The following is a 288358-nucleotide window of genomic DNA, read 5'->3' as shown; positions in this document are numbered from 1 at the left end:
TGGCAGAGAGCCTCCCCACCTCCCTCACTGGGCTTTCTTGGCCATTCCTAAGTAGCTTCACAAATCAAATGAACAGCCTCCTCCCATCCAAGGGCCCCTTCTTCACCAGCCGGTCATGGCATCTGCTGGAGCTTATCCACAAAAGCTCACGGCAGAAATGTATACAGCTGTTCCTTCCTGGGCAGGGGGGACCCTTCTTCCCTCTGGTCCAGGGAAGGAGGGAATGAATGAAGCACCCCGCTTACTACCATGAGCTTCTCCTTGCCACAATCAAGTCAATGACTTCGAGGGTCCCAAGGGGCACAGAAATCTGAAGAGACAGCAGTCCCTTGGGCCCCCATCACCTCCTCACAGTCTGTGACCAAACACAACTATCACTCAAATGGCAGTTGGTACGATCAGACTCAGCTGCTGTCCCAGGTAACTCCGCATTACCGCCCTCCTGAGATGTGGCAAGAGCTCTGGGGGCTCCTGATCCTGACCTTTCATCTGGGCCCCAGGCTGGGAACGTCCCTCCCCAGACCTTAGTTTCTTCATTTGTAAAATAAACTCTAGAATCCCTTCCAGTTCCCAGAGTCTATAATCCTGTTCTCTTATGGTTGAACATATGTAATGTTTATTTTGGGAGAAAGGGACTCTTTTTTTTTTTTTTTTTTTTGGCTTTGAAAGTGTAACTTCAGACTAATAGTCATTTTGGATGACATCACACTAATTCAGGGCTAAGCAAAAAGCTAGAATATTGCTGTAGCACGCTTTCTATGGGGAAAACAGAATGATTTGGGAAATTTCCTATCCCCCAAAACATACGTTTTGAGCACAGACTTTCTTTTTCAGCTTTACTTCTGAAATGGAATTCTGCCACTTTCTTCCAGACTAGAGGGACAGGTCAGGATGCAGGATGCAGGGAGGGGAGGGCAAGCAGGTGGTAAAACTGGAAGTGAGCGAGTCTGTCGACAGAGACAGGTCTTCCAACCAGAGCCTGGTGCTCTGCCTCTAACACGGCGCTTCTCCAGAGCTGAGGCGCCTGGTGCTCTGGGCGAGCTTCGGGCAAGCTTCACATAGCCCCTGGGGCCACTTGGGGTCAGATGGTCACTAAACTCTCTGGGCATCAGCCACACTCCCTTTCAGCTTTAAGACCTTTCAGATGCCGGTGGGGGGTGGGGGGCTGGGGGTGCTGAGCCAAGAGGGCCAGCAGCATCCAGTGGTACCAGCAAATGTGAGCTAGGAACACAGTTCATACGAAACAGTCTTGTATTAATGTGGTTCATGAGTGTAAGGAGTTGCTCCTGAGGATCTCACTATCTCCCCAGATATTTTAGGGCTGAATGCCAAGAGAATGTTCTGGGAGACATGGAAGGCAACAAGCACTTGACTGGCCTTCAAGGTACCGAGCAGGGTGGGCGGTTTTGCCCCAGACCTTAGGGGTTCCGCATGAAGCCCTAATCCCAGGCCATGCAATAATGTTGGCCGGGACCCATCAGAGTAGGAAGCACCAGGTACTTCAGAACTTCTATGTAGGGCAGGCTTTGCTGGTCAATGGAGACTGTTGACTTGGGGAGGCTAAGGAGCTATTCTCAGGGCCTTTCTGATGTGAGGCCAGGAAATCATGCAGTGCCCCCTTGCTTCTCTCTGCAACTGGCCAACACAGCCCAGGAACAGACTCAGACTCAAATGGTGAATTGCTAGGTCACAAGAGGACACAAATTAATCAGACTATTTACAGAATCCTGTCAACACACGCCAGAGGGAGCAGGCCAGCCCATGCCAGTGACATTTTGTGGATTTCTTGCAGCATGTTTTGCCCATCCTTTTCTTATTAAACATTCAAATCCTCTTCACGTCCTCTAAAACAGGATTCTGTTGTCTGCTCACCCGCTGAGTACCAGTAATCAAAGACACATGCCTGGAGCCACACTGGACTGGAAGTCCCCACGGACCAGGTCTACCACACATTCACAACACACAGAGACACACACACCAGGCACGCGTCACGCAGATGCTGCAAGGCCAGGGCCTCCCCTGAGACTCGATCTCTCAGCCTCAGCCCTAGCAGTCGTAAGCAGTCCCTGTGGAGCTGACCCACCAAGGCCTTAGCACAAAATGCCTGGCTCCTACAGGTGTTAGCAGGGCAAGTGCCACCCCCTTTTTTGTATGAAGAAACTGAGGTTCAGGTGGAAGAAGCAGCTAGCCCAAAGTCAGAGAATTCTCCTTAGCAGTCAAGGTTTAGGGTAAAACAGAGATGGGTTTCTATCCCTCCTCAGTGAGGAAAGACGCTCTTCCTGGCCTGAGGGAGCACCAGCCACCTGGGCATTGCTTCAGTTCTCTACCCCAGTTTGGGGGACTGACCACTGATCACCACTGCCCTCCTGACACTCCACCAAGTCAGCATCTCACTAACCCTGAACCTTAGCTATAAAAGCCACATTCTGGGGGCACCTGGGTGGTTCAGTGGTTGAGCATCTGCCTTGGGCTCGGATCGTGATCCCAGGGTCCTGAGACCGAGTCCTGCATCAGGCTCCATGTGAGGAGCCTGCTTCTCCCTTTCCTATGTCTCTGCCTCTCTCTGTGTCTCTCATGAATAAATAAACAAAATAAAATCTCTTAATTTTTTTAAATAAATAAATAAATCCACACTCTGACAGGGTCCCTCATGCTCAGAGGCTCAGAGCCTGGTTCTAAGTCTTAATAGTGCTGTGCAGAAGTTGGCTTGTCCTGGCTCCTGACCGCCAGTTGTTAAATGTTCAGGGCTCTTGCTAGACAGACATTTAAAGGTTGGTATTTTGAAATTGACCATGTTGGAAATGGTGATCAGCAAATGCCCAAAGCCACAAATAAGGGATTTTTCTTTTCTTTTCTTTTTTTCTTTTCTCTATTCTAGAGAATGGGGAGAATCCCTGGGTGGCTCAGTGGTTTAGTGCCTGCCTTCGGCCCAGGGCATGATCCTAGGGTCCTGGGATCAAGTCCCACATCGGGCTCCTTGCATGGAGTCTGCTTCTCCCTCTGCCTGTGTCTCTGTAGCCCCCCTCTTCTGTGTCTTTCATGAATAAATAAATAAAATCTTTTAAAAAAAATAGAGAATGGTTTATCAGCACATCACTACTTGCCAGACAGGATCACTTTGACTTCAACAAGACCTCAGGCCTTTGTGAGCAGAAGGGATCTATCTAAGGGTTCATGGTTATACAAACAGAAGCGAACTCTGGTAAGCATGAATATGATTTTTAGGAAAGATATCAGGCAGCTTACAGAAACCTACAGGAGACACAGAGAATCAAGATCAGGAAACAGGCTGGAACCCAGGGTGGCAAGGCGGAGAGTGCCAGTCCAGGCCATGGGAGGCTCCCCTCCCTCCATGCTGCTGGGTACTTGTCAGTCTCTGCAGCCGTGGGCATTGGACCTGGACGTTTGCTGTTTCTGACCTTCCATCAGAAAGAAGTCTAAATAGCTCCTGCTTCTTGGCATCCCTTGCTCCAGTTCTGGATGGATACATTTGATTAGCTGGCCATAAGTTGTATATCTGCAGCTAGGGTCTTGAACAGTTCTCAAACTATTTCTGCTTCTGTAGCAGGAGGTGGGAGGTTCGTGCTTAGTGGATTTCCCAAATGGACAAAACACTGAAGATGCCTCCTACAGAAACACTCTCCTCAGACCTATAGGCTGATGAGTTGATTGGTCCTAGGAGCCTCCCCTCAAATCTGTTCCTACCCTGACAAAAATGTTTCCCCTCCTCTTCCCATTTAGTCAGGATTTTACAACTTAAATCTTCCTTTTAGCCAATAGGATCCTTCTCTGAAATGGAATAACCTTCCCCATTCTTCCAGAGCTCCAGTGGCATATTTCTCACCTCAATGTGCATCAATGTAATCTGACATTTTCCTTGTATCTCTTGATTCAGCTCAACTAAAAGAGTGGGAGCCACTCTTAATTGCATACATTAGTAGAAGAGTTAAGCATGAATAATCCAGAATAGCAGGTAACCCAAGAAATATTTCCATATGGCATATAAATTTTTAATTATGAGACGAATTAGAATGGCCTATGTAAATTGTGATTGCACAATCAATGAAGAGAGTGTTGCTTTAGTCCATAAGTGCAAGAGTGCCTTTCAGTGCCTTTATTTCACTATAAAATACCACTTGTATAGTACACAGCTTGTGCAACTGTATATGGTAGCTCTGGAGGAAGCTGTTCAGGGCTTTCTGGGCAGGAAGGGAAAATAGCTAGAAAGAGACAGCAACCAAAGATCACATCAAATTGATCACATTGTTGGGAGAGGAGAATAGGATTTAATAGATAAAATTTAAATGTACACACAGCCCATAAACACCTATAGTAAGGGATCTTCACATTCATTCAGACTCCCCTCCCCCCCCCCGCCCATTTTGTATAAAAAGCATAGGACAAGGACCAAAGAATTTCTCAGTGTTAATTAGGCTTATGGAAAGCAAAGGGTTAGGGACTGTTTTATTATTTGAGGATAGGCTGGTGGGAAAGAGGCAGGACTGCTGGTAGGCAGGTGGGAGGACACCAAGCTGCTCATCAACCAGTCCTTCAGGCTGTGAGAGTCACAAGGGGCTGCAAGGAGATAAGCACACGGCTTGCCCTGCTTCCCCAAAGGCATATTCCTTTATAACATGTGAAAGGAACTTTGAGAGTAACAAGTACCCGATGCAGGAAGACTTTGGTCTCTAAGTGATCCCATGTTTGCAGCCTGTTGTTGATTTTACTCAGAACTGAGGTTGCAACTCATCACTTTTCTCTTGGAGGCCACAGTCACAGGCCTGCCTCAATTTTCTAGCCATCCCAGCAGCCCACACATCCCCAGCAGGAGTCTGAGCTCAGCCAGGCCTAGGTTGTGCAGCAGATCTCTGGGGCATGCAGCGGGGCTTCACAGTGACAAGGCATGGGGGGCCATCAGCTTCAGAGCTGAGCTCCCTAGTTCAAGCTGCTCTTGGGCCCCTGACTCCAGAAAACAAGCCCTCGGCTTGTGGTTACTGGATCCAGGCTCCAATCTTTCCAGCACCTTCTCACAGAGTGGCTGAGAGAGCCCCTTCCCTTTCTAGGCTCCAGAGGCAGGCTGCATGAGCTCTTCCTCCACCCTGGTATGGCCACTAACGTTCTCAAGTTCTCAGGCAGCTCTAGAGACCGACATCTGACCCGTAACTGCACATACTCATCAGCACCAACCCAAACACAAAGGTACATGGCCCTGTGTTCCCTTGTCTCTCCTTTTGCCACCTCCCAAAACCCATCCCCGTAGAGTCAATCTAGGCTCCTGCTAATATGCCATAACAGGTAGGACCTCTCAAGGATTAAACATGAAACATGAAGGTAGGTATGAACCTGAAGAAAACCCCCCAAAAAACATGCTTAATAGTCCAGGAAGGGGAAGGGTCTTTTTCAACAGGACACAAAACCTCAATATCCACAAAATATGAGATTGATAAATTTGATTATATTTCCATATAAAGAAGAAAAATAGCAAACAACAAATGAAAAGATAAATGGAACCCTAGAAAAAGTATTTGGAACTCCTACCATACAGGTCCCTCAAAGACTAATTTACTTAATACTTTTCAAAGCTGATGTGGTGTTTAAGGGAGTCTAATAAATAGCATTTTTCTATTAAAATTCCAAACCAACTTGTAATAGGAAAAATAATAGACAAATGAGGATGCAAATATCAGCTTTGTTACTGACAGAGCTGTTGGCGAAGGTGACTTAGGTGGGCAGACCAGGTGTCTCCTCGTTCTGGGCCCCAGGATGAAGCAGATCTGCCCACCACATCACAGGTAGCTCTGCAATGCCTTCATCACCAAGTCTGGGGCATAGCCAAGGGCCACCAGGAGCACCTGTACTCAAGGCTTGAGCAGGGGGCAGAAAGAGGACAAGAGATGCACTTACTGATGTCCTCTTACTTGGAAATAAAAAGCGATGAAGAAGGAAAATTCTTCCCTCTCTTCCAACAAATCAGTAGAAAAACCATAACACAACAGAAATATGGGACGATCATGAGGGCAAGTCCCCAAGCCTCGAGAGTCTTCCCCCGCAAATAGATCAGGCTGGAGGAGATGCTCTCTTAGATCCTTCTGGGCACACAAGATGAGTTAAAAATAGATCTCAGGGCTTGTCTCAGTCAGCTCAGGCTGCTATACCAAAATACCATAGCCCAGGTTGCTTAAACAACAAACACTGACTTCTCACAGTTCTGGAGGCAGGAAAATTCAAGGTCAAGGTGCTGGCAGATTCATTGCCTGGGAAGGGCCCTCATTCTGGTTTGTAGACAGCCGCCTTCTTGCTGTGTCCTCACATGGCCAAGAGAGGGCTCTGGTCTCTCTTCCTTTATGTAGGGGCACTAATCCATCATGGACATTCCAACCACAGGACCTCATCTAAACTCATTTCTCTACGACAGACCCCCCCACCTACAAATACTATCACACTAGAGATTAGGGCTTCAACATATGAAGGGGGGGGATGCAGATATTCAGTCTAACAGGGCCAATAGACAAGTAGAGCTGCTGAAAACCATCTTGAAAGAGTATATTGAGCTTATCACACCCCCTCATTACAGCCCTCCCCTCCCTTCCCTTCTGTCTGACCACCTGCTTGCTAGCTAAAGGCGTGGATTGCAATTCTGGGGAACCTCAGTCTCTCTTCCAAGTCTTCATTCCCAGACCATTGCGTAGCCTGAGCCTTCACACCCATTCTTCAGGGAGAGTGAGGACTTTGAGCACAAGCCAGAGGGTAACTGAAAACCCCTTTGCTCTTGTGGTTCCCAGATCCACCCCCCCTGAGGACCTGCATATTCAAGATTGTTATTGTACTCATTTGCTAAAGCCAAACAAAGAGCTTGCACCTGAAAAACACTGAAACTTGTATGGTACTTGGAGTTCCAGGGTATAAAACTGGAGGTTAATCTTATATTCCTGCACAGGGGAGAGAGCCGAGGAACCAGAGAAGTGGCTTTCCAAAGCACACAGCTGGCCCTGGATACCTTCCCAGCTCGGCTGGAGGAGGAAGGGTGGGTTGCTCCCCAAGGGCCAGTCAGCCAACGCCTCCCCCAGGCAAGGGGTCCAGCCAGAGGAATCCCATAACCCAAGGTCCCTGGCAATCCTGAAGCCTGGCATGCAGGTATGGTGGGAAGTGACAACAGTCTGGAGCCACCTTCTGCAACCAGCTCTCTTAAGTAGCATGGCTTACGGCTCTCGTGACCATACAAATAGCCAAAAGGTATTTAAACAATCAGTGATCCAAGCATCTATTACTGCTCAACAAGCCACTCCAACCTGATAATTATTATTATTATTTAATACTATTTATTATTATTATTATTATTATTATTATTATTATTATTATTTTCATGGCTCTAGAGGCTGACTGGGCTCAGCTAGATGGCACTCTTCAGGTCCCTCATCTGGTTGTGGCCAGCAGTGGCTAGGGGAGGAGAAACTCTTGAGGTTTCCACATATCTAACTGACAAAGAGACCCAACACCTCTAGCACAGCCTCTCCATGAGGCCTGGCCCCCCTTACTTTAGTCTCTTCTGTGACGTGAGATAAGGGGGAACAAGGAGCTGTGGGCCATGGTACCCACCCTCCCTGAATTCAATCTCATTTGAAAGATGGAAGGGGAAAAAATCAAGAAGAACTAAAGAGACACAGGAGGTAGCATGAGGCGGGCAGTATGGGCAGAGGAGATGAGTTTATTTCAACCCAGAGGAGGGGTGATCCACCATGACGACAGAGGGTATGCTGGGCGTATGGCATAAACTTGACACCATTGGTGCTGCCTCTGCTCTGCTATTGTCCCCATTGCTGGTAGTGAGTGTGTTAGCTTTGTGTTTAGTTCTGTGTTCCTGTCAAACTGGAGTCAATACAGCAAGCAAAGGTGTGTTTGGCCCCTAAATAGGAATGGATGGAAAATATCCAGTGTGACCTAATTCCCCCCTCACCTTTAATAATTTATTGCTCTCTTAGGGGGTTCAATTTGACCCTCCTGAAGGTGGTGAGCAGCCCGGAGCTGGTATTTGGTACATAAGGATCAGAGCTAGCATAGGAGGCCCTGTCTAAGGTATCCGGGAGCCGAAACAGCTCAAGAGGGATCCAAGCCAGATCTCAGACAATACTGAGCATCCCCGAGCTTGGCAAACCATGTTCAGGTGATGAGCCCAAAGAGAATGGGCCAGCCTGAGAGCAAGAGAAGCCAAGGGCCAGAGATAGGCTGGAACAGGAATGAAACAAGGGCCCCATGGCAAGCAAGGAGTAGTGTATGGAGTGTCTGGTTTTGACTTCAATGAACTTTCACCACATGGTGTTTGGGTGAGTCAGACCCTCTGCTGAACAGCCTGATTTCTGCTTACATAATAGCAGTGACAGTTCAGATTCAGGGAGGGCTACGGTGTGCCAGGCACTCCGCTAAGTGAGTGCTGCGAGGCGTTCATATCCCCATTTCATAGAGGAGGAAGCTGAGGCTCAGAGGGGAAGGTATCTCTACACCATCAACAGTTAACTGTGCACCTGGGCAGTCTGCCCCTGCCCAAGCAGGTGCTTTCCCCAGGGCCACCTCCGAACCCACAATGAGCCCGGGATGCTGGAGCCTATTTCCTTCTTCGTCCAGTGAGAAAACAAGTGACTTTGCTTGAGGTCCAGCAAAGCTCGTGAGTGAAGGAGTGAGAATTTGAACCCATTCTGACTCCCTAGTCTAAGCTCTCTGCACTGCTCTAAAGGCTCTTACTTGGGGGGAGTGAGGGGAGGAGAGTATCCTCCCATGCAGCCCAGAATGGTCTGGAACAAAGTTAAGGAGGAGAGGAAGGCAAAACAGAGCTCCTCGTAGCCCCAGCAGGGGGAAGAAAGCAGATCGTTAACAGAGGTGAAGGGCAGGGCAGGGAGCAATGCTAACCATATGCCATCTCCCGTTTTTCACTTATAAAAAGAAAATCACCTTGTCATTTTTTTTTTAAATTACCTGTCCTGAAGAGGGAAAGGACCAGGTACTCCAAAGAGCTAGACACCTGCTTTCCTCACCGTCTGCTTCCAATCTGTTATCTGGCCTGGCACATGTCTCCTGTTCCTGGGATGTTTTAAGGGGCCTTCCTAGCTGGATCCAAAGAAAACATTCATTTTGATTACAGAAAAGAGGCGCATCTGCTAGCCTGGATTTGTGGGAGAGCCCATAATCCCTGCATTTTACCTCCTATTAGCCCTCTTCTCCAGGAAAGAAATGTCCTGCTCTTTAAAGTCAAGGCCATAAAATTGTGACAGCTCGCTTGCAAACAGAGCTGATTCTGGAACATGAAACAACCCTTCAGATAAAATATACAGCTCAGGTGTGGGAGTGAGAGGGCCGAGGTCTTAAAACTGAATCAGTCGTTCGTTACATTTTGTTTTATGGATCTATCTGGGCCGTTCCCTACTGTAGAACATCACCAGTTCCAACATTTTGGACATATTTCCCATTAGCCCTTTATTTGAAATTTTATGTTTCCCCTCATAAAAACCTTCAGCAGATTAATGTGCTCGGGATGTTTATTTATAAGTACAGCTGGTCTGCCTGCGAGTTGCTTTTATTATTGGGTTGCCTAAGTGCGCCTTTTGTGCAGCAGCAACATGGTGGGACTGCAACCCAGCAACCAGCATTATCTCAGAGATGAGGAGACACATGGCGGGGGTGGAGCTGGGGGCGATGGAGGACATCACACAGGCCTTTGAGGTTTGCCATGCATCAAGGCACTTGGGAGCCTTCTCTGCTGGCCTGCTCTTGTAGGCACTGGGTATGGGCTGCATGGGACTGGTAGATAGAAAGGGAACCTGAAGTGGCTGTCCTCATCTCCCAGGGATTCCTGGCCTGAAGACCCTTCCCTTCAATGCCTGGGGACTAGCTGACGTTATCCAAGCAGGAGCCATTCTCTGAGCTGAAGAAGAGGATCAATTACTGCCCAAGATTTCCAGTATTGCTCTAACCTTAGATGAACATCCATCCCTTCCTTTTCAAGATATGTGATAAATCAGATGTCTTGAAAGTTTCTGCATTTGTACTGTTCTTTCCTTTCTCCTCCTGCTTCATTTTTTTTAAAGATTTTATTTATTTATTCACAAGAGACACAGAGAGAGAGAGAGAGAGGAAGAGACACAGGCAGAGGGAGAAGAAGGCTCCATGCAGGGAACCTGACGTGGGACTCAATCCCAGGTCTCCAGGATCACGCCCTGGGCTGAAGGCAGCACTAAATCGCTGAGCTACCTGGGCTGCCCTGCTTCATTACTTTTGCACCAAAGATGAGCAATATCATTATTTTTAAACCAGGCCTTTATGGGGTTGCGTGTGTGGTGCCATTTTATTATTAAAGACCATCAGGTTGTATGTTCTTACACATTTGGCTTCATAGGCATCCTATGTTATAGAAACACTGTTTAGCAATATCACTAGTGACCATCCCCCTAGCTTCTGCTATCTCTCTGTAGGCCTGATGGCAACAGTGCTCTTTGATTGGTAGGAAGCTCTATTCTCTCTTGGCCTATATATGCCATGCTTTGGACCCCTCTGAGGCCATACAATCTATTTCTTCTCCTTGCTTTTGACTAGTCTCCCCCCCAAACCATCCTTTCCCTGGACAACGTGTCCTGGTGCCCTCCCATGGTCTGACTCAGAATCCAAATGAGTGTTGGCACGTTAAGTCTGTTCCATCTTCCTTGGCTGGTGGGTTCTGTTGGCAAGATCACTAAGCTCCTCTCACACATAACAACCATTATGCACTTATGTACTCTTGGCAAAGACCATCACTCAACTCATGCTTCAGGGCTCCAGGGAGAGATATGTTTTATCACTCAGATATCTTTTGATTACCCAGATATTACCAGAGGCAGCAGACATTGAGACCAAAGAAAGAAATGGCAAGAGACTGAGATTTGTCTTGCCCTTGCTCTCAGAAATGTTTGGCAGTGTCCAAAGCATGAGAAGACACAGTCCAAGTATCAAATATTAAAAACCATTCATGTGGTGCTTGCTCTGTAATTGGTGCTCAAAGGCCCTCGGAGTGTCAAGAAACTCATGCTATCTCCCCTAATTCCAGAAACCAAAGGGGAAAGAAGAGATAAAAGTGACTGTGGTCGTGGGCTCAGGTCATTTAAAGGAAAAGATGAACAGTTGCTGGCATAAATAACCTCTTTAAAATACTAATGATTGTAACAAAGATGTTCCCCTAAAACTTAAAACTTTTCATTAACCCACAACAGGACAAAGGCCATGGGAAGTTGGGAAGAGCAGAGACCCATCCCTTAGGCATGTGGGGCCTGGACCACACCACCCTTAGGCACTCAGTGGGTAAAGTCAGTGTTGTACTCCTGTTAAGGTGTTCTGATTTATACATGGCCCTACCTACTCAGTTAAACTCTTGGGTCCAAGTCCAGACTGGCCAAGCTTACAGATTACAGTTCCTTAGGAGAGAGGAGACTTTCTGTAGGCCAAGTCCGGAAGCAAGGCTAGGGTATTTCCCATGCTGGCAATCACCCTGTCAGACACTCTAGGCAAAGGCCCAGGATGCTCCAGGCTCTCAGAGGGCAAGAGCCATGACTTGGGATAGACGAGGAAGACTTTCTAGAGAAGAAGAGAGCTGACAGGAGAGGGTTAAAGAGGCAGAAATGCTTGAAAAATGGGAGCATGGGTAGCTGTGCTTGTCAGTCAGGCAGCATATTTTCAAAGAGAGAAATGGACAAGTTCATTGTATTAAACTAATTCAGAAAAAGACTTGGGTACATATGAACATCTACGCTTTCCAAAGCTAAGCTAATCTCCATGGTGCAGAACTTGGGTGCCTGAGAAACATGTCTGTGCCCTCGGAAGGGTTGTGGTCTGTTTTATTCTCTCCCACAATGTACCGGTGCTCACACCTGGTGCTCTCAGCATGGGGCACCCCCTCAGAATTCTTGATTCTGACCTCAGAGGAAATGAATCCTGAGAAGCTCCTTGTTCCAGTAAATACAACCCAAGAACTGAGATTTTTCCTTATAATAAGCAACAAAACTACAATCCTGTCTCCTGGATTCCAGAAACTATAGCTCTGGTGCTCTAGGGCCCTGACTAAAGTGGCTTCCATCAAAGTCAGGTGGTTCACACAACTCCCAGGGAGAGAGAGGGGCATACAGGGAAGGATTGCTCAGGGCACTGGCAAAGACAAAGTTTCCTTCCAGAATTGCTTCTAATTGGAGTATAGACCAGAGCTGATTGGGACAGGGTTTGCTGCCCTGATGGATTTTATCAGTAACCTGAGTGTAAGGGACTCCGGTTGTCCTCTTCTACCTGGCCCTGAATCATAGACCGCTGAGCAAGGATAGCCCTAAACAGAGCATCAAATTCTTCCCCTGTCACTGGACAGAGCAGAAGCCTAATGAAACCTCCTAAACAAATGAGAGCCTTTCTTAAAGCTGGGATGCAAATAACTAGTTTTCCCATAACTAGATGGTTTTGGGAAAAGGTCCCAAGGCTCCCACACTCTTCCAGGCCTAAAGCCTGCTTCATTTCAGCCTAAAAATGTCTCTTGCTGCCTGCTGCATGCAAGTGCCCTCCATGAAGCAGAGAGGGCTAACAAAACTCTTATAGGGAGGTCTCCCACATGCATGCACGTTCACACACACACACACACACCCCACAGTGGGTCTTAAGAACATCATTACTCCCCCAACTTGCTTTGAGGAGTTAATTCACTTGCTGAGTAAGCCTACTTACTTGATGAGTCTTACTTAGGAGGAAACAAAGCCCACCACCCTCCCACAAAAGATTCTATAGCCAATAGAGAGTGTCTGTGAGAAATACCACACAGGTGTGTATGAGGATGTGCGCACCTGTACAGGGGGCTGAGGGGCAACACGGCAGGAAATCCTGAAAGAAACAGGCTCCAAATAGAAATTGGGATTGCAGATGTTGTGGATATTCTAAGACCCCCATAGTCTCCAGGAGGGTGTGGGCAACAGACATCAGGCCAAGAGGAAGGGAAGTGAGGAACATGTCTACTTCGGGTCTGGCAGGAGTGCTTGTAGCCCTAAGAAGTGGCCCAGGAATGCACTGAAGGTCAGAACACTACCCATTTGTTGTCTTCTCCTCAAGGCAGGGGCAATGGCTCCCTCTGGACCCTGTGTCCCACAGCATCATCTTCTACAGGCAGCCTCTTTATCCCTGATTCAAGCTCCATCTGCCTCAGACCTCCAGGTCTATCCTCATGACCTTTGCTATAGCCAGTCCCCTCCTGTTCTGATTTTGTATGGTGAGCTTTTAAAAACTAGGTTGTTAACAAGGCTGTTAACAAGGCCAGAGGTGTTTGGTTTCTTTGCTTTAAATCAATCAATCAATCAATCAATCAATCCCATTATATGATTTCTTTAATATGTGTAGGCCATTAGATTTATTATTCCATCCTATCCAGCCAGATTTTTTTTGAGATTATCTTTAAACAATATATAATAACTAATGGGATGTTGGGCAAAGCATCAAACTCAGGGTATATTAGGGAGAAGTAATATCACAGGTGAGAAGAGCTTTGTAAATGACCATGCCTTGGGTATGCTGAAATTTTTATAGGATTATTCCTACCATGCCCTGCTTCCTGCAGTCTGGATCTCCACAGGCCCTCTCTCCTGCCACGGGGGTGTCCTGCCTGGACTCCAGGTCCTAACTACTGGAGGTTGATCAGAGAAGGTACCACCAGGTTTTGTGAGCCTTTGGGAAGATCATTGCATCTACCTGGGGCTGATTCTCAGTGAAGGGGCTCTAGAACTGTCAAAAGACCAGACAGCTCTGAGTTCCTTTCCAGTCTCATGCTCTACCAGTCCCTGGTCGTGCGTTGTCCATCGATCCCCTGGGGAGGACAGGTGATCCTGCAGGTTTTCAAGCATACCTGACCCAACCTTTCACGTGGGTGCAGCCAGACCAATACAGGGCATATAATAGTCACACCAGTGAAAACAGTCACCTCCCTTGCAGGTTCTGGGCTGCAAAAGGTGAAAGGAACTCCATGAATCCTCTAGTTCATATTTCACTTTGGATTAGAAGAAAAACCGCAGAAAAATAAACCGTGTCAATCAGCCCTGCTGTGTAAACAAGTGGTTGATGATAACCCATGAGACAGTTTGCATTTCTTTATGGAGTAGCCAGCGACAAAGATCCAAAAACAAACCTTCTCTTTTACGGTTATTTGGAAAAGGAACAAGGAAAGCATTTGTTTTACCCCTGGGAGCTGCTACAAAGAGCCCCTCACTCCCCAAATAGTCTCTTTGCACAGCAAGCCTGTGGTTCTTCTACTGCCTGGCCCCAGCTCTGGAGATGACCAAAACCCAGAGGGTTCCTGAGCACTGGCTCCCACAGGCTCCCACCCTCAGAGGCATGGCAGGGGTCTCCTCCTGAGGCCCTTGCTAGCAGACCAGGCATCTTTGTGCTAATTAGGAAAAGACAGCCCCTACTTTTCAGATGCAACTCTGGCTCAGCAGGCAGACAGAACCCTTGCAGATTAGAAAAAGGTACCTCTAGCTCCACATCAGCGGTCTCTCAAGGGCCAGATAAATATTTTAGGCTCTACAGGCCAGAAGGTCTCTATTTAACTACATAACTTTGCCATTTGTCACATGAAAGCAACCATAGACAATTCATAAACAAATGGATATGGCTATGTCCCAAAATATTTTTATTTATAAAAATGGGCAGTGGACCTGATTTGAATCTTGACTAGTGTTAGCCAACCCTGCTCCAGATGGTTGTAGCCCATCACCAGAGCTTGAAAAAAGGACACTGGCTAAAACTCATCCACTTCTTATACTTTTGATTGGGTACCCTTGGGCAAAACCTACACAATCCTACATGGTGGCCCTTCCTCTGATTCCCCAAGATGCTGGGGATTTAAGAGGACAAACTTCTTGGATTTGGGATAGACCACCCCAGTGGTTCTAGTGTCCCTGAAACTCCACCAACTGTCCCCTGCTCCAAAAGCCTACAGATCTTGGGGTCACACCAATCAGAATAACAGTGGTACAGAACCAAAGCCTCTTTCTCATTCCACTGAGTAGCCCCAAGCTACAAAACATGTCTTTTAAAATCAGACTTCTAAAATAAAATAAAATAAAACCAAACTTCTTCTATTACTTGAAGATATATATATATATATATAAAAAAAACAAGGTCTCAAAAGACAGGAAGTCCAGCAGAGCCAAATCAAAGTGATTCTCAGATAAGCAAAGTAGCCTTTCTCTGGAGACCTCTTCTTTGGCAAAGTACCAACTAACCAGTGAATAATTGGTTAAAGTGGAAGATTAAGAGAGTTGGCAGAAACAAGTTATTTCTGGACATTTTCCATCTTTTTTCCCAACCAGTCTTCCAATTATAATTAAAATATGATGGTGCCATATGCAAACCATGGACAGTCCACAACCTTACAATGCAAGTGAAATCTACAGAAAACCCATTTCTTACAGCACCAAAGAACAGCCACAGGAAAAGTTTGCAGGAACTGGTCTGACTTTAAGTGGAATACACTGTTGTATTACTCACCCTTCATTTGACCTTCATAAATATCAAGACCTTACTATCTTGTATCCTGACATTTAATTCTTTCCTGCCGTCTAATGAGGCCACATTTGGTTAGAAGGTCACTTGTCATTTACAATGCTGAGAGAGACATATTTCAGGGAAGCTCCTAATTCACAGCAAGTCATGAAGTTGTGGACAAGATTACAACATGTGCTGGCCTAGAAACAATGGAGGCCCTCTGACTTAGCCAGATCTTTGTGGGATCACACTAAAAGAATGAAAAACAACTGAGGGAGGCTGGCATTCCTGCATGAGCTGCAGAGTCTGGCCGATGTCACTCTAAATTTAATTATATAGAAGAAAGTGTGGATTCATGTTAATATATTTTATAAGGTCCTATAATTTATCATCTTTTGTTTTTCCTTATGAATAACAGATTTTCCCTCAGTTAAAAAGCACATTGGGGGTTGGTCGGATGAAAGAAAGCCCAAGAGTCACTTGATTTTTCCTTGGTGGACAGGAAGGCCATACATATTCATCTCCCTAAGATAGCTTGGCAAAGATTTGACAGAGAAGTGTGAGGACATACATGGTAAAGAAAAAGATTGCAGATGCACCTACACTTCACACTGGTGGGAGGGAAACCAGGTGAATGGAACATTCTAGGTAGGAATGACGGTTGATGATTACTCCAACCCTTCCCTGGCCCCAGAAGGTGAGGGTACAGATTTTATAAACAGCAAGAGGAACTGTCCAAACACCACCCAGAATTCAACCCAGGTAGACACAAACCTACATGCCAGAGGTGAGGATTTGATGTCAAGAATATGGAGCTGACTTAGTTGGAAAAGGCAAAAAAGCCTTTTAAGATAGCTCACTCATGATACTGCTGTATTCTAACACCATCTCAGAACTCATGTCTCCAGCAGGGGCCAAAGTTTACCCAAAGACCTCTGGTATCAATGCATCCTGTCATGCCATGCTTCCTCCTTGCCAACACATACATAAGGGATAAGACCTCATACTGGCCTCTTTCATGCTCCTGAGGCTGCACCTTGTTGTTGTTGATGCAAATCTGGTCAAAAGTAGCTGCGGAAGCCTATGGTGTAAGAGTGTGGAGAAGCACTGTCAGTTGTCTTCCCTGATGGAGATGTGAAAACAGAAGAGAGGGAGCTCTGGAAAGGAAAAGGAATTCTCGCATTTGGCCCATGCAAGTCCACCTGGGAAGGAGAAAAGGCTGTAGTAGAACCTCAAGGGGACATCAGACAGACCGAGGGCCAGTCTGGTGAGCTTTTCCCACAGTGATAGGGACAGATTATATTTTCCAAGGATTAATTTAATAGGATCTCCCACTCACATGCTTTTCTACAATGTGATCTTGGCACTCTCCCACCTCCTTGAATCTGAAAGGGCCCTTGGTGGCTTTGACAAGTAGAATTTGGTGAAGATAGCACCAGGCCAATTCAGCTTCCCACTCTGGGCACACTTGCTCTTAAGATGCTACCTCTGGAAAATCAGCCACCTTGATATGAGAAGCCTAAGCCACTTGGAGAAGCCAACTCTAAGTGCTTTGTTCGGGTGGACACCACCACTGAGCTCCCAGGTGATGACCACATCAACTGCTAGACCACAGAATAAAGCATGTTAGATTCTAGCCCAGCTGAGCCTTCATATAATGTCAGACCCAACCACCTACTAACTGCAATCACAGGAGACATCCCAATGGGGAACCATCCAGCTGAGCCTGGTAAACCCACAGAAGTTTGAGAGATAATAATAAACAGTTGTTTTAAGTCACTAAGTTTCAAGGTATTTTTTGTGCATATCAATAGATAACCAAAGTATATGGTATGGCGTGAATATTGACCAATTGGAATTGATGCTGACTGGCAGTAGGGCTGGAGCAGAGTCCTTAGAGATCTCCTGCTGTGTCAAAAGTTTATCCTTTAATTTCTGGGGCAAGGTCCAGGGTTACAGAAGGGCACTCGGGGAGATTGGGGCACAAAGCATTTCAGTATTTTAATACCAGTTATGGACAAACACATTAGCACCAGCTGGGCATCATCCCCAGTATCCATCATCCTAGAATTCATACCTACATCCTTGCTGGGCTGTGTCAGATGTGAGAAAGCAACCTATACTCAGATCAGGACATGTAAGTAGGTGTCACTCCTAGTATCCAACATGTTCACCATTTTAGTAGCTTTTTCTATCCATGATTGCACTTGGTCTTTACAATAGTCTTTAGAGGCAGATGCCACTGACCTTCATCTGACAGATGAGATCTGAGGTCCAGAGAAATTAAGTAGGGACAGAGGCAATAATGGAAAGTATATTAGTTGGTATATTTTATTTCTAATTCTGGTTCTGACACCTTAGTCTGGGAAATTAAGCCAGTGCTGTGACCCCTTAGAGTCTCCCCATCTCTCAAGTGAGAAGATGATCCATAAGAACTCATCTGTCATCACCATTCTCTGACTTTGTGACTTGCCTGAGGTCACCAGGAGGGGACAGTAGAATCAAGATATGGTCTCAAGGCTCTTGACTTTGTCCAGTGCTCATGTGACTGGTCCCACAGCTGCCTTCCTAAGACATCTCAGCATCAATAAACAGTAGGGAATCCAAACCCTATCCCTAACTCCTAGACAGGAGAATATATTTGGGTCGCATCCAGATCTACTTGTGCCTCTGGCCCTGGGCCTCCTGCCCTGATATGCAAGGACTAAATCCCCACCTTCATGCTTTGTAGGGAAGTACGTACAGGGATAAGGAGTTAGGAGGATTGGGAGAAAGATGAAGTGGGGGGTTGATTCTGAATCTCAGCCAGATCTGCCCAGGCTAGGTCTGAGTAAATCCTGCAGCCACCACACAGGAAGCTGCTAATCAGGGCAGACACTGTCTCATTCAGGGGTCCAGGGCCCCTGTCCTGACCTAGTCCTAAGGCAGTATCGGGAGGTGATGAATCTCTCCTGAGATTGTGTGGTTTCCAGGAAAGCATTCCAGAATCTGAAACCGGCTTCAAAGGAATGCATATCTGCTCACTCCCTCCCTGGCTGGGAACCAGCCCAGGGCACCTTATTCTTATTAAGCTGGAGATGTCTTGGACACTAAGCTTGAAAAATGCACCAAGGATTTTGACACAGATGGGGAATGGTGTAGCTATGCAGAAAACCCCACTGTTGGCAGCACTAGACTTTCTCTGAAAGATTGTTGGGGCAGTAATTTAATTCCTATTCATTTCACTTTTTCTAGTTTTGAAATAAAAATGAAAAAATTTTTTTCATCTTATAACCTTCTTATATTTGTGAGGATGAGACAGAGCAGAAGCTGAAACATCCACTACCTGCTCAAAGGTGCAGTATGACAAATACTAGAATCAGAAGTAAAGGAGAATCTCTATGTAGAGAACACAGAAGAGTGTCCAAAATAGTCTATCAGAGGAAAGGAGGCCTGAAGTGAAAATTAGGTTGGAGAATTGAGCAAGATCAGATTGGAATGAGCAAATATGATTGAATTGGTATGTGGCCCAACATCCCCTGTTCCTCCCTCCCTGGAGTTCATATGTGTGATGAGCATGGTGAGAAAAAGTGGGCATGTGGGTCATTATAGCAACTGTGAAGGGGCAGGTTATTCTTTATGTATTATTTTTTTTTACCCCCATCTGAACCTGAGTGTAAGGCTTCCAGTGGATGTCCCACCTTGTGATGGTCAATTTTAGGTATCAACTTGACTAGATCACAGTACCCAGATATGTAGTAAAACACTAAAGTAGGTATACATATCTGTGACAGTAAATCTTAAATTACATTAACATTTAAATAAGTGGACTTTGAGTAATGCAAATAACTCTCCAGAATGTGGGTGGTCCTCGTTCAATCAATGGAAGGCCTTAAAAAAGTTTGATGTCCTCCAAGAAAGAAAGAACCGTTTTCTTTTTTCTTTTATTTTTATTCAAATTGAATTAGCCAACATACAGTATATCATTCGTTTCAGATGTAGTTTTCGGTAATTCATCAGTTGCATATCATACCCAGTGTTCATTACATCATGTGCCCTCTTTAATGCCCATCTGCTTTCAGTCTGCCCTTGGACTCAAGACTGAAACATCAGCTCTTCTCTGTGTTTCCAGGCTGTTGGCTGGATTTTGGACTTGCCAACCTGAATAATCACATGAGCTAATTCCTTAAAATAAATCTATCTCTGTATACCTAAACCTAAATCTGTATCTATACAATATATGAATATATATGTCAGAAGAGAATAAAAAAGAAGTGGTTGGAATGACATCAGGTTGGGTGATGAAGTGGTCTGTGAGAAGATGATGAGAGCCCCATGACAGACTCATTTATCAGCACCTATGCTTCAGCATTACCCAGAAAATGTACACATTTCACCAAGACCTGTTCTCTGCTCCCTTCTCCTCTCACTTGACACATTTTGCCTGATTGATCTAATTTTGTTTCATCTCTTCAGTCACATCCCCATTGTGGACAATTCTGAAACTTCTATCATCAGCCCTGACATCTCTGTTGAGCTCCAGAACCATGTATCCAAAAGCTCCTGGACAACCCTTCTGAAAGTACCACTGGAACCTCCCACCCAACATATACATCATCCTTCCTGCCCAAAAACTCAGCTACCCCTCCTGGGTAGCATTATCACTGGGATACTCTGGAAACTCAGTTTCCCAGATTGTCTTGAGAATCAAGGATGACCTCTAACCACCCCAGCTTTAACATCCTATACTCACTATATCCTGCTGGAGTTACCACTTAAGATTCTTCCAGTGATAAAGTCACTGCCCTAATTCAGTATTCATCTCTGGCTTGAACTATCAAATAGCCTCCAGTTGGTTTCACTGGTCCCACCTATAGTCAATCAACAGGATGCCCTAAGTTGCTCCCCTTGTGTTTAGACTCTTTCTAAAAGGAGCATTCTCCTACTTCTCAAAGGTGATGAGTATATACTGGGGTGAACATATCTGACTCAAGGGTGGCTACTTCCAAGTAGTAAGGCATTTTGAGTCACGCTTCTCCAGGCATCTCAGGAATGCATCATTTTTACGTTCTCAGGTTTGCTCAGATCCTTTGGTCAATCTTCCCACACTGGTCTGGAGAGCCAAGGAAGTATCTTCTTTCCCTCAAACCTACCAGGATTCCACCTCAGCAACAAGAATAGAGGCAAAGAAAGATATTCCAGATGACCTGCTTCAAGGCACGTTTGCAGTATAATGTGTCCTCTGGGGGAGTTGGCCTGAGCTATCAGCACCTTGGAGAGCTCCAGCTCTGACCTCTGTTGGGGAGCTAACTGGACCAGAGTCCTGGATTTTTCTGAGGGAGGTGGCAGGAAGAGGAAAGTGCTGATGCTGAGCACCTCCATTAGCCAGATGCCCATCTTGTGCAACTTCAAGGACCCAAAAATGCAACTGGCCCGGAAGTAAGCCGAGTTGGGTTTCATGGGTTCTACAGCTGCTGCTCAGGTGGTCCACAAGAGGATGGTGGGTATGATCCTGAATCACAGAGGAGCTAGTTTTACCCTGAAGACTAGTGCTCCACAAGATTCTGTGCCCAGACTGCACAGGATTCAGCAGCTGTCATGATTTCATTTCAGGTTAATTACCAATGAAGAGACAAGCCACTTTCGAGTCACCCCTCTTTCTGGACTATTCCCATTTATGCTTCATGGAGCCTACCCCTGCCATTTCCACCATGGACATTCCAGCATCTCAGTTGCAGCACCCTAGGATGAACAGGGCAGCAAGGAAATCAGGGATATGGAGGCTTCACCTGATCTCTGGCTCAGTGTCCACGTGGGAGAGGAAGTGTTGCCCCTGATCACACGCTCAGGGAAGTCTGAGGAGATTCATACACTGGGCCAGTCCCTGCTCTGCTCTTTGTCCCTACTGGACCAGAAGCCTCTAAACCTGGAATAGAAAGAAGTGGATCTCTAAGTAAAGACAGCACATGTCTGTAGGGTGACAGAAAATGTCTTTGCTCCCTGGAGATAACACAATTGCTCCTCCACTCACCTTTGCTCCCTCAAATGCAGCCCTGCTCTGCTACTGCCCTCTCCAACCTGTGCTTCTATGTAATAGCCCAGCTGAGCTCCTGTCACTGAGCTATTACAGCCTCCAATCTGCTCACAGAGTGTTTGACATCTCCAGGGCCCCATGCAATTTTCACAACAGCTCGGACATGTAGATAGGGCTTTTTTGTTATCTCCCCTTACAAATGAGAAACTCTTGGACTAAAGGTTAGGTGATTTGTCTAGGCATGCAGAGTTCCTGACACTAGGCAGGTGCTCTTTACAATTTCTTAAAAACTGCCATTAGGCCAGTACCCCACTGTGGTGCCCAGAAATACTGCAGTGTGAACTTGTAATGCTGCCCGTGGGGGAAAAAAAAAACAAAACTAAAAGTAAGAAACCGACCTTTTGAAGATTATACTTATCTGTCCGAGTTTGTCAAAGTCCATCTGTTACTCTCTGCCCTCTGAGCACAAGCAAAAACCCAGTTCACTGGAAGCCTGTAAGCAGCTTCCTCTGAGGTTTTGGAGATGTCCTGGGGACATTTCCACCCCCTCACACATATAGGTCAACCAAGGTTCCAAAAGAAAGAGCAATTCTTTTTTTTTTTTTTTTAAGACTCCCTGGCAAACATTTGACCCTGTTTATTTTGTCAGATTTGCCTTTAACTCTTCAGGTACAATCTCCTCAGAAAGAAGATGTGAATCCAACAAAGGGAGATACGTTCAGCTTTGCCCATGATTTCAAGTGCCTGAGAGATGTGGCCATACAGAAAAGATGTTCCTGATTAGTCACAAGAAATCGGTGTGGTGGACGGGGCCTCACCATCCATAGCTGTGATCTGCAGCAGCCATAATAATGGTGCACACTTTTATCAATGGTGCCACCCTTGTCACATTCCAGCTCTCAGTTTACTCATCTGTTATCTCAAAGGATAACATTCTTGGATGAGCAGGAGGAGGAAAAATGCCTGAGGACAGAGGAAACGAAAGGAGACCATTAGCCTGTTCTCCCTATAGTAAGAACAACCCCAGAAAGGATCAATCTTAAAATGCTGCCTCGAATTAGGTGCTCAGCACCTGCCAGACAGAACCAGATAAGGATAATGGGATCCTTATCCAGTCTTTTCTGGCCTTTTCTGGGTGAAGAGGGGGGAAATTCTGGGTCCCTCTGTGATATTTATACCTTTGTCATGGCCCATTGTGAGCTGGGAATTCACAAGAGGTCACTACTGCCCCATGCGAGAGGCACAACGTGAGATGGGCCCAGCCAGGAAAAGCAGAAAGCAGAGGTTGGGAAGGAAGCTGCACTAGCTCTTGATATTCAACCCAAACACTTGGAAAATGACCCATCATCTTTTCCTTAAACTTTTCCATACGCTTAACATTATTAGAATTTCTCCTTAACTACACAAATCATCCTCGGGATCCGGGACACCTGGACGAAAAAATGTTTCGCTCCCCACCCTTTCCCTTGAGTTCTTATAATGAAGGTGCTTAGTTAACAGAAATTACCAGCTTGCTTTTTACTCTTCTGACAGATGAACAAACATAAAACCATCATCAGTATAGAGCCCTGGCTGACCAGATCCATTTCAATTATCCATCACCAGGCAAAAATTCTCTTGCTGAGATGAGAAGACGCGGATGGAGATTTCTGGGTTGTACTGTTCACTCCGGCAAGCAGCCTGTTTCATGCTCATTGCAGGTTATACGAAAGCCTTAAATATAAGTCAAAACTATGGAATTGGGGGATCTGACTTACTAAAAAACAAGTAATAATGATAATACTTTTTTGCTCTCAGACAAATTAGGAGAGAGAGAATACATTTGAAAGAGCCCTGGGGTGGGGTACAGAGGACCCAAGTTCTCACCCCAGCCTACCACTTCATCTCTGTGTAACCTTGGCATGTCTTTGTCACATTCCAGCTCTCAGTTTACTCATCTGTGACATAAAGGGGTAGGCTCAATCAGCAAATCCTATCAACACACTCTGGGCTTGACTCTAGAGAGCCAAATTACTTTACGGATTTTAGAAATGCTTTTTTCAATATTTTACATCTTAAAGATATCATAGAAGTTTGGGATTATAAAATAAATACATTTGTCAAGCTGATTTATTATGCATTCACTTATTTGCTATTTATTCACTTATTTGCTATAATTGAACAATAAATATATTTGTCAATATGATTTAATTAATTTTCACTATTCATTAATAAATAGAAATGTATTCCTAAAATCATGCTTTGTCTGCTTGTGTAGTTTAAGGTTCTATATAAAATTTCTTTTGAAAAAATGGTTCTAGTCCTCTACAAATTTTGAAAACCGCTGGACTAATTATCTCTAATTTTCCTTCCAGCAGGAGGATACTTTATTCAAATCCTTCTCTAGGGATAGGAGAATTGTGTGACTTCAGAAAGTTTCTGACTTAATCAGATCATTCATTAAAAAAAATAAAAATGAACACACTTGATTCCCACATCTATAAATTTTCCTGAATAGCTATGCCCCTTCTCCATAGTAGAGGAGTCTTGATGAAGCAGTTTCAAAGCATTCCTAGTGGTGTGAGCCCATACCCCACTTCAGTTACTGTGCAAGACACTGAGGGTACCAGAAACATGGATTCCACCTCATGGGTCTCACAGCCTATTTGCAGAGACTTAACCTCTAAATGGCGGACAGTGGTATGGACAGAATGCCGTCAAGGAATGGGAAGAAGCCTAACCTTGTCTGAGTGTCCACTCTGTGCCAGACTCTGAAGCAGGCACTACTCACATTACTTTATTATTCCATTTACTGCTATGCAAAACATTTTGCAATGTTTCTTCTCTCTTATAGATGACGGAATCAACATGGTTGATTACCCAGGCAGTGAGTAGCAAGGGCTGGTCTCAGACTGTCACCATCCCTCACCCCCAACCAGCTCCCAGGAGGTGGTGAGCAGCATCTTAAGCCCCCAGTGTAGGGTTCCAGTGGGAGGGTAATCCACACGTACCACCACGGCAGTCATGGAAGGCTGCAAGGAAGAGCTGCATTTGAGCTGCATTTTACAAGATGAAGAGAAATTCTCCAAGAGGCAAAAAGAGGAAAATTTTCCCAAGTAGAGAAGAAAGTTTGAGAAAATTACAGAGAGAACAAGAGTATGGTTGTTCAGGTGACAGAGAGTATCTTGTGCACCAGGAATGAGAGATATGGGTGAGGACACAGAGCTGAAGCAGTTTGGGTGGTGATCTAGGAGCAGAGCTTCCCAGGACTAGAGTCTGAGACTCAGCCTGGAATGCTGAGCTTCATGCCACCCTGCACCACCAACCTCATCTCCCTCCACCCTGGCACAAGGATGCTGGCTGCCAGCAAGTCAGACTATCCTCTGTGTCTGTGTCCCTTGCCCCATCTACTTGGCAAGCTCTCTCTAGCCCACTTGTGACCAGGAAAGTCAGACCTCACCAGAGCCCATCTGCTAGATGCAGCCATTCCTGATCCCCCTTAACCAGATGCAATGTCTTTTCCTTCTGAATACCCAGAGTTCTTTTACTGGTTCAAAGCTGTACCTCAGTGGATGAGCACATAGTGAATGTTTCTGGGCAAGAAATATTCTCTGGCAAAGAAGCTGAAATGGAGGCTGGGGTATCAGCCTCAGTAATATCTCTGTGTTAACTTCACATTTCAATAACCAACAACTCCCAGCCCCCAGCTCGTGTTCCTTTAGCTCTGAACCCTGGAGTCCTGAGCCCTGAAACTGTGGAATCAGGCATGGCCCTGGGTGTAGTGCGCTCCACAATTCTTCTGTCTGCATTTTCAGGACATTTCCTGGCCCCATGGCAGAGGTCCAGGCACCTCCTAGTGTTTGCTGAACCCAGCTGAACTCTAGTCCCAGCTTTTCCCAGGAAATCCCACTCCTGTGCATTATGTATCTTTTCAAGTAACTCAGGAACCTCTGACTATGACCATATTAGTAATATGCAGGAAATACTTCATTTTAAGATTTAATGTAAAGTTAATTTTTCTCAAATTAAACTTTACGTTTCTCCCAGCAAACAGAGTTTTCACTGCAACCCCTGTTTCCAGGCCATTACCAATGGTTTCAGTCTGCCATTCAGAGGGAAGGCCCAGCTCAGACCGCACAGCAGGCCCCCCACAGCTGCACGCACACACTGTCCCCCCCACACACACAGCCTCTGCTCCTGTATTCATTCCCTCAATTCTCCCCCTCCACCCCAGACTCCAGGCATCTACCCTATTGAGAAACCTGTGGACCAAGGGCTGTTTGAGTCCTCTGCATCCAAATAAATTCCATCTTGCTGGTCAACTGTTTTGCATGAGCTCCGTCCCTAAATGGAGGTCTGAGGGCAGAGTGAGTACCTTCTCCTTCTCTCAGATCCCCACGGCCTGGCAGCGAACCGGGCTCTCGGAAGTATTCAACATAGACCCATCCTACGAGCTCTACTTCCTGTGCAGACGTGGAGCTGGAGACCAGAATTCTCTTGGACTGGCCCTCAGGGAAGCATTCAGAACAACCCTCCAAAACAAAGCCTGGCCTTGGAGGCCAGCTCGGCATGCACAGAACATCAAATGGCTGGACATGAAAGGGCTGGGAAGGATGCATGCTGGAGAGGCACTTAGCCCGGAAAACCTGAAACCATCTACTTGACTGAGGGCCGCTAACCACAGCTTCAATGAATGATTAATGATTATGGCCAGAGCTTATTGCAAACAGGCATGTGACAGCAGAGCCACTACCCACCCGCAGGACCTGCCCGTGTGATTGATGAGCCACTGAGGGGTGCAGAGGGGCTACAGAGGGAACAGGCCAGCTCAGGCTGCAGCTGCCAGGGAGCACCCATTCTTGGGGGGAACTGGAGGGACACCGGTGTTTATGCTCAGGTGGTGTGCTTATCTCACGCACACTATACAAATCAACCTGAATTAACTAACCATTTACCTGGGGGGTGAGGGGAGGTGCAAGAGGCCTGGGCTAAATGCTCATGAAGAGAGAGGTGCCACAAATTGGTGAGAAGCGACCCCTGGCCTTGCAGCATCTCCACCTAGTGTTATGCACCAAGAAATATAACTATAGTTCTAGAACTACTGAGAGAGTGCAAGGTGCTTTGAGAGAAAACTGAGTGCTCTTTGTGGGCAGAACAGACTGCCTGGCCCAAGACACCTCCTCTGGCCTTCCCACCACCCCTGCCGGGGACAACTTCCCTGGAGCCCTAGGTCATTCTTCAACAGGATTTTCACATGAGAGAAGAGGGTAACTGAAGCTCCTACTCTCACTTTCTCTGTCCTTCACCAAAGAGAGAAGGTAGCACGTGTCCCCGCCCGGCTTTCCCCTCCCAACCTGCACCTTCTAGAATGGCTGAACCAGGGTTTCTATGTCCCCTTCCAAAGCCTCCTCAGTTGGAGGTAGGTCCTGCTCTGACAATGGATTTGGTCCAGACCAGCCAGATTCATGGAGCACAGACTGTAGAAGCTGGCAAAGACATCACTCCCGCCTTCAGGAGTTTGTAGTCTCGTCTTGTTAGCAAGGCAAACTTCCCTCATGGGAACCACAGATAGAACAAAGCACAGTCCCATAATGTGCTTCCAAGAGACAGTGAGGAAAGGGAGAGTGATGTAGAGTGGAGAAGACATTGAGGGTGGCCAAGGAACCTGAGACGGGCCCAAGAGGCCCCATGGGCTGCAGGCCTCTTCCCCAGCAGAGCCACTGTCCACTCCTGGCCACCTAAGGGCCCAAGCCCACCAAGCTCCAGAGGCACCTCTGAGTAGGCAGGACACAGTGGCAGCAGCAGGTAAGCCCACAGCTGGCACAGACCCGGCTCTGGGATGACCCAGAGAGCTGGTCGGGAGCCGAGGACGACCCTTGTGGGGGCCTGGCCGCTCTGCAGACTCTGGCTCCGTTTCATCTTAATACACTCCTGCATGTACCTGACATTGGATACTCGTCCTAGAGCATGCAAATCTAATAAATTCTTGGCTCCTGCAAGTTTCTTTAAAAAATATAAAAGAGGATCATATATAAAGAAGTTGATTAATATACACCCTGGTAAAACAGCCTGGAACATCTGTGTATTAAGTTCATTTATTAAATTACACCAATCTGTATTTTAATGAGTGAAAGATACAGTACTTATTCTGTCATCCATCAAAATAAACTCAGGAAATACTTAACATTATAATCATTTTTCTTGTTTGAACACGAGTTATGAAATATGAATCCCGCACTAAGAATGCTGGACTTGCCATCATGATCAAATATGTTTTCACAGGTGCAGCAAATATTCCGTTTTCATTTCTTTCTCCAACTGTTGAAAATATAAACCATGCTTTCTAGTTCGTAGCTGGGTAACATTGCCTTCCCTCCACATGGCAGCCATTATTACAGTCTTATTACCCCACCGTCTTTCTTTCCCCAAACACACTTCTCCTAAAGTTGCTTAGTAATGAAAACACAGGCTTCTGTGGGGCCCCCTCAACACAGGCTCTTTGGGTCCAGGCTGGGCACTGTCCCCTTCTCTTCCATCCTGGTGACACCTAGATCCTCTGGGTTAGGCCTGAGTTTCAAAAGTCATTGGAGGCAAACAGTACACTTGGTTGAAACACAAGATACAGTTGGGCTCCAGTTCTACTGTTGAGCTATACTCCTGGCCATAGGGTACCCATTACCACTTTTTCCCACCCAGAGACCCTTCTCTTCAGATGAGCAACAACTTTCACATGGACTAGAGCCTGAGGACCTGTGTTCAGCTGTCCCAGAATCACAAATCCAAGGACCCACGAAGGAATACCATTAACAAAGCAGCCAGAGTCCATGAGCCTCAGAAGGCTCCATTCAGTGGCCAGTGGGAGCTCATGGAGACATAGGAGCCTGGAGAAAGACCCCCACTGGGTAAGCTGCTGGGCAGAACCATAAGGGGAAGCTGGGAAAGCCCAACTACAAGCTGGCCAGGCTCCTCTCTGCTTAACTCACCCCGTGGATCCCCATTGCCAAAAGGTAAGTCGTACTTGGACCACAAGGTCCTTGCTGGTCTCTTTGATCTCATTCCTGGCCACCCTCACCCCAGCTCCCCAACAAATACACAACACGTGTTCTTCTCTCCAGCCCTCCCGAACTATCCACTACTGGAGTTTGGATCCTTTGAGCCCCCTGTCACCCCAGTCTTCTGCCCATGCTATTCCCTCTGCCTGCAAATCCCTTCTGCTCCCCCTCTTCTTCTCCTGGTTCATTTAGTTAGCTGTGATATCAGGCCCCACCTGTTGGGAAAGCCAGGGAGGGAAGCCACCCATTTTTGGCCACTAGGAGTCAGGGAAACTTCACCAAGGGAAGGCATTTAAGGCAGAAGGAACCCAGTGAGAAAAGGCCTGAGGGCATGGAGATTCCAGAGCTATTATGGGGATGGAGGAGAGATGTGGGTAAATAGGCAGAGGTGGGGAGGAGGGATGTGGGACTGGGGACAGGTTGAGAGCTGGGACCACTGAGGGAAGATCTTGCGTGCTGGACTAAGGGATTTTATGCTATAGACAATGAGGAGCTTTTCTTTCTTTTTCTTTTCAAACTCTCACTTTTATTCTTGGCAGATTTAAAAAAAAAATCCAAGAACTAGCTGTGGACATTAAAAATATAGAACAATGAATGCAACCGTTTCAGAGTAGTATAATCCCAAAACAATCTCTGTAATCTAATCTAAACATCCTCATGTTTTTCAAATGTTTACACCTACACATTTCACTTTGGGTGAAGAACATTTAGATTTTTATCCATCACCTAAAGCCAAAAGGGGCCCAACCAATTAACGCTCCCTGGATCACACAATGCTAATAAACAATAACAAGCTTTTGAAGGGTTTTTGAAAATTCAAGAGATACGTCCAGATTTGGATTTTAGAAATAAAGTTTACTTGGGATTTAGTGTAAAGAATAGGTGTTTGGGAGAGATCCCGGGGCAGGCAGAGATGAGTAGGACACAGAGTAATAGAGACAGGTATGTGGAGCTGATGCGAAGACAGTGGCAGGCCACCCTCTCCCCACTCGTCCCAGGGACAGCCATCATAGGTGTCTGGTAGGACTTCCTCAGGAATGTCACTGATTACCTGGGTTCCCAGGAGGCACAGCTGCAGGCCCCTGCTCTTCTATGCCCAAGGAATTCGCACTATCCTCAGCCTGACCTTGCAGGCCCTGAATCTGTTTGGCCCCTGACCTGCTGATTCTCGCAGGTGCTGAGAGAGGCAACAGCCTGGACCCTTCTTCCCCCTTACCTACCCCACACTCCCCACCATAAAAGCCCTGAAGCCTGAAATAGCATCCTCTGGATAAGGTTTAGAAACTTCATAGAAACATTGCAGAAGGTTGTACACAGGCAGTTCATGGAAAGGAAAACACAACAGCTCCTTCTCAGGGTGATTCTCAAAGCAGATATGGCATAGGCACCGACAAACAGAAGAGACTTACTAAATCCCTGGGGCAGGGTCAGAGGTCCCCTGGTGCAGGACACCTCTACCAATACTGGATAATGGAGAGGTCTAGGGGGTCCCAGTGGAGGGGCTGAGTTGTTTGAGCCAGGTTAGGGGGGTGCATTTGGGGGTTCGAGCAGTGGCTATTTTAACATCTGGTTCCAACTGGCTGAATCAGCTTTACTAATGAGCACATAAAGACATTTTTGAGCTCACCAGTAATCGAGGAAATGCAAATCAAAACAGCATTGAGATACCACTTTCTCAAACCACATTGCAGGAAGATGTAGGCCTGTAACACAGGGATAGAATAAATAGGCAGAGCCACTTTAGAAGGAAATCTGCCAACACTTAGTGTGCATACTCCACCAACCTCAGCACTCCCATGTCTGGGTGTCTACCCCAGAGAAGCTCATGCACCCATCTCACCCATCCACCTGGAGAAGGGGCCAAGGATGGCCAGCCCAGGGCAGGTTATGGGCAATGAAGCTGCCACCAGGAAAATGGATGTGTGACATGTAGTGAACACCCATGTTGGGATTCCACGCAACTGAAATGTATTTATAGACAGCAACTTGCAGAGTTTTCAAACACAACCGTTGAGTGAAAAACAGAAGCAGAATCTAAGACAAGGATCTGAGGGTAACTAGTTTGCTTGAGTAGTGATCACAGGAAGAACTGGCAGGTGGATAAGTAAGGCACCTCTATGGGCAGCTGGGAGGATCTCAGAAAAACCACCTAGAGCATGCCCCAGGGGTTGTAAGAAAGCTGGGTTTTATCACTTTCATTGATTGAGGACTGCTCCCAGGGATGATGCCCATCTTGCATTTCCAACTAGCCCCATCATTAGAACTGAGAAAGTTCCCCAAAAGTCCCAGGAGCGCTCAATAAACTGTGAGTGATGAAAGGATATGGGGGGGATGGGGCACCAGAAGCCGATGCTCCAGAAAGAAACTGGGATTTTAGCATAGCACCTACTGCAGCGTAAAAGCACACCCTGCATTTTAAATGGCTATATCTAAATGAAATGCCTAATGTCTAAATTAACGTCTAAATGAAATGATGGAAGACAGTTTGGAAGTACACGCATGAAATGCACTGAGCACTGTTCTCACTACCTACCGTTCAGCCCGTCGCCCAAAACCGTATGAGTCCTGCAACCATGACACCCAACACAGGACACATGAGGCCGACAGCAGGTTATTAGTCACTTGTACTCACTGCTTTGGTGAGGAGGCTGCCACACACCACACAGGGCCATACGGGGCTGCACCTGGGAGCAGAGAGAGCCTGTGGGGCCTGCAAGTAGCAGGCATTTTAGTAACTGGAGGGTGGATGGAGTGCCCCTGACTCCCACAGGAGAATGTGATTGACATTTGAATCATTCCACAGGCTGGCAGGGAGGTGAAATCATTAGATCAAGGACCGAATGGGGTTCAGGTGGTCCAGCTGGTAAGAGGCCTAGCCAGCAGGGGAAACTTTCCCACTATGTGGGAACGTGTCTGGCGAAAGCAGGGAACCCACAGCTGGGCCTGTGAGGTTCTGTGAGGCTCAGAGAAGTCCAGACAGTGCACAGCATTTCAGGCCTTGCAATATAAGTGGGTTCCTGCAGAGGGAGAGAATGGGACAGAGACGGAGATAAAAATAAAACCAAAGGCCTTGATGCTAGTGTGACACGAACTGGGGCATATATACTTCACTGCTGTACACTTGAGGTCCTCAGAAATAAATAATATTAGTAAAAACAACAACAGCAAGGAGCAGGAAGGAATGAGGTTCAGCTGGGGGAAGGGATGGGCTAGGCTCTCAAATACAACCAGGCTATAGGCCAGAGGCCCACGTTCTCAGCAGAACAGAAAATACAAAATGTCCTGAGAGTGATTGCCCGTTGAGATAACAAGAATAGAAGGAAATAAAACTTCAAACAGAATTTAATGGCTAAGCTACGCCAGTTGGCTGGTAAGGCAGGCTGCTCTGTGTGTGAGCAGAGGAGCGTGAGCAGCCAGGACGGCTGAGGGGCAGCAACAGGGCTCAAACCTGTTTTCCCTGTCACTTTCCCCAGGAAAAATGTTAGTGTTACCGTCTGGAGTCCACAAGGAGCAATGCAGTGCCTTGGACACCTAATAAAATATAATGAGGCAGGTTATAATCACGAAGCTTCTAGACATCAGAGCTTTTTAGAAACACACACACACACACACACACACACATACACACACACATACACATAAAGTTGTCACCAAGCCCAAAATCAGCAGAGAAAGTTGATTCCGTGGGAGTCCAAAGGTGAGCCTCAGAGTTACAGGCTCAGGAAGGTAGAAGGAGAAGGGATACGTTAAGCACAATCTCTGGGGAACGTTCTAGAATATGTGGCATCCCATAAAAGAGCTGTTCTGGATCGAGAGACACTCTCACATTCATTCAGCCAATAAGCACTCATTTAACACTGGCTCTGGATTGAGTCCATACATTTAATGGTGACTATGCCTCTGTGAGCACACCAATCTTTCAGAGCATGCACACACAGTCCTAGCTGATGATCTGACATGAAGTTCAAACTTACCTGGCAATGGTACCCTTAGCCCTACTCAGGGATTCAAACATGCCCCAAAGACCCAAGACATTCCTAACAGGCACAGCCTCAAAGAGACACTAAACCTTGGGAAGTTCTCAAGGGTAGAAAAAAGCCAGGTCTCACCCATTCCCTGTGCTCCGCATCTTGTAGCAGCTGTAGGCCTGGCTTGCAGCCTCAGGGATAAACTGCTAGCCAACTGCTCTTGGGCCACAGGCTCTGAGAGTCGGGGCACATGTGTGACAAGTCCTATCTCTACCATTGATGTGACTTTGCCAAGCCACTGCCACTTGCACTTCACTCTGCTCAGCCCACCTTGTGCGGGGGCTTGCCGGCCCCACCCCGATGGCCGCCAGCTGGGTCCCTCACCTCAGCCGACACAACAGCTGGGGGTGGGGGGGCACGGCTTAGGGCCCCATGCATGAGCCCCCGCACATACACCCCCACAGCCACGTGGGCAGGGCTATTCCTGCCCTCCCCATGGGCCACCAGGAATGAGGAAATAGGAAAACAAATGCTTTGTGAAATGCAAAGTTCACACAATCCTCAATAGTCAGGAGCAGCCACCCAAAGCCAGAAACCCTAAGGACATGGTAGATGGGAAAATGACTAAGGAGCCATAGGCATTCTCTTCTACCTAATGCCGCTCCCACTCTGTCCCTGTCCCTGTCCCTGTCCCAACACTGGGCAGATAACCACTTCTGGCCAAGAGACAAGTCCCACTCAATGTAATATGAAGTACAGCCTCGCCTCCTCTGACCTGGGGCACAGGAGAAATGGAGAGGCAGAGATCGAGGAATAGGCTGCTATGTGAGCCAAAGACTCATCTTAGTGGAGATTTCTATATTTAATCTATGACAGAAGGAAATGGTCAGGACCAGATGTGCACCTTGTTTGCCCTGACTTGTTCTGCATCTTAATGGGGCACAGAAGAGAAGCTTCAAGCACTGAAAATAGAGGAAGAAAGGGGAGAGAAAGTTAAAATCCTAAAAAGCAGTGCAAATAGGTGAATCTCCTGCTAGTTTGTCTCCTTTTCCTTATTATTGAACAAGGTCTATCTCCTGTCCAGCCTTGAGTTATGCTGTCAAAAAGTAAAAATATTTTTAACCTCTCAACCTTAGGTGGCATCAAGCTTAAAGAAGAGGAGGTGATGGGGTACACAGTACATTTTTGGGGAGAAAGCCTGGTGGCAGAGTGTATGGGAAACCCTAACAGTGCTCCTTTCAGGGAGATAGGCTTTTACCTGACTGTATGAAGCTTTCTAAAACACCTAAATTTTGCATAACTCTATGTGACACTTCTGTCAGAAGAACAGTAGATTCTTCACATGAATGGAAGCATTTTTTTAAATACTCAAAGTGTTTAAAGAGTGGTCAAAGTGGAAAGAAACTGACAACACAAATAAATGGAAAGATATTCCATGCTCATGGATTGGGAGAACAAATATAGTTAAAATATCCATACAACCCAAAGTAATCTATAAATTTAATACAATCCCTATCAAAAAACAAAAGCATTTTTCACAGAACTAGAACAAATAATCCAAAAAATTGTGTGGAACCACAAAAGATCCCGAATAGCCAATGCAATCTTGGGGGGGGGAAAGAACAGAATTATAAGTATCACAACCTTGGATTTCAATTTATACTACAAAGCTATAGTAATCAAAATAATATGGTACCGGCACAAAATAGACACATAGATCAGTGAAATAGAATAGAGAACCCAGAAATAAACCTACAGTTATATGGCCAATTAACCTTTGACAAAGGAGGCATGAATATTCAATGGGAAAAGAATCTCTTTAACAAATGGTGTTGGGAAAACTGGACAACTACATGCAAAAGAATGAAACTGGACCACTTTCTTATACTACACACAAAAATAAACTCAAAATGGATTGAAGACCTAAATGTGAGGCCAGAAGCCATAAAATCATGGATGAGAAAATAGGCAGTTATTTCTCTGATATTGGCCATACTAACATCTTTCTAGATATGTTTCCTGAGGCAAGGGACACAAAAGCAAAAATAAACTATATCAAGATAAAAAGCTCTACACAGCAAAGGAAACAATGAACAAAACTGAAAGGCAATCTACTGAATGGGAAAAGATATTTACAAATGACATATCCCATAAAGGGTTAGTATCCAAAATACCTTTAAAAACTTACACAACTCAACACCCAAAAAACAAATAATTCAATTAAAAATGGGCAGTAGACACGAACAAGTCATTTCTTCAAAGAAGACATCCAGATGGCCAACAGACATATGTAAAGATGCTCAACATCACTAATCAGGGAAATGCAAATCAAAACCACAATAAGATATTACCTCACATCTTTCAGAATGGCTAAAACCAAAAACACAAGAAATAACAAGTGTTGGTGAGGATGTGGAGAAGGAACTCCCATGCACTACTGTTAGGAATGCAAAATGGTGCAGCCACTATGGAAAACGGTGTAGAAGTTCCTCAAAAACTTAAAAGTAGAACTACCATGTGATCCAATATTTCCACTACTAGGTATTTACCCAAAGAATATGGGAACACAAATTCAAAAAGATATACAAGCCCCCATGTTTATAGCAGCATTATCTACAATAGCCAAATTATGGAAGCAGCCCAAATGTCTATTGATAGATGAATGGATAAAAAAGATGTGGTATATTTATACAATGGAATATTATTCAGCCATAAAAAATAATAAAATCGGGATCCCTGGGTGGCGCAGCGGTTTGGCGCCTGCCTTTGGCCCAGGACACGATCCTGGAGACCCGGGATCGAATCCCACGTCGGGCTCCCAGTGCATGGAGCCTGCTTCTCCCTCTGCCTATGTCTCTGCCTCTCTCTCTTTCTCTCTCTGTGACTATCATAAATAAATAAAAAAATTAAAAAATAATAATAATAATAAAATCTTGCCATTTGCAACAACATGGCTGGAGCTAGAGAGTATAATGTTAAGTGAAATAAGTCAGTCAGAGAAAGACAAATACCATACAATTTCACTCATAAGTGGAACTTAAAACAAATGAGCAGAGCAAAAATAGACAAATCAAAAAACAGACTCTTAACTATAGAAAACAGATGGTGACCAGAGGGGAGGTTGGGGGTGGGGAATGGGCAAACTAGGTGATTGGGGATTAAGGAGTGCATTTGTTGTGATGAGTGCAGAGTCATGTATAGAAGTGTTGAGTCACTATATTGTACACCTGAAACTAATAAAACACTGTATGTTGGGATCCCTGGGTGGCTCAGTGGTCTGGTGCCTGTCTTCAGCCCAGAGCGTGATCCTGGAGTCCTGGGATCGAGTCCCACATCGGGCTCCCTGCATGGAGCCCGATCCTCCTCTGCCTATGTCTCTGCCTCTCTCTCCCTCTCTCTCTCTCTCTCTCTCTCTCTCTCTCTCTCTCATAAATAAATAAAATCTTAAAAAAAAACACTGTATGTTGACTACACTGGAATTAAAATTAAAAAAATAAAGTGTGGTCAAAGTCATTTGCTCTGGTCACTACAAACGGGCATGAAGGTGTGCACAAGGAAGTTCTGAGGGGACTGTAGCCAGGAGCTACAGGAATTGCCCCCAGGCACAGTCAAGAGCCTTCTAGGCAGCAGAAAGAAAGAGAAAAGCAATCACCAAAGAGGCAGATGACAGGAGGGAAAGGGGCAAAAGGGACTCCTAATGGCAGGTCCTGAATAGTGAACAGCATTCATTAATGTGACACTGTTTTAAACTATAAAGCCCTGTTCATATGGGAAATGTTGCTGTTATCATTACTATAGGGGATGAGAAAGGGACCCTCTAAAGTGCCAAGCATATAAATGGGACAGGATCTCCATCAGGTTTGGTTTGGTTTGATTTGGTTTTGAGAGAGAGAGAGAGAATAGAGGAGACAGGGGAGGGGCAAAGGGAGAGAGAGAATCTTAAGTAGACTCGGTGCAGAACACAGAGCCCAACCCCGAGCTCCATCTCTGGACTCTGAGATCATGACCTAAGCTGAAATCAAGTGTCGATGCTTAACCAACTGCATCAGCCTAGGTTTTTGAAAGAACTAAACTGCTGCCTCAAATCAGGGAAAGGAAATGTCAGAGACTGTCAAACAAATATTGAAGAGCTAGAAGAACCATACAGATCATTCTAGTCCAGTCTCCTCATTTCCCAGGGAGGAACTGGGAACTTGGAGAAGTTGGACAAGGGCTATGGTCCCACTTCATGTCCTGCCAGAGCCAGGACCAGGATGTTCATGGCCTGCCTCCAGCCCAGAATACACCTGCTTCTTTCAGAAGTCAGAGGGGTGGAGCTGGAACCCAGGTAGCAAAACACCTTCTCCCTCAGACTCTGAAGAGAGGACTGGACTCTCAGGGGACTCTAACAGAGCAGGAGTGGGAGAACTCCTGGCTCAATGTTAAAACCTGAGCTGGCACCTTGCTCTGGCCACAGGGTGAGGGAGCATGAGAGGACAAGTGAGCAGACACTCTCAGAAGCTTTCCTCACACTAGCATTACACCCACTAGCACCTGGGCCCAGCCTCTCACCCCAGCCCCCATCCCAGCAGCCCCACAGCCCTAGCTGGTTTCCTCCCCAGAACGTGGGTGCTGGACAGAATGAGTAGACGTGTGGGTAGAGTGAGGCAGAAAGGGAAAGTGGGGAAAGGTCTGATTTCTGCAGATCCTACAGCAGGTTTGGATCCCTGGTCACCATTCAGGTGTGCGTTTCACCTGTTTTTCTATAACTTCATGTTATATCGTAAGCCCCAGTGCACTGGGGTGGCAGGAGCTTAATCTCAAGCATGTCTGTTTTCCCTGGGACTGTCTATGTTCTGGAAGCTCACATGGTGCTAAGGGACTGGGTGGGAGGTCTCATGGAGTCTCTCAAGACATCTTTCCTCCTGCTCATCATTTCCAATCCACACTTTTCAGTTCTCAGCAGGACATCCCTCATTCCAGGCAGAAATCCCTTTAGATCTGACGATTCCTTTCGCTTTCCTGTGCTGCCCATGAAAGCACAGGACTCACTTTATGCCATCTCAGGGCCATAAAATCTCCCCAGATGGCCTTGCCAACAGGTAGACCACAGAGCTCTCTACCAACCCTCCTTCTGCCAGGACGGCCCTTCCTAAAGACAGCAAGAGTGGGCATCTTTGCTCTTATTCACGATGTCTATCCCATCTTGTCTTAACACAGAATCTTCACTTCTCCCTTAAGAGTATCAGCTTCTGGAAACATATTTCAAGACAACCCTTCGTTGTCTCTGATCCTACTTTTCCCTTCCCTTTCCCAGGGACTGAGCACAAAACAGATTAGTTGTTTAACTGGCTGAGTGGAGAGGGAAGGCCAAAGTAATTAACTACAGGGAGAAAAGAACAGCACAGAAGTTAATGTCACAAAATGTTGCCATGCTATGCATCCCAATCCTATAGGATGTGGATATGGAAGAAAATCCTTGGTGTGCGCTGATACTCAGGAGTATCACTGAAGAAGCTGGAAATAAATAGGGGAGATCAAGCTCTCATGGGAAATGGCATGAAAGAAGAAGTTCCTCCACCCCTGGTCTTTCCTTGGCAGTAGAGAAGCCTGAGAGTCACCCAAGGCAGAGGTCAAGGAAACACCAGGATGGTACTGAGCTTGGCAGCTTTTCTGGGCAAAAGGGTGTCCCTCTGAGATGGCGAGTTACGAAAAGGTGCCCCATCCTCTGGGCTGACAGCCCAAGACCAGAGAACAGGGCCTGAGAAGCAGAGGAGGGCTGCATTCCAGCCCCACAAACCCCTCCTTCCCATACCCTCCTCCCACCCACCGGCCAGGTATTTTTATGCCTTGCACCAACTGCATGACTCTGAGTGGGAACTGGCTACTTTTCATTACAAAACCATGTTGTATTTTAGATAAGATTTCAAGGGAACCTGTAGGAGGGCATGGCTCCATACCCAATAATCATGGGTAGTTAAGAAACTCAAAACACCAAACGCCAAGGTCATCAGACATTAGCCGTCTGAGTACTGGGTTCACTTTGGTCTGTTGTTTTTGTGAAAGAGGTCTCCACCTCTCAGGTAATGAGCCAAAGCTTGGGACTGGAACATTCAAAACGTTCTACCCTCAAAAGCTTCCTTGCTACTATAAATGGTTTTCATGTGTTATATATCTGTGCTCCTCAATGTCAACGCCACAGGACACTCTGTAGGGAACACAGAACTTAAGAAATCACCTCCCAAGGTTACAAAACGATAAACAAGAGCAGAGCAAAGACTAAAGTCATTAAGCCACCCCTCACCCCGCACAAGCCCGATTTTCTGGTATCCCCGATCATATCTGATGCAAAAGCTGCTTCTAATCAAAGGTGGTTGCATAGCTGTTATAATACTTTCCACATTGGACATTTTCACTAGTGCATGGTGTATCAGGGGGCCTGTGCATAAACAGACTGTCAGGTTGAGGAGATATGCTCTCTCGAAGTAAAGCCTGCATAAACACATATGGAACGATAAACCTCCAAGGAACCTCCTGCCCTCACTCACAATGACCCAGTGGAAAATTGCTGAGCAAGTTGCCAAGTTCACCTGATTCTAGGCTGCTGTCTGCACCATGGATGTGAATTGTTCCACTAAAGAACTTTCCAGTATCATTGGGACCACAGGATGTGAAAAATTACTGTGACTATTTACCCACTTTCCTAAGGATGGTAGTAACTGGTACCATTCTAAATCCACACAAGAAAAATTAGTTCGTTCTATACTATTGGGGCTGCTATTTGTCAATTAATGAATGAAAAGCCAACAGAGTGTTAGGGAGGGTGGGATACACGGAATTCCAGAGTGTTTATGATCTGACTGAGATCACACATAAGCAAGAAGGAAGAACTTACTCTGGCTCTGCAGAAAGGTCCCGGATGGTGGGGTTACTCATGGGCCACCACAGAGTGTGCAGCATCTAGCATAAGGATGATGATGTGAGGGGAGGGGGGGGTCAGCTCAGCTGTCATCCGGCCTCAAGTTACTCCAGGACAGAAGAGAAGAGAGAGGCAACACCGTGTGCAAAATCATGTACAAAGGGACAGCAATCAAACCCTTTGAAAAGCATGACTAAGAAATTTTGGAAAATGTGAGGGTGGGTTCGATGTCAATGGGGGATTAAGATAATTTTTCACAGAAGACACATGGCTCTGAAGGAAAATGTAATCAGTGCCCAGCGATGGATTGTTTCCATGTGCTTATTTGTCAACAGCCTAATGAAATAATGCAAAAGTGGTGAGGATGTCTCAGCCCCAGATCTTCCAACTTGGGGTGCTAAGCAGCCCACCAGGCTTGAGAGAGCCAGGCCCTATTTCCTTTGCCTACTCCAGAAAAATCTTCAGCTCTCAGAGCCAGGTTGATAGGGTTTCACATCAGTAGATTGATCCTTTAACATCCCCATTGATCCTTTCCTCATTCTGCCTTGGCACTCACAGAACTTGAATGCCTTCTTCCCTTTGCTGGGGCCTCCTTCTTTTATGTAGAAATGGTCCAACTTCTGGGCACCTGAGTGGCTCAGTGGGTGAGTGTCTCTCTTTGGCTCAGGTCATGATTCCCAGGTTCTAGGATCGAGTCCCACATCGGGCTTCCCATGGGGAATCTGCTTCTCCCTCTGCCTGGGTCTCTGCCTCTCTCTGTGTCTCTCATGAATAAATAAACAAAATCTTGAAGAAGAAGAAGAAGAAGAAGAAGAAGAAGAAGAAGAAGAAGAAGAAGAAGAAGAAGAAGAAGGAGGAGGAGGAGGAGGAGGAGGGAGAAGAAGGAGGAGGAGGAGAAATAATAATAATGGTCCAATTTGCCTGTTGTCACAGAGTTGGGGAAAGGTTTGTTTTTTTTTTTTAAACAACTGGTGTAAAAAAAATAAAAATAAATAACAAATAAAACAACTGGTGTGATAATAATTGATAGATCTAATGTTTGCTCCATCCCTGAGCCAACACCTTCACCCTTTGGTATGATGGAGAGGATGTTACATTGAAGTGACTTCATTAGGTTATAAGGATGCTTTTATCAAAGACATTCTCCTAAGTCAATCTCATGAGGAGGTGGTAGGGGGAGTAGTAAACGTGTTCAGAATAACAGAAAAAAAAAAAAAAGCACAAGTTTGCCTCTCCAGCTCAATGCTTAGGTGTGTTGAGGCCATACACTGGAAAGAGTTTCACACCCAGGGAGAGCCCAGTATTTTATGTCATCCTGATATTTCATATGGAACATTTAATGAACAAACTAACATGTGCTCCTTCTCCAAGGCCCTTGGTTACATAATTCCCATACCTCTCTTGGTTGACATGCTCCTGATGCTTCATTATTAACCATCTAAGGCTTCACACACACCCAAAAATATGTGTTCATTGTTAGGGAGTGATTTCCCAGTGTGGCCCTGAAAACTAGTCACTTCAAATCTGCACTCATTCATTTGTTTATCCAAAATTACCTGAGGGCTTTCTGTATGCCATGAATAATGGTAAGCATCAGAAATAGATATACTACCCTCTGGGAGCATACAGTCCAATGGCTGAGACAGAGATGAACACATGATTATGGCACATGCAAAGAAATTATATGGCAGAAGGGCATACAAGAGGGCACGGAAGAGGCATTGTGAAATTCACTCTGTCAGGGACAGGAAGGCCTCATAGAGAAGGGACATGTATGCTGAGTCTTAGAAGACGAGCAGGAGCTATCCAGAGCATCATCATTCCCAGGAGTTTTGATTTTCCTATTCTGCATAGGACCTGGTCATGTAACAGTTTATAATGATAAGGATACTAAAACCCCCCAAATCCTTCCCTAAGATGCTGACAGTTATCACCAGGCTGGCTGATTACAGCCACAGTGCTCTGGTGTTAGCAAGTTGATGCTGGCCCTGCAATCAGCAGGCCCTGAGCCAGCCAATCCCAAGGGAGGACTCTTTTAGGCCTATCTCATTGTACAAAGATCCCCAAGCACACACCCTGTGACAGGGCCTGTGTATTCTCAGCCGCTGATGACTGGGTTAATATCAGGTATTCCTCAATTTAGAAAAGAAGCAAGAGGGTCCCTGACGTCTTTCCTCAGCTCCTATTCCTGCCCATGCTTGTCCTTAGGCCTCTTTCCCCTCTGCTGGGGTGCTGAAAGCCTTCACTTTCACACTACACTTCCCTGAACACAGTGATTCTATCCTCCTGATTTCTAAAATAGCGGGTTACAAAGTAGCTGGAGAACTAAGGCTCTCCATACAGGAATCAGGGAGATGGTTCAAAGATAGAAGGACAATATTATTTTCCTACATATGTAGGCCATATGTTTTACCTATAGTTGATTGGGGATTTCTTCTTTGCTCTTAAGAACTACAAAATTAACTTATCTGTAGTCTATGCCATCCGTCACCAAAACTCCCAACATGTCCTGTTCCTCTACCAACCAGACACACTTCAGTCACCTGCAACTATCGGGATACTGGAGAAGATCCTTTGGGGTGGAATTAATTGCATAATACTCTCTGGAGCCTCTCTCAGCTGTAATATGCCCATTATGCCCTTCATTTGGAGGGACCTGGCCAAAGCACCAAGAGATAATTCACACATGGTGGAAAAAACAGAGAGCTGCAGATGGGTTCCCAAGGAGCTGCAGGATCCAAGGCAGGGCAAAAGGATCCTACCGTGGACAGTGGTACAGCCAGCAAGTTGGAGGGAATGAGAGGGGTGCAAGCCAGCAGTCATTCTGAAACAATGCACTGATGCCAGATGTGTGGCATGTGACCCCAAGGAGGCCAGTGAGACAAGACCTGAATGAGTATCCACTGGAGTCAGTAATCAGGAGGCTGTTCATGAGCTCAGTAAGAGCAGTTTCAGTGCAATGATGTAGACAGCAACAGAGTGGACAATGACAGGGTACTTAATGCCCTTGCATTATAGACTTACAAAACTTAAGGGGTCAAAATGGTGCCTCGTATGTCATATATATTTTACCACACACACAAAGAATTAAACACCAAAGGTGGGCAGGGTTGGGCTGTGTGTGCAGACGAAACAAGGAAAGAAGGAAAAATGGAGGTGGAAGAGGCATGAATTTCTGCTTTGTTTTAAGATAGGAGTGACTTGAGTGTGTTCACAGGCCAAGCAGAATGAGCTGCTAATAATACATGACAGAAGACTCGATGGTCCAAAAGAAGGACAGAGGAGGGAAATGAAGTCAAAGGCAAAGGAGAGTGACTGGTCTTGGAAAGGAAGAGGACTGGCTCCTCCTACAGAGCCAGAGTGGAAGGAGTTCAGAGTAAAGTCAAGCCCCCCAGAGGGCCACAGTGAGGCAGCCCATGTGTGCTATGGTGGAAAGCAAGAGACCAGTGTGGTAGAGCTGGAGAAGGTGCTCACCTGGAGACATGCAAAAGGTTCCCTAGTTTTCATACCAAGTTAATCAAGTAACAAAAGGTGATGAGTCTTCTATCTACTCTTGGTCACTTGCTCTTGTCTTGATTCCAGCTGCTCAGGTATCTTCAGGAGGACATCTCGACAAGTGTTCCTGGGCCCAGAGGTCATGGTGTCAGGCCACCACAGCTGAGGAGAAGCCAACAGAATTCTGACTGGACCCCCCAGTCAGCTTTGGGAAACCAGACACAGGCCTGAGGATGACCCCAGGTTGGCAACACCTCCAACAGAGCTCCTGGGACCAGGAGGACCTGCGGTTACTGGGCTCTATCAGTTGGGCTTCCTGTTTAATCAGCCAGGACAACACACACCAGGCAGTGCCAGACCAGTGTCAGGATCCCCCCCTTTGGTTCCTGCTTTTCTCTTTTATCATCACATGGTTTCTGTGATTGCTTAACAGTACTGTTACCATCATCGTCATTATTATAGTTGAATTCGACCCAATGGGATTTGAAGGCCAATGTGGAACACCGATGCGGCACAAAAGCATTTTTTTTTTTATCTTGCCTGCCTCATATATTAAGTTTCAGTTTTATGGAATTAAAAACAGCTGAGGTCTGAGGGCCTCCTCAGGCCCACTTGACTACCTTCAGGCGTCCTGCTGTGGTTTGCCACCCACAGCGGCGAGGACCCTTCTGGGATGCAGACGGCAGGGCCTTAGAGAGGCCGGCAGGTGGGTGGTCTGGAGAAGCCTCTAATTAAAGCTCCTCAGACCTGCAGCTATGGGATCCTAACTTCTGCTTCTCAGTGTCTGGACATCTCAAATCCCAGACCTTTTGCAGGACTCTGAGGGGCAGAAAACCCAAAAAATAAGGGGTGTGCACTGACGGAGGGCACAGTGGGCTAGTGTTGGGCTGAAGTCTGTGTCTGGCTCACAGTCACCTCAGTTCTTCAGATGGCAGACATCTGTGCCATCCCAAGAGAGGAGCAAAGGGGTAAGAAAGCCAAGTGAGAAAGAGCCACCATCATGGTCTGGGTTCAACTGAAGGAGTAAGCCCCTGGGAAAAGGAGTATAAACACCCCATTCCAGAGCTTCTTTTCAGGGAATCATGGCATCATCCCTGAGGCTCACTGGCAGATCCCATGCGCCTTGTGGCTGAAGCTCTGGCACTGAGTAAGTATGGACACTTCTGCTCCCTCTTCTTAGCCACTTGCTCTCAGAGGCCCAGTCAAGTTTTCCTACACTGAAAGTCCTTCTTTGCAAAACAATTCCTTGTGAGAAATGTTCACTGGTTCAATAAAATACATTTATTGGATTTCTCACATGCACCTGCTTAAAACACAAGACCTCAAAAGAGATTTGACTCTGAGTGCCCTTTAGAGATGGTTCTTACACTGGGAATGAGTTTCAGATCTCTGTCTGATAGGCAGAGAGCCAAGGGTGTGTGGTGGTAGAGTGGCGGACAGGTAGCTCAGGACAGGATGGAGCCCTGACTACCACATCCAAAGACTTCCCAAACTTCTTATGCACAAAAATCCTTCGATGTCATAGCAAGATGCCAAAGAACACTTTGAGACTGCTTTCAGCTTGGGCTTTCTAGAGGCTGTGATAAGTGTCCCTGGAGCAAGGATCCCAGAACATGTCAAAAATCAGTCCCCATTGGGCTATAGACAGATCTTTGCCCACTGCAGTCAATTTTTGTTCTTCTTTCCTAGAAGGAAAATCCAGGCAGAATCCAGAGGCCGGAGGACACTGTTTTCAGAGAAGTCATGGGCCTCCTGGGTGCTCCAGCTGATATAGTGGGAAGGGGAATGGACAAAGCTGGGGGAGCTGGAGAAAAGTCTAGCCCCGTGCTGGGAGTAGCTGCACGTCATTGCAACATATCCAAAAGGACTAGAAATTGGTCTCTTACAGGAAAAGCAGGTTTAGGAATCAGAGGAACAGCTCATTTACGGAAGGCATGAAGTGTAAGACCAGAAGGAAGGAGTGGCAAACAGAAGCAAAAAATACCAGCAAGATATTAAAACTGCAGAGAAGTTACGTGAAGATGCCAAGAATGAAGAAGTGACTAATGCACAAGAGATATGCTGTCAGAGAATAGCTAGTCTCCAACCTGGGTTTTCTCTGGCTTCTCTGAGAACTAAGCCTATTTTCATAGGCTGTGACCGAGGAGGGTTGTCCAGGCTTCCTTGAGCGTGTGCACTTGTAGAAGATGAGTGACCCTGAGAAGGGGTGAGGATGGCTTCAGGTCTAATCAGACCCCAGCATATCAGACCAGACACCCCTCATCCAGTCAGCTCACAAATGTGTGTGGATTCATGTCATATTTCTGTAATTTACAGCCTTATGACTTCAGGCAAGTTTATTTCATTGTCTGGATCTTCATCTCTTCATCAGTAAAATGGATTTATTATCTACCTCAAATAGTCATTGTGTGATCTACATTAACTAAGATAATGTTATAAACACCTAGTAATATACCTGGCATAGAGTAAGCCCTTCCTAAATGTGGTCATTCTACTTATCCATCTGGGTTTCTTCCATTTCATTACATTTCCTGGAGCAAAATATCCAAGACACCTCAAAAATTAGAGTGAACTTAACAACCAGGCAGTCCAGTTAACACGTAGAGATGTTAAGCCATGCTCCCTTACAGTGGTTTAACCAACCTTCAAATGGCCAGAAAATAGATCCTGCTATTCCCAGCCCCCACCACCATTAAATAATGTTTAGGTTATTGTTTTAGCCCACTATCCCTTTGATATGGGATTCTGAGCTTGCAAATGGCATGCCGCAGCCGGAATATTAACAAATCCTGGCTTATCTCTCAACTGGATGTGGTGAATGGTTAGGACACACCACATTATCCTTTGTGCTCTAGCATCGCTGTCACTTAAACTCCATAGTCAAAACTATTTCAGTGGTGTAGTATGCTATGTGGGTTTTGGTTGAATATATAAAGAACTTACAGGAGAAGCTCTTCATTCAATAGGCTTACAATGTTGAATGTTTCACAACACAGACATTAGAATCAGTTCTTTACTGTTCTTTGTATTTTCTACTGGGACAAATGGTTTTCTAATAGAATTGCTCTTCCAAAATGGAATAGAAATTAGAAGGGAAGTACACATTTTTACTTGTCATTCAATTTTTCATAGCAAATAGAAGTAAAATAAGATGAATATACATGTAATGTATACTATGTATATATAAAATACTCTAATATACAGAATGTTTATGTACATGAATTCTGATGTATATACATATCCATATAAAATATTATATATGCATACGGTATTGTAGAGATCACATAGTAACTGTAGCAGAGGCAATAATGCTCACCATGAGGTTCATTTGCTCTCCTTCTAGCCTATCTGGTCAATGGAATCTGGTCAGAAATGAGACTTGTCACTTTCAGATTCATTCATTGAAGAGCAAATGTGAATTCTCTGTGCTTCTTTCTTCTTCTGCTTTGGCAAATGAGGTGTGTTCCACATTGGTGTAGCAACAAGACGGTGGAACATCCATTAGCTGGATCCCAGAGCAAAGCCTCTTCTCCTACCCAATCCTTTGGCTGACTCACAATAAATAGATAGTATGAGGGGTAAACCCTTGTTAAGCCACTAGGATGCTGCAATTAATTTGTTATCCCAATATAACTTATCCTATCCTGACTGATACAGTAACTATTCCTTGGAATTTTATAAATCAAACCTCAAGTAGAGATTTAAACTCAGATTGAAGAGTAGCAGGTTTTAGAAGCAATGATTGCATTCTATAATTGTTTTTCAAATTGATGTTAAAAATCAAGTAATCACTCAATTTTATTAAAAATATTTAAGTGTTCCCCTCTTAAATCTGGATAATTTTGTTTCAAATTCCAAACTCTTTTTATCTGGATAAGGTTTAAATGCTTTTAAGTCTTCCAAGTTCCTCTTATTTCTAGACTATCTTTCAAGCAAAGTGACTTTCTCTAATAGCTAGTAAGAACATTTCCAAATCTAGTAAGACAGAGGGCTTGGAGTTGTGTCTCACCTGTACCACAGAAGGTATTCACCAGTTACTTTTGTGACATTAAGATAATTGAGCTAATGCTTATGAGCAAGAACTGCAGCCTTTTGCCAGCTTTTTGTCTTATGGGAAACAAAATGAAATGGTGAAGGCAAAGTTTTTTCACAATTCATCTACCCCAGCTGGATCAAAGTGATACAAAAGGAGGCAAACACGCTTCAGTGGTTTGAGTTCGAGACTATGAAGTGAGAATAATGTACTACTGGATGACTTCCTCACTTTACAGGGGTTTTCTGAGGATTAAATAGTTAAAACACTTTGAAGATGACAAATGCTTAAGGGCTAAGCATTATTATTATTATCTGAAACTATTATTACATCAGTTTCTTGTGTAATCAAGTATTATTATTGGAAGCACTGCAAGAAAGTCTAATCTTTGGAGATTTTAGGCTCTATTTGCAGAACAAAGGGGCATGGGTATCATTCATCCTAAGCACTTTAGACATGTGAATCAAGAGTATCTGGACAGTGAGTGAGTATTTCTTGTTTGCCTATATTTCAACTAATAAGAACTTTGTATTTATTGGCATGACCCAAAAAGCAATATGGTACTTTGGGGAGGAAAAAAAACCACAAGATCTAGATTCTAGAATAAGGTAAAACTAAAATGGAACCTACCCAAACATTTTCAGCTGAGATTAAAACCCCTCCTGGCTATTTGAATAAATTGCTCTTTAAGTAATTAAAACTGTAACCTATGGTCTTTAGTAAATTCTAGCAATTTCTCTGTAGTCAATTTCAAGTATTTTCTAACTGGCTTCTTTCCAAAGAGTACACCTGTGTGTTAGTTGAACAATGTCTTACTGAAAGATGAAATTAACTAATTTTGTTTGATTTGGATCTTGGTTAAAACTCTGAAGTTAGATATTTATATGCAGAGCCACATAAAGAATACTAGCTTAAATTATTCCACCAGGGACTATAATAAGATTTCCATTTAGCTAACAGAACATTAGAATATGCTTAGCTAATGAAAACAATTTATCTCTGTTTTTCTATCAAACACAAGAATTGGAGGAGGGGCAAGGAACACTTATTTTAAATATAGAACTTCTAGTAGTTTAGCTTTCTTCCCTTCCATGCTACATCCTTTTCCTAACCTTATTCACTTTTGTTTCTGAACTTTAAAAAGACCTTGGTCTATTTTAATTCATGAAAACCCAATAAAACATTGTTTTTACTTTAAATAATGGGTCTTTCATGTCTTTGATCCCCCTTTCCCATGTAAAATAAAAGCCTAATGATTCCTATTAAATGGGAGGGAGAAAGTTTATTTCCATAACTATTTTCATTTTATGAGAGTAATTTAAGTTTTCACTTTTGTCCATTAATTATATGGGATGTCACAAATGTTGGAAGATGGGATTTATTTATGTTTTCAGTTTGGATCTCAACTTTTGCTTTGCATGGAATTAACCCATAAGAGCACAGGTGCCACCATTCACCCCTGTACCACCTCAAGAGTGCAGGTATATGCAGTAAGAATCCGGTGCCATTCACAAATATACTACAAATCCTGAACACTCACACTTTCCGTGGCCCTGCAATGGCCTCCAAGAAGCCCCATCTTGCTGTCAGAACATGCAAGCTCTCCTTACACTTGGACATGTGGACTTCACGCAGCCTTGATGGGAAGGAATGTGACTGGTTTCCCATGCCATGCTCTCTGGGACCCAAACCTAGTGAAGATTGGGAGGGATACTTCAGCTTGTGAGGGGAGACAATTGTGCCTTGTATGCTTCTTTCATCATCTCTCCAGTTTTTGCAAACTGCACTGGGGAAACAGATGTTTGTGATTTTTTTTAAAAGAATATTCAATTCTACAATCAAAAAATTAGAGAAACAAATAAATGAGTATAAATGAAGCCAAGTATAGAGATAGATATCATGTGAGAAACATTTTGCAAAAAAAAAGAAGAAGAAGAAGAAGTAGAACATACACGTGCTAAAAACAGATTGGAATGGATGGAAGGCCCAAGTCGGCACTAAATATTCATGAGGCATATGAGCCATCAAGTTTTCATGAGGCATAAGTAAATATTCATGAGACCTTTAATTAGCCACTTGGTGGTGGTCCCCATTTAACCTCCATTTGTTCTCAACCCACTGCTCAGTTTGCATGCTTGTTCTGCAGTAATAGTATTCATGGGACACTAGTGACCCCCAGGACTGATGCCCAAAGAGTAGTATTTGCATCTTTGAAGGGCATATGTTCTAAAACTTTAAACACGCACATACAAGAAAGTCCTAATTATATTAATATATATTATTAATTACTCTCATAAACCAATAAGAAAACATAAACAATAAAATTGGCAAGAAATATAAACATGCAGGTTCACAGTAAAAGAAATATATGTTAAAGTGTGTTTTAGAAGTATTTAAGATCAAAGAAAGAGTCTTTCAGATATTCTCATTGCCACCTTCCTCTAGCTCCTCCAATGTTGGGATGGGACCAGGGAAAGGGGGGGGAAGGCAAATAGATGCTACACCCTCTTCTCTGTGGGCTGTTGGGACAGACAACCCAATGGTGGCTCTCCTGTCAGCACACATTGGTTCCTTGGAAGCCCACATACTTCTCAACTTTTATCAGGTCCACCAAAACAATATTGTTCTAGACATTCCCAAAGATGTCTCATGCATGCTGCCTTATACACTTAGATTGCATGTGGCTGCTTCTGTTCCAGTCCTTTCCTTAGAAAACTGATGTCTCTGCCTCAAGAGTTTTACTACCCTGAAGTCATGGTGTCTCCCTAGACAAAATGAGGAGACAGGACCACTCCACACTCTGCATCATTCTTTGTCACACAGATCCAAGAGAAGCAAACAGCTACAATTCTTACAAGAAAGAATTCTGGCAGGGACCCTACGAAGGAGATTCAGTTGCAGCAGAATCTAAAAGTCCTCCGGGGAAGTAGTCCCAGGGTGTGATCCACAGAATAACTTTTAGGGTTTCTATCCCTCCATCCTTCCTTCATTTCCTTCATTCTTTTTCTACCTTATCTTCAATTTGGAGCCTTGCTACTTAAAGTGGGATCCAGCAACATTGCATTACCTGGCAGTTGTTAGAATGTAGAATCTCAGTCCTACCCCAGACCAACTTCATCAAAATTTTAACAAGATTCTCCCATTATTTGAAGGTACATTTTAGTTGTGGAAGTACTAGTTTCTAGAACAGAATTTCTGCATTCTCTTGCTCCAGTCTTTCACATCCACATGCATTCTTAGCTGGGGTGGCTCCTTTCTCCATCAGACTCCACCTTGTACAAAGCTGTCCTTGGCAACACTTTAGTCCCGTACCCCTTCTTTTCCATTTTCTGTTACCCTTTCTTGCGGCCTTTGGCCTTCCCTTCCTGTTGATAAATATCCACTCAGGTTCCTTGGCTCCATTTACCTTTCTCCCAGAGAGGCTAGAAACACACTCCAAGGATCAGCTGTGGCTGGCTTGCAGGACCCCGCCCTGCCTCTTCTAGTGCCAGATGTAATTTAATCGTTCCCAGAGTTCAGAGGTTTATGACTTGTTTCTTGTAGTTCCAAATGTGCGGTCAAGATGCCCTGGTGTTGAGTTGGCAGGACTAATGGCTTATTTAAATATTTTCCAATTCTGCTCTTTCAGACCACTGCTTCCACATTGCTATCACTTGGAAATATGAATGTAGTGAAATCATGAAGCTTATGTCAAGTTTGTCTTTAAACTTTTATACTGATTAAGTCACTATACCAGTAGTTTCTATGAACTAAATCTATTCTGAAAGGAGTATCTGGAATTGGGACTCAAAATCTTTCCATATATTCCATAGGTTCTTGGATGTACTTTGTGTGTTTTGTTTCCTATACATGGCAAAACAACAACAAAAACAACAAAAAAAAAAAAAAACACCTGTATTTGATACCCAAAAAGGTCACAAATGACTTTCTGTATTTCTAGGGTACTTGGAGAATCCACCTGCATCCACAGAGTGAAGTGCTTTTATCTGAATGCACATGCAACACACACACACACACACACACACACACACCTGCTATACCTTATTGTCCAAACTTCTTTCCCCCATCATAGATGGGGGAAAAAAGGTTATCTCTAGGAGAAAAAAAATCAACTCTAAAACTGGTGATATTATATATTTTATAGGCATTGGAATATTGAGGACAATACAGCTAAAAGACATCACTAGTTACACAAATTAGATGGCTGGTGCTGTAATTCACATAGGCCACAAAAGAAAAATATAGGTAAACTGGACTCCATTAAGATTAAAAACTTTAAAAAAAAGATTAAAAACTTTTGTGAGCATCTGGGTAGTTCAGTCAGTTAAGCACCTGACTCTTGGTTTTGGCTCAGGTCATGATCTCAGGGTCCTGAGTTTAAGCCCTGCCCTGGGCTCTGTGCTCAGCATAGAGTCAGCTCCTCCCTCTCCCTGTGCTCCTTCCCCAACTCACACTCTCTCTCTCTCCTCCTCTCTCTCTCTCTCTCTCAGTAAATGAACAAATAAAATCTTTTTAAAAAACTTAAAAACTTTGGTGCATTAAGGACACTATCACAGAGTAAAAGGGCAATTACAGAAAGAGAAAAAAGTCTGCAAATCATACATCTGATAAGAGGTTAATATTCAGAATATATAAGGAATAACTTAACAACAGAAAAGCAACTTAACAACAGAAAAGCAAAAAGCTCAATTAGAAAATATATTTGAAATAGTGAAAGGGAATAGAAGGGAAGGGAGAAGAAATGGGTAGGAAATATCAGAAATGGAGACAGAACATAAAGACTTCTAACTCTGGGAAATGAAGTAGGGGTGGTGGAAGGGGAGGAGGGCGGGGGGTGGGGGTGAATGGGTGACGGGCACTGAGGGGGGCACTTGATGGGATGAACACTGGGTGTTATTCTGTATGTCGGGAAATTGAACACCAATAAAAAATAAATTTATTATTAAAAAAAAGAAAAAAAATAAAAAGAAAAAAAAGAAAATAGATTTGATAGACATGTCTCCAAAGAAGATCTATAATGGCCAATAAGCCCATAAAAAGATTCTCCACATCACTAATCATTAGGGAAATACAAATCAAAATCACAATGAGATGCCACCTCACAACTACCAGAATGGTTGGAATTGAAATGTTTAAAATAGCAGGTATTGATGAAGATGTGGAGAAATTAGAACACTTGTGCATTGCCACTCTGGAAAAGAGTTTATTGGTTCCCCAAAAAATACTAAACAAAGAATTACCATATTAAACCAGCAATTCCACTCATAAGTATATACCTGAAAACAGGGACTCAGATATCCATATGCCAATGTTCATAATAGTGTTATTCATAATAGACAAAATGTGGAGATGACCTAAGTGTCCATCAAGAGATGAACAAATAAACAAAATGTGGCATATACATACAATGGAATATTATACATTAATAAAAAGGAATGAAGTTCTATGCAGATAACAGTATGGATGAACCTTGAACCTTTATGTCAGGTGAAATTAGCCAGAACATCTACAATAGGCCAATTCATAGAAATGGAAAGTGGACAGATTTACCAGGGGCTGGGAAGAGGGAGGAATGAGCAATTATGGGTAGGTCACTAGATTCATACAGAAAAGCCATAGACCACTTCAATGGGTAGGTCATTAGATTCATACAGGGAAGCCATACACTGCTTCAATGGGTAGGTCACTGGATTCATACAGAGAAGCCATAGACCACTCGCCCTTAATGGAAGGAATCTCAAATAATTTGGGGCCATGTGTTAAAGCCACCGCACTGCATTCTCTGTTGTGGGTTGAATTGTGTCCTCCAAAAAGACATGCCCAAGTCCTAAACCCTGGTACTATAAATGTGACCTTTTTTTGGAAATAAGAGTCTTTGTAGGTCTATTAAGTTAAGCATCTTAGTATGAGATCATCCTGATTTTGGAGTGGGCCCTAAATCCAATAACTGGTGTCCTAATTAGAGAAAGGAAAGGGAAATTTGAGATGCACAAACATAGAGACAGGAAAGAAAGCCATGTGAAGACAGAGGCAGAGACTGGAGTTATGACAAGCCAAGGTATGGCAGGACCACCAGAGGCTGGGAGACGCAAGGAATGTTTCTTCCCTAGAGACTTCAGATTGAAAATGACCCTGACAACACCTTGATTTCAAATTTCTGGGCTCCATAACCCTGATACAATACATTTCTGCCATTTTAGGCTGCCAATTTTATGGAAATTTCTTATGGCAGCTCTAGGAAATTAATACACTATGCTGTGAAAGAATGAAAAATTGTGTACATTTTTAGCTTTTACCTCTTCCAATAAATTTGGGGAATTGGGAGCTGATGCTGTTTGTCTAGAATCTCTCTCCTCTTCTCACAATATGGCAGGTTCTCCGATACAGTGCTGCCATCTGACTATCCTTGGTGGCAAATCAACTTCAAGAGCGCTCCTGCTATCACTCTGCTCATGATATTCCCATTGTTCCAAATAAGAAATTATTGTTTTGCCCCTCAGAATGGGCCATCCACTTGAGAGAACTCTGCTCTGCCAGCTTTCTCTGAGACATCCAAGACACACACATCATCTCATTTCTCCTGTTTGATCTCCATTGCATGTCCTCATAGGTGTGGTTCAAGGTGATAGATGTTTCCTTTTTTGTTGAAGATGGAAATACGTCTGATTTTTTTTTCTTTGTTGCCTTGATTTAATTTCCAAGATGAGAAGGTAGCATAATCTTAACTTGATCCTGCCATTTAAAACCTGAGAGTCCAATAATGCCATCCCAAATTTTGATTTTCTACAGCAAAGGTTAGCAAACTTTTCCTGTCAAGGGCCAGATAGCAAATATTTTAGGTCTTGAATTGCAACCACACAACTCTGCCTCAACACAGCTAATATAAAATTGTAGTACAAAAGCAGCCATAGGCAATATGTAAACAAATGAGCATGGCCATTTTACAATCAAACTTTTTTTATGAGCAATAATGGAATATAGCAGATGCAACACAATGTGTTTTTGAGACTAGCCCATGAAAGGCATGCAGCTTCTGCACTATTTTCTGGGACACTGAGCAGTCTGACCACCCTGAACTATTATGCTGGAGAGCCTGTAAAATCCTTGATGAGATACTACACACAGACGCTTGAGGGAGCTCCTCCTAACTGCCACCAGCACGAAATGTTTGTAGGCCTATGCTGTTCATTACCACCATCTCCAGCCATATGTGACTAAGAAGCACTTGAAATGTAGCTGGAGTAACTGAGGAACTGAATTTTAAATTTTAGTTTACTTTAACATTAGGGTTAATGTAAAATATATCATTACTAATTTTTATACTAATGGCATGTTGAAATGATAACATTTTGGATATATTGGGTTAAATAAAATATATTATTAAAAATTAATTTTACCTGTTTCTTTTTCCTTTTAACGTGGAAATTTTTTAGAAAATTTTAACAAATTATGGCCCACATTATATATTTTTTGAAATTTTTATTTCAAAAGCAGTTTATTTTAAAAGCAGTATAATTAACATACAGTGTTACATTATTTTCAGGTGTACAAATATAGTGACTCAACAATTCAATACATTACTCAGTGCTCATCAAGACAAGTGTACTTTTAATCCCCTTCATCTATTTCATCCATCCCTCCCCCCACTTCCCCTATGGCAACCACCAGTTTGTTCTGAGTCTATTTTTTGCTTTGTCTTTTTAGTTTGGTCGTTTGTTTTGTTTCTTAAATTCCACATATGAATGAAATCATACGGTACTTTGTCTTTTTCTGACTATTTCACTTAGCATTATACCCTCTAGACCCAGTTATGTTGCTACAAATGGCAAGATTTATGGCTGAATAATATTCCAGTGTATATATACACCACATCTTCTTTATCTATTCATCTATCAATGGACACTTGGGCTGCTTCCATCATTTGGCTATTGTACATAATGCTGCAATAAGCATAGGGGCACAGATAGCTTTTCGTATTAGTGTTGTCATTTTCTTTGGGTAAATATTCAGTAATGGAATTACCTTACATTTGTATTGGAAGGAATTTCTCAAGCATCATCTCCAGGTTCAGGGACCCAGAGTTGGGGACACTGGGCAGTGGTATCCCACCTTGCCAGGTGACACACTTGAATCAGGTAACTTTCCACAGGTCTTTCTTGCCTTTGTGCCATCCCCAAGCATGGAACAAACCTGAAGTTCACAGTGGGTCCTGGTGGAACTTTCCAACAGACCAAAAGGTCTTTCTTTGCCTGATGCTTTTTGCTCCTTTAGAGCACTAAGGCATTTGGGAACAACTTTAATTGCTTGCTTTAAATACAAGCTAGTCTCATTATTAGCTGTGTGACTGTAGGTGTGTTCCTATACCTCTCTAAACATCTTATTCTTCCTGCTTAAAAAAAAAAAAAAAAAGAGAGAGAGAGATTTATTGTGAATCTATTTGACCTGCCCTACTCCGTGAGTTTCCTGAAGATGTAATGCGATCCCTGCCTGGCAGAGATGTTGTGAGGATCAGGCATCAGGGTATAAGTGGCCCAACATCTAATGCTAAATAAACAAACAATACTCAGTGCCTAAGAGTTCTGAAGAACCAGGAAGGAAAAGTCCTGAATAGCAATGGTACTGACTGAAGAGTTTACATTCACGTGTAAGTGTGTGCATGTGTATGTGTGCACATGTATGTGTACATGTACATGTATGTTGCTTGAGGGGAAGGGGGTGCAGGAGACAAACAATAAGCAAATAAACAAACAAACCCACTGAGGGTCTGTGTTGTCCATTTTATGAAGCACCAGATCTGTAGAGATATGGTCTTTGGGCAGACACCTGTCCTTTAACACTGCCTCATTTGGCTTTCCTGTATCCACCTACACTGTTTTTTTTACTCCCCAAACTCCCAGTATAACCCCAGAATAACCAGAGCAGTGCAATTTTCTAAGAAAACAGTTTAACTAAACTAAGAAAACAGTTTAACTAAACAGTTGGCCTAAAATCAATTTCTCTAAAGTGAATTTACATATAGGTAACTTGCTCAAGAATGCTACTTCCACCTACCTTTTTCTTTTTTTAATATTAGAGCTTTTTCTGTGAAGTCAGTTTTAGCCTCTTGTGAAATTTTTTATTTTTCTGATTCAGTCACTTGCTAAAGGCATCTCTTATTTTCATGTTTCTAATAAGCATGTATGTGGTTATTGCCATATGATTCACCAAGTTGATCACTTTTGCAATTTCTTCCTGCTTGGTTCTTTGTTTCCTTATACTTACATGTCTCACTGGAGTTACTGACACAAACCACCCCTCCTGTGGTTGATGCATTTAATACTGCATTATTGTTCAGACGGAGCCAAGCCGTTCTGCAGAAAACTTCCTAGTGGAAGGTTTCTCCTATGTGCGTCTAGCTTCATAAAATGGAAAAATAAAATGACAATTTTTGTGTGGGTGTGCTATCTCTGTCCACTTTAAACTGGTTTGGCAAGGGTGAGCTGCTATCACCTCCATGTGTAGAAAGAGACTGGGTGACAGGTTTTCTGACTCCAAATTCAGTGCGTCAATTAAGCATTCCACATTGCTTCCATTAATAATTTTGTAAATGCACTAATTATGCTGCTAATGAGTTAAATAAGCACAGTTGATCTACCATTTGCTCAAACATCTCATTTGAACTACATTTTGTCATTTCTTGTTACCACTACCTAATGAGGAGGAAACTTGATTGAATGGATGAACAAATTAATTATGTAAAGCGGGGTTTATCAACTTAGTCCAGTGATGAAAAAAAAAAAAAAGGAAAAACTGAGACCAGGAATTAGTTGAACAAAGTAACAAAGAAACATCCTCCTTTAGAATATCTAAGCCAATCATTCTCAGATGGGGGAGATTTTGTATGCCCATGGCACATCTAGAAATGTCTGGAAACATTTTTTATTGTCACATTGGAGAGAGGGTGCCACCGGCATCTAATAGGTGGAGGTCATGGATGCTGCTAAAACATCCTACGACACATAGGACAGCCCGTCCCCAGAAAGGACTCTGACTCACAATGTCAATAGTTGCTGAGGCTGAAAAACCCAGATTTAAGGGCTGCTTATTTAAGCAAGTAAAAATGGGATGTACTCTGAGGACAACAGATCTCGAAAGGAATAGTCCTCTCTGTGTAATGTTTCCCCAATAAAGCCTTTGCGTGTTTTGCCATTTACAGCCAAGCCCCTATGTCAGAAAGAAATCCATGTTCCTATGTTCGTTTTCTCAGCCTGCAGTCTTGGGTGAGGTTCTGTTTTGCTTGTCTGTTTTCTCTGGCACAGCCACCTCTCCACCAACTCTCTTCAAATGAGCTTAACTCTTGCTCTTAGTGGAGAGAAAGGCCATTATGGCCTCAGGTTCTGTCCCTGCTCCCAGATGCGTTGCCTGGGTGAGGCTCCCTGGTCGGGCAGAATGGGTGGGATCTCTAGCTTGATCTACTCCCTTTCAGGCCAAGGCCAGTCCAGGAACCAATGGAGGCAGGAGAGGGTTTTCTGTTTTTTTCCATCTGTCCTTCCAGCACCATGCTCCCCCTGTGTCTCTGCTCTTCCTCCTCTGTCTTCTCTCATTCCTCTTTCAGACAACCTGTGGAATCCTTACCCCTGGCCTTCAGACCAGCTCACCCCATGGGTGTCTAGACCTCAGGACTCCTTTCTTCCAATCTTCCTTTTAAACTCCAATCTCAGATAGGGCCACGCAGGAAAGAGTAAAGAAGTTGATGACTGATAATTAATGTCTGACCCCTTCTAGGTGGAGCTGCCTTTGAGCAAAGGACTTTGCCTTAGCTCAAGGGCTAATGGTGGGGTATCAGACCTGTAACCCAAAGAGCTCTCCCATCCTTCACCCTATTGGCATCCAGATCTCTTTTATTCCACTAGGAGAGCAAAGGATTTTTTTTACATTTTTTATTGGAGTTCGATTTGCAACATATAGTATAACACCAGTGCTCATCCCGTCAACTGCCCCACTCAGTGCCTGTCACCCAGTCACCCCATCCCCCCACCCACCTCCCCTTCCACCACCCCTTGTTCATTTCCCAGAGTTAGGAGTCTCTCATGTTCTGTCGCCCTCTCTGATATTTCCCACTCATTTTCTCTCCTTTCCCCTCTAATCCCTTTCACTATTTTTTATATTCCCTGAATGAATGAAACCATATAATGTTTGTTCTTCTCCGATTGACTTACTTCACTGAGCATAATACCCTCCAGGTCCATCCACGTTGAAGCAAATGGTGGGTATTCGTCATTTCTAACAGCTAAGTAATATTCCACTGTATACATAGATCACATCTTCTTTATCCATTCATCTGTCAATGGACACCGAGGCTTCTTCCACAGTTTAGTTATTGTGGACATTGCTGCTATAAACACTGGGGTGCAGGTGTCTCAGTCTTTCACTGCATCTGTATCTTTGGGGTAAATCCCCAGCAGTGCAACTGCTGGGTTGTAGTGTAGCTCTATTTTAACTCTTTGAGGAACCTCCACATAGTTTTCCAGAGTGGCTGCACCAGTTCACATTCCCACCAACAGTGCAAGAAGGTTCCCTTTTCTCCACGTCCTCTCCAACATTTGTTGTCTCCTGTTTTGTTAGTTTTCACCATTCTCACTGGTGTGAGGTGGTATCTCATTGTGGTTTTGATTTGTATTTCCCTGATGGCCAGTGATGTGGAGCATTTTATCATGTGTTTGTTGGCCATGTGTATGTCTTCTTTGGTGAAATGTCTTTGTATATGGTGTAAGAGAATGGTCTAGTTTCATTCTTCTGCACATGGCTGTCCAATTTTCCCAGCACCATTTACTGAAGAGACTGTCCTTTCTCCAGTGGATAGTCTTTCCTGCTTTGTCAAATATTAGTTGACCATAGAGTTGAGGGCCCATTTCTGGGTTCTCTATTCTGTTCCATTGACCTATGTGTCTGTTTTTGTGCCCATACCACAGTCTTGATGATCACGGCTTGTAGTACAACTTGAAATCCGGCATTGTGATGCCCCTGGCTCTGGTTTTCTTTTTCAGTATTCCCCTGGCTATTTGGGGTCTTTTCTGATTCCACACAAATCTTAAGATTATTTGTTCCAATTCTCTGAAGAAAGTCCATGGTATTTTGATAGGGATTGCACTGAACATGTAGATTGCCCTGGGTAGCATAGGCATTTTCACAATATTAATTCTTCCAATCCATGAGCATGGAATATTTTTCCATCTCTCTGTTTTCCTCAATTTCTTTCAGAAGTGTTCTATAGTTTTTAGGGTATATTTTTCTCTCTTTGGTTAGGTTTATTCCTAGGTATCTTATGCTTTTGGGTGCAATTATAAATGGGATTGATTCCTTAATTTCTCTTTCTTCAGTCTTATTGTTAGTGTATAGAAATGCCACTGATTTTGGGGCATTGATTTTATATCCTGCCACATTGCTGAATTGCTGTTTGAGCTCTAGCAATCTTGGGGTGGAGTCTTTTGGGTTTTCTATGTACAGTATCATGTCATCTGTGAAGAGAGAGAGTTTGACTTCTTTGCCAATTTGAATGCCTTTTATTTCTTTTTGTTGTCTGATGAGCAAGGGAATTTTAATGCTCAGTGGAAGACATGCTCAGAAAAAAAAAAAAAAAAAAAGGAAGACATGCTCAGAGCTCCAGGTGACCCAGCTGGCTGCTAATTATGCCTGCATGAAACACAGGGCTGCAGACCTAAGCCTGGTCTCCTCAAGGAAGAGACACTTGCACCTGCTTGGCAGGGTAGAACCCTTGCAGTATATTCCAGGCTCTTAAGCCAGCATTTCTCTGATGAGAAAGTGTATCAGCAGCCCCTCTTCTGTTACACCAAAAGGCAGCCAGCCCAGCGACCCAGAAGGGGACCCCCGTATTCCACTCGGGAGAAGGCATTCCTCTTTCCCCCCTTCCGTCTCTGGCATGTGGAGCTGCATGGTTTGACTCAAGTTGGAGTCCTGAACAGCTCTCCTTTGTTAAAACCTGACTTGAAATCATGCAGTCAACATCCTCCTCTGCAGGAACACTCCTCAGCAGATACCTGCCCCTCCATGAAGGGCCACCAAGCTCCCATTCTTTTCATGTCTGTATGTTCTCTCATTCCTGGAGGCCTGGGAGGACTCCAGTTGAAACGGCTCACATTCTTCCTTCAAGTTCTCACTTGGGCCTCTGGCCTCATTCAGGAAAGGTAATTATAAAAAGGCAACACAATACTCTGAATTTAATTTCAGGCAAAATGCAAAAGTCTATGAAATGGCCTGAAGAGATCCCTAAGGAGCTCCCAATCTGGAGAGGAAACAAAAGACCCAATTCAATACAGTCTGAGAAATGCTGTAATGATCATGTGCTTGTTCTTGGGGTAGGGAGGGGGAGACTACCGGGATGGGGTGGCAGGGAGAGGTAAGAACACTCTTCTAGGATGGATACCATCTGCCCTCATAGCTAAATGACCACATTCTCAGGTGAGAAGCAGTGCCCTTTGTCAATGACACCACTAGTTTGCTGGATCGCTTTATTTCCTTGTATAAATGACTGCAAATACCAGTATTCTTGGTGTGTAGCACTGATTTACTAGAATATTAAAGTTTGGAAGTGATTGTCCATACAATTCAAAAGGTAAAATACAATTTAGAAAATGTTAAAATTTTTGTTGTTGTTTGGTCCAAATTATGCTCTACTTTCTATGTACTTCTTCAGCCTGTTGAATTTTATTCTGAATTAATCATATAATTCCAGATAAAGTTTTAACACTACCTATAGTCACTGCTGCATACATCCCACCATGTTTTCACATGGTAGTCATGGCCAAGTTACTTTACTCCACTCCAGTAGTGGCAAAGTAGGACAACTACCTAATGTACCCCAACAAATGATGCAACACTTATTTTGAGGCCTACCTTCTGGTTAGCACTGCCATGGTCATCCAAGTTTATTACTGTCTCTGCTATGCCTCCTTAACACAGCTGACCTCTCCCTGCCCTTTCCCTTGAAACTCCCAAAGCGATCTTACCACACTCAGTCCAAAGTTTTGTAATCAATGATATATTGTCCAATTTTAAATTAGAAGTGGAAACAGACAGACTGACTTGAGATAGAGATTGTCCCCTCTAGCACCTCATGCTAAGGTCTCCTGGGATAGCTGTGACCCTCATAATGTAAAGCAAGCACTCTGGAAGTGTCTGGGAGGGGCAGTGATCACTAAAATCTAAGGAGATAAAGTTGGGAAGATAAGCTGGACCTTTAAGGTTGGTAGAACAGGAGAAAGGCCCTCTAAAGCGGTGGAATACTTCCAGCATGCCACCATGGTAGAGAAGGGCCTGCAAAAAAAAAAAAAAAAAAAAAAGTCCATTAGTGTTGGAGGTGGAAGCTCTGGGGTGTGGAAGAGAAGGTGGAGAGGCCAGGGAGTTGGGTCAAAGAAGATCACATAGAGCTCGAGATGGCAAGCTGGATGTGAACTTTATTCCAGATGAATTCCAATGATAACTGGCAGGTTTAGGAACTTTTAATAGGACACTTGCTGCCAAGAGGCAGGCAGTGAGGAACTGTGTAGGAATCAAAGTGAGCAGACTAAAATCAGGTTGGGCATGGTGGAGTAAGGCCAAAAGGCTGGTATGAAGACAAAGAAAAAGCCAAATATTACACAATTTGTATCAAAATATTTTCCCAATGCCAGGTCCAAGGTAGGCACTCAAAAAATATTTGGTGAAGTTAATGGTTCCAAGATTTGGAGTGTAAATGACTGGTGATGACATTCACTGGGATCAGGAAAAGAAAACTGGGCGTTTGAAGGAGATAATGGGGTGAGCCATGGGCCATGTTGTGTTTGAGGTGGTTAAGAAACATCCGGTGGAGATGACTACTTGGCATTGGAGATACAAACCTGGAGCTCAGGAGAGAGGTGTAGGACAGAGAGGAAATTATCAGCGTTTAGAGCATAGGTGAAACCACAAAAATAAGTGATATCTCCTGGTAACCAGATAATTTTTGGTTCTTCAGGGATTCTTGTGTTTTCTCCTTTAATTGATTAATTCCTCATTTTGTAACTGCCCCCATTGTACAGCATGTGGGAAAGAGATGTGGCTCAGTCCTCAACAAGCTTGACATACAGTTGAAATGTATGTGTGCTCACTTATGTGCACGCACGTGTGTAACTATCCAACTGTACTACAATCTGTAAATAAGCACTGTATTCTGTGGGCACATAAAGAACAGCGAGCCTAGTTCTGTCCTAGTAAAGATAAAAGGTAGAAGAAATAATAGAAGAGATAAAGGTAGAAGTAGAGATAAAAGGTAGAAGATGATGGAATTGCTCACAAAGGATACAAAAACAGAGCCTTGAAAGTTAAATGGGTTTGGGGTTTGTTGTTGTTGCTTTCTTTTCCAGGCAGAAGGGGTCACATAAGCCACGATAATGAACAGAGGATAGCCTGCGTGTGAACTGTTTGAAAACCTGCAGTAGTGTTTCAGAAGGATTTTAGATGAGTGTGACATGACTGGATTAGTGTTTTGAGACATTTTTGGAGGTAAGTGTGGATTTGGATTAGAGCCTGGAAGGATGCCTGAACAAAGAGCTCTATGCCAAGGTGTCTGCCTTCTTTCCCATCCAGTGGTCTGCCCCTCAGGAGGGCTGGGCTTTGAAGATCTACACTGGGAAAGGGTTGAACCATTAGAATAGAGCTGGAGACATGAATACCTACAGAAGAATGTGGCAAGAATGCGGGGAAGGTATAGACTCAGGGTTGTGGGGAATAAGAATAAGGCTACTCAAGAAAGTAGCTCAATGATTTGGTCCAATTTGTACTTACAAGTCTTGATATATCACAAATAAGATTTCTTCCAGCCCTTCGTAGGTTTTCACTCAACTTCCTAAATCCCCTTCTGTGTTCTAAAGAGTTGTTTCATGTGTCAACACTGGCCCTGGCTCCATCCCCAGCCCCAGCCTCAGCTATAGGGAAAATATAAAGCTCTTAACCTTGAGGGACCTAAAGAAAAAGTGTCTGAACTCAGCAGAGATACTTTCACCAGGGTTTATGCTTAGTAATTTGCATTTTAACAACTGTAAACACAGACCATCATGCTATGAAATTCAAGTGGGATTTGCAAAGAACTTTTATGGCCTAACACAGTCCTTAAATTGAATGTCAGAATATGGTTTAACCACCTCATCAAGATTCAAGAGTTTTAATTATCCAAGACCATTTTTTAAAGTGCTGATTTAATTGCTGTCATGTTTAACCATGTTTTCACACATGTGCTTTAAGCATTTTGCACATATGTGAACCAAATGAACTGGAGATGGAATTTCTAATTTCGTAAGAGCCAAAAAATGAAAATGGGGGATTTTGTTCCACAGTTCAAGATGCACAAGTCCTAGCATGTCTGGCAGCAGAGAGAAGCACAACCACAAAAAGGACTATCCTTTGCACACCAAGATAATTCTACCTTCTCATTTTCTCTCAAAGAATAAAATGCATTGTTCCATCTGGGCCTTGAAAGGTGACCTCTGCCGCACAGTGGATGATGGTATTAGGCCAGGTTCTGCATCAGGAAATTTTCAGTGATGATCACCTAGCATGGGCCTTCTGAGTCCCATCTCTGGCTGCCTTTGTTCTCAGCATCTCCTCTCCCCTGGCCTATGACTAATGGCCCAGAGGAAGGTTTCTGAAATTTCCTGCTAAGTAGAAAACCACACTAGCTCTCCAGAGCACTGCCAGTCATTCATTCAGTGCTGAGTGCAGTAGAGAGGTATTTCCTCTGAGTTTTGTTTTCAGCTATAATCATCTTGCAAATAAATAGAAACTCTATTATGTGACATTCTGGCACTCTTTTGGCTACAAAAGCCATGTGTACAATTACTATGATCTGTTATACCTTATCAATTCTAGATCACAGAGAAATAAGTACAGGTGCCTCAAAATGCTTAATGATCTCCTGATGAAGTACATTTCTGCATTGATAGGAACAATTTAAATATTTGTGGCTGATTATTTAAATTTCATTTCTCTGTTAAACAAGTATCTGTTTGGGTTTATCTTGAGGAAATTTGAATTTTCTTAATATTTGCTAATCGTGTAGATTTCAAGCACATTTTCACATTAAGCAGATTTTGTTTTTGTTTTGTTTTTGTTTTTTTGTTAAGCTGCTTTTGTTTGAGATCTTGCCCTTAAAAATAAAGACTTAGCTAAATAATCTATATGTTATCGTATTTTAAGCAAAGACAGAAGGGAGCTTTATTTAAGGAGAAAGTTAGCATGCACTGTTTTCTTTTCTCAATAGCTGTAAAGGAGAATAGTGTGACCAGCCAAAAGCAAATGACCAAAAGGATGGACAGGTTATAAGACAATATAGATTTAAGAACTGAGGTACCAAAACACACTGTCTTCTTCAACAGCTGCAGAGAAGAGATTAGCTCACTTGTATTTCCAACAGCATGGTAGATTGAATCTGAATGACCCTCCTGATAATCACCACTGAAATCTCTAAATAAAATATATTTAAGCACTTTCTTGACTTGACAAAAAGGTCAGGAGAAGATTCAAGAATTTTAATTATCCAATTATCATTTGGTTCACATATGTGCAAAACACTTAAAGCACATGGAAAACACGGTTAAACATACAGCAATTAAATCAGCACTTTAAAAAATGGTCTTGGATAGTTAAAACTCTTGAATCTTGATTCTTCTTTCAGAAGAAGGAAAAAATGGGAAACTAAACAAATACCAAAGTCAGCTAAATGAAAGAAAGCATGTAAGCACCAGAAGAAAACATGCATGAGCACCACTTTAACCTCACTGTAGAAAGAGACTTTCTTGCTGTAACTCAAAATCCAGAGGCAATAAAACTGGAAGATACTTGTGATGGGCATCATGATAAAGGACTCACAGCTCTAGTTTTAAAATTTGGAAGGAAAGGGATGCCTGGGTGGCTCAGTGGTTGAGCATCTACCTTTGCCTCAGAGCGTGATCCCGGAGTTCCAGGATCGAGTCCCACATTGGGCTTCCTCCGTGGAGCCTGCTTCTCCTTCTGCCTATGTCTCTGCCTCTGTGTGTGTGTTTCTCATGAATAAACAAATTAAATATTTTAAATAAATAAATAAAATAAAATTTGGGAGGAAAAAGGGGCAAAAAACAGACAATTCACAATGACTCTAAAACACGAAAAGGTGTTGTCCTTATTTATGACAGGAAGAAGTAAAACCACACTGAAATACCATTTCTTACCCAATAGGTTAACACAATTCAAAAATGTGGCAATGCACTCTGCTGGCAAGGCTGTGGGAGACTGACAGTTTTGCACATTGCTGGTGGAGCAGCTATATAGAGAGCAGTTTGGCAATGTCTAACAGAACCATGTATGCTTCTTCAACCCACAAATCCCTCTGCTAGAAATTTACCTAGAGGATACCCCCCCCCCAACCATACGAACATTCATTTGCACAAAGCTATTCATGGTAGCTACAAAATGTTGGAAATTACCTGAATATCCAACCACAGGAGATCAGTTCAATCAACTCTGGTGTATGCACTCAATGGAATACTATGTGGCTGTTAAAAATGAGGGCAATCACTATGAACTGCTGTGGAGTTATTTCTAGGAGATACTATTCAGTGAAAAAAAAATCAAAATGCTGAAGAGTAGGCTACCTTTTGTGAAAGGCTGAAAAAAATTAAACATATATGCCTCTATTTGTCATTACAAAACAGAAATACAGGATGCATCCACTAGAAAACAAGAAAGTTATCAGCATAGAGAACGGAGAATGGAGAGTACAAGAGAGAATGAAATATCTTTGACTTCTGAAAGCATTTCATTATCCTCCATGCTCAATAAAAGAGATTAAGTCAATCAGGACAGGAACAGGATGGTGGAAGCAGGGAGGGACCTAAAACTGAAACAGAGCTGGGGAGAGGAAAAAAGTGCAAATGAGAAACCCAGTGGGGTAAAACTGTGCCAACAGGTGTATTGGGTTGGGGTAAAACTGTACCAACAGGTGTACTGGGTTGAAGGGTGTCCCCCTAAGAATTCATGTCCTTCTAGAACCTCAGAATGTGACCCCATTTGGAAATAGGGTTGTTGTAGGTATAATTAAGGTGAGCTGAGGTCCTATTGGAATAGGATGGGCTCCTAATCCAGTGGGACTGGTGTTCTTATAAGAGAAGGGACACACAGACATACATCAGAGAAAAGATGATGTGAAGATACACCAGGGAGAAGGGCATGTGATGAAGGAGGTGGAGATTGGAGTGGTCTGTCCACAGCCGAGGAATGCCAGGGATTACTGGCAGCAGCCCCAAGAGGGCATGTAGGAGATTCCCCCGCTAGAGCCTTCAGAAAGAGTAGGGCCCTGTCTACACCTTGATTTTGAACATCCAACCTCCAGAATTGTGAGAGAATACATTTCTGCTGTTCTAAGCTACCCAGTTTGTGGTAAAGTGTTACGCAGCCCCGGGAACCTCATACGATAAGCAGATCTGGAGAAAGGAAATAGATGGTATGGCTTCTATAAAACTTTTGTTTCACCTTTTGCAACTTTTTCTAAATTTGAAAGTATTTCTAAATAAAGGCAAACAACAAAAACAAAACAAGAGGGCTTCTAAGAATTTTTCTTAAGATTTTATTTATTCATGAGAAACACACAGAGAGAGGCAGAGACATAGGCAAAGGGAGAAGCAGACTCCCTGCGGGGAGCCCGATGCAGCACTCAATCCCAGGACCCCAGGCCCTGTCCCATTGATTGCAGTCCCTCAGGGAGTCTAGGTAGAGGAAGATGTATCTAGATATTTGTGAGTGTGACTTTGGTCTAATGGAGAGTCTTATAAATTGATACACGAAAAGCTGGCAACATTTTTAAAGGAATTCTATCAACTTAGGCTGAAAGCAACAAAGATAACACAAAGTGAAAAAGGACTTTGTATTCCCAGATTGCTATGGGCAGGAAAAAGACTTAAAAAAAAAAAAAAACTGCCCAGCTTCAAACACAGGAAGCTTATGGAAAAACTCATGGAAAAGCTTTTCCTTATGGAAAAGGAAAGAGGGGACCCACAGGGCAGGACCAAGAGCCCAGAGAGCGAGCAGTCCTGGAGAACAACTGCCAGGCACTCCAACTGAGCCCAAAGCAAGAAAGATGTGACATATACCTGGCTAAATTTCAGAATTACTCTGAACAAGTAACTGCTGTGTACTCTCTCGTTTCCTTTTTTGGGGATGGGAGTGTCTATAGCAGCTGACCTACCTGTATCTCACTCTTTCAGGTTGTATGCATGAAAACTTGTCTTCTCTCCACAGGTCTTCAGGTTAAACAGAATGATATGCAAGGAATTGTACCTGATGGACAGTACCCCACAGAGGAGTTTCATTTGCACCTGGACCAGGTCTAGATGGTGAGATCCTGACTTCAAGCTGATTGTTAAAGGGATGAGGACAAGTGGTCTAGGAGATGAGGGATGGCTACTGTTGTGGCCAGAGGGCAGACTGGGACAGGCAGAGGGTCATTTCCAAATATAGGTAGGACAATACTGTCATTCCACTTGCTCTCCTTACTATGTGACTTTGACTCTTCTCCCATCAATATAGGGGGTCTGTAAGAGGGTTGCCAGATGTAACGAATGAAAATACAAGAAACCCAACTAATTTTTTAGCATATGACCCCAAAATTGCATGTGACACACTTAATACTAAAAAATATTATTATCTGAAATTCAAATATAACTAAGTATCCTGTATTTTATCTGGCAACCCTAGAATTTCCCCCCCTTAAGTCTGAGTGGGCTTGTGATTATGGCAGAGATGATGCTATGTGAGTTCCTGGGCAAGGTCATGAAGGATGGTACAGCTGCCTTGTCCTCTCTCTTAGGTTGTTTGCTGTTAGAATATAGTCACCATGCTGTGAGCAAGCCCATGTAGCCTGTGGCACACACAGAGAGCAACAGGACTACTAGCGAATAGCTCTGGCTAAGCCCCAGACAGACCCCAGCAGCAAACTGCTAACCATGTGTGAGAGTGATCTTCAAAGTAGATCTTGGGGTACCTGGCCAGCTCAGTCAGTGGAGCATGTGACTCTCGATCTCTGGGTTCTAAGTGCGAGTCTCACATTGAGTGTAGAGATTGCTTTTAAAAAAATAAAACCTAAAAAAAAAAAAAAAAAAAAAGCAGATCTTTACTCCAGCACATCACTGCCACTCCACAGCCCAGCTCTGCCCCTAGGCTTTAGGGTTGTTTGTTAAGTAACAATAAGATAACTAGAAACACAAGTCACATGTCATATTAATCAAGGTTCTCCAGAAAGATGAAACTAACAGTATAAAAATATACACACAGTATGTATATATAGAGAGAGGGCAGCCCCGGTGGCGCAGCGGTTTAGTGCCGCCTGCAGCATGGGGTGCAATCCTGGAGACGCGGGATCGAGTCCCACGTCAGGCTTCCTGTATGGAGCCTGCTTCTCTCTCTGCCTGTGTCTCTGCCTGTGTTTCTGCCTCTCTGTGTGTGTGTGTGTCTCTATGAATAAACAAAATCTTAAAAAAAAAAAAAAAGAGAGAGAGAGACAAAGAGGGAGACCAAGAGAGATTGAGAATTCAAGGAATTGGCTTAAATAATTGTGGAGGTTTGGCAAATCCAAAATCTGCTGGGTGGGCCAGAGGCTGGAGACCCAAAGAAGAGTTGCAGCTGCAGTCCAAAGGCAATCTTGTTGCAGAATTTTGTTTGGGGGTAGGGGATAGTCAATCTTTGTTCTATTAGGTCCTTCATCTGATTAGATGAGGCCCACCTGCATTATGGAGAGTAACCACTCCACCAATTTAAATGTTAATCTCATCCAAAAAACATCTTCACAGAAATATCCAGAATAATGTTTGACCAAATATCTTGGCAGCATGGAGCAGTCAAGTTGACACATAAAATTAACCATCACACACATCAAAGGCTTGTAGCTCATGATTTGTCTAAAATACCACTTTTTTTCTGGGCCCTAGAGAGCACTTGACACTTTTGTATATATGACTTCATAGGAAATGACAGAAGTACATGCTCTTTGCTGCCAAAATTTACCATGATTGGCATTGAAATTACAACTCTGGGGTGTAACATTCATTAGATGACAGAACAGTTTTGAAAAATCCCTTTAACACCATATAGGAAATGACCCAAGTGGCAGGTATCTCTCTCAGAGCCCCATAAACAATGAGAGAAGTGCAAGTTATAGCCTTGGTAAAAAGCATACATGTTTCAAGGCTTTGACACTAACGACTAGCGTCCAGAGATGAAAATGGATAGGAGTATTACTTAATACTTCCACTTCCCTCAGTACTTCCACTAACCCCTGTGGAAGCTGTGGAAATGGGAGGTGAGAACATGCAGTGCTGCTTCAGCAGTATTTCTGGAACATACCCAACAAGGGATGGACATGACAGGAGCATCTCTCCCCATCTTGCAAGAATCACATGGTGGTGTGTATTGCTTCAAGGTTTTTCTATCATTCTCTTACCTCTCCACTTTTGTGCCTTATTTTGGCCCCATCCCTCATCTTGCCTAGCCAAAACAATTTTTCTTCTTTGAAAGAAAAAAAAAGGGAGAACTTTTATGTTATATGCCAGAAAATATTTAAAAACCTAAACCCCAGGGTCACAAGACTATTGCTTTCTCCACAAGGCTTACTGACCAAGACACTGCCTTCCTTCAGAGGGATTGTGGATGCCCTAGCACATCAAAAAAGTAATTCCCCACAGCGTGATCCAGTAGAGCTCAATCAAAAGCTCTGGGGAAAAAAGTCATAACTACTTCTGGAGCCATTGGCAGCATCTTAACTGTTGCAAAGGAGTTTCTCCTTAAGAAGCTAGCACCAGGCAGCCCGGGTGGTAGCGCCACCTTCGGCCTGGGGTGTGATCCTGGGGACAGGGGACCCCCATGTCAGGCTCCCTGAGTGGAGCCTGCTTCTCCCTCTGCCTGTGTCTCTGCCTCTCTTTCTGTGTCTGTCATGAATAAATAGATTAAAAAAAAAAAAAAAAGCTAGCACCAAGAGCAAGTGGCATAGCTCCTCAACCCAGAGGATACTCCATGGGAAACCAGACATCCTGTGAGCACTGGCTTAACTCCTTTATGGCACGTAGGTAGTGAATACTTTGGCTGCTTGCTCAAGTGAATGTTGAACAGTCTCCAGTTGCCATCCCTCTCTCTTCCTCTCCCATGATCCATCCAACTTCCCTCATGCTCTTCCCTAATTAATTACATCTTCTCCCTTTCTCTCTCAGCCTAAAGAATGTCTCCAAGCTTTCTCTTACCATACAGTCTCCCAATCTACAGTTCAGGTACTGTAGGGAAATTCCTCCCCTTTCACTGAGATGTAGAATTTTGAAACACAAAAGCAAGGTTTGCCTTCTTTCTGTTTTCTGTTGTGTCTTTCCCAACCTGCTACAGGAAATGTGGAATGCCCATTCAACCAGGTGGGAGAAGGACCGGTAGGACATACCAGGGAAAAAAATGGATTATTATTTCAGCAGCATCTATCAGAAGCATGCTCATTTTGAAAAAATAGAATAGGTATGAGACACCAATGACCCAGTCAAGGTGAGTGGCAACTTAGCAGACTCCATTCTCAGCTATACCTAGACCCAGTGTTTCCCCTTCAGTGTTTTTTATTCATTCACTCACTTACTCAGTGACGTTAATATTTTTAAATTTTATTTTGTTAACTCCTTTGTCTGATTAAAGGAAGTGTGAAGCATAAAAATATCTAATAAAATGAGTAAAGAAAACATCACTTTGGAAATAAACATAACTGTCAAAGTCAACAGAGGTCATAAACAATATTGAATGAGTGTGCATTCAAGTTCCAATTATCACAATGAACTGAGCAAACACTTATGAAGAATAAAGAAAAATATCTGACTGTAGAGCACCAGGCCTTTTGGTGTTATCAACACTGATAGAAACAATTGTTCATCTGTCCGCCGGGGTGTTCAAATATTGAAACTCCGCATGCCCCAGAATGGAGCACCTACTGTAGTAAAGATGTTTTCCCATCAAAATCTTAGTAACAGTTATAGGCAAACACCAAAGGAAGAAGTTTACAGTGAAAATACAAGCCAAGAGAAACTGCTTGGTAGATGGAGTTAGAGAGGGGGAGAGACTTACCTGTTTGAGGGACTTACCTATTGGAATCTTATTCATAGGAACTTGGCAAAACAGATGAAGTTATTAAAGTTGCCATTGCCCTAACATTGACTATACTATGGCTCATGGATACCCTTGCAAATTTTATTTTTAAAAACTTTTGGATTTCTTCTCCCTAAAAATATGTAAACCTGCAATTTTTATAAGGGAAAGGAGGGGAACTGAGTGGGAAAAACTAGAGAGGGAGACAAACCATGAGAGATTCCTAACTCTGGGAAACAAACAAAGGATTGGCTATTGGATTGACAGTACATTAGCCATCTCTGGTTCAGTAAGTGTGTATAAAGTACAGCAGGAATTCTGGAAGATGCCTGAGGCAGGTAGGAAAGGCTTTCCTAAAAAGGTCTAGTATTTGAACTAAAGAGAATTAGCCTCCCCCGTTGGTGAAAGCCACCCAAGATCACACAAATAGATGTGTAAAGACAAAGGGATCAAATTTAACTTGTAGGAAAACTATAGATTGTTCAAACTCCTACAGAAGGGGAGACGAGAACCAGAATGGAAGATTAAGACCAGATCATAAAGACCTTGTTTTATAGATAGGGGAGTATGGGTTTCATCCTGCAGGTAAGAGGGAGCCAATGGGCAATTTTAAGCATGGAAGTGACAAGGTCTGATTTGCATAACTGTAAGATTATTCACACTTACACTAAGATATATCCATTGGTGAGTGGGTCAAGGGGAAATCTCTCTTATCCCAAATAGTTCACCTCAACAGAGAGTCATCAACAGATGCTATAAGGACATCTTTGGTGATGGGAGGGGGAAAAAAAAGAGGAGCGAGGCAAATAACCGGGCTAAATAAAACACTTTCCAAAATTTCCTTGCAACGACAACACACATGCACATACACGCATACATGCACATGTGCACACACACACAAACACTACAGATTACTACAGACAAACCCACTACAAAATTATACAGTATAAATACATTCCAAATCTGTGGAAGTTTATAGGGAGATCTTGGATTCAGATAAACATAAAGGAGGGAAAAAATTAAGAGATGGATAAAGTCACAGATTTAATTCCGATCTATTCTTTTGTTCTTTTACAGATCAGTCTCCCCCACCACTACTTAAATTCTATCTCACTCTTAACATAATGGAGAGCCAATTTTTTAATCAAAAGCCATTTTTAGGATCAAAGAGAAACATATTTCTAGGCGGATAGTATGTTAGTTATATCTTGTAATATCATATGGTAAGGGGTATTCAACTAAAATTAGAGATGATATTTACTGAAATTCTCAAAAAATCAAATGCCTCCAAATCCAGGGGAGGCAAATTGAATCTTTTTTCTTCCAGGATATTTTTCTCAAGTACTAGCGGAAGTGCTAATGAGAGACAGGCCTCCATGCCATCCAGTGACAAATGTAATAGGTTACATGAAACCACAGAAAATGAGTCTATTTAAAAATGTCAGATACAACACTAAAGGAAAACTCAGTCTTGTATTTTTTCCTCTTGATCATGGCCTAATAGAGACAATTCAGAAATGATTTCTTCTGAACTTGGTGATATTCATGATTGAAATAGTGTTGCTAATGATAACAATGTGTAGAATTATTACATGGAAAATACTAATAATGCAAATCATATGGTCTGTAGATGCAGTTCCCTGAGGATTATTTTTTCCTAGGCATATTTGATTACTCAGAGATTAGCATGCTAGAACTCAGATTTGTACTAACATATTGAAAATTGGGATTTTTAAGGCAAAAATTAGACATTTAATTAAATTTTCACATACCAGCTTTGCCGTTGTACAATAATGACACTACAGAGAAGGAGGTATTAAACCAAAATTAATACTTTCAAAATTTTTTGGCATTTTGTTTTTGTTTAGATCTATAACAAAGAGTGTTCGATAAGACATAATATTAAGATAATTATAAAATTATATAAGTACTCGCTAAATAAAAGTACAACTCTTAATCTGTGGTTTCAAAATGAGATGCATATTTTGGAATCTTTAAACATTACCTGACTTCTTGATGATGGTTTCAAGAAAAAAATTAAAATATTTTCTTTTTCCCATTTAGAGGAATTTTTTTTTTAAGATTTTATTTATTTATTCATGAGAGACACAGACAGGGAGAGAGGCAGAGACACAGGCAGAGGGAGAAGCAGGCTCCATGCAGGGAGCCCAATATGGGATTCGATCCTGGGTCTCCACGATCATCCCCTGGGCTGAAGGCGATGCTAAACCGCTGAGCCACCCAGGCTGCCCAAGAGGAATTTTTTTAAAAGGTTTTATTTACTTGAAAGAGAGAGAGAGAGAGTATGAGTGGGGGTAAGGTGGGGAGGGGGACAAAGGAAGAGGGAGAAGCCGATTCCCCACTGAGCAGGGAGCCCAATGCAGGCTCAATCCCAGGACCCTGGGATCATGACCTGAGCAGAAGGCAGATGCTTAACTGACTGAGCCACCCAGGTGCCCCTATTTAGAAGAATTTTTTAAAAACTGTCTTCATACATCATGCTGATAGTCACAGAAGACATTTTTCTTCTATGAGAGATAACATTTATAAAAATATGTTACTATGATTATGGGTCATTTCCACTGGTTTTAAGGAGTAATGAAATCAGAATTTAAAAATTGCAAGTAAGTAGACGCAGTGTCTTTTTTTTTCATAGTAGTAGTTTTCTAGAATCATGTCTTAAAGCTGATGGGTATAGAGCAAAGGATTTTTCTGAAAGAAAAAGTTGTAACAGAGGAACTTTTCTGACAAAAGACTTGTCATCAAACAAATCATAGCTCTGACCACAAATGTGTCATAAAAGTAAAGACACAACTATAAATCTTTACAGTAATTTAATTAGCAAAAATTGTATCCTAAGTTCCATAAATTTTACTTATGCCAATTTTTGAAAAGATGTTTCTATATCATATCTAGGTGTACATGAAATATAGTATAGACTATATAAAGGTACATATGAAGGAGTATAGATTATATACCTACATGTGTATGTATATATATCCAATACATGCCACAGCAGATCGTTGTGCTAGCTTATGCTGCAATAACAACTAAAAAATCTTAGCAGTTCACAACAACAAAGATTTATCTCTTGCTCCCAATATATGTCCTTCACTGGTCGGCTGCACCTCTGTTCTACATCTTCATTCTGGGACCCTACACAAATGAACAACCCCAATCAAGGACATACTGATTCTGGGCAGAGAGGAAAGAAGAACGTCAGAATCCTTCAATGAACCATCTGTTAATATGTCATTGTCTGAAACAAACCACCTAGCCAAGCTTGATACCGATGCAGCACCAAATACAACCTCTTAGTGGAAGGTCAGGAAATTATTGGCAATAACTTTATGGCTTAAAAGACTTCCTGAAAACGTATTTACCCAAACAATAGATCATTCAACTATCTCCTAACAGGACTATAGATCTCTCAAATGAGCAAATCTGCTTGTTTATCAAAGGACTTTACTCATCAGGACATCAGAAGGATGGGATACAAGCAAAGCTCAAGGGAAAATTCATAGATAGAAAATGTATATTTACCAAAGAGACTAAAGTTAGGAAAAAAGAATGCCAAGGAAAGCAGAAGGGAAGAATCATAAATAAAATGTATTCAATAATGAATTTAAAAGGAGAAACATGCAAAACTATCATGTAAATCCAACAAATGTTTTCTCCAAAAATCTTAAAAATAGATTAACATAAACCATTAGGTCAGCTAATCAAGTGGGGGAAATGAGAGATACCACAAAGCACAATAATTGGAAATGATAATGGAATAACCACAAATACAGAGGAAACTGCAAGATTCATAGGCAACTATTTGGCTCAACTCTGAGTCAATAAATTTGAGAACCTGGATTAAAAGGATGATTTTAGGAAAATATAAATTATTGATAGTTCCAACACTACTTAAATTATTCAAGAGCATAGAAAATAGGGGATCCCTGGGTGGCTCAGTGGTTTAGCCCCTACCTTTGGCCCAGGGCGTGCTCCTGGAGTCCCGGGATCAAGTCCCACATTGGTCACCCTGCGTGGAACCTGCTTCTCCCTCTGCCTGTGTCTCTCATGAATAAATAAATAAAATCTTAAAAAAAAAAAAAAAAGAAAAAGAAAAAAGAATGGGCAGGTAAGTGAATAAGCATAAGCATTACCAATAACATGTAGGGAGGTCGATCAGTAGATCACACCACAGTCAAGCACTGGATGCTACTGAAGAGGGGACGTGTGATCCACTCTATGTGGATCAGTTTGGATTAAGAAACAATTTGCTATCAGGATTCTAAAAGCACTGAGAAGACTAGGAATAGATCATATGGAAACCAAAACATCATGTGGATTTCCAATAAAGGCTATATTAGGGTCCATAGCCAGCATGCAAGTCCAAACGGACAGCACGATGAATGCCAAAGGCAGATTTACCCAAACAGCATTCTATCAGGGTGGAGACTTGCCCAGGTTATATCATAGAGAACAAAGACTTCCTACACCCTATGGAAAGGTAGTTCCAAGAAGAATACAGAGATGAGTTAAACATGCACAGTTTATTCTTCCAAAACTTACAGATCAGGCAAGTCATTTCACTTTCCTGGGGCAAATTGAGGAAGGGATTGAGAGAGGCCAGGAATGTTACACTTATTTAGATACTCCACCTTGGAAAGAAATATTGGGAGTGGAAAATATATTCTAGCTTTATTATTATTCATTTGGTTGACCATGAGTCTATGGTCTTAAGACCCATAAGGAAAGTCCTGTTCTTACCCTCAGGAGGTTATTGCATCTCCAACTGTTCGTTAGCTGTCCTGGGACTACTGCTGGACAAGATGGATTTCTCCCCCAGAAAGCTAGGAACTGGCTCAGAAAAGTACATTATGTAATAAATCCAAAACCATGCTGTCTTCAAGGCTGAAATTTTATTCTCCATTCTATTTTCTATCTTAATTTTTGTCTCAGTTGTGCTGCCTAAAACAGAAGTTCTGCAATCAGTTTAAATGACAATATTAAGGTACTCCAATGGTAAAACACAAATCTTTATGGTTGTTCTAGAAGCTCCAAATTGGAACCTTGAGGATGTAGTCAGCTAAATCCATTTTAGAGAAATTGAAAAATTGAATAAAGACTGGGTAGTAAAAAGATATTGCAGAGTTATTGTTAATTTATGAGGTGTGATAATGGCGGTGATGCTCTGTTCTTAAAATTCCTTATCTCAACTGATGAATTATTGAAAACTACATCTGAAACTAATGATTTAGTATATGTTGGGCTAATTGAATTTAAATAATTTAAAAAGGTACTTATCTCAAAAAATGTCTTATCTGTTAGAGACTCATACTAAAATATTCAAGGTTAATATAATATGATTTCAGGAACACACTTTTAAATGTTTCAGCAAAATAAAAGCAAACAAAGCTACAGTAATGAGAGCATACTATAGACGAAGTAAGTGCTAAACTCTAAATATGTTCAACATATTTCAAAAGTCCAGGAGCCTGATTCTGCCTGGGAAAATGAGGGCAGTGCTATTTGAGTGTTGAAAGATGTGTAGGACTTTTCTGGTCTATCTGGGGTAGAGTTACCAGGAAAAGCAAAAGCATTCTAAACAAAGGGTAGGTGATATGTAAGGGCATACAGGTTTGCAAGAGGATGTTGAAATAAACATGGAGGAACTCAGAGCAATTCTTCAGCAGAAAATGTGTACAACCCTAGTGAAAACATTTAAGGGAAAGAGCCTTATTTGTTTTGATTCTACAGAATTGAGACTTAGCCAGCTTTTCTCCACTGGATCTTGCCATTTTAGACCAGTTAATTTTGTTAAATTATCTCCTCAGCTAGAATACAATTTTCTTTTTTCCGTTATGAAAATACCAGCTAGGGATCCCTGGGTGGCGCAGCGGTTTGGCGCCTGCCTTTGGCCCAGGGCACGATCCTGGAGACCCGGGATCGAATCCCACGTCGGGCTCCCGGTGCATAGAGCCTGCTTCTCCCTCTGCCTGTGTCTCTGCCCCTCTCTCTCTCTCTCTCTCTCTCTCTGTGACTATCATAAATAAATAAAAGTTAAAAAAAATTAAAAGAAAATACCAGCTATCTTTCAAGATAGGACTCAAGAACTTCCTTCAGTTAAAAGCTCTCCTTACCCAACTTATAGTTCACTGAATTCCCCCTCTTCTGACTTGAAAGCAGGCTATTCAATGTGACACTGGATGGTGAGCTCATCTATGATACCAGGACAGTTTTATATGGGATAATCTCATCTTCTTGGCTATAAGAAGTTGTCTCTAGCCAAGCCTAGAACAATGCTTAAGATCTTATAGGACTCATCTGTGGGGCATTTCTCCAAACACAAAGAAAAGGCCAGATATGAGCAGTCAAAAGTTTATGCATCCACTCAATACCCACAGATGTTCTTTGGGGCTGATATCTCAGCTTTACCATCTAGGGGAAAAATCCTCCAGAAAGGGAAAGTGAATGTGATTCTCTAACCTTTCTGAAATGTTACAAAAATCTATACTATGATAACTAAAAGTCAAGATGCCCTAATAACATTGGAATTTCAATATTTCTTTTAAATTCTTGTTTAACTTTGTCAATTTCAGTTAAGAATTCTAAAGAAAATCATGAATTAAAATGGAATTTAAGAATGGAATTGAACTCTGTTAACAATGTGACTACATTTAGTTTTCTAGGAACTAGACTATGAAAAGTAAGGCCAAAGTAAGACTCTCTTAAAGGTTTCTAAATCCTAGATGCAATAGTTTAACAAAGGGCAAGAGAATAATAGATATTTTAGTTCCTCTGTTGTGTGGTATTCAGGATCAGAGGGCAGTATCTCTGACGGATAATTCAGAGAGCTGAATTGTAGACCTGGGCCTCATTAAATATTAAAGTTTGGTTGGTTTAGGCTGAGTATAAAATGGCTTTGTCATTTTTTTAAGGCAACAACATACTGCATTTTTAAGCTATAAACTTTAAAACACCAATGTACATGGCTAAGCCCAAAGAAAGCTAAACAAAAAAACATATACTAGCTGAGTTAACTGGCTTTCTCTCTGTCAAGACTGAATACATGTCAAAAGTCATATCAAACAAGAATGTTCGGCCAACAGCAGGATAAAGGTGCAATGAAGGGGAAATGTTTGGTGGAAGTAAGAGATGGCATAATATTTTGGCAACAGCTAACACTCTGAAGTTTGAAATCTACCTGGCTAATATTATTCATTTACACAACAGAAATGATCTAAGCCTTTATTTAGTTGGTACATTCCTATTGCTGCCACAAATTATCACAAATCTTTTTTTTTAATTTTTATTTATTTATGATAGTCAGAGAGAGAGAGAGAGAGAGAGAGAGAGAGGCAGAGACATAGGCAGAGGGAGAAGCAGGCTCCATGCACCGGGAGCCCAACGTGGGATTCGATCCCAGGTCTCCAGGATCACGCCCTGGGCCAAAGGCAGGCGCTAAACCACTGCGCCACCCAGGGATCCCAATTATCACAAATCTATGTCTTAAAACAAGACAAATTTACCATCTTATAGTTCTGGAAATCAGAACTTCCAAGTCAACTACATTGGGCTAAAACCAGATGGTGGTAGGATTGTGTCTCTTCTGGAAGATGCAGGAGAGACCCTATTTCTTTGGTTTGTCCAGCACTTGGATACCTGCATTCCTTGGGTTTTAGCTCCTTCCTGCATCTTTAAGCTAGCACCCTAGCACCTTCTGACCTGTCTCTCTGACTAGGAGTGTTGCTTCCACCTTTACATTATCCCTTCTGATTCTACCCACCTCCCATCCCGTCCCCTATGGCCCTTTGGATTACATTAGGTTTACCTGGATAATCCAGGATAATCTCCCCATCTGGAGATCCATACCACTTTTTAATCTCATCTGCAAAGTCCCATTTGTATGAAAGGTAGAATATTCACAGGCTCCAGAGATTAGGACATGGACATCTTTGGAGTGCCATTTTTTAGTCCACAACAGTTCAATAAATGGATGATATGGGAAGACATTTTGATTTATGAAAAATTCCATTCTTATTTTACTGGGAAATTTCCATTAAAAAATAAGGAATAATTTATAAGAATAGCAATATGATTATCCCACAGAGACCCTGTTGAACAGAGCAATTAGTTTCTGAGGAATCCAATAAGGTGGAAATATACAGTACTCTAAAGGAACATTCATGTGTAGCTAGTTCCAAGCTCTACTTTGGCTTTAATTTATATAGATAGTTGAACTACATCTCCCATATTTTCTTATCCTCACTATTCCCTGCCCTGACATTAAAAACTTCTTTATGATGTGGTTTCATTGAGGGGAATTAAGGGATCATATCAATGGATTAAACAAAATATTTGAGTTGCAGTTACATTATATATGGTGAATTACCTTGAAAGTCTTAAAAATATTATTTTAGTCTCTTTCTAACATATATGTATGTGTATGGTGTGTGTGTGTGTACATACACAAACATACACCTTGGTGGCCCAAACATCTAAATGTTGATGTTTGCCAGAGATTTTTAAAAATTCATTCTTTTATAAGGCCAGTGCCTCTGTAACGGCAATGCTATCAGTGAATAGTCCTTTGGCAAGAATTTCCAAATCTCACAGATCAAGTGTACTGGTCTTTAGAGCTATCTATCTCTTTGGGTCTCTGAATAATTAAATGCCAACTGAAATAGGATAGCTATAATATAGGAGTTAAAAATATGGCTTTGTCAGTGGTTTAGCTATTGATTTTTAACTTATGCTTAAGATAAATCATTATGTGGATCATTTTTCTTGATCTAAGGTGTTTGAAAAAGATATTAATGTGGATCCCAGGGTGCACCAGAGCCATCTTACAGAAGCTGCATGAAGCAATTTTATGTTTACAAGCTTTTAGAACTACCTACAGTAAAAAATTTACAAAGGAGAAAACTCATTATTAGAGCCAGTGGAAAACCACAATTCAAAAGTTACTGATATTTATGACTAGTGGTTCTATCTCTAGAACATATATTGAGAATATCAAAATACCACTGACATTTTTCACAAAGCTGGAATAAATAATCCTAAAATTTGTATGGAACCAGAGAAGACCCCAAATAGCCAAAGGAATGCTGAAAAAGAAAACCAAACCTGGTGACATCACAATCCCAGACTTCAAGCTCTATTGCAACTCTGTGATCATCAAGACAGTATGGTACTAACACAAAAAGAGTCACACAGATGAATGGAACAAAATAGAGAACCCAGAAACGGACATTCAACTCTATGGTCAACTAATCTTTGACAAAGCAGGAAAGAATATCCAGTGGAAAAAAGACGGTCTCTTCAATAAATGGTGTTGCAAAAATTGGACAACCACATGTAGAAGAATAAAACTAGATCATTTTCCTACACCATAACAAAGTTAAACTCAAAATGGATGAAAGACCTGAATGTGAGATACGATCCATCAAAATCCTAGAGAACACAGGCAGCAAATTCTATGACCTCACCTGCAGCAATTTCTTGCTAGACATGGCTCCAAAGGCAAGGGAAACAAAAGTAAAAATGAACAATTTTAGGACTTCATTAAGATTATAAAAGCTTCTGCACAAAAAAGGAAACAGTCAACAAACTAAAAGGCAACTACAGAATAGGAGAAGATATTTGCAAATGACATATCAGATAAAGGGCTAGCATCCAAGATCTATAACTAACGTATCAAACTCAACACCCCAAAAACAAATAATCCAGTCAAGCAATGGGCAGAAGATATGGACAGACATTTCTCCAAAGAAGACATATACGGCTAACAGACACCTGAAAAAATGCCTCATATCACTCAGCATCAGAGAAACACAAATCAAAACCACAATGAGATACCGCCTCACACCAGTCAGAATGGCTAAAATGAACAAGACAGGAAAAGAAGATGTTGGTGAGGATGCAGAGAAAGGGGAACCATCTTACACTGCTGTTGGGAATACAAGCTGGTGCAGCCACTTTGGAAAACAGTAGGTAGGTTCCTCAAGAAGTTAAAAACAGAGCTACCCTATAATCCAGCAATTGCACTACTAGATATTTACCCAAAAGATACAAATGTAATAATCCAAAGGGACGCCTGCACCCCAGTATTCATAGCAGCAATGTCCACAATGGCCAAACTGGAAAGAGTGCAAATGTCCAACGACAGATGAATGGATAAAGAAGATATGGTATGTATATACACAATGGAATATTAGATAAAGAATATATGGTACAATGGATAAAGAAGATATGGTACATATATATATATCTTCTTATAGAATATAGAATATATATATTCTGCTGGTATATATACAATGGATATGGTGTGTGTGTGTATATAAATATATATATGTGTATATATATATACCACATACACACACACACACACACACACACACACACACACGCAAAATGGAATTATTGCCAGCCTTCAGAAAGGATGAAATCTTACCATTTACATCGACATGAATAAAACTAGAGGGTATTCTGCTGAGTGAAGTAAGTCAATCAGAGAAAGAATTATAATATGGTTTCACTCATATATGGAATGTAAGAAACAGTGCAAAGGATCATAGGGAAAGGGAGGGAAACTGAATGGGAAGTCATCAGAAAGGGAGAAAAACCATGAGCAACTCTTAACTATAGGAAACAAACTGAGTATTGATGGAGGGGAGGTGGGCGATGGGATAGGGTAATTTGGTGATGGGCATTAAGGAGAGTCCATGATGTGATGAGCTTTTGGTTATTAAACACAACTGATAAAACTGATAAATGATAAAATCATTGCCCGCTACATCTGAAACTAAGTATGTACTTTATGTTGGCTAATGAATTTATATTTTTAAAAAAGAACATATATTCAGAATAAATTTTAGTTGTCTCCTATATTTAGAAAAAAAATTCTTCTATTTCTTTGCTCTTTTTCTTCCTCACATTTCTTTTTACATAATCTTCAATCTCCATTTCCTATTTCAAAAGGGGTCTAACCAAGAGTTTCAACGTTCTGAGCAATGGAATAATGAGGAAGAAGAGAATATACTTTACTAGTAAGTACAGGACCTTCTAACATCTTTATAACATCCATCAGAAGTATTCTTTCTAGGACACCTGGGTGGCTAAGTGGTTGAGTGTCTGCCTTTGGTTCAGGGCATGATCCCAGGATCGAGTCCTGCACCGAGTCTCACTTTGGGCTCTGCGCAAGGAGCCTGCTTCTCCCTCTGCCTATGTCTTTGCCTCCCTCTGTGTGTCTCTCATGAATAAATAAATAAAATCTTGAGGGAAAAATGAAGTATTCTTTCCTATCATAAATATCTAAGTGTCACACCTTTCTCTGTTTCATCCTCATTGCTATTGTGGGCTCCCATCCCTTCTGCAAAGTGTCCCCAGCTACTCTCTTACCTTCACTAAAGGGTCCTCAACATGTGTGGCAGTTTCCAGGAGTTGTTTTCATGGGTCCCTCCATAGCTTATCTGGGCCACATCAGAAATACAACTATTTTTCTTCTCTTTCTCTTCATTGACATTGCCTATGAGATGCCAAGAGGCTCTGACACAACCTCCACAGCAAGTTCCTCCTTGTAAGGGCTAAATGTGATTAACAGTCCCCTGAAATCACTTCATGGCCATGGGACACTGTACAGAGGCTTCTCTGAGTTCAACAAGAGACATATTTCCTATATGTACTATAATCTGTCTCAGTAGGTCCTGAGGAGTACTGCCTTGGGATCCCAAAATCTCTCACAGATTATGTGGGAATATCACTTCTTTCTGCTTCCTGTTATAATCTTTCTCTAAGACTCAAAAAACATGAATCCAAATGGATAGGGAAAAAAGGAGACCATTTATCTGAGGTCATCATCTGAACTGTCTTGAAATTTCTCTTCTCCTTCTAGAACTACATAAAGCATTTGGCACAAAACTTGGCATATAGTAAATGTCCAATAAATATTAATTGACACAAGTCTCTCTCTCATTTTGGCCATTATATTCCTTAGAGTTCTATAATTAGCCTATTCTACATAAGCCTCAATTTATGACTTGAAGCTTTCTTTCCATAAATTATTCCTTGCCACTCAGTCATGAAGTTAAATAATCAGAAAACTTTGCATTGCATCTTTTTGCGGACATTGCTTCATCTATGAAATATGGAGTCAGCTCCTGAATGATTTTATAATGAGCCCCCGGTGCCCCTGGAGTAGGTCAGCCACTGGCCAACAGCCAATGAGGTACAGTGACCAATAAACACATGATTGAGTTCAGCCATGGGTTCTCCAGCCCCAGTGGAGCTTTGAGATATCTGCAGCTCTGCTCAGCCAGCTTGGCTGAGACCTCATGAAAGACTTAGAGCTAGATCCCCCATTTAATCTGCCTCTAGAGTCTTGACCCTCAAAAGGCTCTGTGGGATAATAAATATCTAGTTTTAAGTTGCTATGTTTGAGGGTAATTTGTTAAGCAACAATAGGTAATGAATGCACTCCTCACCCTTGACTCATATCCTTTTAGTTCTGCCATCATTGTATATTAATGCATTTCATTTATTTGTGTTTCTGTGAGAGCAAGGGTTTTTCTCTCTGGATTGCCTTTGTGTCCTCGGTGCCTAAAAGAGTTTGGAATGTAATAGGTGGTCAATAAATATTGAATGAATAATGACAGTCTAAAATTTTTATGTAAAAGGTCAAAGTGCTTCAATTTCATATACTGTTTTATTTTACTTTTTTTTTCATATACTGTTTTAAAATCAGTATACAATGGTCGAATTTTTATAGCCATGTGTTTACAGGAGACACCCTTGTGGAATGTTTGCCTACTCACTATGACCCCCTTTACTGTAGTAGAGAGCCCCTCTGTATAAGATACAATATGACCCCTAGCCCTTGTCATTCATCATTGGACAACTGCTAGAAGCCAGACCCAAACTGAGCCAATCAGAAATTATCCCCCAAGTATTTGGAATTAAAATCAAGAGAGGAGAAGAAAGAGCCCAGGCAGCCTATATAGGCTACATTTTACTGCCATAACAACACCAAAAATAACAACAAAGTGCATTTCTTCCTCCCATTTGTTCATCACAGGATGATCAGTAGGCTTTATACAACAACAGCTACTCAAGGATACCGGCTGTTGGGACAGACACCATCTTGAATGTTGTCATCACACTGTCAAAGAAAACGGTGACGGAGGATCTCACATAAGGAATCAACTGCTCAACCTGGCAGTGACATAACATTTTTCTTCATAACTCATTGGACAGAACTATTCACATCTTCTGGTCACTCCCCTCCTCCCACCCTCCCTTGAACTATAAGGGAAGTACCTTCCTAGCAAGTGCCTAGAAGGTGGAAAGCAGAAACTATCTGAACAGCACTCACAACTCCTCAACCTACAACATAGATTGCATGAGCTGTAAACAGCCATATTCTGTCATGGAGCCTGAGGACCAAAGAACGATAACAAAACAGATGCCCAGAGAGAAGTGAAGTCTAGAGAGAGAATCCTGCCTCGCTTCTCAGCTGTTTTTTTCTAGATCCTGTTTCAAATTTGTACTCAGATCTGGATGCATTCCTGTCCTTGGGGTAGGAAATCAATAGTTCTGTGTGGGATATGTTAACTTTGAGATGTCTATTTAGCTTTCAAGTGGAAATGTTAGGAAGGTTGTCTGGTCTATAAGCCTGGAACCCACGGGAACAGTTTAGGCTGGAAATGTGACTTCAAGAGTAACCTATAAATGGTATTTAAAGCTGTGGGTAAGGAGAGGAGTGTTTAGATAGAGAAGTGCTCTAGGATACGAGTCAGCTAATATTAAAGGACAATATGGAGGTTCCTCAAAAAATTAAAAATAGAACTACTATACGATCCAGGACTCAAACTACTGGGTATTTACCCAAAGAATATAAAAACCCTAATTCAAAGGGATGCATGCACCCTTTCGTTTATAGCATTATCTACAATAGCCACATTATGGAAGCAGCCCATGCGTCTATCAATAGCAGAACAGATAAAGAAGAAATAGTATTATATACAATGGAATATTACTCAGCCATAAAAAAGAATGAAATCTTGCCATTTACAACAACATAGATGGAGCTAATGAGTATAGTATTAAGTGAAATAAGCCAGTCGGAGAAATACCGTATGATTTCACTCACATGTGGAATTTAAGAAACAAATGAGTAAAAACAAATTTTTTCAATAAAAGGGACAAACCAAGAAACAGAATCTTAACTATAGAGAACAAACAGATGGTTACCAGATGGGAGGTGGGTAGGTGAGGATGGGTGAAATAGATGATGGGGATTAAGAAGACAGGTGTCATGATGAGCGCTGAGTAATATGTGGAATTGTTGAATTGCTATATTGTACACCTGAAACTAACAAAACACTGCATGTTAACTACACTTGTATTAAAAATGTTTTAAATAAAATAAAGAGGTCGCACCTGAGGTGGCTCTGCTGGTTAATCACGTGCCTTCGGCTAGGTCATGATTCCAGGGTCCTGGGATCAAGCCCCTGGATTGGGAATCCCTGCTCAGTGGGGAGTCTGCTACTCTCCCTCCCACCTCCAGGGGAGGTGCATACCTCTCCCTCTGCTGCTTGTGCTTTCTCTCTCTCTCTCATAAATAAACAAACAAAAAAAATCTAAAAGAAAGAAGGGAAGACTGAACGAACACAGGGGATGAGATAATGCAGGAGTTACCTTCGACTACATTATCTGGCTGATTTCTTGCCATTTAGGACAGCTCAGATGCTTCCTTGACTGTCCAACCTAATTGACCCACTCTCCTTCACATTGTAATTTACTTTTCTTTTTTATTTTTAAAGACTTATTTTAGAAAGTGAGTGTGTGTGTGTGCATGAGTGGAGAGTAGGGGGAATGACAGGGGGAGAGGGAGAAAGAAAATCTCAAGCAGACTCCCCATGGAGTACAGAGCCCAATGCAGGGCTTGAACTCATGACCCCAAGATCATGACCTGAGCCAAAATCAAGAGTTATAAGCTTAATTGACTAACCCATCCAGGCACCCCCCACCATTTAATTTTCTTTTATTACTTTCTTATTTCCTACTTTCTCATTCATTGTCTATGTATTGTGGAGTTTTTATGTATCTTTTTTTCTGCATTGGTTTTCAGGTGTGACAATACAAGTTCACCTAGAACACATGCCAAATGGATCCTATAGGCCTCACAGGGCGCTATTTGAGTGGAATCATTTAAACACAGATTTACAGAATGCTCACCATGTCTCAGACCCTCTTCTAGACCCAGGGAATACAAAGATATAAGAAGGAAGGAGTACTTGTTCTCTGGGATCTCACAGTCTGATGCTGGAGACAAATAAGCACCCTAACAGAAGAACTTAAGTATCATTGATATAGGCCTCCACCTGGGGGCACCAGCAAATGCCATGCCGAAGTGAATCTTGCATGATGTGTCAGTGTTAGAGACGATGGAAGGATTAGGAAAGGGAGAGAGAAGAACAACCCTGCCAGAGAGAACAGTGTGCACAAAAATATGAAAGCTTTGCTGAAGAGAGTATGGGCGTTCCAGAAACAGCAGAGAGAATGCATGGAAAAGAATGAGCCTGGGGCACCTGGGTGGCTCAGTTGGTTAAGCTTCTGCCTTCGGCTCAGGTCATGATCTCAGGGTCCTGGGATCGAGTCCCGCATCCCGCTCCCTGCTCAGCAAGAAGTCTGCTTCTCTCTTTCCCTCCTCTATCTTGTTACACACTACTCTCTCCCTCAAATAAATAAAAAATATATATATTTTAAAGAAAAAACAATGAGGCTGCTGCAAGTAACCCAGGTGTAGAAGAATAAGTGCTTCACCACAAGCAGAGGCGGTGGGAACTCATCCAAGCATTATGCCCTGTACAGAGTTGTAGAACCCAGCTCTGCCAAGCAACCTTGGGCTAGTTAATTTCTCTGTGCCTTATTTTATCCTGCAGGTAAAAATGGGGATAATAATAGAGTAGCCATCAGCCTAGAAAGATTTTTTTTTAAATGATTGAACTCCCTCAGTTAAGTTTTCCGGCATAGGCTTATTTAATGAAATGCACCGCAAAAGCATTCACAAGCCCTGAAAGAAAGCCTGCATTAGTGAATCCTGTTCATTGAGATGCATACATTGAGTTGTGCATTAGTAATGCAGACCTTGAACATATGCAATGCCATGCAAAAGAGTCACTCATTTATTTATTTTGTGGATTTGTGTTTCCAGACTCTACGGTCACCGGTTAATAGTGACCTCACTGGGTTGCTGTGAGGATTTAAAAATGAGTTAATTCATTAGAAAAAAAAAAAAAAAAGTCTTGGGCCTTAAGAGGCTTTTTCTAAACCCATCGTGTTAACTGTTGTATTAAGGAAGTAACACTGAAAAGTTGAGAGGAAATGAACGAGCGGTACCAGTCTATGCCGGACAAGCGGTTGGAGGGTGGGGTCTATCCCGGAGAAGCCGAATACCAAAGGATGAAGGCGCTTAGCCGTGGCTGATTCGCTGCCTTGCCGGTCCACTCCTCTGCTTTCCTCCTGGCCCACGTCGCATTCGCTACCGCACTGCTGCACAGATGAACGCCGCTCCCCTCCTCCTACGTGCCAGGTACTCAGGATGCAGCAGTTCACAAGGCCACTGTCACCTTTGTCTTCATGCAGGTTGGGTGCCCTAAGCTCGACATACCTCTGGAACCGACATTTCCCCACATTTTGCTAAAAGTGCGGAGTGGCCCAGGCGGGCCGTCTAAACGCTAACGGACAAGGTCACCTGAGAATCAACTCTCCTGGGTGTGTGGCAGAGGAAGAGACGGAACCATTAACGGAGGAAGGGAAACACGAGCATGGAGAACGGGGCACGGCGGAACAACCGGAATAAGAGGAGGGTGACGTTCACATGGGAGGGGGGACAGGGCTCCGGCGCAGCTACACCCTCCCGACCGCCTCGCCGCCCCGGGAACACGTACCCCACACGTACCCCACACGTACCCCACACGCCCGGCTCCAGGAGCTCCCAGCCCCGAGCACGCCGCGCGTCGAAAGGGACCGCCTCCCCTCGGCGCGGCGCGGCGCGGCGCGGCGCTCTGACGTCAGGGCAGGCGGGACTTCCGCTCCCGGTGACGTCTAAGCAGGAGCGTTGCGGCAGAGCCCGCTGCTTTCTAGGCGGACAGGTGAGGTCCTGTCCACAGGTGGCGGGGACGGCGTTGCGCGAGGCCTGGCGGGCAGGCCGGCCCGTGGGAGCCTCGGTGGGGCTGCCCGCACTGGCGGCGCTGCGCGGCCCGCGGGGGCGTGAATGACCGTGCTGCGACCGCTCGGGATTCAGAACCACCTTGGCGCTGCCCCAGCGCTCGCCGTCGTGCGCCCAGTAGCGAGCCGTTTGTACGACGTGCAGCCTGCAGCTCGTCGGGCGGCCTGTGGCGGCCCTTTCGGGGGATGGGGCCAGGATCTTGGGCAACTGACCGCCAGCAGGAGGGGCCAGGAGGGGCCAAAATCTGGGTCGGGGGACTGCAGAGATCAGAGTTTTTCTGGCTGGCCCGCCCTTGGCTCCGTGCATCGCTGTTCCCCGCTTGTCCCATCGGCGGGGTCACCAGAGGCTCTTTGGGTTGGATCTCGGGTTTTCCCGTAGGATCAGCCTCCTCCCCCCACGCCTCTCCCAAATTTGTTAACAGCAGGAACCCTTTGAATTGACGCCCTCCCCCCACCCCCCTCCCTCCCCGACCACATGCTTGACGTTCAGCCTTAGTCGCTCAAGTATTTTTATTTTTCTGCGGCGGCCCCCTGGGGACCTCAGCTCGAGGTCATGAGCTCCGGGCTCCCGGGCTCGGCGTGGAATCCGCTTGAGATTCTCTCTCTCTCTCTCCCCCCCTCTGACCCACCCCCCGCCCCCCAAGTCATTCTCTCTCTAAAATAAATAAAACCTTAAAAAAAAAAAAAAAGTATCTCTCGGTGGCACCAAGGTCAGAACGGAGCTTGTTCCCTTGGATTCACAGTACGGCATGTTGTGGGGGGACCTTTGAGCCTTTCAGTTGCCTCTAACCACTTGCCCTGCGTTGTGGTATTTTTTTGGAAGGCGTCTGTGCCTCGGGTTTTCTCATCTGTAAAACGGGATACATTAGTGTATCTGTTAAGATTGCTTTGTTAATCGAGGTAGTTCATGGAGCACTTAGAAGAGTGTTCAAAGCACTCGTCGAACACGAGCTGTTTCAGAATAACACACCCCTGCCCACAGCTCTCCAGGTGATCTTCCCAGCTTGCATCCGGTGCTCACACCGCTTTACAATCACCCTTCGCCCTGAGGCCTAAACTCTCACCCTTGGGTTTCCTGGTTTTCCACACCAGGCAGGATGAGACAGGTATTCGTTGGATTCATAAGTTCATTTCTTCTTCAGGAGTAGTAACCTGACACCTGCTTTATGTCTGGTATGCCAGACACTGGAAGAGTTCATAGTCTAAGGTCCGTGACCCATAGTTCTCAACCCACTTTCGTTCTAAGAGCAAAGTTCTATAGTGAAAGAGATAAACCCAGAAAAGTTAGGACAATCTCTGGAATCTTTACTCTTAAAGGCTTGTGTGGGTTTTTTTTAAGAACTTCTTTCTTTTTTTTTAATCTTTATTTATTTATGATAGAGAGAGGCAGAGACACAGGGAGAGGGAGAAGCAGGCTCCATGCACCGGGAGCCCGACGTGGGTGGGATTCGATCCCGGGTCTCCAGGATCACGCCCTGGGCCAAAGGCAGGCGCCAAACCGCTGCGCCACCCAGGGATCCCAAGAACTTCTTTCTTAAACCATAAATGGAAATGCCTCTTTTGGATTTTTTTTTTTTCCATTTTTTCACCTAAAGGTGAAGAAGGCCTACAGACCTAAAGCCCCACTTTCCAGCATAGGTATATAGGGGGCAATCAAAGCAACACAGTAGGTGCTCCTCTGAAACTGGTGTTTATTTTGATAACTTCGACCTTTGTAATAGGTGATTTTCTTTTTCTTTCCTGAAAAGCCCATCCTCTTCTCATTTTCTCATTTCTGTTATTACTGTACTTAGAACTAAGTGCTAATTCTGAAATCTACTTTAAGTATACTTCAAAGGAAAATTGGTATATTACTTTCAATGAGTGTATTTAATATATAAATAGAGAAGTTCATACAAATTTGTAAAATTCTTGGTTTTTGCTGATGTTCAGAAGCTGAAAACTGCTTTCTGGGACAATAAAAAAAATATTTTGTGTGTGATTACAATTTGTAATTGCTTTCTGGGACAATAAAAAAAATTATTTTGTGTGTGATTACAATAATAGTTGGTGGCTTAAAACCCGCAAAGGAGTTATGAAAAAATTTTTTTTTTTACTTTTTCAAGAAAAGATAATTCTGCAAGTTCATCATGAATATAGCATGTGCTTCATGAAGTTTTCGTACTTCTGCAGTGGGGATGATAGACTTTGTATTCATCATATAAGCTTCTTCTGACCCAGTTAAACAGGTTGAGAAGAATCTCACTGGAGGTTAGTATGCGGTCATTAAAATATCAAAATTAGTTGAAATATAAAAGTTGTAAAAAAATTGTAAAATTGCTGGTTTCATGACCACTTATCAAGGAAGAGCAAGAGACTGTTGCACAGAATTTTGGTATAATGTGCATCATGCCCATTCCTTCTTTGACTTTATGCTATCTTTTTGGATTCTGTAGTACTGCATAAAATTTCAGAGTGATATGTGACTGGGAAGTATTGGAGTAGGAGTCAGAAGACTATCGAATTGATTTTACTATTTTAAAGCCCTATAACTTTGAACAAATAATACTACATCAGTTGTACTGCCTATTTTGCAGCCATTGTTAAGGTCAGAAGAGAAGGATGACAATGTACTTCACAAAGGAAAGGAACTACAAAAAAAGAACGTGGTTTTGTTGCAGTTGGTAAGATGATCATCACGTCAACATAGAAAATGATTCTTGCTCCAACAGCTATTTGGAGAAAGATGGAATGTATATAAATTTAATGGTTATAGCAGACTGTAAAAAAATTTCTGTTTACGCATCTGTATTATGTGGTGACTTTCAGCTGTATGTCTTGAAGCTTTGGGCTGTGATAAGATTCTCAGTTTTTCTCTTGAATTCCACTTGTACCAATTGCAATTAAATAAATATGCGTGGTTTTAATTTTTATTTTGAAATAATTATAGGTTAACAGGAAGTTGCAAAAAAAATATACAAAGAGGTCCCCATGTGCCATTCCACTAACCTTCCCCAATGGTAGTATCTTGTATAACTGTAGTACAATTTTTAAAGCAGAAAATTGGCATTAATATATCCACAGAATTTACTGAGATTTCCTCTATTTCACAAGCACTCATTTGAGTGTGTATACATATATATAGCTTCATATAATCAGCCATCTCATCACACCCCAGTCCCTAACCGCTGGTAACCACTATTCTCCAACTTGATAATTTTGCCTATTTCAAAAATGTAGTATAAACACAATCATATAGTATATGAATTTTTGAGATTTCTTTATTTTGCATACTTCCTTTGAGATCCATTCAAGTTGTTGAGTATGTCAATAGTTTGTTTCTTTTTATTGCTGAGTAGTATTCTATGGTATGACTGTATCACTGTTTAACCATTAATTTGTCGAAGGACATTTGGGTTGTGTCCAGTTATAGGCTATTACAATTACAAATGCTATAAACCTTTGAAATTTTGTGTGAACATATTTTTATTTCTCTGGGATAAATACCCAAGAATGCAATTGCTGGATCATATAGTGTGTATTTAGTTAATTTATGTGATCATATATTTTTTCTTCTTTAGCACCTTGTTATGGTGGATTACATTGTTTAATTTTTGAATGTTAAACATGTGTGGAATAGGTCCCACTTGATCATGATATATAATATTTTTATATATTGCTGGATTCTTTTTGCTAATATTCTGTTAAGATGTAGATATGAGATGTATTGGTACATAGTTTTCTTTTTATGTGCTGTCTTTGGTTTTGTCTTTATCAGAACACTAGTATTCTGTAGAGTCTTTAGTGATAAACCTATATTTCATTCTTGGTATTAGTAATTTGTGCCTTCTATCTTTCTCAGTGGAGTTTTATTGATTTTATTGGTCTTTTTCAAAGAACTAGTTCTTTATTTAATTCATTTTTCTCTACTTCCAATTTTATTGATTTTTTGATCTGATATTTATTTTCTTCCTCTGCCTGTTTTCTTCCTCTGCCTGCCTTACCTTTATTCTACTCTCTTTTATTTCTAGTTTCTTCGTTATTGACTTAAGACCTTTTCTCATTTCTGATGTTAGCATATAGTGCTATAGATTTCCCTCTCAACATTGCTTTCATTGTATCTCACAAATTTTTATATATTGTATTTCCGTTTTCACTGAGTTTTGTGTATTCCTAAAAATTCCTTTGAAACTTCTGCTTTGACCTGTGGATTAGGTAGATGTGTGTTCTCTCGTTTCTGGGTATTTGGAGATTTACTTGTTGTCTTTCTATTATTGATGTCTAGCCTTATTCCATAATGAAGACATAAGCTAAATGATTTTAATTCCTTTACATATGTTGTATGACCCAGAATATGGTGTATCTTGGTGAGTGTTCCACTGACCCTTGAAAGGAATACCTAGTCTGCTGGTATTGGATGTCAGTTACATGTCAATTGCATCCTGTTGGTTGATGGGATGTTCCATTCTTCCCCACTTTGTTGATTGTCTATCTAGTAGTTCTTTGATTACTGAGATTGCCAACTATAATTGTGCCTTTTTCTTTCTCTTTTTCAGCTCTATTAGTCTTTGCTTAATGTATTTTGAATGTCAGTTGTTCATTGAATATACATTTTTTAAAAGATTTTATCCATTTATTTGAAAGAGAGAGAGAGCATGTGCACAGAGGGAGAGGTGGAAGCCGACTCCCCACTGAGCACTCCCCAATGTGGGGCTTGATCCCAGAACCTTGAGATCATGACCTGAGCTGAAGGCAGATGCTTAACTGACTAAGCCACTCAGGTGCCCCACACATACATTTAAGATCTTTTGGGTGGATTAATCCTTTTATCATTATGACGTGTCCCTCTTTATCCAGTTATTTTCTTTGCTATGAAGTCTACTTTTTCTGACAGTAATATAGCCAAATTTGCTTTTAAGAAATGATATTAGTAAAAAAAGAAAGAAAGAAATGATATTAGCACAATGTATCTTTTTTCATTCTTTTATCTTCAGCCTATGCATGTCATTATGTTTGAAATGAGTTTCCTGTAGACAACATATAGTTTGGTCATGTTTCTTTTTAAATCCTTACTACCTTTCTTTGCCATTCAACTGGTATAATTAGACCATTCATATTTGAAGTAATTATAGATATTTTAGGGCTTAATTCAGCCATTTTATTATTATTTCTTTTCTGTCTGTTTCCTCTTATTTCTGTTTCTCTTTTCTTGCTTCTTGTAGGCTACTTGAATATTTCTTAGAATTCCATTTGGGAGCACCTGGGTGGCTCATTCAGTTAAGCATCTGACTCTTGATTTCGGCTTAGGTCATAATTCCTGGGTGGTAAGATTCAGTACCCCCCCCCCAGCTCCATTAGCTCCATGCTGATCATGGAGTCTGGTTGGGATCCTCTCTTTCCTTCTGCCCCTGCCCGTCCCACTTGCCCGCTCTCTCTCTTTAAAAAAAAAAAAAAAAATTCCGTTTGACATTTTTTTTTTTAGTTTATTGCTTAGCATACTGGTTGTTTTTAGTGATTGCCCTAGATATAACAGTTATATATGTGTTACATCACACAGCCTGCTAGTATTGACATTTTACTACCTCAAGTGAAATGTAGAAACCTTACTTATATTTAGGTCCTTTTACCCTCTCCACTTCTTACATATATCATATTTGCTCTATATACACTGAGCAGCACATCAAACAATGCTCTAACTTTTGGTTCAATCATCAAATATGATTTAAAAGATTTATAAGGAGAGGATAGTCCATTATATTAACCACTGCTTTTAACCATTCCATTGTTCTTCCCTTCTGAAGTTAAACCTTATTTACTTATTTTTTTCTGTTTGGAGAACTTCCTAAGGATAGATCTATTAGTCACAAATTCCTTTTGTTCTTTTTCACTTAAGAATATCTTTATTGGGATCCCTGGGTGGCGCAGCGGTTTGGCGCCTGTCTTTGGCCCAGGGCGCGATCCTGGGGACCCAGGATCGAATCCCATGTCGGGCTCCCGGTGCATGGAGCCTGCTTCTCCCTCTGCCTATGTCTCTGTCTCTCTCTCTCTCTCTGTCTGTGTGACTATCATAAATAAATAAAAAATTTAAAAAAAAAATTAAAAAAAAAAAAAAAGAATATCTTTATTGGGGCAGCCCCAGTGGCGCAGCGGCTTAGCGCCGCCTGCAGCCGAGGGCGTGATCCTGGAGTCCCAGGATCGAGTCCCACATCGGGCTCCCTGCATGGAGCCTGCTTCTCCCTCTGCTCGTGTCTCTGCCTCTCTCTGCATCTCTATGAATAAATAAATAAAATCTTAAAATTAAAAAAAAAATTAAAAAAAAAGAATATCTTTATTTACCCTTCACTTTTGAGGGGTAATTTATCCTGATAGGAATTTGGGGTTGACAGTTATTTTCCTTCAGCACTTGAAAAATGTGCCACATTTTTCTGGCCTCCCTGATTTCTGATGAGAAATCTGACATTCAAATTCTTGTTCCCCTGTAGATACTATGTCTTCTCTGTCCGCTTTTAAGATTTTTTTCCTTGTTTTGGTTTTCTGAAGTTTGAGTATAAGGTGCTTTTGTATTTCTATAGTTAAGAAGCTCCCAGTAAGGGGATGCCTGGGTGACTCAGTGGCTGAGCATCTTTGTCATGTGGGATCCTGGGATTGAGTCCCGCATCAGGCTTCCCACAGGGAGCCTGCTTTCCCAACTCTGCGTATGTCTCTGCCTCTCTCTTTGTCACTCTTATGAATAAATAAATATTTAAAAAAAAAGAAGCTCCCAGTAAGTATGAAAATTTATTATATGAAAAATAATTGTATTTTAATTCACTGGAGAAAAGATGGTTTCTTTATTAAATGGTATTAGCACATGTAGCTTTCTATCTGAAAGAAAACAAGGTAGATAGTTATATAGGTAGATCAAAAGTTAAAATGTGAACACTAGAATGACAAAAATGAAAATAAACATCTAGGAAGTTGTATGTAAAATATAGGATCCCAGAAAAGGGTTGAGGGTCAGCAATATACAAAATTCTTTTACAAACCAATAAAAAAAAAGATAAATAACCCATTTAAAACATGGGCATATAAATAGACAATTCATAGAAGAAAAAGTTCAAAAGCAAGCAAACATTAAAAGATGTTCAAATGCACTAAGCAGCAGAGAAATGCAAACTAGAGTGAGGTATAAAATATCTGAAGACTTAAAAATAATGGTACTACTTATTGATGATAGGATTATAAAGGGAAGGATACCTTCCTAGATTGCTAGAGGAAATGTGATTCTTACAGTCTTTTTGGAAAGCAGTCTGGCAACACCTGTTAAAATTCAAGGCGGTAACTCCATACTTGGGAATCTGGCCATTAGAAACAAGAGAACTGGTATGTATGGATATATGTAAGAACATGGAGATTTAAGAGTACTTATTGCAACATTGTCCCAAAACACTGGGAACTAATTGAGTGCCTGTTAACAGGGAAATGGTCACATGAATTATGGTGTATCCATATTATAGAAACATTAAAAATAATGAATTAGAGTTATTCTATTAGACTTGGCATTATTTTCGTGTGTTATTAAGTATGAAAGCAAAATGCATTGAACTGTGAATATGTGAATATGCTCCTATTTATCAAACACTGACAACTCATATTTATCAAATTGTGTATAAGTACTTATGAATATTTGTATGTGACTACAGAAAAACATGGAAGACTTTATAACTAAGTTAGTAAGATGTGTTTCCAAGTGATACACATGGAAGTGAAAAGGAGAAGTAGAGATGAGGCATGTAAAAGATTAAAAAATATTGACTATTAAAAAAATCTCAGAATATTTCTCATTTATCCATTCCAATGAAATTATTCATAAGATATATATACATAAGTAAAATTTCTCAAAGAATGTGACCTCTGGAGTCATTCAGAGATCTGGGTTTAAATTTCAGCCCTACCACAATCCAGCTTACTAGTTGTGTGACCTTAACATAAATTCCTTAGTATCTTTCAATCCATTATCTCCTCACATGTTTTGTTGGGGTAGAGGGAGGAAACAGTAATGCATATCACCATAAGATTGCTGTTGGAGTAAGTGATACTATATTTATAACGTGTTTAGCACAGCACCTGGTTTATAGAAAGTACTCTTAAAATGTGAATTCTTAATATTGCCTCATTTCTCTAGCTCTTTGATATTTATATATTTTCAGAAATTCATTACCAGCCCCTAACTTTCTTGAAACATTCCCTGTGGCTCACATGTCTTTACATATCTTCTTAGTTCACGCCTATTCCTAATTGTTTCTTTTCATTCTTTTGCTGTCTTCTTTTTTTCTTGCCCAGGGATATCCCTCCCCGCGGTATCCCCACCTCCAAATTCCAGCAGGGCCTTCAAAGAATCTTTTGAGTTAGGTGACTGGGTGAATAATGGTACTCTGTATGGCAACAGAGAAGTCAGGGTATAGGGTCTGTAGAGTTGATTTTTGAAATAAAGTGATTTGTATTTTTGGCACTTATGAAAGGTTGATATATCAGGGAGGCACCCAGATAAAAGCACTCAGTAGTTAGCACTTAAAGGGAGAAGGTTCTACCCTGGCAGAACCTTTGGATATAGGGAATGGGGGAGGAAAATGTCTCTATATAAGGATGGGGAGGTATCAGTGAAGCCAAGGTAAGGGAGCTCTTTAAGAAGGAGCTGGGCAAATCATATCTCTACTGAGACCTTCTGGAGCTTTGGTTCTGTAGCTCCTACTGTCTTCTGCTCTTGTCCCTTATTTTCTTGAAACTTAGAATATTTGTAACTCAATCAACTTCCTTTCCTTCAACTAACTTCCCTTTCCTGGTAGTTCCTCTTTATGTGAGTAGTACTTCCATTCTCCTCATGTTAGCATAGAATTTAAGTCATCTTTGTGATTTGCCCTTCCCTAGCTTGTCTTAGAGAATCATTACTAAGACTTGAGTCTCACATTCACTCCTTTATTCCCACCCTTCTTGCTTAGGTTATTTTGATAGTTTCCAAACTCTAGTGTAGTCTTCTTTTTTTTTTTTTTTTTTTTGTCTTTCACAATCTTTTTAAAAGAACTGTATTAAAAATGTAAAAAAAACCTACATTAATCAAATCCTTCCCCATTTTTTAATCTAAACTCAATTAACCCACATACACTACATCATTAGTTTCAGATGTACAGTTCAGTAATACATCAATCACATGTAACTCCCAATGCTTATCAGATCATGTGCCCTCCTTAGTGCCCATCACCCAGTTACCCCATCCCCCTACCTTCCCTCCAGCAACCGTTGCTTTGTTTCCTATAGTTAAGGTTTGCTCATGGTTTGTCTCCCTTTCGGATTTTTTCCATTGCGTTTTCACTTGCTTCCCTTATGATCCTTCTGTGCTGTTTTGTTTCTTCTACATATGAGTGAAACCATATGATAATTCTTTTCTCTGACTTATTTCACTCAGCATAATACCCTCCAGTTCTATCCATGTCAGTGTAAATGGTAAAATTTCATTTTTTCTAATGGCTGAGTAATATTCCATTATATATAATTCATATATATAATTCCATATATTCCATTATATATAATGGAATATTATATATATAATATATGTATAATATATGTATCTCACATCTTCTTTATCCATTCCTCTGTTGATGGGCATCTGGGCTCTTTCCATAGTTTAGCTATTGTGGACATTGCTGCTATAAACATTGGGGTGCAGGTACCCCTTCAGATCACTACGTTTGTATCTTTGGGGTAAATACCTAGTACTGTAATTGTTGGGTCATAGGGTAGCTCTATTTTTAACTTCTTGAGGAACCTCCATACCATTTTCCAGAGTGGCTACACCAGCTTGCATTCTCAACAGCAGTGTAAAAGCGTTGACAGTATATTTTCTTCCAATCCATGAGCATGAAGTGTTTTTCCATTCTTTTGTGTCTTCCTCAGTTTCTTTCATGAACGTTCTATAGTTTTCTGAATACATATCCTTTGCCTCTTTGACTAGGTTTATTCCTAGGTATGGTATAGCTTTTGATGCAATTGTAAATAGGATAGATTCCTTAATTTCTCTTTCTTTTTCATTGTTAGTGTATAGAAATGAAACTGATATCTGTGCATTAATTTTTATATATTGCCACTTTGCTGAATTCCTGTATGAGTTTGAGCAATCTTGGGGAGGCGTCTTTCAGGTTTTTCTTTTTTTTTTTTTAATTTTTATTTATTTATGATAGTCACACAGAATGAGAGAGGCAGAGACACAGGCAGAGGGAGAAGCAAGCTCCATGCACCGAGAACCTGACATGGGATTCGATCCTGGGTCTCCAGAATCGCACCCTGGGCCAAAGGCAGGCGCCAAACCGCTGCGCCACCCAGGGATCCCCGCTTTCAGGTTTTTCATATAGAGTATCATTTCATCTGCAAAGAGTAAGTGTTTGACTTCTTTGCCAATTTGGATGACTTTTATTTCTTTTTGTTGTCTGATTACTGAGGCTAGAACTTCTAGTACTGTGTTGAACAGGAGTGGTGAGTAGACATCCCTTTTTCTGAACTTAGGAGAAAAGCTGTCAGTTTTTTCCCCATTGAGAAATATTTACTGTGGGCATTTCATATATGGCTTTTATGGTATTGAGGTATGTTCTTTCCATCCCTACACTGTGAAGAGTTTAATCAAGAAAGGGTGCTATACTTTGTCAAATGCTTTTTCTGCATCTATCAAGAGGATCTTGTCCTTTCTTTTATTAATGTAGTGTATCACGTTGATTTGCAGATGTTGAACCACACTTGCAGCCCTGTTATAAATCCCACTTGGTCGTGGTGAATAATCTTTTTAATGGACTGTTGGATCCTATTGGCTAGTGTTTTGGTGAGAATTTTGGCATCCATGTTCATCAGGGAAATCGGTCTGTAATTCTCCTTGTAGGTGGGGTCTTTGTCTAGTTTTGGGATCAAGGTAATGCTGGCCTCATAGAAAGAGTTTGGAAGTTTTCCTTCCATTTCTATTTTTTGAAACAGCTTCAAAAGAATGGGTATTAGTTCTTCTTTAAATGTTTGGTAGAATTCCCCTAGGAAGCCATCTGGCCCTGGACTCTTGTTTGTTGGGAGATTTTTGATTACTGCTTCAATTTCCTTCCTGGTTATGGGTCTCTTCAGGCTTTCTGTTTCTTCCTGTTTCAGTTTTGGTAGTTTATACTTCTCTAGGAATACATCCATTTCTTCTATATTGCTTAATCTGTTGGCATAGTTGCTCATAATATTTTTTTTAAGATTTTATTTATTCATGAGAGACACACAGAGAGAGGCAGAGACAGATGGAGAAGCAGGCTCCCTGTTGGGAGCCTGATGCAGGACTTGATCCCAGGACCCCAGGATCACAACCTGAGACAAAGGCAGACACTCAACCACTGAGCCATCCAGGCACCCCTCATAATATGTTCTTATAATTGATTATATTTCTTCAGTGTTAGTTATGAGCTCTTCTCTTTCATTTATGATTTTATATGAGTCTTTGCTCTTTTCTTTTTGGTAAGTCTGGCCAGCAGTTTATCAACTTATTAATTCTTTCAGAGAACCAGCTCCTAGTTTAGTTGATCTGTTCTACTGTTCTTTTGGTTTCTATTTCATTGATTTCTGCTCTAATCTTTATTAATTCTCTTCTCCTGCTGGGTTTAGGCTTTATTTGCTGTTCTTCCTCCAGCTCCTTTATGTGTAAAGATAGGATGTGTATTTGAGACCTTTAAGTTTCTTCAGAAAAGCTTGTATTGCTATGCACTTCCCTCTTAGGACCTCCTTTGCTGCATCCCAAAGGTTTTGAACACTTGTGTTTTCATTTTCATTTGTTTCCATGGATTTTTAAAATTCTTTAATTTTCTGGTTGACCCATTCATTCTTTAGTAGGATGCTCTTTAGCCTCCTTGTATTTGAGTTATTTCCAAATTCCCTCTTGTGATTGAGTTCCAATTTCAAAGCATTGTGGTCTGAAAATATGCAGGGAATGATCCCAGTCTTTTGGTACTGTTTGAGACTTGATTTGTGACCCAGTATGTGATCTATTCTGGAATGTTCCATGTGTACTCGAGAAGAATGTTCTGTTGATTTAGGATGCAACGCTCTGAATATATCTGTGAAGTCCCTCTGGTACAGTGTGTCGTTCAAAACCCTTATTTCCTTACTGATCTTCTGCTTAGATTATCTGTCCATTGCAATGAGTGGGGTGTTAAAGTCCTCTACTATTATGATGATGATGATGTGTTTCTTTAATTTTGTTATTAACTGGCATGTATAAATGGCTGTTCCCATGTTAGGGGCATAAATATTTACAATTGTTAGATCTTGTTGGGTGGACCCTTTAATTCCAACATAATGTCCTTTCTTATCTTTTCTTACAGTCTTTGGTTTAAAATCTAATTTGTCTGATATAAGGATTGCCACCTCAACTTTCTTTTGATATCTGTTAGCATGATGAGGGCATCTGGATGGCTCAGGGGTTGAGCATTTGCCTTTGTCTCAGGTTATGATACCAGGGTCCTAGGATCAAGTTAGACCTCAGGCTACCCACAGCAAACTTGCTTCTCCCTCTGCCTATGTCTCTGCCTCTCTGTATCTCCCAGGAATAAGTAAATAAAATCTTCAAAAAAAATTCTTAAAGCATAACTATTTTTCCACCCCCTCACTTTCAACCTGGTGTCTTTGGGTCTAAAATGAGTCTCTTGCAGACAGCATATCAATGGATCTTTTTTATCCAATCCGGTACCCTGTGTAAGTTTTGATTGGGGCATTTAGCCCATTTATATTCAGAGTAATTATTGAAAGATATGAATTTAGTACCATTGTATGACCTGTAAAGTCACTGTTTCTGTATATTGTCTCTGTTCCTTTCCGGTCTCTGTTATTTTTGGGCCACAAATTCTTTTAGTTTCTGTTTGTCCTGGAAACTTTTTATCTCTCCTATTGTGAATGACAACCTAGCTGGATAAAGTATTCATGGCTGCATATTTTTCTCATTTAGCACACTGAATATACCAGTCCTTTCTGGCCTGCCAGGTGTCTGTGGATAGGTCTACTGCCAGTCTACTGTTTCTACCCATGTAGTTTACAGACCTCTTGTCCCAAACTGCCTTTAGAATTTTCTCTTTGTTTCTGAGATTTGCAACTTTCACTATTATATGTTGGGGTGTGAAACTATTTTTATTGATTTCTCTGTGCCTCCTGGACTTGAATGCCTGTTTCCTTCCTTAGACTAGGTATGTTCTCCACTATAATTTGCTCCAGCATACCTTCTGCCTCCCCCTTCCTCTTCCAGAATACCAATTATTTTAATATTGTTTCACTTTATGGTATCACTTATCTTTGAATTCTCCCCTCATGATCCAATAGTTGTTTATCTCTCTTTTTTTTTCAACTTCTTTATTCCCCATCATTTTGTCTTCTATATCACTAATTCTGTGTCCTGCCTTATTATATCCTAGCAGTTAGAGCCTCCATTATGTATTCCATCTCATTAATAGCCTTTTTGATTTCAACTGGATTAAGGTTCTTTTCAGAAAAGGATTCTCTAGTGTCTTCTCTGCTTTTTTGAAGCCCAGCTAGTATTTTTTAACTGTTATTTTGAACTCTAGTTCCAACATTTATTTATGTCCATACTGACTAGATCCCTGGCAGTCAGTACTGCTGTTATTCTCTTTTCAGGTGAGTTTTTCTATCTTGTCATTCTGTCCATAGAAGAATAGATGAATGAGACAACAAAATACCAAAATGGCAACAACAATCCCAGAGAAATATATACTTAACAAGTCAGAAGAGCCCCAAAACCAAAAGAAAAAGAGAGAGAAAAAGAGAATATAATCAGACGGATGGACAGAACAGAGCAATGTGCTGGATCCTGTGTGTATTTTGGTCCATTTGTTAGAAGACTAGATTGTAAAGAAATAAAAACTTATATATGTACAGAAATAAAATTAAATATAATGGAAGAATAGAATGTCACTGTAAAAATAAAAATTAAAAAAGATTTTTAAAAAAGAATTGATAAAATAAATTTGTTGAAAAAGGAAAGAGAAAAAAAAATAAGATTGAAAGACTAGAGAATCACGGGGGAAAAAAACCATGAATTCTATATGCTGTTCTGCCCTAGTGCTGGTGTTTTGCAGTTCTCTGTATCAGTAGATTTGGTCTTGACTGGATGTTCCTGTTGATCTTCTGGGGGAAGGACCTGTTCCACTGATTCTCAGGTGGCTTTGTCCCAGGCACAATTGCACCGCCCTTCCCAGTAATCTGTTCCAGATTGCTCTATGGATTACAATACATGGCTTTGGTTCCCTGAATGCTTTCTCTGCCACCTTAGAGGATGAGAGTGAAAATAGTAGCCTCCCATTCTCCAACACGATCTGAAAGCCTGGGGCCCCACTCCTCAGTACACCCTCGAGGAAAAGCAGTTCATCATGCCTGTCTCCCTGGTCTCTGTCCGCACTCCGTGCTGACCTAGCCTGTAACTGAGCATTTCTGTCTCAGGCATATGAGCCTATTTTGAGTCACCAAACCCTGCAGACTCCTGTGGCTCACACCTGTGCCACTCCTATTGGGCAAGGAAGGGCCTCATGATGGTTCTGCCACTTGCCGGGCCCCTGCTTGGGAGCAGGCACCCATTCTGGGGTTCATGGTCCATGGTAACCTCAAGCTGAGAGCCCACTCCTGGGCTCGCTGATTGCAGCCTGTTTCCCCACTCTCATGCCTGGGAACTCTGCCACAGTCAGGCACCTCTGGTCTTCCTGTGATCCTGAGACCACACTGTCCCATCTAAGATTCCACCCCACCCACCTGAGCACCTTTCTGGCCAGGTCTTTCCTCACTGGAGCAGACCCCTAAATGTTCTGATTTTGCACTCCACTGCTATATCACTTTCTGGTGCTGACTACTGAAGAAGTCTCCCTCTCCCTGTGATCTCTCTTCCTATATACCACCTGGGATTCACTTCTTTGCACCGCCTACCTTGCAGAAAGTGGTTGCTTTTCTATTTGTAGAGTTGCAGCTATTCTTTTCTTAGATCTCTGGTTGAGTTTACAGATGTCCAGAATGATTTGATAGTTATCTAGATGAATTCCTGGGACTAGACAAAACTAAGGTCTTCTACTCTTCTGCCATCTTGGACTCTTCTTTTCTAAAGGGATTTTTCATGATTCTTTATTGGATATAATCAGATGTTTTTCATTTCATTCATTAGTTGAGACAATTATATGGTTTTCTCCTTTATTAATGTGATAAATTGACCAAATTTTGAATGTTTAAACAGTCGTACATTTCTGATATAGACACAATTTGGTCATATGTATCACTGGATTTCGCCTGCAGTATTTTCAGTGGACTTTTTGCATCTCTGTTCATGGAGAGATTGGCCTGTAATTTTCCTTTGATATGATGTCTTTGTCAGGTATTAATATCAAGGTTCACAAGACTCATAAAATGAATTGGGAAGAGGTCCATCTTTTTCTATTTTCTGGACAACTTTGTAAGATTGGTGTTATTTCTTCCTTAAGTGTTGACTCTCATCTGTACCTGAAATTATTCAATATTTTTAGTAGCCATTGGACTGTTAAAAGTCTTCTAGCCTTTTTGCATTTGTCTTGGAATTTGCACATATCAAATTTATTGGCATAAAGTTCTTCTATGATACTTTTATTATCTTTTTAATATCCATAGAATCTAGAGTGATATCCTCTTCACATCTGACTGGATATTTGTGCCCTTTTTCTTGATGAGTCTTTTCAGGAAGTTGTTTATAGGTCTTTTCAAAACCTAGATTTCAGGCATTGTTAATCCTCTCAAATGTAAACTTTTTTCCACTAATTTTTATTCTTTATTACTTACTTTTCTCTATTTTTCTTTATTTGGATGCATTTAGTTTTTCTGACTAATTAAGATAGATGTTTAGATCTTTGATTTCCAGCCCTTTTTTTTCTGATATTTTAGAAAGCATTTTAAGACTTTAAATTTTCTGCAGTCATACCTTTTTCTGCATCCTATTCATTTTGATATATCTTTTTCATTATTTCATTATTATTTGGTTGTCAATTATGTTGTGAATTCTTCTCTTACTCGTGAGTTATTTGGTGGTTTATTGCTTAATTTCCAAAATTTGGGGGATTTTCTTATTATTTTTGTTATTTTATAGCTTAGTTCTACTGTGGTTAAAAAATATACTCTATTATATTATTTCACTTTTTGGAAATTTGTTGAGACTTGATGTATAGCTCAGTATATGGTCAGTTTATGTTCTATGAACACTTGAAAAGGATGTGCATTTTACCATTATATGGTTTAGAATTCTACACATGTAAATAATGTTCATTGTGTTCATATAAACAATTGCATTATTCAAATTTTCTTTATTTTCATTGACTTTTCTTGGTTTTGTATATCAGATATTGAAGTATGTCAGAATCTTCCACTTCCAAGACCACTTCCATGATTGTGATCTTTATTTCTCCTTTTACACTTGTCAATTTTTAATTTATCTCTGGGGGCTAAAATTTCAAGTCCATGTTTATTTAAAATTGTTATGGTCTCCTCGTGGATTGACTTTTTGAAATGCTCCTGTTTATCTCTCATATACCTTTTACTTTAGTTTACTTTTTAAATCTGATCTCAGTATAACTATACCACCTCTTCTTTGATTAGTATATCTGTGGTAAATTATATCCATCCTTTCACTTTTGTTCCTTATGATCTTTATTCTTAATGTATATCATTTATAAGCATACAGTTACGTGTTTTATTTTTATCCAATCTGATCATATTTGCCTTTATCTAATTAGCATAATTGGTCTATTTACATTTAATTTATTACTGATATATTTTCACTTAATATATTATTGACATATTTGTGTTTAACTATGTAATTTTACTATCGTTTTAAAATGTATTTGTTATACCTGTTCTGAGTTACTTCTCTGCTTTCCTCTCATTTTCATATGAAATGTATTCTCTCTTTCCTATCTTATTTCACATTCTTGAATGGTTCTTTTATTGATTACTGATTTTTTTAACAGGTTTTTTTTTTTTTCAGTATTTTCTGGCTTTTCAAATTGTTCCACTAAGAACAATTTTTTTGTTCTTAGTGGAACAATTTGAAACAACAAGCTAGTGTTTCCTTGCTAACATAGGATTGAACTTAATTTTAGTGTACATTTTAAATTTAAAAAAAAAAAAAAAAGTCTAATTTAAAACAACTCCCAGATTCATGAGATTTAGAGATCACCAGCATGTTAATGTTTGCTACTAGAGTAACTAAAAACCTATAGAACTTTAAATAAAGCTGCTGCTGCTTTTTTTGTACATATGTTTACTTCTTATATTGTGTTTTGAAAATAATTACAAATTCAGTATCTTGTCCCTGGGTCTTTAAAAATTTAATTTTCATTTGCTCAGTCACTAAACATTTCACAAGTAATTTTAGTATTATTGCCCAGAAAAAGCATTAATTAACTGCCAGTCAGAGCTCAGACATATGCAAAGTATATGCTCTGCTCTGTGTAGTTGTTGGACAATAACACAGCCTACAACTTGTATAAAGATTTTATCATTTGAAAAAGCTTAGGTGCTCCTTACCTGGCTTGTTTATATATATGATATGTAGTACAAGTTATTGTTACATATTGTTAGGGTTTTAACTTTGAAAGAAAATCATCTCACTATATTTCAAAGGTAATGTAATTTAATTGATGACTACAACACAAGTTTGTGGTTTTTTGTTTGTTTCAAGTTTTTATTTAGTTTCCATTTAGTTAACATATAGTGCAGTATTTTCAGGTGTAGAATTTAGTGATTCATCAACACCCGGCACTCATCACAACAAGTGCACTCCTTAATACCCATCACCCATCTAGCCCATCCCCCACCCACCTCCTTTAATCAACTGTTCTCTCTTGTTAAAAGACCCTCTCTTTTTCTAATCCCCTTCCCTTATGTTCGTCTGTTTTGTTTTGTAAATTCCACATATGAGTAAAATCGTATGGTATTTATCTTTCTCTGACTGACTGCTTAGCATAATACAGCTCCATCCATGTTGTTGCACATGACAAGATTTCATTCTTTTGATGGCTGAGTAATATTCTATTGTGTATATACACCACCTATTCTTTAATCCAACCATCTGTTGATGGACATTTGGGCTCTCTCTATAATTTGGCTATTGCTGATAATGCCGCTATAAACATCTAGTTGCATGTGCCCCTTCGAATCAGTATTTTTATATTCTTTGGGTAAACACCTACTTGGGTAATTCAGTGTAATTGCTGGGTCCTAGTGTGGTTCTATTTTTAACTTTTTGAGGAACATCCACACTGTTTCCAGAGTAGCTGCACCAGTTTGCATTCCCACCAACAGTGCAGGAGAGTCCCCCTTCTGAAAATTAACAAGGCAGGAAACAACAAATGTTGGAGAGGATGCGGAGAAAAGGGAACCCTCTTACACTGTTGGTGGGAATGTGAACTGGTGCAGCCACTCTGGAAAACTGTGTGGAGGTTCCTCAAAGAGTTAAAAATAGACCTGCCCTACGACCCAGCAATTGCACTGTTGGGGATTTACCCCAAAGATTCAGATGCAATGAAACGCCGGGACATCTGCACCCCGATGTTTCTAGCAGCAATGTCCACAATAGTCAAACTGTGGAAGGAGCCTCGGTGTCCATCGAAAGATGAATGGATAAAGAAGATGTGGTTTATGTATACAATGGAATATTACTCAGCCATTAGAAACGACAAATACCCACCATTTGCTTCCACGTGGATGGAACTGGAGGGTATTATGCTGAGTGAAGTAAGTCAATCGGAGAAGGACAAACATTGTATGTTCTCATTCATTTGGGGAATATGAATAATAGTGAAAGGGAATATAAGGGAAGGGAGAAGAAATGTGTGGGAAATATCAGAAAGGGACACAGAACATAAAGATTCCTGACTCTGGGAAACGAACTAGGGGTGGTGGAAGGGGAGGAGGGCGGGGGGTAGGGGTGAATGGGTGACGGGCACTGAGGGGGACACTTGACGGGATGAGCACTGGGTGTTATTCTGTATGTTGGTAAATTGAACACCAATAAAAATTAATTTATTAAAAAAAAAAAAAAGGAGAGTCCCCCTTCTACGCTACCTCACCAACATCTGTTGTTTCCTGGCTTGTTAATTTTAGCCATTTTGACTGGTGTGAAGTGGTATATCATTGTGGTTTTGATTTGTATTACCAAGTTTTTTTTTTAATCTGTATCATTTGCAGTTCTTACATGGATGAATAAAGCAGAATTCTTATCGAGTAGACAAAATAAAATGCAAACATTATTTGGATTTGGATGCTAAAGCTAAATGAGACTCATTTATAAATCCACTTCCAAATATTTTTGTTCATTGGTATAGCTTCATTGTTCTCACTGGCTAACTTTATAATCAATATTATAAATTTGAACCTCTAAAATTTGTACTGATCAGATGTTGCTTTTCTGTTTTACGTATTGTCTTGGTTTTTGTAAGATTTAATTGGAAAAAATTTTTACTAAATAAAATTAAAGTCATTAATATAAGCCAAAGAACACATACATTTAGATAAAGCTTGCCTAAGTTGTACACATTGTATCCACACTTGGTTTTTATCCAGCCTGTCTTGATGTTTATCAAAACTCATTTCATTCGAGATTGCTTGTAGGCTGTGACTGTGGGCAGGGCCATCAGCCTCTACTATTTTATAAATAGAACACATTGTCCCTTCTTAATGGGACACGTGTTTGCACACTGAATTACCTTGGAGTAAGGTAAGGAAGGATTTTAATTCTCATACTTTAAGGTTTCCTCTGCCTTTGTTTGTTAATGTATGTTTGGGCAGTGTGGAGTTCAGAAACATAAGAGTGAAGTAAAATAGAAAGATGTTTTATAATATACAGGTTTACTCCATGTTTCTTAGTTGTATTTTATTTGAGGTATTTCAGAGGTATAGTTATTCTTTTGTTTGTTTTCCAAATTTTATAGACTGTGTTTGAGTTTCATGTCTTTGAATTCTCATTAATTCTGTGGCTAATCAAACTCCCAAGATATCATTTGCTTAAAGTTAAGTATTTATAAGTTAAATATAGTTAATAACTTTGGATTCTTTTCTGGTATAAGTATTCAGTTTAGCCAGTGTCTCCTCTGATGGTGCTCTACTGTCATGCAGTATAGAACAACTAAATCTAATATTGTTTCCAACATTTTATAAATGACATCATAAGACCTTTATCAATACACTATGTCTTGTGACAGTTTAAGAGATTACAGTGACATTTATTGGTGAATTAAAAATCAGTCCTGAAGAAGATGAGATGATACTTTTATTTTAGTCCATTTATTTTGAATGAAGAGGAGTTCCCCACTTTTGAGTGAGAATTTTTTTATTTTCTAAGTAGTTTTATTTAAGAGAGTTTTAGGCTTTTGGTCACACATGGAGATTGAAATATGTTTGTTTCTTCTTCATTTATAAATCCAATAAAATAAAGGTAAAAATAATAAAGGCATAAGTGAAGAAAATGAAAGAGGTAACATAATATCTGACTAGAGAAGTGAGATTTCAAAAATGTTAGAACGTAGGTGGGTTAATTATAGCCATTTAGCAGAGTTGGGCAGTTTTGATGGAATGTAATAGTGATCAGAAGATTGATTTATAATTTATCTAATCATTCCCCTTAATGTTGAGTCATATATATCATTCTTAGTGGCTGCATAGTGGATTATCATAATTTACATAACCAGTCTCCCATAAGTGACCATTGAAGTTCTTCAGCTCTTCAGCGTTGTAAACAGCATTCCATGCATTTATTCTTTGAAAAATATTTTAGATTTCCTTTTTAGAATTGTTTCCCCAAAATTGCTGAGTCAAAGTTTATGCCTTACAGATGTTGCCCCATTGTGCTAGATTGCCTCCCAAAGGGGATTCGCACTATTACCATCAGTGTGGAATCTGGTTTCACCACATCTTAGCTGTTACCATTAGGTTTACCTTTTAAGGTGGGTGTCAATCAAGGGAGGAATGGGTGGTGCTTGTAGTGGACTTGGCTGTTGTGCTGTGAGTGTGGCATGACTTGAAAAACAAGTGTACAGATTACTAGGTGAAGTTGAACTGGCTACCTCTACCACTGTTGACTTATGATAATGACAGGTGCTACAAGTTTAGAGGAAAAGGATATTTCCTTTATAGATGTTCAGGGAAGACCTCAAGTAGGAAGTAGAATTTGAGCCACATCTAAGTTGGGAAAGATTTGAAGAGAAATGATTTGTATAGACAATGAAGGATATAGGTCAGTCTAGATCCATTCAGGAGACAGAAATCACTCAGTAACTAAAATAATAAACATAAAGAATTATTAAACTGTGGAAGAAAAAAAACTCTCAAGTTACTAAATAAAATTCTAAAGATACTCTAGGGCTGAGGGGAAGTATCCAAGAAAGAACAAACTGTGAGTGTGGGTTTAGATCTTGTTGTAGAAGGTGTGGCTGCAGGTGTGTGGTAGAGAAACTGGATGGTTGCCTGGGTCAAAGCTGGTCAATGGTCACTATGTCAGCAGGTAAACCAAAACTGGTGGGACGTGTGCAGAGTGAGTCAGGGCTGGTGCAGATGTGAGGTCTGGCACGTGTGGTGCCTGTGTTGGAAGGTCCTCAGTAAAAAGCTCTGGGATTCAGGTGAGTTGAGGCTGGTTGGCAGGTTCAGAGAAAGTTGGGGCACTGCTCTGGGTACTGCTAGAATGGAATATTGGAGAAGCATCCCTCTTAAGCAACTCAGAGCTCTATTGGGCAGGGAAGCTCCAGGCTACTGTGTAGGACAAAGGTCAGGTGGCTGGTTCTTTAGTGTGCCTGTGGGCTGAGGAGAGGGTGCAGGGAGCAGCCACCTGGTCTGAGGTACATACCTTTGCTATCTAGGACTCCTGATATATTGTTGCTGTTGCTGCCAGAATAGAGAGCTAGAAAAAGAAGAAACACATAGCAGCCAGCCCAGTGCTGGAGAAAGCTGTACCCTATAGGCACCTAGCACTGGAGTGGGGTATTTTTTCAATCTTGGCACCTTTGACTTTTTGGGCTAGTTAATTCTTTGTTGCAAATGCTATCCTAAGAACTGTAGAATGTTAGGCAACATCCCTGGCCAATCTAATCTTGACTCACACTCCTGTAATCTTTCACTTCACTAGAAGACATGTGCACAGTTTTTCCTTCCTTTTGTGGTTTGTTTTAATTTTGTGTGATCCAGAATAGTTGACTAGTCCTACACCTCCTGTATTTGTGTGTATTGATTGAAATTTGCCTTTTTAAAAATTCTTGAATATTGCCTTTTGCTCAAATTTTTACATTTTTAGCCTTTTTAAAAATTCTTGAATATTGCCTTTTGCTCAAATTTTTACATTTTTAGCAACTCACTATATTGTTTTTCTCCTCTTATTTAGAAATGGACTCAGAAATCAAGGAAGAAGTTCCTGTGCATGAGGAATTCATTTTATGTTGTGGAGTTGAAACCCAGGTTCTAAAATGTGGGCCCTGGACTAACCTTTTCAATGAGCCAAGAGCCAACAGGCCTAAGCTGCTTATTTTTGTTATTACAGGTAAGTTGAAAACTCTGGATGAGGACTCTTTCTACGGATACTTATAATAACTTTTGCAGATTTTTAGGAGAAATTGATAAATATGAAAAACTTTGTGAAAGAAAATAAAATCACTCAAGCCTTTGATAACAACCACCTTTAGTCCTTTAGTGGCTGGGCTTTTTGTTTTTCTTCTATGCATTTTTATTATGTATATTACATTGTCTAATATATATATTAAGTTATAATTGGAAGTATACTATACATAGTTTTGTGATCCACTTTTTAAATTTTCTTAATATTTAGAATGATTAGAACTATCAAGTTTTTGACAGTTTTTTTAACAGTTTTTTCTGTATCATTCCAAGATGATTATAAGTCACTGTGTTTATTTGTCCTGAGATTCGACAACTGAGTCATTTGTGACTTTTGCTAGATCACTACCAAAAGAGTGTTAGAGGTGGATGCTTGATTGTAGGTATTCAAAGTTCTGAAATTGTGAGTTAGAATATGTGTATATTACATTATGTGTATATATATATATATATATATATATATATATATATATGAGAGAACACACACACACACACACACACACAAACATATGCCAGCCTTAAAGATTAAAAGCGAAACTGTAAATATGTATCATATCATGTATAGCTAAGCCAATGGGGTATTATGGCTGCATTTCTTTTTTTTTTTTAAGATGTTATTTATTTATTTAAGAGAGAGAAACAGAGATAGTGAGAGAGCATGATCAGGGAAGAGAGGGAGAAGCAGGCTCCCCCCTGAGCAGAAAGCCCAAAGGGGGCTTGATCTCAGGATCCTGGGATCATGACCTGAGCCGAAGGCAGATGCTTAACCGAGTGAGCCACCCAGGTGCCCCACATTTCTTTTCTTGTACATTTTCTTCTTATTTGTTCTCCCTGGGTTAATGATTGTCTTATTTGCTTAGTTTTCTATTTTTAAATCACTTATTTATCTTAAATCCTCCTACTGTGTTTGAGTAATCAATCAGATTTTGTTTTTTTTTCTTTCTTTGGAGATATCCTTCGCAGAACTCTGTTCTTTGGCTCCAGTTTGAACTGACTGCTTTGTGGGTGTGCTGCATAGGCCATCCTGGAGATTCATTTTCCTCCTGAATTAGATTCCATTTTCTGGATCCTATATTTTCTTATTTCTTGGTTTATTGCTTAAGCACATCTTCTAGTAACTTCCTAAGAAGAGGTGCATGGGAAGTAATCTTTTAAAGATCTATCATGTCAGAAAATGTCTTAAACTTCTAGGTTGGAGATCATTTTTCCTGACAATTTAGAGGACATTTTAGCTGTTTTCTAGGGGTCAAGACTGCTTTTGAGAATTCTCAGTATCATTCTGATTTTTTCATCTTTTGGGTTTGAAGCTCCCCTGCAAGGAAAAATATTTTAGATCTTTCCTTTGTTCTACAATTCTGAAATCTTACAGCAAAAGCACCTTGGTATAGATGTTTTTTCATATGCTATCTGCTTTAGTGGATACTTTTAAACCAGAAACTCATATACTTAATTCTAAAAGCTCTGTTTTTTTCTTTTATTATAGTCTCCTTGTCTCATGGGAGCATTATCATTTCCTTTGGCCTCTTGCATTGTTAGAATTTTTACTGTTTGCATTTTTCTTAAAAAAAAAAAAAAACAAAAACCCTTTTTTAAGAAAGAGGATGACATAGACAGCTAATTGGAATCTTTGTCTTCAGTGATGAGGCTTTTCCCAGGTTTGCCTAGAGTGACCAACCATCATAGTCATAGATGAGATTTTCCAGGACACATGATTTTCGATTTTCAGTACTAAAACCACAACAGTCCTAGGCAAAACAGGATGGCTAATCACCCTAGGAATCGTCACGCTAGAGTAATTGGGTAGGGACCCAGCATTTCACTGGAGAATTTCCAGCTTTCACTATCTACAGCTATTTCTTGAGTCATTCAGTTTTCCCAGGAAGGAGTCTTCCCGAATCTAGTTTGAGGAATAGAAGCCTCTTTGCTAATGTTCAGGGCTGAACAAGGGAAAGAATGTTGGGAGTCCCAGTGTTTAGTAACACTTAATCTAACCCCTTCTCAGTATAGTGCTTCTGTTCTCAACTGACATAAGATTCCTGATCTAAAACCTCCCTTCCGGATGCCTGGGTGGCTCAGCGGTTGAGCATTGCCCCTGCCTGGGGTCCAGGATCAAGTCCCACATTGGGCTCCCTGTGGGGAGCCTGCTTCCCCCATGCCTAAGTCTCTGCCTCTCTCTTTCTGTGTCTCTCATTTTTTAAAAATCTTTAAAAAATAAAATAAAATCTCCCTTCCATTTAACCTCTTCTGGAAATAAAACTTTGAGTCTCCTGCCATGATGTAAGAGTCTTTTTGGAAAACAGTCGGTTGGCATCTGTTATAATTATAAATACATATACTTTGCCAGCAGTGAGGAAAGTTTGCAGTTACAGGCATGACATGTGCTATTTGGTGGAGCAGAAATGTGAGACCATGGCAGAGTATAGGATTAAGAAACTAAGGAGATATGTTGTCTTAGACTGGAGATGGGATAACCATCTGACATTAGCAGGAAGGAGGTGAAGTTACTGAAATGGACAAGTATGAAGGCATGTTAGAGGGAGTGAAGTAGTCCTGTCTCCTGAGCTCTGTCTTCTCTGCTAATTAAGAGTTGAGGTGATCTGTTGAGAATAAGTATGGCAGAGAGTAGATAAAGGCCCCGAGGAAAGTGGCCAGTGTTGAAAATAGCAGATATTGGGAATCCCTGGGTGGCTCAGCAGTTTAGTGCCTGGCTTCAGCCCAGGGCGTGATCCTGGAGTCCCACATCAGCTCCCCCTGCAGGGAGCCTGCTTCTGCCTCTGCCTGTGTCTCTGCCTCTCTCTCTCTCTCTCTCTCTCTCTCTCTCTCTCTCTCTGCGTGTGTGTGTCTCTCATGAATAAATAAATAAAATTTTAAAAGAAAATAGCAGATATGCAGGGTGATAACCAAAAGTAAGTAGACAGATTTTGAGCAGCAGTGTGATGGAATAGCAGGTGTATTGGGAGTGAGGTCTGAAAGAGTAGAAGGCTCATCAGAGTGAGAATGGTTTGAATGTTAACCATTTCTGGGTAATGAAAAAAATCTAAGACTGTGGTTCTTAAAGTTGGGGTCAGGACCAGGAGTATCATCTGAGAACTTGTGAGACATGCACGTTCTTGGGCTGCATCCTAGACCTTCTGAACCAGAAACTCTGGAGGTGGCATGTGTTTTAACAAGCCCTCCAGAGGACTGTGATGTGCACACCATTCACCTAGGGTGTAGCTCGTTGTGTAAGTTAATGAAGATCTTTGAATTTGATCAAGGTAATGGATTATGGGACAAAGGTGTTGGCTCAGTGACCCTACCAGATTTTGAAATCTCCTGACCTGGAATGGCAAGTGAAACCATCATTTAAGGATCGAGGCTTTCAGGGAATGTGTGAGGATAATTAAAAAGCTGATAGATGGAAGTGGAGGAGAAGAGGTTGTTACAATAAAATGGATGAGTAGGTGGAGCTGATTGCTCTAATGTGCTTCCCCATTCAGAGGTGCTTGTTTGCTCACTTATTTACACTCAGCACTGGGAGTCCTGTGTTGCAGAAGTCTTACTCTCCTTGGGGCATAAGAGGTGTTAGAGAAGAGTGCCAGCTCTGCTGCTCAGGCTCGAAAAGAAAAGTCTGTCATGGGGAGAGCCAGGTGCAACATACAATGAAGGGGTAGATAGAGGGAGCATTCAGTGAAGACCTGGTGGGGAAAGAGAAGCTGAAACCATTTGTTGTTTTATGGTGTCATTGTTTTACAGTGCTTTGAACACTTTCAGATGATATTTAGTTTCTTAGTGTTCTTTTATGTTTGCCCTTCTCTTCTATTACTGCCCTTGGCCCTTTTTCTTGGAATTCATGGGAGCTGTAGGCTGGTGCTGTTCGTTAGTTTGTGGAATTCAGATATTTTGTATTTGGGCTGAGCCTATTTATACTGTAGGGAAAAGTAGGATGACAGTATTTCAAGGATTGTTAAGCCACTAAAGACATAATGTTTACTCTGTCTCTGACAGACTGATACAACATTTCTTTTGATATTATTTTACTTTTGCAGCTAGCAAAATTTATCACTTTTAAGTTGGTAATGATAATGAGTGATTTTTTAGAATCCAGGATTGAAGGACTTTTATCTTTTACAGTGAAACTTTTTTAAAGTTTTTGTTAAGTAACAATATCCTTGGACTTTCTTTAAATAGAGAAATGAGCAAAGGAAGCCAATTTAAGAACTCACTGTGGAGCATATTGAGTCATTATAACTCTCAAATGGTCCTCTGGGTATAATAGAGTCATGTGATTATGTCTTGTATGGAGTTTAGTGATTGGAAATGGAACAGACAAGGCTCTAAAGGCAAGCCCAGAGTTCTGTCCGCCTGACAGCCTTCTGTATAGATGCTATGCCACCTGAACTTTCTATGTGGCAGTTTTTGTTCCCTACAAGATTAACTAGAAGGCATAAGTCTACAATTGCAATGTTGAAGGGCTATTTATTGGGGTCTAGAAATTGTTACTGAAGCCTCTGTTATATGTTGCTCAAGATTTGACTATATGTTTGATCAAGCATGTGTTTTTAACACATTTTAATATCCTTTGATAAAGTGTTTTACTGGCATTTTTGTACTGGAAGGTTTTCAAAAATCCCTCCACCTAAAAATACAAAAATACATAACATGAATGTATGTGTGTGTATCTGATTCTTGTTGCATAAACAAGACCCTTTCAATTTTTCGTGGTTTCCTAACCGAGAAGTCAACTTCATGGTTCATAAAGTGTAATAACATAAGCCATACTATTTAAGTGGCAAAGTATGCAATGACATTTAAATGGTTTGCATTACATTTTCCACTTCTATCTCAGTTGTAAGTTGGATCTTTGTGTTACTTACCAGCTATTGTATATTCTTCTGTTCCTTCAGGAGCCAAGCTCTTCATCGCTGAGGGCTGTGCACCTGTTCTTCTCCTGTCCTGGTCTCCTCTTTCTTCACATTTTTACATGGTTGATTTTTCACCTTTCAGATCTTAGCTAAATGCCACCTCCCCAAACATTTTTCTCAGACTACTTTAATCTCTTCCCTTCTCTATCACACTATCCTATTTATTCCCCTCATGGAAGTTATCACACTCTTGAGCTATTTATTTATTTAGTTATTTGTATATATTTTCCCACTAGAATATGCCTTACAAAAAGACCTTTATCTGACACAATGACTTCCATATAGTAAGTAGTCAATAAATAATTGATAACTAGAAGAATATTCAAAAGAAGCTATAGCACTGACTAGAATGAAATGAACATGAAGTAGTTAACATTATCATTTACTTAGTGATGATAAATTGGTGAACAAGAAAGCATCAAGGGATTTGCTTAAGATCTCATAGTCATTAAGGGAAAGAACTCAGAACCCAGAAATAGGAAGAAAAAATTGTTTTTTAGCAGTTCACTAGCTAGTAGTCTTCAGTTTCATATCATAACTCATCATAATTATTGCATCTGAGTCATATAGTTGTTATCTGAATTTTCCTGAAATGAGTTTTAACATGCTTTACACCTTAAAATTACAGAACGTCACGTCTAATGTATTCGATAAAAAATATATAATAATAGCTAACATTTATTCAGCACTTCTTATGTGCCAAGTATTGTACAAGTGATTACGCATGCCTTACCCCTAATGATAATGCCAGCTACTTTGTGAGCCTTTTGTAAGATTAACTGAAACAGGATATGCAGAAGAGCCTAAGCCAGGTAATGTATGCTTTTTTTAAATCCAGTATTACTCTTTTCTTTTGTGTATTCTTCCAGCCATCAAATATTTTTTGAGCACTTTTCATCTTTGTGATCTTGGGCAAGCTATTTAACCTCCTTGTGCCTCAGTTTCCTGGTCCATACAATGGAACTAAGAATAGTACTACCTCATGGCAGGACTGAATGAGCTAATACGTGTAAAGCACTTAAATGCTGCCTGGCATGTAATAAGGTACAGCACTTTAAAATGTGGGCTAGGGGCACCTGGGTGGCTCAGTTGGTTGAGCATCCAACTTGTGATTTCGGCTCAGGTCATGATCTCAGGATCATGAGATCGAGCCCTGCTTCAGGCTCCGCACTGATCGGAGAGTCAACTGAAGACTCTCTCTCCCTTTCCTTCTGCCCCTCCCCTGCTTGCTCTTGCTCTCTCTCTCTCTTAAATGAATGAATGAATGAATGAATTGCTCTCTCTCTCTCTTAAATGAATGAATGAATGAATAAATAAATAAATAAAATTTTTTAAAAAATAAAACAAAATGAGAACGATTAGTATTTTCTAGCCATATAAAAAACACTGTAAAACTTTGCTGAGAGCTGTAAAACATTTGAATATGAGACATGACCCATTCCTAGAAGATTATGCTCAGTAATGTGTAAAAAAATCAAATCTTTCTAAATTAATGTATAAATGAGATGAAATTTCCGTCGGAATTCCAGTAAGATTTTTAAAGATGAAAGCTGTTGAAAATAATTCTAAAGGATGTGAGGCCAGCCTAGAAAATTTAGGGGGAAAAATTAAGAAAAGGGATTTTCCCTGCCAGTTACTGAAACATTTAGAAACAAACAAACAAAACCAAGGTGGTAATCAAGACAGTATGGTGCTGGCAGAAGAGAAAAGGAAAAAAATAGATGGAATTATTTGGAATCAGAATTAGCAAGCTAATGTAAGAATTCAGTGTTAAATTCAAAAGACATTTCAAATCAATGCAGAAAGAATGGATTATATAATAAATGGTCTTGGGAAGCTTGGCTAATCAGTTGGAAAGAAGTTGGATTGCTACTTCGTACTGTATACTAAAAAATATTCCAAACTTATGGACGATTCAGATATAAAACATGAAACCGTGTTCTCCACAACCGCCACAGAGGTTATAGCTCCAGTACTGTATACCTCTCTTCCTTCTCAAGCTGCCCAGTGACCAGGCAGCTGACTGGAGAGCAGGTTACTGCATTTGAGGAAATTTCTTTGCTATGTAACAAAGATGACAGTAGCACATTTACAGAAAGGAATTTGGAACTTGGGTCAGTAGGATAGAATGCAACAGAAGCAAAATAGCAATATGAGTGATAAGGCCACTTATTACCATCATGGCTACACGTGACAAGTCTGACTAGCTACGTCTATGCAGCACTTGTATATTGAGCAGTATTTAAGTACTTTACACATATTAGTTCTCACACGAGGTGGTGCAGTTATTTTATCCTCATCTTGTGGATGAGGAAGCTAAGGCCTAGAGAGATTAAATGATTTTCCAAAGATCATACACCTGGTAAGTGGCAAAGCCCGGATTCTACCTCACACAGTTGGCTCCAGAATCTGTGCCCTTAACCACCTTGCTACATTGCCTATCCAGGAGCCTGAAAGATACAGATAATGAAGAAATCTGTGTCATTTGACAAGGGAGGCAAAGGTTATATATATCAGTTCAGAAAAACCATGTTATGTAATTGCAAAGAGGAGAAAACCTAATAGCATGAAGAGATAATAAATTTGATTGGAAAATTGATATTGATGGAAATGGACCAGTATATATGAAAACATTATACAGATGATGATTGCAAGGTGAAAACCCCATTTCACTGTGTTTTCCCCCTGAAGATGTCTCAGATTGACTCTTTTCCTAAAAGGTCATTATTCATTCCATTTCTCTGTAGCAAAACCATGTCAAAAATACCTTCTGGACATAGACAAGAAAAATCTATGTGTATTAGTTGGTGGTCTTTTTCCCAAAAGCTCAAACTATACATCTGCTTACAATATAAGTACTTGTGATAAATGACAAGGAAACCTCAGTAGACTCCTTAAAGTACTGTTTGTGAATGATTCTTACACTGATTTGTTTTCATGCAGCTTGCTAACTGAGCACAATAAAATCTCGAAGGGCTTTAGAGGCAGGATTAATGACTTTAGACTATAAGAATGATAATGGGAAGCCACTGAAAGGTGTTTAAATTGGATAGTGCTATGGTTTGATTTGAAGTTTGAAGGTATCTCTCAGGGTACCCTGAAGAATGGGTCCCAGGGGACAAGAGTAGATAGAAGGCTCATGAGGAGGCTGCTGCAGGAAACTCCAAGTGATAATACTCATGGGGAGATGTGAAATGCATAAGATGTGAGATCTATTTTATTTTTATTTCTTTATTTATTTAAAAGATTTTATGTATTCATGAGAGACACAGAGAGAGATGTAGAGACATAGGCAGAGGACTCCATCCCAGGACCCCAGGATCACTCCCTGAGCTGAAGGTGGACACTTAACCATTGAGCCACCCAGGTGCCCTGTGAGACCTATTTTAGAAGCAAAGTTGACAGGACTTACTGGTGAATTGGATGTGAAGAACAGGGAGAAACCCAAAGTGACTCCTGGTGTTAGGACTGAGTATTTGGCTTAGGATTGGTGGTTCCATTTATTAAGTTGAGAAATAGGGAGGAAGAATTTATCTTGAACCGTTGAGAAACAAAGCAGGAGCAGAAATTTTCTTAGTGATCATTCCCAGACTTAAGGTATAAAGGATACTAAAACTGAAGTATATGTATAAATGTTAGATATTGCAGAAGAAAGTGTGAGGTCACATAGATCTTTCTTTTCTACCCTGCACATCTTATGTGAGTTTATTGCTTTAGTTAACTAAGGTCTGTGTTTCTCTTCTTAGGTAATCCAGGTTTTTCTGCCTTTTATGTACCATTTGCAAAGGCTTTGTACTCCTCAGTAAACCGATGTTTCCCAGTTTGGGTTATCAGTCATGCTGGACATGCTTTGGTCCCCAAAGGCAAGAAGATTCTTACAACCTCAGACGGTATGTCTTTATTAACATCTGCTTTCCTTTACAGTGAGTGGATGTTCATGTGTCTAGAAAGTTAAGAGTCACGCCATTGGAAACCTCTGCTTGTGGCATTGGGGCCATGCTGCCACATTTTGGTAATTTTAGGATTTTAGAGTCCTTTTCATTTTCTGGCAATCAACTATATATTTATTGATCAAACACTAATTTTCCAGGGTTGTACTAAGAGGAGTGGTGAGAAAAAAAAGCATCATAAGACCTGATCCTTACTCTCAAGAGGCTCTTATTCTGACATTTAGAAAATGACTAAGTGAAAACCTCTAGTCTGCTCATCATGTGGGTATTTGAAGAATGAACAAAGGAAAGGACATAGTATGGATTTGAGAAGACTTTGTGGAGTAGATGGGTTTCAATAGTTGAGTAGAATTTGGATCTGGGGTTTGGGGTGAGTGCACAGTTATAACAGGCAGAGGAAGTAGCATGGCAGGGAGAGAGATTCAGTAGGTGTGTTGGTGTGTTAGTGTGTTAGTGCTGGGCAGGACCAGACCTAGAGGAACCTCGGAGCTGGGGAGAAAGCTTCTGGGGGCTTTTAAATGGAGAAAGTAGCACCAGGTAGCTGCAAATTACCTTCCTCTAATGTAGGAAAATACAGCATGCTCATTCCTCTAAAAAAGAAAAATATAACTTCGCTTCTCTGTAGGCATTCCATTCAACAGCCATTTGTCCCAAGCATGACCCTTAGTTAATTTGAGATGGGAGAGAGGTGGCTATGGCTCTAGTTTGCTCCTGGTTCTGGTATGCCTCTCCCATGGTATGAGCATCTTACTGAGCATCTACTAATAGGGGAAACCATGTGTGGATAGGGAAGGAGAAAGGAGCAGGTGATATGGGAACTCTCTGTACTAATCTGTTCAAATTTTCTATAAATCTAAAACCATTCTTAACAAAACCTGTTAAAAATACGGAATTTAAAAATAATTTAATATTTAAATATTGCTTTTTTTCATTGCTTATAACAGAAACTATATATTAGGTAGTTTGATTAACAGGGATTTATTTTCTCATAGTCTGGAGGCTTTGAGCCCAAGATTGGGGTTTCAACATGGTTAGATTCTGGAGAGAGCTCTTCTTCTAGCTTGCAAATGGCCTCATTCTCTTTGTGTCCTCATATGACCGAGAAGGAGAGAGAATGATTTCATGTGCTCCCGGAACCTCGGATATCTCCTTATAAGGCCACTAATCTCCCTTACTAGGGCTCCACCCTTATGACTAACTTTAATCCTAATTAACTCCCAAGTCTATCCCAAAACCATCACATGAGGTGATAAGGTGATCACATTAGGGCTTCAATATAAGAATTTTAAGGGGGCAGCCCTGGGTGGCTCAGCATTTTAGCGCCACCTTCAGACCAGGACCTGATCCTAGAGACCTGGGATCAAGTCCCACATCGGGCTCCCTGCATGGAGCCTGCTTCTCCCTCTGCCTTTGTGTGTGTGTGTGTGTGTGTGTGTGTGTGTGTGTGTGTGTGTGTGAAGAATAAATAAATTAAAATATGATACTTAAAATCTAAAAAAATAAAAGATTTTTAGGAGATACAAACATTGAGTCCTTAACAGTTGTGAATAGGAATATTACATACTGACATTCCAAATCTCATCATAGGTATAGGTCAGCATATACATATGAACATTGCACCTAAATAATAGTAAACATACAAGTTACTTCTTGAAACATTTTTACTAAATATTTATTCAGTTTTAATAGTTGCCTTTGGTCTATCCTCAGAAGTATTTCCTGACAGTTTTTAGAAACTGGGAAACTGGTCTTTTAAAGACTTGACCCTATTAAGTAACAGAAGAAGTTTCTGTTTTAAGTTGAATTTCTTCACACATTTATGAACATCTGCAGGTGTGCTAAATTTACAAGAATTGCTTTATTTGAAGAAGTCGGTGACAGTTAAGAGGTGATTCTTATTTTTATTCACATCCTATTATGACTGTTAATTGGAGCATATGGTTAAGACACAATACAGTTATTGCAGAATTTAGGAAATAAAATCACCATCATGCATACAGAATAGATACTCTTTGGTTCTATAGTTAATATGAAATATAGTTCTCCTTTATTTTCCCTCCTAAAATCATAGCTCAAACTCTGTGTGTCACCTGACTCTGAACATCTCAACTCTCTGGCTCTTGCTTTGTTTGTTTGAGAGAGAGAGTGCGGTCCCAGAGTGGGAGAAGGTGAGGGGTGGGGAGTGCAGAAGGAGAGAGAGAATCTTAAGTAGGCTCCATGCCCTGTGCAGAGCCCAATGCTGAGTTCAACCTCATAACCTATGAGATCATGACCTGAGTCCAAATCAAGAGTCAGACACTTAACTGACTGAGCCACCCAGGCGCCCCTCCACTCCCTGGTTCTTGACCTCTTCTCTTACTTCTCACATTTGGTAGTATAGATCAGCTTCCTGAAATCTTAGTGCTTTCCAGAATCCTGTGTTAACTTTAAGTTGATTTTAACATCAGATACCAGCTCTTGTGGATGGAATTTAATCTCCTCCCCTGCCCCCAATTCCACTTAATTTAATCATTTTGAGTACCCACTGTGAACCTGTCTCTTTGCTAGCACTTAGGAAAAAATACACCTGTACTTAAAACACATTTGTTGTACTTACATTGTTCATGGTTAGGTAATGTCACCAGCCAGACTTCCTGTGTCCTCCTCTTTAAGGCATCACCTGAAAGATTACCCTTGTCTCTCAGGAAAACCCTTACTCCTCTCTGCTTACAATTTCTACTTTCAGTGCTCAGGTCTTTGGTGAGCCAGACTGTGCTTCCATACTTTAGCCACTCCGAAATCTTCTACTGCCATCTCCACCACCTTTTTCACGTCCCTAATTATCTTCCGTTTGGAATTATAGATCTACAGATTCAGTGCAATCCCTGTATAGATTTTCACCAAAATTCCAGTTGTGGCATTTTTCACAGAAATAGAAAAAAAAATTCTAAAACTTGTGTGGAATCATAAAAGGCACCAAATAGCCAAAATAATCTTGAGAAAGAAGAACAAAGCTGAAGGCACCATGCTTCCTGATTTCAAACTATATTGCAAAGCTAGTAATCAAAACAGTATAGCCCTGGCATAAATACAAATCAGTGGAACAGAATAGTGAGCCCAGAAATAAACACACACATATAGTCAATTAATTTTGCCAGAGGCTCCAAGAAAACGCAATGGAGAAAGAAATAGTATCTTCAATAAATGATGTTAGGAAAATTGGACATCCACATGTAAGAGAATAAACAAATACACATAAAATTAATTCAAAATGTACTAAATACTTATATTTAAGACTTGAAGTCATAAAAGAAGAAAACATAGGGGCAGAAAATATGTTAGAAGAAAGCATAGGGGAAAAGCTCCTTGACATTGGTCTTGGCAGTGATTTTTTTTTTAGTATGATACCAAAAGTATAGGTAACAAAAGCAGAAATAAACATTGGGACTGTGTCAAACTAAAAAGCCTCTGCACAGCAAAGGAAACAATCAAGAAAATGGAAAGACAAGTGGGAGAAAATATTTGTGAACCATCTGACCCAAAATATATAAAGAACTCATACACCAAGATAGCAAAAAACAAACAAACAAAAAAAAACTATAGTCTGGTTTAAAAATGGGCAAATTTTTCCAGAGAAGACATACAAATGGCCAACAGGTATATGAAAAGATGCTCAACCTCACTGATCATTAGGGAAATGCAAATCAAAACCACTGTGAGACTCACCTCACACCTGTTCAGATGATGATAATCAAAAAGACAAAAAATAACAAGTATTGACAAGGGTGTGGAGAAAAGGGAACTCTTGTGCACTGTTAGTACAACCATTATGGAAAACAATATGGAAGTTCCTCAAAAATTAAAAATAGAACTTCCATATGACCCAACAATCTCACTTCTGGATATATATCTAAAGGAAATGAAATCAGTGTCTCAGAGAGATATCCATACACCCATATTCATTGCAGTGTTATTCACAGTATATAGATAATTTCAAGATATGGAAACAACTTAGGTGTCTGTTAATGGATGCATAGATTTTAAAAAGTGTGAGATAGATACACACACACACAATGCAATATTATTTGGCTATTAAAAGAAAAGGAAATCCTGCCATTTTCAACAGCATGGATAAACCTAGAGGATATTATGCTAAGTGAAATAATCCAGGCACAGAAAGACAAATACTATATGACCTCAGTTATATGTGGAATTAAAAAAGTCAAACTCAGAACCAGAGTTCTATGAACTATTGCCAGCATTTGAGGAATTGGGGAAATGGAGAGATGTTGATCAAAGAATACAGACTTTCAGTTGTAAGATGAATGAGTTCTGGGGATCTCATGTATAGCATGATGATTATAGTTAATAATACTACATTGTATAATTGAAATTTGCTAGGAGAGTAGATCTTAGTGTTCTCACCATCACAAAAAAGAAAAAGGGTTATTATTCCCTCCATCCCAAGCCTGCTGATGGCAGTACCTTCAGTTAAGAGGGCCTGCAGTGCCTGCCTGGGCACACATCACTGGTAGGGAGCTCCACAGACATTTCTTCCATCCAGGCCCCTATTTATGGCTGGCCTGGCTCTTGTGGTTCTTAATTATGATTGCAGGATACACTTCAGCAAGAAACCATTGAGGAACAAGATTTATTACCTACATGGCAGGGGGAGCAGACCTTGGGTTCTGCCTTTATTAGGGTCCAAGGGTGGAGTGTCTACAGTTGCAGGTTCACTCTTCACTGGCTAATGCAAGATTTAAGAACCAGAATTAGGGCTTGGGGAGGGAGAAGTGGGTCACATAAGCAGTCAGTTATCTAAATTACCCAAGGCTTTCTGAAAGGTACCTTCATGAGTAGAGTGGCCTAGTTCCCTATCTGGCTGTTTTATTAGTAGCTGTGTCATACAGATGGCAATATGCTTATTCAAGATGGATGTCTTTTGAAATTGAAGCCTAGTCAATCAAAAGCTTGATGTCAGGCACTTAACAGTACACTACATGAGGTGATGGATATAATAATTTGATTGTGGTAATCATTTCACAATATATCTGTATATTAAATCATCACATAAAAACAATTATGTGATATATCCTAACTATATACAGTTTTTATTTGTTAATCATATTTCAGTAAAGCAGAAAAAAATACTTGTAGGAAATGGGTGATGGGTATGTGTGATTCTATTATATTATTCTCTTTACTTTTATGTTTGTTTGAAAGTTTCCACTACCGGGAAAAAAAAAAATCTTTAAAGAAAGAAAAAGAATTATAGAATCTTAGAGCTAAAAGTATCCACAACAAATCCTACCTTGAACCCTTGTTTTTCAAGGAAGGAAAGCCCAACAGGGCTAAATCACCTTCTGCTAGTGAGTGGCAAAACCTCGACAGGAAGCCTGCACTTTGAATATTTAGTTTAGTGTTACCTCCTCCTGTTGAGAGGTCTTCTTAGCTGGCTAATGCAAAGTGCTAATGAGACTCCGTTTTCAGGTTTAGTTACTCCATGGGCTAATTCTCAGATTGGCCCTTCCATGATCACCAGTTATACCTGGTCTGTGACCCTTTTCCAGCTGTGGCTCATAGGGGAACAGGAGTAATGGGGTATAGAAAAAACAGCACAACTCATGGCAAATGTTGTATAAATACTTCAAAGTGGCTTTTTTCATAGTGTTTTTTCTCTGTGTTAATGCACACACACGTGTGTGTGTCCCTCTATGAATTCAGTTCACTTGAGAGTCTTTAACACTCCGCTTAAAAACTAGGGTATACTTTGAAAGACAAGTAAATATTGATTACCTACTAGTGAAGGACTTTAAGAGCAGTAGTGAAATAAAACTGAGTATACAGAGATTTTGCTTCCTTGGTTAAAAACATGTATTTCAACAGCCATCATATTGAAATGTGACTGATACTGATAGTATGTTGCAGATACTTGCTCTGCTATGAAATATCTTAACAGATACATCTTTCTTGTTCTAAGTTATTTCTGTATATAAGCCCAAAGAAAATTTTAGGTTCAGTATCATAGTTTTTCCTTTGTCAGGAAATTTATATGTTTGCTTAGAATGTGCTTTTGCAATCTTAGGTTGTATTTGGAAAACAGAGGTGTTAAAATTCTTAGAAAACAAACTGAGGAGTGCCTGCGTGGCTCAGTCCACCCACATTTGGGTGTCCAACTCTTGATTTCAGCTGCGATCATGATCTCAGGGTTGTAGGACTGGCCAGGTCTGTTCTGCGCTGGGTGTGGAGTCAGCTTGGGATTCTCTCTCTCCTTTCCCTTTGCCCCTCCCTCTGCACACATGCACATGCTCTCTCACTCACTCTCTCAAATAAATAAAATCATTCTGTTTGGTTTTTTTTTTTTTTTTAAAGAGAAAAAAGACTTGATTAACTGCTTAAAAAGCCACCAGCTCTGCTGGCCTGTTATCTTACCTCTGGCAAGAGAAGACATTAAGCCCAAAACAGAGGGAGCTAGGAAGTAGTGAAAATAACCTCAGGGTACTCAGTGAAGGATGATACATCTTCTTTTGTGTAATGTAATGGTGATAAGGTGACAAGTCTAATTCCTACATTCTTAACCTGGGTGAGAAGCTATGTACTGAATTATCTAATGAGAGCAACGTTCAACCCCATTATCACAAGAAGCCCTTACGTGAAGGCAAAATCAAGCATTTGAACAGGAAGAACAACATTGAAAGTTGAAAATAGACTAAAGGTAACCCTAGATCAAGGTTTCTCAAATTTGGCAGCATCAGAGTCACCTGGAGGATTCGTTAAAACACAGATGAGTGGGTGTCACCTCAAGTTGTTGATTCAGTAGATCTGGGGTGGATCTGAGAATTTGCATTTTTAACAAGTTCCCCTGGTAATGTTGATGTTGTTAGTCCTAGGACCACATTTTTAGAACCACTACATAGCTCTTGAGGAAAACCAGTAAAATTATCTGTGTGTGGCTGAATTTCTGGGAAATGTCTTTGGTTCTCGTTTTGTTTGTTTGTTTTTTAAGATTTATTTATTCATGGAGTGGGGGGCAGAGACACAGGCAGAGAGAGAAGCAGGCTACTCGCAGGGAGCCCGATGTGGGACTCAGTCCCCAGCCCGGGATCATGGTCTGAGCCAAAGGCAGACACTCAACTGCTGAGCCACCCAGGCGGCCCTGATTCTCATTTTATTTTTTTAAAGATTTATTTATTTATTCAGAGAGAGAGAGAGAGGGAGAGGCAAAGGGAGAAGCGGGCTCCATGCAGGAAGCCCGATGTGGGACTCGATCCCAGGTCTCCAGGATCACACCCTGGACTGAAGGCGGCGCTAAACCGCTGTACCACCGGGGCTGTCCTGATTCTCATTTTAAATTGACATCTTATTTTTTATAACTTCGAATATGCTTATTGCTTAGGCTACCTGTGCACGGTTGAGTTAATAACTTAGTAATTGGAGCCTGGTTCCTTTGCTACCTAATGAGAACAGTGCCATCTAGAGGCATTAGCCCAAAGGGCCACCAGAGGGCCAAAGGAAGCTATGGTTTTCTAGAGAGGGTACATGAGTGGCTCATCATCATCAAGGATTTATTGACAACCTACTAGATGATTATGTGTCGTACTGCGGAAATCTACAAAGAAATAGAGATTCCAGTCTCCGCCTTTTAGGTTGGTGACTTTCTATCTGTATTCTGAGGAGCCCAAAAGTTCTAAGATGGTTAAGTGGGGCTCTAGGCCCCACTAGCATACCATCCAGCCAGAACAGTTCTGCTTTCATCTGTTTTACATATTAAAGGTTATGTTTGCAAATGCATGCTATGGTAGATTGCTTTGGATAGGCAGGGTAGATAGATTATTCATCATCCAAGATTATTGCCCTAAAGAACAGGTTTTTTGACATGCAAAATATGGTGTGAAAATATATAATCAAAAAAAAAAGAATAGAAAATATATAATCATTGAGAGAGAGGACATAATCTATAACCACCCATCAAATGTTGAAAGTATGTTTTGCTTCATATTAGCACATGTTAAAATTATGAACAGTTGGAAATAATATTCTAGTTGCGCCACATTATCACAACCATAAATTGAGTGTAATTGGGAGCACAGATGTTCACCAATGTCAGGAGGGGGTGATTCAAGACCAAAAAAAGTGTGAAAAGAAAATGTGAGGAATTAGAAGTATAAACTCCTTCTGGCTTTGATTTACTATAGAGTCAGCTTACTTGACGGCAGATTCATTATCAACTATTTTAAGTCATTTGTTCAAAAAGTGTAACATAAAAACTAGAAATCACAGTGATTTAGTTTCAGCTGATAAAACACTACCTAAAAAAGTTACACAATCTTTCAACTGATGATGAATTTGGGTCATGCTTATCCAAAGAAACAGTAAACCACTCCCATTCCAGTATTCAAACACAAGGAAAGAGAGAAAAACAGTAGAGTTTTGTCTCTTGCCAGGACCATGATTGGCAGAAGTGCATGGAGGCAGAATGGAATGGCTAGAAAAGCCCAAGGCAGGCACAGTCAAGTCTGGGGGACTTATAGTCACTGACAGTAAACAAGGCTCTCAGTAGGTGGGAAGAAACAGGAAAAAAAACAAAGGGTGGAGCAAGAAAAGAAGTTAAGAATCCCACAAACTGTTAGAGTCTCGGGGAAGACAGAAGCAAGAAGCACAAGACTAGGGAAAGTAGTACTGAAGTCAGTGCCCTGTTACACAGGCCAGGTCACTGCCCCTTTCTTCATGGGCCTTAGCCTCTTCCCGCTGCTCACAACAGTGGAGCCCAGACTCCCTGGTGAAGTTCAGTGTCCTCCTTGATCAAGTGGCAGCCTTCCTTTCCAACCTCATTTGTTCCACCTCCCTATAAACCACAAACAGCCACAGAACTCATCATTGTCCAAAATTACACCTCACACTTTTATGTCTTTGGCTTTTGTTATTTGCTAAGTCAATAAACATTATGTTCTCCTTGCTGAATCAATCTGTCTCTCTCTCTTTCTCTTGGTCTCTCATTTCCTGTATTTTCCCCTACTAAAATCTTTAGCAGAGCACTGGGTTTTATCAGGTGAAAAGCATAATTTGATGACCCCAGTTTTAACCATGTATTTGGAGAATAATAATAATAAATTATTTTATAAGACGTGTTTGGGGCTTAAAAGATTTTATTTATTTGATAGCAGTTTTAAATAGGATGCCTACCTACCATAGCCTGTGTTCCATGCCTTAAAATTAGCTAGCAGACTTGCACCAATGTTTAGATGCAATGAGTTTACAGAAATATTTAGGGGGCCAGGGACAGTCAAGGCCTAAACTATGAGAATGTGCTTTCACCTCAGCTTAGTAAACTCAGGGTACAGTCATGAAAGGAAGACCTTTGGATCAGTGAATTACATACGCATGAAGAATTAGGGACAGTTCTCATCCACTATTTCACTGATGTTTTGCATAAACTTAGATAAAGTCCCTTGGGCCTTTTGTATTCCACTGAGAGTAACGGAGAAATCAATGGTAATTTCCCCTATAAAACTGATGTAGGTAGGAAAGTCATGTCAAAGCATTCTTAATTAAAATGTTTTATTTTGAGAAAAAAAATTAAGTATGAAAAAGTACAAACAATAGTGTAAGTCCAAGATTCTGTTCCTCGATTTTCTCTCAATAGTTATCACTTTGCCATATTTGCCATAATTGCTTTAATATTTTCTGTTAATAAATAAAAACAATTCAGAAGCTCCATTTTTAAAAATTTATCTTTATTGGTACTTTTTTAGGAAGGGGGGAAGGGGCGGAGGGAGAAAAAGGATCTTAAGCAGGCTCCACACCCAGCAAGGAGCCCAATGTGGGGCTCAATCTCACAACCCTGAGGTAATGACCTGAGTTGAAATCAATTGGTCCTAGCAGAAGGCTCATGTAGCACTAATCTCCAATTTTGTTAGTTCTATGGTCATAGATGACTTGTAAATAAATACTGCTTAAATGACAATATATAGTAAGACTTATGCATTTATATCCAATATGTACCTAGACATACATATATGTTATGTATGTATTATTAAATTTAGGCCATATGTTTGCATTCAAATATGTAAAGTTATACATTTATAGTAATGTGAATTAGTAAATAATATTTTCTAGATATTTATCTTGTTTTATTTGAAGAAGGGCACAGTAGTTTTCATGAATCCAAAGGGGTATTACCTTTCAATTGTTCTAAACGCAATTAAAATGGTTTAATAAATTAAAATCCGTATTTTAAATGCAATAAAAATTTGTTCTTTTCTCGAGGAAATGCTTTAGATAAACTTATTTCAGTGTTTTATAATTGTGTTTTTATCTATTTGTTTGTTTTTATTAGATTGTGAACTCCTTGAAGATAAGGGGAGTATACTGTATTTATATCTGTATTTTCAAAGTCACCATGGGCTGGCCATTTAGTCACTGTTTTCTGTCAGAGTGGTCAATTCACTTAGCATGAAATGGAATGAAATACTAGTTATCAGATACCTATGTCCTGAAGCTGTAAGGGATACATAACATTTCGATCCAAAAGTGACAAGATTTTAATAACTGAATCAATTTGAACAACTAAATAAAGAGTAAATGTGAAGTACTAATATTACTTAATTTCTCTATGAACTCTGTAGGAACAGATTATATGTACCTTTTGAAATAAACTCCAGACTCAATATATGAGCTATAAAGTAAATTCCATAGAAATGGGTCTAAGAAATAGGATCAGGTTCTAAAAATTGTCAGTATTATATTTAAGACCATATTTTGATAGATATTATGTTCCAAACATATTTAGTGGATTGTAAATTATAGTACATAGTACATTTTTCTACAGAAAAAAAATGGCTTAGGTAATTTCCATATTATTATTTTGATTTTGGTACAATTGAATATAATTATTTTACTATATTTTATAGAAAGTGATAATGATTTCTGGCCTTTTTTTCAGAGTATATTAAAATAATAATCAGCATAAAAAACAGTGAAATATATAATCCTTTAACCTTTAGTTTTTGCTAGTAAAATAATGTCCAGATAGCACATTTAAGTTTGCTATCATTATTATTTCTAGAAAGTATTTTCTTCTCCTTTAACCTCATTACTACAGCAGACATTAATAAGTAATGTGTTTACCTTGGGAATCTACTGAGCAGTTCCCAGAGGTAAAGCTAGATTTACTTCTGAAATATTCATTTGATTAATCTTTTGAATTATAGTGTTCATTAAAGTTCATCTGAAATATAATCTTTTAGAACCTTATTTCTGGTGTCAGTGAAGTTTTAAAATGTTTTACTGCATTTAGCTCATTTTCTTTCTCTTTGCTCTATCCAAGTAAATGTTCTTGGTATATATTCCAGGGAGGACTTAAATGATGGGAATTGGAATGATAGCAACCATAACTTTAACTTCTCTTATAGTTTATGCCAGACACTTGTGCTGTGTGCTTTAAAAATATTATGCTTACACTCTTAGGAGGCTAGAATTATTATCTCTGTTGTAGATAAGAGGACACTGAGGCCAGGTTAAAAGATTTGCCTTAGCCACCAAGTTAATAAGGTGCTCAGCTGGGAGTTAGATTTATTTTGTCTCCAACACCCATGATATTACTATACCATACTGTCCCAATGAAAGGAAGATTTTGACAGTTTCAAACATTATATATTTTGAAAAATAAAAAATTGGGTTTGCAGGTCTTATAGATGTTTGTTTTGGAGTATGTAAGAATAATATGATCACTTCTGGGTGGAGGGATCAAATCAGATAAACTGAGAGGGGAACATAAAGTACTCAAGTGTAATATTCAATGAACATTTTTAATTTGGAGCTATCAGGGCCCTACCAAAGTCAGACTTCCAGATTTTCTCTCTTCCCCATTCTGTTTTATGCTGAACTTCCCTGATTTGAGGCTGACCCAGAAGAAGGATTAGGGCAGAGCACATCTTACCTGAGAGATTAGTAATACTATGGAAAAAAGGAAACTAATAAACCTCATTGACTCAGTAAAAAGGGTCTTCCATAACTGTATGGAAACATACAGGGGGACAAAGATAAGCAAGACATAAATTGTAACATAGGAAAAAATTAGGAGTAGTGTGGTGAGATAAACATGGGATATTGGGGAACCTGAAAGGAAGGCTACTTTACTTCTCACCCACTGAATCCTAAAATGGCTTCTCGGAGGAGATAACACTTGTTTGGAGTTTGAAGGATGAAGAGGAGTTAGCCAGATTAACAAGGGTTGCTGAGCACTGAAGGGAATGGAAACGGCATGTACAGAGAAAACTGAAGAGCAGTCCTTCGCAGTGAGTTCTGGGTACCCGTCAAATGAGCCACAGTGTGGCTCATTACAGTTCACATTAGTAACTTGTAGGAATCGAAGGCAAGAAATTTAATAGGCTAGTGATTCAAATTTTAATAAACAATTTACCACCTTGTAATATTTTGAAATATTACAGGTGCATAGGGAAGACCTATTGAAATTTCCCAAATTTATAGAATACCAGAGCTTAGCAGCATCCTCAGAGACTGTCCAGTGAGTTCATTTTTTTTCACTCCACATTAAGATTTACTGTGTGCTAGCCACAGAGGAAAAGGTGAATCTTGCCTCCTAGGAGCTCACAGCCCATGAGAGGAAATAAACAGACAATTATACAAGTATGATAAAGTGCTCTAATAAGAGTGGAGAGGACTGGTTAAGCACAAAGGAAGGCTCATTCATTTTTCTTGGAGATTAGCTAGATAAAGTTTTAATTAGCTCTTGAAGATTCCAGAAGACAGTTCATTTGTGAAAGGAAGAAAGGATATTTCAGGTTAAGACTGCTGGTTAAAAGGAACAATTTGCAACATTTCTCCTTAAGCCTTTCTGTCTAAATTCTTCAACAGATTATCTAAAATAATGAAGCAGTGTCATGGGTTTTCGTAGTTTTCTATTAATAACATAAACTAGCCTAACCAGCGGTTCTCAGTGTGTGGTCTTGGGACCAGCAATATCAACATCTCCTGGAAACTTAGAAACAGAAATTCTCAGCTCCCAGCCCAGACCTACTGAATCACAGAATTTGAAGGTAGAGTCCAGCAATTACTGCTTTCCTAAATCCTGCAGAGGGTTCTGATACATGATCAAGTTTGAGAGGTAGTGGCCTAAGCTAACTGTAGTTCACGGACTAGTTGAAGGTTCATGAGCTCTGAGGACAGACCTGGGTTTGAATCTTACCTTTTTCACTTCATAGATGTGTGATTTTCAGTCTATATCACCTAATGTCTGTAAGCTTTGGGGTTTTCATCTATAAAAAGAAAATAAATACTACCTTTCCAGGGCTGTTGTGAAGACTTGTTGATATAATTTGAGTAAAGTGTATAACACTGTAACTAGCACATTGTAGGCTTTAAATAAGTCATAACTAGTACTGTTGTTGGCTATTTTTTTAGGTATTTTTCCCAGTGAGTTTATTATTTTCCTCATTAAGTGAAAATATATGCATATTTTTGCTTTTAGATTCAAATGCTCAAGAAATTAATGACATCTATGGACTACAAGGTCAAGTGGAACACAAGCTAGCTTTCCTGAGAACTCATGTGCCAAAGGAAATAAAACTTGTGGTCATTGGCCATTCAATAGGCTGCCATTTTTCTCTTGAGATTTTGAAGCTTGCCCCTGAACTCCCAGTAAGTATGCCTCAGGAAGTGACTGTAAGTGCTAGATTATGCACTTGCGCACATTCTCCTCAGCTTTCCTTCCTTCTTTTGTCTCTTGTTTAATGATAAACAGAACAGAGAGGGGGATATTTGGTGGCTGCCTTTCTTTATCCATATTACTGTGGGCCTATGTGCGTGTATGTTCATGCTGTTTCCATGTGTTTCAAAAAATAATAAGGAGATAGAAATTTTCCAGATGAATGCTATTTAATCTAGGGTTATATGAAACTCTGAAGTTGCATATAACTTCTCATTTATAAAGGCATATTTAAGAGTAGTCATCAGCTAAGACCTAGAGAAGAATCTGATTGTGACAGTATTTTGCAAATGTTCACACCTCCTTTCAAAATTTGTTATCATTGTTGTCATCATGATCATCAGTAAGCAAACAGCTGTCCGTATGGAATACCAGATCTTTATTTAATTGTAAGCCTGGATACTTCTCCATTCTATAGGTTGGCAGCCTTTTTGAAGCATTCATTCATTCACAAATGACTGGGTGCCACTGGGTGTTGGATATTAAGTAAAATACTGGAGACACAAAGGCCTATTTAAAGTGCCCGAGAAAGCTAGTGAGCTAGAAGGGACTTCAAAACAAAAGAGAAACTCATACTCTCACTTACATTTACAATTGAAAGGATCTACTGAATGGATGCAATACACAACATAAATTATTTCTTTATTCAACAAACATATATTAAACACTGGCCATGTGTGAGGCCGTGAGCTGTGTTTTGAGGACATCCAGGTGACTAAGACAGTCTTTGAGATAAGAGCGTCCAAAATCTAATGGAAGAGACACACTAACCCATAGTGTGTCATAGATAACTACTGAGTGTAGGAGTATGAGGGAATGCTATTTAACCTTGTAGTCTGAATGTAAGATAGAAGTGATTCCTTCCTAGAATCTCTGTGTCCTCGGATTTTGACTCTTCTCATTCCATATGATAAAAATCTCAAGGAGTTTCAAAGCTCACTGGAAATTTTCTTCTGTTTGTACCAGCTTGACATACTTATGTCTCACTCATAATTGCCCTTAGGAAATGTACAACTATAGCGTCCCTGGTTATAGTTTTTAATGCCAAATGGATGGGCATTAAGGAGGGCACATGACATAATGAGCACTGGGTGCTATATGCAACTGATGAATTATTGAAAACTACATCTGAAACTAATGATGTACTATATGTTGACAAATTGAATTTAAAAATTTAAAAAATTTTAAATTTAAAAAAATGAAGGTTAATTTTTACTTATTGGGTGTAAGAAAGCGTATTTTCTTTTTTTTTTCTTTCTTAAAGGAAAGTGTATTTTCTATTTCTAAGTGCAATTTCGATAAATTCAGGATTGCTTTCCATTCACTGTGTTATTGTTTCTACTCTTTTTTCCACAGAAAAGTATTTTAATTGGAAAGGAGACTTTATTTTTGTTTTTAGCATTTTGCATGGCTTTTGATCTCTTTTGTGCCTTCCAAATCTCTTCTAGTACTGTGTGATGAAGTTACCTTCTTTACAGTGCCCAGCCCTGCCACTCAGTGGTTCTGTTTGTAAGTTGCTGAAAGCCCTGGCTCTAGAGCTAAGACACCTAGGTTCAAATACTTGCTGTCATAGTTTGTGTGACCTGGGACGAGTTATTGAGTATCTCAATACCTCTGTTTCCTCATCTGTGAAATGGGGATAATGATATCTTCCCCAAAGAGAGAATAGTATGGTGCCTCAACCTTAGAAGTCCCCTAATAGGTACTAGCTGTAATTGTGACAGTGGAATCATTGGCTCAGTCACTAGGTTAAGTACTGTATTAGTTATCTACAGCTGTGTAACAATTACCCCAAAATCAAATAGAGTAAAACCATGCACATTTATTCTCTTAGAGGTTTGTGGGTCTGGGATCTAGCCACAACTTAGCTGGGTCCTCTGCTTCGGGGTCTCTCATAAGACTACATGCAATCGAGGTATCTTCCAGGGCTGCAGTCTCATCTGAAATTTTGAATTGAGAAGGATGTGCTGCTAAGCTCACTTACATGGTCATTGGCAGGACTCCATTCCTTGAGGGTCGTTGGACTGAGAGCCTTGGTCCATCACTGGCACTTGGGTGAGGGCATCCTCAGTTCCTTAACATGTGGATCGTCTTTCTTACTTGCCTCATTAGAGCAAGTATGGTAGAAGAGCCAGAGAAAGTCTGCTGGCAGATGGAAGTCACAAACTATAGCCTAATTACAGAAATCATGTCCCATTACTCTCATGGTATTCCATCTGTTAGAAGTAAGGCCCTAGGTCCAGCCCCAACAAGAGGAGCAGATTACACTGCAGCATGAACATTAGAAAGTAAGGATCAGGGATCCCTGGGTGGTGCAGTGGTTTAGCGCCGGTCTTTGGCCCAGGGCGCGATCCTGGAGACCCGGGATCGAATCCCACATCAGGCTCCCGGTGCATGGAGCCTGCTTCTCCCTCTGCCTGTGTCTCTGCCTCTCTCTCTCTCTCTCTGTGACTGTCATAAATTAATTAATTAATTAATTAGTTAATTAATTAAAAAAAGAAAGTAAGGATCATGTCAGAAGCTGCCTATCCCACCACTGCTACAGTGAGTATTTCACTTGTGTCATGTATAGTCAAGCATATAGATACATAGATAACATATAAATTAAAATACTGGGCTTATTTCCCAGTATAGCAAGTGAGCTGGTCTTGCCAAAGAAAATGCAGCAAACTGATATGAAATACATTTGGGGTTATTAGTTATCTCAGGTGTTTTAAAAACCTTAAAAAAAAGGAATTTTTTTTTTTAAGAAAAGAGTACTTGCATGTTTGAAATAATAATAGCATTACTATTTGTGATGGTTAATTTTATATGTCAATTGGACCCAGCTAAGGGATGGCCAAAGAGCTGGTAAAACATTTCTCAGTGTGTCTTTGAGGATGCTTCCAGAAGATATTAGCTTTTGAATCAGTACACCAAGCAAAGATTTGCTCTCACCATTGTCAGCAGGTATCTTCCAATCCACTGAGGTCCCAAATAAAACAAAACTCAGGAAATGGGGGTTCTTTCTCTCTCTCTTCTTGAGCAGAGACGTCCATCTTTTCCTGCCCTTTGACATTGGATCTCCAGGTTTGCTGGCCTTCGACTCCAGGATTTACAAGATCAACTCCTCTGGCTCTCAGGCCTTCAAACTCAGACTGAATCATACCACTGTCTTTCCTGCTTCCCATCTTGCAAATGGCATATTGTGGGACTTTTTGGCCTCCATAATCATGGGAGCCAATTCCTATAATAAATCTCCTTTCATATACATGCATACATATAAATCGTGTTGGTTCTTTTTCTCTGCAGAACCCTGACAAATACCCTATTCTGTAAACATAAAGAAGAAAATACTCATTTCTGAGTCCTTCACAGTCTATTAACTTAATCACTGATCGTCTTTTTGGTTTTTGGTTGCTTCACATCAATTCTGCATATAGTTACTCTTCTACATTCATGAGAACAGTTGTTCAGCACATTTGTTTTGAACCCATCTCTCCTTTTTGGCGTGCGCTCACATGTCTGTTGGGAAAGAAGTACAATGCTTCTCAAGGTGAATGCAGCTTCTTATAGCTCCTTTAGCTCTAGAGCTTTCTAATTATTGTTCTCCTTCCAGGTGTTCTTGCCCTTGCAGGAACGGTGGTGAAAAGGGGAAAGGGAAATGAAACATGAGCGTAATGTAGTCTGTTTGTGGAGGCATAACTCATACTGTGATTATAGAGTTTTCAGAGAGACATGTGAAACTGTGTCTTCTTAAAAAGGGTGTTTTCTAGAAAATAACGCATGCAATAAATTGTCCATAAAGGTCACCCAGGGAGAAGGGTGAACATCTGTATGATTTTTTTTTATTATTATTCAAAAGCTTCATCTGGTTTCAATTAACTGCTTTGTTGAAGCCCTCCCCACCCCACCCCCACCCCCGCCTCTTTAAACACCTGGCCCAGTTAATATCGGTGGTGTGATCCCTGCTGAAGTGTTGAAATTTCAGTGTCTCTGCGCTACCCTAAGACGGCACAGTGCCTGCATGCCTGAAGTTAGCATGACACGCTCCATTTAAGATGCATTTGACAATCAAATAAGTTTGTATAAGCCAGAGTGTTGCAATCCCTAATCATTTTGCCAAAAACAAGTTAGCTGTTATGTTTTATAACATATGAAGTGTGATAATAAGAAACTTGTGTTTCCATCTCTTCTGTTATTTTTACTGGAATATTTGACTCCCATAAGATTTTGAAGACATATGTGTAGTTTAGTAGCTGGTTTATTTGGTTTTATTTTGGTTCAGTTCTTTACAATATTTTTATAACTAATTATAGGAAACTTTGGTCTTAAAATTGTTTTAAAATACTTATTGCACACTTTAGACATATTATCTGACCTTTATTTTAATATACTAAAGAAATGGGTCTTTTAAAAATCTGGTATTGGAATTTTTTTGTTTCTTTAAGCAAATTTGGTACATAGAATTAGAGAAATCATTCTATATTTTAACAAGTAATGCCCAAAATAAAGAATTTAAAAAGAAGCCTGAGAAAATATATAATTGGAAGACTGTTAAATAGTAGCTGTCATGACTTGTAATAACAAACATAGTTTTAGACTCATAGGCTCTTAGAGCTGAGATGGACTTTAGAAACAGTCTCATCCTATCTTTCATTTCATGGATGGGAGCTGAGAGCAAAGTCCCTTGCCAGGATGCAGCCTCAGCTCTGTCTTAATCCAGGGGTAGGGTACAGTTATATTAGCTGTGGGTATAACGAGAGTCTAAGAAGATATTTGATGACTCTTTCAAACTTTGGATGACAACAGAGCCTACAGATAGCACTGTATACTCCTGGATACAACGAGCTTCTTGCGGTCCATGATGTTGCAGCTCAAGAAGCTGGAGACCCCTATGAATGCTGCTTTAGCGATTTGGGGCTGGAGGTCAAGTAACTGGAACAAAAAAGTAGTAGTTTCATCCATCCTATTTAGAATCTTCTTTTCAGCATTAGTCCTCTGTATGTTAAAAATGTGCCATCTGATTTTGCCAATAGATTGCGTCAAATTCAAGGTTGGAAGTTGAAAGACCTTGATTCTCAAGTGGATTCTGCACTGAGTTGTGAGGTGAACCTCAAGTAATTTTACTTTTATTTTCCTCTAAGTATTTATATAGCATTTTATGAAAACACTTCATTCCCTTCCAGGGATAACAGATCCTTCAAAAACTTAATTTTTTATATCATTTGGCCTTTCTTGGGGAAAATGCACAATAACATAGAGCTTCCTTTGTCTGTCTGGTTGGCAAAACTATCTTCTCTCTAAATGAAATTTCCAGATTACTTAAACTCTCTTTTTTAAGCACCAGACTCTTTTATCCAGTTGAATAAAAATTTGTCTAAAATATATTATTTACTTATCTATCTTCTTCAACAATGCATATTGATTATGGAGGAATTAGTGATTCAAGGACGTCGTTTTGATAATGGTATTATACTACAGTGAAATACGATTAAAGAGATTTTGCCTATGTCCTGAAACTTCTTAAATGATAGTGCTTAAAAAAAATGCCTGTTTATAGTTTCTCTGTTTTCTTCCTCAGTGTTAGGTTCTACTTCTCTTCCCTACTTACAATTGGTTACTGTAATTTGAGCCTAGTAGAGACAACAAATAATCATGTTAGAATTTTGTCTTGAGTAAGAATGAGCAGGTCTTAAAATGCATATGCAAGAGTAAAATTGATGAAATTAAATATGTGGATTTTGTTATTGCTCAGAGCTTTTTCTTTGTTTATTTCTTCTGGGTCCCCAGTAGTGTTTAGATACTCAAAATTTGAGAGGCTTAAAACATACTGCAAAGTATAGCTGAGAATTTTGGACACTTTTTACTGAAAGAGTTAAAATAGCATGTTAGATCATGCATGTTGATTTAGGAGTACATCTTGTCTACAGTAGGGAAAAAAATAAAGTCAAATATTCTGCAAACAATGAAATTATTTAGACTGTAGTGCCCCAACACTATTCAGATGAACCTTCGTGTCTGAAGTGAAAGCTAGATATCTTTGTGATAAACATTCATATAACATCACTGCATTGTGTTCAACAGTCAAGATAAACTGGAGGGAAGGGAAAGAATAAGAGCTCATTCATATATGAAAGTAACTGTTGTCAGAGTCCTGTCCCTAGATTAACTGAGGAAAGTAACATAAGGCTCTGAATATTTTGAAGAAAGAGATGGCTCCTAACTGGGAAGATCAGAAAAAGATGAAGAGCTGGTATTCGAGCAGAGGAAGACTGAGTCAGTACTTAGAAATGTTTAGAAGTAGTGGGTTTGATGTTTTGGTGGTAAGGAGTTGTTATATATTTTAAGCAGTGGGGACAGTATAAAAAATAGTTTTTATCACTGGACACATGAAGAGAGCAGTGGGTGGTCTGATTTGGATGCAGCCTAGTATGCATGTAGCGAGCAGTGGGATGGAGAGCCTAGGGTAATAGAAGTGGGGACTAGGAGGTTAGGACTCTATTTCCTGGACAGTAAGGAGCCACTGAGGAATCTGTGATAATAATAGTCCTGAATCAGATATATTAATCTCTCAGCGAAAAGGAGAGTGAATTGGGGAGAGAGTATAGAATAAGAAGCTAAAAACCCAGTGATAGGCAAGTTATTACTAGTTCTGATGAGAAATACTAAAGACTATATTTGGAATTTGCCAAGGGAAATTGTTAGAGAGAAAAAAACTGGTCATATATGTATATTAGGAGAATGACTTTATCTGATAGAAAGGAAGATGAAGAAGAAGCAAAAGGTATAGTAAGTTTCTAAACTAATGACTACATTAGTCCATTAGTGGATTCTGAAGTCACCTCAGTGGGTTGCAAGCAGTGGCTCAGTCAAGATAGGGTAGACTGTGCTACACTACAGTAACACAGTGTCAGTAGCTTTTAACAACAAAGATTTATTTACTGCTCATAATACAAATCTTTTGAGGGTTGGCTGCTCCATGCAGCATGTTCTCATCATGCACTCCTACTCCAGAATCCAGATTGATGGAGTAGCTTCTATCTGGTATATTCCAGTCTCATGGCAAAAGATAAAAAGGAAATAATAAACCACTGCATTTTAAAACCTCTGCCTGGAGGTGACATTTGTCAGTCTTTACACAGCATTGCACAGAACAAGTTCTATGACCAAGTCTGCCATCAAGGAGGCTGCAAAGTGTAATCCTCCTCAGAGCAGCGAAGTATATGTTTGTGAACAATAAAATAGCATTTCTAAAAATATAATAGAGTAAAATAGAATAGAAAATATTAGAGTCGATTGGATTGTAAACTTCTGTTTCACTTTTTATGGGGTTTGTTGATATCCTAGATTACAATGTAGAGTATATATCTTACTTTAGATCAGGGTTAAAAAGAAAAAAAAAATGAAAGCCATTACCCTAAATTAGAGTGTACCACATGCTAAGAGAAAGGAGAAGATCAAGAAAGAGGTAAATGTGTGGTGATTAAAGATGGCCACAGGTTCTTTACCATTCTTCTCTCATGGAATAGTCTCTTTCCCTTCTCTTTTGAATCTGGGTTGGGCATGTGACTTTCACCAGTGGGATACAGTGGTAGTGATGTTAATTTCAAGCCTTTGGAAACTAGGAGCTTCTATTTCTTCCATCTTAGAAGCCAGCTGCCATATGCAAAGTCCAACTACCCGAGACTACCATGGTGTGAAAGAGCCCAAACTGGCCACATAAGATCATGAGGCACCAGACATGAGTGAAAAACCTTCTTGAACCTTTCAGCCTGTTCCATCTGCTACTGAATGCAACCCAGGGAGTGACCCCAGCCAGTGACACATGGAGCAGAAGTCCAGCTGAGTCCTGTTTGAATTCCTGACCTCACAGACTTTAAGAAAGAATAACCGTTGTGGTCTTAAACCATAAGCTGGGGAATGGTACATTATGTAGCCGTAGATAAGTGAAACAGGGTAACAGAGTTGAATTCAAAGAGAACTTAAAGCTTCTGGTATTGGTAATCAGAAGGTCAGTAGTGACCCGGAAGAGCACATTTGTAATGAAATAGTGGGAGAAGGGGGTCGCAGGCAGTTAGGTGGTAAATGAATAATGTTCCAGGAACTGGGGGCAGCAGGGGGATGAGAGTATGAAAGGAAATAGATGGTTCTGGAGACACAGTGCACAGAAGTGACACACTTGTGTCCCTGTGAGCCAGGAGTGACCCCTGCTACATGAAAACCACAGGGGTCAGTCAGTCAACAGCTAGCTACTCTGCTTGGTGAAAGACTCTCTTTCAGAAAACAATAAATTCCCCCTACTCTGAGGAAGGCTTTTATTGACTATGATGAGATGCGACTTTGCGAATCACTTATGCATTTACTTAAATACATATGTTTATCTGTTTGTGTGTGTGCACACACATTATCTTTTCTAATTACCCAGGAGACTACCTTGCTGAAAGCCGAACACATGGAAAGTTTCAACTTTGCGACTTCAGCCATGTTTTAGTCATCTGCATATTTTTTTTAAATCTTAAAATTGCTTTCAAAGTGGAAAAATTGTGTGGGCTTTTTTCATCTTTTCATAACTCAAAAACTATTTAATATATTTTTCTCAAACTTTGCAAAAAAAAAATCACCTTTGGGCTGAAACCAAGCATGGAAAATTTCACCACAAAGGGCTAATTTTTTGGAGAGCTGCAAGAAAGTGAAAACAGGGGTTTATAATAAAACATTCTTCATGCATGTTAATCCTTAGTACTTTATCTAATGCATTTCATCTGAGTATTTCTGACCACTTTTCAGATTTAAATATTGAACCATTTTAGTATTGGTATGTCCAGGATACAGTCAGACATGGAAAATTTCCCCCATCTTCTCACAGGTCCACGTGAATTGAAAGTTAGCAAGATATGTTTAGAGGGACAAGTTGGGCAAGTGAAGTGAAGTGGCCATGAGGCAGAGAAACCTTACATACTGCCCGCACACATGTTAGCACCATGTCTTCTTGGCTTGGGAATAGTTGTGTGTAGAATAGTAGATGACATTAGGCACTCATTCAGATAGTGAAGCCAGCATTTCTCGGTGAAGCATCAGCATTACTTGAGGTCTTGTTAGAAACATGAATGATCTATAATTCTCCTTTTTGGTGGGGTCTTTGGATGATGGGCACTGAGGGAGGCACTTGACGGGATAAGCACTGGGTGTTATACTATATGTTGGCAAATCGAACTTCAATTAAAAAATTTATATAGGAAAAATATATATATATATATAGGAAAAAGGAAAAAAAAAACATAAATGATTGGGCCCCACTCACATCTACTGAATCTGAAACTTTGAGGCTGGGACCCAGCTATTCATGGTCTTAAAAGTAACGCAGACGATTCTGACATATGCTCCAGGTCGGGAGCCGCCAACCTAGGCTTTCCAAAATCTGGAAACATGGTGTATAGAGATGCTGTGGACAATTAAATCTGTCCTTGGTCTTTCAGGAACCTGTCAGCTCTGTCTTCTCATGTCATGCCCTGGAAGCAGGAGGAATGCTAATCAGCTTCTCTGAAGGAAAGTTCTTTTTGTCTCTATTTCATATATCCTAGCTCTCTTTGCCTATGATCTGATCCACAAGCACCGTGACCCTCTTGAGTAAAGGTGCTGATACCAGATTACTCAGGGAAACAATGCTACCAAGAAGTATTTTCTCATTTCCTTGAGTTATCAGGGTCACACCTGGAGTGGGCCCATGCATGTCACTTTCATTTCTTTGCAGTCTTAAGTTCCAAGATTTAAGTGGCAAGGTAGCAGAAGTCTTTCAATGGAAGCTGACTGAGCCCTGCTCTCCTGTGTGCAAGTTCTCAAACTTTTGTTTTGCACTGGCTCTCTGCATTCCAGCAAACCCTAGTGTCTATGTCACTGTGTCTCTAAACACGGAAGTAGCTGTATTTGTGGAATTATATCAAATTCTGAATATATTTTCCTGGTGACGGAAGTCATCAGTTTATTGTATGTGGGCCTTTAGCTAATCACCCAGTGCCCCAGCTTGTTGTTAGAATGGGAAATTCAGACATAGCTTGGGAGAGGTGTTTAAGCAGTTTAAAGCTATATTCAGTTACAACCCATCTCAGTGAAGCATGAATACAGCTACCTAAGCTTATATAGCTGGAAAGGAAAAAGAGGCTCATTTTTAAATTGCTCATTTAAAATTTTTATCATGAAAAACTTCAAACAAAAATAAAAATAATTAATTTTTAATTATTATTAGTAATGAATCTCCAGAACCCATTATCCAGATTAGTATAGCTACTAATATTTTGTTATCTTTATTTTTTTCTAAAATACTTTCAGTTGAATGGTAGCCCTCATGGTATTTGACCCATAAATAATTTATTATGCATCATTAATAAAGGACCTTTTCTTTTACAACTACTATGTCATTATCGCACCTAACAAAATTAATGATAATTCTTTGATATCATCTAATATAACCCATATTCAGATTTCCTTTGTCCCCAAAATGTGTCTTTACAGTGGGTTTGCAAGATCTTTCTTAAGTTTAAAAGTTTTCTTTCCAATTATAAAAGTTCATATATTTTTAAGTTTTAAGAAGGTAGGGAAAAAAAGTAAAAAGAATATGTGACTCTGAAGGTTGGTATAGTGTCCAGAGAGACTTAACATATGAAATGTACCATAAATTTCTTTCATAAGTCAACAAGTAGCTTTTTACAACTGAATGTGAAATTGCTTAAAGAGAAGTATGGCTAGATCATAATGTTATACAGGTCTTTTTAAACTGAGCTAATTTGTCCCTTGGGTTTCCATGCTTAGACCATAGGATAATCCAGCACACCCTGTCAATTTGGTTTTTATTTAATAAGAAAACACTGAAACTTTGAACTATTTTTTGCATTGTTGTTTATTAGGATGTAAAATTTTACATAAGATACTTAGCTCTCTTGTAGATACTCAGAGTGATTGAAAATTAAACTATGAACTATTTTTGCTATGACAATTATTATATCACTGTAGCAATAACTTGTAGGGTCTTAATCCTCGCAGAAACTCTTTGACAGGCTCCTTTTCCCATTTTCTACATGAGGAAACCAAGACCTAGGGATAAAAGTAGATAGCTGGTAAGTGCCTGTGCTAGGATTTGAACCCATGTGTGTTTGACTCCAAAGTTCATGCTCCCACCACCCACTAAGCTAAAAGGTTAGCTTCTTATTATAGAGAATTTGTAGAAATCCATGAAAAGAACAGCAGTTTTCCAGTAAAGAAAGGCACGGAGGACATGAGCAGTTAATTCACTGAAGAAGAGCTAGCTAATAAAATCTATCCAAAAATAATGTACCTAACACAATGCATGATACAGTCCTTAATAAATTAATATATGGTAGTACTTGATAATGTCTGCTTATTGAGTATGTAGTAGCAATTAATAATGCTTGACAAATAGACATCAGCAGTAATCAAAATGGGCTGCTACTATTGCAGTATTTAAAAGAAAAAGTTTAGTGTTGTGTGTGTATATACTTCTGGATACACTTTTAGAAAGTCTGAACAGTTAAACACCACGTGGCTTATGATTGTGATCTCTGGGGTTAGAGGTAAGGGTATATTGGAGGTAGAGACTCTGTATTGTTTCTGCTATTTTACAATGACTGTGTGTTATCAGAAAAAAGATCAGTGTCGTGGTTTCTCTGTAGGAAAACCCATTCCTAAGACCAATAGTGGCACCAGGTAGGTAGCAGCATTTTCAGCAGTAGCAGTGATCCTCACCTCTTACCTTATCTTACCCACTCTCCCTCCTCTACTCAGTTAGTTAGGCTTTTGTCCTTCCTTGCAATTTTTTATTAACCTGCTTCTCCTTACTCCTAGAATAATTTGGATTGTTGATAGGTATATCTTTTGAGGTCTCTTCATGATTATATTTGAATGTGATTTTAAAAAACAAACCGCAGGTTGAGATTAGCATAATCTTTCATCATACTGCTAGAGTGAAGCGGGTTCTTTTTTTAAAAAAAGGTTCTAGTACGGCCATATTCAAATCTCACCAGACCATGAGGTTCATAGTGACTAGGACTCTAAGAGGCTCTGGGGTATGAGTAAGTGCCCATGCTAAGGCAGAGGTGTCTCCTTTGTGGATGCAGATCTGAGAAATAGAGCTCATACTTTGCTACAATTAGACTTTGTTATGCCAGTGAACTGGGTGTTCACAGAAGAACAGATTCATAGAGCCTTAGTGGATGGAGCATAGCATAGAAAAGAGGTAGCAGGGATCCCTGGGTAGCTCAGTGGTTGAGCATCTGCCTTTGGCCCAGGGCATGATCTTGGAGTCCTGGGATCAAGTCCCACGTCAGGCTCCCTGCATGGAGCCTGCTTCTCCCTCTGCCTGTGTCTCTGCCTCTCTCTCTCTCTGTGTCTCTCATGAATAAATAAATAAAATCTTTAAAAAAAATTTAAAAAAAAAAAGGAAAAGGAAAGAGGTAGCATGCAAGAATATAAAAACCGGTGAACAAATTTCTCTTAAATTTCTGTGCAGTTGTTCTGTGGCTCTTGTTTATTCTAGCCAGAAGATTCTCTTTAGGTCTATTGGTTTGTGGAGATGAGAACAGTGAATGTGATCTTTAAGAAAGGAAAAGGCTCTCTAATATGGTTATCCTGTGTTCATGAGGCTCTTTTACCCTCCCTTCTTGCTCTTATGGAAAATCTGTGAACAATATGCAATGCAGGCCACAAAAAATTCCCTGAAGTGGAAAAAGCCTAGCAGGCACTAAATGAAAGATGCTTCACAAGAATAAAATGTGGTTGCTTTGAGATCTTACATTCCAAACTGGTTTAGACTAATTGCATTAGGTTGGGAAGAAGCCAGATTATCAGGTGTCAGAAAGGTATATTGATGAATGAGTAAAGATAGAAGCCAGCATCCTTTCTGGCAGCCTATCCCTAGGAAAGGAGACAGTAAATCATTTCTCAGTATCAGTCATTCAGAGACCAGAGGGAGCATGCAAAAATGAAGCCTGTAGACAGTCCAGAAACTCCATTTCAACAAATAATTTTAATTTATCCCTCACCAGTAGAGTTCTGGGAGCTTCTGTAGTAAACCAAACGGAGTGTTATAGATTCAGCCTTTTCCATAGCCCAGGACCCTTAGGGAAATGCTGAGGAGCTTCATGAGCCCTACTGCCGAGGAGAAAGGTCCTGAAAACTCCTATAATATTATATGAATGTTGACTGATGTCGATTGAGAAGTGATTTTGGAAAATCTTAGGGTCAAATTGTGATTATCTGGGTGCTGGGGCATTCTCTCCAGGTCCTCCGAGGGAGGTGGCCTCCTGTGTCTCCTTTGGCTGTAGACACGGCACCTGCCCGGTGTGTACATAGTGCTCCATCCTACCTGTTACTACTTCTTCTTACCTTCTTCCTTTCTGCTTTCTCCTACCACCAGCCAACAAATGTCATTGGTCCACCTTCTAAAATCATCTCAAATGTAAACTCCTGTGGGAACTCTTTCCTGATTCTTCTCAGTCATTTTTATTATCCTTCTTTGAAACCTTCTCATGATTCTTACATATTCCACCTTGTATTATAGGTATTACATATTTATTTAATTTTCCCTATTATTTTTTTCTTCTCCCTATTAAATTTTTAAGATTTTCTTTTTTTTTATGTTGAGGTATAATTTACACACAGTAACTCCTTTTTCTCTCCCTCACTCAATCTAGATATTTTCTTCCTTTTTTTTTTAAGATTTTATTTATTTATTCATGAGAGACACACAGAAAGAGGCAGAGACACAGGCAGAAGGAGAAGCAGGCTCCCTGCAGGGAGCCTGATATTGGGACTCCATCCCAGAACCCTGGATCACACCGTGAGCCAAAGGCAGACACTCAACCACTGAGCCACCCAGGTGTCCCTAGATATTTTCTTCTGACCTGTTTTCCAGTTCACCAATCTTCCCTTCAGCTATGTATAAACCTTTTTATACCCATTTTTGTCAGTCTTGATTCAGTTATTGTAATTTTAGCTTATAAAATTTCCATTTTATCATTTTTTATAACAATTCTTGAAATTCTGTTGTGTCAGATAATTTCAATATCCAAATCTTATGTAGTTGCATTTTTTTTTTCCTTCATTGTTTCTGGTCATCTCATCTTGTCCCTCAGTATGTTTGTATATGAGTCAGTGTTCTCCAGAGAAACAGAACTGGAAGGATATGTATGCAGAGAGAAGGACGCAAACTAGGAGTTGGCTGACACAATTCTGTAGGGTGACAAGTCCTAAGAGCTATAGTTGGTAAACTGGAGACCCAGGAAGGCAGATGGTATATAAGTTCTAGTCCCAAAGCACACAAGCTTGGGAAGACCCAGGAAGAGCTGATATTTCAGGTAGAGTCCAGAGGCAGAAGAAAAACAATGTCTCTATTCAAAAACAGCAGAGGACTTCCCTCTTATTCAGCCTTTTGATTGGATGAGGCACTAACATCAGGAAGGGCAATCTCTGCTTTACTTGGTCTGCTGATTCAAATATTTATTTATCTCTTCCGTAGCACCCTCACAGGTGCACCCAGAATAGCGTCTGACCAAATATCTGATCACCCCGTGGTTCAGTCAAGTTGACAGAAAATGAACCATTGAGGAAAAAAAAAAAAAGAAAGAAAGAAAGAAAATGAACCATTGGAAAGCCTGGTTAAGCTCAGTTGATTGAGCATCTAGCTCTAGGTTTTGGTTCAAGTCATAATCTCATGGGTCATGAGATCAAGCCCCATATCAGGCTCCCCGCTCACTGGGGAGTCTACTTGAGATTCTCTACCCCTGCCTCTCCTCCCACTTGCTTGCTTGCACGCTCTCTCTCTCTCTCAAATAAATCTTTTTTAAAAAATGAACCATCACTGCTTAGTAAGATGTTCTTTTTCTTTTTTTTAATTGAATACCTGACATTATATATGAAAAATTAAGACAATATGAGGCTTCTATATTCCTCCATGGAGAATTTCCTTTTGCTTTTGACTAGCAATTACAGTAAGGACAGATCACGTTAATGCCATCTGGACTCTGGCGGAATCAACACTGCCTTTGTGGGAGTTGGTCTATGTCCAGTAGTTCACTACTTCTAGGGGGTAACCCTTTGGTAGCTCCCACTGAAAGCCTGGGATTCCATCTCTTTAATGGGCACCAAATGCCCAAATTTTGACCCTTGAGCCATAGTATACTTCTAGAAACCCAGCTTCTTGTCCTCTTACCTATTGCTCATGAATTGGAAAATAAGAAGAGCTATTTAAACACACCTATCTTGAGTTTCCTTCTTCTCTAGGATTTTGGCCCTTTCAGCCCCTTCTGCCTTTGATGCCTTCATTTTTTTTAATATTCTATTTATTTATTCACAAGAGATACAGAGAGAGAGAGAGAAGCAGAGACACAAGCAGAGGGAGAAGCAGGCTCCATGCAGGGAGCCTGATGTGGGACTCGATCCCGGGTCTCCAGGATTATGCCCCGGGCCGAAGGCAGCGCTAAACCACTGAGCCACCTAGGGATCCTCCCTTCGATGCCTTCAAAGGCACTTTAAAAAAATACTTTTTCCAGCTTTTCTAATTGTTCTTGGCAAGAGGATTGCTTTGCAGTAAGCTAGTCTGCCATCCCCACTCCCCATCTCCACTGTTACCAGCTGTTGCCTGGCTTTAAATTCTTCAAACTCTGCTATTGAAAAGTATGCCATCTCAAGTTTCTGATTCTTTATGGGCCTTGTTTATTCCCTGGACAGGTTTAGAATCTTTAGCCCCATTATTACATCTTATGATGATATTCCTGGGACTCTTTATCCTTTTTAATTTGGAAACCGGCATCGTTACATACCAAAAACTTCTATATTTTTTTCCTCCTTGTTTTCTCATTATTTACATGTTAAATATCCAGAAACAATTCTGTTGATTCATTGTATTTTCCACTATCAATCTCTTTCTCCCTTCCCCCTCTGTTTTCATTCTCTACCAGGAGAAATATCGGAGATTTTCCCAACTGTTTCTTGTAATTTATATAATTAATTTTTTTTATTTCAGCCTTCATAAAAATAACTTCTAAGATAATTTCTTAGTCTCTGTTCACTTTTTGTAGTGTGCTTTTTATTTTACGGCTCACTCACTTTCTGTCTAAGGAGAACAAATCTTTGGAGTTTTGTTGTACTCGGGCACTATTGCGTTCATTCTGAATTCCTGTTTTCATGTTTTGCTTTTGTTGATCTGTCTAGCATAATTGAAGCTTTGCTCAAACGTCCAACATTCCTTTGTTATCTATTCATATTTAAGAATGAAGCACTGAAAATCCAAGGAGGTTGTGTGTGGGAGTGGGCCTTATCAGCTAGCCGGCCTCGCTGCTGGGTGATTGGACAGGTATCCTGACATTTTTTTGTGTGTGTGGTATTCCTCAATGTCACTCAATGGTTTTTCTCTAGAGCCATTCAGTTTCTCCAAATCTCCTTCCTCAGGGCAGCAGCATCAGAGCGAAACAGCACAGAGGCTGGTGTTTGCATGAGAGTTTCAACATTTAGCGTTTGGGCTCTCAATCCCTCTCTCCTGTGGGCCCTTTACTCTTCCTTTCTTTGTGCCTGTGTACAGCTCAGAAAGCTCTCTCCTTTGGTTTCTATACAGAGTAAACCTGCAGTCCTGAGCTGGGCTTGGAGAGGAGGAGTTGCTTAGGGGTATTGAATGAGGCAGTCATCTTGGAAGGCTCACTGCCCCTCCACCAGACCAATCTTCATTCAGTCTGCTAGGTGCCATGCACTGTCACTGAGCACCTGTAATGGACATGAAGATACCCATGAACAAAACAGAAGAGAAGCTCTGCCTTCTCAGAGTTCACAGTCTGCTATGGGGAAACAGTAGTAGACTTGAAAAATACAGAAATTAATGTGTTCAAAGGTGATGCTACCTTGATAAAGAGTGAGGCAAGATCAAGGGGATTGGAAGTGCCGTGACTGGGGGATAGAGGGCAGTGGTGGACCGTACTTTATTATTGAACATTTTATTTGAAAACAATTTCAGGCTTAATTAGCAGAAGAATTAGAAGAATAAGAATAGTACGCAGAACACCATATACACTTTACCCACACTTATAATTGTTAATATTTTAACTCATTTACCTTATTATTCTTCTCCCAACCCTCTCACACTCTGTCTCCTCTCATATGTATAGGGTAGGGGTATATATACACTATATATGTATTTATACGTGTGTGTGTGTATATATATATACACACACACACAGAATATAGATATAGATATATAGAAATATAGATATAAAATATTAGTTTTTGGCTAAACTTTGAGCTGGTAACAGAATATATGACTCCCATTTCCATTGTATAGCATTTTCAGATACCATGAAATGTTTTTAATTGATAAATAGGTGTCCTGTCATTTTATGCCAAATACTCTTGAGAGCAGAGAGTTCTCAGGCTTTCCAAGAGTGCAGTCCAACCCTGTGAGAGAAGGTAAGGAAGGGCCTTCCCAGGGGCTCTTGTCCCTTCTGTGAGCTTCATAGAAGCTGAGACCGCAGAAATTCAGTGAGTCTCAGAGGTAGGACTCAGGAATTAACTCAGGTGTTTGCCCAGCCTGGGAGACTACAGGAGGAATAGCTCCCTCAAGAACCTGATGTATCTGGGAGTCAGTGAGAGGAGGAGCACTCCCTTTAGAGGCCTGTGAGAGAGAAAATATGTTAAGATACATCTTTGGTACCTCTCTCTTTTTTCCTGATCTGAAAGGAGGACAGATCCTTACCTGTTCTGTTATCAAAGCTGGTAATGGGATTTGTGCCTAAATTTTAGTTATTTAGGCCTAACCCTTTGCTGTGAATTAACTGCTCATTTTCCCATTTTAATCTCTGTCTCCTGGGGTCTTAGCTGCCCTGAGTGTTGGATTTGTTTTTTGCCAGATAAAATGAAACAAGAGAGCAATACCTTGAGACTTCCTTTTGACTCCTGAGAAGCTAGGAGTGTTAATTGGGACAGCTCCTGTGGCAGAAGTCTGACACTGGGTGGTGCATTGACAGGTGTCAGTGTGCCTCTGGCCATGGGCCTTTCCATTGTTCTGCTCTCTCTTAGTCTGAAAAGCTGTGATGCCTCATCTTAGTTCAAGTATTAAAATGGTACTTTAGTACATGAAATGGAAGTGAATGTGTTTCACAGTCTTTCAGCAAAGTTAAATGAGGAGTCGTCTTTTATACAGATTTCCCCAAATAACCCTGAGTTCTGTTGTCAGCACTTTGCTCATGGGGTTACCCAGTGTACATTTGTCATTTTCTCTTTCCAAGGCCTTTCTCAGAGGTTCCTAGGCCATGATGAACCAGAGGTTTCTAGTGCCTGTTTTATGGTTCTGTTACACTCTTTCTTTCCTGTAGAATGCAGCCTATCATGCATTATTATTAATGTCTCTCTGCTTAGACTTAGGTTCTCTAAAAGCAAACTCTTTGTCTTTTCTACCATTGAGTCTCCAGAATGCCCCACAGCATTAGTATGTTGTAGGTACCAGTATATCATGAATGAATGAGTGAACGAACGAATGAACCAAAAAACAAGCAATAGACCTAATGATTTTCCCTTCTCAGTCATTCTTGCTTAAGCTTTTAAAGACTCCAGTTTCTAACTTTGAAAAGTCGTGATCCCATTACGAACAATTGGGATGTTGTGTTTTGTTTTGTTTTGCTCCAAACAAAACTACTCTGGCTCCAAGTTTAGGGAATTACCAGCTACTACCTTTTTTGGTCAGGAAAACCATCCTTCCAAATTCTGTGTAGTTTTGCCATTGGAAACCAAGAGAAAGCTGAAATTGCCAAAGTCCCAAAGTAGCAATGTGAAAATGTTGTAGGTGTAGACATGAGGATGGGTTTGCTGTTGTCACCATTCACTGAGGCTACCTGGAGGACACTGTTTAGTTCGGAATAACAGATGCTTTGTAATAGATGGCTGTGCTACCCAGCAACCTGTGAAGAATAATTTGCGGTGGGTCTATGAGCATCACTGTTTTCTATTTGAGTTCTTTGTGATTCCAAATCTGAGAGACTCAAAAGGAAGGAAATTCCAAGAGATATTAAGCTGAAGAGAAGAGTAATTTGCATTCAAAATAAAATAAATGCGAAGTGTATAAAATGACAAAAGTTTGGGAAGAATAGACATAGATTTTGAACCTATGTTTCAAATGTTTAATGTAATCAATCATAAGCTATAATATACTTATCTGCAAATATGCAAACATTCTCTGTAATTAGCAACACTGACATGTAGATTAAATGCATGGAATGGCTTTTTTTTTTTACATTCATGTAATTAAAGTATAGAAAAATCTCTGTCCCAGAGGGTCATGAGTGTAATTCATATGAATAGAAAATGGTAAAAGTGGTCATTTCCTTAAATGCCATCTAAAGCAGAACATGTTGAAGTGGCATCATTCTTTTCAGCAATCACTAGTTGAAGGATCTCATGCTTTATTTCTTAGGATACAAGCTTAGTCATTTCCAAAGCCAAGTAGTTTGAAACACTTGTGAATATTGGCCTGCCTCTAACAACAATGATAGTGATTGACTGGGGGCACTTGGGTGGCTCAGTGGTTGAGCATCTGCCTTTGGCTCTGGTCGCGATCCCAGAGTGCTGGGATTGAGTCTCGCATCAGGCTCCCAAAAGGGAGCCTGCTTCTCCCTCTGCCTATGTCTCTGCCTCTCTCTCTGTATCTCCCATGAATAAATAAAATCTTTCCAAAAAATGATAGTAATTGACTCACCCGCAGGAAATTATGTCACCAAACAATAATATATGTGTATATATATGTGTAGTACACTATATATCTGTAATATAATATAATATATCTCTAGTATACTATCTGAACAGTAAGTATAGTGATTGGTGATCTTTAGATTGTACTCTTTGTTTAAAAAAATGCCTATTTAATTAAACGGATTTTACACAATCCACACCTGAACATCACACATCTTACCTTATGGGTGCACTTCAAATCATTCCTAAGTTCCTTTCTGTAAAATGATTAATAATAATAATAATTTCAGAAAAAATAAACATCAAAATACTATTTCAAATCCCCAAAATGCATTTTCTATGAAAAACCCCATTGTTTATATTTATTTTCCTGTACTATTCAGGAAACCATGGTTGTGCTTCATCATCAGAACTGACTTTGGTAGATTTCAAATGAGAATGTGAAATAGATGAGAATGTTTCAGTAGAGTAGAGTGAACTGGCCAGCCTAGAAGTTCTTACTTTATTGAGACAGTAACATAAGAAAATATGTTGTCATGTACACAGATTTGGAAACCTCCTCTGAACAGCTGTGTTATAAAATTGGGTATACTTCCTTGACTTTGATGGGATTTTTTTTTTTTGCCAGTAGGTTTCTGTATGAATAAAAGAAATTCTTGTTGCTGTGGCTTATCCTATCAAATTTGGACTATAAATTTCATTGAAGTTACCATTCTGGTATCTAAGAAAAAGTAGGAGTTTCACCCAACAGGTAATAACTGTTGTTCTCCAAAGGCAAGAGAGGAAAACAAGTCTCATCAACTAAGTGTTAGTTGTGATAAACAATCTTTGGTCTTCTTATAGTTTTTAGAGGTAATGATGCATTCATAGTATGTATTTGAACTTCCTTATTGTTTCAGTACATTCCCATGTTTTCAGAGTGCACTTGAATTCTCATTTTGTTATTGATATAGATCAACCACATGTAACCCTGTAGTTGCTCATGTATTTTTAGAGTTTCCCTTGCATGCAGTTTTGTTTAACATGGGTCACAGTAATGGATCATTTATACAAAGTAATGGATTGCTTCCTCTTTCTGCCAACTGATTTGATCAGTCTGAAGTTCCTTTGTACTGTGGGTTACATAACTAGTATGGAATCTGTATGGTGTATTTTTTAGTATGACAGTAACTGTATTAACCATTTATATTCTCTAAATCTTTTAAGGACACTTTATATTTTTTAAGGACATTTTAATAAACACAAAGAAGCCCTTGTTATGAAGTGAATAAACTTGGAACTAGAATGAGCAATTGGTTATCATAAAGGACTAAACCACCAGACTTCTTGCAGATAATTTTCATTAAAATTGTTCTGGTTTAACTGTGGGTTGACCAGGGGAAAAAAACAGAAACATTTCTTTCTAGTTTTCCTATTTAACATATTTTTTCTGCTTTTACAAACAGGATAGAACAGAACATAATCGTTTTACTTTCCTAATTAAGAATTTGTAGCACTTGAGGGTCCTAGTTCTGAATATTTTCCTTTATCATCCACAGTGCTGTTTTATAAATGATGGAAGGCTTAGGGGATTATTAAGATTAAATGTACTGATCTCACATTATTTGCTGGAATTATTTTTTAGTCAAATCCCTGATAGTAGTTGGTTTGGTTATTTACTAATATGGAGAAAATAAGATTGAGAGCTGAACAGTTAAATTGCAGTTGGTAGAGACTGCATTATCCAATGACATTAATTCTCCAGGACACAGTTGAAGAACCTGAAAATAAGCAAAATTGCCTCTGTGTTTTCAGAATTAAAAGCCCCAAAAAATAAATAAATAAAAATAAAAGCCCAAAGAGCATATGAGCCCAAACCCATAGAATGTCTCTTTTAAAGCTTGCTAACTCCCTTTTATTCACAGTCCCAACCAGCTGGTTTCAAAGAAGAAAGAAAATTTGTACATCCTCATTGTCAACACATGCAAATATACCTGTTATCTCATTGTAATATAGTATTCCATTGTATAGGCGCACTGCCATATGTGGGGCCATTCTTCATTATGAAATCTAGTCTCCAGTCCTTTGCTACTCCAAGTAACTCTTTTTTTCCAGTTTTCCCAACTGCATTTATTGAATAACTCCTTTTTTTCTCCATAGATGCCTTTATCATAAACTTAATTCCTCAGGTATTCAGGTTTGTTTTGAGACTCTTTTATGTTCCACTGAACTATGTGATCCTTTTCTGATAAACAGCTTTGTCCAATATTTAGGAGAGCTAATCTTTTTTTCTTTTTCAGAATTCCTAGGTGGTTAGGGCATTTCATTTTCCAAATGAACATTAAAAGAATTCGTTAAATTTCAAAATAAGAATCATCTTTTACTATTTTAATTGGGATTGAAATGAATTGGTCCATTAATTTAGTGGGAAAATTTATATCTCTTTTGTAACAGAAGAACAAAGAAATGAATTCCCTTTGTATTTTAAACTTTTCTTTAGATAAGTGCACTACGTTTCTTCTTATGTATGTAGCTATTTTTATATGTGGGTTTTTTAATGTTTTAAACATAAGTCATAACTAATGGTAATTTTACCTTTCCAGTATTTACTCATTTTTTATCTTGTCTAATTTCACTGATTTAGTCCTTTTGAGACAGTATTAACAATGCAGTATTAACAATACAACAATATAATAATTCTACTAAAATGGAAGTCAAACAGATCACTCTTGCTTCCAAAACCCTTCAACAGCTTCTCAGCTACTCACAGTAAAACCCAAAGCCCTACCAGACCCTAAATCCTCTGTCCCCCGTGCTGCTCCTGTGATCACAACTTGAACTGCTCTCCTTTCACACACACCACCCCAGCGATACTGTTCTCTGTGCTTTTGCTCAACACAGCAAATTAGGATCTGTCTTACAGGCTTTGCACTTGACTTGCCCTTCCATTCCCAGAAATACTTTTTTTCCAAATATCTTACAGCTCACTCCATGACTGGCTGCACAATTGTCATCTTTCTTTAGCCTTCCCTTAACACCCGATTTAAACTACAGCACCACTTCCAGCAATTCCTAGTCTCCTTTCATTATTGTATTTCTTCCCTATGTCACCATGGACTTGAGTTTACTAACATGCATTTTTGCATACTGTTATTATTGTTGTTAATAATTATTATTTGTTGTTATTCCTTAAATTGTCCTCTAATTGCTTTAGAATTATAATCATTTTTGTGACTTACACACAAGCTTTTTTTTTTTTAAGATTTTATTTATTTATTCATGAGAGACACGAGAGAGAGAGGCAGAGACATAGGCAAAGGGAGAAGTAGGCTCCCTGCAAGGAGCCGGATATGGAACTCAATCCCATATCCCGGGATCACGCCCTGAGCTGGAGGCAGACGCTCGACTGCTGAGCCACTCAGGCATCCCTACATACATATTTTAATCACTTTTTGTATCATTTACTCAGTTATTTAATACTTACTATCAATTATTTGTCTCTCTCATTGCAAAAGACAGAAAGAAGAAAAAAATAAGAAGGTCTATAAAAAATAAAAAGCAACAAGGTAAGATTTTAGGTTTATATTTTAGATTTAGCTCCAAAATATTAGGAATGATTTAAATAAAAAGGTAGTAAACCTATTAATCATAGTAGTTAAAAGACAAAGATTGTCAAATTAGAGGAAAGAAATCCAAATATATTATATAAGATATAATCTTGTAAATATAAGGCCTTAAAAAGATAGGATCTGAAAGAGTGGGAAAAGTTTTATAAATTTTAGGCAAAAGAAAGTTGGTATAGCCATGTTCATATTAAAATAAGCCCTAAGGAAAAAGCATATTAGAAATGAAGAGAATTCCTTCATAATTATAAAAGTTTACTCTGTTAGGTACTAACAGTCAATATCGGGAAGGAAAGAGGTAATATCACTACTGTGGTCCAGAGATTGAAGTTAGTTTCACATTAGAAAATCAATTGATAGTTTACCATGTTAGTAAATGAAAGGGAAAAAAATCATACAATCATCCCAATAGGTACAAAAAAGGTAATTAATAAAATTCAGCATCCATTTATGATTTTAAAAAGCAATTAACTAGGAATAGAGGAAATGTTTTAATCCAACAAAGTGTATCAGTACACATCATGTTTTGTGATTATATTGAAAAAAAATTTTTTTAACTCAGGAACAAGAATTATTTCTGTCAGTGTTGTAGTAAGGTTTTGGTTAGCTCAGGTAATATAAGAAAAAAAGATACAAGGATATGAAAGGAAGAAGTAACCTTGTTATTATATATGAATGATATAACTATGTACTTAGAAAATCCAAAGAATCTACAGACAACTTACTAAAACTAAGGGACTTTAATAAGTTTGCTGGACACAAAATCAACATGTAAATATTTTTTATATCATATATACAAGCAGCAACCATTTAGTGAAAATTTTAAAATAGCCTATTTACAACAGCATTAAAATAATAAGTACCTAATAATCTGACAAAAGTTACGCAAAATGACTACACATAAAATGTATGAACATTTTTAGAGACATGAAGGAGAACTATCCCTATGTTCTCAGATTGGAAAACTCAGTATTTTAAAGATACTACTTCTCAAATTAATTTATAAATTTAGTACAATCAGAATCTCAGTGAGATTCATGTAGAAGTCAAATAGCCAATTCCAAAATGTTTACGGAATTGCAGAGAGCCAAAAATACCCCAGGCATTTTTGAAGAGCAACATGATGGGGTTTAACTTACTATCCCAAATATCAAAATATATTATGAAGCTTTAAGTAAATAAGACACGGTGCTCTTGGCACAGAGTTAGAGAGGTATGCCAGTAGAGTGGGTCAGAGAACACTGAAAAGAAACCATTCACATCTACATGGGATTCACACCATGAGTGTCACTGCAGAAAAGCCAGGAAGAAGCAGCCTTTACAGTTAACAGCTCTGGGACAATTGAGTTTCCATATGGAAAGAAATTGAATTAGACCCATATTTCATGGCACACATAACAATCAGTTTCAAGTAGGTTATAAATGAAAGTATGGAAGACTAGATCACAGAGCTGTAGGAAATCCTATTAAAGAATGCTGGCTGCCAGGGAGCCTTCCGTGCCTGCGGACTGTGGCCCACCCGGCTCCCTCGGCGTGGCATGTTCTTGTGGCTCCTGGTGCGACTGGCGAATGAGAGCCCATCTGAAGCCAAGAAGTCAGTTCCTTGATCTTAACCTGTGCGGCCACCACAGCTGCTAACACACCTGCTTCCAGCCTCAAGGGAGAACTTTTCCTGTGGTTGGGGAAAGCAGCTCTCCTTCTTGGACCTTCGGCTGGGAGACCTCAGCAGGGCAATGAGAAACCCAGCCTCTCCCAGCACCAAAGATTGCTGTGTGTAAACCCACCCATTTGAATCTCTCAAGTATTGTTAAGTCCAATAGAACATTGGTAGCACTTAAAGGAATAAAAGGACTCAGATGTTAGAGCTACGCAAAAGAGAGGGAAAGACTTCTGAATTTGAAGATATAAAATTCGTGGTTAATTCTAACACCATTCCCGTTGCTGAGAGAATTCATCATTTCTACCTCTCAGACTCTTAAAGCATGCTGCTTGGTATCCAAGTGAAATGCCAGATCCCCTAATTAAACTATTAACATTCAACAAAATGATAAAAATTTACTTTCTGCGTGAGTTCCAGGCACCTACTAAAGTGCCTGTACTTTGAAAAACAGAGGAGGAAAGTGTAATAGTTATTATTGCCACGTTGTGTAAGAGTTCTCATTGATCCACATCTTTAATACTTGGTATTGTTAGACTTCTTAATTTTTGTCAGTCTGAAGGGGATATTCCACATCTCCAAGAGTGACAGCAGTCACGTTTGACTTTGAGCCATTGGCCGCGGTCCCAAAGACTGTCTTTGGACAGAAAGGCAAAGGTGAAGTAGCGGCATACCACTGTCCACTGAATATGAGAGCAGGGTAAGCCTGTTCAAGGGCACAGAGACCCTGGAAAGTTGTTGGATTCTTTGCAGGCGCCTCCTGCAATGGCAGAGGACTGCAGTTATGATGCTGGTGCTTCACATCCTGCTTACCCTGTGTCCTCACCCTGTGTTGATTACGGTGAAATCAGGACCAGAGGGGAAGAAGACTGAATAACAGAAGAGTCCTGGAATTCCAGAGCTGACCTCATTCCTTCTCTGTCCGTGTTTGAATACACTGAGTTGGAATTCATGGTGAAAGTGGTGTCCAGGGAAGATAATTCCTTTAACTGACTTTTCTTGGTTAGTCAGACTTCACTGAGATTCCATAACCTTTATGTGAATCTTGATATATAATCTTTGTGTAAACCCATTGCCAAATAGGCAGCTGGCTCTGACTGGAAGATTCTGGATCATCCCTGATGCTCTGGAGTCCACAGTCCTCTGAATCACAAGTCCCCATGGATGCCTTTATTAAGCACACACAGTCCATCTAGCATCTTCTCTGCTTTGTACTTAAGAAGATGCCAAGGTGGCAGAAACTCCCCTATTCTAACTGAAACCCTACATTCATTCCAAAAGCACATCATGAGCATTTTGCATGTAAAGTTGCCAAAGCAGCATTTTTAAAAAATCATCAGAAGAGGCTATGGCTCCCTACTCCCAAATAATGTCTTATTTATCACCAAGACCACAAGGAACGGCACATTCTTACTTATGTGACAGAGGAGGAGACCTAGTAGAAGTCAAATTATTGTGACCCAGAGAGAAACAGCTACAATATCTCGGCTACTGTTGAGAGAAAAGGAAGTCTATAAGAAATGGCTCAGCAGTCAGCTGACAGGACCAAGGAAAAACAAAGATGATTAGAAAGAAAAAAGTCCTCCATAGTTTTACCCTCAAGTCCTTGTTCTTTATTAGAGAGACTGTGTATCAGAATTACAGATCAACTTGAACATTTGGGCAATGCCATCCCTACAGGTTATTACAGAAAAGGATTGTCAATGGTAGAGGATGAGAGTCCACAAAAACCTGTACTGTACTGTCAGTTCTACCAGGAAAACTGCACTCAGTTCCTCCAGAAGGAGGAATATAAATACATAAGGGAAATGGCAAATCACCGGTACCTCAAATCAAAGGAACAGACTCACAGACTCAGTTAAAAGGTAGCTTTACCTAATTTCTAAAGAAGCATTTTGAATGAGAAAAGTAGTATCTTCATGATTTGAGGTTGGACAAGAATTTTTCAAACTAGGCACAAAGAATAAGTATAAAAGAAAAGATTTAAATTCGCTTCCATCAAACTTAAGAACTTATGTCCATTAAGAAAAATATCAGAGATGAACAGGCAAACCAAGGACTGCAACATGACAAAAGACGAGTACCTAGAATTAAAATAAAAAAATAAAATAAAATAAATAAAAAACTACAAGTCAAGAAGAGAAAGTGATAAGCAGCCTAACAGAAAAGCGTGCAAGAGACTTGAATAAGCACTTCAAGGTATATAGAAAACATAAACATAAAAGCTGTTCAACCTTGCCGGTCATCAGAGAAACACAAAGCCATAGTGAAATACCGCTATTCATGAGGTTAGTCAAAATTACAAAGTTTGCCATAACCAAATGTAGTGCAGGTATGTAACAGCATGAATTCTCATGTCTGTTGGTATGGGGGTACGTTCTTATGGCTACTTTGGGAAACTATTTGGAATTATCTACTAAAGCTGAACTTTGGGCAACCCCAGTGGCTCAGCAGTTTAGTGCCTGCCTTCAGCCCAGGGCCTGATCCTGGAGACCCAGGATTGAGTCCCACGTCAGGTTCCCTGCATGGAGCCTGCTTCTCCCTCTGCCTATGTCTCTGCCTCTCTCTCTCTCTCTCTCTCTCTGTATCTCTCATTAATAAATAAATTTTCAAAAATAAAGCTGAACTTATACATACCATATGATACAGTATTTCTACTTTGAGTGATATCATCAACAGAAGTACATGCGACCAAGAGGCATGTATAAAAATGTCCACAGTATCAGTAAAATAAATAGCAGTATGTTCATACAGTGGAAAACTACATAGCCAAGATAATAAGCTGTTGCTACATATATCAACATGGATGAATCTTATAAACAGTATTGAGTGAAGGAAGTAAAACACAAAAACATACTGTTGATTGCATTTATATAAACTTCATTCACAGAAAAGATTTAACTATCGTATTAAGGAATATGTAATTAGTCTGCTTGAACTGCCATAACAAAATACCATAGACTAAGGGGCTTCAACAACTGACATTTTCTCAGTTCTGGAGGCTGAAAGTCCAAGATCAGCTTGCCCAGATGGTCAGTTTCTGGGGAGGCTTCTTGGCCTATGGGTGGCTGTCTTCTCCATTGTGTTCACCAGACCTCTTTGTGTGTGCTTGGGAAGAGAGAGCCACTTCTTGAGAAGAGATTCATTCTCTGGTGAATCTCCTTATAAGGATACTAATCCCACCTATTGGAGCCCCATTCTGTGACCTCATTTCTCTCTCCATATAATCACATTGGGAGTTAGGGCTTCAACTTATGATTTCAGGAGAGTCACAATTCAGTCAACTGCAGGACAATAACTATTAATATAAAGCAAGATAAGGAAGTGATTATAGTATTAAGGAACGATAAGTATTCATGTAAAGCAAAGTAAGGAAGGCAGGATAGGAGTTACCTAAGAGGTGAGCAGAGGTCGGAATTGGGATTGGAAGAAGCCCTGCAGGCAGTGTTTTGTTTCTGGATCCAGAACAATAGAAATTATTTTTATCTATGAATTTTTAAAATATTGATATGGTAGCTAATGGTAAATTTAAAATGCTTTAGCAGTGCTCTTTCTTGTGGAGTATTATTAAAATATATTTCCTGATATCCCGATGAATTCAGTTGAAATTCTGTTTTTGTCCTTGAACATTTTCCCTTATAGGTAGAGATTCCCAGCTTTCCTTGTTTCTAGGCTGCATTTTACTAAGGTTAAATCAGGTGTTAGAAGTATGTTTGATCCTATTAAAGATTATCTTTTATTGGTAAGAGTAAGGAATAGAGAAGCTTATCAAGAGTGAACTATCCCCAAATATAATTAACAAAAGAAATGATGACCAGAACCAGAGTTCTTTATGTAGTTCTGATTTCTTCTGGTATCACTAGACAGTGTGGTGGTATAACTATTAGAATGGAACGTGAATGCCTAATTTTGGTGGTCTTTCAAAAGGATTGTGAATTGCTGTCACAATCAGGAAGTTATCTAGGAATCTGATTTGTTCCTCACCCTGAATATTAACCCCAGTAACTCAAGGGGACATCCTTATGCCTCCCCCAGATTGCTTGTGCACTGAGAAGACAGCTGATGGTAGTTTTTTTCATTTGCAGCAGATCTTTAGTTGTATTCTGAAGCCCTGTCATTTGTCCTGTACTGTACTATATAGAAGAAACAATAAAACAGTGGGTTATCCCTCAAGAAAACTTCTCATCAAAGTATGTTTTTTATTATAGATAATTCGCTCCTTTCTGCTCTTTCCAACAATTGAGCGAATGTCTGAGTCACCGAATGGCAGGATCGCCACTCCACTCCTGTGCTGGCTTCGATATGCTCTCTATGTTTTTGCCTACCTTCTACTTAAACCATGGCCTGAGAAAATCAAGTCCTTTGTTATCAGAATTGCTCTTCAAATGATGAACCTGCAGAGTGAATTTTCGGTCCTAAACATATTAGAACCATTCTGCCTTGGTAAGCACATTTTAAAAGGTATATGTTTTTTCCATTTCTTTGTGTCTTCCTCAGTTTCTTTCATACATGTTCTATAGTTTTCAGAGTACAGATCTCTTACCTCTTTGGCTCAGGGTTTATTCCTAGGTATCTTATGGTTTTTGGTACAATTGTAAATGGGGATAAATTCCTTGATTTCTCTTTCTGCTGCTTCATTATTGGTATATAGAAGTGCAACAGACTTCTGTGCATTGATTTAAAGAATGAAATCTTGCCATTTTCAATGACGTGGATGGAACTAAAATGTATTAAATAAGACAGTCAGAGAAAGACAAATACCATATGATTTCACTCATATGTGGAATTTAAGAAACAAAACTGATGAACATAGGGGAAGGGAGGGAAGATAAAAAGATAAAGAAAGGGAGATAAACCATAAGAGACTCTTAACTTAATTTTTAAAATATTAACTATAGGAAGCAAATTCAGGGTTGCTGGAGGGGAGGTGGGTGAGGGGATGGGGTAACTGGGTGATGGGGCCCTAAGGAGGGCACTTGACATAATGAGCCCTGGGTGTTATATGTACCTGATTAAACACTAAATTCTACCCCTGAAGCTAATAATATGCTATATATTAACTAGCTTGAATTTAAATAAAATTCTAAAAAATACATAAGTGAAAGAAATAAAAATTAAATGGATAGGTTTATTCTTGTATCACAACGCAGAATTACCTCAGACAGTGAGTGAATATCGAGCAAGGAATTATTTTTCTCCTAAAAGCTTAAAACTAGACATAAAATAAAAACAGACATAGAGGCTTTCATTTTCATTTTCATCAGGCTTTGATTTAAAAACTTATCCTTCTGATTCTCCACTCTAGCTGCCAGATGGTGGGAGAGAATTCTATATATAGTACATATGGACTCTATAGGAATCCAAAGTACACCTTGTTAGTCCAGTGTAAGAACTTGGGAGAAACCAGCCAAGGAAACCAGGCTCAATACTACACTCAATACACTCAATTCCCGTAGAGTGAATAAGCAATGCTTTTATTTTCCCTTTTACATGTTTTTGGAGGAGTTTAAATGACAAAAGTAATTAATAACAGTCATTGTACTGATTATATTTTCTGAATGTGCCAGGGAATATTTGCTACTATAGTTTTTGGCTTCAATTTTTGTTTTTAAATGTAAGACACCTTTTTAGTTAATACTAATTTATAGACTATTTATCAATTATTTTCATAATAAAACGATCCCTTCTTAATCTGTACCTCAAAAGGTTATTGTAAGATGAAACATGATAATATATGCAAAGTGTCTATATAATATTTTATTTATAATAAGCCTCCAGTGAATGATATAACAATTGCAGCAGCAGCTAATGGCACCATTCTGGGTATTTACTTGTAGTCCTCAGAACTAATCTGTTTTGGATATTTTACTGTCCTCATTTTACAGGTGAAAATACAGAGATATAAAGAAGTTACATGATTTGCACAGTCATACAACTAGTGGGTAGTGTTCAGACTTTGGCAGTCTACCACTATACTAAAGATTCCTTTTACCATAGCTGCTATTGTCATCTTTTTGCCCCAGTCAGTTATAAAGGCAGGACTCCCAAAAGTTCATTATCTTTTCTTTATTTGTGGATTTTTGTCTGTTCCATGCTCTCTCCAACCCCCATTCTTTTTAGTATACCCTAGCATAGCAATGGAAGAAGAGGAGAAAGGAAGAAAGGAAGCAAGATTCAGGGAAGTTATAAAAATCACAAAAACTGAAGTTGGAGAGGCCCCTTAAAGACCTGATCCAACTCCTTATCCTTCCTTCCTATCATAGAAGAGAAAGAGATGGCCTAAGTGAGAAGGGCATTGTCTGCATGTCAGAAACCCTTCTGCTGTCTGGTTCTTGGACATTGATCAGACCAAAAGTTAGACTAGATGATCTCTAAGGGCCAATATACCTTTGGAAATTATTTGAGACCAAATGGAAGTCACTTGAAATTCTGGCAAACATATATAAAATTGGGGATCCCTAGGTGGCTCAGTGGTTAGCACCTGCCTTCGGCCCAGGGCATGATCCTGGAGTCCCGGGAACAAATCCCACATCAGGCTCCCCGCATGGAGCCTGCTTCCTCCTCTGCCTGTGTCTCTGCCTCTCTCTCTGTGTGTCTCTCATGAATAACTAAATAAAAAATATTTTTAAAAAAATATAAAATTACTCCACATATGCTTCAGTAAATCATTTTATTTCCCTTTACAGTTTCTTTTTCCTTTGGGCATTTTTCTTTTTACCCGATAGAAGGAATTATAAAAAGCATTTTCCAATTAGAGATTCCATTTTCCTACAAGGAATTCTGCTTCCAGAAGGATGGAATGGATGTACTTTTTCCTACTAAGTACCAAAACCCCTGCATATTCAGTAACATGTAGAAGGGCAAGAGAAAAAAAAAAACACACACACACACACACAAAAGAGAAAAAAACACAGAAAACAAACCAAAAAAAGCAGAATGAAGAGAAAACAAGTAATAAAATGGCATACAAGCTCTTCTAACATATCAATAATTACATTACTGGAAATGGTCAAAATACACCAATTAAAAGACATTACCTAAGTATATGCTGCCTTCAGTTCAAATATAATTATACAGGTAGATTGAAAGTAAAAAAATGGAAAGAGATACATTATGTAAACATTAATCAAGAGGAACCAGGAATGTCTGTCTTAAAATCAGATAAAGTAGACTTTAGAGCAAAGAAAATTACAAGGGACACTGCATAATAACAATAAGAAGTTCAGTCTACCAAGAAGATAGAATACATAGCAATCCTAAACATGTGTACACCAAACAAGAGAGTTGCAAAATATATGAAGCAAGACTGATAGAATTGAAAGAAGTAATGGACAAATCCACAAGTATAGTTAGATACTTAAGAACACCTCAACAGTTGAAGGAACAAGGCAGAAAATTAGCAAAGATATAGAAGAATTGAACCACAGTATCAGCCAACAGGACTTAGTAGATATTTATAGAACACTTCACTCAAAACATCTGAGTTTCTGATAGGCATTAGATAGGAATGCCTGATTATCAAACTATCTGTGCAAACTATCAAACTAACTGATTATCAACCTATCTGTGCTTTTCTTATACCTCTTTAGAAATATTTTCTAAAGCCATACCAGGACACAGAGTATACGAAAGTTTTATTTGTTTTTCTATATATGTTTAGTGGCTGTGTAACACATATGAGATATAGTCAAGCGTTTAATGTTTTTAACTAAAAGAGGTAATTATATAAAGATGTTTTCCAGTTTTTCTACAGCAGAGTTCTAAGCACCCTCTTAGAGAAGTGAGCTACATAAGCTGTCCTTGAAGGATAGGAATCTTCCTTTCAGCTATAGTGATTGACCTCCTACTATGTCTTCCAGTGGCCCCAAGTGCAAGCATCAAGAAACAAGACAGTTTGGATGACACTCTACCTTCCCTGGCTCAAGAAAACCAAAGCGTTCTAGCCACATTGCTCCTTGGGGACCCTGGGATTCCTTTTCTGCACAAGCACTGTAGAGTTATACTATGTGCAAATTACACTCTAAAGTAAACTGAGCTCTCAGCTACCTTGCTTCATATCTGTTCCAAACATCCAAAGTCCAAACAAACTTTAGGAGCACAGCTTTCCTATTTCTGCCATCCTTGCTTCTCTGATTTTCTTTTGTCTTTGTTCTAAATCTGGCCTTCTGATGTAAGCAGTACTTCAGTGGTCCTTTTTTCTATATTTCCCACTCAGTCTGTATAACCTTGAGTAAGGGGAAGGCAGGCGAGAATTACTTGTCTTTTTTCTTTGGACCCTTGGTTCATTGTCTATTTGGGTCTTAATTAAATCTCCCAGTAGTCACCCTACGCTGATCCTTAACCAAGCATTTCAACCATCCTAACAAGCCTCTTGCTACCTGTCCCCTTGGGATCCCACATCACCCTTGTCTCCTCTTGCAACAAGTACCACAGAAACTGCCTCTGCCCAGGCTTGCCCTGGCTATCCCTTAGGTGATTCCCATCACCTTGCTTACTACAAAAGGAAGATGGTCCCAGCTGAGAGAGACCAATACTCATAAGACCATGGCTTTTGCAGATAATAGTGGCCTCCTCCCAAGCTTGTATCTCATGAATGGTAAAGGTAAATCAGTGTTCAAACCAACCCACTTGAATCGGAAGTATGATTTTTAGGTTACACAAAGAGAGGGCTAATCAAGAGGAAAAAGCGGGGTCCAAGATTATTCTCAGTGGTCTATAACATCTGTGACATCCCTGCAGACCTGTTTCCCTGGCTTTACTGTCACCCAGACAGTGACCTTTAACATGCCAGCTTGACTTTTAGTAGGCCTTACAGTGTTTGCACATTATGTAATGTCTGTGCTTCAGTAGAAATCTTACAGAAACAAATGGAGGAAGTTTGCTAGTCCAAATAGTGGATAATAAATCCTGCCCTATCTAGATAGACACTGATTTTCTGTATCCTTTAGTTTATACACATATTTTTTTGTTGTAGTAAGGTCCGAAAAATTCAAGGAACCAAAATATTCAAGTATTTCAAATGCTGTTGCCCTTTTGGCAAAGATGGCACTTCCTTTGGGCTGGGAGTCCATGTATTAGCCTTCTTCCCCAGATTGAGTGAGTGAAACATCAGTTCCTATCTGGCATTCAGAGAGTAGCCCTAATTCAATTAGCATATTTTATATACTTTACCACAGTGTCCATCAGATCAATTTACATAATTAGATTGTTTTAAATGTTGTTTTTAAAGAAAATATATGGGGTTTTTTACTTTAATTTTAATTCTGGAATGTTTGCTACTACACATTTTCTTTATAATAGATGTTCTTCTACTTCATAAGGAATAGGCTTTTCACTGAGACAGCTAAATTGGATTTCCTGATCAAAGCTAAAAGCAAATATATTTTAGCTTAGCAGTATCACAGGTCAAGATAATTAACTTTAAAAAATATTCTAGGGTCTTTTCGTTAGTTAGGCCAAATTGATGTTTTAATTCCTTTCAGTTACCTAACTAGAAAAACATAGTGCAGAGACAAAGGGCATTCCTGGTAGGTTGTATTACTTTATTGCATACATTCTTGTAAAAAAAAAAAAAAAAAACAAACCTGTGTTATCTTTCCTTTCCTTGATCTGTGTAGAAATAACTATTTTAAACATACAGTGATATGAAATGAACTCTTCAATGAACTGACACATAACCTTTACTAAAGAATCACACATTTCTTCTCAAAATATTTGTAACTCAATCTCAGAAAAATTTTTTGAATAAGACAAAACCAGACTCCCATGCTACCTATTCTCTTATTTATGGTGTAGCTTAGAAAAAAATCTGTTGTTAAAAGGCAACTGCAACTTTAATAATTCTTAGAAATCTAGCCTGAAATGCAGCATGACGGAGAAGTTTTGTGTGTGTGTACATGGTCAGTATTAGGATTTAGGATAAAAGGTAATGATAGGATACAATACTAGAATACCATCTCTAGTTTAAAGTTAAATGACTCAATGAAAGCTTTACGATAGCTTTCTAAAGAAATTTGTATGTGTATGTTATCCTGCTATTCTAAGAAGTTGTATTATTTTTTTCTAAAAAAAAAAATCATACACCTTGAGTTGTGTTTTTCCCTTTGGTGAACTCAGTGTCACAGAGATAATGTGATCCATTTGCAGACTAAATGGATGGTTATAATAACGAAAATAATGGTAAAATCAAACAAACCGAGGCATTCTACTGTGGAACCCTACAGGAGGCATTGGATACCTGTCACCAAACTAGCAGGACAACTTGGCTTCCAGTCCCCAACTTCTACCTCAGAAAAGTATCTGTGCATCTCCCCCAGACTTCTTGTTGCATCACTCATTGTGGTTTTACTTCCCTCTGCATTTTCCCTCACTGCTGAGACGAGTGCTTTGGGAGACCTGATTTTTGGCCAGTCTCAACAAAAACCCTTAGACTCTCCCTTTTACCTGCAGGGATCTGTCCCACTTTACACCAGTACATCCCTCCTTGGCTCACCAGTGTGATTGTGTTTCTGCCCCCAGTTCTGGGCACCCCTGTAACATCAGCTTTGCACCACTTCCAGGAAAGCAACAGGTTTTTCCTCCCGACCACTGCCCCCCTACAACTCTTCCAAAAAAACACCAGCTCAGTCCCTCCTAATCTTATTTAACACCCTTACGGATACCTGCCATGAACCAAGTACTCAGATAAGCCCTGGAAAGAATAATAAATAAAGCTCTTGCCTTTAAGTTAACTTCCAGCATGGTCAGGGAGACAAATGTGAAGAATTTTAATCTCTCAGAGTTAGGGCTTTCATGAGAACAGATAGAGGAGAAATCAGTTCTCCCTGGGTCAGGAACAGAGAATAAGACTACTGAATTTGACTTGAAGATGAGTTGGGATTTTTCCAGAAGAACGGAATAGCTTTAAGATAGGTGATGGAGGGATCCCTGGGTGGCGCAGCGGTTTGGCGCCTGCCTTTGGCCCAGGGCGCGATCCTGGAGACCCGGGATCGAATCCCACGTCGGGCTCCCGGTGCATGGAGCCTGCTTCTCCCTCTGCCTGTGTCTCTGCCTCTCTCTCTCTCTCTCTCTCTTTCTCTCTCTCTCTCTCTCTCTCTCTCTGTGACTATCATAAATAAATAAAAACTAATTAAAAAAATTTAAAAAAAAAGATAGGTGATGGAATTCAATAGAAGGCAATTCTCCATTGTAGATTACATATACTTGGAGAACTTAATGATGCCATCTGACTTGTGAGATCAAAATCCTTCTGTCTTCCAATGTCAGCCCCCACTCCTTTCATCCCCTTAGCCACTCTCCTGCGAGGTGAAGTGCTGTAGTGATACTTGAACAATGAGCAGGTTTCAGAAGATATAGTAGCAAAGTATAGTATATTAGACTCCTCAGTGAGTTTTCTTTGTACCTGTATTGAGATTTGTAATGCAAAAAAAAGCAAGTAAACAATTCCCATTCTTCTAAGTCATTCTCTTTCCTTCATGTTCATGTTTTTGTTTCCATTACTCTTGCTCCTGGATATTTCCCTCACTGTGGTGCTTGAAACTCTGAATTCTGCTGGGTTTCCGAGAATGCTGTTGACAATCATTGCCAAGAGAAATGTGTTTTCCCCTTAGGAAATTACATGTCCATTTGGTATTATTATTTCTGACCACTGTGTTGTGTTACGAGCATTTCTGAGGAATGAAAAAGATGGCTTCCTTGGAGCAATTACTGGAAAGGAAACTGGTATGTTACTTTCTTTAAAAAAAAAAAAAAGTATACTTAGATCAGAAATTATCAGGGAAAAAAAGAATAGAAATAAAGACAGGGTAAGGTACATTCTCTGATAAGAAATTTTACTCTTGGAAATATAAAATTCCTTACAAGTGATTTGCATTTTTAAGTTGCTCCTAATTTTGGAATAACACTACAGAAAATTGATTAAAACATAAGTGTTTTTACCTCCATGAATTATCCCAAAGTAAACTCCCATATAACACACACCCAGCTCAAGAGTCACCATTGCCTGGATCTCAGAAACCTCCCTTAAGGCCCTGCATTTCCAAAAATCCACTTCTGAGCTCATTCGGGTTGTTGGCAAGAGTCCATTTTATGTGGCCTTATGACTGAGGTCCCCACTGTCTTGCTCACTATGAGCCAGGGATCCCTCTCAGCTCCTAGAAGTCACTCTCTGTTCCTTTCCACGTGATCTCCAGCTTCAAACCAGCAGTGAAACTTCTAGTCCTCTTAGCACTTTGAATCTCTGACTTCCTCTTCTCCCACCAGCCAGAGGAAAACTCAGATTTTGAAGGATGTGCGTGATTAAAGTCATCTCTGCTCTATGATGTAATCTCATCATGGGGGTAATGCGTCATCAGATTCACAGGTGCCACCTGCACTCAAAAGGGAGGAGACTGTAGAAGGACAAGGATTATTGTGTCACTTGCCCTCTGTTTCCTGCTGCTCTTAAATGCTACCTCTGTCAAAAATCCAGTATCTATATATGCGTAGTCATTTCTGGAAGAGTTTATATAGAATCAATATTATTTTTTCCTTAAATGTTGAGTAGAATAGACCAATGAAGTCCTCTTGCCCTGGAGTTTTCTTTATGAAAAGGCTTTAAATTACAAATTTAATGCCTTTAATAAATAAAAGACTTCTCAAGCTGTTTGTTTTCAAGTAAGCTTAAGATTTGTGATTCTGTTCATTTTATCGCTTGTCGAATTTCTTAGCATAAAGTTGTTTACAAAATTACCTGATTATCCTTCGGCATCAGTAACATCTGTAAGTTATCACTTCTCTTTCCTGATACTAATGTTTTATGTCTCATGTCTTCTCTTGTATTTTTTTTTCCTTATTGGGCTGCCTAAAGGCTTATACATTTTACTAAACTTGTTCTTGGTTTCATTTATTTTCTCAATTGTTTTTCTGCCTCCTATTTCATTAATTTTTGCTATGAACATTATTATTTACTTTATTCTGCCTACTTTGGAGTTAATTTTCTCTTTCTAGTTTTTTTTTTAATTTTTATTTATTTATGATAGTCACAGAGAGAGAGAGAGAGAGAGGCAGAGACACAGGCAGAGGGAGAAGCAGGCTCCATGCACCGGGAGCCCGACGTGGGATTCGATCCCGGGTCTCCAGGATCGCGCCCTGGGCCAAAGGCAGGCGCCAAACCGCTGCGCCACCCAGGGATCCCCTCTTTCTAGTTTTTTACAGTGGAACTGAGGTCATTCATTTGAGATCTTTTTCCATTTCTAAAATAGGTGTTAAAGCTTTATAAATTGCTTTCTAAATACTGCTGTGATCATGTCCCACAAATTTTGATATGTTGTGTTTTTATTTTTATTCACCTCACAGTACTCTTTTATTTCCCTTTAGATTTCTTCTTTGACCCAGGGGTTTATTAAGAAATGGATCATTTCATTTCTACATTTTTTAATAATAAATTTATTTTTTATTGGTGTTCAGTTTGCCAACTACACCCAGTGCTCATCCCGTCAAGTGCCCCCTTCAGTGCCCATCACCCATTCACCCCCACCCCCCGCCCTCCTCCCCTTCCAGCACCCCTAGTTCATTTCCCAGAGTTAGGAGTCTTCATGTTCTGTCTCCCTTTCTGATATGTCCTACCCATTTCTACATTTTTGACGATTTTCCAGATATCTTTCTGTTATTGATCGTTAATTTGGTTCCATTATGGCCAGAGAACATATTTTGTATGATTTTAATTGTTTAAATGACATGATACATGTTTTATGGATCAGGATATGGTTTGACTTGAGAAATGCTCTGTGGATACTTGAAAAGAATGTATGTTCTGTACTTGTTATGAGACTGTTCTATAGATATCACTTAAGTCAAGTTGATTGATGGTATCTTTTTCTGATTTTACTGATTTTCTAACTATTCTATCAATTATTAGAAGATGAGTGTCAAAATCTCTCACTACTATTTATGGATTTGTCTATTTCTTTTTGTATTTCTATTAGCTTTTACTTCACATATTTTGAAGTTCAGACTTACTAGGTGCATAAACATTTAGGACTTACACCTTCCTGATGAATTGACCCTTTATCTATGGTAATATTCTTGGCTCTGAAACTCATTTTTATGATATTAATATAATCATTCCACCTCTCTTTTGACTCATGTTAGCATGACATATCTTTTTCCATTTTTTAACTTTTAGTCTTTATAGATAAGGTCCATTTTTTGCAGGCAGCAAATGTTGAATCTTGCTTTCTTACCAGCTCTGCCTTTTAATTTGAATGTTGAAACAATTTAAATTTAATGTAGTTACAGACTGGGATGGCTTAAATCTGTAATCTTGATACATATTTTCTATTTGTCTCTTATGTTCTTTGTCCCATTTTTACTTCTTTCCTACCTTCCTATAAATCAATTGGGTATTTTTTATGATACATTTTATCTCATTTGTCAGCTTATTAATCAGTTTTTGTTTTAATATGATACTCTACCACTTTTACAGTCTTCAGATGATACTGTCCTATACTAAAAAGTTAACAGTAAGCCCTTTCTCTCTCCTAGCATGGACACTTTTGTCATGTATTTTACTTATTTGACATGTTATTATTATTTTGCTTTAAACAGTCAATTGACTTATAAAGAGGTATAAATAACAGAGTAATGTATTTTAAATTTACCCACATAATTACTATTTCTGGTGTCCTTTATCTATGTGTAGACACAATTGTATCAGATTATCATCTTTTTGCTTTAAGTATTTTCCATAACATTTCTTTTTTTTTTATAACATTTCTTCAAGTTCCACTAATAGTTAATTCTTTCAGCTTTTGTATGTCTGAAAATGTATTTTGTCTCCACTTTTGAAAGCTTTTTTCACTGACTGTAGAATTCTAGATTGGCAGGGTTGTTTTTTTTTTTTTTTCATTGCTTTAGAAATGTTCCTCCACTGTCTCCTAGTTACATCATTTAAAGAAGAAACCTGCTGTCTTTTTAAGTCTTGGTTCCTCTGTATGTAATGCAGTTTACCCTTGAACAATGTGAGGGACAGGGGCACAACTCCCCACCATGCCTTTAAAAATCTGTGTATAACTTTTGATTCCCCCAAAATTTAACTATTAATATCCTACTGTTGATCAGAAGCCTTACCAATAATATAAACAATTAACACATATTGTATATATTGTATGTATTATATACTGTATTCTTACAATAAAGTAAGCTAGAAAAAAGAAAACATTATTAAGAAAATAATAAGAGAAAATACATTTATGGTACTATCCTGTATTTATCAAAAGGAATCCATGTATAAGTGGACTCACACACTTTAAACCTATGTTGTAAAAGGGTCAAGCTGTACATCATTTGTATCTACTTTTAAGATTTTTCTCTTTATCACTCATTTTAAGCAATTCATTATGTACTTTGGTATACTTTTCTTCATGGTTCTTGTGCTTTGTGATTCTTTGAGCTTCTTGGATTTGTGAGTTTATGGTTTTAATATTTTAATATTTTTCAGATATTTTTCTGTACCTCCCTTCTTCAGAGACTCCAGTTATGTGACACATGACATATGACACCACTTTGAGGTTCATTTGTGGCCCACTGATATTCTGTTCTTCCCCCACTCCACTCCAAGTTCTTTTCTGTGGGGTGTTGTTTTTTTTTTTTTTTATAGTTTCTGTTGCTCTGTCTTCAATTCACTAACTTTTCCTTTATGATGTTCTACTCTGCCATTATCCCAGCCAGTGTATTTTTTCATCTCTAGAGGTTTGGCATGAGTCTTTCTTATATCTTCCCTAACTCTATTTAATATGTTCAATATTTCTTCTCAAATATATAGAATAGGTTATAAAACTTTCAATATCTGTGAATACCAATTGTTTTTAAATAGGCTAATTTTGCTATAATTAAAATACCATAAAACTCACTTTCTTAAAGTGCACAATTCAGTGGTTGTCTTTTAGTATATTCTCAGAGTAGTGCAACCATGACAACTATCTGACTTTAGAATATTTTCATCACCTCAGAGAAACCCCATGCCCATCTCTACCCATTTCCACCTCTCCCCAGTCCCTGACAACCACTAATCTACTTTTTCTCTCAATGTATTTGCCTATTATGGACATTTAACATAAAAGGAATTATACAGTATGTGACCTTTTGTGACTTGCTTCTTTGATTTAGCATAATGTGTCCAGGGTTCATTCATGTTGTAGCATACAGCACTACTTCATTATTGATCAATAATACTCATTTTATGCTGATAGCATATTTTGGTTTTCCATTCATCAGTTGATGACTGTGGAGATTGTTTCTACCCTTTGGTTATCATGAACAGTGAGACTGTACACATTTACATAAAGTTTTGTGTGGACTTCTGTTTTCACTTTTTTGGGGTTTGCGCCTACAAATGGAAATGCTAGATAAATGCAGTAACTCTATATTTAACATTTGAGCAAGTGTCAAACTGTTTTCCAAAGTACCTGTACCAATTTCCAATGCTACCCACGATGTATGAAGGTTTCAGTTTCCCTGCATCCCTGTCAACACTGGCTTTTGTTCGTCTTTTTTCTTGTAGCCATCCTGTTAGGGGTGATGTGGTATGACACTGTGGTTTTGATTGCATTTCTTTGGTGACTAATGAAATGATGTTGAGCATCTTTTCACACACTTACCATCTGTACTTTTTCTTTAGAGTAAGGCCTGTCCAAATCCTTTGCCCATTTTTATTTTTATTTTTTTAAAGATTGATTTATTTATTTTAGACAAAGAGGGAGAGAGAGAGAGCACAAGCAAGGGAGTGAGGAGCAGAGAGAAAGTGGGAGAGAAACTCAAGCGGAGTCTAAGCTGAGCATGTGGAGCCCAAGGCAGGGCTTGGCTCATAACCCTGAGATATGACCTGAGCTAAAACCAAGAGTCGGATGCTTAACCAATTGTGCCACCTAGGTGCCCCTTTTGCCCATTTTTAATGAAATTTTTGTCTTTTTATTGTTGAGTTGTAGAGTTCTTTATGTTCTAGATGCTAGATCCTATGGGATATATATTTTTTTTTTATTCTGTGCATTGTCTTTTCACTTTCTTGATGTGTCCTTTAAAGTACAAACAGTGTTGGGCAGCCCAGGTGGCTCAGCGGTTTAGCACCACCTTCAGCCCAGGAAGTGATCCTGGAGACCTGGGATCGAGTCCCACGTCGGGCTCCCTGCATGGAGCCTGCTTCTCCCTCTGCCTGTGTTTCTCCCTCTCTCTCTATGTGTGTATCTCTCATGAATAAATGAATAAAATCTTTTAAAAATAAATAAATAAAAAATAAATAAATAAAAATAAAGTACAGTGTTCATTTTTATGAAAACCAGTTTATTTTTACTTTTCTCACTTATGCTTTTAGTGTCGTGTCTTAGAACCCATTGCCTAATCTGAGATCACCAAGATTTATTCTTATGTTTCCTTCTAAGTTTTATAGGTAGATTTAATTGTTAAATTTAGGACTATAATTCCTTGTTAATTGATTTTTGTATATGATATGAGACGGTGGTTCAACCCATAATATTGTGTGTGTACATCCAGTTTTCCCAGCACTGTTATTTGAGTGTTTACGAATTTTATTACCTTTGTAATTTTGGAATCAGTTTTAATTAATTTATATCCTGATTTGGGATTGTATTTTCCTGCCTTACATGCTTGATAACTGTTTATGGCATGCTTTATTTTGTTAATCTTACCTTTTTGGATGCTGGATATTTTTGCATTTATGTAGATGTTCTTGAGCTTTGTTATGGGACACTTCTATTACTTGCAAGTTCTGTTCTTGCTTTTAAGCTTTGTTAGTTGGTTGCAAGACAGCATTCAGTTTAGGGTGTTTAGGGTCAGTTTTACCCACTACCAAGGCAAACCGTTTCCAAGTCCTATAGTTGATATACCATTAATTACAAAATTTTCCTAGTAGGCTAGTAAGAACACTAACTACTCCCTGTCTGGGCACTGTTTCCTCTAAAGCCTTTTGGGTGGTTCTTTTTCCAGCTTCTGGTGATGTCTCACAGGGTAGTGCCAGTCAGTACTTAGCTGGAACTGAAGAGGAACCATCTGCTGGTCTCTGGAGCTTTCTCCCCTCCTCCACTTTCACCAGCTCTCTCCCCTCCATGACTCTGCCATACAAAACCACACACTGACTTCCCCAGCTCTGCCTCTTTCTTGTACAGTGTGTCCAGAATTTGTTTTTAATCAGCTGTGGCAAAGTGACAGACACAGAGAACTGCCTTTGGAATAAGAATTTATTCCCTCCAGTTCCCAAGAGGAGACAGGGTAGAAGGAAGGCATGAGGAAAGTGGAGGGACACCAGGGGACACCTTGTTTGGTTGGAGAGATTACAGACACTGATTCATTCCAGCCAGTGATAGAAAAAGTATAAGTCTTATAAAACTTTAGGTACAGCTAACCACTCAGTGAAGAAAAGCAGAATTCGTATTTTCATACTATTCAGTGAAAAGAAATTTTTAAGAGATAGCAAAGGGGCACCTGGCCAGCTCAGAAGAGTGTGCGACTCTTGATCTCGGGATTTTGACTTCGAGCCCGATATTGGGTGTAGAGATAACTAAAAAAATAAATAAACTTTAAAACAAATAAATAAATAAATATGAGATGAAAACATCATTTACACTAAAGGGGGTGAGAAGGAGTATTGGAAATCAAAAGAAAGCAAAGCATATACAAAACAGGATAACTGGACTCAAACCAAATATCTCTTCTATCAACATACATGACTATGTTAGGTCCCTTTAAGAGGTACTTTCAAATTACATTTTTAAAGAGGTCTGCTTATGATTTCAAGAGACATTCTTAAAATGAGAAAAGATTGAAAATAAAAGGACAAATATATCAGGCAGATGATGACAAAGAAGAGATCAAAGTGACAATAATAATACTATTCAAAATAGAACCCAAGGCACACAGCACTGAATGAAAATTTGCATACCAGTATGAGAAAGCAACTTAAATGTGTGCTGTCTCTGGTTTTCTTCCTCTTTCTCAGGTATGTGACATCTATCTAGAAAGGGAGAGGGTCAGCTCTGCTCCTCATGCAGTCAGTACAATGGGACTAACCCTCATTAAAAACTCTTAGGGAGCCTTTAAGCCTATTTTAAAATAAGCATTCATCTTAATTGTAACTTTAACAAAAAATAAAATAAAAAGTCAGGATAGTTTCACATTAGTAACTGCCTGCCATTTCCCTGATGTGCATGATTTACCTGTAAACATCTGTGCTTTTAATCCTTAAATCATAAAAATACATTGTTCAGGTGCACCACACATCATCTGACGTGGTATCTGACATGAGGCCGTCCTGTTGCTGCTGCTGCTGCTGCTGCCTGTTGCTATTGAGAAAGGCAGGTGAGGGAAAGAACAGGTTCTTTTGTAGGACATGGTCTTGTTTCCAGAGACCAGGCGTGTTGTCTGACTCACACCTGTCTCTGGGCATCAGTGATAACTTCACATCAGACACTGCTTGCTGAAAGGAATAGAGGAACCAGGGATTAAATACAATTAATTTGACATTTGTGTTTGGTCTATATATTCTAAGTGTCTGACTCTTCTTTTTAAATGTAGCCAATGCTGCCTACCTTGGAGGCCAAGAAATGATGAAAGTGGTGAAGAGAGACAACGAAACCATAAAGACATATTTATCTAAGGTAATCATTTTGGTGCTGCAAGGCAGTAAGTAGATGGGCAGAAATATTTACTAAGCATGAAGTGCTGGAATTGGTTAGAGTCTATGAGACCTCAAGGGTTTGTGGGTTTCCTATAATGTTCCACTTCTAGTTCAAATAAGGCAGTTCTTGAAAGTTGCATAGGAAGTAAGCAAAGCTGACCATATACTTCAGTAGATACTTAAATATAATTTACCACCTGTTTTTGTAAGGTTTGTTTTTAGAATCAGTGCTTCTCTCTAGGGCCTTATGCTGAGGAGACTCTCAATAATATTTATGGAATGAATGAGGTATATTAAAATGTTAGTAAAACACTGGATAAGAACTAATATCGCTATGACCTGTTGACTCAGCCTGTCTTTTTTTATTCTCCAGTGCATTATGGTAGGGATGTTCAGCTGTGACACCAAGACCAGGTTTCTGTACAACCAGGTGCAGAAAGGCAAAGACTGAAATATTTAGCATTTGGGAGTTACTGCTGCAAACGTCAAAGTCTTACACAAACACAGTTGAAAGCACCAGTCTCTGAAACAGTGAGGGTACCATGGTCAAGAATATATCTAAGAACCCTAGAATTGGTGGCTCTGGTACTCCTGTGGCATCATTTGTCTGTCTGTCCATTCCAAATAGGACAGAGCTACGCTGTCTAAATACCATAGTCAGCAGCCAGTATGGTTATTTGCAGCTAATCTGAAAGATGTGCTCTAAGTATAATATACACATTGAGTTTCAGAAACCTAGTACTTAAAAGAGATAAAGTATTTCATTAATATTTTTATATTATATGTTAAAATGATAATATTTTAGACTATTGGGTTAAATAAAATAGACTATTAAAAGTAATTTCATCCATTCTGTTAAACTTTTTTAATGTAGTTACTAGAAAATTTTAAATTACATATGTGCCTTTATATTTCTGTAGGGCTGTGCTAATCTAGAACTTTACAGTAAGTGCTGACCTGTGACATCTGCAGGTTATGATGTAATGAGCCCGGCCGAGTGGCCAGCTCTTACAGGGCCCAGGAACCTATAGTCTGCAAATAAAATCTTAGATGTCCTCCCCCTGGGTTTAGAATGTTTTCATAAACTTTGAGACATTTGACTTAAACTTGCTACAGTGTTCGTATTTCTAGAACCTCCCAATACAATTATCTTAAAGCAAGAAATATATGTGTATGTGTTCCTTAAAATATATTTTTTTCTTTTAAAAAAAAAGGTTTTTTTTCCAGAATATTGATCTATAGTAGCTTCACCCAGAGAGGACTTTTGAAAATCTGTATTTGTCTTATGGCCATAGTACTCATCTTTTTCTAAAATAGCATTTGCCTGGAGATTGAAATTTTGAAGCCAGAAGGAAACCCTCACTAGCCGAATGGGGGAGGTTGGGGGCCTCAGAAGGACACTTTCTCCAGGGCTTTCAGCTGTTTCCAGTCATTGAAGGATGTAAAAATACAAGAAAAAGAGTATTTTATTTTTCAGCTAAATTATAAGTGAATTTGTTTCAAAAATGCATTTAAGTTCTCAAGGCTAGAAGTTCATAAAAACAACTCAATTCCCAGTTAATAATAAGACTGGCAGATGCTCACTTCCAAAATTCACACTTACAGAATGACTAGACCCATCATGTGTCAAAGCCCATCTTACCACCTGTGGAAGCCAGCTGCTATAAAATACTCATCATCTCTGGATTCTGTTTGTATGTTGTGCTCAGGAAGAGGTCAAAGGAAGGTGCTAACTTATTCCTGTCCTAAGTTAAATCCATATGCAAGTGTAATCATTCCCAGATCGAAGTCTGCTTATGGTAACTGTGTCAGGACTGTAAGTTTACTGAAACTTCTTTAAGAGAAATATGGGGGGATAATAGTAGATGGCAGGCATTTCAAGGTTATTATTAACGCAGTCACAGGAATAAACTTTTCCAACTACAGGGAGTAGTTTTGTTTTGTTTTTTAAGATAGCACAAAAGGTACTGGTGGAATTTGGGAAAGCAAAGCATTGTTTAGTTTAAGGATGCAAAACTACCTTGCCGTGAATTGATTATCCTTTGTACTCAGTTTGATCTCTCCATTAGAATAATACGGTTCCGATTCCTAAGTAAAATGAGGTACAGAGAGACAGGAAGTTTATTGCAACTTTTTGTGTCTATAATGAAAAAAGAGGAAACATGCTGTAATTTAATATTGGTGAAAGTTGAATCAATATACGGCCCCATCTGCTTGAGAAAATAAGGAAACTTGAAAGGGCATGTAGTTTTAGGAAGGTGGTGGCCATTGCCTCTTGCCATCCCAACAATCCTGACAAGTGGTTCAACTTGAAAACCAGTTCCCAAGACTAGACATATCCCTTTTTAGGTACTTTAGTCCAAGGAACTCTGTCCCATTTCAGCCCCAAACATTGGCGTTCAAAAACTTTATACCTATCTGCCAGAACTGTCCAGTGTGAAGACTCTGTGAGCCACATACTTTGTTGCAAAAATATTTGAAGGTATCTCAATTATTCAACTAATTTTAAAACAGTTCTGAAAAATGTGTCTTTGTGCCATCCAGTCAGGAAGCCGCAAGAAAGTCTAAAAATAGTCTCTCTACTACATCATGGGGATGGCTTTCAGATTCTTTCTCATCTGCTAGAAAACTATCACACCATAAACTGCAGGCTTTGGTTCTACATTCAGATTTTCTGCCACTGAATTTCCATTGTCCACATGAAGAGAACTTCTTGAGGAAAATGGACTTTTAACTCTGAAAAATCTACTGAACTTATTGCCTATTGCCTGCCTGCCTGCCTTCCCTCCCAGGTCTGCAGACTTTATATACAGTATCAGGCAGTTGTGTTTATTAGCAGTGCTTCAGTACTATGTAAAGTTATTTTCCTTTCTTTGAGCAAATATACCAGCCTCATATTTGTTTCCGAATGAGTATACTATGGCCTGTGGCATCAAAGATTGTGTTCTATCTTTACCTGACTGAAGCCACCTATCCTTTAAAACTTGGCTCCAATGTCATCTCCAGGAGGCTTTCCTCAGCCCCTGGTTTTGGTTAGATGTTCCTCCCCCAGCCCTTTCCCTGTGTAGTTATAATATTGCATTTTCCACACAGTGTTTAAGTGGTCAGTTTTCCCCTCTTGTGTACCTTCAGGTCAGGAATTATGTTTTTCTCATCTAGATATCTCTAAAGACTCAGCACAATGTATGATACCTGCTGAGTTAATAAATAAATGTGTACTAGATGGATAGATGGATGGGGAAGCCATTCGGGCATAGATTCTAAGACTTTTTTGTGCCATGGGTCTCTTTGACCCTCTCATGTATAGACCCCTACTCAAAATAATGGTTTTAAGTACATAAAATAAATACATGAAATTACTACAAAAAAGCAATTATATCGAAATAGAGTTATCACAATAACCTAAAAACAAATTTGTGATAGTTCGTACACCTTTATTAACACATTAAATAATGAGATATAAAAATAGCAGTCAGAATTAATAAGTTTATAGTAATGAGCATAAATAACTTTTTAGTTATCTTCAACAAATTTCCTGTGATTTGAAAACTTCGATAATTTTATAGGTGACAAAATGTAGATGTCACTCATACTACTATTGTTTGTTGCCTGTATTCATAATTGAAGGAAATACTAAATTGTAGTTAGAGGTTAGCAAAGATAAAAATGTCATCTTTTTCCCAAGCAAGTTTATGTTACCCTTCCCCCACTGTCACCACATCTGCATGAACCCATGTGGACCCATTGATTCCCCCCCGGCCATTGAGGAAGCCCTGCTTTAGAGACACTAGAAGTGGTTAGGCAGCATGGTATCGTGGTTTGGGTGCTGGCTGGTCTGAGAACAAGAAGCCATGAAATGCTACCCTAAAAAGATGAGGTTAGTTTGAGCTGTTGGGGAGCTATTGAATGGCTTAAGCAAAAGGGTAATGACCAGAGTGATAGCCAAAATGTTTGATAACCTTTTGGCGTAGTCACTTACCCATCAGAACATGTGCCATCAATGAACAGCCAGACAGTTGAGAGCTACCAGTTCATATCAGTCAGCCCTAGGAATGTGGCTGGATTAACAAATGATAGGGATTGTTGGGTGGGAGGATGTATGGAAAATATTGGAGAAGGATGAAATTTGAGGTAGGGAGATCATTCAGGAGGTTTTTACAAGGACTGAGGCAGTGGGGTGGGGGTGGAGAGGAGGTAGGATAGGGAAGATTTAGGAAGTAGAGTCAGAAACACTTGTACTAACAGGACAGGAGAGAATGAGGAAGGAAGAGTCTCGGATTATTTCTCTGTATTTAGATTGGTAACAAGATAGGGAACGTGGGGAGGGAAGTACTAGCAAGCTGTGGGAGGTAGTTGAGAAACTAGTTCATCTGGGTCCTTTGAGATACCTATGGGACACTCAAGTGGACACATGTCCGGCAGGCAGCTGGACCTATGGGTGTGAAGCTTAGAATGATAGTCTGGGCTGAACTTTGATTTGGAAATAATGGAGATAGATTTGAAGCCATGAGCCTGGATAACAGTAACACAAGGAAGTAGTATATGGAGAGAAGACATCTAATGATGGATCCTTGGGAGCACAGCTTAAAAGGTTGGGAAGAAGCAAAGGAGGTAATGAACAAGACAGGAATGGAGGCAGAGGGGTGGGAATGAGGACCACAATAAAACAAGCCCAAGTAAGAGAATCAACTGTTCATTTTTGCCACTCCCATCCCAATTCTTTTGGGAACCCCTGGGGCATGTTCTGCTTTATGAGGCACCTGGTGTGTCTGAGGCAAGTAGGTCAGCATTCGCTTGTTCTGTCATTGTTCTAAACTATAAGGAAATGTATGTCCCATTCACAGAAAAGTGAATTTGTGTTTGGTTTAGAAACTTGAAGTTTTCATTTGAAACTCACTTAGGAGGGAAACTCTAAACTGCCGTGACCATCTCTGGCCTAGGCGTATGGAAACAGCTGGTGTGTGCTACTGCCAGACCGACGGTGAGCATCGCTATCAGCCAGTGAGGGGTCTAAAGTTTTCCCAGCGAGAACCTGTGAGGTGCAAGCTTCGTGACAAAGGCGGGCAGCCGCGAAGGGGCCGCCAGCAGAGTCATGTTGCCCCTGCCCCCAGAGGGCCAGGCCAGGTGACAGTGTGTTTTGGGAAGGGGGCAAAGTGCCCTCAGGAACAGGAACCCCTCTGCTGTGGCCCTTTCCCCATCCTGCTTAGCCCACCCGAGCCCAGAGGTGCATGTTGCCTGTGGGAGCAAACCTTGTGCAGTCGTTGGCAGGTTCGGGCATGCAAATCCTTCGGACATGCACACGTCCTGCCCAGCGGAGCATAGGAAGTGCTGCCTGGCCCGGCTGACCAGGACTGCCTTCCGCCACGCCTCGGTCCGAAACTGATCGTGTTAGTTCTGCCTGTTTAATTTGAAACCTGTTCAGAATGTCATAATCATCCTGGAAGTGCGTAGGTTTGTTTTCATCTCAACCGTTTTGACCTTGAGAGCTTTATCTTAGGCACTTGTGTTAGCATACCCTGAGTTCTCAGGTGGAGCAAGATTGAAAGGAGCCGGTGCGTACTGGGGAGCAGACTTCTGAGTCGCAGCCTGGGGTTCAAACCCCAGCTCCACCGCTTGCTTACTTATGGAACCATGATTAAGTTACGTGACCGCACTGAGCCTCCTTTTTTCATCAATAAGATGGTTTAATAGTAGTATCTAGTATCACACATTTGTTCCAAAAATATAATGCTGTAATTCATATAAAGGCCTTCCAAGAGTATCTGGCATGTACTAATAAGCATTCAATAGGAGTTTATTATTATTATAAAGTTTGTTATATCCTAGATATGCCTCTGAGTGCTTTAAAAAGACTATTTGCTTAACTTCTTCCCCCACACACTCCTTCCCAGATATTTCATTCTGCAGTGAAAGATTTTGCAGATACTAAATAGATACCCTAGAGACCCTAGAATGCCCCAACCCCATCCTAGATCACAGCCACTGCTCCCCTTGAGATGCCTAAAGGAGAAGTTGTGCAGGAAGGAACAGTGGCAAAAGAAGGCACAGGAGTACTTCATTTTTGCCGGAACTTAGGACAGTTCCCTCATGCAAAGAAGCCAGATGAGCTGAACTTGGCCACTGTTTCTCTGAGTTAAACAAGACCCTCCAGCACATCTGCCAATCTCCTGAGGCATATGACCACAGAGAAACAGAAACACAAGAGGATGCATTTGTTCCCAATGCTTCATACTCTGCAACCTCACCAGAAGAAAATTGATGCCTCAGATCAGCCTCTCACTCTAGTCCCAGGCAAGAAAGAGACAAAGCTAGTCAGTAGCTGGTCCAGTGCCCTCCATTTGGGAGTGTGTTGTGGCTCTTTATACTCGAGTCACGCAGAAAGGACTGAGCCTCACTTTACAAGTCTGATGGGCAGCCACTGGAGAGGGGTCCAGACAGTAACCTACTGGCCTTCCACTGCCTCCTCCTCTTCATCATCATCATCATCATCATCATCATCATCATCATCCTTTGGTGCCTTAATGCCCACAGCTCCCTGAGTTGCCTGCAGAAGGAAGAGGGCTCAGTGGTCATAAAGGATTGTGTTGTCACCTCCATCCTCAGCCACATTTCTTCATCTTCGGGGATTTTAATTCTCGTGTTCTTAAGGAGGGTAATTGAGCCAATTCTGGATAAAAGGAAGAAAGGAAACAAAGTAAGTTGGAAAATGAATATCCTAAACTGTCTCCCTTTCTTTAGCAATTCTTCAAGTTCCTAAAAATGCTTGTTCAGAAGGACTGCAGTGAAATTATAAAGCTTTGTGACTGCCATCCCTCTGTTCCCAAGAGGAATATTATTTTTAAATAATTGAAAAGAAGAAGCTTATGTTACAGAATAGGCCTCCTCTGAAGTGTGTCATCTGATGGGGAGTGGGGAGGGGGTGGGAGCTGCAGCCTGCCCTGGGTTCTCTGCAAGGGTAGAATGCAATGGAGGAGGGTTAGGACCCCAAGCCTGGGAAAGCTGCGCAGGGTAGGGGGATGATGAAAACACGGAAATAAAGGCAGAACAGGGAGATCTAGCTGGTACCTAGATGTGCGGGTACTAATTTGACCCCTTGGTAGGCAAATGGCTGCTTTGTGTCTGATATTTGGCTTCTTTGATCACAAACAACAAAAATAAAAACCAAACCCAAACCTGACAGGTGACAGTTATTCTGGAGAAGGAAAGGAAGAGTGGAGAAAGCAGGATTGACATAATTTTTCTGACTTCTCAAAGCACGAAGGAGAAAATACGTCTCCTCCCTGAGCATCTACACCACTGCCCTGTAGTTGCTCTCACAATGCAGGAGTTTTCCCTGCCACGCAGTGTGACGGCTTAGGGCACTCTTTCTAAAGAAATCAGCTTGTAAACTTACTGGGAAACCTGTTCAGTCAGCACCTAGGGAGCCACCACTCTTTATGGAACACTAACAGAGGAGTCCCTGTGCAGCCCAGGAAGGCAGGGGGCCTTATCTCTGCTGCCGTGAGGGCCCAGGGGCTCTGCCTGTGAGTCCTACCAGGCGGGAAGTGGCAGTCTCTGAATGCTGGTGTTGTCCTTCATTTTGGATGATGCTGGACCAGGAGTACCCAGATGGCACTGCAGTGTAGGCTCCAGATCTCATTCGTAAGTAAAAGTGGGTGAGAGTCACCTCAGTGAGCCACGTGTGAGGGTGGCTTGAAGATGGGCTGTGCTTCACTGTTTCTTTGGATAGTGACTGACCCTGGATCTTCCAACCAATGTCCTTCCCCATGATCTTTTCAGGGGAACATGGCATGTGTGTGTGTGCATGTGTGTGTAGAGTGTGTGCACTATATGATAATATATAATGTATATAATAAAACGCTTTGCTTTAGGCTTAAAGAAAGTGTATAGAGATGCCTGGGTGGTTCAGTCAGTTAAAACAACTGACTCTTGATTTCAGCTCAGGTCATGATCTCAAGGTCATAGGATCAAGCCCCATGTTGGGTTCTGTACTTTGCAGAGTCTGTTTGAGATTCTCTCTCTCTCCCTCTACCCCTCCTACTCCCCCCCCCCAAAATAAAGAAGTCCTTTTTTTTTTTTAGTGTATAATACTTATATATTTTCTGAGCCTGACTTATATCAAAAAGCAGCTTATCAGAAGAAAATATATTTTCAAAAATCAATTTAAGGCCATGTGGCTGCTTTTTCCTCTGACCTGAGCACAACCCCCACTTTAGGGAAGAATCTAGACAAATTTTTGCCCCTATAAGAGATCCCTTTGTCCTCATTGTCATCACCAGTGTAATAGCACCTGCCCTTTAGAGTGCTTACTGTATGTCAAGTACTTGATACGCTTGTTTTCTAATCCTTACCACCCCACAGGGTATCTGTTCTGTCCCCACTTTACAGAGAAGGAAACAGAGAGCCTAAGAAACTGGTCCAAGGTAACATTGCTAATAGATGGAAGAACCAAGATTCCAGCCTAGGCAGGTATGGCTCAGGGCTCAAGCTCTCAACACTGTGCCTGCTGCACTGTGCTCTCCCCCTGTAACTGAATAATGAGCTTGAGCAGCTTCACAGATGATTTTACCATAATAGAATACAAAGGCTTTATGAGAAGTGCTTTCACTCTGAGCATAATGGCCCTGAAATACCATCTACCCTTCTGCTTGGGTTTACATTATATCATGAAACAGATTGCCCAAGGACCACTTGAAGAGAAGTTCAATTTGTTTAACTTCCAAGGACAACTGGTTTATACCAAACTTGGCTACATGGTGAATTATATTCTAAGGAGCTTCTAAAATTGAGCTTATCCATAAAGTTAACAAAATGAATAAATGAACAAATACATAAATAAAATTAGTAACTTTAAAAATAAACAACATTCTAAGACTATGAAAAACTTCCTTTTATTAGACCTGTGACTCCTATAATGCCTATAGTCCTATTGGATTGTTGAATAGAGAGAAGAAATACAAACAGATTTTTTTCCAGTTTTATTGAGATATAATTCACACAAAACATCGTATTAGCCTAAGGTTTATAACATAATGAATATGATATATGTATATAGTGCAAAATGATTACCATAGTAAGTTCAGCTATAAATTTAAATTTCTTGTGACGAAAGCTTTTAAGGTCTACTGTCTCAGCGTATTTTAAGTGTACAGCACAATACCGTTAACCACAGTTACTGTGCTGTACATTAGAGAGTTATAGGTTTATTCATCCTATAACTGGAATTTTGTACCTTTTGACCACCTTTACCCAGTCCCTTCACCGCCCCATTCCCCATATCTGGCAACTACCAATCTAATCTGTTCTCTCTTTCTAGGACTTCTTTTTTTTTTTTTAGATTACACATATAAGTAAAACTATGCTGTATTTGTCTTTCTCTGACTTATTTCACTTAGCATAATGCCTTCAGGGTCCATCCATATTGTCACAAACAGCAGACTTTCCTTCCTTTTTTATGGCTCTATAGTATCACTGCTTGTGTCTGTCTGTGTGTGTGTGTGTGTGTGTACACCACCAGATAGAGATTTTTGTGGTTTCCTTCATGTTTAATATTTTAGGATCTACCATTGAAAGTGACTTTTGTTATTTATTAGCTAAATCAAATATATAAACTTAGGTCATAAGATGGTTTCTAGCATTGCTTTTCTTAAACTAAATCCTCTGTTAGTGATGCATAAAAGCCAACAACTCCAAATTGACTCCTGCAGGGCAGGATTCAGGTTTCCCCACTTTGGGCTCCTGTAGCAGCATCTCTCTGCCTGTTGTGTTTCAGGGCCAGCCTGTTCTTCCCTAGTCTGGCAGCTTCTCCAGGGCAAGCTGTGTTTTACTCGCTTGTGAATTTCAACCACTTAGCCAGTGCCAGATGGGAAATCGGGTTAGAGTCATTTTTGGTGGGACTGCTTTGAATCTGTGAGTTTCAGCAGCAGAAAGTGAGAGGGAAAAAAACCACCCACATGAGAAAAGACAAATGTGGTTCCTGTGTGGTGGCAAACTGCAACAATTTGCAGGGACATATCTCCTTAGGGGGACACTGAAAAGTCAAAGGAAAATACGTCTGTGAGCACAGAGATTACAGTAACCATAATGCCACCTTACTGCAGAAAACACATGAGGAAAAGCAAAAAGCAATCCCGAGAAGTCAAAGTGTACACAAACTGAGAAAATTAAATTTTGTGCTTAATAGAGAAATGGATTACTTAACATGACAGCAATCTGGAAACACAGAATAATTTCCATTCAATAATGTGTACTTTTTATCAACTCTCAGGCGTATCAAAGCGAGTGCCAAGAAGAAAGAAACTACAGGAAATAATTTATCTTCTCACAGACCTTTGGCTCTAAACATTCCGCTGATAGCCTGAGATTCTCAGGTCACAATTCCAGTAATTTCCCATCAGTTATCCCTCCTGTGACACGCAGCACCCCAGAACTACATAGACTTTGAGGAAGGCCGTAAGTGCAGGTGGTTGGGTGCACTCCTGCCCTTGATGGTCACACTCAGTTTTCATAGCCAGTCTAAGACCCTCTCCCCCCACCACCCAGTCTGTAGCTTTTGTGTTTTCCTAACATGGGCCAGTTCATTGTTAATTGTAAACAGTAGTAAAAGGAACTGATTAGGAATGTTGCCCTGGGATATATAACCCAGCTTTACAACTCACTAATTGTTTGAACTTAAGCAACTTACTAAGCCTCAGTTTCCTCTTCTATAAAATAGGGATAAAATACCTTCCCCAGAGTATTGTGAGGACTCTGTGAGAGTATAGAGCCTAGCACATTCTTCTCAGTTTTTATCAGTTCGTCATGTGTTGTGATGGTAATTTGTTTTGACATATCGAACATAGTAGTATACACTCCTAACTATCATGCTTTGGTGTCCAGTTATTTCTTTCTACTTCACTTGTCTTCCCCCACCCCCCACTAGTACCTGTACACACCCCATACTTTTTCAGTTTCCTGTTTAGGGTTACAGATGCAGAGTCTTCTGTTCAGATCTATTGCCTGTGACTTATAATCTATAGGGACAGGAAGTATCTTGACCCATGTACGTAAAGGCATTAGAATAACCACGTGTTTTACTTGTAAGCCAATATTTTCATAGAGGGCCCTTCAGTGAATATAGTCTGAAGAAGAATTTAAAAAACAAAACAAGGGGCAGCCCCGGTGGCACAGCGGTTTAGCGCCGCCTGCAGCCCAGGGTGTGATCCTGGAGACCCAGGATCGAGTCCCACGTCGGGCTCCCTGTGTGGATCCTGCTTCTCCCTCTGCCTGTGTCTCTGCCCCTCTCTCTGTGTGTGTCTCTCATGAATAAATAAATAAAATCTTTAAAAAAAAAGACACAAAACATAAAGACCTTACCCCACCATCACTTAGAGATTGAACAAAATCTAGCCTGCTCTAAATGGTTACTGGTCATGGAGGATTGAGAAAGTTAGATGAACATATGGGAAATCTGGAATCCTCACTATCACGCCATCTTGAACACTTTGTTGTTAAGATTCCTAGTACATGCCTTGGGTAGCACATGCTTACGACTACTTGGACACGACTTGTCTCTTGATACCCTCTAACCTATGTGTATTATTCCTGCTCAACTGTCTGACAGTTTTATGCATGAGGGAAGGGTTGGTGGTTCCCCAGTGCTGAGGGTCAATAAGCGGGAGTGTTCAGTGGAGACATTTCAAGGAGTGATTGCCTCACTGAAAAGTAAATGCTGGGTTCTCCATAGAAATAGTTTTTGAAACGTGAGGCAGGAAGCAGCAGGTGCATACAGTCTCCTCATCAAAGAGACTCCTAGGAATGGTTTTCTGCCTTGCTCTCCCTCTAGCTTACTTTTTTTGTGGTAGGGCTTTTGACAAGACTTCAGCACCAGCTTGGGCTGGTGTGAGGGCTTCCAGGGTGCCTTTCTCAGTGTTTAGGAATCTTCAGGCAAGAGAATGCACTTGGAGCAGAGAAACACCCCGATGGACACAAGGCCAAGTCAGCATTTCCAGATTTCCCAGCACTGTTTCATACTCTGAGGAAGTGCAGAAATCCCTGGACATGATGACTGTACCATACATTATTTCCTGGGTATAACTTAAAAGATTCTTGTGGGTAAGGGTAGGGCATGGTTTAGAGAGAACCTGAAGTTATTAGCCCTATTGGTAGGTAATGAATGCCTGCAAGTAGCTTGTCCTCCCAGCAATGCCTCAAAGGGAAGCTGTGGCAGGGTGTTGCTGGCCAGAGTAGTCACCCACTGGCCATAACACTGCAGTGTGCCAGACGTGTAGAGACTGACACCTGAAGGAACAAACCAGACCACTGCCAGGCTCTCTGTTCTCCAGCAACAGAAAGAACTTCATACTCTGCTAGGAGCCATGGCAAAATGAATTTCAGTTTTAGGGGCTTTGGAGTGTCCAGAAATGGTTGTAGTGAGACAAAAACAAAACAAAACAAAAAAACAGGAGAATGAGAAGAATAAGTGAGCAGCCTGTGAGCCAGAGATCCTTTGCAGTATTCAAAACTAAAACCCCAGGTGACAACCAGAAAAATCTCTACAAAGTTATTCAGAGTCAGTCTGCAACTCAAGGTTTGGCTGTTAATAAGTGACTCTCTGGAGTACTACATCACATATTTTCCTCTTTAAAGTATTGCTTTAACTATCCCTTTAAATACAGGTTATAAGGTAAGGGAGAAGAAATGTGTGGGAAATATCAGAAAGGGACACAGAACATAAAGACTTCTAACTCTGGGAAATGAACTAGGGGTGGTGGAGGGGGAGGAGGGGGGGTGGGGGTGAATGGGTGACGGGCACTGAAGGGGACACTTGACGGGATGAGCACTGGGTGTTATTCTGTATGTTGGTAAACTGAACACCAATAAAAATTAATTTATTAAAAAAATAAAAAATAAATACAGGTTAAATCATAAGGTTCTTGTAATAAATACCAGTGTTTTTATAAGTGCAATCTCTTTTGTCCAGCTAATGGATTTAATGGCCGTTAGAGCAGAATCACCCAGTGGGCAATAGCACATGTGTTCCATCTTGTCTTCCCATCACACTTTGGCCCCTCCAGTCTCTCATTGACATCGTAGCAGGAATAAGTGTCCTACCATGGAGACATGGCCATGTCACTTCATTGCATGGAGTCTTATGTTAGCTCCTTTTGTCAGGTTTCCCCCCCCCCCCGCCCCTCCCCTATTGCTGGGAGGAAGTAGAGCATTCCTGTGAAACCTTTTATAAGCTGAAATGGCATAAAGCAAGGAAGCATTTACCTTTAATGTATCTGGTGAAAAGTTTTTGAGTGTACCCAGACCAAAAAAAAAAGAACTTCTCTTAGGCTTTTCTGATGCCTTAGGACACATCTTGCTAGTGGGTGCACACAGTAAATCGAGGTAAAGCACAGATGCTTGCAGACACTGCTCAGAGCTCTGGTGGCTTGATGCGTAATGTAGTTCCAGGGGGAGGTGCTCGGGGGAGCCACCCTCACTGCTCCAGGGGCATGCAGCCTCTATACCTGCCCACTGCCACACACACACTGAATTCTACTTTCCCTTTTAGCCTTTATTCATAAAAGCGAAAATCCTCTTTGGATTTCTTTCAGGCGGCAAAAACAGGTACTAACATAGGTGTTTCCGTAAAAGCAAAGCAGTATAACAGAGTTTGGGAAAGCAGGGGATACCACTCTGTGTGTGTGTGTGTGTGTGTGTGTGTGTGTGTGTGTGTGTGTGTCATGGGCAGGTCTAGATCAGTATCTGGTAAGGGTGTCAGTAATGTCTTCAGGGAGGCTCTGTCTCCATGCAGCTGCTTGCTATCACCTGAAGTATAATTAGATCACCTGGCACTGAATCAACATACTGTCCTGCTGCACAGAGCCTATTCATAGAAATGTTATAGACATTCTCAGGGTTCTGGTGACTTTCATCTGCTACATTGAGAAGCCTATCTGATTCATCTTTGGGTGCATTCACCTACCATGTGGCTGCATGAAAACGGTGAAGTATGTAATAAATAGGTCACTGATCACCCAGTGATTATGTCCCAGTAACTCGTCCTTGTCCTCACCAGCCGTCTCTCCACTCCTGCCCGTCCCAACCACAGTGTACACAACTTGGCTGGCACATCCTTTTAGTGAATCATGGGTGACCGCTCATACAAGACTCTCCCTCTCGATATGGGGATAGGTTTCTTCAGATCAGGTGCCTCTTAATTCATGCCTATGAATTCGCACCATGAAGGTCACTGCCTTGAGAGAGCCATGCTCTGGAGGGAGCCCTGGGACTAGCGTACAGGGCCAGGGACGGGTGCTGTTTTCAAAGCCTTGCAGATTGCTGGTGTCATGTTTGTGTTGGAAGAAGAAAATGTTTTCTAATAAAATGTTTTTGTCTTGTCTTTTAGCTTACATTTTACTATGGTACTACAGATGCTTGGTGTCCAAAAGAATACTATGAAGACATAAAGAAGGATTTTCCAGAAGGAGATATTCGGCTCTGTGAGAAGAAAATACCTCATGCATTCATCCTCCATTTTCCCCAGGAAATGGCTGACATGGTAGCTGACTGGCTAAAGGATGATCTGTCTAAAATATAAGTACTGACCCATGGAAACATCACTGACAGCTAGCACATAGCAGCAGTGGCTGTGCCATCTCTTAGTAGTTAGTAGTATACTTGGTAGGTAAGTGTTCAGTGTGAATGTTTGATATTAGAAGAAGGAAAAAAAAAAAGAACCTTTTGGCTTACTATCAGCTCCTAGCTAGCCCCCCATACTACAGGCTGAAGTAAACACAGTTGATGAAATACACCATAGGTTTAACAGCACATTTCCAAGACTCAGGGAACACAGAGATCAGTAATCTAAACAAGACCCTTCATTTTTGCATGAGATTACCCCAGTGGCACCATGCAGTTGATTGTAGTAGGCAGGATCCTTGCAGACAAAAGTCTAAATTTAGTTGATTTTAATCCAGTTACCATGTAGAATAGGCTCTCCTAGAGGAAATCATGAAATACCTACTAGAAAATGTAAAGGGGATCAGTAAAGTGTAGAGTCCGATATGTAAGTGGATGAGGTCTTGAGGATGCACATTCCAGGAGCAGGAAGTGGTGAGTAGTGGATCTTGGTAGCGGACCTGGACAGAAGCTAAAGATCAGCGCAGACTAACTTTGTAGAGGTCTTGGCTGAGGTCCTCAGTATCACACTGGATACCAGGACAGCCTGCATCACCCCCCACTCCCCCCGTGATACTACCTTGCAGCATGTCACAAACCACCAAGCAGTGCCAGCATCAAGGGGAGGTACTGCTTGTCTGCATCTCTAAGATGCAGCTTCTAAGAAGCTTCCCTGAGGAGTGAGACTTCCTGATCTTCCTGCATTAGTTGGAGACTGAAGTTCACCAGACATAACTTTGGTGAAGGAACCCGATGAGAGCTGTTGAAGGATCCTGACTGCACCTCTTGCCACAAGACAGCCGGCAAGCTCTGTGCTGAGCTCTAGCCTGCCAGGTTGGGAGGCCCTGGGTGTCCCAAAGCCAGCCTGTACCTCCTCATAAGAGTTGCCCCTTCTGTGATTTTTCCAATAAAACTATATTGAGGACCAGCTATGAGCCAAATACTGTGCTAGGCATTGAGGATAAAGTTCTTGGCTATGTCATGATTCTTTTCTCAGGAAAATCTTCCAGTAAGTAACTTTCGGGAGGGCATCTTTCAATTGCTGAATAGAGAATTGCTATAAATGAGTTCTACATTTCTGCCCCGGCTTTGTTAGTTGGAAAGAAATTGTTTTACTAATGAACCAAAAGAAGCCATAATGAATCATGTGAATTCACCTTCTCTGGATGCCTTGAGGTCCAGTAGAGAAGCTTGTTCTCCAACCTCGAGTAGGCTCACTATATTTCTGCCTTCCCTAAAATGACTCAATCCTGGGACCCTAGGAGCCAATAAGTCCCACTGACAGCAGTAATAGTTGACAACTAATCAGAACATTCAGTTTTCTCCTAGAGGAGACCCCCCTCATGGTGTTATCATTCCTTAAGAACAATAGAATATTGTCCTTCCTTCCAAAGCCCTAAAGCCCCTGATGAAGGATTCAGTTCTGATATGCTGCCAACCCAGTGGTGAGCATAGAACAAGTTGCTGTCCTGGCATGGCTTCTGCATCTGAGCAAATGACTTCTCAGAAGGGAAGAGCCAAGCCCCAGGCAAGGAGTGCTCTTGGCCCTGGAGAGAAGCCAGGAGACATACAGACCATTGGCACAGGGCTACGCACGAAATCCTGATTGCCCTCTGTGAAGGGAGGCCTTCTGGAAGTCTGATGTTAGAAGCTTAGGATTCATGGCTCTGCAGTGCCTTGCATATAGGAGATGCTCAGTAGTACTAACTTGACACATTTGAGCAAGTCCTGGGTGAATCACACCTACTAGAATAATAATATCCCCTAGTTTTACTTTCAGCATTATTTTATATTACTACGTATTTCAGAATTCTACATGTATGACATTGTGTCTTAACTTTGGTTTTTCAGAGCTTAAAAAATGATAAAAAGTAAAATGATAAAGTAAAAGATACTGGCTCGTTTTCTGTTTATCATCTGATGGCCAAATGAATTTTCAAAATAAATGTTTTACCAGCATTTACAACTGCCTGGCCTTATTTCTCTGTGGAGGAGGGTATAATCTGAGAAAGTCAAAGTCTCTCTCTTAAATTGGAAAGCCATTTTTCTCAGTACTTCTTTTAGAGAAGGAAGAATCCGACTTTAGGAGATTAAAGTTCATTTTATTTCATTAGGAATTAAACCAAAGGGCAAGCCCCGGTGGTGCAGCAGTTTGGTGCCGCCTGCAGCCTGGGGTGTGATCCTGGAGACCCAGGATTGAGTACCACATCGGGCTCCCTGCATGGAGCCTGCTTCTCCCTCTGTCTGTGTCTCTGCCCCTCTCTGTGTTTATGAATAAATAAATAAAATCTTAAAAAAAAAAGGAATTAAACCAAAGACTAAAGGCTTCCATGCATATGTACGAGGTAATAAGGTATAAGAACCGTGGAGACCTCATCATCTGTGTAATTTTTAGGCAGCTTTTTCTAATTTTCCAAGCTTCAGTGTCCTCACTTATAAGATAGAATTAGGGATCCCTGGGTGGCCCAGCGGTTTAGCTCCACCTTCAGCCCAGGGCCTGACCCTGGAGTCCTGGGATCGAGTCCCACATCGGGCTCCCTACATGGAGCCTGCGTCTCCCTCTGCCTGTGTCTCTGCCTCTCTCTCTCTCTCTCTATTTCTCATGAGTAAATAAATAAGATCTTTAAAAAAATAAGAATAATAATGCCTACCTCATATTGTTGGAAGAAATAAGTGGAAAGGTAAAATTAAAGCTTTTAGTGCAATTCTTGACCAACAGTATCTTCTCAATAAAGATTGGCTATAATTGGGCAGCCCCTGTGGCACAGCGGTTTAGCGCCGCCTGCAGCCTCGAGTGTGATCCTGGAGACCCGGGACTGAGTCCCACGTCGGGCTCCCTGCATGGAGCCTGCTTCTCCCTCTGCCTCTCTGCCTGCCTCTCTCTCCCTCTGCCTCTGAACAAATAAAAAATTTTAAAAAAAAGATTGGCTATAATAATTTATTATTAAACATCATCAGCATAAAAAACAGACTAAACTTGATAAACAGTGGATGAAATCATTTTCCAAAAGCATTTCTGTCTATATGTTCCAGTCAGCCACATGGATGGTCCTTTGTCAAAGATTTAGCTTCATAGGAGTTTATCTAGTGTTGAGTGAAAAGTCTAAGCTAGAGTCATGATCACTGCCCAAACGGTGTCCTCAGGCTGTGCTGGGGACAGAGCATCTCCAGAGGCAGCTCCTGAGGCTCTCTGAACTCATATCACTATCCACTTCCCCAGAGCCAGGGGCCTCCAAAGATTTGATTTCTCTCCATTCACTCTCTCTCAAATAAGCCAATCTTTAAAAAATAATATGGAATTAATTTTAATATAATGTAGGGTGGAGAGAAGGGCAGAGGGAGAGAATCTTAAAGCTTAGCATGGAGCCCAACATGGGCCTTGATCCCACAACCCTGAGATCATGACCTGAGCCAAAACCAAGAGTCGGATGCTTAACTGACTAAGCCATCCAGGCGCCCAAAATTAATTCCATATTAAAAAGGACTGAAAAGACATGACAACTTAATGCAACACTCGATTCTGGATTACATGCTTTCTTATAAAAAAAAACATTGTTGGGGCAGTTTGCACAACTTGATCAGGGTCTAGAGCTGGGAGCAAAAAATCAATATTAACTTTCGGACTTCAGTGGTTGGGTTGTGGAGAAGAGAACATCCTTATTTGTACTGAAGACACACTGAAGTGTCTGGTGGTGATGGGGCATCATACCAGTTTACTCTCAAATGGTTCAGAGGAAAGAAAATGTTCTGCAGCTTTTTTGTAAGTTTGATATGAGTTCGAAATTTGTAAAAGTAATTTTTAAAAAGCCATCGTGCTCTCTCCTGCATATGTCTCCCATTGCTTCTTTTCCAGAAAGTAAATTTCTTCATCTGAGCAGTAAGTGGAGATCTGAGTTCAAATCGTGGATCTGTCATTTATTGGGTTTGCAATGCTACATTGGCTTAGCCTCCCTGAGACTCCCCCTCCACCCATTTCTACATTCATAAAATACTTGCTTTCAGGATGCCTGGGTGGCTCAGTGGTTGAGCATCTGCCTTTGGCCCAGGGCGTGATCCCAGCATTCTGGGATCAAGTCCCCCATCAGGCTCTCCACAGGGAGCCTGCTTCTCCTTCTGCCTATGTCTGTGCCTCTGTCTCTGTGTCTCCCCTAAATAAATAAGTAAAATCTTAAAAAAAAAAAAAACTTTCCTTTTGAGATGTTAGATTTGGAGAGGGTTTTTGTTTGTTTTTAATGGGATTAATTGAGGTCATGCATATAGCATCTAGCACCCTGTCTGGCTTATGGTAGATGCTCTGTAAAATAGTGACTGAAGGAAAAGCCTAGCAAACTTGTTTTTCTTTTACTGTCTCTTTTCTTTGGTGCAGCAGAGAACCCGGTGATGTCTCAGCTTCTGCATTGTTTCACCTAGGCTAGCCTGCAACTTGATTCTTGCAGTCTTAGCATTTCTGCTTCATGTTGGGGGTGGGGGCAGGGGGTGGTTGCTCACCTGGCTCAGCTTTCTGGTCCCAGGCCATGCCATCTGTCCTCCCCCATGCAGCACAGGATGTTCGAGCATCTGCTTTGTGGAGACTTTACGGTAGATTTAGGAAAGTTGCAGGAAGCAGAACATTTCTTAAATAACATCAGGCATCATCTTTGTTCCTGGCCTTTTCTTTGCAGGAGAGAAGGGGACATACTTGGACTGCTCCATCCTCTGGGAGGTGGGGTTTAAAAGAGGGGTCAGTGGCTGGAACTAAGTGTGCTCTGTGAACAAATCTCTCTCTGAGGCCTTAAGGCTGAAGCTCTCCCGCAGGAGTCCCTTTCCAAAGTGGCTGAGATTCCTGCCTATGCCCCGTGGAGATGTAGGTGAGTGATGGCTCTGGTCCCCCCTGGGGAGCCACTGTGTGACATGGGTCTGACCTCTTCTGCCAGACTGAAGGCTCCTGGTTGCCAGTAGACAGGGGAAGAGGAACCACCCAGAGGGAGAGGGGAGGCAGTTGCTCTTAGTGCCAGAAAGACCCGGAGAGCTTGGGTGGTGTGGTGGGAGAGAGGAGGAAGAGGCTGCTGCATTGGCGGGGGGGGGGGGGGGGGGGGGGGGGGGGGGGATCGCTGAGGTTACCCTGAGGCTATCTTGAGCTTATGGCCTATTCACCAGATCACCACAGAGGGGGGAGGTAAGTGATCTCACAGCAACTGAGAGGCAGCCTCTACTCCAGAGCCAGGGCTTCCTCCCCTTTCCACACCATGCTGCTGCCTCCTGCAGGCAACAGTGGGCAGCCCCACAGGAGTGGGGGGCTGGACCTGGGAGTCAAGGGAAGGGCCGTTGAGGGCCAGGCTAGCGGGCCAGGTGAAAAGGAGGTAGTTGCTAACATCGGAATGGTTTTAGAAGAATGAAAGCTAGAACAGAGACCAGCTGGCAGGTGACAGGAAGGGGACAGGGGAGGGGGCGGGGGAGGGGGGCAGCAGGCAGGCTGCGCACGGCAAGGAGGAAGGCCCGGCTGCCTGCAGGGGCCCAAGCACAGGCTGCAGCCCTCCCTGTGACCTCGCTCTGGCCAGCCACCTTGGCCCTCCAGGTGCTGACCCCTCCCCGCACCTGTGCTCTGAAACCTTTGGCATCCACCACTCCAGCTCTGGCAGTGGCCAAGCCTCTGCCCTCCCCACCCCCAAACCTGGCCTCAAAGGCCAACTGCTCATGCCCCCCCCCCGCCTCCCCCCCAGCCCTCATGGCACCCTGGCCATGTCTCTACTGGAGAACTTACCAGCCAGGGCTGGAATTCTGTTTTTCCAGTCTCTGCTCCTCCTGCCCCCGCCGCCCAACTCCTTCCTGCCCTTAAAAGGAGAGTCCGAGGACATGGAACTTGTGTCTTGTCATCTCGGGGCTTATAGACTCATAGGGCCTCTCCACGGAAGAGTCAGCAAGTGTCACCTAAATTAAAGTGTGTACCACACCTGATGGCCAACCTGTCAAGAAGCACGGCGCTCTCAGGGTCAGACTCTCAGGGAGTCACATGGCAGAGACTCTGCGCCCCTCACAACGAGTGTGGAGATGGAAATGGGAAGTGGACGGGCTCTTTCATCCCTCAAGCCTGTCCCCGGCTGAGCCGTGCAGGACAGGGGCGTCGAAGGCAGGCTTTGGGGCGCGGGGCACAACAGGAAGCCAGGCCCCCGAGCTTCGGGCCCACTTTCGTTCCCTCCGACGGCAAGAACTTCATTCTTCCGAGGTCAGAAAGCCTCTGGAGCCTGAGTATTAGCAACTACCAAATATGTGGTTATTACTTCTTGAGTGCTAACCCCGTGCAGCACCCCAAGCGGGAATTACAGCAACAATACACAAGACCATGCTCTGGGATAGGAGAGCATTTTCATTTTGGATCGCATTCCTCAGACATTCTGGCAGAGGGGCCTGGGCTGACCTCCCTACGTTGGGACAGACTTCCTTGCTGGGTAAGTCTATGGGAAAATTCTTCTTCCCTGGGATGGGAATGTGACCCTGTGACTGGGCGTCCATTACAGCCAGGGGGTGCGGGTGCACCTGCAGGGCCCCCCTCCTCACACGGGGACTAGAATCCCGTCTCTGCAAATCCACCCAGCTCAGGCTCTGCACCACAGCTGGGCTTCCTCCTACTGGCCACTGCTAAAGGGCCACGCACCTGCATGCGATTAGGACTGGCAGCCGCCCACGGCCTCGCAGTCGGTGGCTGCACACTGGTGACACGTTGCAACGGATGAGTTTCTCCCCAGATCACCCTCCCTTCTGCACAGAAGAGTGTGGGGCGCCCCGGGAGCACGGGAGCACAATGCACCCACAAGCAGGGCAGGCAGGGCCACCCGCAGCAGGGCAGCAGGTGGCAAGTGTCTGCCTCGGCAGCCGGGCAGTGAGCAGCCAACGGGCAAAGAGGGTGTATCAAGCAGCCCAGGGCCCCCCAGAGGGAGCCGAGCCGGCAGGCTTCTCCTCCCGTTAGCATCAGTCCTTGCGGACCTTTGAGATGTGCTCTCATCAGTGTTAGGATAAATGTCTAAATGCTACCCCTGGCTTTCCTTTCTCCCTGTAACTACCCACAGTCTGCTTACTCTGTATCCACCCCCCCCCCCCGCAACCACAGAAAGCCCGGGTGGGCCACGAAGGGACCAGGAAATAGGAAAATGAAGAACCGCCCAAGGATGGTTATAAACAAAGCATGACAAGACTTTACACTTCTCCAGGGCAGAGTCTTAAATCTTATATGGAATGGTACCTACCAAGTGAGTTAGTTGAAAGGTGAACATCATTTTCTTCCAAAGAAAAAGACTCCTTTATATCGTACTGATGAAATTAAGAGGCAGAAGGGGAGCAGAGTTTCTTGATCCACTTCTCACCAGAAAGAGACAAACACGACCACCGGGACAGCAGGACACCTGATTACGGTGGACATGCCCTACCCTCACCCTGCAGAAAGGTGGCTCCCACCCGGCGGTATCCACATCCCAGAGGAGGTCACTCTGGTAACAGGTCATTCCTGGCGGCCAAGTCCCTGTCCTTCCCCAGAAATATTTTGGGAACTGATGAAATAGCTTTCTCCTTCCTCTGCTGCAGGAAGAAGTTATGAGTGGCTGGTCCTCTCTGGCCGGGTCTGGGAGAGGTCCTGAAGGGTCCGAGGTGATGCCACTGAGCACAGATCTTTATCCTTGTCTGGAGAGCGTGGAGCAACAGCGGCCAAACTGGCTGTAGGACTTCGCTGGTTTCACTAAAATATGTAACTGGCCTTGCAGGGGAAGCTGCTGTAACTGGGCATTGCCCTGGCTGTGGGTTTCAGAGGCTTCCCTGCACAGCTCAGAATGGGGGTGCCCAGGCTTCCTGAAGTGAGACAGATCCTCCAGCGGCCTGCTGTGTGTGGAGCAAGACCTTTCCGCTCGGACTGTGTCTGCAGTGACAACGCTCCCTCGCTCGCTACACATAGCCATGCCCTTTTCCAAAGGGAAATCTGTCTTCTGCTGCGCTTTGGCCTCTTCACCCCCGAAGCCAAGCTTGGCTACCTTCCCGTGCAGTGGCTTCACACGGTACAGGCCATGCAGTGTTCTCCGGAGTCACGGCGGTCACAACGACCCGAGGCCCCCAGATGCATGCACACGACAGCCTGCGCTGTTTCAAGGGGGAATGGTCAGAGTGAAGACTGACAGGCCAGAGCCACTGTGTGGCCCCATTGGCATGCAGTTGTCCTAACACCTAAATGGTTGGCTTCTGTTCTTGGTGTGGAGCACTGGGAACCGACCACCAGAGAGAGGCTGAATAGCAAGGCAAAAAAACCGTTCTCGAAAGACCAGCCAGGAGCAGGTGTATCAATAAAATATTTAATCAACTTATCTGTACAACATTTGAAAAGGGCTAATGAAGAGCATACGAGCCTGTTTAACAAATATATACTGCTATATAACTGTCAAGAAAAATAGAGATTGCTGTTTTACAGTTCATTTACATTCCAGTATGTACAATCTATTTAAACTTGAGAATACATATACACAGTGGGTTTGTACCTGGCCTGGAAAAGCTCCCTGCCAGCTGGCCTGGGCATGAGCAGCACTCACAACATCAGCTCGTGCTGCCCCAGCGGCCCAGCAGAGCAGCAGGGAGGCGGCCCGCTCTCCAGCCTCCAAGCCTCGGAGCTCTGCTCTGGCCAAACCAGAGCTGGACGACTGCCGACGAAGGCGATCTCAGCTTGCATTCAATGAGCTTAAAATTCTCACCACTTTTCCCATCTGACTCCCGAGCCAAGCTGAGAAATAGTGGGTATGGCTGTGAAATGAAAGGGATTTCAGCCCCCGAAATAATACATTCTGTCTTCAGCTGCTGAGGGAATGGTACGTATTGAGCTGTGATGGCATTACTGTAATTCTGAGTTTCGCTCGTATCCTTAGAATCACGGTATTGGCAGCAGAGTCAAGGTGCTCGCTCGGAGGCAGGGCGCCTGTCATGTCAGAAGCTGCTGCCCACCAAGAGCCTGCTTAAACAGAGGTGTGCCAGAGGCTGGTGCGGGAGTTCTGCAGGAACCTCTTGATATCTATTTAAAATTCTTTTTTTCCAAACTTTTCAGAATCCCCTATTCTCAACTGCTGAACAGCAAGTTGCACTCAGCATACAAATCCTTGTAAAAAAAAAATGCATTAACTTTTCATTTGGGGCGAAATACTTCCAGCTGAGAGACCTAAGGGGACTCAGGATTCTTTGTCACAGGAAACACAGAAGCTGTTTGCACTACGGTAAAAAGTGGAATACAAAAAAACAAAACAGAAAACCCCAAACAACAACAGGAAAACAGCAATTACTGTAAGGAAGCTGATGTTCGCCATCCTTGATTTATCGGAGGTGGAGAAAGCCAGAGAAACTCTGCTCTCCAGAGTCTCTGTTCCTGGCTTGGAACACTCGAGTATCTCCCGGCCAGAAAATACATTCTTGCTTTCTCCCTGAACATGTATCATCATTTTCTAAACAGAATGCTGAATGGCTGGCTTTCTTCTGACTCTGACGGGCCCTGATCCGGAACTATTAATTGCAAAGAAAAATAAGCCCTGCTTGCAGGGGCACCCCGTCCTCCAACCACAAGCCTGCTCACCTCAAGCCAAGCTGCTGCTGTCCCGAGCCCCCGGGGAAACCTCAGACGTGTGCGTCTTTTCCTGCCCTCAGCAACCTTCCCACGCTCGGAGATACACTCACAGGCCAAGAAAGGCTTCCCGTGCACGTCGTCAGACTTACTTTTCAGACTCACTCCACTGAGAAGTCCAGGCAGGCTAGGGCTGCCCAGGCGCTAGGTCTGAGGGAGGCCAGGCTGGTCAGGAAGCTGTGCAAGTTCGTCAAACAGCGGCCGAGTGTGTGCAGGTGCAGGTGCACCGAGCCACCACGCCCCCTCCCACCTTGCAGCGGCACCAGGCAGGGTGCTCAGGGGCACTGCAGCCAGCGCCTGGCCTGCCTCCGCTTGCTTTGTGTTTACCTCCAGCTCAGCAGGACCCCTGAGCCTTACAAGGGATCTGGTTTCTGTCAAACAGAGGCACACCTCAGCACCAGGAGGTTCAGACAAGGTTCTAGATTCTTGCAGCCAAGTGTCCGAGCAGGGTGGAGGCTCAGAACAGGCATCTCACCCCGACCACCCCATCTCTAGATGCAGCAGCCGGGTGTGGTCGCTGCCACTGCCGGTCAGATGGAGCAGTGCAGAGACAATTTTTGCAAAGAAGACAGCGCTGACCCACCTCCTGCCTCGTGCCTGGCCAAATCTCCAGCTCGCCTCCGCACCGCATTCCTAGTCGCCAACAGCTCAAAAGATTGTAACACAGAAATGCAGAAACCAAGCAGCTGGCCACAGCCTGGAAGGTCTGGACTACCAGGCTGAAAGGTGCCTGAGACTCGACCATCAGAAGCTTTTCCTGGTTTTTCTAAACAACTTGTTTCAGCTTCCTATCACTGACTTAGAACAAGGTGGCCCTGTCTGGAATGAAGAGTTTCTAGCCAAGCGGAAGGAAGTGCTTCATAGACCAGCATGCCAAGCTGTCCTGCCAGCAGACTCAGAAACACCTCTTTGCAGAAGCGTCCATGCACACTGCAGCCCTCTTGCCGTTGTAGGGGGATGCAGGTGAGGGAAACCAGCCCTGTCCTTTGCAGCCCAGACACATACACTCCCACACACAGATGCCAGAGGGGCCTGCAGGACTGCCCCCTGGAGGTGTGCGAAGGCAGGAGCAAGCGGACCATCGCCCCCCAGGCGGGCCGGTCGGAGGGCGTGCTGTACTTTCCAATAAGTCTAAGCACAAACTCAAAATGCAGACCAGTTTTTCAGTGACCTCACTGACACTCCGACTCCACCTTCCCCCAGGTTCCTCGGCCGAAAGTGTGGCAGCCACTGTGAAGTACCAACCCAAACGCTGCCCAGTCAGAAGGCCAATGGCCAAGTCCCAGGCTGGCCTCAAGCACGGGCCTGGTGCCGGCAGTTTGAGGGTGGGTGGGAAGAAGCCAAGCTCTGGTGAAGCTGGGTGTGCACACATCATGAGCAGAGAGTATGCCTGAACCAATCATCGGGGCCCACACCGCAAATGTCAAGCCCTCAGTCACCCCCATTGACTTCCTAAGCCAGCTTCCAACCCTCTTCCTGCAGCTGCCTCCAGGCAGGTGACTCCACTTAAGGGAATTGCGGCCTTCCTGACCAGAACAGGCTTCTCTCACCTTGAGCCCTGTCGGGAATTAACTATTTAACAAACTAAAGTCCAGAAATGGCAACAAAAGGAGGAAGAAGCTTGCTCTAGCCCAAGTGGCCAGAAGCTCCAGGCACAAAAGGCAGAGCTGCCTGAAAAATTATAAGTTACCTCTTTTGACTCCTCCCTGTCTCTCACTGTTAAACTCTACCACCATTTTTCAGGCCACAAAAAGGAAGAGAGAAAGCAGCTCTGTAGGTGCCTGCCGCTGGGTCACTCCTCCAGCAAGCTGGATCAGACATGGGCATGGCAGCGAGGAGGGGGTGGGGGCCTGTGGGGACCTGGCCCAGCACTTCACCCTACACAGGCTTGCTTGCCTTGTCCAGGGACTCTGGGACAGTCCCAGGTCCCTGCTGCGCTGCCAGCAAGGCCCAGGCTTGCTTTCTTCTGCCGCTCCCACAGAGGCCCCAGCAGCAGGTGGCAGCCTTCCCAGAATCTGGTCACAGGACAATCTCAGCAGGTGTGGCTCCACCTGCCCCTGGGTGTGTGTAGCGGAGTGGGGTGGGGGTGGGGGGACGGATCTCCAGCTGGGTTGGTAGTGCCCCTCACCCAGAACATAGGAAAGCTCGTGGCTTTGGTGAGCTGAGCCCTACCCCTGAGATCCTGGTCTCCCCTGCACCTGCCTTGACCCAGCTGGAAATCAAAGCCACATCCATAAGGCACCAACAGACTCTAGGATTGTAATGGACACACGTGCACACACACACACACACACACACACACAGGCAAGAGCTGTGATACTTGTGAAAAGTAGCTCTGGGATTGGGGGGCGGGGGGCCTTTCCAGGAACAGTCACACCTCCTCTGCCTTTAAACTCTGTTAATGGACTTTTGGACCATCTAGAATCCTAGAACCAGGGGACTGGAGAGCTGCTCCTTTTACAGGGGCAGAAGTAGAAGCTCCAGGTAGGGAGGTGGCTGCCCACGCCCATCCCAGACCTCTCAGGAGGCACCTTTCGGAGCTCCAGCACCCAGGTGACCTCACAGCAGGCAGACAGCAGGCGACAGCAGGGGGCAGTTCACTCCTGGGTACACAGAAGTCCGCAGACACACCAGCGCTGTCCGGACACACCTCAGAGGGCTCCAGTTCCCTCCTGTCCTGCTCCCCACATCTCTCAACTCTGGGGCGCTCTTGTCAGCTGCCTCTCTTTCCTTCCCAATCCAGACACCTCAGGGGGACAACACAGGTCCTTCCCTGCCTCTGACAGATGGCTGCCTCCCAGACCCTCGATGCTGCACCTGTCTGAGGGCTCCTGGCCCAGACCCACTGAAAAGGCCTTGCTTTCTGGGCCGGGGGAGGCTTCTGTGTCCCCACCAACCTGCTCTCAGGAGATTGGCGAGGCCCCAGTGACATCTGTCCCAGAGACAGCGGTAGTGTTTGCTCTTCTTCTCACGGGCTGTTCCAAAGACCAGATTCAAACAAGGGAAGAGTCTGCCTTTTAATGTGCACCAAGTCCTCTTGGGAAGAATTCAATTTTGTTCCCTGCTTTAAGAAGACAATCAGTCCACAGTCCTGGATTATTTTCTGCCATGAGTTTAAATAAAAAATCACAAGCAGGATAAATGATTTCTTAGATTTGAGTTACGCTCTGATTACATCCACAGGGTGGTCCCTACTCCCTTCCCCACTCCTGCAGACACCTCCAGGAGACTGTCCCAGGAGCAGTCACTGCACTAGCTTTGCTAGGTTTGACTCGACATCACACAATCCACAGCTCTTCTTTTTCCCATGCCACTCTGGTAGTAAGATGTGAGCACACTAGGATGAAGCTTAGGACGTACATGATGAATGGACAGACCGTGAGCTAAGACAACAGAGCCTGCCACCCTCTCAGGAGGACCCAAGTCTGCTGCTCAGAAAGCCAGATTTCAACCAGGTGAGCATCTGGGCATCGCTGGACACAGCCGTCTGCCTTAATTGCCAGTGGAAATGTCTCTGGCTTCTGGTGTGTCTAGGCAGAGAACTAGACGGTCTTCATGTTTAGCAGACCCAGTACCGACCCCCTTGGGCACCAGCTGGCCTGCCCCGTGCTCCCCAAGCAGGGATGACACCCTATTCTCTAGCACAACTAGAAGTGCACATGTCTCCCCAACAAAATGGAGGAATATTCTGGTGGCCCCAGACCCAAGAGGGTCTGAGTTGGAGAGGGGGCACTGCCTCCACCCACAGTGCTGTCACACTTTATCCCTACTTGCCAGCAGCCAGCTCTCCCAATGGGTGGGGACCGGGGCTTCCAGCTGAGTGATTTGGCCCCGCACCCCGCTGCCTCGAAGACAGACAGTACAGGCCACTACCCACTGTGCTAGCAGAATCCTCCTCCAAATCCTGGCAAAGCTCATCCAACCACATCGTAGCAGCAAAGACATGTCTGCCTCGACATGTGGTGGGGCCCTTTGCTGTCATTTTCACAAAGTGTGACACATCTTCTCCATTCACCTACTTTTAACTCTGAGAGGCCAGAGGCCTGAGTTGAGTTATAGCAGGCACGGGTGGTCCCTGGTGGCTACGTACAGCTCCTGAACAATCCTGGAGACACTGCCACTCCGTAAACAAGAACACACTGAGGGTATCCGAGAGCATGAGAGCATCAAAGGAGCTGCCACTGCCCAAGGACCAGCCCCCTCCCCGGATGCAGCCTGCACCTCCAGATACAGGAAGATGCCTACTTCCTCCATCACTTACAACACATCTTGGTATAAAGGAGGTCGTCTGGAAAAAACTGAGAAAATGGACATTTTTTTCCCTGCCACAAAAAGCTCAGGCTAAATCAAAACATCTCTTCTCAAAACATTGTTTCTCCTAGTCATTAAAAAAAAATCAAAATGTTTCCTTTTGTCCAAGATATTAAATAACCTAGAATTTCTGCAGAGTGATAGCTAGTGTTTCATTAACTCCCTTTCTAAAACTTCAAATACCACAACCTCTCATATTTTAGTGTCATTTTTTTATTCTTCATTATGACAGAGCAATCACCGTGCAATTATTAAAAACTACTTGGAAAAGTGAAGCTTCTCTGGCCAAATCCATAAACCTAAGGGGACCACGGGTCACTGAAATTGAGAGGAAGTGTACCATGGCTGCCACTTTGGGAATTGTGTTTGTGTGTTTTAACCTAAAGAGACTTGCATTTTCTGATTATTTATAGCTACTCACATAGCCACAGCATATAAATTCATATTATAAGTGCATTTTCTTTTCCTTTGGGGGAAATTTTACGGGATAAAACAGATTCAGGTGGGGCCCTTAAGTAAATTTGCTGTATCTAAATCCTTAGTATTCTTCTCTCTGGAATATTAAATCACTGAGAATTAAAATCTGGACTTTAGCATCCAAGACAAGAAGCATGGAATGGATGCCTTTCTCAGGAACCCCGAAGGAGAAAGCCCAGCATGACCTTAAACAATACCCAGGGAGGCGGCAGGGGTTTTCAAAGAAGCCCTCCGGAGCCCCAGACAGGTGGAGTCCACATCGTTTCTCCTCTCCTCTCCTCCTCCTCTCCTCCCTCAACTGTTTAGGCAAGGCCACAAAGGACTCCCAGGCAGAAATGAACCAAATAAAACAATGTAGGATGGGTGTTCCAGCTTCCCTTCACAGGGGCAGGCAGTCCTACCATCAACTAGACAAAGACAGGACTGGAGGAGAGGCTTCCCCTTCTGCCCCCCACCCCCACCCCACTCCCCACCAAGGCCCTTGCCCTTCTGAAGGGGCCACAGCAGCCAAGCTGCAAATGCCCCTCTACATTGCAGAAGGGAGGGGCGGTGAGGGGCTTCCTCCTGCCTTGAACCACTGGGTTCGCGGGGAGCTGAAATCTCACAAAAGCACTTTTGTGTAGCTTCACTTCCCGTTACTATCACACTGCCAAAACCTACAGCAACAACACAGTGAGAGCGTGTAAAAGCCAACACAGACTTGATAGCTAAGCACAAGCACATGTTGGCACATAGCGAGCACACCATTTGGAGACGGTTGCGCCTACCTGGCAGAGGAGCCTGAGACTTCTGCAGAAGCCCGCCCCAGGACGCCTCCCAGCCTCTTTCTCAGCTCCTTAGCAAAACCTCCTGGCGGGTCTCTAGGAAAAGGCATAGCAGTCGGCCTTTCCCTATTCCCAGCCACTGCACTAAGCCTCCCCCTCAGCACCCCCAAGGCATCGCTGCCACCGTGAGCTGCCCAGCCCTGAAGCTTCAGAACTTGGCCCATGCCACCCCACCCCCAAGTTCATATCAGACCAGACTGGCGGTTTATAGCCTCTCCACCATTTCACTTCCCCCTCAGAAGAAAAACATCCCCCCCCACCACATTCTAGATCATTCCTAATTAGAACTGACGTTTTTTAAAAGGGTAGTGCTGACCCTTGCAGAGATCTGGGTAGTTCCACCATGAATTCTTTCGGACAAATATTCCCTTTCAAAACCGAAGGGGCACGTTAGATTTTTAAAATCAAAGAATAAACACGCCTTTTGCAGCGGTTCCTTCCCGGAGTAAACGGCCTCCACGCAACGCAAATGTTCAGAAAGGGCGGGAGGTCACACCGGGGCGCAACAGCGGGCACTGAGCCACCCAGCCTGGCGTTCGCCCGCACTCAGCCACAAAGAAAAAGGGGGTGGGCTAAGAGTCACTCCACTACCCCCATTAATTCACCCATTCTGGAACCCCCAATTCCCTAACCCGTTTCTACCGGACTTGGTGCCTGTCATTGCAACCTTAACACACCCACCATCCTCTCTCTCCAAGAGGGGGCGGTGGGAGGTGCGACGGAGAGTTTGCGGAGTACACGTTCGTTCGGGGAGGTCAGGTCATCTCTTGTTCGCAGGATGCTGCCCACGGGAAAGGTGTGCATGAGTGTGTGGGTGCGAGTGTGAACGCGCGCTCTCCCTCCACGGTGCGGGTTCGGGCCAGTCCGACGCGCACCCGCTCTTCGGCGGGGGCGGGGGCAGGGGGGTCCCGGGGGGCGGCGCAGCTGCCCCTTCCCTGGCCGGGCCGGGCCCGCAGGCTACCTGCAGCCGCAGGCCTCCACCACCATGTCCTCGTACTGCTTGTAGACCACGTTGTTGGCCGCGTCGATGTAGAGGATGCTGATGGGGCTGAGGCGCGCGGGCACGCAGCAGGAGGCCGGCGCCGCGTCGGGCGCCATGGAGTTGAGCAGCGTCTGGATGATGGCGTGGTTCGTGGGCTCCAGGTGCGAGCGCAGCGGGAAGTCGCAGACGCCCTCGCAGTGGTACGCCTCGTAGTCCAGCGGCGCGATGATCCAGTCGTCCCAGCCCAGCTCCTTGAAGTCCACGTGCAGAGGCCTGCGGCTGCAGCGGCTCCGGCCCCTGCGCCCGTGGCCCCGGCCCGCGCCCCCGCCCCCGCCGCCGCCGCCGCCGCCGCCCTGCGCCGGCCGCGCCCCGGCCAGCGCCGTCCGCCGCCGCCTGCGACCCCCGGGGACCGCCGCGGGCGACCCGGGGCCGGGTCCCGGGTCGGGCGGCGGCTCCGCGGCCAGCGCGGCCCCGAGCGCGCGGACCTCCCGGAACAGGCTCCCCTTCCTGTGCGCGCGGGAGGACACGACGAGCAGAGCGCGCTCCTCGGCCGCCGCGCCGCGCGCGCCCCGCGAGCCGAAGCCCAGCCCCCGCAGCGCCAGCGGCTCCCGCGACGGCCCGGCCACCGAGCGCAGCCGCAGGCAGAAGGCGCGGGCGGCGCGCGGCTCCCGGCGGTGGCGGCGCACGGCGTCGGCCACGTCGAACACCTCCCAGCGCGCGCGGGCCAGGGGCTGGGCGGCCCGCGAGTGCAGCAGGCGCGGCGCCCGGGCGGCGCGGGGGCAGGTGGACAGCAGCAGCAGCGGCGGCGCGGCGGCGCGGCCGGCACCCGGCCCGGGCGACTCGTGGCGCAGCACGCGCAGCTCGGCTCCCACCACCTCGTCGGCGTCGGGGAGGCTGGACACGTCGAACAGGAAGCTCTGGCCGGTCTCGGCGGGCGAGTCGTCTGCAGGAGTCGGGCAGAGACAGAGAAAGGGCGCGGTGAGAGCGGAGAGCCACCCCGCACCCCGGGCCGCGGGGCCTCCCAGCTGCAGCGAGCGAGCGAGCGAGCGCGGTGAGGCGGTTAGACGGCCGCCCCGACCCCGACCCCGACCGCGGCTCCCGCCCCGACCCCGACCGCGGCTCCCACCCCGACCCGCCAACGCGCTGCCACCGCGACGACCCACCGCACCCACTTACCGCCGAGCCCCGCCCCCCCCCCCCGCGCCCCTCGGGGCCACGACGGCTGCCGCTGCCTGACGCACAGCCTCGGGCTCGCGGGGCCTAGACCCCAAGGCAGACTTGCGGGCGGACAGAAGGCCCCGGGGGCTCCTCAGAAGCCCCGCGCCCCGCCCAGGGTCCGGAGGCCCGCGGAGCCCCCGCGCTGTGCCGGGACTGCGCACTGTCGCCCAGCGCAGGCCCCGGGACGGCCGCGGAGGCCCGGCTGGGCGAAACGGACCGTTCACGTCCCCTGAAAACTCTGCAGCTTGGGCTGCCTCTGCCCCGGCTCCGCCTGGACCCTCCTGCCGGCCACGACCTGCCTGCCCTGCAGGCTGGGGCCCTGCGTGCCAGTCGTCCAGGGGCGACGCGTCAGCCGCGCTGCCGACCCTCCAGGGCATCCAGCCTCCCCGCTACGCTGCAGGCGAGCTAAGGCCCAGGCGGGAGGCGCCCGGCTCGGCCACGGGCTCCTAGCGGCGAGCGCTGCTGGCCGCGGTGGGAAGCCCCTAGCTCAGCTTCTCCCGACTTTCTGCCACCTCCGATGGAGGTGGGAAGGCGGCAGAGGAGCGCAAGGAACCTTCTCCGAAGGGTTTGGGGCAGCCCCGGCTGCCTTCCTTGCTGCAGTGAGGGCAGCGTCTCAGGGAGGGCTCGCCTCCAGGACCCGCCGATCCCTTCGCAGATACACTCCTTCCCTCCGTCATGACTTACCTCTCAGGGTTTGGGGGTTTTATTTCTGGTCGTGGGCACTATTTTTTTTTTCTTTTTGGGCTTAGGGAGGGAAAAAAAACGGTTGAAATTCCACCGAGAGCAGCAGATAAGGAGCTCCCTCAGAAGGTCATATGGTTTCGCTTTGCCCCAAAGTCGGACAGACTGTGCACACTGCCCCCGCCACTGAAGATCTGCTCGCCCACCACTGCCGCCAGGCCCTCACCTCCTGAGGTCCAGAGTCTGGGCTCTGCCAGTGGCTTCTGGGGACCTCAAGTAACCTTGCTCCAAGTTGAAGCTCAGAGTGGAGAGGGAGGGAGGCTCCGAGGGCAGGGCAAGTGCTTCCTCCCCCCACCCCCTGCCACTGCTTTCCCTCTGGGCTCCCCCGAGCATTTTTTTCTGAGCTGCCTCTGCAGCATCTGCCCAGGCCAGAGTGCTGCCACTGCATCCTCTCCTTACAGAGGGAAGAAGAGAAGTGCCCTCAGAGCCTTGCCAGCCAAGCAGAGCTCCACAAGAAAAGATTTAGCTCAGGCTGAGGCTAACGGTAGGCCTAAGTCTACTTAAGAAAGCAGCTGGCGTCCTGCACACCCACCTCCCCTCTATCCTGGGGGCACACGCAGCAGCCTCAAGGCTGGAACCTTTGCAGGGGCCCTGGACACCAGCACCCAGGCTTTGTAGGAGTACTCAGCATCCAATCCAGGGAGCATACCAGGCCTTCAGAGAATGCTTGATGGTTCCCACTGAACTATAGGGCCATCTGGGCCCAGGAGGTCCCGGCACCCAAAATAAAGCAGTCTGTGTGTAGGCATGGTGTGTGTGTGTGTGTGTGTGTGTGTGTGTGTGTGTGTGTGTGTAGGAGGAGGTGGGTGATTTCCTCATTGCACCACCTCTACCTGCTTTCCGGGGCCAGAGTCTGGGGTGGTGTACGGCAAGAGACTCTCCCGGGCTCAGCCAGCCTGCCGCTTCCTTTCCAGCCCTATTCCCCTTTTTTTCCCTCCTGCCTTCCATGCTGGGTCTCTGGCTGGATAGAATTAAGGCCAACATTACTTGCATTTCCGCCTGAAATTAGTTAAATTTTCCCTATCTGTCTGCTTTAATGACTTCAATAGGGATTAATAAAATCCAGATGACACACGGCAACCGCCACAGTCATACGCACGTCCTACCTTTGAAGGACCCGGGACAGAGTAAGGTGGGGTGCTTGTCCCAACCAGGCCTGCATTCCCGCAGGGTCTCACCCACCATCCTCTCCACGTCCCACGACTGGAGTCCTCCACCTCCGGCTGTCCCAGGGGCCCAGCACAGGGCAGGGGCACCCACAGCCATACACCTCCACCCTGACACAGCCTGCCGAGAGGGGACCTCCGAGTACCTGGTGATGCCACCAGCCTCTCCAGGGGCCGTTTACTGCAGCCTGCCTTTCTCTCATTCCCCTGATTTTCCCCCAGTTTGTGCCCCCCCCCCCCCAGCCGACCAGGAGCTAGAAGCTGCAGAGTTTGCTGCTGCAGTGAAACAGCCGCTCCCACCACCAGCGTCACGGCGCAGTCCCTCTCGGCCCGGGCCCCTTCGTGCTTCGGATCCTGCCTCCTCGAGGGGACCCGGCCGGCCGGCAGGGCCAGGACGGTCCGGCGGAGGGCCCCGGCTCAGCCCTTTGGGGTGCGTGGGCCTCGGCGGAGTCTCTCCCCCCGAGGCTGGGACGTGAGGGGCCGCGCCCCGAGGGCTCTGGAGCGGGGCGGGGGGCTCGGCTCCGGCGGTGGCCGCAGCCCAGGAGCGGACGGGACGCACGGGCGCCGAGGAGGCGCGAGTACCTTGGTTCGCCTGGTCTGCGAAGCCGGTGATGGTGTCCGCGCGGCCGCGGCGGCCAGAGCCCGAGGTGGAGGCGGCGGCCCCGCCGGCCGGAGCCCTCCCGGCCAGGCTCCGGTAAAGCGACATCATGAACTGGTGGGGCACCACCGAGCCGTTCCTGAAGCCGGGGCCGGCGGCCCTCCGCGCAGCGCGGGCTCCGGGAGCCGCGGCGGCCGGGGCAGCGGAGACGCCCGCCGCCGGGGCGAGGGCCCGCCCGCCGCCGCCGCCGCCGCCCCCCGGACCCGCGGCCCGCCCTGCCCCCGCCGCTCGCAGCACGGCGGCCGCTTCGAGCCCGTCGCGGGGCCGGCAGGCGCTCAGCAGCCAGAGGCACAGCGCGGCGGCCGCGCTCAGGTCCATGGGCTCCGTGGGCCGGCGGGCGGGCGGCGGGCGGGCGGCGGGCGGGCGGCGCGGCTCCGTGGCTCCGGGAAGTCCCCCGGCGCCTTTTGAACATAGTGTTTAATAATGGGGGAAGCGTGCGCAGCCAGTCGCGGCCCCCTCCCCTCCCACCCCACCCCCGCCCAGCGCCCGGAGCAGCGCCCCCTGCTGAACGCTGGAGCCGCAGCACCGCGCCCCCCACTCGGGCCTAACGCGGACTCGGGCCCCGGAGCCTCCTCCCCGCGCCCGAGCGCCGGGCCCCCACTCGCCCGCCCGCGGTCCCCGCCGGAGGCTCCCGCCGCGAAGCGGGCCCCGCCTCCCTTCCCCACGGCGCTGCGACCCCGCCGCCCACGCCGCGCCCCAGCGCTCCGCGCTCCGGAGCCGCCGGCTCCGAGGCGCCGCGCGCACCGCCCCGCTGCGTCCCCACTCCCCTGCCGAGGCGGTTCCGCGAGTGCCCGGGACTCCGGAGGCGGGGGCCGGGACCTCGGGCCGGGGCGCACGGCGAGGCCCGAGGGCGCACGGAGGCCACAGGGCGCGCGGGGCTCCCACAGGGGCGCGCCTGCCCCCGCCGGCTCGAAGGTTGCGCGGCCCGCCCCAGCCTCCCAGGCCCGGAGCGCGCGGCCCGGAGCGCGGTGGGGACCCGTGGGGAAGAGCGAGGGCTAGCGGCTGGAAGGGCCGGCCGGATAGACGGACGGACGTCGACCGACAGCCGGAAAGCACAGGTCCGGGCGGAGACGGTGAGCTTAAGCTGGAGCCAAGATCTCAAAGGAGCGCGGGCAGGAATCGCGGAGGCAGCCCGGGGCGATGCGAGGACGTGCTCGGCAGCGGGCTCAGCTGTGCGTCGCAAGTGATGACCTTCGCCAGCCTTCTGGGGGGGCCGGCCAGCGGCAGCGGGCTACCTGGTATGTTGGGGCGCGGCCAGAAGCCGGGAGGGAGGGCGGGCGGGCGGGCGGCGGAGAGCCCGCGGGGGGCGCCGCCCTAGCCTCGGGCCGGGGTGGCGGGTGGTGGGTGGTGGGGGGTGGCGGGTGGAGGCACGCGCTGCGCACTCGCTGCGGGAGGGAGGTCGGCGGCGGCAGGGATCGGTTCAGCTCCACCGCGGGCCCCACCGACGCCGCGCGTCCAGCCGAGGACGAGGTCCCGGGAGGCAGACGGAGCGCCTGAGCCCCGCGGACCCTCGAAGCAGCGCAGATGCGTTAGCCCTTAAAATTCGATTTGCTACCGAACCTGACATCTAGACGGGGTCTGTGCGTCATGGTCGCTCCGAGTGAGTGACCAGCGCCAACACGACGCCACGGGACCCAAGGCCGGGACCCAAGGCCGAGCGAGCCCCGAGTCTCTCTGGGTTGTGCCACCTTGGCCCTCGGAAGAGGCCCCCGCCCAGGGAGCCCCCAGGCCGACTCCGGCCGGGCTCGGATTCCCCTGCCCCGGCTGCTTGGTCCCGAGCGTGCTCCTCGCTCGTCACCGTGCCGGCCACCGCGCAGACGCGAGGGCTGCTCACCTTGGCACTTTGGTCCACTCATCACGGCCGGGGACACGTGGGGGCAGGAGGAGAGGTCTGGGGGGCCACCCGCCCCCCACCCTGCCCGGACCCCAGGCCCATCTGGTGGGCCAGAGAAAGACCTGAGATTAGCGTGGGACGGTGTGGTTGAGAAGGGCAGCGGGAGCTGGGTGACAAGGGCTGCATTAACCCGCCCGGCTTTGGGGACTGAGGACGCGAGTGCCAGGCACAGGCCCCTGGCCACAGCTCTCCCTCTCTGGGTGGTGCTGGTCCAAAGCGCCCTGCGGAAGCCTGAGCAAGCTGACAGAGCCTCACCCTAGAGACGCTGCTCAGGGTCCCTCCGGCTCAGCCAGAGGGCGCTAGGCCTTGGCCAGTGCTGCCACCCTGCTGTCTTTCTCACCGCCTTCCCCGCTGCAGCCACAGGTGAACCATTGCTGGATGTTTGTACAAATCAACTGATTCTGATTTGTACAAACATCCTGGAACCCCGGGCTGAGGTCAGCAGAGCAAGTTCTAGTCCTGGTTTTGACCTCTTAACAGCAAGGAGAGAATGGAAAGGTGCTGGCACAGGTGTGGCCTCACCTGTGCCAAGTAAACGTGTGGATTATAGGATCCCCCTGCCGAGCAGCTGCCTTGGGGCTTAGGAGTTAGTATTGGGTTGGAACCCCTGCATTCTTGCTGCCCCAATGGGAATGGGCCACGTAGCTTCTTTGAGACCAGATTTCCTCATCTGTAGAATAAGAAGATTCTCGCCTCAGGGAGTTTGGGTGCGGCCAGGATAACAGTCTGGCACAGATGAGGCTCAGTAGCCTTGCCCCTCACCCCACCTGCCCTGTGCCCTCCTGGACATGGGTGATGATGCCCAGAGAGAAGCAATTCATAGGCACCAAAAAGCTCTGGAAAAGACTGCCCGCCAGGTGTTTGCCCTCCAGCCAGGACTTAACCACTCTCACCTGTGTTTCTTGTCTGTAGTGTGAGGTAGTCATTCGTTCGTTTGTCATTTATCCACCCCCCAATTCATTCCTTCTTTCCAGTAAGTACTTACTGCCAGTAGCCTTCTCTGGGTTGCTGAGTCAGCAACGCACAGAGCTGTGGGGGCTTTTGGATCAGCAGAGGACACAGCAGAGCTGAGCCCCAGAGAGGAGGGAGGCCCGGGGACACTTGACCCTGTCTGGCTCCCTCTCTTTCCCCTGAAACCCTGACAGTAACCCTTCCGTTGTCTGAATGCTGGGCATCATGCTGGCTGGTTACCATACCTCATGTCACTTCCTTCCCACCACTGCTATCTCCTGTGAGGTAGGTATTATTATTCCCATTTTATAGACAAAGAAAGTAGAGTCGCAAAGAGTAGAGTTACAAAGAAATTCAGCACCTTTTGCTGGGGCACCTGGTAAGTGCCAGAGCCTGGGGTCACCAGCTATGTTTGCCCAACCCTTGGCTGCCCACGGGGAGGCAGGCATGTGAGGTACTTGGTCTGCAGTTCCCTCCCTGACCCTGCCGAATAGGCAGATGCTCCTGCCTTTCCTCTCCAGCTCTCTGGAAAATTCTTAGCAGAGAGTAAACTCTCTGGTCAGGTCCAGGTGAAGAGCATGAAAGTATCACCCTGGGGACTCCTTCCAGCTGCTGCTGCCAGCGAGGAGCTCGAAACATCTGCCTTGGGACACATTCTATCATCCCCGCAGCAGGGAATGCCTCTGGCTCCACAGAGCTCAGAGCAGGATGGGCTAGCAGGAGCATGTGGTCCAACTGCTAATTTTACATGATATGGATCTGACGGCCTAGCGAGTCAGGCCCACATCCAGGGCTTGACTTAACCCTTGTTTATGGGGCCTCTGGGGCCTATGAATAAGCATCTGTCCACCCTGAAGATGGTGCCATCCCAGGGGGGAGAGAATGTGAAACCAGGAGTTCTGAGTCCCAGGAGTCACAGAGTCCCTGGCTCCTTGAAGCTGAGGCCTCTGGTGAGCAAGTGGCCCTTGGTTGGCTCCCAATGCCAGGCTGGCCCAGGCTTACTTGAGGCTTCCTCTTGGGGGAGGGGTGGGGGTGGGAGGTAGCCTTCCGTAGGCGGGCCAGGCTGGAGGGAGCTAGCACTCCCGCCTGCAGACCTGGAAGCTGTGTTCTTCATGATGCTTCTTTTGAAGGGAGTTCCCTCTCTCCTCTGCATTGCCCCAGAAGTCACTGAGAAGCTGTTGATGCAGCCCTGAGGCCAGTGCAGGAAGTTCAGAGAGGGACGCAGAAAAAAGGGGACTTTGAACTTCTGTTCCTCATCAATCTGCTGACCACTCCCCAACCCCCAGAATTCCAAACAATCGCTGTTACCCCCTCAGAGAGAAGAGGCCAGACCGGCTCCAAGGTGGGGAGGGGGGGATGAAAGCAGCCTGGTGGAGGGGTGGTTGTTCATTGACTGGGGTGGGGAGGAATGGGCCCCACATTCTCACCTCCAGACCCTTCCCTTGGAGAGTACTCTGCTGCTCATCCTTCCCTGCAGAAGCTGTTTGCTTTCTCAGGGCACCAGGGCTCTGGTTCAGGTCATAGAATCCCAGAATCTAAAGGAACATTTTGAGTTATTTGGGCCAATTTTCCACACCATACCTGAATCACGACAAATTGCCACCCAGGCTGTACTTGTATACCTGTAGAGATGGGAAGCCCCATCCCACGCAGCCCTCTGAGAGTTCTGAGTGTGAGCAAGTTCATTACACTGCAGCTGTGAGAGCCACAACACCTCTCAAAGGCACCTTTACCGACCAGAACCTACGTGGCATCTGGAACACGAGCCCGGCACGCTGGGTTGATGCCACTTAGGAAGTTCCATCTGACCCTTAAACAGGGCAGGGGGAGGTATTAGGTGCCACCACCATCACCCCCTGGCCCCATACAGTCAAAAATCTGAAAATCGCTTTTGACTCCCTCAAAACTTAACTACTGATAGCCTACTCTGGACCAGGCCCCTCGCTGGCAACATAAACAGTCGAATTTTATATCACACACACTTTGTATATTACAGGTATTCTGTGCTGTATTCTAACAATAAGCTAGGAAAAAAAGCAAATGTTATTAGAAAATCATAAGGAAAAGAAAACACATTTATGGTTCTGTCCTGAATTTATCAAAATAAATCCACGTAGAAGTGGAGCCATGCAGTTTAAACTCTGTAGTTCAAGGGTCAGCTGTTGTCCTGGATTCTGCTCCCTAGAGTCACCTTGTAGTGACCTTCAAGCACCAGAAATTGCCCCGGCCCCAGCTGCAGCCCGCTCAGCCTTGAACAAGTGTCACCTACCACACCAGACACAGGGCCTCCAAGTCTGATGCCAGGAGCATGGGAAGCTCCGCGGCTTCCATTGTCCACAAAGAAGCCAAGACTCGGGGAAAGGAAGCGATGGGCGCTCTGTTACTTGGCAGCGAGCCACCTGGGATGGCCAGTCCCTTCTGCGATCCGCGCTTTTGCTCAACTAGTCTCATCCCAGCTGTGCCTGGGCACCCTGTAGGTGAGGCCAATGAGGGCTCAGCCTCCACCCTGCCCACGGCAACCAAGCTGGATTCTAGAAGGGTTCTGGGTCCCTGCAGCCAAGCAGTGTTTTGGAAGCTAGAACGATGCCCCCTGGCTGTGACTGGTTGGTGCTCCTGAGGATCTACAGACCAGAATCCAAACCCAGCCCCTAACCTTGGGCTGCATGTCCCTCAGCCCCTCCTGGCAAATGCACAGTGAGGTGGACAATCAAATGGCCACCGTGGGCCCGTGTGAGAGGTGGAGAGCACGTGAGGGTGGGGCCCACTGCCAGGGACCCAGCCAGGAGCCTTCCTGGTCTGCACCCACCGTGGCCTCTGGCCCTTGCTACTTGGAGCTGGAGAGAGGGTTCCTGGTGAGGAGGCAGGGCCCTGGGTGAGCCTGGCTCTGCCCCCGAAGACAGTCTCCCTGGGAGTGTGTGAATGGTTACTACGGTGCAGAGAGGGAGCCACCCACCCCTGCATCGGGTGCTGCTGGTCTCCGCTGCAGGCCTCCCCCAGACAGACCTGGGCTGGGGCTGCCTAGGCTGCAGGTGCGGGAAGATTCCAGCAGGGCTCTGGCTCAGCCCCGTCCCCCTCTGATGCCCGGGGCTGGGCTTCCTCAGGCTCCCAGGAATTTCCCATGCTCAACCCAGGGCTGCCTCTCCCCAGGTTACCCAGCAACAGCTCTGGCATCCGCACCGGTCGGCTGCAGCCTGGCCCTGGGACCACCTGCTCGACCTGCCCCCTGGGCCCCCGGGCTGCTGAGTGGGGGAGGGGAGGGGACAGAGAAGAAAGGAGTGGGTGGCTTCTTTCCTGGGAAGTTCCACAGGGGACCTCTCAGAGCCCTTCCTGCCCTTTGGGACAGATGATGACGATGACGGGCTGGTGGACACTGCCATCTGCTGGTCGCTGGTTATAACAGCATCACAGTGTGGCAGAGCTCCCGCCCACTGGGAATCCGGGAGACCAGAACGCCCTGCCAGTCTAGGGGAAGGCTCAGGAGTCCCTGCTCTGGGTGTCCTGGCAGTGGAGCCAGCTGACCTGGAGCTGTAAGGTATCCTGGGAGAGCACACGACAAGGACCGCAGGCCTAAGGTCAGGAAAGAGACTACAGTATGGGGTCGTGATACAGACCTGGCTTGCAAACCACCTTTGCAGGGCACTAGCTTGTGACCCTGGTAGACTTAATTAACCTGTAGTCCTCCATCTCCTCGCCTTTAGATGGAGGTAGGGATTCCTACTTGTCATGGTTTGCCAAAGTGTAAAGGGAATTAAGTAGGTAAAGTCCTTACCACACTGCCTGACCCAACACATGACGGCTTTTATTGCTTTCTGGGCAAGTGTCAGTGTAACCAGTTGGAAGGCTAATTAACCTAACCCGCATCCAGTACCCTCTGTATTGCCACTGTCTTTGAGACATTTCCCTTCTGTCAGTCAGCTTGCCATCTTGTGAGTATCAGTAGTCTGAATGTTCTGGAGATTTTCTTGGAGACCTTCATGGACACATAAGATTAAAAACAAAATTCCTTTTGGACTAAAAAACAGGTGCTCTTAGAATATTTAATGATTTGGAATGCCCAGTCCTTTAATCTTGCTCAGATAGGAGCTCAGAGTTTCTGTTCTAGACACACAGTGAATAGGGGACCATACTGTCTTCGTCTGAGAAGGTGGGGGCTGACACGGGTCAGGAGCAGAATTGGAGGGACCAGTTGTGTCTCTCAATCTGGGATGTGAGACCTTGCAGTTGCCTCTGAGGATGAGGACATAGGCCCCAAAAAAATCTGGTTCCCACAGCAGGATATGCAGTGGGAGCACTCTGGGGCTGACCCGGGGGCCCACTGTCATCAATGGTCCACCCACTGGGTGGCCTCTCTCAGGTCTTCTGGCCCAATGTAGCAAAGGTATGTGTGAGCAGTCTCTGAGGCTGCCCTGAGGAGGAAGAGGGTGGCTACAAAACTGGGAACTTGGCCCTAGGCCATGACCACCCCCCAAGTGCTCCCTACTTGCCTAGGTAGCTGACCCACCTCTAAATAATACCTTAATTTAGGGGAACACCCCACCTGGGTTCTGTCCTCCCAGACTTGCTTCCTGGGTTAGATAAAGAGTTGGAGGACTCTAATCAAAATGCTTATCCTGATTCCTGAGGACACAAATCTGAGAGAGTTAGGAAAACTTTGGGTGACAAAATCAAAACCCCAAAAGCCATCTGCAAATCATGACAAATTAAAAGAACAGTGAGATGCCAATTTTTCTTTACTTCTCAGGTTAGTAAAACCACAGAAGAAAAAACCCACTATTTGGTGAGCAGTGGAAGGGCGGGCATTCTGTATACCCTTGTCAGGAAAGTAAGGTCATTCATAGATTTTCCAAGAGCGATGTGACAGCATCAACATGTTAAAAAAGGAAATGCTTTGACTCAGTACTCTCATTTGTAGGAATTTAAGGCATTATGGGTATATTTACACAAGCAGAGACAAATATACAAGCATTTTTAAAATAGAGGAAATCGTGAAAACTGGAAATCACCAAAATGGCTTTTAGTAGAGTCATAATAAAATAAATTATGATACACCCTCACATAGATTGCTCTTCCCCTATTGTAAGACTCAGTTAGATTTCAGTGGGTGGCATCGAAAGGTGCCTGCAATACATGATACTGCAATGCCAGGTAGACAGAGTAGAGGAAGAGGACGGAACATCCATCCATACCAAAGGCCAGGCTGCCTTGATGGATGTGTGACTAACTGTCACTGTGCCTGTCACTGTCCTTCCACCCATGCTCTGTACCCCAGCCGTCTTCTCTCCTCGGAGAATCTCTCTCACTTCTCTCCTCCATCTACAAACAGATGCACATTTTTTACATCATGAAACAATAAATCTGCCTCAGAGAACTTCATTATTAGATATCAGTATGGGGCGCCTGGGTGGCTTAGTTGGTTAAGCAGCTGCCTTCATCTCAAGTCAGGGTCATGATCCTGGGGTCCCGGGATTGAGTCCTGCGTTGGCTCCCTGCTCAGCGGGAAGCCTACTTCTCCCTCTCTCTCTACTCACCCCTCGCTTGTGTGCTCTCTCTTCTCTCTCTGTCAAATAAATAAAATCTTAAAAAAAAAAAAGATATCAATATAAAGGAATTCCCATGTAGCCCTCGAAGCTGAATTGACAGATCAAGACAACAGAATAGGGAGTCCAGATAATAATGTTTGTTAACAATAGTGTTTATGAGTATTTAGAATACAACATGGTGACTAGTGGAAGAAAGGACAGATCGTTAAAAAAAAAAACTTACCAGTGAATGGTACTGGATATTTGATTAAATATTAGAAAAAATGACATAGGGATCCCTGGGTGGCGCAGTGACTTAGTGCCTGCCTTTGACCCAGGGCGTGATCCTGGAGACCCGGGATTGAATCCCAGGTAGGGCTCCCGGTGCATGGAGCCTGCTTCTCCCTCTGCCTGTGTCTCCCTCTCTCTCTCTCTCTCTCTCTCTCTCTCTCTCTGTGTGTGTGTGTGTGTGTGACTATCATAAATAAGAAAAAAAAAGAAAAAAGAAAAAATGACATAAACCAAAATGAAGTCCCAGTGCATCAAAGAATTAATTGTGAAAAAATTTATTTGGAAAAAAATTGTGACTGTTAAATAGTCTGGAGTAAGGAATACTTCTTTATTATATAATTTCATTGAGAAAAACACCAAGAGGAGTGTCCAGGGTTGGAACTACATGGAAATCTTAAAATCTGCATGTAAAAAATTTGAAAAACAGAATTGAACGCGTCAGTGTTTCAGGAAGAACAGAGAGAGAGGATAAAGCCAATGGCAGTGTTGACTGTGCTGCTCTCACCGCAGCCCCACATCCGTCTCCTTCTCCCTCTCCCTCTCCCTCTCCCTCTCCCTCTCCCTCTCCCTCTCCCTCTCCCTCCTCCCCCTCTGGGCTCAAGGGCTTACCCTCCTCCCTGCTGGGAGTGCTGAGTCTCTGCTCAGTCCTCCCTGGGACTTGTGATGAGGGCTGCCTCCAAGGGGTGGCCCACAGCCCATTGTGGGGTCTGGTCAGTGTAGGGGTTAAAGTCCTACCTCCTCCTCTCAATTCAGGAGGGTCATCCAAGCTCCCCCTGCCCTGGGTTAGGCCTCTGCTATGCCTGGGGCACTCAGCCCCTCTGCCCAGCCCTGCTGCCTGCCCTGGTGATCTGCTGGTTCCATCCTGAAACCCCAGCGTGAGTCTAGGTGAATGTGTGCACGTGTCCTATGAACCTTCCGCTTTTCTGTGAATTTGAAACTTTTTCCAACATAAACACTTAGGTGAAGGGATCCCTGGGTGGCGCAGCGGTTTGGCGCCTGCCTTTGGCCCAGGGCGCGATCCTGGAGACCCGGGATCGAATCCCACATCGGTCTCCCGGTGCATGGAGCCTGCTTCTCCCTCTGCCTGTGTCTCTGCCTCTCTCTCTCTCTGTGACTATCATAAATAAATAAATAAAAAAAAAAAAAACACTTAGGTGAAAAAGTAAGTTAAAGACCAGCAGGGGATGGTGCATATCAGAAAAGGTTAGTATCTTTGATTTACAAAGCGTTCTTACAAATCAATTAAGAAAAAGATAAACAGGGGCATCTGGGTGGCTCAGTGGTTGAGCATCTGCCTTTGGCTTGAGTCGTGATCCTGGGGTCCTGGGATTGAGTCCCTGAAGGGAGCCTGCTTCTCCCTCTGCCTACGTCTCTGCCTCTCTCTGTCTCTCACAAATAAATAAATAAAATCTTTAAAAAAAAAAAAAGACAAACAGCCCAATTTTTAACAGGTACAAAGGAAATAAACAGGAGTGCTACATAAAAACATTCTGAGACCAACAAACTGATGGAAACATGTTTAACCTCACTAGGAGTCAAATAAAACACTTCCAAATCAAGACATCTCATTTTCACTTAAAAAATTTGAGAGAATTTAAGAAAATTAATTCCGGGCTGTAGAGGGTCTGGGGAGTTGCTCTGCACCCAGCCTCCCTGGGAATGTCCGATGGTGGTTAGCAAAGCCGCTGAAAGTTTTGTGTCCCTGTGCCTGCGCCCAAGTTCTCCAGACTTTATCATCTAAACAGAAAGGCTGGATCTGCTGTGCCTCAGGCAGTGGGGAGTCTTGGAAGAGCATCACAGAGCAGAACAGGATCAAGGCAGCCACTGAGCACCACCATCCCAGCAGGGTCCTCCACCCGGCTGGGGCCTGGGGCGCCCACCCTCCTCTCCCAGAGCTCAGAAGTTGCCCACAGACACCTCCTCCCAAATGTCTATTACTTTTTAATGCAAAAAGATTAAGCTCTTGCTCTGAGTGCCCTTCTCCCAATCTCCTGAGACCTCCCTTTACTCAACAAAGCACACGGAGACTCACCAACGTGTTTTCTGACACATTAGCCCTTTCCCCCCACATGGCCTTTTCCTGGTGTATCTGGTTCAAACGGCCAGCTAGCATTTGCAAGATCACCCATCCATCTCCCGCCACACACACCGCCTTTCCATCATATATCTGTAGCTTAAGGACTGGACAAGTTATGGTATATTGGCACACGGAATCCTAGGTAAGGATTTAAAATGGTTTGGGCAGTAATTTAGCATGGAGAACTGTTAACAGGGTGATAAATAAAAAAGCCAGTCACAAAATACTACATCCAGTAAGATCTTGCATTGTTGGAAAGATATGTATGGGTATAGAACACCACGTCAAGAGGGCAGGAACAACAAAATGTTAATAGTTGTTACGTCTGCTATAGAATGAGTGGTGAATTTTATGTTGTTTTGTTTTTGGACTCTCCATATTTTATGTATTTTTTCAGTGAGGATGAGTTAGATCTGTATAACAGTTCTAGAAGATCCCCTGCTTGCCTCCTCTGCTTCAGAATCAAGCTTCTGGAGAAGGGTGCCAAGCTCACCATCCCTGTCCCCATCAGTTCCATCCTGAGGCTCACCCTGACTCTGGCCTCGGCTTCCTAGAGGGTACTGCTCATTACACTCCCAGTCCCCATCCTGAAATATTATTTTCCTTTGTTCATTCTGAAGTCCACTCTTCTTCAGGGTAATATAAACTCTTGGGCGTGGCACACAAGGCCCCCCTCAAGTGCAGATCCCATGTGGCACCTGCAGCCTCCTGTCCAGGCCACCCCTCCCTCTGCAAGCTCTTGTCTCAAGCCCCGAGTACACTGGGCTCTCTGGAGGCTTTGCACTGGCTTTGCACTGCTGGCTAGGATACACTCTGTGTCTTTTCCTCCCCCCACCTCCTCAAGCATCTCTAGCCCATATCGAACAGTTTTTTTTTTTTTTAAATTTCAGACCTTATGTAAGTACTTTACAGCTGTACCAACATGGAATCCATTGCAGAAAGCCCCAATTAGAGTGGTCTAAGCACCTGTGCAAGGAGAAGTCTTGACGCATCTCAAGAAAGAGTCTAGGGCTTGTATGCTAGTTCATGAGCCATCAGGTCCCCAGCCTTTTCCATCCTAGATATGTAGGCCCCAAATTCAGGCTTGTGCTTCACAGCCACAAGATGGCTGCTGCCTCTCCAGCATCATATCTCCTTTCCAGAAAGAAGACAGGGAAGAAACAAAAAGTTTTCTCCTAACAAGGCAAATCATCCACAGGGACTTCTGTATATATGGTCAGAGTTGTCACACGTGCCCTCCTAACTGCCAGGGAAGCTGGGAGTACTTTGCCTTTCCAGCCTCTGTGGCAGTAAAAGCTAAAGAGGAAGATGGTTGTGAAAGGCTTTGGGGTAGCTCATCTACAGTGCCTACCATACATTTCCTCTCGTCCCAGTCATATTTAGTCTCAAGTAGTGCTATGAATTAAAGGTTTCCATTATGTGCATTGCACCCATGAGAAAAGCCAAAGCTCAGAGATGACACTCAGGTTTTTTATGACCCAGGTCTGACACCACCTCCTCTCCCCAGAAGAGTTCCTTGAATGCCTCAACCCCCGGCTGAGTTAGTTATATGCCCTTCCTTCCCTCCGCATCTTGGGCCTGCATCCGTGCTGATGTCTCCAACCATTCCCAAGTGATGTGTGAGCCCCACTAAGGAAGCCTGTGTCTTCTGCATCCTCAAAGCCTGGCAAGGTCACAGGCCCAGAGCTGTGCCTGGAAGCATTTGCTGAGTAACTGGGGAGGTGGTGGCCCTGCTCCACTTGGGATGTCTAGACTCCTAGGGTGCTAAAGCATCACTTTAGAGGACAGAGACAAATCAGCAGACTCCCCAGAAGACCCACCCCACTGGAAATAAGGGCAATGTTAGAGCATGGTACGGCCAGAGCTCAGATCAGACTCCCTGTGGCTGTGGATTGCACTGCCCCCCCCCCCCGCCACCCAGGGCCCAGGGACTTCCCTGGGGTAGGGGGACTGACGCCTGGAGCCTTCCTCCAGGGCAGTGCGAAGGAAAATTTTAAGATCCTCTGCAATGTGGTTTGCATTACTGCAGCTTCAGCCATGGAAGGGGCTCCCTGAGTCAGGCAGGAAGCAGAAAATATCAGATTTAGATCCCACATTCCGTGCATTGTATACAATTATCCACTGGAGCCACATAGGGGCAAGCAGGACACACAGAGACAGAAAGTGGGATTGCTCTCAGGGATGGGGTCACACCGTCTTAGGGAACCAGTCGTATTCTTGGCAGCCACTAGGAGCAGCAAGTGCCCCAGCGTTGTGCACTCAAGAACCCTGGGCTTCCCGGGCCTGAGCTTCACTTGCCTGGAAGGCATTGGTGATAGGCAGGCTACCAGTTGCCACAACAAGGTCCAGTACCCTTCTTGGCAACCTCCCACCTGTGCTGGGGGAGGGGGGCAAGCGCTTCCCTAAAATCTTCCTGGGCCATCTTCTCCATGGGTTCAATGAAGGCTCAGCCCCAGGCAGCTTCTGCAGCTTCCTACCCAGGACCTGACATCAGGGTCTCCAGCCCTGAGGGGTGGAGCGCCCCCAGGGCCTGGAATAGAGGCCCAGCTCAGTAGATATTATTGAATGAACGAATGAGTAAATGCATGAATGCCTGAAAAGGCCATAAGAGAAAGCAGAGAGCAGTTTTGTGATGGAATCTGACTGGTGGCAGAAACCAAGCAGAATTCTCGTTAGTGCTACATATTGGAGCAGCACAAACATATTAACTAAATGTCACTGTGGACTCCGGCCCACCTTACAGGTGATTGCACAGCTGGAGTTTCCTGATAGAATTACTGGGTAGCAGGGGCACTGGGTGGCTCAGTGGTTAAGTGTCGGCCTTTGGCTCAGATGGTGATTCCCTGGGTCCCCGGATCCAGTCCCACGTCGGGCTCCCCACATGGAGCCTGCTTCTCCCTCTGCCTATGTCTCTGCCTGCTCTGTGTGTCTCTCATAAATAAATAAAATTAAAAAAAGAAAAAAAGAATCCTGTTAAGTCAGTTGAGAGACAACTGCCCCCCACCACCAACTCCCCCCACCCCACCCCACCCCCCGGGGGAAAACTGATCACTTCCACATATGATGTCTAAGTCCTGGCCTGCCTTCAGCAAGAATCCTGCTAGGTGGGTTTAGTAAGAACCCCCCTCTCCTTGCTGCCCCCTCCAGTCTTCCCCCCCTGACCCTGACCCTGACCCTGACCCAGCACCAGGACCTTGGGGAGGGTGGAGCCCAACTCCCACCGCCCCCCCTTGCTGTACTGAGTGTACTGAGCTGGGCCCGGCCCCCCTGCTCCGGGAGTCCAGAGCCCACCGAGATCGCAGCAGCCTCAGGAGTCCTCCGCGGGGTTTTAGCAAGCGGCCCAACAACGTCTCTGTAGCGGGGGAGAGAAAAGCAGCTTTGGGAAGCTTTGGTTGGGAAGACGTGCCCGCCTCTTTGCGGAAAGCCACCGGCAGGCCTCTGGAGTGCTCAGCGGCTGCAGCTTCAGACAACGCCCCAGGACGGGTCGGTCGGGTGGATCTTGTTTGCTGGGTTAGGGGTTACCTCATTTGACCCTCCTCTAAGTATCCCCGGGGCCGTGACCACTGGCTGCCTTGTTTCCCGACACCCTCCCCAAGCCAGAGGAGCCAAGTAATTCAGCGTCTGAGCCGGGACACTCCGGGCAGCCCCAACAGTGACCCGGGCGCTGCGGCTGCCGGGACAACTGGCGCAGGCCGGGCCTGCGGTTACCAGCAAGGCTCCCCCGCTCTTGCTTGCTCGGCTCCTGGCCGCTGGCTTGGCTCGGGACAGCGGTCGGGGCACGGGGGGCGGGGCGGGGCCAGGGAGGGGCGGGGGCGTGGCCTGTGGGGGGCGGGGCCTGGAGGGGCGGGGCCTGGAGGGGCGGGGGCTGTGCCAGGGGCTGTGCCGGGAGGGGCGGGGTCGGGCCGGGGCGGGGGCGTGGCCGGCCGGGGCGGGGTCGGGGGCGGGGCCTAGCTGGACCCGGGCCTCCCGCCGCGCAGCCCGAGCGCCGTCCGCGCCCAAGTTCCAGGGAGGCCGGAAATTCGCGGCGGCCGCCAGGGGGCGGGCGGGGGCCGGGGCCGGGGCCGGGGCCGGGGCCGGGGCGGGCCGAGCGCGCGGGGCGGGGACGTGGCGACGCCGGCGCCGGCGCCAGCGCCAGCGCCAGCGGGTCCCGTGACCGTGCGCCCCGCCCGGAGCCCCCACGGTCATGCAGTCCCCGGCGGTGCTCGTCACCTCCAGGTGAGCCAGACCCCGTGCCCGGCGCCGCGGAGACTCGGGTGCGCGCGGGCGAGCTCCATGCGCCCAGTCGGAGGAGCAGGCGGGGGCGTCCGGGCTCGGCCCCTCCGCCGCCCTGCGGGAGAGGTGGGCGCATGGAGTGTCCCCGTCTTACAGATGGGCAAAACTGAGGCCCTTAAGAGGGTGACGGACCCGCCCGGGACGCAGTGGAAGGCCGGGATTGGCCGGCCCCGCCGGCGGGCGGAGAGGGGGTCACTTCTCCCCGTCTCTGCACGGTCCGTTTCTTTTCTGCCCCGAAAATCACAGTTTACGCATCCTTTCAGGGCTCGCTGTGTGCCAGGCGCGCTGCAGGGCCCTGGGCATGGGCGCGAATCACGAAGGCCCGGCTCCGCAGGGCACGCGGAATGAACACCGCGGGCCAGAAGCCGGGGGGGGGGGTAGTAGGTGCGGGTTGCCATGGGGGTTGCCATGGGGGTTGCCATGGGGGTTGCCATGGGCGCACAGTGCCAGGGCCCGGCGCCGCCGCCGCCGCCGCCGCCGCAGCGGGAAGAGTAGGAGTCACCAGGTGGAGGGGAGGGAAGAGGTGGCAGCTGCTCAAGGAAGTAGCTCGGAGAAGTGCAGGTTACGGCAGAGGAGGGCAGAGGAGGCCTCGGGAGGCAGCAGGTGCAGTGTGGCCCCACCCTGACCCCGACCCGGGGGACCCAGGGCAAGATGGACCCCGGGAAGGATGGGATGCACATGCTTTGACTCCTCTGTAGAGGGACTCACGGTGTTTTCATGGACACCCCTCTTGTTCCCCCTACAAGAGCCTTGGTCGAAGATGTCGGTTGATTGCATAAACGAATGTTACTGATTTCCCAGCCCAACTGTTGTTTTTCCAGCTGTGATCTGATGTATCCTCTGTCACTTCAGGTCTAGAAAAATGTGATTCTGTAAGTAAACCCTGATGCCAGAACCTGTTTGGTGTCCTCTGCATGACGCAGTGAGGTCACAGGTTGTGTTGTCATTGTCAAAAGAGGTGTATCTGGTGCTACATAAGTCACCTCTCCTGGAGCCAGTTGCATTTTCTGCAAAAAGGACGTTTGAGATTGGCAGGTGTGAATAGGGCCGGCAGCAGACATCCCTCTCAGCCACACACACACACACACACACACACACACACACACACACACACCACATGGTGTGACTTTGGAATGGGGTGCTTCGGAAGGGGGTGGATGGCTCCCCTCACTGCCCTAACCCTGTGAGCAGGGCTGGCTCACAGTGATGGGTGCTGGTGATGAAGGCCAGGTGGGTGGTGCTCAGTCCTTCCTGCTGGCAGGCATTGGCCAATCCAAGGAGCTGTCCACAGGGGGGGTCTCAACACTTGAGACCAGCCACCAGGCAGGCTCTTCACAGTTGGGCCCCAACTCAGCTTTCCACTCACCACCACATGCATTCACACCTGCGTTCATCCAGCAGCTACTGATCGAGTGCCTACTCTGTCCCAAGTACTGGCTCAGATTCTAGGGTGTAGCAGTGAACAAAATGAAGCCCATCTCGTGGAGCTTCAGAGGGGACAGCTGGACAGTAGGTAAGTAGATAATGTGTCAGGGATCATAACTGGCCTGAAGGAAAATAAAACGGTAGGGGGGGAGGAGATAGGAGGAATGAGTGCTGGATTTTGGGGTGTGCTGATTTGTCCAGGAGTGTCATTCTGATGGAATGGCAGTTGGGCAGATCCTGACAAGCTCCCTGAGGGAGAGAGCCATGAGGATACCTTGAACAAGACGTACCGAGCAGAGAGGACATCAGAGCCAATGTCCTGGGGCAGGGGGGGTGCTTGGACACCAGCAAGGAGGCCAGCATGGCTGGAGTGGAGTGGGCCTGGGGAGTGTTGGATGAGGCAGTGAAGAACTGTGGGCTTGGAAGCAGTGGGGGGACTATGGTGAGGAGGAGGTGAAGGGAGAGAGAGAAGGGAGGGGGAAGATCCAGAAACCTACCTCAGGTAGGAGCCAACCAGTGTGTCCCCAGGGGTTGGGGAAATTGATGCAGGGATTTCTCTGATTGCTGCCCTTCTCAGTGAAATAAGAACCAGAGCTTTCAGGGAAGAACAGGTATTGGGCGCTTATGGGCGGTTTGTGAGAGAGGCGGCTTCGACTCCATGCCTTGCTGCTCGGCAGATGGCCCCAGGAACAGCAGAGTAGCATCTGCATCCCCTGGGAGCTGGCTGGACATGCGGACTCTCAGGCCCCGTCCCAGACCCGCTGAATCCAAATCTGCATATTGACAGCTTCCTCAAGTGACTGGGATGCACTTGAGGATGGAGAAGCTTGGTCTAAGGCATAGCCGGGAAAACTACACCCAGGAGCCAAGTCGTGCCCACCTCTCACTTTTGTAAATAAAGTCTGTGTGTCGTCTGTGGCTGCTGTCATGCCACATGGCTGCCTTGAGTAGTTGTGACAGAGGTCATATGTCCTGTAAATCCCAAAATGTTTACTTAATCTGGCCTTTTATGGCAAAAGTTGGCCTGGGGCCCAGGGGAGCGGGAGAGCGAGTGAGTCAGGCTGGGATGCATCAGAGTTACCTGGAGGATGGGGATCCCCAGGTGGCTCAACAGTTTGGCGCCTGCCTTTGGCCCAGGGCGTGATCCTGGAGACCCGGGATCGAGTCCCACATCAGGCTCCCTGCATGGAGCCTGCTTCTCCCTCTGCCTGTGTCTCTGCTTCTCTCTGTGTGTTTCTCATGAATAAATAAATAAAAATCTTAAAAAAAAAAAAAAAAAAGGTTACCTGGAGGAGTTGGCAACATGAAGATAATGGGTCCCCCCCTCCCCAGGACTTCGATTCAGGGGCCTGAATTTCCCAGGTGACACCGATGCAGCAGGGACCACACTTTGAGAAGCTCAGACCTAGTCTAAGGGAGGGGTGCCAGGCCCAGGCTGCAGCTTGCAGGTTGTGGGACCAGGTGGCATGTATGAGTGTCCCAGTCCCAGGTCCCAGTACAAAGGAGGCAGAGACCTGGAGTGAGCAGAGGAGCAGAGGCCGGAAGCAGTGGTTCCAGTAGTGGCACGTCAGGGCCTCCCAGCAGAGGAGGCATGATGGGAACAGAAGGGACAGTGGATGGCAGTGAGGTGGTGGACTGCAGGCCCTCATGGGGCCAAAGAACAGCCAGATGCCAGGTACTAAGAGGGAGAGAGTGAGCACGGCCAACAGGAGGTTCCTGCCAGCAGCGAGGTCAGGGGGTCCTTCACGCCTGCTTTTCTTGGCCAAGAGGCCCCGCTCCTCTGCACTTCCACCCATCTATTCCCGGTTGCCATAATGATCCTAATGCCTACCTCCCTCCACCCGAGAAGAGGCAGCCCCGGGCTCTGGGGCAGCTGCCTGGGTGTGAACCCTGGCTTCACCTCTGACTTGCTGAGCCCCGGACAGGTGACTCCCTTTCTGTGCCTCTTCCCTTCTCTTTAAATGGGTCTGAGCAGTTGTGACCCACTGCAGGGCAGCCAGGAAGGAGTGACTCTTCTTAGGTGAGGTCTGTAGAGCCTGCAGCAGTGCCAGCTGCTACCAGGCTCCCCTTTAATCCACTCTGTGCCCCTGCCCTTGTAGCGGGAACCCCCAAGTAGACGATGCGCTAAGCCAGGAGCACCATGGTCTCACCTCAGTGTAAGGCCAAGAATGCTCATTAGGTTACTGGCCAAAGGAAAGGAGGGCTGGTAAGTCAGGTGTGCTTTTCCTTCTCGCAGAGGTGCATTTGGCCTCGCCTGGGCTTTCCCAAGTGGCCAGTGCTTATGGCAGCACGCCTTGTGCCACATGAGGACGTTCGTGTGTGTGGAGGATTGTCTGGTCCAGGCTTGTGTATGGACCATATGCAGGCGAATGGCAGTTGTCCTCCCTAGTTGAGTGACAGCGGCATCACCATGGTGATGGTGTTGCATGCCTAGTGTGGAGGTGGCAGGAATCCACGTGGGCGGAGCCCCGGGGGACAGAGTGTCTCTGAATGATCCGGACATTAGTCCAGAGAGGGAAAGGCCCCTGCCCTGGTATAGTTTTAGTGCAGAAGCGCCCTCCTCCTCAGAGCATCCCTTTGCTCCTGTCCTGGAAGTCCTGCCGAGCACATAGTAGGTCTCCACCTTGATGAGGAGGGGTCCTGTCACAGGTGTTTGTGTGACATGTATTTGTCCACGTGGGTCTACGTTACCCCCTTACAGAGGATAAGGGCACAGTTACCGTTTTTTATCACTTGAGAGAAAATGTTTCATGACTCATTTGCCCCCCATACAATTCAGTATGCGTGTGGAGCGCGTACAGATTCTCCAAGAGCCATGATGTTCTACCGAGCACCCTCTCAAAGCCTCACACAGCAGCCTCCTCAGTGCCTTGCGGGGCCCCGAGGCTAATGGGGGCCCTGCATCCAGTGCCCTTTCCATCCTACCCGCCCTGGGCAGGTTCTGTCGTAGGTCTGCGGCCCTCCGATGGGCTGAAGAGATGTGTCTCTACCGGGGTTCCTGGCAGAACCTTCTTGGGCTGTGCGCAGAGAGCCAGGCACTTTCCTTGGAGAGAACAGAGCCCCCGGATGCCGTCCCTCCAAATCCTGCGGGGACTCACGCACCGAGCATGTGGGACACACCTCACTGTTAGTGATTTGCCCCAAGTCCCGTCTCTTCTGTTCCCACTTGTTTTCCTGCTGAGACAGCCGTTTGGGAGGGCCCAGGCCTTGTGAGGGGCCGGTGTGTGGTGGGGCCGGTGGCCCGAAGCAGGGGCCGCTGAGGACAGCCAGCGGCGCAGCTTCCCAGCCAGGCCTGCAGACCACCCTGAGGTCCTGTCTGCGTTTCGCTCGAGAAGCCTGCTGACCTGAACCTGAGCTTCTTTGCCTTCTTTCCCTTTGGCAGGCGAGTTCAGAATGTCCATACGGGCCTCGACCTGACTGTGCCCCAGCACCAGGAGGTGCGAGGCAAGATGATGTCAGGCCACGTGGAGTACCAGATCCTGGTGGTAACCTGGCTGGCGGCGTTCAAGTCGGCCAAGCACCGGCCCGAGGATGTCGTCCAGTTCTTGGTGAGCCCGGGACTCTGCCGGGATGCTCCCCAGGGGGCCCGGGGACCAGGTGCACAGACACACCCGCCAGAAGGCATGAGCGGCATCAGGATGTGGGGCCTGAGAGGGCCAGGGCCTGTCGGGCAGTAAGTGCACAAGGACAGATCAGGAGCTTCTGGTCCGTGGAGATAGACCTGTAAAGAGATGCAGGCTGTGCCGGGAGCGCAAGGGGCTGCAAGGGGCTGCGGGCATGTGAAGAGGCTCGGGAAATGTTCTGGAGGATTTCTCAGAAGAGTGAGGGCTAAGCAAGTAGAGCTGCACAGACGGGGAAGGGTGTCCGGGCGGAGGGCACAGCCTCAGCAGGGCGGGCGCAGGGTGTTGTGCGCGGGGAGCTGCCCACAGTTGAGTATCATCCTAGAGGAAGCGGGAGGCCACGGGCAGAGTCCAGGTCATGGAGGGCACATAGGGAGCCTGACTCATCTTGCAGCCAAGGAGGAGTTTTCAGTAGGGGAGTGACTCCCTGGCCCATCTGGAGGGGAGTAGAGTTGGGTTGGATGGAACCAGACAGGGGCAGGGACAAGGGGCCCAGGTACGGGGCCAGTGCTGCCCCAGGGGAGGGCCGAAGGCAGGCCGGTCGTGGTTGGTGTGAGGGGGAGGCAGACAGTTGTAAAATATCTCCAAGGTAACGGGTGTGTCATCGGCTGACTGACCGTCCATCCGCACCACCGGAAGTAAGGTGCAGAGGGGCAGGTCTCGGGGGAGGGGGGTGGACTGTGAAGGCCTAGGACGCAGGTTTGGGAGACGTCAGCTTAGAGGTGAGGTTGAAAGCCTGGGAGTAGGTGGATGTGAAGGGCAGAGGGGAGGGTTTAGGAGGGAACCCCAGAGACACAGCAGCCTGGGGACAGTCATGGAGAGGGAGGAGCTGCTGAGGCCACAGGGAGAGAAGTCGAGGAGTCACAGGAGCTAAGGGAAGAGAATCTGAGGTCATTGTCTCTGGGCATAATGGAAACAGCGTTCCGGGAGCTCTGAAGAGCATCCACGCCAGCCTGCTTGTCCCATGCCAAGGGCCAGCCTTACGTGTGAGGCTGTGCGTGAAGACGTCTCTATACCTCCACGCATCACACCAGTGCCACTTTTCTGACCAGTGACACCCACAGCCTGCAGAGGGTGTGTGTGCTTGCCTGCGTGGCCATTCGTGCAGGTGCTTCTCAGGCATTTGAACCACCTGTGAGAGCAGAGAAGCATGCATTTACGCCCCATGAAATCTGGGGATGCAACCCAAAGCCTGAAAATCTCTTAAGTTTTGAGCTTTAACTTAAAAGAAAAAAAGCATTTTGCGTTCTATTCCTGAAAAGGATATACATTTTTTTAAAGAATTTATTTATTTATTTATTTATTTATTTATTTATTTATTTATTTATTTATTTATTCATGAGAGAGAAAGTGAAGCAGAGACACAGGCAGGGGGTGGGGGAAGCAGGCTCCATGCAGGGAGCCCGACGCGGGACTAGATCCCGGGACTCCAGGATCACGCCCTGGGCTGAAGGCAGGTGCCAAACCGCTGAGCCACCCAGGGATCCCCGGATACACATGTTTTAATAGAAAAATGAATTTAATTGCTGATCATAAAGTAAAACCAGCCCCCAGACAGGGGCACTGTGTACGCTTGCCCTTTGGTGGACTCCACGTGTGCTGGTGGCACAGGCACACACACTCTCGCCAGAGACTCCGGGTAGCAGTGCCGTCTACCCTGCACGTGGACGCGCCAGATAAACAGGAGCTCCCGTCCTCTGCACTCCCTGCCTCTCTCTTAGCCTCCTCTTGCTGCTGTTCAGGCAGCCACATGAAAAGCCCTGGCTTTGGAACACTGCTAAATGTGGGCCCTGGATGGGGCGACACCCTGACTTAAAACTTCCCACACCCTCGCACCATCAGCATCAGAGCGCTGGAGACTCCAAGCTTCCAGGCCCCCAGTCCTGGTGGGTCCGGGGCTGGGCCCGCATGGCGCTGTCAGGCCAGCAGAGGGCGCTCAGCCCTCAGGGTCAGAACTCTGCTCAGGCCTGGGCTGAGTCAGCCTGGCTGGAGTCCCCGTCCTCAGGAGCACCGGGGATTAGAGCCTGCATCACTTCTGTGAAAGGATCCTCTTACCTTTCCTCGAGGGCTGTTCTCAGGAAAGCTCCAGAGCCAGGCCCTGGTGTTGACAACTGCAGGCTGCAGCCTCCTGTCCCAGATGACCCCTCCGTGTATGTGTGGGGCCCCGGGCGCTCAGATCCTGATTCCGCCCCAAACACCTGCCGGCCTCTGAGACTCTCACAGGCTGGGGGGACTGGTGAGAGTTCTGGTTAGCCAGGGCGGCGTGCTCTGACACAGCTGTGCACCGGGGTTGCCAGGTCCCGTGTCAGCACCTCCACCCACCTGCCCTGCCCCCCGCCCCCAGTCCATCGGCCACACCGGCATTTCAGTAGTGCTGTGCTGCAGACACAGCCCTGGCCTGGGGGCAGAAATGGGAGTATCCGTGTTTGCACGCTCCATGCCCATGCTCCCTCGGAGGAGCTGGGGAGACGGGTCTAGCGTACAGGGAGAGCACAGAGTCCAAGACGAGGGAGGACGCTGGGCAGTGGTGGGGTATGTGGCTCAGAGCAGGGGGCCTCTTAGAGAGCCCACCTTGGGCTGCACGGACTACAGCGATGCCACCACCACCCCGTGTTACAGCTGCTCGCTCCACATGAGGCCCGAGCCTTGTGGGGCAGAGACCATGCTGGGGTGACCTCTCACAGAGCAAACTCAGCCAGAAACTGAGTGCGCTCTCAGGGTGACTCGAATGGCCTGTCTCCCTGGAGGCCCAGGGTGCAGTGGGGTCCTGGCTGACAGCAGCGCCGACAACAGCCGTGCCGCAGCTGGTCCTTCTCCACATGAGCACTGTGAGGACCGTCCCCACCAGAAGGCTGCTGCTCGTGCACGGGAGAACCATCCGGAGATCTGTGCTGAGAATAGGTGACTCGTGTTGTTGTGGGAAGATGACCTGACAGCCGGCCAGACCGTGAGGTCATCCACTAATACGCTAATATCGCTGTCGGAGCGTGGTGAGGAGAGGGTGGGAGGCACGTGCTCCTCTCATTCCAGGTCTCCAGAAAGTACAGTGAGATTGAGGAGTTCTACCAGAAGCTGAGCAGCCGTCACCCCACGGCCAGCCTTCCCCCACTCCCCAAGAAGGTCCTGTTCGTTGGGGAGTCCGACATCCGGGAAAGAAGAGCCGCGTTCAATGAGATTCTGCGCTGTGTCTCCAGGGACGCCGAGTTGGCAGGAAGCCCCGAGCTGCTAGAGTTTCTAGGTACCTGAGGCTCCGTCCCGAACCCCCGAGGTCTCCGCTGGCCCAGAACGAGGCCTCCCTGCCCTGGCTGAGGCGAGTGGTGCCGCAGCCTCTGCCTGCAGCCGGGAAGCTTCCGCCAGCCTGTTGAGGCAGGTGGGCCCGGGCGATGGGCAGGAGGAGACTGGCACCCGGCCCTCGAGGACTGAGGGCTCCCACGGGGCCTCCTCTGTAGCCTGACCCCACCCATGCCCCTCCCGGCCATCCCCAGAGCCCTCCCAACCCCCCCCCCACACACACACACACGCCCCGCTCCGCCTGGGGACCTGGCCCAGCGATGTTGGTGGGTATGGCCGCCAGAGGCTCCCCCCACACTGGCCCAGTAATGGGGACCTCAAACCCTTTCAGGCCGTGTCCACAGCCACCTCGTCCCCCTTCCAGTTTCTTCAGCTCTCAGGGGGGAGGATGCCTGGCTGCCAGGTGGCGTGAGAAGTCAGGGAGCTCTCACATGTGAAGTGCCTACAACAGAGCCTGCCTGGCAGGAGGTGCTCTAGAAGGCTGGCTAACACTTACCCCCCAACCCAGCACCCCCTGGTGCTGGCCGGGCTCACACAGGTGCCCCGAGGCAGACGAGGTGCTTCTGTGCCTCTGGGCAGGGGAGGGGTCCCCGAGGCAGGTGCTGGGCTCTCCCTGCCCCCCGACTCTGTCTTCTCTGGACTGTTCTGTTTAGCTCTTCCTTCCGATGACTGTGGTCTCTAAGCTCCACAAGACAGAGGGAGTCTTTCAGAAGACAATTAACAGCAAATAAGCCAAAAAAATGTTTAAGGGTGAGGCATAAAGAAAGCAAAGGCAGTGAATGCACAGAAGGCTGGGGCTGGGTAAGGCGACAGGTTCTTCTCTCCGTTTCCGTCCTCTCATAGGTGCCTGCCGGCCCCGGGTCGTTGGTGGCGAGGTCACGACCTGCTTGCTTCCCAGTGGGCTGTGTTGCCTGTGATGTGGGGGCTCCAGCTGACCCATAACAGGAAGAAACTCCAGATCTCCTGGCCCCTGGGTTACAGAGAAGCGGGATAAGATGGTCTAACTCTCCTAGCCTTTCTGCACCTCCGTTTCTTAATCTGTAAAGTGAAGGTGCAAACAGGATCCCTCACGTGGATTTTTACAATAATAGTTCAGTGAATCCGCCCCTCTGAGATGATTTTTACACGATGCCTCTTATGTGAACTTGAAGTTTCATGAGATTTCGAATGGTTTTTTTCACCTTTGTCCTAATAAAATGACAAAGTGCAATATGAGGCAACGTAATCATTACTGCTGAGCTTTATGTAACGCGGTCACACGTGTTACTTTGGTGTACATATTAATTTCCTCTAAGCCAGGCATCTGGTAGGTTCTCTATCTAAGCGTGGTATTTTCTTTTTTAAGGAACTGTTTTCAAAGATCTACACTTGGTAACTATCTGGATAGAGATGAACAAGTAGTCCAAACCCGTGTTTCTCAATTCATCCGTGGGGAAGGACTAGATTTGTATTCCCAATCTGTCACAGACAGATACTTTCACAAATACAAAATCACATGCCTGGATGTCGTGACAATGCCAAGCTGCTATGGAAGTTTCCAGATGCCCGCTCTCCCTTTCTGTGCTTACCGCATCATGAACATCCGTCTGTGGGCCATGCTTTGAGAAGTGCTGATGTAAGCCAGTTTGTAATGGAGCCATTACAGCTTGTTCTGGAATCTTCCATGAGGTCACTTTGTATCCATTGGGTTCATGGTCTAAGTGCCCAGACCCTTGGAGTGGGCCTTCCTGTGTGATTGCCAGAGCTCCCTGACAATGTACACTGGCTGGTGTTTCCTACTCGTAGCCTGGGGCCATAGGCTCTGTTATTGGGGTGGTGCCAACTTGTTCCAAGGCTCCCACCTATAAGCACTCCACTGAGGCTTTGCTGCAGGCTCTAGGCTTGGAGCCCCGGCTGCCCCTTGTCCACCCACACCCACCACACTTGTCCCAGGACATGGTAGGAAGCCCCTAGCACAGGTCCTGGCACAGGAGCTGGGGTGTGGTGCATCGCCCCCTTGTCCCCTGGCCGTGGCTGTCAGGTGCTCATTTCCATGTCCTTCCGCAGGCACCAGATCTCCAGGGGCTGTGGATCTCTCCAGCAGAGATGTCTCCGTCCTGGATGCACACAACCAGGCCCAGGATGACGCAGAGGCTTTTGACTTCTTCGAGCAGCAGGACCGAGCGGAGGGTGAGGATCTGCCCATCCCAGACCTGAAGGGTGAGGATGCAGGAGAATCTGAGGAGGAAGAGGAAGAGGCACTGGACCCTCTGGGCATCATGCGGTAGGTCTCTGGATAGAGCCTCCTCTGGCTTGCTCCAGGCTCTCTGGTGACGGCTCCTCTCTCCCTCCATCCTGGAAGTCTGAGAAAACCCGTCTCCCTGGGTCATCACTCCATGTGGCCTGGTGTGCTCGGGCTGGGCTCAGGTATTGCCTTCTCCTCCCTGGCCACGGGGCAGGCTCCTGGTCCCCAGCTCTGCACTGAGTCCCGGCAGAGCTGCCCCCACCCCCGACAGCTCAGCGGCCCCAGAGCCCTGGGCTGGGCCCCCCACCCCCCACCCCTGCTCATCACCGGCAGCCTGGGACTCACGGCATACGATCGGAGCTCCGTGGGCCCTGTTTCACTGTTCTTAAAGCAGGGGTGCTTACCTGGGCCCTGCCTCCCCACAAGACAGTCGTAAGGCCCGTAAATCACACGGGTGGAAGGGACTGATTACCTGTAAGGTGCCAGCTGTGTGTGATGAAGACGGTAGAGTGAGGCCTGGGGCCCCCTGGCTGGTCAGAGGTGTCGCCTTTACCTGTACACGCGTGCACACAGGTGTGCGCACACAGGTACACTGGCTGGAGAAGAGGTAAGCAGGTGTGGTCTCGGTGGCCCCTCGGTGTCCTGACTCCACATCCTGCGGCCTTCTCCTTTCCTGGCCCTCCAGCGGCCTTACGGCATCAGTGTGCTGCTCCTGAGCCCCTGCCGCATTACTGTTTTGTGCTGGGGGGAGCTTTGTACTTTGCACTTCACCTACCGCGTCTCACTGACACCCTGCCTGCAAGGAGATGCTGTTATCTCACTTTACAGGTGAAAGAGACCGAAGCTTGCAGAGGCCAAGGGCCCTGCCCAAGGTCAGACAGCTGGTAAATACTGGTCCTGGGATTCAGATCTAGTTCAGGGTCCTGGACTCTGGTGCCTCACTGCTTGGGCTTCATCTTGGGTCTGCCATTTGCCAGCCATGTGTCCCTGGCAACTTACCCCTTGTCTTTAGTTCTCTGCAAGGAATAGGGGAATGATAGCACCTCTCTGTAGGGCTCTGTGGACACTGAGTTAACAGATATGCTAGCGCTTCACTCCTCTCATGGCCGCAGCTTGCTGCCCCGCCACCTCGGCAGAATCAGACCGCAGACCTGGGGTGACATCCCATCTGCCCTGATGAGAGATCGAAGTTCAGTCAACAGATGAGGGGAGGGCAGTCTCGCAAGTCCTGTTCCAGAAGTCAGGGAGGGGCAAGTTCACCCTAAAGGGCATGAGAATCACAGTCTAGAAGGCTCTACCCGCCATCCACCAGCCTTTCTCTCCTGGGGTGGTGGGGGGGGAGGGGATGTGAGGCTGGGGATACGCAGGAGGTGTGGCAGCAGGGCCACCCTGTGACTAGCCTAGAGGGGACAAGGATTTACACTCAGGGAAGATCTGGTGCTCCAGGAGATGTGGGACCAGAGCCAGAAATCGTGCAGCACCCTGGTACCCAGGAGTCAGGTGTTCTCGCCCCCACACCCGGCCCTCAACAGCCGCCCTGACCTGAACGGGGGTCAGCAGCCCAGTGGGAGAGGCTGTGAGGTTACATGGGGAGAAGCCAGTCGTAGCCACTCTTATCAGCCTTGGACGACCTGCAAGCCCTTCTTGGGCTTTATTTGGGTCAGGATAAGGCTTTGTTTGAACTCATGTTCTCTGTTCTGAGTAACCACATGGAAAGCCAAACTGAGAAGGACTTCAAGGGTTTACGCCAGCCTTTGGCTGAGGGTCATGCTTAGCAAAGCGGCTCCTTTTTTGGGTAGGAAAATGCTCTTTGGGGTTGGCAAGGGCCGCCTTGAATTTCCTACTTATTTCTAGTAGCAGATTTTCATGGGATGCGTCAGCTGTCTGGGACCACCTGCCCCCCAGCACCATCACCAGCTCTGCACTCCAGGGACCTCATTCCTGGATCCTGGGAAAGCATAGCACCTCAGAGGGATCCCAGAGGCTTCAGACCTTCTAGTTTCTCCTTTAACGACTGGTGTGGCAGTGGGCAGTTACGTTATTATCTTAGGGATAAAAACAAATAAGGCTTTTTGAGAGCTTATTAAATGCCAGGAACCAATTCCCATTCATGTAAATAGACATTTCTATTTCTGCCCTTTTTTTTAAAGAGGTCATGACACATTGCTCTCAGGACCTGTGTGGATCTGGTGTGGGAAATGGTGCTCCAGAAAGCCAGCAGTGGCATCAGGCTCATCGTGTGTGTGGAAGCCGAAGTCTGGAGACAAATATCTCATCCAAATTCATGCAGCCACCAATGGCAGAGTCATGATGCGATGGCGTCCCCTGGCACTGTCCCCTGATTCCAGTTACTCTGCAGTGTGGGAGGTGGGCGAGGCCCTAGGATTATCCCCCTTTCACAGATGGGAAAGTTGAGGACAGTTGAGCAGGGACTTGGCCTAGCCCTGTGTGTGGCAGCGCACCGACCCCCCTGCCGCCCCCCACCACCGTGACCTGTTGACTCTTGAGCAGGCTGTCCACCTGCCTGTTAGTGGGGAGCATTCTGGTTCTTGCAGGAGACTTAGGCCTTGCATGCATATGTCCCGCTCTGGTGCCTTCAAGTCCCCCTGCAGATGCAGCACCCCACTCTCCCAGATGTATAACCCCCCCCCCCCCCCCAAGCACCCATCTGGGCCTGGCTTTCTGGAGCAGCCACATTTTCCAGGTGATAGGCGTCCGGTCCTTCCTGCCGTGGACCAGGCGGGGCGCTGTTGCTCCACCGCAGGGCTGCTGGGGGGCGGGGGAGGGGGTGGCCAGCACAAAGCCCCGTGCGAGGACTGGCCTGGCTTTTCTTTGTCTCCTAAACCTGGTTCTGATTAGGGAAAAGACGAGTTGCTACACCAGTACCAAGTGCTTCCAGAGGGAGAGAGCTCTCAGGCGGCCGGTCCTGGCCCTGCTGCCCTCCTGTCTGCAGGAGCGTCCCTGTCCCGGCCACCCGGTAACCACAGGCGCAGCGCTTCTCTCTGTCCTCTCACGGTCCCCTTGCGCGTCGTACACAGTTCCCGTGTTTCACTATTTTAGAGACTTCACACGTCTGAGAAAGACGAAGTTCTACCATAATAGCTCTGCCTTCTGCCGGAAATACCCTGTTAGGAACATCTTTAATTGTAACTTGAATAACATAGGACTGGAACAGAAAAATTAACGACGCAGTGAAAAGGCCTTTTGCCGTGAAGGTATATGGTTTTGGATACACATTTTTTTAAATGTTTTATTTATTTATTCATGAGACAGAAGGGCAGAGGGAGAAGCAGGCTCCCATGGGGAGCCCAATGTGGGACTTGATCCCGGGACTCCGGGATCATGCCCTGAGCCAAAATCGGATGCTCAACTGCTAAGCCACCCAGGCATCTCTGGATATCTGTTTTTCATACTAAAAAAGGGATTGTGTTGAGTACACCATTCCAAAATTTGCTTATTTTCAGCTTCTATGCTAGGTCTTTCTAGATCAGTAAACAGACTGACTTCTCCGTTCTTAACTCTGTGCTGGTCCATTGGGTCTGGTCGTGTGCTGTGAGTGGTATTGCCAGGTGCCTGCCTGGGGGCATCGTGGTGTTTTCTGTTACAGACCGTGAGGAGCTTTATCCTCCCAGATAACTGCCCTCGAGCAAGGTCCTGGAAGCTTCTTCCCTGGGGGCCTTGGTTGTGCAACTCCAGGAAAGGATTCTTTAGGGACTTAACCCCTCTCTTTTGGGAAGGCATCTCTGCTTTTGCAAACCCTGCCCACCAGGCAAGGTCGCTCCCCCCCACCTGTTCCCCCAGTGCCCAGGGAGCCCCTCTCCAGCCCCAGGTGCCAGAGGACCCTCAGCTCCCCAAGGGGCAGGCTGGTCCCTCCATGAATGTGGCTTCCCTTACAGCTGGGCTGGGCCTCCCTCTCTCTGCTCACAGGGATGGCCTCAAGTCAGAAGGCTAGACCCTTTTTTTTTTGGAGTGCGAATCCTGTATTTTGTCACAGTTGTGTATACATATTTTGCTTTATCTTCGCAAAGTTTCCTATGTGTTGTAGTATAAAAATGTCTTACTCCTTATATTTGGATAAAATCACTGCTCTGGGATGACTCTGTGGTTTTGAAAACCTCTCAGCACACTGCCAGGTACCCCCAGATTTGCTCCACTTGGAGATGTATTTCTCTTTGCCCCGGTTTTATGGAGAACGAATCGGCGTATAACATTTTGTGAGCTTCAGGTATACAATGTGATGATTTAATGTGCGTATATATATAGAAGTAGTGACCACAGTAAGGTTAGTCACCACTTCTATCACCTCACAAAACTATTATTTCTGAGATTTGGGAGCAAGAGGTCCCCCAGGGTGGGCCGTGGAGGGGCCATGCAGGTGGCCTCAGCCCCGCCTGGTGAGATGCACAGGAGCTGCTTCGTGGCCACCTCACTGGCTTGGGATGTCTTTAATGTTCTGACCCCCGCCTAGGATAGCCAGCCCTGCTGGGAATCCAGCACCACCCTGGACCTTGCGAGACGTCCTCTTTTTTTTTTTTTATTTTTATTTATTTATGATAGTCACAGAGAGAGAGAGAGAGAGAGAGAGGCAGAGGGAGAAGCAGGCTCCATGCACCGGGAGCCCGACGTGGGATTCGATCCAGGGTCTCCAGGATCGCGCCCTGGGCCAAAGGCAGGCGCCAAACCGCTGTGCCACCCAGGGATCCCAGACTTGCGCTTTAAGGAGTTCTTTAGGTGATTCACATATTTAGGGAAATTCGCATTTGAGGAGCCCCAGAAACCAAAGCCTTGGATGAGGCAGGAGCAGCAGGTCCACTGGCCATGGCTCTGCTACCCATAGGGGTTTCGGGGGGCTGGGGTGTGCTCAGGGCTCTTCCTGCTACCCTCGGTCCTGGCCCACCTCTGGCTCTCAGGCTTCCCTCCTTTCTCACCTGCCACCTCCCAGGACATGGCTCTTCCTGGTCACAGCTGGGCTGTGAGCCAGCACCGGCGGGCCTTGCCTTATATCTCTGCAGATACCACTCAGCTGTGGCCTGGCCTGGCCTGGCCAGAGACCAAAATCAATGAGGAATGCAGGGGGCACCATGACGGCCACTGCCAGCCGCACCCTGGAGCTGCCCCTCTGATCACAGCCACACCCCCCCATTAGGGCAGCATTACGTGCTCTGCTGACCGTATTTCCCCTTCCATGTCAGCGCACAGCGTCTGGCCTGAATGAATGGCGTGACAGTGATTTCCACTTCTTTAATTCATTTGCAGAAATTTCAGCTCAAGAGAAATCTCCTACAGAGCTCCAGTATGTTTGAAGCCAAATGAGGGAGAATTGACCTGGTTGGGACAGGAGTAGAGCCTGGATCTCTGCCGCCTCGGCCTCAGCTCACCTCTCCCCTGAGAGGAGGTCCAGACCCCTAGAGCAGGGTCTGAGAGCCCTGGGAAAGCTGAATGTGTGGTCGGCCTAGAGCTGAATTAGAGGCAGGCCGTCCCAGGTTCAAATCCCAGTTCTGCCTCTTACCAGCCGGAGAGACTGGCCAAGTCATTGAACTTTTTAGCACTTCGGTTTCTCCTTTTAGAAATGAAAGACCAAGTCTAGCCCCAGGGGTAGATGGATGAAGTAGCCCCAGGGGTAGAAGGATGAAGTGAGATGTAGTACAGGAAATTTCCTTTGGGTAATGTTACGACCATTTCGGATTAGCTTCGCTCTGAAGAAGCCCTTGGCTGTTTGAACTAAAGGCAGCCTTCCCATTTCCTGTTCTGTTTTGCAAATACCAGCACCCAGTACAGCCTGTCAGACTTGCTGCTTCCAGGTGGCAAGGGTGCCTCCCGGTAGCCTTGGTCCAGAACGTGGTCCTGAACGTGGTTCAGAGCAGCAGGCTTGATTAGCTGTCCTCGATGGGATTGAATGGTCACTTGACTCCATAGAAACTTGGGAGGTCAGGCCTGCCATTCCCCTGCCTCGGGGGACTCGCAAGTAACCGCATTAGAATGACATAGTCCTGGGATCCCTGGGTGGCGCAGCGGTTTGGCGCCTGCCTTTGGCCCACGGCACGATCCTGGAGACCCAGGATCGAATCCCACATCGGGCTCCCGGTGCATGGAGCCTGCTTCTCCCTCTGCCTGTGTCTCTGCCTCTCTCTCTCTCTCTCTCTGTGTGACTATCATAAATAAATTTAAAAAAAAAAATTAAAAAAAAAAAAAGAATGACATAGTCCTTAAACTGAAGGACTTGAGGGAAAAATCCAGAGGCTTCCTGGTTATTAATCAGGAGCCTTCGAGAGATCATACACTCACGTACCATGGAGCTCCTGGCAGGAGCTGTGCCAGGGTGCCAGCTTCCCAGCCCTCGTCCATGCAGTCTCCATGCTGGGTGATGGAGCTGATGGGTTTTCTCAGTCGAAGGGACTTCCAGGTCCCACTGGTCATGTGAGCATTTGGAGTGTGTGCTCAGGGATGTGGGAATAAACCAAGACTGCCCCGGTGAGAACAGGCAAAGGCCTTGATTCAGAGCTGGCCATGGCAAAGCAGGGGTCGGCCCGCAGACCTGCATTTAGCAGAGACTCAAAGGCAGGCTGGGAGTAGGAACGATTCCTCATGGGAACAAGAAGGCTCAGGTGTGCCCCGACTAGAGGCTGTTGGCAAGGGAGGCTGCTGACTGGCAGTGGGGTGCCCTGCACGCTGTGCACTTGGTTGGGGGAGCATATTTGGCTTTCTTTAGCTGGTCCTATGAAGAGGGAGACAGGGGTAAAGAGGGTTGCTGGCAGTTATTGATCAAGTCCTGACCATCAGGACCATTGCCCATTAGTATGTTCGGTCTCTCGGGGCCATTTCGGGTGTGACCAGCAGTGGGGTGACGTACCCTTGCAGCCAGACCAGCCTGGTTCCATGGTGATGCGGGAGCCGTGCTGGGGCAGGGGCAGGGTTTGGCCCCAGCGAGACAAGAAGAAATGTCAACACAGCCCAGCTGAAAAGGGTGGGGGGTCATGAGGTGCTGGTCAGCCCTCAGGTGGGGCTCCGTGGCTGGGAAGCCAGGCTCTGGCTGTTGAGAAAGATCCTTGAGTGTGACCCTAGGGCTACAGCAAATGGTGGGTGTTTGCCAGGCCTCGTTTATGTTTTAGGGCCCAGAATCAAGTATTTGGGGCTGAAACATGTGAACCTAGCCGTGTGATCACTGTCTCCTGCTGTGCCCTGTGCCAGCCTGCATGTGGGCTCCATGTCGCAGCTTCCAGAGCATTCCTTGCTCCCATTTAAGTGCTAAGAAGACAGACCCAGAGAAGTGAAATGACTGGCCTGAGGTCAGACATGGATGCCCCTCCAGTGCTCCTCCCCGGGAACAGAAAGGCCAGAATCTTCCCCAGGCCCTTTGGCCTGTGGCCCCGACTTCCCCTCAGACTCCTCTCCTCCCCCGTGTGCCTGCTGCCCAGTTCTTGGCCACTCTGCATGAGCCAAGCTCTTCCCACCTTGGCATTTTATAGGACCGTTCTGTGCCTTAGAGCATCATTTCCCCGACTCTGCTCAGCCCCCACCCAGCACTTCCCCGAAGCTCCTGTCGGGGGAGGCTAGCCCGGCTCACGGGTGACTGCCTCTCCTCAGTGACCTGTACCACACTGTTGGGTCATCGTGGAAGCCCCGAGGCCTGGCGCTGCTACAGATAGCGTTGTCCCAGAATAAGCTTCACAAAAGTTCATTTACGGGTACTCTGAGAATTTTCTCTAAATGAAAAAGAAACTGAATTTAAAATTTAAAAATGAAAACCACCTTGTGTAAAGGCAGGAAAATTATATGACTGGAAAGGAGGTTGACTTCTGTGTTTGGTGAAGCATCACCCTGGCTTTGAAGGTAAGTCATGTTGTCACTGAGTCTTGGCTTCAGAAGGATCAACCGCCTTCTGTTTGGTCCAGGAGATGCTCCTGCAACTCAAGTGATGCGGGTCCTGGGCAGCTGGTGCCCATCGGTGGTCTGCCGGGGGTGGGAGGCAGGTGCATCTGGGAACACGGACATAGGCCCCCTGGGTGGCTGGAGGGGAGGCTGCTGTCATGTGTCTGTCACTGTCACCAGAACTGCCTGAGCCACATGAGCAGGGCTGCCTCTGACTGTCAGAGCTGTCAGCCTCGGCATCTGCTGCCTCCCTCACGTTTGCTCCACACCCGCCTGCAGAATGCGGCCTGGGCTGGACATCTGTCTGCCATCAGGCACACAAAGCAGGAAAGCTGACGTCTGTCCATGCACACACCTGCGTGCTACAGGAACTTGCTTCCACTCGCCGGCACCCATCCAGGGAGCCCCCCACCCATCTCCTGCCACCTGTGCTGTGCCAGAGCCTGCACAAGTTCAGGTGACCTCCTGCATGCTCACTAGGAAGGCAGGAGCAGTTCTGTTGTCCGTGGCACAGCTCTCTTCAGTGCCCAGCTGCCCCATTACCCCAGCCCTGGTGACAAGAGTCTAATCAGTGAAGGGAGAGGAGAAGCATCCTTTATCGCGCTGGTGCTGAGGGTGGGCTGGCAGACGGACACAGCAGAGCTAGGCGGTGCATCCTGCAGACAGCTGGGTGGATGCTGGTGGGGCAGGAGCAGAGCAGGGATGGGGGAGGCGCTCCAGGGCCATAACCCGTGTGTGCAGCCTGGAGGCCACGCTCATGCAGTCTGTGGATGAAGGGAAGAAACCGGGCTTGCAGACTCACCTCGCACATGACATGCCTGACCCTGTCCCCAAGAGCAGAAATCTGGCATCATTCTAGGCGCGCCCCTTCTGCCCACTGATCACTTCCCAGTCCAGATTTTCTAGAAGCACTTTCGCCTTTCTAGGAGCACATTCTCCCATTCTCTCTGTCCTTGTCTCCCCGTCACACTACGGTGCTCCCACAGGCCAGGCCCTAATCGTTTTTCCGTGGACCACGAGCCGAGCTGCCGTGGGGACCTGATTCCTGGTCATGCTGGAGCCATGCTCTCGGCAGACCCCCACAGACGAAGGGCCCGCTTCCAGTGCCGAGTCCATGCCTCCATCGCCTTGCCTCCTCCAGGAGCCCTTGGGCTGGGTTGGATCCTTCCTCTGTGCTCCGCGTATCCCGGGACCGTTGCTCTGTGTGGTCATGATGGGTCTCTGCGTGTCTGACTCTCAGCTGTGAGCTTCTGGGGACCGTGGCAGGTCTCACCAGGATCTTGCACGTGGAAGGTGCTTCGAGAGTGCTGGGTCACACGGGGCACTGGGGGGGAAGGCAGGAGCTGCTTACAGAGTGGCCAAGGGCGGGTGAGGAAACCAGCTGACGGGACTGCGGGCTTTGGAGGAGCGGAGCCCTCCACGTACCGTCTGTCTCAGACTAGTGCTGGCAACTGCCTGTCTTCACACGTGCCATAGGTTCACCTGATTTCAGTTCAAGACGTGGAAGGATCAGAAATGGCTCCAGGGAGAAAAACAAGAACATTCATCCAATCTGAGAGGAGAAGTCACATAGCAGGAAAGTCAGGCCTCATTTGCGTTCTCAGCACCAGAGTAGGTGTAAGAAGGGAGATCACTGACATCTCTGCAAAGCTTCTCCAGACATAACTCGTCGTGCTTGTTCTCTCTCCCTTCCTTTGCTCTTCAGACGCTTCCCTCCTTTCCGTGTTTCCTCCGAATTCTGGTTCATGGGAAGCCTCTCACCCCCTGCCCCCGGGGACCCGTGTGCTCCATATAGGATTCGAGTTGCTTTCCTAAGAAATGTTTGGGGACCTGCTAGTTTCTGAACAGGGTGGATCTGCGGGCAGTGCTGCAGAGGGAAGGCCTCGGCCCAGCCCTCCCTGGGGACTGCAGCCCTGGGCAGGGGCCGGGAAGGGCCAGGGGAGGGGTGGCCGTTGGGTGATTGAGGGAAGCAGTGGGGCAGAACCCATTGATCATCAAATTCCACGGAGACTCCACCACAGCTTCCTGGGCTGGCCCTGCGGTTCTGACTCAGTAGGTCTCGGCTGGAGCCATCTCGGGCTGGCCTGCCTCGAGGGGCCCGGCCTGTCTTTGGTATCCATTTCCCAGGGGCCGTTAAAACCAACATGCCTGACCAGTGAAACAAAACACAGGTGTCCCTGTCAGAGCAGGCCACCCTGGCCCTTCAAGGCATATAAGGTGGCATGGCTCAAGTTTCTGGAAAGCACTTGCTGCGAGGAGGGAGCAGGCCAGGCTCCTTCCACCTTGCCCAGCACCACAAGCAGGGCCTGGGGGGTGATGCCAAAGCAGAGGCATGTTCCTAGTGGCCTGTGGCATGAGCCTGTCTGGCTTGTGCCCAGGATAGAGAAAGCAGGGACGGGGCCATTTGGGGCTTGCTGGCACCTCCCTGCCACTGAGTCTCCGCTCTCCGTTTCATCCTCAAAACGTGCATCCCTGAACCTGTTGTCCTCCCCCCATCCTGGATGTGTTTCCTGCTCCTGGGACACAGGACCATGAGCACAGGACCGTGAGCGGGCCTCGGCCAGAGTGCCTAGGTGTGCTCCATCCTGGAGGTGTGACCCTCCAGCAGGTGCATTTCCAGCTTCCGTAGCTTCTCGCACGTCAGCGGGAGCCCGAGATTGTACCGGAAGTCTATCCCCAGACCATGGGAACAGTCTCCTCGGAGCACCCTGCCCTCTGGCACCCAGGGCCACCCTGCTGCTTTGTCCATCTGCCGCTGGTTGGGCTGGCCGCTGCTGAGGGCAGGGCCGGCTTCTCAGTGCAGTCTTGCCGCACGCTGTTGCCAATGTGAGCCCAGACGGTGACCTCTGTCCAGTGGAGCTGCCTGCCAGGCAGACGGCTTGTTTCCAGTAAAAAGCGGATTTTCACTATTCGCGGGAACCTTATAATGGCTAAGTTGGGCATCAAGAGCAGGGATTGGATCACCGTGTTAAAGTTAAACCAAGTTTGTTTATTTATTTATCAGCAGTGTGGCTGCAGACCTTCAGGGCTCAATTCCACAAGTGCTTACATGCACTCTGTTTAACCACCACCCGGGTCGGGAAACGAAGCCGTCCCGTGGCCCAGAAGCTTCCCTTGTGCCCTCTCCCAGTTTCCCGAAGCAGCATCTGGTCCAAGGCAGGACCTTGGCCAGTGGGTGAATGAGACATAAAGGGATCTTAGTGGGGGTGACAGAGCCAGTGGGGCTCCGAGTAGCCAAGGGGGTGTCCTGAAGGAGGTGGGGTTTGCTCAGTGGGACTGAAGTGTTTGCTAGATCGACAGAGGTTCCACTTCTCAGGGGGCAGGGACACGGGAGCATTTACCAACGCTGCTTTCTGCTGTTCCCCGGTACCACCTGTCCTCAGCCTCAGACTGCATCCAGCCCCCCTTCCAGTGGCAATGGAGTGACTCTGAGCCTGGCCTCTGGGAGCATCAGGAGGCGTCGGCCCCCACAGCCTCCAGAAGGAAAGCAGCTTCCCTGCCCTGTGACCATGCAGGCAGGCCTGAGTCCTGGGTGGCCCTTCAGGGCTGGGAGCTGTGCGACAGTTGTTTGGTTCATTCAGACTTTCACCTGCTCCTCCCTCGTATCCTGACGGCAGTGGTTCCTGGGGCACAGGGCTCAGCCACTTACAGTAGCAGGGCCTCACACCTCCACTGTCAGGGTGCCAGAAAGTTCCTTCTTGACACAAGCTAAAGCTCACCTAGCCTGTGTGGCTCTGACCAGGCCATGTGCACCAGCCATCAGTGCTTTCGAGAAAAGTCCTAACCTTGAGCTGTGTCTGTGATTCTGTAGCTCTAAGAAGCCCAAGAAACGCCCCGAAGTGGCTGTGAAGCCCAAGCCCTCACCCCGACTCACCATTTTTGATGAGGAGGTGGACGCTGATGAGGGGCTCTTTGGCCCCAGCACGAAGCTCTCCGCCCAGCGCCCTGCAGAGGACGTGCCCCTGAAGGACCGTAAGTAGAGCCTCCAAGTGTTCCCTTCACTCTTGGTGTCCGTTCAGTGACCCAGCCAGTGTCTGTAAGTGGCTTCGGACCTGCCACACATGAGCATGATGGAAATCTTCCCCTTGTCCTATTTTGACCTGATACACACTCAGCTTATGAAGATTTTTCTTCTGGGGAGATCTGGTCTTGCACTTTGTGTCCCTATAGCCTGGAACATTCCAGGGCTGGGTGTTTATTCTAATCATCCCATGGAAGAGAAGGTGGCACCTTGGTCGCTTGAGAAGCGTGGATTGTGAGTGGTGCAAAAGCATCTTTGTCATTCCAGTGGCCAGATGTGGGCACTGCCTGGGAGCTGGATGCAGCCACCCCAGGTGTGCTGTGACTCTACAATTCGGATTGTAATGAGGGATTTTGTGTGACCTGTATAGACTCCTCTGGAGGGTCCTGTGCAGAGTTGGAAAGGGGAAAACCAAGCGGCCTTGGGACTTCATGCTTATCCTAGGTCTGACGTTTGCTCACCCCACCCGGCTCCTCCTTCAGGATGGACAAATGATGTCACCCATGGATCCAGCCAGCACTTGGTGACCAGCCACTGAGGGCCAGGCTCTTTCTTGAGCCTGGGGACTCATTGATGAGAAAGACACAGTCCGGGCCTCAGGGCTCTGAGGATACATCCTGACAATTACAGGGTAGCCTTTGAGTTCCTGTCCCTTCCCTTCTTTCTGTTCTTCTGGTTCTTCTGTGCTGTGTCTTGTCCCTTGCTCACTGTTTCCTGGCTGGGCCAGGAGGCTGGGCCAGGCTGTCTCTGCCATGTACCCCCTGCAGCTGAGAACAGGCCCAGACTTCCTCTGAACACTCTGTTCCTGCCTTCTCCACAGCCCTGAAGTTGTTTGAAGATCCTGATCTCGGCGGGGCCGTCCCCTTGGGTGACCCCTTACTACTGCCTGCCGCCAACAAGAGTGGAGGGCCCACGTCCCACCCGGAGCTGTTCAGGTACCACCTGTCCCCGGCAGTGCTCCACAAGCCCCGAGAGTAGCCTGGACAGAGCCAGGGGCCCGTCCCAGCGTGGGAGCGTCTCATCAGCTTCAGCCTCCAAGGGAGACAGTCTTGGCCCATCAGAGGCAGGAGCCTATGGGTGGGCACCAACCAGGAGGTAGTGGCGGGGATTGGTTCAGGGTGGGGGTAGTCAGCGGTCCAGGGCAGCTTAGCAAATTCCAGAAAGAACTTAGTGAATATAAGTCTTTTCCTTTTCACATACACTTTAGTAGTTGATGTGAAGAATGGTTAAATTATGCGATTCCAAGAGCAAGGATCACTGGCATAAACAGGTTTGGGAAACAAGTGAAATGGATTCTTGGTAGCAGGCAGCCCTCCCAGAGGAAGCAGGACACACACATGCTGGACAGCGGCCAGTCCCTGCAGGGTCCCCGCAGCAGGTTTTAGTGGAGAGACCGAGGCCTAGTCTGGATCAACGACGTGTGCACAAGTGCTTGCTCCTACGTCAGACTGCTTGCCGTGGTCAGTGTGCTAGACCCTACACGTGGCCTGATTCCATGCTTACAGCAGCCCGCCGCCTAGGCATGATTTTCCCTGCTTTAGAGAACAGAGTGTGGGAAAGGTAGATGGTCCAAGGCCACAGCTCCCAAGAGATAGAGCCACAGTTGGAACCCAGTCTACCCACCTGTGTCCCATCCCCCCCAAAACTTCCAGGACTCTCTGAGCGCTTAGAGGAGGAGACGCTGGGAGATCGGCCTCCGGCCCTGGGCTGGCCACGCTCCCTGGGCTTCTGCGTATGCCACTGCATTCTCGGTGTGCTTGCCATCACACGTCTCCGTGTCACGCACGCCCCCCAGAACGTGGCTATGCTCAGAGGTCTACAGGAAGCTGAGCGGTCTCTTTCCAGGAACAGTTATATGGGGCACGTGGTCCCGAGAGGCTGTCATCTGCACCCTCGTTAGCGGCCTCGGGCTGTTAAGTGCCTGCCACGCCTGCGTCCCAGTGAAGGTGTCTTGTCTTTACATCTCCCCATGGTCCCTGGCATCTGTTCTCTATCATCGCGTGTCCTCACCCCTGACAGCCCTGGCAGGCTGGGAGAAGCTGGGCGGGGGGTGGGGTTGTATCTTTAGGAGGAGAAACTGAGGCACAGGGAAGCAGATGTAGTAGAGTCAGCCCTGGGGAGGGTGGCAGGGCTGTGCTGAGTGTGCCCTGCCTGGGGAGACTGCCATCTCCAGGCCCCAGCATGCCCCAGGGAGGCCATCCTTTTTTTATATATAAATTTATTTTTTATTGGTGTTCAATTTGCCAACATATAGAATAACACCCAGTGCTCATCCCATCAAGTGCCCCCCTCAGTGCCCATCACCCAGTCACCCCCACCCCCCGCCCACCTCCCCTTCCACCACCCCTAGTTCGTTTCCCAGAGTTAGGGGTCTCTCATGTTCTGTCTCCCTTTCTGATATACCCATTTCTTCTCCCTTCCCCTCTATTCCCTTTCACAATTATTTATATTCCTCAAATGAATGAGACCATATAATGTTTGTCCTTCTCTGATTGACTTACTTCACTCAGCATAATACCCTCCAGGTCCATCCACGTCAAAGCAAATGGTGGGTATTTGTCATTTCTTATGGCTGAGGAATATTCCATTGTATACATAGACCACATCCTCTTTATCCATTCATCTTTCGATGGACACCGAGGCTCCTTCCACAGTTTGGCTATTGTGGACATGGCTGCTAGAAACATCGGGGTGCAGGTGTCCCGGCGTTTCATTGCATCTGTATCTTTGTGGTAAATCCCCAGCAGTGCAATTGCTGGGTCGTAGGGCAGGTCTATTTTTAACTTTTTGAGGAACCTCCACACAGTTTTCCAGAGTGGCTGCACCAGTTCACATTCCCACCAACAGTGCAAGAGGGTTCCCCTTTCTCCACATCCTCTCCAACATTTGTGGTTTCCTGCCTTGTTAATTTTCCCCATTCTCACTGGTGTGAGGTGGGATCTCATTGTGGTTTTGATTTGTATTTCCCCGAGGGCAAGTGATGCAGAGCATTTTCTCATGTGCTTGTTGGCCATGTCTATGTCTTCCTCTGTGAGATTTCTCTTCATGTCTTTTGCCCATTTCATGACTGGATTGTTTGTTTCTTTGCTGTTGAGTTGAATAAGTTCTTTATAGATCTTGGAAACTAGCCCTTTATCTGATAGGTCATTTGCAAATATCTTCTCCCATTCTGTAGGTTGTCTTTGAGTTTTGTTGACTGTATCCTTTGCTGTGCAAAAGCTTCTTATCTTGATGAAGTCCCAATAGTTCATTTTTGCTTTTGTTTCTTTTGCCTTCGTGGATGTATCTTGCAAGAAGTTGCTGTGGCCGAGTTCAGAAAGGGGGTTGCCTGTGTTCTCCTCTAGGATTTTGATGGAATCTTGTCTCACATTTAGATCTTTCATCCATTTTGAGTTTATCTTTGTGGATGGTGCAAGAGAGTGGTCTAGTTTCATTCTTCTGCATGTGGATGTCCAGTTTTCCCAGCACCATCTATTGAAGAGACTGTCTTTCTTCCAGTGGATCGTCTTTCCTCCTTTGTCGAATATTAGTTGGCCATAAAGTTCAGGGTCCACTTCTGGGTTCTCTATTCTGTTCCATTGATCTATGTGTCTGTTTTTGTGCCAGTACCACACTGTCTTGATGACCACAGCTTTGTAGTACAACCTGAAATCTGGCATTGTGATGCCCCCAGCTATGGTTTTCTTTTTTAATATTCCAGGGAGGCCATCCTACTGGGACTTCCCTGGCACAGTTCATTCTAAATCCATGACACCGGCACTTCCCAACCCACGTTCTGCAGAGCTCCAGTTCTGCCTTCAAAGGGATTCCGTGGCCGGTGGCTGGGGCAGTGCCAGTGTTAAGCAGGACTCTGAGGGCACGAGTGGGAAATTGAGTGTAGCATTCCACGTCGCTGTTGGTCTCTGGGACCCTTCCCTTGGTTGTGCCCCTTGGCGTCCCACAGAGCACTCTGGGAATCACTCCGTTAGGGGCCAGGTGTCTGCAGCCCTGTCTTCACTCTGCCACACATTGGTGATAAAGAATTCACATTTTGAGAGCAGGAGCCATGTTTTACTCTCCTTTGTGCTGGCTCTGTGACTATCCAGGCAGTGATCGGGGTTCCTTATGATAAAAAAAAAAAAAAAAAAAACTTCCTGATACTCATTTCATTCACTGATGCTGTCACCATTCATGCCTTCATGGCCATCAGCTAGCCCGAAGCGGCAGGTGGTGGAGTCCGATATGCCTCAGTCTCCTCTTGCTGTGCAGCCACGCCAGTGGGAGGCCTGCAGGTGTGGCCTGTCCTCTGCAGGGACCTGAGGAAGGGAAGGGACACCAGGGTCCTCCGAGTGCCCCGCAGCCTCTCAGCGGTTGACCTTGCACTGGCAGGGCCTGGAACAGAGGGAGGGTTAGTCCTCGAGTTAGTGGGTCCTAATTCTAGCCATGACTCAGGTAGCCTGGGAGCACATGGAAAGGGGTGCCCCTGAGGCCCCCCCAACCCGAGTGTGACTGCCCCACCTGCCACCTCAGAGCAGCTTCTGATGAGTTCCAAACAGTGATTTCCCAAGCAGTATAAATCCTGGACTCTGAAACAAGCTTTTAGCTGCTGCTTTATTTACCGAAGGGTCCCGTGTGAGGATAATTCGGTCCTTCTGAGCTTTTTCTGGGCTCTAGTTCCAGTGGAGGGTGAGGAGGAGCCAGCACCTGCCCCCAGGGAGTTCAGGGAGAAGCTGCTGCTTGTGGGGAGCCGGGCACACCTGAGCCGAGGTTGCCAGGAGCAGCCTGTCCTAGGTTACACTTCTTGAGACTGCTGCAAACCCAAGCTAGCTGCCTGTCTTTGAAGGCCTGGCTTGGGCTGGACCCTCTCAGCCTGGGCTGGAAAGATGCCGTAGGCTCACATCGCTGCCATCCACAGAGGCTGTGAGTTCTCCCATGAGGGTCTGTGCCCCACTCACTGCAGAAGGGTGACCCAGAGCTCCTCTGGCAGCTGGTGCTCGGCAGGCACCACTCCAGGGGAGGGTTGTGCTGGGCACTCCACGCTCAAACAGACCTCTTCCTAGCCCTGCTGGTGTCTGAGCTGGATCCCGTTTACAGATGGGGAGACCGAGGACCAAGGAAGCAGAGTGATGAGGTGGACCTGAGGCCACTGATGAAGGAGTCGCAGGAGAGAAATGGGACTGTGCTCTGTGCACAGCGCTGGGTTTCTGGACACCCGGTGGCTCTGCAGTCCTGCTGGCTAATGCCGCTGTTACCATCCCACAGAGGAGGACACCGGGGTCTTCTGCTTCCAGCACCTGTGCCCTCCCTCCCCTGTCCCCGGCATGGCCGAATGAGGTCTACTGAGCTGCCTTAGACACCTCGGCCCACGTGTGGGCAGCACCTGTCTGGCTGTCTCTGCTGGTGGCTGGTGTAGGAAGCATGTAAAGGGCCACAAATCCTCTTTCAGGAATTCATACATTGGCTCTTGGATTTCCAAGGGTATTTTCCATGTGACTCCGTGAAAGCCCCCCAGGATAGTGTTGCCAGACTCCTGTCCCCCCCCCCCCCCCCCCCCGCCGCCCAACCCTGGGTCTCCTGCTGTCTCCTGGTTCCAGAGCAGGCTGGGCAGTGTACAGCTTCTCCCAGAGGGCAGGATGAAGGCTGCTCTGCCCCTGGGAGCATGAGGCCAGGACAGTGTCCATCCACCCTCTGCCTGGCTGGGTGGAGAGCATGAGAGCACCGGTCAGGCCATTCTTTCTTAGCATCTCATGGAAGCTAGAACATCCGTGAAATGACCTCATCCAACCCCTCACCGATGGGGAATCTAAGACCCAGGGAGGGGAAGGGCCCTGTCAGTGGTCACTTACCTTGCAGTTCTTAGAATCACCATGTCCCACATGGGACTGCCATCTGTCGAGGGACAGAGGAGTGGACAGCAAGTGTCGTGAAGCCTGACCCCGGGAGCAGTGGCGGGGGGACAGTCCCTGAGGACGCAAGTGTATGGAGCTTATCACAGAGCCCCAAGCTCCTCCCTCAGGAGGCAAGAGCGTGTCTGGGTCAGGTCCCCAGAGGCCACAGGTCCAGTAGGTGTCACCTGAAGGGCCTCAGGGGATCTGTGGCCTCAGCGTAAAGAGGGACCCTTGACCTTGGAGAAGCCCCACCTGAAAGGGCTTTGTTGCATTGGTGTCCCAAGAAGGCAGATGCACCTGAGAGACCCAGCCACCCCCGGGCCAAGTCCTAGTCCTTCGCGAGCTGGCCATGGGCCCCAGGCAAAGCCCTTCATGTCTCTGTACCTCAGTTTCCATATCTGTAAAATGGGGCTAATACCTACTACCAGACAGCATCTTGTGGTTATGCAGTGAGTTAATGATGTGGAAATGCCTGACCACACTAGATATTGAGCAGGATGTTGCTCGAGTGGGAAGCTGGTGGGATAGATCAAAAGGGTCTTGCCTTGTGCCTCTGGTTTCCAGAAATTGAGTTCTTCCACCAGGAACTGGCAGCGAGTACTCCCCTCTGGCAAAGAGGGCAGAGCCAGGTTGTAGCCTCCTTTCCTTAACTGCCGTCCCGTACCTGGGGCAGGTCCCGTGTGACCGTCAAGCTCCTCCTGTGGGCTGTAGTCCCACCCAGCAATGGGCTGTCAGGTCCAGGGCCATGGTGGCTCCTGCCCTCGGTGGGCTTTCTGTCTAGCATCCGGGCGGCCCACAGTGGGTACATGGAGGGCAGCCCCACCCCACGGTGATCAGATCCCCTCACTTAGTCCTCCTCAGGCTGAACTTGGTCTAGATGATGGCTCAGCTTCTGAAGTCAGACGCCCTGGTCCCGACTCAGACACCATCACACACTGTCACCTTAGGCGGGTAGGGTAGCTCAGCCTCCTGGGGCTTGAGCATCCATATCTGTAGGGTGGAGCTCGGTCGTACCCCGAAAGGGTTTGTGGATAAAACATGATAGCGTGTGTGAAGTGCTGGGCACAGAGCAGGTCTGTATCTGGCAGCTGTTACTCTCGTTCCTTGGGAGGTTGAAAGATAAATCCCGTAAAGGGCCATCGTCTAGAGGGGGGCCACCTGAAAAGCAGCTCTCCAGAGGCTGCTGAAGGGTGGGCTCTGCTCCCCCTGTGCTGTGGGGCTGTGGGGAAGGAGTAGCCTGCCCCTGTCCCTACCTGAGGGCAGGCTGGGGCCAAGGCGAGGTTGAGGCCTGTAGTGGGGTGTCATTGCCTCGGGGCCTTGTTCCCTTTGCGGGAGGTTATATTCAGAGCTTTCCCTTTTGGTTCCCTAGAGTTGAAGAGGACTTGGACCAGATTCTGAACCTGGGGTCTGAGCCCACACCCAAGCCCCAGCCTAAGCCCAAACCGCCAGTGGCAGCCAAGCCAGCACTACCCAGAAAGCCAGCTGTGCCCCCCAAAGCAGGCCTGCCTGAGGCTTTGGCAGGGCAGCAGAAGCAGCAGCAGCAGATTCAAGCCATGGATGAAATGGACATCCTGCAGTATATCCGGGACCATGATGCACCTGGCCAGGCTGCCCCCAGCCTCTTCTGACCCTCCCACCCCTGTACTGGCCCTGGGCTAGCAGAGCCTCTCCCCAGAGGGGTGTATGGCGAGGTGGGTACTCTGCCCTGCAGGTCCAGGGCCTCAATTCCCAAGGCAGGGGCAGGTTCCCAGGTCATAGGACCCCCTATACCACCTTGTTTTGTTTTTCGTTTTATTTTGGGGCCTGCGAGGTCACGGTACCCTGCAGGGTACAGAGAGAGGTCACCGTTAGGACTGGAGTCCAAATTGTCTCAGCCACGTGGATGTGGAAGGGAGAGCGCGTGAGGTGCCTTGCTAACCAGGAGCGCAGCCCCCAGGATGAAGCGAGACAGGAGGGACCCAGGGAGGCCCTACTCGGGGCAGGGAGGGTGTGTCCATCGTGCCCACCGCACAGTAGGGAGGATGTCCCCAACCTGGGAGGAAGGGTGGCGTCCCTGAGCAGTGTGGCTCCTGGGGACCTGTGGGCTCTGAGAGGGTCCCCAGGGACAGATGCCGAGTGGTGCTTGGGAGAGCCTGGTCAGGTGGGGCGTCCCTGAGCTGCCTCTGGTCATCAGGTGCTAAGCAGGGTACACTTTCCCTTGCATCCAACCTGAGGGAGACATGAGGCCCAGGCCTGCCTCTCTGGGGTGTGGGCGGCCTGACAAGCCCCTGGTCTTCCTCCCTTATCCTTGCCCAGGGAATGCCTGACCAGACCACGGCCACCATGGGGCTCTGGCCATACGGCCAGTGTCCACTATTGCAGCTCTGAGCAGAGCAGAACTCTGCTGGGCCTGCAGCTGGGGTGTCCCTCCTATCCACAGTGGGCCTGGGATGCTCTCAGCTGCGGCTTTGAGCACTTTCTCCCGCGGTGGGTGCTGCCAGGCCTTGCCAGTCTCCCAGATCTGCACACGCTCTCCGGCCTTTCAGCAGTGGGGACCGCCTTTCTAGGGAGAAGGAGCCCTGTGCCAGAGCAGGGCCCGTGCCTTAGCCTTCCCCTGGACCCCCATGCCCCGGCACTCGGTGCTCAGGAAATTCTCAGTGAATGATGTTTAATAGAGCAAAGAATATCTTTTTAAATATATCCTTTGTGTTCAGAACTAGTTTTTAATGAAACACAGTTTTTAATGAACTACAATCACTGTTGTCCCTTGGCCTCTTCTTGACAAAGACATGGGAGAGGGTCTGGAACCAGGACCCCAGACGCTTTCCTGATGGGGCGCCCTGACCAAGCTGATTGTTCGCCGCCATCAGTCTCTGGCACCCCTGCTCCTGCCCTGGGCCTGGGCCTGGGCCTGTGGGGCTGTGGGAGCCCTCCCTCTGCTCTGTCCTGTGTCTCATGCACCCTGGCGCCCCCGTCGGTCAGCTGTCTGGTCTGAGAAGGCTGCCCTCCCCCAGCCTAGGCCAAAGTGGCAGGAAATAGGCAATTGTGAGGTCTGAGAGCTGAATGCCCTCTCCGCTGCCTATCCCAGGCTCCAAGGCCTCTCTCCCCAGGGCTCTGCATGGGCTCCGGGGCTCCTAGTGCCTGCCACTCCGCTTCCCTTTCACTGCCAGGCCTTCATGCCCCGAGCCCAGGAGGCCTCAGAGGCAGTCAGTGCCCAGGTGAGGGCTGCCCTCTGTTCTCCCTCCTATGCCAGCTCCCCACCCACCACCACCTCTCGCCAACTGTGATGGGGGCTCAGCCTGCAGGCCTGGAAGGGGTCACGGACGGAACCTGCCATCCTGGTGGGGGTTCATCCGCAGCAGGCTGGCCTCCCTGGAGGCCTGGCACCACCTAGACACTTGAGTGAGGATGTGCACGTCCCCAGATGATGATGCTCAATCTGTGGTTGGTTCTCCACCACGGGTCTGTGACCTACTGGTGAATTGATGACGCCCAGTGATCCAATAAAGTTCATTTCCGTGACTCATTCCAGCATTTGTTAATGGTGTTTTTTCTGCGCCTGGGCTGATGGGAAATACTGGGGGCGGGGACGCGGGGTGGGGAGACAGTATCCTGTTACCAGTGGGCTCAGCAAGAGGAGCTGCCCTTGAAGGACCCTCAGGTCTTCCACGGCTCTACCCAGGCTCCCAGGCTAGAAAGCAGTAGCTTTCTAGGAGGAGTTGAAGCCAAAGGGAGGATTCCACTATGTAAACTGAGGCAGAGGGGCTAGAGGCCCAGGCCTCACAGGGATCACTGGGTCAGTAACTGGCCAGCCAGGACCCTTGGATAACAGTCTGAAAAGAGAACGCTTCCCTTCTCCAGATGTACCATCTCTTCATAGTGGCGACTGGCCTAGGCTTGGACTGATCTGTCCTGGCCTCCGCACCCCTGCTGGAGCTCAGGTTCTGAGAGGCTGCTTTGTGCCTGGACCCCAGAGGTCCTGCGCAGATGGCTCTGCATCTGACAGTCACTGGGGAACCAGGAATGGGTCCCCAGGAGCCGGGGAGGCCCCGAGCAGGACCAGGTTGTGGACCAACGCTGGCCTCCTCCCACCACTTGGCTTTGGGCCTCGTAACCAAGCTTGAATTGGGGTCTTGGCTCCCAAGGACAAACAGTTGGGCTCTTCTGAGAAGGAGCCTACAGCTGAAAGTTCACCACACAAAGTGAGCCGAGGGGCGGAATTTGAGGCGGCCTTCTTTGTTTTGAAGCCCCTGTGAGCTCCATAGACAGGATGTGCCATCTGTGGCAAGGGTCCCCTTCCTTCCAGCATTGTTCCTCTCGGGAAGCCAGGAACTCCAGTTCTGCTGGAAAGTCCTGATGCTAGCTCATGCCCTGGCCAGGCTGCGCACTGGGGCTCACCGGGGAGCGCGCACCCTTCTGAGTTCCATATTCACGTCGGGGCAACTGTCTGGAACCTCCCTCTCCTCCACGAGCTCTGGGGGCTGCCCCAAAGCTTGAGTCCTCATGCTGGATGCAGACAAGACGGCAATAGTCCAAGCCCTTTTCAGGGCCCCCTGGCCCCTGCCCAGCTGCCCCCTTGGCACTGTGTTGTTGATACGCTCTGTGGGGAGACTAAACACCCAGCAGTAGGCCTGGCTTGGCCTCACCCCTGGAATCTCCAGGGAGGCCTGGTGTGGGAAATCCTGTTCAGTTGTCCAGCTCGCCCACTGTCCGGCTGAGCATATCCTGGAAGAGAAAAGGGCCGTGGAGCTGCCGTCCCCCAGACAGTGGCCCTGACTGGGTGGCAGGCACCTCCCAGGGCTGCTTGGTCTTCGCGTAAGTTGATGGCTGCCCAGACCAGGTGTGGCCAACACTCAGGGCCTTTTAGAGTGACTGACCTTTCAGTGTCGAGTTTTGGAGGGTACTATTCAGCTCAAACTCTGATCACTCCAAACCATTCCCCATCAGCACCCGGAGGCCTCACGGGGGGATAGTTACCAAAGGACCCTTGGAGAAATTGGCCATCAGGCTCTGAGCATGGAAAGATCAAGGTTTCAGTCCAGCTGGGCCCTGTGGCACCCTCTTACCATGACCCACCATGCCAGATGAAGAGACTTCCCCGGGTTCTCGTGAAGGGGCCAAGTGAACTATGACGTGCTATTGGTGCTGAAGGACTCCCCGTGGGGTGATCACCAGTGTGTCCCAGAGGGACCCCTGCCCAGGATGAGCCGAACGCTAATGGGAAGTGGCAGGCGGTTAGAAGGCAAACTCCGCTCAGCTCAGCCCAGCATCCAGGCTGCCAAGTGCTGGGCCCCATGCAGCGTGGTGAACGGGACCACGCGATGAGCATAACCTGGAGGACTGGTGCTAATCCCCTTCATGCTGACCTCGGGCTCTTGTTCTCCGTGACTCCAGCCACGGGGAGAGCTGAGCGATTTCACTCCTCAGGTTAAAACCGCAGCCCCTGGAGGGGGATATGGGCCGAGCTTGTGGCCTCGTAAGCAGGGATCCCCACCACTGACCGCGTCCAGGGGCGCCGATGCTTCTCTGCCAACTCAGCAGTTAGCAGCAGCGTCTAAATTGTTTTTTGATTTAGTAAAGCCAAGTTAGCTCCTCCAGCCCGCCGGCCAGTCATGCCACAATCCAGCACGAAGCAGGGGGAGGCCGGGACCAAGTAGGAGGCACAGCTCGGGTGCTCCGGGGACACAGGGAATGAGAGATCCCAGGAGAATTTCCTGAGCACCTACGGGGTCCGGTGCCCTTCCCAGGCTCCAGAGAGGTCGCAGAGATGGAAAAACATAAGCCCTTAAAGCTAGGTCAGCCGTGAGCCATGCGGAGCCCCTAGCTCCAGTTCTGTTCTCCGGGCCTCCTGCCCAAACAGCAGGCGCAGCTGAAAGAGGCACCTCCTCCTGGCACCTCTCTTCCCTCCCCTCCAGCACCTGCCAGCACAGTGTTGCGCGCACCCGGAGCCCAGCTTCCCGTCTGCTGTGGTTTTGAGCAAGAGGAATTTATTCCCTCTCAGCTCTGGAGGCCAGAAATCCGAAATCAAGGTGTTGGCAGGGCCACTCTGCTCAGGCTCTGGGGAGAATCCTTCCTGGCTTCTTCCAGCTTCTGGTGGTTGCTGGCACTCCTTGGAGTTCCTTGGCTTGTAGCTGCGTCACGCCCATCTCTGTCTTCTGTGTCTTCTCTGGTTTGTGTCCAAATTCCCTCCTCCTGTAAGAACACCATCCATTGGATTAGGACCCAGTATGATCTCCTTTGACCTTAATTACATCTGCAAAGACGCAATTTCCTAATAGAGTCCCGTCCACGGGTCTGGGTGGACATGAATTTGGGGAGGACGCTGTTCCACCCTGTATAGTCACTAAGGGCCTGGGACCTTCCCACAGGCTGAGTTACTTGATAGCAGAAGCAGTGATTTCTGCCCCCTCAGTATCCACTCTGGGGCCTGGCAAAGACCTTCTCCAAGGGGGCCCGTTGGGTGCCATCTGGTACTTATCATATAAGGTTTGGGAGACCCTGGAATCGACCTGCCACTGACAGCAATCTCAACCTCTGTCATCGCTTGTGATCAGAGATGGGAGCAGGACACACCAAGTGTGTGACTTGTGGAGTTTCACGTCCCTCCCCACTTGGCCAAGGTGTAGCCTTACCCTCCCTGGGTGTCAAGCCTCCTCTTCCCCAGGCAATGGCAGGCCCAGAATGGGTCAAAAAACTTCCTGTCCTGAGCCACTGGCTTTAGGGGTAAGCTCAGGCAGGCAGCATCCCTGACTTGTGCAGGCCGTGGCCCCTGTGCCATCCCTGTGGGCTCTCGGGGTATGTCAGCAGTACCCCGTCATCTCCTCCCCATCTGTATGAGGGAGGGAACAGGGAGGGAAGTGTCTGATGGCCACCTGCCATGTGCCAGAGTAAGAGTTCTCTCATCTGCAGCTGCCACCAGCAATGTCGAAACCTCTCAATCAAAAATTGTATCTCTTTATTGAATAGGGAAACTTCAAAACTTCCTTAAAAAAATGACTCTTTGGAACAACCGGTGGCTCCAAATGGAAAGTCAGCAGTGCTCTGAGCAGTCCTGGCTAACAGGGGCCCACGTCTCCCTTCCTAGAGGGTCCCACAGTGCAGGTAGAGGGCTTGCTGGTGGGGCCGCAGTGCCTTCTGCTCAGAGCCCTGGCTCAGGAGTGGCCTGATGGCTTTCCCGGGCAGCTGGCCGCCAGGGCTGCCCTCCCACTGTCACCCCATCATCTTCCTGCCAGGCCTCTGACGAAGCTGGTGGTGGGAACTGGCCTCCAGAGCCTGAGAGCCGCTGGCCCATTCCCCAGGCGTCCGAGGGGGCCTCCCCTGCTTTCTCCAGTTGGTTTTCTTCCCTTGTGAGATCTCTCCCAACTTCTCCACATGTGTGGTTGGGCTTTTTCTCTTGGCTTAATAGCCATTTTGCTGATTTCCCCCAGCAGGTGCTGTTGGTCCCAGAAGGTGATTGATTCTTCTAGGTGAAACAGCAAAACAGCTGACTTCTTGTCTCCCTCTTTCTCAGGCCATCGGGGGCAGCAGAGAGGCTCTGCAGGACCTGCTGGTGGCCTGAGGGCCTCGTTTTATGGCCCGATGGCCTGGGATTCTCATCAGGCTCATCTGGTTTTACGGGTGGCCCTGGGATTGGAACCCTGCCCCCGGCCCCCGACTGTAAAATCCATGGGCATGGGAATGGAAACTGCTTCGGCACCTTGGTGAAAGCCTGGCAGTTTTTTCAAAGTCAAACATGAATTTACCATATGCCCCAGCAATTCTACTTCTATGAACATACCCAGAGAGAAAAGGAAACAGATGTCCCCACAAAGAGTGTATACAAATGTTAAGAGCAGCCTGATTCACCACGGCCAAGAAGTGGAAACCATCACCAAGCCCGCGAGCTGGCGAACCGCTAAGCACAATGTGGGCTGGCCACACGATGGAATACTATGCAGCAATAAGAAAGAACAGAATGGGTGATTCTATTTCTATGAAATTTCCAAAAGAGGCAAATCTGCAGACGCAAAGTAGACAGTGGCTGCCTCAGGCTAGAGGTGGGAAAAGTGCAGATAGATACAAAGGCTCCTTTTTGGAGTGACTGAAATGGCCTAAAGCTGGTTTGTTGCACCATTCTGTAAGTTTACTGAAATTCTTTTACTGCACATTTAAAGTGGGTGAATTTTAAATTAAATATGCCATTAAATTATACCTCCATCAAACTGTTTTAAAAATCAATGAGTGGAGCATGAAACAAGCCAGCCAGCCCATGGGCAGCTGGGTGCCGTGGCTGAAAGTGTGGGGCAGCTCCCTGCTCTCCTACCTGCTGGCTGTGTGGCCCTGGGCCAGTTACCTACCCTCTCTGTGCCTCGGTGTCCTCACCTACAAAATGGGGGTAACGATCTGCTGCATTAGGATAAGTATAAGGAGAAAATGAGCTCGGATTTGTAAAGTTCTTTGACCAGTGCCTGATGCCTAGTACACATATGTGAAGAACTAACATTCCAGCGCATTGTGACTCAGTTGGTTGCACTACAAGCAATTCTAGGATTCAAGTGCTCCTTCTCTTCATCTGAGAGTAAGAGCCGGACCTTTGGGGAAGAAAGGGGAAGCCGATGAGGCTTGCGGTCTGAGGGCGTGCCGTCACATGCCAGCCTCTCGGCTCATCTGACCACGGTCTGCCCATCTGCCACATGGGGCAAGTCAATCAGCTCTGCACACCTCATGTGAGGTGCGGGTCACGGGAGACATCATATGTGACAGATACGCCATCTGAGAGCCACAAAGGGACCTGGTGGCTGGGGGCTCTGAGATGTGACCAGGGTCTTAGATCTGGATGGGCCATGGAAGGTGACCGGAGGAAGGGCAGATGGAACATGCTGGAAAGGAACCTCTGGAGAAGACGTCATTCTGATGAGGATTACTAATAACACCTGCAGGGCCATGGCAGCAGGGAGCGCATCCCAGCACACCCCACACCCCGGACCAAGTACAGCTTTCCCAGCACCATGGAGACAAGGAAATAAACACATTACTTCCCTCTGCTGGCCCCTGACCTTTTGTTCAGAGCAACTGGCTGGGCAGGGCTGGGGAGAGAAAGTGGGGTGGAGAGAGGTTTCTGGGCTGTGAAGAGGGCCTGCACGTGATACCCCTTCCTCTTTATGCCTTGAGCCTCCTCCAACTTCCTCATCTCCCAGGACTGGGGGTGGGGTTGGTACATTCCCCTTTGGAAAGAAGCCACACCCACAAAGACATACATGCAGATGCTCATAGCACTGTTACTCATAACAGACCCAGCCGAAGGAAGGAACCCGAGTAACCAGGAGCTGGTCAACAGATAAACCAACAAATACACCCACACTGTGCAATACGGCTCAGCAAAGAAAAGGAAAATGCGAACAGATATGCGACATATCTGTTTCATGGTAGGTCTCAGAAACAGACAAGGTGAAAAAAGCTAGACCCCCCCAAAACCGCATCTTGTGCGATTCCATCTATAAGAAATTCTAGAAAAAGCAAAACCATAGCAACAGCAGATCAGTGGTTGCCAGGGGCTGGGGCTGGACAAGAGTGCCTGAAGAAACTTTCTGAGATGGCAGAAACAGTCTAAAATTTGAGCATGACTATAAACAAAACTCATTACATTGCACACTTAAAACAGGGGAATTTTACTGTATGTGAATTATACCTCCGGAAAGCTGTTGAAAAAGGAACCAGGATACAAAAACTAAACATACTCTTAACCCTTCAATCCAGCAATCATGCTCCTCTGTATTTACCCAAATAAGTTGAAAACTTTTCATCCACCCAAAAGCCTGCACACCTGGGTGGCTCAGTGGTTGAGCATCTGCCTTCGGCTCAGGACATGATCCCGGGGTCCCCGGGAGGGAGCCTGCTTCTCCCTCTGCCTATGTCTCTGCCTCTCTCTGTGTCTCTCATGAATAAATAATTAAAAAAAAAAAAAACCTGCACACCAAGGTTTAGGGCAGCTTTATTCATAATTTCCAAAACTTGGAAGTAACCCATTAACCAAGATGTCCTTCAACAGATGAATAGATAAACAAGCGGTGATATATCCAGACAATGGAATATTACTGAGCACAAAAAAGAAATGCATCATTGAGGTACAAAAAGAACTTCCTTCTACAGATGAACCTGAAATGCATGTGGAAGAAGCCAATCTAAAAATGCTCCATGCTACGTGATCCCAACAGTGGGACATTCCATAAGGGGCACAAGTATGGGGACAGTGAAAGGGTCAGTGATGACCAGGGACAGAGGGAAGAAAGATGAACAGACAGAGCATGAGGAATGCTGAGAGCGGTAAGATCACTCTGTAGGACGCCAGGAATCTAGGTCCCCAGACTTGCACGGAGATCAGAAAATACGTACTGTAGAGGTGATGCGGCACCTGGGCAAGCTCTCCAGCCAGCCCTCAGGCCTGCTCCTCCCCCTCCTCGAGCTGGACCCTCATCCCCACCTGCCACTCACCTCTGAAATGTCCTGCGCTCTGGTGGGGCTTAGCCCATTGTAATTATTCTGGTTCTTCTATGAACATGAGTTTGCTCATGTTTTTCTAATTCTTTTCAAGTTAATTTTGATCATTTATATTTTTCTAGAAAATTGTTCAGGGCACCTCAGTGGCTCAATCAGTAAAGCCTCTGCCTTCAGCTCAGGTCATGATCCCAGGGTCCTGGGGTTGAGCGCTGTATCTCCCTCTCCCTCTGCTCCTCCCCCTGCTTGTTCTCTCTCTCTCTCCCTCTCTCTCTCTCTCTCTCTCTCTCTCTCTCTCTCTCTCTCTCTCAAATAAATTTTAAAAAAAGATTTTTTTTAAAAGAAAATTATCCAGATGTCAAATACATATCATGCTCTTTTATACCTTTAAATATTGTCTTCATGCTGCTGGCTATAGTGCAATTTTCATTCCTAGGGGGGTTTTTTTATTCTTTTTTTTAATTGGTTATATTTGTCAGAAATTTATTCTGTTTATCTTTTCAAAGAACCAGTTTTTGGTTTGAAGGATCTATTTTACTTCTTTTCCATCTAATTCATTAACTTCCACTTTAACTTTATCCATTTCTCCTTTTTTGTTTTGTTTTGTTTAGTTCTTGTTTTTTTAGAAACACATTTTTAATTTACTTTTCCTTTTTTGTTGTTACTTTAAAAAATATGTATGACTACAGAATTTTCTCTGGCACAATTTGGGTCACCTCCCACAGATTTCATAATCTTCACATTTTCATTAATTTTTTAGAATTCTAAATTGGAAGTTTTTATTTCCCATTTAAAAGTGAAGAGCTATGGTAAATACTAGCAATGTTGATGTGTTTGTGCTTTTGCTTCCAAGGTTTTATCACTATTATTATTATTATCCCTCTGTGATTCATTTCTAGTCTTAATGCATATGACCTGGGAATGGGAATCTGTATGATTTCTGCTTTCTATAATTTGAAATCTTTCTTTACAGCCTAACACATAGCCAACTTTTATAAATGTTAAATGGGTATTTTAAATTCTACAAGTAGAATATATAGAATTTTTAAATTACTAATTATGTTTCTCAGAATTCTATATCCATATTTACTTTGGGTCTACTTGACCCATCATTTCCGAAGGGGCATACCGCTGTCAAGATTGTTTTGTCTAATTTTCCTAGGAGTTATTTGGTGCCAGTCCTGGCTGAGGATCCCCAGCAGCCTCTGGCCTGGTCTTAGAGAAGGTACTAAGGGCTCCTATGAGGATATGACCTCAAATCATCGACTTGGACGCATCTGGATTTTGTCTCTGAACTTATGCACCGAGCTTGCCTTTTCTGTGTCTGGCAGCATTATCTTCACAGAGATGCCTGGCTTCAGGGCCATGGGCGTCACTGTGGACATTTATAGGATTTCCCTCCAGCTAAGAGGCAAGGGAACAAAAGGTCCTGCCCGCAGAGGTTTCCATGCCAAGTCAGCAGCCTCCACCTGCCAGAGGTCCAGGTGCCCTGGAACACCTGCGTCTCTTGGATGACCATCCGTTCTCTCTGGTCACCTGCCAGTCAGACCAGCAAGAATTGGTGGTTAATTTTTCCTCTGGCCAGGCAGGCCCAGACATAACCATAAAATTTGTGTCAAATTGCCAGGAACCCTGGATAGCTAACACAATTTTGCAAAAGAAGAATAGCATTAGGGACACCTGAATTCAGGCTCAGTGGCTGCCTTCGGCTCAGGGCGTGATCCCAGGGTCTCAGGATCGAGTCCTACATCAGGCTCCCCACGGGGAGCCTGCTTCTCCCCTTGCCTGTGTCTCTGCCTGTCTCTGTGTGTCTCTCATGACTAAATAAATAAAATCTTTAAGAAGAAGAAGAACAACAACAACATTGGAGGATTCACACTTTCTGATTTTAAAACTTGGCTGCAGGGATGCCTGGGTGGCTCAGCTGTGGAGCATCTGCCTTTGGCCCATGATCCTGGAGACCCAGGATCAAGTCCCTCATCAGGCTCCCTGCATGAAGCTGCTTCTCCTTCTGCCTATGTCTCTGCCTCTCTCTCTCTGTGTCTCTCATGAATAAATAAATAAAATCTTTAAAATAAATAAATAAATATTTAAAAAATAAAAACTTGCTACAAAGCTACAGTTATCACAATAGTGTGGCAGGAACACAAAGTGACGCAGCCACTCTGGAGAACAGTTTAGAGGTTCCTCAAAACCTCATGACCCAGCAATTACACTACTAGGTATTTACCCAAAGTATACAAAAATACTGATTTGAAGGGACACATGCACCCCAATGCTTACAGCAGCATTATCAACAACAGCCAAATTATGGAAAGCTGGAAAGAAACCAAATGTCCACCAACTATATATATATATATATATATATATATATATATATATATATACTCTTCTTTATCCATTAATATATGGATATATATAATGGAATATTACTCAGCCATCAAAAAGAATGAAATCTTACCACTTGCAATGACATGGATGAAGCTAGAGTATATTCTGCTAAGTGAAATAAGAAATAAGTCCGTCTGAGAAAGATAAATACCATATGATCTCACCCATATGTGGAATTTAAGAAACAAAACAGATGAACATAGGGGAAGGGGATAAAAAAAGAGAGGGGACTTATCTGTAGATGACAAACTGAGGATTGCTGGAAGGGAGGTGGACAGGTGATGGGCTAGATGGGTGACAAGTGTTAAGGAGGTCACTTGTGATGAGCACTGGGTGTTATATGTAAGTGACAAATCACTAAGTTCTACTTCTGAAACCAATATTACACTATATGTTAACTAAATAGAATTTAAATTAATTTTTTTTAATGTATAGCCGAGTTTAAACAAAACAGTGTGGTACTAGTACATGGATGGACATAGATCAGTGGAGTGAACTAAGAGTCCGGAAATAAACCCATACATCTATGGTCAGTTGATTTTTGACAAAGGTGCCAGGAGCATTCAATGTAGAAAGTCTCTTCAACAAACGATGCCAGAGGGGATATCCACATGCAAATGAATGCACTTGGATATTAACTTATATCATGTACAAAAATTGTCTCCAAATGAACCAAAGACCTAAATAGATATAGAAGCTAAATCTATAAAATCCTTAGAAAAAAACCATAGGGGTAGATTTTCATGACTTTGGATCTGGCAATGGAGTCTTAGATATGCCCCCCAGAAGCACAAGCAGCAAAAGAAAAAATAAATTTCATTTAATTCAAAATTAAAGGCAGTCGTACTTCAAAGGATGCCACCAAGTCAGTGGAATGTCTATTCAGAGAATGGGAGAAAGTATTTGTAAACCATATATCTGATAATGATCTAGAATCCAGAATGCATAATGAGCTCTTACAACTCAACAATAAAATAAAACAAATCAGTTGAAAATGCCCAGAGGACTTTGACAGGCATTTCTCCAAAGAAGATATATAAATGGCCAAGAGGCACATGAAAATATGCTCAACACCAGTAGTCATCAAGAAAATGCAAATCCGAACCACAATGAGATACCCCTTCACACTCAGTAGGATGACTTTCATTTTTTTAAATATTGGAAAAATAACAAGTTTGTGAGGCTATGGAGATATTGGAACCCTTACACACTGCCAGCAGGAATGCAAAATGGTACAGCTGCTGAGGAAAAAATTTGGTGGTTCCTTAAAAAGGTAGACAAAAAGTTACGGTAAGGTCCAGCAAATCCTCTCATGGATATATGCCCCCAAAGAATTGAAAAAAAGTGTTCAAACGAAACTTGCACAAGAATATTCATGGTAAAAAAAAAAAAAGAATATTCATGGTAGCACCATTCATAAAACAGCTCACAGATAGAAACAACTGAAATGTCCACCCACTGATGGGTGAGTAAACACAATGTGGTATATCCACACAGTGGAATATTGTTTGGCCAGAGAACATCCACACATGAAGTAGTGACATGTGCTCCAGTGTGGATGAACCTTGAAGACATTAAGCCAAGCAAAAGAAACCAAGCACCAAGAGGCCACATATTGTATGAAACCATTTATATGAAATGTCCAGAATGGAAAAATCCATACAAGACAGAAGACAGATTTGTGGTTGCCAGGGGCTGGGGGCTGGAGAAATGGGGAGTGCCTGTCTCATGACTATGGGCTTTCCTTTTGGGGTGATGAAATGATCAGAAGTACAGTCATGATGGGCATACAATGTTGTGAATATACCAACCCACTGGATTGTATGTCTTAAAATGGTTAAAATGGTAAATTTTACATTGTGTGTATTTTACCACACACACACACACACACACACACAAGTGTACCTAGGGCGTGCTGGGAAATAAGCCCAGCAAGGAAGTTGGCCTTGCCTGCCGGGCCAAGAGGCCACGGAATCACTAGCTGATGGGGAGCAGGCAGTGGTGGGGGGCCGGCGGGGGGCCGTGGAGGATGGAAGGCATGAAGCAGGTGGAGGAAGGGAGGCAGCATGTTTCCACAGCTGATGTTGAAATCCTGGTGGGAGAGGCTGCTGGAGCGCAGGCCCCCCAGGTTTGAGAAGCCTGTGTGTGTTCGTGCGTTTCCTGAGAATGATATGGGCCAGGGCTTGTCTTTCTTGGCTGCTTCTAAACCAAAGACAAGCTCTCCCCTGGTTTGGCAGGAAACCTGTGAAGTTATTGCCAGACATCTGTTTCATTTTCCTTGGCAACAGAAGACATCCTAACAGATAGGCTCAAGGCTTAGAAGTGGGGACATCCATAACGCGTTCTCCATCTCTCTCCCATGGGAGTTGAAACCGAAGCACAGAGGCTCAGGTTGAGAGAGGGACAGACCTGGGCTGGGGAGCATGGAGCCCCTGGAAGAAGAAATGAGCCAGGGGGCGGGGGAGGGAGGTGGAAGGACAGCAACAGGACCAGGTGAGGCCCAAGCAAACTCTGTAAATCCCGAGTGTGGAGCAGCCCTTCATGGGGGATGGGTATGGAGGTGACCGTCTCCCCTGTGACCTGCTTGATTTCTGAAGTGGAGAAACTGGGAGCCCAGTCCAGGAGAAAGGGCATGGGCTTTGGCATCTGACAAGCTGGGTTTGAATCCAACTTGCTTATGTCCTGAGTGACCTTGGGCAAATCTCTGTGGGCTTAGGAGGGGAAATAAGATCCATTTCGTAAGTTTCTTGCTGGGATTAAGTGCAGGAATGCACTTGAACCGTGAGCAGAGTATAGCACCCTAGAGGGGGTCCCTGAATGTATCTGAATCCTCCAGGGAACCAAGCGAGCGGGGAGGCTGCTGTGGCAGGGCCTGCCCATTTCTGCACCTCTGTCCCCTCATTTCGAACAGCAGGGGGCCTGGCACTGACTTTCTGTAATTTTATGACTGCACTCCAGTCCTAGGCTGTTCCTGAGGATTGTCTGAAAAGAGGGCAGTTTACAGGGCACCTGGGTGGCACAGTCGGCTAAGTGTCTGCCTTCGGCTCAGGTCATGATCTCAGGGTCCTGGGATTGAGCCCTGGTGTGGGGCTTCCTACTCTGAAGGGAGGGCCTGCTTCCCCATCTCTCTCTGCCCTCCTACCCCCCACCGCCTCGCTCATGCTCATGCTCTCTCTCAAATAAATAAATAAAATCTTAAAAAAAAAAAAAAAAAAGTAGGGCAGTTTATATAAGGCCTGAGAGACACACAGGGTGTAGACTGAAGAGCTCTTCATTCTTCAGCTGAAGGTCAGGGGATGAAATGGCCACTGAAGGGCAGACAGCCACTCCTCAGACCATCCCCGGCCCTCCCTGGATCAGGCTCCCCAGGGAACAGGGGTGGGAAAAATAGCCCCCGGTATGTTCCTGCCTTCCAGCACTCTCTCTGAGTTTCTCAAACCTGTAAATTCTGATGAACTGCTATTTAATTATTTAAACATTAACAAGGCCCATGGCAGTCAAATCCCATAAAGAGAATCTGCAAGTCCCAGTCACTTAGGAAGGTTTCGGCAGTGGTGGAGGGGGGGTTGAGGGGTGCTACAGAGGGCCCCCCGGAGAGCATCATAGTCTGAGTGCTGGCTGGCTTAGGCCCAGCAGGAACCCATGATGCATCTGCTATCACTGTCTCCATTTTAGGGAGGTGAAGGGGCTCCTGTGAGAAGGTTACCCAGCTGGGAAATGGCTGAGCTGGAGTTTAAACCCATCTCTGCTGCCGTGTAGACCTGAGTTGCCAAGAACACTCCTTCTACTGAGTGGGCCAAGCATGGCGACTTCCCAGGATTTTTTAACAAGCTTTGCTGAGATGTAATCCACATACTATACAACTCTCCCACTTAAAGTGTACAATTCAGTGGTTCTTATATTCATGGAGCTGCACAACAACCCGCACCAACAATTTCAGAGCATTTTTCACCATCTAAGAAACCCCACACTCTTTGGCTACCATATGCCAATCTCCCCAACCCCCTAGTCCTAAGCAATCAATCTATTTTCTGGACATTTCATATAAGTGAAACAAGCAAATAGATGGCTTTTTGTTGTTTGTTTCTTTCACCCCGCACAATATTTCCAAGGTTCCTCCACATTCTAGAATGTGTCAGTATTTCTTTCTTTTTATGGCCAAATAATATTCCATCGTATTATTATACGGAATAAATTATTATTATATTATTATTCCACACTTTGGAATATCCGTTTATTAACTGATGGACATTTGGGTTGTTTCTACCTTTGGACTATTACGAATAACATTGCTAGGAATATTCACACACAAGTTTTTGTGTAGCCATATGTTTTCATTTCTCTTGGATATATACCTACAGTAGAATTGCTGAATCATATGGTAATTCTATGTTTAACTTTTTGAGGAACGGCCAGAATGTTTTCCAAAGTAGGCGCAACGCTTCACATTCCCAGCAGTGCTGGATGAGGGCTTGGATTTTTCTACATCCTCCCCAACACTTGTTACTATCTGTCTTTTCATTATAGCCTCATGAATATAAAGTGGTGTCTCATTGTGCTTTTGATTTGCATTTCCCGCTAATGATACTGAGCATCTTTTCTGTGCCTATTAGACATTCTTATATCCTCTTTGGAGAAAGGTCTGTTCAGAGTCTCTCCCCATTTTGTAATTGGATGGTTTGATTTTTTATTATTGAGTTGTAAGAGGTCCTTATATATTCCAGATACAAGTCCCTTATCAGACCTACGATTTGCAAATATTTTTTCTCATTCTGTGGGCTACCTTTTCACTTTTTCAGTAGTGTCCTTTGAAGCACGGAAGTTTTACATTTTAATGAAGACCAATGTTTTTTGGTTTTCTTTGGTAGTTTGTACTTTTGGGGTCATAGATTTCCCCATTTTTTAAAACAGTATTTCACATAGAAAACTATGCCCATACCAAAATAGCAAAAGCTCTTGATTCTCTTTTTTGTTTTCCAAGCTGAGACTTTTAAATAATTTTTTAAATGATATGACACTTTGATCCAAACATAATTTGATGCTACTTATGGAAATTCAAATAAGAAGAAGAAAACTATAAATAAAGAATTCTAGACAAAACATAAGTATGCACCTGACAGAGAACTAAGGGTAAAGTCAGTGTGTAGAATTACATACACAGGGCTTCTTAGTGGCCAAGGAAAATGCAACTAATTAATGCAAAATTTTAAAAAATGTGTTCCTGAATTAATAAAATATTACATTATAAATATTAGATTATAAAGATTCTTTACAAGAAAATTTGACCCTCCAAATCAATGTGGTCTTAGGAGTTTTATTAACTGAAGTTTGACTACAGAGGGAAAGAATGACCATCCTCTAATTCTCTGTACCAACGTTTAAGAAAACAAGTTTTAAGAAATACCAGAAAAGGGCAGCCTGGGTGGCTCAGCGGTTTAGCGCCGCCTTCGGCCCAGAGCCTGATCCTGGAGACCCAAGATCGAGTCCCACGTCGGGCTCCCTGCATGGAGCCTGCTTCTCCCTCTGCCTGTGTCTCTGCCTCTCTCTCTCTCCTCTCTCTCTCTCGCTCTCTATGTCTCTCATGAATAAATAAATAAAATCTTAAAAATATATATATAAGAAAAATCAATATATGTTCATTACAAAATACAGATAAACCAAGAGAAAAAAGTGACATTTGCCAAAGATAATCACTGAAAACATTTTAAAATATTTTCTTCTGTATTTTTGCTGTGTATACATATATATGTATATGATTTATAGATATACATATGATTTTTTCTTAACAAAAAAGGCATCTATGGACAGATTTTGTAACCTTGTTTCTGTGTACCGTGAGGACTTCAACGCAATAGCATCATGAACGTGGATGTGTGCATGAGCGCAGCCCAGGCTGTGGTTTGACCGCGCTATGCTTTATGTAACCATCTATTGAACATTGGGGTGTTTCTCGTTTTTCTCTTCCTCCTCGGATTCTGGGCTCAGGGTGACTTTGAGGCTGATGCTGGAACCATTCCCTTTGGTGTACTGGGCTTTCTGTGACTTGAAAACATGATGCATCTCCTGGTAGAGCCATTGCGACTTGTAATAATGGCGCTTTGTGGCTTAATGAGAACAGGGCTCTATTAATCCTTCTTTGTCTGACCTTAGCCAACCCCGCTCTCAGTGGAAGCAGGATTCTTAGGCTCTTGGGACCCTATTGAGCTGTTGTCATAGCGATTGGTGCCGGGGGCAGGGTCACTGGGCCAATGGCCCTAACCAGACCATCTCTGTCTTAATGACACACACAGGTCATGGCTGTTCAATCCCCAACTCAGAAAGGGACGTGACAAATCCCGCTGCTAGGCCAGTGTTTGTCCTGACTACCCTGAGGCTTTCTGAGGCCTGGCATACTGTCCCCAGAAAGGCAGCTCAGCTCAGCTGCCCGAAGAGCCCCGGGCTGCTCTGCGGTCGCCTATGGCCCTGGGACCACACCCAAGCCCCTGAGGGCTCGCAGCTCAGGGGACACTGCATCTGGAATGAACCCAGACCACATGAGTATGAACCCTGAGAAGGCCCAGAAGAACCTGGACAGACACAGACTGTCAGTTTGGTCGTTTGCTGCCTCACACAGTAAAGCTTCTTGTTACCTGATGTCAGGGCTGGAAGGACCTTGGAGCCTGTTGGGTTCACCTCCCCGTTGTACAGATGGAGAAACTGAGGCCCAAGGAGCCAGATCTGACCACTTGACAAGTCAGGAGCACGGTCCGAACCAGTCAGTCCCTACCCCCATCTCTAAAAAGGAGCATGTTTGGAGTTAACTGTAAGACAGTTGATATTTTTACAGTAAGTTCTTTAAGGTTTTTTATAATTTTTATTACCTAAGTAGTCCATGAATACATTTTCCTTGGGGGAAGAAAAAAGAGAACATTGCAGAGTAGGTTCAAAGATCCTTTGGCCTCCGTCTCCAGTGCCAACACTCTCTCCTGAGACAGACTCCGGGTTTGGAATGTATCCCATTCTGATTTTAAAATACCCACATCTCAGTTGCTTGACCTGGGTGGCCAGGACGACTGGGGTGATGCAGGCTCCTGTCCCCAGCTGGGCACGAATCCAGGTGGCTCGCTGTGGTTGGCAGCACTGCCCACGTCAGAGGCATTTCCCTGGGCCCCGGGGGGTGGCAGGGAGTGTGGGACAGGCCGGCGCTGCTGTGTCCTCGCTCAGCCCTGGGCCGTGACAGCTCCTCCATCTTCTTGCCCCAGTTCCTGTTTTGGAATCCCAGCAGCCCCTGTTACTGGATCGGCTGCCAGGAGCCTGGGCAGAATAATAGAAACTTTGCCCACAGAGTTTAGTAACCTCTCCTATAGGCCCCAGGTCCCAGGGGATAGTGCTCACTCAGGCTTCAGTTCCCCGTGTCCCTCTCTGTCTCCACATCACTCACCCCATCCCCAGGCCAACCCCCAGCCTACCTCCCCCACATCCGTCCCCTCCCTCCCTTATTCCAGGGAGACACTCCGCTGACCACCCCAGGAACCCATGGAGAAGGAAGAGGGAGACTTAAAAGTAGACATTATTTATTTATCTAATGATTTTATCCACCCATTTATATGAGAGAGAGTGAGAGTGAGAGAGCACAAGCAGGGGAAGCAGCAGAGGGAGAGAGTGAAGCAGACTCCCCTACCCCCACACCGCCCCCAGCAGTGAGCCTGATGTGGGGCTTGACCCCAGGACCTTGGGATCATGACCTGAGCCCAAGGCAGATGCTCAACCATCTGAGCCACCCAGGCACCCCTAAAAGAATTTGAAGAGCACAAAAATATAGTCGGTCTTACGTGAGCAAAATGCTGACATTGAAAGCAAAAGACAGGGAAGACAGAGGCTTTGCAGGCACCCCTACCTCGTAATGTCACAATGACAGCAGAGGTTCATGGCTGGGAAACAGGAAACAGCTCTTTTTCCCCCCAGTTTCTCTCTGTCCTAATTTTGAGAATTTCAGGACACACTGGGTATCTAAATGCATAGAAATCGTATCTAGTAATTCACGGGTGTTTTTTTTTTTTTTAGTCAGCTAAAATCTTTATTCTTTTCTCAAGCAAAAAATCCTACCCAGAGCTCTAACATGTCTGACATTAAAAAAAAAAAAGAAAAAAAAAAAAAAACGTGCAAAGTAGTGGGCTTGGCAAAAGTACTCTTAGGTCTGTGGAATCCTAAGGCTTCTTCAGCCCAGTTTTGATCACCTCTCACCAAAATCAGCTTCCTTCCCTTGTAGCTGAGGAAACTGAAGCAGAGGGCTCAGCAGCTTACAGGAGCCCCCCGGATGAGTAAGCGGCAGATCCTACGCCGCCCGGGACACCTGGGAATCTGGCCGGGGCTCAGAAACTGGTGTAAGACCTTCCACAGCCTGAAACTGCAGATTTGGACAAAACCAGAGCTTGTGAAGACAGTTGGCTGGTCTGAGGCTGCTGGGGGAGAGGGGAAGGGAGGCGATCACGCTGCTGCCATGGTTACCCTGGCCCAGGAAGTGACCCTTTGCCCCAGAGTCCTGGAACAGAGATGCCTCTTTCCTGCTGGGTTGGGGGGCCGGGGGTGGGGGGCGGCAGTGGCCGGAGCTAAGATGAAGAGCCTTACACTGCTCAAGGCCTATAAACCTGGATCTCCAAGGCCACACCAGAAAGATCGAGGGAGCCCAGGGTTCCTCCATCCTCTGGGCCTCCCTCTGCATGCGGAAATTAGCTATGGTGCAGGCTCAACCACTTTGTGTGGCCTTAGGGGTGGCCCTGAGCTGTACCTCCAAACACCGTCAAGTGGCCCAAATCCCACCTTCAGGCCAGTAAGCTGAGGCCCCTGTGGCTGCCTCCCGACACCACTGAGCAGTCACCCATATGGGGCAGATGGGTTCCCAGCCCTAGGGAAGGCAGAGGTGAAAAGACAGCAGGCTCTGAAGGAGATTAGACACTTGTGGGGACAAACAGGGAATCAGGTACTTCAAACACAGTAGAAGGAATACTTTGATGCTGGGCTGGGGACGAAGCAGAGGGAGAGGAAGAAAGGACCACTTTGTCTACATCTGTGAGTGGCTGGTGGAGGGAGATCAAGGTAAAAGCTTCTCTGACAAAGTGGTATCCTAGCTGGGGTCGTGAAGGATGAGTAGGAGTTTTCCAGGAGAAAAATGGGAGGGAGGAAGGAAGAAAGGGAGAGAGATTAGCATTTGGGATGACAAAGCAGACAGTGTGGAAACCTGCGAAGGCCAGGAACGGGAGTACCTGGTGTGGCCACACGTTGGGCAGGCAGAGGGGAAAGTTGGCAAGAGCTTTAAACATTTGGGTCGCATCCTGGGGCTCGGGAGTTTTCAAACTACTGGTGGCCCAAGAAGTGTTTCAGGAAGGTGTCCAAAAAGCGGGTAGGGAGTAAGCTCTGGGTCATTCCTGCTTCCATTTTATATTCTGGAGCTCCGCACAGGAAAACCTTTGAATTAAGTTCCCAGTGGTAAAAGAAAAAAAAATTATGTGGAAAATCCAGCCATGAGCTATGCTAGAAGTTCTTGTCGATTAGCGCAGAACTCTGCCCCCAGCTGCCCTCTCCTGCTGGTCACTCAGAGGCCTTCGGGCCCTTTGAAGGCCTCCTCACCCAGCTGAGCCGAGCCGGGGGGGGGGGGGGGGGGGGGGGGGGCAGACACTGAGGGAGGGGGCCCTCCCCTCACCCAGCTTCCCTGCCCAGCAGGCTCCCGTGGGGACAGCCCCCTCCGCAGGCTTCCTTGGCTTTGAAGCTGTTGTGCTTGTTGTCTCATTTGCATTTATGTCACAGAAGAGTCAGCAGGAACCAAAATACAGAAGTAGGAAAGTAAACAGCTCTGCTGGGAAAGGCACAGAGCGGTCGCAGTCCATCTGGGGGAAGTCAGTTGTCCAGACTTGGCCCGTGGTGGTCAACGTTGCTTCGGACCCTGCGAGGCGCAGCTCAAGCCCTCCCTCCTCCAGGAAGCCTTCCTGGCACCACGTCGGATGACTCCCTCTTTCTGAACCTGCCTGCCTCATTCAGAGCATGAAGATCTGTAACGATGAAGCTAGTGGTTCAGCATGATCTGGAACCCCAGAGCTACCACTGGCCCGCAGGGCGCCTTTGTACGCATTAGGAAAAGGAGGCCCATCCTCTAGGTGGCCACAGCTCTGGCCCTGGCCATGTGGCTGCCACTCACCCACCCGGCATTGCCTTTCTGCCAGGCACAGCTACACCTGCCCCTCCTGAGAAGTCAACAGCTGGTGTGATTCCTACCTCACGGATGGGAAACGGAGGCTCTAGGCACGTTGGGGCACCTCCTCCCAAGGTGGCCAAGGTGCTCAGGCTGCTCTGGCAACTCTGGCTGTGAAAAGTCTTCCCAGCATTCCGGGAGGGGGTGTACGGGGCTCCGTGTCTGTCCCGAGGAGCCCTCACTTCTGACAGCTGAGGAGGGCATTGGCCAGGCCCAGGCAGGGCCATGGCCGCGTTGATCCAAGCCCAAGCCAGAAGCCAGCCTCCACCGGCAAGCACCAGGGCTACCCCGAAGCCAAAGTGTAGTGTGGGGCCTCGGCTCACTGTCCTGTGGCCTCCACTCCATCCTAGAAAAGGAGCAGTATCTCCACTGGGTCACTGAGGATTTCCCGGCCAGCAGCTCACCTCGGCTGCCTCAGAGTCCCCAACCGAGCTCAGCAAGGACTTCTGGTGCTCCCGCAGGCATCCGCAGACCCGTGTAGACCTGTAGCCCAAAGCGCCGTCACACACATCTCACTGAGCCCTCCCACACCTTGGCACTCACTCTCCCCTGGCCCCCGCCCCCCACCAACCCCATGGCAGACATTGCTAACTGACCACTGTGCTTCCTTCCTTGTAACCCTCGACTGAACCTCAAAATCCTTCTCAACTCAATGCTCCAGGCAGCCACAACAGAGCTCTTTGGGTCAACATAGAAGAAGAATCCTATTTTAGCCATCCCTCCTGTGCTCGAGCTGCTCGAGCGCCCTGACTTAGGGATGAGGAAGCAGACCAGCAATAGAAAGGAATGTGTGTGTGTCCCACAGCTCGGGGGGGGGGGGGGGGGGGAGACAGGGTCCTGCCTACCTCTGGGCCCAGGGCTCTGGCCATAATCTACCACTTCTGAAGTGGAGACTCTGCTGGAGGGAGGATTTCAACCAAATGTAGGGGTGGTGTTTGGGGGAGCCTCCCCACAGTGTTGCAGGGCCTTGGGCAGTGCCCATGTGTGTTCCTCTATGCCCTGGAGGCCTTCATCCAGGCTTTAGTGCATCAGAAAGACCTGCTCCCACCCTGTGCCCCTCTCCCACGGCAGCTCTGAAGGGGGGCAGGGGCAGCAGGGCCCGCCCATCCTTCCCACACTGGTCCCTGGGTACACATGTCTGAATGGGATGACTGTGACCAGGGCAAGCGTGGGCAAGGTGGGGGCAAGAGGGGCCAGGAGAGACCCAGGGCCTGGGGCTGACTTGTCTGTGGGCTCAGGGAGTGTCTGCAGAACCGGTAGTGACCCCCTTCTAGACTTACCCTTGATAAAGAGGATGCTCATAGGTTGACTTGTGGGCCCTTCAGAGTCCAAGTTGTGCCAAAAGTTCAGGGAAGTGGGGCTAGCACAACCATGAAGGCTTCTGGGAACTCAGAACTCAGCCTAAGCAGAGGCTTATCCATTCATTCGTTCATTTATTCATGCATTCATGCATTCAACCAAGGCCGCCTTGCCCCGGCCCTTCTAGCTGCTGGGACACAGCCGTGAGCACAACTGACAGAAACAGCCCTGCCTCCTAGGAGAGGGCAGACAGCACACAGATAAAGGAGGAAACGGCATGTAGGTTCAATGCGATGAGCGCTGGGGGGACAGACACAGCAGGAGACAGAGAGGGAGTGCTTGGAAGAGTGTCAGAAGTTTAGACGGGGTGACCGAGGAGGCCTCCCCATCAGAAGATTGACACCCTAAAGAACGCAGTCTCTGATGATGAGAGGTGTGTGAAAGACCACAGTGTGCTCTCCCAGCAGCGGAACCAGCACCCGAGGAGCCCAGGCCAGAGCTAACCTGGTGTGCTGGAGAAACAGCAGGGGTGCCGGGGTGGGAGTGGGGGGCGGGAGTGGGCAGCGGTGGGCTGAGGTGGGAGGTGCAGAATTTGGATGGGGACCAGATCCCACAGGGCCTCCCCGGCCGGTGTAGACCTATAATGTGTGACATAATGACCTGTCGTGAGTTGAATTGTGCTCCCCCCAAAAGATATGCCTACGTGCCAACCCCCAGCACCGTGAATGGGATCTTATTTGGAGAAGGTGGGCTTTATCGATGTAATTAAATTAAGGATTGTGAGCTGAGGTCATCCAGTGACAAGTGTCCTTGCAAGAGACCCTCAGAGGATGGACACAGAGAAGAAGAGAAGACCGTGTAGATACGGAGGCAGACAATGGTGGGATGCAGCCACAGGCCAGGGGATGTCTTGGGCCACAGAACCTAGAAGAGGCAAGGAAGGATCTTCCCCTAGAGCCTCGGGACTGGGCGCGGCCTTGGTGCAAGGGCTGTGCGGTCCTTGGACCCACTGCAGGACATGATATTGAAATGTCCCCTCGCAGCCCTGCCAGTTGCTGTCAGATTTCATAGCCACCCCAAGCCAGCCGCCTGTGGCTGTGCTGCTGCTCAGAAATCTCCGCTCACGGGCAGCCCGGGTGGCTCAGTGGTTTAGCACCACCTTCGGCCCAGGGCGTGATCCTGGAGTCCCAGGATCGAGTCCCGTGTCAGGCTCCCCGCATGGAGACTCCTTCTCCCTCTGCCTGTGTCTCTGCCTCTCTCTCTGTGTCTATCATGAATAAATAAATAAAATCTTAAGAAAGAAAGAAAGAAGAAAGAAAGAAAGAAAGAAAAGAAAGAAAGAAAGAAAGAAAGAAAGAAAGGGCTCACATGGGCTCCAAAGGGCCAGAGGGCAGCAGGACCACATACGGGGCCGGTGCGGGAGTTGGAGGACAAACACTCTGACAGTGAACCCCTGAGCAGCGTCTGATTTTCGGGGCTCCCACGCTCTGAGCAGCTGAGGCTTTGTGGCAGTTGGTGGCCCTGCGACATTTGAGGCTTTTTGTGGCCTCAAGCAAGACTGGGTCCTGTTTCTGTGAAGCAGGAGAAGGGTATCCAGGCAGTGAGTGTGGCAGGAGGGCTGTTCCTTGCCCCAGGACGATGACAGAAGGTTTCTCCTCCCTTGGCAGCTCCCGTCGCAGACAGAGCTGGTGGCATCACAGGGACACGGGCACAGATGGAGATGCTCCTCTTCAGTGTCTGGGAAAGCCTTGGATTCTGCCCCCTGTGTCGTGAGAACAGCTGTAAACTACCAGCGCCTGGCTGGCTGGCTCCAGGCCCCCCGGGGAGACCATCCTGCCCCCCGGCTCGGCCCAGAGCCTGGCTTTGCTCCCGAGGGCTCACCACTCCCCGGAGATGCCACGCTTGCCAACACTCGCAGCCTCCGAGGGTGAGGATCATGTAACACAGAGGAGAGGGGGGTGAGGGCTGGCGTGGGGCTCCTGGGTGGCGTGTGGAGAAGCACCAGCTCAGCTCTTCGTCCTGGGCCAGTAGCTTCAACCCTCTGCACCCCAGTTTCCTCTAGTGTGACGTGGAGTCAATACACGGCATTTCACAGAGTCCGACAAGGATCACCAAAGTGGGTAGAGGTGAAATCCTAGCTCAGTGCCAGGGTAGTAGCCACCCCTGCATTGACTCTGAGTCTAGAAATACCGGTTAGTCCAGTTGCCCATGCCCCAGGGTTGGGGGGTGGGGGATCCATCTGTCAGCTGTGTCAGGTGGTGAAGGGGTGGGATGAGGGGCCAATGAGTCAGACACAGCTGGGACTTGGGAGAGGGTGACATGGAGAGGAGGGAGGCCAAGGACCTGCTTCCAGTGTCCGGTGGAAGGCAGGTCCCACAGGCCCTCTGCCATGATCCAATCCCACTGTTGCCCACAGGGAGCCCCAGAGGCTGGAGACACACCCTTCCACCAGCTTCGGTGAAGAGGAAATGGAGGATGCCACTCGCCCTCCTCCAGTGTCTCGCAGACCCTGCAGAGCTGGGAAGAAGGGAGGCCCACAGCCAAGCTGGAAGTGAGGAGGATACAGGGAATGAGGATTAGGCTCGAGCCCAGAGCCAAAGGCCATGCACAAAGCCCAGAGCCTGAGGTCCAAGCCACTCAGGCAAAATTGCCAGAGCCGGCGGCCTGCTGGCCTCTGCCTCAGCACCCCCATCTGTCCACCGGGAGGAGAGTGGGGAATCCAGCAAGGGCAGCCTGAGAACTGCTGAGACCTGGATGACCTCGATGCATTAGCCTCATTCATTCATTCAGATGCTGACTAAGTGCCTAGTGTGGGCCAGGCACCAGGAATTCAGCAGTCAATTGAGAACTGCTGGGACCCACTGGTTTTTGCTGAGTGGCAAAAAACCATATGGATAAATCCATACATAAATCCATACATACAAAGTCCAAGGTGACCGTGTGTAGGAGTGTGTGAGTACATCCCGTTCCACAGTGGGCTCGGCTTAGAGGAAAGAAACCTGTGGGCATTCAGTGATCAGAGCCAGTCCTCCTGGCCCCAGGGATGTCTCTCTCCAACTGCAGTGGCATTTTAGTCTACCAGGGCCCCTGCCTGGCAGCTGGCATCTGTGCTAGGGACGGGGTAGGATCAGCTCCTGCCCCAACTCAGTGCTGAGCTGAATCGTGGAGTCACATAGAAACATCTGGGCTTCAGTAGAGTAGAGGTCTGAGGCACTGGAACATTAACCTGAAGAAGGCAGTTGCGCCAGATGTGAGTTCTCAAGTGCCAGGTTCAGAGAGGTTCACACCCACACTTAACTTCATGGTCAAGGCAACTCCCCATTCTGCTTCCTACCTGCCGTGCCCTGCAGATAGAGCCCTGCTCCCGCCAGGCAGCTCTAGGCTGCTGTGCCAGGCAGGGGTGGGGACAGGGTTCAGGATCTGAGGGTTCTGCAGCATAGGGAACGTTCTGGCCTGCATGAGGCCAGAGGGACCTGATGAGCTCATCAGTCCCAGGGCCAGAAGCCACCCCTTATTCCCAGGGCTGGGCCTGTGGTCAGGCTGTTCTTTTGTCCATCGGGGGCCACAGGTTCCGGGGAGGCTGGACAGGGTGTGCTTGGCTGTATGTCTCTCAAGGCCCCTCCGCCCCAGTGAATCTGAGCCTCCCCCCAGGGACGGCAGCACAGTAAGTCAGCAACGAGATCCAAGGACACATCGGGTGGCCTTCCCACCCTTCTCACCATGGTGAGGAGGGAGTTAAAACTCTGAGACCCACGGGAATGTCTCCTTCTCAAGAGCTAGGCCCTGCCCCAGGGCAAGGACTTAGGCTTCTGACTTTCCCAATGACCCAGCCAGGGACAGCAAGCATCTGGGAAGACCTGGCCCAGGAGGGCACACTCTGGACAGAACCTACTGAGGGTCTCGTGTCCCTGCGTTTCATTTGCACGGGCCCTGGTCTTAGATGACTAAATTAGCACCTCCCCTTTGGATAACTCACCTCTGGTTTTCTGGTGACAGGGTGGCTGTCGAGGCTTCTGGGCAGAAATGTTGACTTCCCCAATGTCAAGCGGAGGCACCCCCATGGGTTTGAATAAGCTGTGTGACTTCTATGGAGGAGGGCGGCCCGGGGATGCTGTTCCTGAGGACACTTCTCAGAGTCTCAGGATTTACACCACTTGGAATTCTCTGTCCTCTGAATCCCAAGGCCTTGGGTGCTTACCGTCCTGGAACTTGAAGCCTTGGGATCTGGAAGAGAGCTTTGAAGTGACACAGCCCATCCTGGCGCTTGGAGGTTAAACAGCCTCAGGCAGTGTCTCCAACATCCGGCCTTCCTCCAGCAAGAGCCGTGTCCATCTGTGGATTCCTATGGTCAACAGGTGGCGGGGCTGGTCTCTAGACAGGCCCTTGAGTCACCTGCGGCAGTGCCCGTCCCCACCTCCAGGGGAGCCAGAGCAGCCATACGATTGCGCTGGACACTGTCCCTTCACTCTCAGAGAGGAGCACGTCTCACTCCCCTTGCGGGATGCTCTTCTCCAGACAGAGCCTGGGGCACAGTCGGGCGTCATTAGTAGCCAACCATCTGACAATGTAATTGTACAGACAAGCTTTTCGTGATACGATGAGCACTGGGTTTTACACGCAACCGATGAATTATTGAACACTACACCTGAAACTGATGATGTACTCTATGTTGGCTAATTGAGTTTAAATAAAAAATACATAAAGACGAGCTTTTCACGCATGGAAGAGCTAAGGATCTGTGTGGTCAGGCAGAAAGTGCTGGAGGGGTCCAGAAGAAACAGGCCTGGGGCTTGTGGAAAGGGAAGGATTCTAGAAAAAGGCTGGCTCTGGAGGGGCCCGGGGCTATCAAGTCCTGGAATCGGCCTCATCCCTCAGAGGCCAGCAGGAATCCATAGATCCCCACATGGTCTACACGGCCTGCTTCAGTCCTCACAACAGGTAGGCAAAGGGTGAACTCACATCCAGTGTTAGAGATGAGCTAACGGGGGCTAGAGAAGCTCAGCATCTCACCAGGACCAGGTGGTGAGTTGGGGCAGAGACAGAGGCCAACGACCCAGTACTTCTGACTCCTTTCCACAGAGCAGGTCAACCCAAGCCCTGCACCTGTCTCTGTCCATGGAGCTAATCTGGGGTCCGGTCCTTGATGCTGTTATCTGGACTCAGATTGTGGTGATATTCGTGGTCCACTGGCCTATGGTCCACTGGCCCTGACATTCTCCGACCTGCCATCACTGACTGGTGGCACCTGAACGTCCTGCTTTCCAGGCCATTTTTGCTCTGGACCTTCCCCCAGGCTCCTTCCCCATTCCCAGCCTCCCCTCCATCCTCTGGAACATTAAGTGATCTCATGACATGCCTACCATCCTCAGAGGGCAGGGGGTGGTGCCAGCTTACATGCCTTAGAGATGGTGCCTGAAGGGAAAGTGCCATAACTTACTCTCCCTGACCCCGGGGTATATGGTTGGCAGTCGTCATGTTTCTACATAGCTGTGCCATTCATGTACGGATGCGTGCTTTTTAAAATTGGGATCATACAATTGCCTTGCAGTCTGTTCAATAACATTTTATAGTTCTTTTTGCTCTGCATGAACATTCTTCAAAAATACCATTTTAAAGGGCTGTGTAATCATATAGCTGGAGTGTAATATATTTAATTTTTCCCCTATTTTGGAATATCTAGGCTTCTGAGTTTTTTGCTACTCCACATTTCCATTATGGATCATCTTTGCCCATAATTTCTTGTTCAAATTTCTAATTATTTCCACAGAGAAAATTCCAAGACATTTGTGTTTTCTAGTTAAACATCCTTGATTCTGCCAAAATATTTCTAGAAGGGTTGTCCCTGACTTACATGCCACCACCAGCTGAGGTCCAAGAGGACCAGTGTCATGGGTCTGTACCAGTTCCTGGAAATACCAGCAAATCACTCTATGAGCTCTCTCTACATTGCCATTGTGACATTTGTGGCATATGTGTTTTACTAGTGTGCTGTTTCCTTTTATTTTTGTTTTTTGATGGCTTTTAACCTCCCAATGTTTATATTTTTACATTGTCAAAGCCACTGGTTTTTCCTCTTGTGACTGTCCACTACTTAGAAAGTCTTTCCTGGGAAATAGCTTTTTAAATGGGTCAAGAGGTGGACTCTTCCTCCCCTTGGTTATCTATTTTTGGTAAATTTTGAACAAACATCCTTTTCCCAAATCCCCTTTTCCCTGGACCATCTGGAATGTGCTTGCTTTTATATCTCTCTCCCCCAGGGGCCAGGGTGTTGGGGCGGGAAGAGGCTCTCACAGTGTGCTGGTCTCTGGGTGCAGAAACTGGAGCAGGGAGTTCTGGGCTCCAGAAACGGTTTGTTTTCTACCTTCAGGGTGGACATGCTCTGCTCTGAACATTGTCTGATCTCTCCACCAAAGAAATAAAAACGCCGTCTGGAAACCTTTTAAATGTGATGTATCAGCAAATGAAGACCATCTGTGTATGGGCCTCAGACCAACTCATGGGGCTTATTGCTGTGCTCTTGGGCAAGACGGCCCTGGCTCCTCGGTAGCCAAGATGCCTGGGGACTTTGAGAGTCTTTGGGTCCATAAAGTGGTTCAGCCATTTGTCTCTGCCATACACGCAGTGGAACCTTATTCCCTTGCAGCCCACACAGCGCTCCATCGGTGAGCTTCCAAAATGGCACCCTGCGCAGAGTTCACTTGGCTCAAAGCTGGGATCTCCACGTTCTGACCCCTCTGACTCCTTGCAGCTGTATGACCTTGGGGAGTTTCCTTTCTGTGCAAGGAGGACCAAAACATCCTGCCTGCAGGGCTGGCGTGAGGGTTAGATGCAACGCCTGGCACACGGTAGGCACAGCGGTGCTTGTCCGTCTGATGATTATGATACCTCCACTGCCAACAAGCAAGTCAGATTTGTGCACGCTGTCTCTCAAAAAGGGAACAACATGCCAAAGATAGCCGAAGTGTGGGGCTGGGAGGAGAGCCAAGATAACTCCAGGACTTTAATTGTTATTTCTCTACTATTTGGAGATACTGGATTCTCACTCCTTCAAGGCATCAAAGGAGAGGAAATTTGTGTTGTGGCTAAGTCAAGGGGCTTTGAAGTCAAGAGCTGAGTTCCTAACAGTTTCCGGATCTGCCACTTCCAACTGTATGACCTTGGGCAAGTTATTTCTCTTCTGTAAGCCTTGGTTTCTCTATCATAAAATGGGGCTCTTAGCCCCTCTTGTAGGGCATTGCGGGGACTAAATAAAATAATATCTATAAAATTAGGGTGAATATACACCTATCTTCCAAACCAGGACATTTTTGAGAGGGAAAAGAGGTACTATTAATAATTGTCCAGCAATCCAGGCAAACCAGGGCACATGGCCACACAACACAAAGGGCTTGGTTGCAGTGTGTGCCTGAATATGCCCTCTGTGACAGCAGCCGATTTACTGAGGAGTGCGTGGGTTCTCTCCACAGCTGCGTGGATCATGCTGGAGACAGAAAAGGAGCATCTCAACAGAGCACCCTGGATGCAGCACCCTAAGGTGGGCGAGGGGCTAGGATTCACAGCCATGACTCAGGGGGAGCCAGGAGCAACCAGACCCTCACTCAGCTCTCTGTGCCCTCCAGGAGGTTGTCCTTCCTGGAAGGAGGTGGGGAGGGACCAAGTCCTTTTCCCAGGGCTGTTGCAAGGGAGCCCTGCTTGGACTGGCCCCTCTCCACTCTTTGTCCCATGGGATCAAATTAAAGCCAACTCTGGACAAAGCAAAGGCTCGGGTTCTTGCCTCAGTCTGACCTCTTCCTTCTCTGGTCCTCTGGGGCCCATTCAGAACTGCATCTCAGTGGCTCCAAAGGTCACAGCCTTGTC

General features: G+C 44.9%; 3 protein-coding genes across 9 annotated transcripts; 2 read left to right on the top strand and 1 right to left on the bottom strand.

Annotated features, from left to right (window-relative positions):
* The first annotated feature begins 88194 nt into the window (after positions 1-88194).
* On the top strand, positions 88195-194786 carry LDAH (lipid droplet associated hydrolase). 7 transcript variants are annotated; one of them, XM_055327276.1, is made up of 8 exons: positions 88202-88257; positions 90439-90583; positions 110739-110894; positions 119619-119762; positions 133291-133460; positions 162714-162948; positions 178069-178151; positions 192549-194786. In XM_055327276.1, the coding sequence occupies exons 3-8, from the start codon at positions 110741-110743 to the stop codon at positions 192738-192740; spliced, it is 978 nt and encodes a 325-aa protein (XP_055183251.1). In that variant the 5' UTR covers positions 88202-88257; positions 90439-90583; positions 110739-110740; the 3' UTR covers positions 192741-194786. The 7 variants fall into 7 exon arrangements, with proteins under 7 accessions (XP_055183248.1, XP_055183251.1, XP_055183252.1 ...); XM_055327277.1 differs by lacking the exon at positions 88202-88257 and adding an exon at positions 90910-90996 and having other exon boundaries at positions 90448-90583; XM_055327273.1 differs by lacking the exon at positions 90439-90583 and having other exon boundaries at positions 88195-88257.
* A 14219-nt stretch (positions 194787-209005) lies between these two features.
* On the bottom strand, positions 209006-213131 carry GDF7 (growth differentiation factor 7). Its single transcript, XM_055326937.1, has 2 exons — positions 212738-213131; positions 209006-209973 (listed from the first exon to the last, which is right to left on the bottom strand). Exons 1-2 carry the CDS (start codon positions 213129-213131, stop codon positions 209006-209008), a joined length of 1362 nt encoding a protein of 453 aa, XP_055182912.1.
* Positions 213132-227623: 14492 nt separating this feature from the next.
* Positions 227624-259640, top strand: HS1BP3 (HCLS1 binding protein 3). The gene is made up of 7 exons (XM_055327223.1): positions 227624-227760; positions 232625-232790; positions 235893-236100; positions 238200-238416; positions 250058-250218; positions 251088-251202; positions 257504-259640. The coding sequence occupies exons 1-7, from the start codon at positions 227729-227731 to the stop codon at positions 257760-257762; spliced, it is 1158 nt and encodes a 385-aa protein (XP_055183198.1). The 5' UTR covers positions 227624-227728; the 3' UTR covers positions 257763-259640.
* The last annotated feature ends 28718 nt before the right edge of the window (positions 259641-288358 follow it).

This window comes from Nyctereutes procyonoides, unplaced genomic scaffold (genome assembly GCF_905146905.1).
Source record: "Nyctereutes procyonoides isolate TBG_1078 unplaced genomic scaffold, NYPRO_anot_genome, whole genome shotgun sequence".
Taxonomy (NCBI): domain Eukaryota; kingdom Metazoa; phylum Chordata; class Mammalia; order Carnivora; family Canidae; genus Nyctereutes; species Nyctereutes procyonoides.
The sequence above is the reverse complement of the archived record's forward strand: the minus strand, read 5'-3'. Positions and strand labels throughout refer to the sequence as shown.

Coding starts and splice junctions, on each gene's coding strand:
- LDAH (XM_055327273.1), top strand. CDS start 110,741: ATGGACTCAGAAATCAAGGAAGAAGTTCCTGTGCATGAGGAATTCATT. Junction 133,461..162,713: donor AGCTTGCCCCTGAACTCCCA/GTAAGTATGCCT, acceptor TTTTTATTATAG/ATAATTCGCTCCTTTCTGCT. Junction 162,949..178,068: donor ATTAGAACCATTCTGCCTTG/GTAAGCACATTT, acceptor TTTTAAATGTAG/CCAATGCTGCCTACCTTGGA.
- GDF7 (XM_055326937.1), bottom strand. CDS start 213,131: ATGGACCTGAGCGCGGCCGCCGCGCTGTGCCTCTGGCTGCTGAGCGCC. Junction 209,974..212,737: donor CGCAGACCAGGCGAACCAAG/GTACTCGCGCCT, acceptor CGACTCCTGCAG/ACGACTCGCCCGCCGAGACC.
- HS1BP3 (XM_055327223.1), top strand. CDS start 227,729: ATGCAGTCCCCGGCGGTGCTCGTCACCTCCAG. Junction 236,101..238,199: donor CGAGCTGCTAGAGTTTCTAG/GTACCTGAGGCT, acceptor GTCCTTCCGCAG/GCACCAGATCTCCAGGGGCT. Junction 250,219..251,087: donor GGACGTGCCCCTGAAGGACC/GTAAGTAGAGCC, acceptor CCTTCTCCACAG/CCCTGAAGTTGTTTGAAGAT.